At 35.0% G+C, this 252,276-nt stretch overlaps 2 protein-coding genes and 1 non-coding gene across 3 annotated transcripts in view; 1 reads left to right on the forward strand and 2 right to left on the reverse strand.

The window, feature by feature from the left end:
• Positions 1 to 66,197, forward strand: part of EPB41L4A (erythrocyte membrane protein band 4.1 like 4A) — a 198,857-nt gene extending 132,660 nt beyond the window's left edge. Inside the window, exons 13-23 of the mRNA XM_074205000.1 lie at positions 26,516 to 26,606; positions 32,528 to 32,611; positions 33,517 to 33,630; positions 35,061 to 35,108; positions 35,622 to 35,699; positions 53,437 to 53,556; positions 56,678 to 56,725; positions 57,884 to 57,952; positions 60,023 to 60,133; positions 61,772 to 61,853; positions 63,989 to 66,197. Coding sequence (XP_074061101.1) covers positions 26,516 to 26,606; positions 32,528 to 32,611; positions 33,517 to 33,630; positions 35,061 to 35,108; positions 35,622 to 35,699; positions 53,437 to 53,556; positions 56,678 to 56,725; positions 57,884 to 57,952; positions 60,023 to 60,133; positions 61,772 to 61,853; positions 63,989 to 64,117 — 974 coding nt within the window. The 3' untranslated portion in view covers positions 64,118 to 66,197. The remainder of the gene's footprint in view (positions 1 to 26,515; positions 26,607 to 32,527; positions 32,612 to 33,516; positions 33,631 to 35,060; positions 35,109 to 35,621; positions 35,700 to 53,436; positions 53,557 to 56,677; positions 56,726 to 57,883; positions 57,953 to 60,022; positions 60,134 to 61,771; positions 61,854 to 63,988) is intronic.
• LOC141503818 (small nucleolar RNA SNORA13) lies at positions 65,328 to 65,464 on the reverse strand. Its single transcript, XR_012473121.1, has one exon. It is a non-coding gene; the product is annotated as a small nucleolar RNA SNORA13 (small nucleolar RNA).
• Positions 66,198 to 102,108: 35,911 nt separating the features above from the next.
• Positions 102,109 to 229,681, reverse strand: SLC12A2 (solute carrier family 12 member 2). Its single transcript, XM_074201273.1, has 27 exons — positions 228,986 to 229,681; positions 183,133 to 183,252; positions 180,538 to 180,613; positions 179,958 to 180,053; positions 162,937 to 163,076; positions 161,129 to 161,239; positions 158,324 to 158,432; positions 156,807 to 156,934; positions 156,641 to 156,725; positions 155,819 to 155,970; positions 150,722 to 150,829; positions 149,087 to 149,210; positions 148,552 to 148,653; positions 146,501 to 146,656; positions 144,286 to 144,385; positions 132,589 to 132,700; positions 128,927 to 129,067; positions 125,167 to 125,273; positions 122,524 to 122,603; positions 120,413 to 120,541; positions 117,639 to 117,686; positions 116,244 to 116,366; positions 115,990 to 116,101; positions 113,173 to 113,259; positions 109,765 to 109,900; positions 109,462 to 109,529; positions 102,109 to 107,981 (listed from the first exon to the last, which is right to left on the reverse strand). Exons 1-27 carry the CDS (start codon positions 229,664 to 229,666, stop codon positions 107,846 to 107,848), a joined length of 3,567 nt encoding a protein of 1,188 aa, XP_074057374.1. The 5' UTR covers positions 229,667 to 229,681; the 3' UTR covers positions 102,109 to 107,845.
• Between the last annotated feature and the right edge of the window lie 22,595 nt (positions 229,682 to 252,276).

The raw sequence follows: 252,276 nt of genomic DNA on the forward strand, positions 1-252,276 counted from the left end.
AAATGACAATTCTAATTAAAGTAATTTTCCTATTCAGTATCAAACCAATCAAATAATAAAAATTATTTTATAAATTAGAAAAAATAATAGCAAAATTCATCTAGAAGTATAAAAGGTCAGGAATATCAAGGGAATTATTAATAAAAGAAATTACAAAGGACCGTGGTCTAGTCATATTAAATCTCAAAATATATTATAAAGTTGTAATCATCAAAACTATAGAATTTTAAATCAGTGGAATAGATTAGGTATAACTAAACTCAGCAGTAAATGATCTTACTAACATAGAGTTTGATAAACCTAATAAACTCAGCTTCTGGGATAAGAACTTATTTTTTGACAAAAACTATTGGAAAAAGTGGAAATTAATTTGGCAGAAGGTAAACATAGACTGATATCTTATATGATACCAAGACATGATCAAAATGATAACAGGATTTAGATATAAAGGGTGATACCATCAGCAAAATAAGTAGAACATGGAATAGTTTACCTGTCAGATCAATGGAGAAGAGAAGAACTAAGGAGGAAACAAGAGATAATAGTTGACTGAGAAATGTAAAATGAATCCTTTTCATTATATTAAATTTAAAATTTTTTGCACTAAGGAAATCAATTTCAACCTGAAAACTGGCTAACAATTTTTACAGCAAGAATCTTTGATAGGGGAGGTGGCTCAATAGTTAAAGCACCAGCCCTGGAGTCAGGAGTACCTGGGTTCAAATCCGGCCTCAGACATTTAATAATTACCTAGCTGTGTGGCCTTGGGCAAGCCACTTCACCCCATTGCCTTGCAAAAACCTTAAAAAAAATGAATCTCAGACAAAGGCCTCCTTTATATAATTGGGTTAAATTTATAAAAATTTAAGTCATTCCCCAGTTCATAAATGGTCAAAGGATATGAACAAGTAGTTTTCAGATGAAGAAAATAAGTAATCTATTGAAAAAATGCTTGAACTCTATTCATTAGGGTGATGCAAATTAAAACAACTCTAAGGTACACCTCACACCTATCAGATTGGATAATATGACCAAAAAGGAAAATTATAAATATTGGAGAGGATGTGGGAAAGTTGGGACACTAATGCATTGTTGATGTAATTGTAAACTGATCCAACCATTCTTTAGAGCAATTTGTAGCTATGTACAAGGGGCTATAAAACTGCATACTTTTTTGATTCAGCAATACTACTACTATGTCTGTATCCTAAAGAGATCATAAAAAAAGGAAAAAGACCTACAAGTTCAAAAATAATTACAGCAGCTTTTGCTGTGATCGCTAAGAATTGAAAATGAAGGGACACCTATCAATTAGGGAATGGTTGAACAAGTTGTGGTATATCAATGTAATGGAATACTATTATACATAAGAAATGATGGGCAGGAAAATTTCAGAAAAACCTGTAAAGATTTACATGAGCTGATACAAAGTACAGTGAGCATAGCCAGGATAACATTGTACATAATTCAGCAACATTGTGTGATAATCAACTCAGAAATGACTTTGCTCTTCTCAGCAATACAATGATCAAAGAGAATTCCAAAGAATTTATGGTTTGAAATGCTATCCCCAATCAGAGAAAGAATTGATGGAGTATTAATGCAGATCAAAATATACATTTCTTTTGTGGTGTTTTTTTCCCCTTTTGAACTGTTTCTTTTACAACCATGACCAATATTGAAATATTTTTTACATGATTGTATATATATATAACAACTTCTATCAAATTGTTTACCATCTTAGAGAAGGGTCAGGTAAGGGAAGGAGGGAGAAAATTGGGAATTTCTTTTTAAAATATGTAATTAGAAAAAATATTTTAAAACAATCAGTTCCCAGATATCTCTTTGTAGTATAAACACATGATCTAAAAAAAAAATCATGCTCAGTTAATGTTATTTGTTTTTTAATCCATTGGAAGACTAATCTAAAAATTTCATTAAAGCCAAATAACTGTTTTCCTCTAAATTTCACCCCCATTTAACTGTTAGCATCATTTCCTTTAAAGCAAAAAAAAAAATCAAGGAAAAATGAAGTAGAAACAAAAACTTCTTAATATTCAAAAAACACTGTAGGGTTCTCCTTCCCACTAGATAATGTTTCTTCTACATTTTTTCCCTTTCTTTTCCCCTTCACCTTGTTCCAAAAGATAAAGGGTAATTTAAAAATGATAATAGCAATGCATAAAATAATAACTGAGAAGTTAAATCCTAACTTGCCCAGGACCAAATAGCCAGCAAGTATCTGTTGGTGAAGTGTATAGTGTGAACCTGAAGTCAGGAGAAAGTTAAGTTCAAATTTGGTTTCAAATATAATGGCTGTAAAGTCCTTGGCAAGTTTTATAATAATAGAACCTCCCTTTGAGGATTCTTATATGGATTAAGTGTTTCAAATATTTGTAAAGCCCTTGGTAAACCTTAAGGCACTATATAAATGACACATGTTAATTTGATGAATGTTTTTGGAAATTTAGCAAAAAAAAATTTAAGCATTCTGATTACTTGATGAAATTGTGTAAGAAGATAAATTTCATTTGCTACTCTTAGTTTCCAAATGGGTTCCAGAGCCACTTCTTTTGCTCTCCCTAGGCTCAATTCCAAGCCCAGGTGAGGTTGGCCTAGAGCCAAATAAAGAACCAAAACAAAAGCACTTGGATTAAACAGTTGGGAATGTTTTGCAACTTGCTATGTAAGTGAAAACAAAAATGAGTTAAAAGCCTCACAGGGGAAAAGTTAAATAGACTGAATTCCATTTTTTTCTGTTGAGCTGTAGAACTGGAATTAAGACTCTACCTCTCCTGAAACAAAACCCTCACTCAGTGATTTCTTCTAACATTTAATTAACCTTCCTGCCTGCCAGAAACTGTACCCAAAGTAAATTCTTCTGGAATTAAAGGCTGCTTATTGTATTGTCCTAGCGGAACAAAATAACAGTTGTCGCTTCCACATAGTTTCATGGAAACATATGAACACACACACACACATACATAGACACAGAGTATAGTTAAGTCAACCTTCATCCCTCTTTTCCTCAGACTTCATAGATATTTTGAGTATAACTTTGTTTAAAAGAAATATTTTTAGTTTTGCTTATATTCATCAGAATGACCTATTTTTAAATGGCAGGACAGCCTTACAAATGAGTCGAGATCTTTCTGTTCCTCTACCCCGGCCCAATCAGAAAGTGGAAAGAAGTCGGAGCAAGACATACCCTAAGAGAATAGCACAAATAGAGCCTTCAGGTGAGTCTCAAAGACCCAAAGACTTTTTATATACCCCAGTATCTACTCTTGAGTAACTATTTTCACTGATATTCTATTTGAAAAACCATAATTATCATATAGGTGTTACTCTCAGAATATTTCTTGCATGACTGCTTTTTTCTCTTTGCTTGTTCCCTTCCCTCGAAAGTCCCCTTAGTAGGTGAGTTCCAGTTTATGTAAACCAATGACTACATCTAAAGCTAACCAAACTATAAAAAAGTAACATCATTTTGCTAAGCCAAAATTTAAAAAGCAAAATGGAAAACTACCTATGCAATCTATTTCATCCCATAACTGAATCAATGTAAGGTTAATGAAACTAATTTTGATGTGAGATCTTACTACTTTAGAGTCCTATTTAGGGACATACTGGAGCCAGTTTGAACTGACTCTGAAGAGCAAATGGCTAATTTCATTGTACTTATACTTCTGAAATCCACAAATGAGACTTGATTTTATTGTTCTGTTGATTGTCTAGAATTCAGAAAGTGATAAAGAAAATGTTAATTATGCAGACACTTAAAATTGTGACACACCTTTTCAGACACACCATTGTTAATCATTTACCACACATCTTTTTTTTTAGATTTTTTTTTTTTGCAAGGCAAATGGAGTTAAGTGTCTTGCCCAAGGCCACACAGCTAGGTAATTATTAAGTGTCTGAGACCAGATTTGAACCCAGGTACTCCTGACTCCAAGGCCAGTGCTTTATCCACTATGCCACCTAGCCACCCCTTACCACACATCTTTGACCGTATTTCGTATTTTCTTAAATTACTAAACAAGTTCAAAACTGTATTAACAAAATATTGTGTGAAACTATGTTTAAACTTTGTTTTCAAGGTTAAGTAATTTGCCCAAGGTCACACAGGTAATTATTTTGTATCTGAGACCACATTTGAACTCAAGTCCTCCTGACTGCAGGGCCAGTGCTCTATCCACTACATCACCTTGCTTCCCCTAAGCTATTTTTTAACTGAACAAATGTCAAGAAGTCAAAATTTTTCAACTTATTGCACTGTGCTTTCTAAGAAAAAATAGATACCATCTAGAAATTTTCTGATATAGTTTTTTTTGTTCTTTTGTTTTTGTTTTTCTTTCAAGAATTAACTTTTTTGGGACTTGAGAAACAGCACAATCAATAGTTGGTCTCATCATACTCTTCAGATAAAATATCTCTCAATTCTGATTTCAAGGGAGGCAATCTCTTGAATAATACCTACAGTGACTTATCTTGATGGGGAGGTGAGCATACACAACCTTCACCTTGTACTGAAAACTAAGGGTGACTTCTTGTGTCTTGTTTCACATATAACCTTGGACTGAAAACTATTGCAAATTCTTTTCTGATTTTCGCACCACTTGTCAACCTGGAGCTTGTTTCTCTTCTTTTCAAGGAGACTGAGCTCAACATTGTGATATGGTTGAAATACCTTCACAGGATTCCTCTGGGGCCCTTCATATTAACTGTCCTGCCCTTCAGAGAGATGTCAACAGTCTGGTTGCTTAGAAAGGTCTTAATTCTCATCATGGATGGGCCAAAGAACAAGTTAAAACTATTAAGAGCATTTTACATAAAAATTTAAAAAGACAATTTTCTCTAATAAAACACTGCAAAAAAGACTTGATATGTTGATTTCTACCATGGAAATTTGAGCAAATTTCTATCACCTGCCTTACAAAGATGCTTACAAAGGGACCAACATATTTTCCTTATTTTTGGTTTTTGCATTTATTTTCTCACTGGAGAATCACATCAATGCTGTGACATAGAGAAAAGAAGGACATAAAGAAAAAAAAATATTTGCTGGGACATGTCAGAAACAGGATTTTCCTGATTCCAGGTTTCTTTCCAATATACACCCTGCCTCCCCATTAAGTTTCTTATGAATGATTTCTGTGTCAGAGCCCCACAATCCCACTCTTGCTAGGAGAAATCTCTAAAGGTTTAAGATTATCTGGTCTTGTAGCTCTTGAACAACATCTAGAGTATTTTCCCCAGTATCAGTTGACTAGTTACCATTTACTAAATATCAGTTAATCCTATGATATAAATATATAAAGTAAAATACAAGAATATTTAGTGAGAAACTATGCAAAGGACCATAGTAAAGCAACACACCATACTAGAAAGAAACCCCTGCACACTTTAGCTGCTGGAAAGAGTCAGCTCAAACTTAAACTGGTAGCCACAAAGCATTCTCTTTGAACAAAAAATATTTCAGGACTTTGCTCCCATGGTTGGGCGTTGATTTTATTAGATCTTGTGGGTACTTTAAACTACTGTCTGTTCCAGTTGCAGAGGGGACCTTTCATGGGCTTCCTACCTTTACACAATTCATAGGGTTGTAACTTGGTCCATTTCATCTCCAATACTAATTCATTTAAGATTAGGAAAGAATAAACAAAAAGAGATAAAAGCAACAAAACATGTTCATACCCACTTGAGAACCAGGTACTGAAATCTGATGTTACTGCTTTCCCCCCCAGTCAGAAGCCTGCAGTATTTCTTCATTTGAAAGGGGACAGGTCACAGATGGGAGAGGGGGAGAAGACAAAAATTTACATGATAATTTTATTATATATGCTTCTTTTAAAAAATAGTACTCTCAAATAAAAACAAATTAGATCTTTTATGGGAATAGAGTTTTCATGAACAAAGGTTTGATTATATTTTCAAGCTTTAAACTGTTTTAGCAATGACAATTTTTAAAAAGGCTTGCTATAAATTTGAATCCAGTTATACTAAGTTTATATGGCATTTTGCCATAGTTGAAACTGTTAAATAGAAAATGTGGCTACCAAAAAATATCAGCAATCTCAAGCAAAAACTTGTTTGTTTGTTTGTTTTTACAGAATATTTTGAGTTGTAAAAAGTTACTGATGCACTCTAAATGTTGCTGTTATCACCTATACTTTGGATGCTCTTTAGACTGATGAAATAATTTTTGTTCTAAAGAGGCAGAATTTTAAATTGATAGTCTTTTTAAAAAGCAATTTGCTATAATTTAATTTTAGCAGGCATTATTATTTCCATTTTAGAGGAGAGCTGATAAATAATATACCTGAGAAAAGAATAGACAAAAAGGATTGATACCTAATTTATTATTCATTCAACTAGGTCACTGCCTCTCATATCACTACTGTAATAATATATTTAAGTTGAGAGGCAGTGTGGTTTAGTGATCAGAATGCTTGTTCCACAGTTAGCCTTAGGCTATCTGACCCTGAGTACTTAACTAAACAGCTTTCAAACACTACAAGTTCCAGGATGGAATGAGTTTTGAAAGGTAGTCCTACCCTATAAAGGCTACATTCTAATACATAAAAGAATGTTGAAAAATAGGAGAGGGGCAGGAAGACCATTTACATCAGCACATGATGAAGAGATGCCTGGGTCAAGTGCAAGTTTCCTCTGGGGATAGAGATGGTCAGAAAGCACCTGTGAAGAATCAGTGAAGCCAGGGCTCCACAAAGATGACTATACTTACCCATCATTATTATATGTTTTTCATGCTAAAACTTAAGTAATAATAATAGTATAAAAGATAGATTATATTTTTGTATTTTTTTCCTTTATTTAATTGTATGATGTAGTATCTATGTAAAGTTGGTTCTCAAACTTTTGATCTCAGGACCCTTTTACATTCTTTGTTTATATGGATTAAAGCAATATCTAAAGTACTACAGATTTTTAAATCTGATTTTGAAAATAATTCTGGGGCAGCAGGGTGGCACAGTGTATAGAGCACTGGCCCTGGAGTCAGGAGGACCTGAGTTACAATCTAGCCTCAGACACATAATAATTACCTAGAGGTTTGATCTTGGGTGAGTCACTTAATCACATTGTGTTGCAAAAACCAGAAAAAAAGAAGAAAATCATTCTGATCTTGTTAATACTGAGTCTTTTGGGCCATCATGGGTTCCTGGACCACATTTTAAGAACCTATTGTAGAAGATGCCTCCTCCAAAGTTAAAAATAACTAAACAGAATGAGTGCATTCCTTATTTTTGCCCTAATTCTCTTAGTTGAAAAACCTATATCTCAACCTCTTAATCACATATATGAAAAACTAGATTGAACAAGTATACTTCATATTTCTATTTAAACGCTTCAGAGCTCAAGCCTGAGCACACGTTTAAGGAAGCACATTCCTAAGTGAGAGCTCACCACCAACAGTTCCGATTTCTCTACCTACTGTTGTTCAAACTCCAGGCAAGTAGCCAAGACATTCCAGGAAAACTTAAGTGCTATGACAGACATGAGACTAAAGAGGGAAGAGAAAAGCTGAAAAGAAATCAGTCTAGTGAAAAAAGAATATTAGGTTTGGAACCAGGAGTTGCTATTACAAGTCAGAGCATCTAGGTTCTAATCCTGACCTTAATCCCTCTTTGACTTTGAGTGAGTAATTGATGTTGCAGATGATCTGTGGGACACCTTTGAGATCTGTGATTCTGATACAATCAATTAGAAAATACAGAATACCATCCTTAAAGATTAATGAATACGGCAAATTAAATTATTTTGAGAGACAATGTGTTATAATCGTCACAACCAGCATATGATAGACAAAAAGGACTCCATATCTTATTATTGGTCAAGAAGCAAGCACGATCATTTTTTGAGATTTATATGCTCTTGGACAAGAGATGTTCCATCAGACAGCAATCAAATCTGATTGGTTCATAATTAATAGGAAGTGGACTTTACAAGGAGAAGTAATCTACTCCAATGAGAATAACTTGTTACTCTTGGACACATCACCCCCAGCCTTGGGCAATTTAGACAAAATCTTCACCTAAGCTTGATTGACTGGAATTCATCTAAGACTAGAGATTCCTTGTAAGGTTGGGTGGGGTCAGAATAAAGGAGAAGGTTCATAACTTTCAGAGACTGAGATCTTGAAATGAGTTTAATAGAAAAAAGAGGGAACTCTGAATATACCCAAATCATTGATTATTAATAATCATTTCACTAATTAATTTTCACTGTAGATTCACTTGTGCAGACTGAAACCTTTACTCATGATAACTAAAATAATACTGAAAGTATTTAGGATTTATACTTTTACCTTAAAAATATGCATTAACAAGGCAATGATTCACAGTCTTAAAGGTGGTAAAGGTGATAGACTTTGAGAAGTTAGATAAATATCCATCTGAATAGGCAGAAGAATTAGAAGAAAGGAGACACTGGTTTGGCAATCCCATTAAAGTAACTTTCTCCACTCTTGTTCACCTGTGGCTTCCTTAGGTCTGTTGATGAGAACACTGAATTGAGAATAGAAAATCAAAATCAGGATTCTTTTCTTTAATCATCTTTTTTTTCTGTATCATCCATGCCCCTTTGCAGGTCTCCTTGATGATTATTTTTCATCCAGGAATGTTAGAACAAAAATAAAGTAAATTTGATCAAATGTATAGTTTAAAATCTCTATAGTTCTATATGGTACTTTTTGTATAGTACATAGTTACATATTTTCTTCTCACCTGCATTGTTTACCAAAGAACATTTTCAAATAAAAGACGAGTTTTTTAAGGGATTGATAAAAGAAATCTTGGATGATACATGAAGAAGAAAGCATAACCTTATATCTAAAGTCTTCACATTGGTTTTTAAAAATTATTCATGACTACAACTACTTTAGAAAGTCACAATTTTTAAAAAATTATGCAAAATTTGGAACTACTGTTAAATAGAGTGGCCTAAAAGTAATCAATCATCCTTTCTTTTTCCACTGTAGGGCCTTTCTGAGAGTTTAAAGCCACACTTGCAAACTAGGTTAAAATCTAGAAAGTTTGGTCTCAGTAACAACACCAAGGGGGAAATTAGTGAAGGCTTAGGTCTGATTCATGAAAAGGAGAGAATCAAAAGGAATACAGAGTAAAATATGCAACAGACACCTTCTAGATGTCTATGTTAAAGAGATTAACAAAGTCTGCATCTACAACAATATGAAGATCTTGTGACTATACTCTCCTGAAACTTAATTTTAAACATCTTAAACATAAAAGTTAGTGAAATATCTCATCTCAGCATGTACTATCCAAAAAATTATTCTCAGGTTCTTATCTTTGGTCAAGCCAGGCTAAAATTTGGTATTTTGTGTTAGTATTATCATTTCCACCAAGTCATTCTGTAGGGGACGGGGCATTGGGGGGGAGAGATCAGTTTTTGACTCACAAGACTGCCTTAAAAGTTCAAGATCATTGTTTAGGTATCTTCTAAAAAGAAAAGAGGGGGTGGGGGGGGAGACAAATAATAAAGGTTCAGGATGAGTTCTTTTCCTGCTTTAACTATCTGGAAGATTTTTATGAAATAAAGAAAAGCAAAAAACAGCATATAAAATGAATGAAAATTGAGAATAGGGGCGGCTAGGTGGCACAGTGGATGATGGTGCACTGGCCCTGGAGTCAGGAGTACCTGAGTTCAAATCTGACCTCAGACACATAATAAATTACCTAGCTGTGTGGCTTTGGGCAAGCCACTTAACCCCATTGTCTTACAAAAAAAACCTAAAAAAAAATTGAGAATAAAGACAAAAACAAAAGGAACTAATTGAAATATAGTTGCTAAGCAAAATTAGTTGTTTGTATTGATGTTCAATTTAAAAATTCATATAACATTAAAAAATTTAGACTAGATGGCATCAGGTCTCATTCTTTTTCTGTCCCCACTCTCAACCTACCAAAATCAAAGGAAGTACAATCCATGTTCAGATAGAGATAGAGTTATGGAAAGAAATAAATCCAATAATATATGGTCTCAAGTTGAAAATGATCACCTGTAATGAGGATATTAAGGGTTTGTAGTAGAGGGAGATTAAAACAATTGCTAAGGTTATAAGATGGAGGGTAAATTATAGTAGGATGAAACTATTTTAAGGATTGACAAAAGACTTAGAAAGTAATAAAGTCTACTACACAAAGTCTGGTTGGATCAGAACTGTATAAACAGGAAATTTTCTGAAACTGAATGAGAAAATGTAGAAGGTGAACAGGAGCTAAGATTCTAGTTTGAAAGAACCTGCTTTAATTTCTCTCCTAAAAAAATTCTTCCTGTCTTTTTTATATCATCTCCCAATTCCCAAAATGTTCTGTCTCTAGACCACCAAGAGCTGTTCTTTTAAACAAAGGGACTATTCAATAAAACTCATAAACTCATCACTTACATTCAATTCAGTTTTGGTTTTTTGGTTAGGTTTTTTGGTATTTCTCCCCATTTACATTGCTGTAGTTAGGCTTTCTTCACTTTGAGTAAGTTGACATGTCTTCTAATGCTTCTTTACATTTATTTTTCTTTTACTGTATGAGGTCCATTATATTCATTTTTAGTCATTACATTTGAAATTGCCACCTACTTAAATTTCTACTATTAATCTTCTGATATATATGAGACCATTTTTTCTCCTACATGTCCTTAGCAAAGGGATTTTCCAGATAAAGGGTACAGTCTTTTTCTTGACATTGTTTCAAATTTATTTTCAGAATAGTTGAGAATTTAATTGCCTTCAGTCTTAATTCTTTGTAACAGATCCTTAGAAATATTTAAGATACTGGGAACCGGTAAAGCTATGGGGAAATATTAATCACTTCCTTATTCTATTGCTGGGGTAGGGAATCTTTTTTCTGCCAATGACCATTTGATTATTTAAAACATCATTCAAGAGCCATAGAAAACTATCAACTTAAAAATTAGCTTACTATATTTGATCGAACATTTAATTAATTCACCCCCTAAAAAACTTCCAGATTTATTGAGTTTTGAGTCCTGCCTGTGGTTGCTTTGGCAGTGCCAGACAAAATGATTTCATGGGTTAGACATTTCCTGCCCCTTTTCTAGTGGGCCATCAACTTTATGCCAACAAAATCATACTCATTATCTTTGCATCACTTCTATATCTTATTTCTGTTTAGAATTCTCCTTACCCAATTCTTATTTTTTTGTTTTGGAACCTTTAATATTTAGGTAGCATATTTGCATATTCTTCCTTTAACTTATTGTGATAAAAGATGGAAGTATAAGACAAAATATATTCAAAGGATCTGAGACAAGATCCTGGGATACTTCAACCAACATCAGGTTGGAGGTGGTCCTTTGAGGGCAGTGGTTGTTTGGTTGTCTGAGAAGAGAGCTTTATTGTTTCCCTGTCTATCCATCAAATATAACTATTTTTTTAAATTTCAAATCCCCAATGATAATTTTTAAATGTTAATAGAAAGTGAGACATTTTTACATAGGAATATCTGCTGTGCATTTCAGATAAAAATAAATTTTAACTCTGTAAATGATGAAAAGCATAGTTGATAGTTACTTAATTTCAATTAGTGAGCACAAATTATATTTCATCAAACTCTCCCTAAGTACCTTTGCTTTCCCTTATTGCCTGTGACTTAAGACCTCAACTACAAACACATCACTTCTGCCTTTAGGAACTCTCATATTCTCTTTTTGGATAAGCTTTCCACCTCTCCCTTCTTCTGATATAATCTGCATTTGGTCAGTGACATGATACTTCAGCCTCTCTTCTACCACAGACCATCACTATGTACTGGGCAAATGCTTTTCTAGGTTTTCTAGGGTTTTTTTAGGTTTTTTTTTTTTGCAAGGCAAATGGAGTTAAGTGGCTTGCCCAAGGCCACACAGCTAGGTAATTATTAAGTGTCTGAGGCCAGATTTGAACTCAGGTACTCCTGACTCCAAGGCCGGATACCACTGCACCACCTAGCCACCCCGGCAAATGCTTTTCTAATCTTGAAAGCTTGGTAGACCAATTTAACTATATTTTGTCCTTTTATAGAATTCCTACCTCTTAATCACATCTTCAGTTGTGTCATTCATTCCAATCACAGCCTTGGACTGCTCCCATATATGCATGACCTTCACTTCTTCAAATTCTACTTAATAAACTTATAGAATAACTTGCTGCATAGCCTATTTCATAATTAAGACACTACCAATTAATGCAGATTTTCCAAGCCTTGTCATCTATCCTTAAATGTTCTATGACTCCTCAATCCTCACCATTGCAGCTGAGCAAATGAGGCCATTTACTGAGCTCTCTTCTCACCTCCTTATCATATCAGATGCCTTCTGCTGGTATTTTCTCCCTTACCACTGATTCAATTAAGTAACCCTTCTTTCAAAAACAAACAGAAAGCAAATTTGTGCAAATGATAGGCTACTTACTATACAGTAAAGTCTAGCAAAAAGCCTCAATCCTTCCCACCTTCATGCCCGTGTAACCTCAATCCTCAAAATATTTCTCACTTAAAACTTGCTTAGTAACTACCACCCCATAGCTGTCTTCTTTAGGAAATAAACTTCTAGACAAGGCCTTGTAGACTTTTACTTGTCTCTTAAACTTCAAAATAATTAAAAATAATTTCCTAACTGCTCTTCTATACTTCAGAAAATTAATTCTGATATTACTCAATAAAATCTCATTTCAGTGTCATATACTAGATGGGTTTCTTTAAAATTATATTTTTTAAGTTTCTTTCTGTAATGTTTTACTTGAACTCTTGAATTTGCTATCAAAATAAATAATGGAGGCAAGTCTTCTCTTGTCTCAGCAAGTTCTTTCACATAGGCATTGCATCTATATCACAACTTCAAAGATTTTATTTAATTATTATTGCTTGATGTTGAGCTTCATCTTTGCTAGTCACTTTAGAATGTATTTTCCAACAGCACCCTTCCTTCTTCAGGGAGATTTTTATGGGCAGAGGCTGTGATATTTATTTTGGGAATACAATAGCATCAGAATATTTTCTACATCTTTCATTTGTCAGGCTCAGGATACACTTTTATTTTTCTCAGATTCAAATCTGAGACTTTCTTCTTTGCCAACCTAGCAACTAAAGCAATACAAAACAAAAACAATTTTAAAGTCTCCCATAAGTAATATTTTTTATAAAAGAAAGATTTTATTTATTTTGAGTTTTACAATTTTTCCCCTAATCTTGCTTCCCTCCCCCCACCCCCCCACAGAAGGCAGTCTATTAGTCTTTACATTGTTTCCATGGTATACATTTATCTAAGTTGAATGTGATGAGAGAGAAATCATATCCTTAAGGAAGAAACATAAAGTATAAGAGATAGCAAAATTGCATAAGATAACGTGTTTTTTTTTAAATTAGAGGTAAATAGTCTTTGGTCTTTGTTCAAACTCCACAATTCTTTCTCTGTATACAGATGGTATTCTCCATTGCAGATAGCCCCAAATTCCCACAAGTAATTTTTAAAACCTAGTTCTTTACTCAACTTTACCTCAATCTTTACAAACTTCTTAAAGCAGTTGAAGAAAAACTTGCTGTAAAAATCCTTTCCTTATTTACTGATTTCCTTTCAATTTCTCTGAATTACTTAACATAATCAAAATCATATATTTTATACTTCCCTGGACTAGGTATCAACACTAAATTTATGTCATGTGACATGCCCAAGGCCCCACAGCTAGGTAATTATTAAGAATCTGAGGCCAGACTTGAACTCACATCCTCCTGACACCAGGGCTGGTGTTCTTTCTACTGCACCACACCAGCTAGCTACCCCTTTCTTTTTTATTTTCAAAACTGGGAATCTGTTTGGTCTTTTTTTTTAAATCAAAATAACCAGTAGTTTATCTCTTTTACTGAGTTTTTTGGTGAAACCAGTTTAATTTTTTAGGTCATTTTTTTCTTTCAATTTTATTAATTGAAAAAATTTTATTAATTGGATATTTTTAATTTGTTGCTTTTTTAAGCTATATGTTCAATTTATTGATCTCCATTTTATTGCTGTATGACTTTAAAGATACCAATTTTCCCCTAAGTACTACTTTGGTTGCATATAAATTGTGGTGTGTTGTCTCAGTGTCATTCTTTTTTAATGAAAATGTTTCTCTGTTTTGTTGTTTTATCCACTCATTCTTTAGTATTAGATTATTTATTTTCCAATTGATTTTAAAACTATCTTTCAGGGCAGCTAGGTAGTGCAGTGGATAGAGCACCGGCCCTTTTGTCAGGAGGCCCTGAATTCAAATATGACCTCAAACACTTAATAATTGCCTAGCTGTGTGATCTTGGGCAAGTCACTTAACCCCATTGCCTTAAATAAATTATAAAAAACTGTCTTTTCATGGCCCTTTATTACATGTAATTTTAAATGCATCATGATCTGAAAATGATGCATTTATTATTTCTGCCCTTTCTGCATTTCATTATGTAGTTTTTAATGCCCTAGTAAAACCATGTATCACTGAGAAAAAAGTGTATTCCTTTCTATTCCCATTCAGTTTTCTCCAGAAGTCTATCATATCTAACTTTTCCTAAAGTTCTATTCATTTCCTTAACTATTTTGTTATTTTGTGATTAAATTTATCTGGTTCTGAGAAGGAAAAGTTAAGGTCCTATCCTCTTCACAGTTTTACTATCTATTTCCTCCTCTAACTTTCTTAACTTCTCTTTAGATATTTGAATACTATGCCATTCGGTGCATATATGTTTAGTATTGATATTACTTCAATATTTATTGTACCTTTTAGCAAAATGTAATTTACTTTTCTTTTTTTTTACTTCTACTGAAGCATAATAGACTGCTCTAGTCCCTTATTTTTACTAGGTATGTCTCTCTCCTTGTAAACAGCTTTTAGGATTTTGGTTTTTAATCCACTCTGCTCTTTGTTTTCATTTTATGGATGAATTCATCTCATTCACATTCCCATTGTGAATCCTGTGTATTTCCCTCTATCCTACTTTTCCTCCTGTTTTTCCTTCTTTTTATTTATTTAAGGCAATGGTGTTAAGTGACATGCCCAATGTAACATAGCTAGGCAATTAATTATTAAGTGTCTGCAGTCAGATTTGAACTCCAGACTCCAGGGATGGTACTCTATTCAACTATGCCACCTAACTGCCCCCTGTTTATCCTTCTTCACCCTTTTCCTTACCAGTGTTTTGCTTCTGACCATAGCCCCTCTCAATCTGCCCTCACTTCAATCATCTTAGCCCACCCTTCTTTTTTTTTTAACCTCATCCTTCTTGTCCCTCTCCCCTAATTCCCTATAGGGCAGAGTGTTATTCCATCTTTGAATCAAATTTATTGAGAATAAGGTTCAAGACACACACACACACACACATACACACACACACACATACACACACACACACACACACACACACACACACACACACACACACACACGCCTTCCCACCCCTCCCCCACTGTAATAGGTCTTTTGTGCTTCTTCATGTTATGATTTAATCCTATTTTACCTCTCCGTTCCCTCTCACCCAGTGTAATCCTCTTTCTCACTCTTTAATTTTTTTATACCTTCCCATCATATTCAACTCACAACTGTGCACTGTCTCTTTCTGACATCCTTAATAGAGATAGTTCTTAAGAGTTATAAGTTTTTAAATAGTTTAAACTCTTTGAATAACGTGTTTTCTTTCCTGTTTTACCTTTTTTTATGTTTCTCTTGAATCTTGTTTTTGAAAATTGAATTTTATGTTATAATCTTTTCATCTAGCTCTAGTCTTTCCAACAGGAGTATTTGAGAATCCTCTATTTCATTAAATGCTCATTTTCCCCTGAAGTATTAAGTTCAGTTTTGTTGGGTAGTTGATTCTTGGTTGTAATCCTACCTCTTTTACATTTCAAAATATCATATTTCAAGACTTCAATCCTTTACTGTAAAAGCTGCAAAAAATCCTGTGTAATATTGACTGTGGCTTCAGGATATTTCAATTGTTTCTTTCTGATTGTTTACAATATTTTCTCCTTCATCTGAGAGTTCTGCGATTTGGTTGTAATGTTCCTGGGAATTTCCATTTCCAGATTTTCTTTAGTGAACTTCTGTACTTTTCCCATTTGGCCAATTCTCTCTTTTTTTTTTTTAGATTTTTTTCAAGGCAATGGGGTTAAGTGGCTTGCCCAAGGCCACACAGCTAGGTAATTCTTAAGTGTGGCAATTCTCCATAAGGAGTTTTCTTCAGGGAATTTTGTACATCTTTTTTCATTTTTCTGCTTCCTTTACCAAGCTCTTGACTTTTTTTCATGATTCTCTTGCACAAATCACACTTCTTTCCCCAAATTTTTCTTCTACCTCTCATTTTATTTTAAAATTATTTTTGAGCTTTTCCAGGTGTTCTTTTTGGGATCTGACACTAGTTCATATTTATCTAAGGTTTTGCATGTAGTTGTTTGGAAGTTGCCCTCTTCTCAGTTTGTGTTGTGATCCTTTGTTTCTCATTTTCCAGTCTATTTTGTGATTTTTTTTAAGTTGAACTCTTCTCTTGGGAACTTTGAACTCTGTCCCAAACTTCTTGCCCCAAAGGACCAAGGGTATGACTATTGGCCTTCTGTGACAAGGTACAGGGCTGAAGTCTAAGTCACTCCCATGCTGCTGTGGAAGCTGGTAGGCTGGCTCAGTATGCAAGGAGCTCAGTATGTAAGGACTGAAAGGTTGCTAACTTATGTTGGTGATAGGATTCTCTTGCCGATTTGGCCAGATACTACCTTCCCTGGGCTTGACTCCCCTTTTTACCTAATGAGATAGATCTTTCCTTTTTTTTAATATGGCATCTCTCAGACTGAGTTTGAACAATATCACCCCTTTGGTGCTAATAACACTCATGATTTATGAACATGGTGCAGTCTATCATTCTGATCTGAGCTACTGGAAGTTTCGGGGTTTGTTTCAGGATAAGAGAGGTATGTCTTGGGAGGCAATTATAAGTACAGACAAAAGAACAGGCCCATAATTAAGAAAAAAATAGGTCAATGAATAGACCCTTTAAATCAGGAAGCCAGTAAGGTATACTCCTAAAAGGTATAGAATTGATCTTTCCCCTTCTGAAATCTCTCCAAGCATTATGACCATGAATATCATCTGAATCACTTGTAACCCTTGTGCTGGAACATTTCTGTTCTACAAGGGCATACCTAGCTCCCTTTTCAGACAGGAAGAGATCTAATGTTAAAAGATTTTTGAATGCTACATACAGCCATCTGATAATGTAACTCAGTGCTGAGCTCTTCCATGGCTCTCAAAGTTTTGTTTGCAGAAGACTGTAGAAACTTATTCATAGAATTTAGCATGGAAAAACTAGGATTAAAACCATGTCAGAAGAAAACAGGTCAAGTTTTCATCTAGTTGGATTCTGAGTTCCTACAGCATATGGTAGTGGCCCAGGCCACACCTTCTCTGGGACCTACTTTTCTGTGTATTTGAAGGGAATCAAAAATGGGTTTAGAGGCTACGAAGTAGAAATCTTGTAGTGCTAATTGGAAGAAACCAATGATATTTAGACTAGTTCTATTTAATCCTATACTACTCATATGTTCCCCCAACAGAGATTGTAACATTAAACCTTTCAGGCAAGTATAATTACAGTCACCTAATATACCCAGGTTGTATTCACTACTGTTTTGTTTGTTTAGAGGAAGTCTAAGTAGAAGAAGGAAGAAGGAAGACACAGTCTAAGATATAGTCTTGATAATGGCTAAAATGTTTGGGATGTGATCTAGTTTTGAATTTGAGAATGTATGAATGAATTTACAAAAGGCTTGACTCTGGCCCAGAAGCATTTAAGGACAAAAAGATTTCTTACATATTACTGTGGTTATAGTAGAAAAGCTAAGGAAGAGAGGAAATAGAGGCAATAAAAAGCAACTAATCCTCTGAGGGGATTAGCAGCAGCAACAGCAAGGGATAAGTTGCATAAAGAGGGAGAGAAATATGAAAAAGAAAAATTAGGGACAGTTGCAAAATGCTCACCACTGGGCTGATAATGTCAGCATCCATCAAGGGTAAAGGCAGGATTTATATAAAAGAGTAGCACAAGATGCACATGCTAGCAGAGGGGTAAGGGAGGAGGTAGGGGAAAGGGTTGAGTTAATTTCCACCATCTCAGTAACCTTCTTCAGTGGAATAGTCCTTGCAGTGGGTTTGGAAAAGGAGCCAAAATATTTACATCCTAGTACTCCTCTTCATAGTATAGTACTTGGGTGAGTTTCCAGGTGGCCCACAATGGGAAATATTTATCTAGATAACAATGTGATAGAAATCAGATACCCATTTGATAAGAAAGACCATTACTGAAGGAAATAATATTTTTCTTCAATATTTCCTCAATTTCATCATTAATGATCCCACTGGAAGGTTAAAAACTTAGGTGGATTGTAGATGAGGTTCTAGTAATAAGAGTGAAACAAGCAGCCAAGGACCACTAACTAGTGTCCAAGTGCTTCCTAAGCTCAACTGGATGCAGGGATTAATCAAGGATTGTTTCCTTGGTTGCACTGAGGTCACTCACAGAAGACTTCAAATGAGTTTCTATCTATTGGTTCTCTGGTCAGGAACATTGATTGCACCTTGACTGATTTATAGGGCCTAAATAGATTAATTCCTATAGGGTTGGAGATTAGATGCCTTTCTGAAACTATAGATCTTAAGTAGTCTCATGATTCAAATGAACAAATTCCATCCAGACCTGTGAAAGAATTAGAGGGGGAAATCAGGTTTTATTAAAATCCCCTATAACTAGGTTAAGGTAAATGATGATCCAATTCCTATTTACTATATATTCACATCCTACCATATCTAAAGTGGACACCAGAAGAATAAATATCTGAGGCCAATTTAATTTCCCAATAGAGTTGTCCCCAAAGGGTCTTAACTTCCATATTTAGCTGTGCAACTCACTCAGAGTAATAAGAGACATGCAAGCTAAGGGGTTATTGTAGTAAACTAGCTGTAGAATTAATTCTGTGGTAAAGGGTAGCCCTTGGTGGTCAGTCCTACATGGGAGGTTAAATCTTGGTATTGTATCCTTGATCAGGTATCTTACTTCTATGTTTTCTATGACTTGTTGTCACTGGAATTGCATCATCCCAAGAGTTCAGTCATTCTTTATATTAATAAAACATCTATAGACCATGGACTTTGGCAACTTCATTAAAATCAATCTGCAAGTTTAGGAACTCCCACAATCTTCACTTTTCTGATGATTTCCTTTGACAAAGCAACTTGATGCCACATGACATAAACAAACAAGGAAGGGGTGGGGGGAGTCATAACCAGTGAGCTTGAAAGTTCAATATAATCCTAGACAGACAGTTGCTGATATACTAATCTCTGAACAATTTCTGCAGCAGTGACTAAGGAAAAATAGTCAAGAAGAGTGCTTGGCAGCTCTCAATGACCCCGGGCAACTCATTTGGCCACCATCCAGTTGCCATTTTGGAAAAAAAAGACATCCTCATACAATGCATCACAGAAATGGCCTCAGGGAGCCTCAGGGGTAGTTAATAAATAAGGGCATGAACTATCTGCTTAACTTTGCCAGGTGCCCAACAGACTCCAAAGGCAGAGCCAATATAAAAGTTCATTCAGAGGCTCTTGACCAATTAGCAAGTCCTGGTTAGTGGCACCGACATCCTGTCATCATATCCATTGACAGGACTACTGCCCCAGTAACTCACAGTCCATTTTCATAAGATGAGCCATTTGTGAACATGAGATTAAGTTCTTCCAAGGGAATGTGTGTGGAGGTGAGGAGTTCTGGAAGGTGAGTGACTAAATTTATGACATGAGAGGAAAGATTAGAATCAAAGAAAACTTTTGCCTAATAAGCAGCCACCCTACCGGGGAGAAATGGGCTTAATTCTTATATTATAAAAAAAAGTAGGAAAACAAAATTCAAGGGATTGGGACTTTTTTACAAGCTGAACAGGGGTTCAAAAGGTAAGCCAGCAGCACCTTTCTCCACTAGAACAAGCACTAATAAAGTTCTGTGATAGGGCTCCAACCTTTGGATGAAGACTCCTGATGGAACCCTTCTCTGTACATATACAAAACAAAACAAAACAAAAAAAAGAAAAAAAATTGCCATTCCCAAAGTTGGTGGAGTGGTCAACATCATTTCACTATCTGTGTTTCCTCTGGGACCTCTAGGAGAATAAGCTAGGATACAAGGCAAACTGCAACTTCAAAGGGGATGTCTGGTGTCCCTTTCCAAAAAGAGAATATTTTTCATAGTCTCTCTGTGTAGGAAAAGCAAGCTATTAGTCAAGTACATGTTGAATCAAAATTTTGATGGGTGCACATCGTTTAGGTCCTTGAAGAGCAATTCTGCAAATAAAATAAGAGATTCATCATAAACTTTGAGCAGACTGCTTCAAGTTAAAAACAGAATAGGTACTATGAGTCAAGGTCTATCAGAAAACTAAATAAGTAAGACACAAGTTAAAGAGAATAAACTTTCATATTTTAGGCAATGTTGATGATAATAAAACAGGATTCAGAACCAGAAAGGTGCTCAGGATGACAAAATTGATAACCCTCAGATGCTGGACTAAACAGTGTACAGATAAATCTTCCTCATTGACAGTGTCCAGGTATCATTATCACCAAACAGATAGATGTAAGTCATCTGAGTTTTAAAATAGCTTCTAAATTGATATTTTTTTGAATACAAGAGACTGTCTATTCTTAATCTGGAACAACACAAGCTTGGCTAAATTCATGAACCATAAGTTTCATAATATGGAAGTAAATCAGACAGCAGAGGTGCCAGAAATTTTTTTAATTCCATAATGAAATCTTTTTCTGGATCTCAGTGAATAGCTTTATGTTTACATAACAGTAACAAAAAGTTATGAAAAAGGGGCAGCTAGGTGGCGCAGTGGATAGAGCACTGGCCCTGGAGTCACCTAAAGTTCAAATCCGGCCTCAGACACTTAATAATTACCTAGCTGTGTGGCCTTAGGCAAACCATTTAACCCCATTTGCCTTGCAAAAAAAAAAAAAACTAAAAAAAAAGTTATGAAAAAGTAAATGCCATAGCACTCTCTCTGGTAACTTTCCCTGAAATAATTATTACCCTTTTAGATCTTAACATTAGAAAACCTTTAGGGAGTTACTTAACAGCAATCATCATCTTAAATATTTATCCTTTTACAGTAAAAAACATACTGGGGTGCCCCTTGCTTTCTTTTTCTAAAAATCTTATTTATTTAAGGTAATGGGGTCAAATGATTTCTCCAATGTCCCTTGCTTTCTAAATCTCCCTTTTTGATCCATAGCCCACTATATTTTCTTCCTGCATCATCTTATTTCATTGTTTTTCCCACTCCCTCTAGGGCAGAATTTATGAAGTTGTGAACATCTGCTGATTGATTAACATAAGCTGAAGCAATTTCCTTTTGCTCATTTTCTACATTCAGCTGAACAAATCTCTGGGAGGCAACAAACAAATGAATATTAAAAAAGTCATAATGGTTTATCTAAATGTTTGGTTAAGTGGCATGGGCTTTTCCCAATTCATTGGCTATTGTGCTATCTGATCTAAAGCATCATAGAACATCATTTGTTTCTCTGAATGTTCTCCAGTCACTCTCATTATTCTAATTCCAGGGAGGCCATGTGGTTTTTTGATTTCTCATCCCTTATGAGAAAAGGCATCTAATAATGATACCCTTCCAAATGGTGTTGTGTCTTCTTAAGTCTTAATTTCCTTGATGACAATGACTGGGCCCACTGAAAGTGTAGAGTGGATTGTTGCCATAATATGTTTCCTGGTGAAAAGGGAACATGTACTTTCTTCCTATCATTCCCTACAAAAATGGCTCTTATGGATGCCATAGTCTTTTTTCTAAAACATTTGGATTGTATGATGGTAACATCATAGTTCAGAGAGAACCTACTTAATGGACTTGGTAATGAGAACCTGTGTCCATTTGAAAGTGTTGGCCTATCTTAGTGATCCATTAGCCTAGGTTCTAGATCTTCCAAAGTCTGTATTTTATCATCCACACTGACACTCAAAGGTCCTTTATTTTCCCATACTCATCAGGACATATTTGTCTTCCAGTCTGTGCTAAGCTTTACTTCAAGATTTAGACATTGCTGGTTTTAACTAATAATTTTTCCCTTGTCCTGTAACAGCTTGCCTAGTAGTTTGGCAACAGGAGGCTTACTCTGGCCAGATCCAATAATGATACCATTATGCCTTGATTGTTCTGTTCCTTGGTAATTTAATGTTGGATCTGACCCCTATTACTGTGTCTTCCTGCACAACTGATAAAATTACTTTTGGACTCAAGGTCTGCTTCCCTTTACCCTATCTGATCTGTGATGGGATTCAGCCAGTTCACACCAGTTCAGTAGAACCAATACCTAATTTTATGTTCAGTTCAGCAAACTGGTTATTAAAATGGCACTGGTAATCAGGGTTCTCTCTAAGGTGGGCACCTGGGCAGCTGTTCAATGTGGAAATCACAAGTTTATCTTCTTTACTCTTTTTTAACATTCATCTGCACAATAGCATTTTCTAAGTGCTCGTAGTAATGTTCATTTAGTCCGTAGGTGGAAAAAAATTGACAGAAATATGCTTATAATTATTTTTTCATTTTTTTTTATGTTTTTGCAAGGCAAATGAGGTTAAGTGGCTTGCCCAAGGACACACAGCTAGGTAATTATTAAGTGTCTGAGGCCAGATTTGAACCCAGGTACTCCTGACTCCAAGACCGGTGCTCTATCCACTGCACCACCTAGCCGCCCCTATGTTTTCATTTCTTAAAACACATTATACCTTTGATGAAATACTACATTTTAATTCCCTTGCTTTTGATACTTTAGTAAACAAACACATAGTGAGAAAAAGTACCAAACTACCAGGGGGTGACAGACTGTCATTTGTTTCCTCTTTGTGTTATGCTCAAAATTCTCCTGAGATACTATGAGTACACTGGTGTTCCCTGAACAGTGAAACCAATAGGAAGAAGGAATACAATGAACTAAAAGAATTATAGATTTCAAAATATAGATTTCAAATTTAGATTATCTTGTTGCCCATTTTGGAAGCCATGGAAGTAGAAGGAGAAAAGAGTTAGAATAGGTAGAATGAGTTTTGGTTCTCACCATAATGACTGCTGTAGTCACGGGGCTGCTTTCACTCCATAAGGATATGTTTGTTCATTGTGAGTAATATAACATAATCTAGTTTTATATGCCTCTTTTATTGTTCTTATTTGAATATTACATGCATAAAATATTAAACTATTTCAATATATCTTTTTGTACACTTAAAATGGTCATTAGGGCAGAGAACCAGTTGTTAATTTATTTGAATCCCACCACTGCAATGATCACTTCATGAGACTTGAGAGTCTATGCCAACCCTTGAATGGACAAAGTTTGAAATGCCTGTCCCAGTGCCCACTGTGGAGTTGGAGTAGGCATATGAGCAAAGGACAGTGTGGGAGTAGTCAAATTGTTAAGAGAAAATATCTTTGCAACCTTGCTATAGTCAGTGATGCAAACTAAAATTAAAGTAGTTTATTAACACATCAAGGGGGCAAGCAGCTGGAGGAGGATAGAATTGTTATAGAGAATAAGGGACACTTTCTATATAAGGACAAGATTGGTACATGTGAGTGTTTCCATATCTAACCACATATGCAGACCATCATTTCCAGTAGAGACCATGCATTTAATCGAGAGATGAAGCAAGGTTTAAACATGAAGTCACTCAGGATGACTTTTCAGCCAAGGTCACAGAGCTACCTAGAGTTTGAGTCTGAATTCATAATAAGATCTCACTGGCCTGTGTCACCTCACTAGCTCTCATGTGTAAAGAATAGATAAAAAACAGTCGCAAAGGTGACTTCCACTTCTAGATTTTTGATTATAAAGTGAATTCTTTTACTAAAGTAATTCACATATAGGATGCTAGAAAGATTTTACTCAGATGACTGTCATAAGGTGGTAATAAAGTATTTCTGTATACAAATCAAAGCCTTTCCTCATTCAAATGAGGAAAATATTTTAATCTTTGAGGCAGAATGATGAACATGGCTGGATAATGAACAAGAGTATCTTAAAAAGCTCTTTGTGGGGGGAAGCTAGGTGGCACAGTGAATAGAGCACCAGTCCTGGAGTCAGGAGGACCTGAGTTCAAATTCTGCTTCAGACACTTAATAATTGTCTAGCTATGTCACCTTGGGCGAGTCACTTGCCCATTGCCTTGCAAAAACCTCAAAAAAGGGGGAAAAAAAGCTATCTGTGGTAAAGACCTAAAAGTATACCTTAATAATCTTGTAAGTAGAGGAAGAGAAAGAATTCTGATTTCTTCTCTGATAAAAATTGGTTTCAAAAGAACATAAACTCCTTATCTCTTCTCCCCTTCCCTCATTCCTTATACTGGACAAAAGAGAATACAAAATTGTGAAAAAGCAATTTAAAAAGTCTTACAATTCATCTCAATCAAGAATGCTATCTTTTTCTGAAAATTTAGTTATAATAAGGTTTGTGAATCTTTTTTAAAAAAACTATGAGAAAGAGGGAATTGCTCTAAAGTATATATTCCTTATTAGCAATTAAATCTAAAATCCAATTGATATCCAATTCCCTTTATTAGTACTGAAATCAATGTATCTTTTCTGAAATGACACTCATTATACAAAAGCTATATAGTGACTCTGGAAAACTGAATCAATTACTAATATTTATTGAAAGCATTTTTGTGTTAAAAATAGCAGAACTTCATCACCATGGGCTCAGATTATTCCAATAGTCCATTATCTCATGTAATGAAGTTGATCACAACAGAAGGAAAAAAAATGAATCACACCATATAAAACTGCTATAGTGACAAATATTTATGGCAAAGAAAAGACTGCATTTTAAACAAAAAGTAGATCAGAAGAAATTAAAACTTAGTGCTTTAATCCTACAGGGGTCAAAATATATAACTCTAATGAATTTCCAAACATCTAAATCATAGAATCAATAGAAAATATTCTTAAAGTTAACGAAAATAGTGAGAAAACATAAAATTTTGGATTCAGCCAAAGCAGAACTTAGAGGAAAACTTTTTATTTCTAAACACTTTCATCTAAAGAGAAAGAGCATATCATTACCAAGTGGTAGCATTCAAAATGTAAATTAAGATTTTTTTTAAACACAGTAGTTAAAAATGGTTTGTCAAGAGAATAGATATGGGAGATATGGGAGAAAGAGAAGGCAGGAGGATTTTTCTTGAAGTGCATAAGAAATGTAACAATAACAGCATTTCAAAATTTTGAAATCTAGCCAAATCAGTCATTAAGAAAGAATGTATATCTCTGAATACATCACTCAACAAAAGAAAAAAGAATTATTCAAGGAATTGAGCAAAAAGTAATTTTATAAGAGAAATATCATAAAAGCACAACTAAATACTAATTTCAAAGATAAATAAAAACAAAATTTGAAAGCAGAAACTACCATATTGTAAAGAAAATTCAAAAAGTTAAAAGATAAAATTGCTAGTGAGAAAAAACAAGTTATATTCACAGTAAAAGAAACAGAAATCAGCAAAATTATTTGAACTATTTTGCCCAGTTATATGCCAGTGAATTGGATAAATATCTGCAAAACTTAATAGCCCATATCAGAAAAATTAGTTGAAGTGAATAATGAACCCCCCAAAAAACTCTACAGTGAGTAAACTCCCTCTACTGTTAAAGCATGGTATCTGTTCTTCAGCTTATGTCCTGGAACATTGCTTTTACTCACATGTCTTATTTTTTAGTATTTATTTACATGTTAATATTTAATTTTAAATATTTTTATATTTAAAATTTAAATTTGTATTTAAATTTTAATATTTAATATTAAATTTTTATTTATATTTTACTCAATAAATTAGAGCCTAGCTTTATTATTGTTACATTTTACTTCAGTGTAATTGGGAACCATCTTGATACTCTAAGGGAGAGATTTTGTTTTTAATGGAACAATCTTATGAGGTAGATCAAGGTCAGCATATTGCTTAAGGGGAAAATCTTAATTATGATTCATTATGATGTGTTACACCATCCATATAATAGAATTTTCTTAAATGGCAATCTTGTTCTCTTCTTCCTGTTAGTCTTTCCGTATAGTAAGCAAAGCACTAGAGTTTGAATCAGTAAATGATTCATATCAATGAATCAGTCAGTGACCCTAAGTTTGAAATACTAGTAATGTTTCTGATATTCATAAAGTCTTCTGCAAATATCATACTCCTTTCCTCTAAACCAGGATAATTTAATATGCCCACAAACATGTAACAATGTTATTGCAAATTAAACAACAATGTTTAAAAGTAATAAATTTCTAGACCCTAGTTAAATATACTGTTCACACTAGTCAATTAATAAATGTTTGTTGAATGCATGAATTATTGGAACTTCTTTTTCTCATTCTCCTTCCATGTCCTTTTCTCTCTTTTTTGGCAATTAGGATCAAACAGCATAAATCAGGTTACTACAAATATGGAAAATGGAGTGAATGAAGGAACTACCACAATTATTGCACCCTTGCCAGTTAAAAGGTTAGTGCATATGACCAAAGTCACACAACAGATTATGGACTAGAATAGGGATGAAGGACAACTGTTTTAGATGTCAGCACAGGCAAGAATCTACTCATTTCATTTTTAAAAATAGAATTTGTAATTCTCATGAATCAGCCAGTATTCTCCAAGGGTACACAGAATCATTGAATTGAGAATTTGAAAGGGGTTCTATGGAACCCAAGTCAATAACAATGCCAATTATGTCTTTTTTTTAGGACAATTGCACATTTAAGATGCTTTAAGGATGATAGCATTTTGCATTAAAAATATCCAAAATCAGGGCAGCTAGGTGGCGCAGTGGATAAAGCACCGGTCTTGGAGTCAGGAGTACCTGGGTTCAAATCCGGTCTCAGACACTTAATAATTACCTGTGTGGCTTTGGGCAAGCCACTTAACCCCATTTGCCTTGCAAAAAAAAAAACTAAAAAAAAATTTTAAAAATATCAAATCAATCCTCATAAAAAGTCTCTAAGGAGAACCCACACATTATTCCATTTTCAGACATCTCTCATTAGAAAGTTTTTCCTATCAAGTTTGAATTAGACTTTTTGCAACATCTACCCATTGCTTCTTAGTTTTTTCCTGAGGTCCTGATTACCATTTGACTTCTTTCCTTTTTAGAAGCCTCTTCCACCTAGACAACAGAGATTTAATATGCTTTCCTTTCAAGCACTGGAATTTCTTCCCACAAGGGGCTGGCCAAATCTTATCAGGTTCAAATATTTTTGTGGTCTGGTCCCTGGAAAGTAATCTAATGAAAAATAATCATTGGTAGCCTCAGTGTAGCTTACTTATTCTTCTTTATGGCCACCACTGTAAAAACTGAAACAGTACTGAGGTGATATATGTATGTGTCTGTATGTTTATGAGTGTGTGTGTGTGTGTGTGTGTGTGTGTGTGTCTGTGTCTGTGTGTCTTCAGAGAGGGAGAGAGAGAGAGTCTGCCAGAAAGCTAAGGAAATGGGATGCCTGCTGCTTATGGCAAAACATCAAGTCTAAAAATTGATAATAGAATTAGATTATTTAAAAAACAAAGTAGTTTGAAATGGAAGGTAATAGCATTTGCAGGAACAGGAAAGGCTTAACAAAATTATTTTATCCCAAGGGAAATTGTAATTCAGTGGAAATGTTGAGGAGAGAAGCCTCAAGATCAGTTCTGTATTTAAGAAAAATTACTTTTGTAGCAATGTGTACCATGGACTGGAATGGAAAGACTCAAGATAGGAAAACCAATTAGAAGTGGGAGCTGAATAAGTAGAGGTCAGAAAGATGCAGGAAATGTGGTGGCGGTAGAAAAAGGTATTATTTCCCAGGTGATTGGATATGTAATGTGAGATTACAAAAAAGACGATGAATAATGGCAATGCCTTTGGCCAAAATAGGGAAGTTCAGGGAAAAGAGGAGATATTAATTTTAATGCTGAATTTGAACTTGGGTCTTCCTGACTCCAGGGTATTTGTTCTACTATTCTGTGTCCTATCAGTGACAGGACAAAGAAGCTGAGATAGTTGTGAGAATTTAATGAAGGTTTATATTACTTCAAAATATAATGGAACCTAGGGTTTATTAGTTCAAGTTTTCATTTCAGCTCAAGTTATGTATATGTCAGGATACTTTATATATCCACAAGTCTATTAAGAGATCACTACAAGTTTGGTTGTTCAGTGCAAATTCTATTTCTAATTATAAACCTAGATTAACCTATTTATTTCAAGCAAATGAAATGTTCATAATTAAAAAAATAAAAATCTCCCTCTCTTTAGTGAAAAAATTTGTTAAATGATATATGAAAAAAGAAAGTGGACTAGTTGCAGAACTAAAATGGGTAGAGAATAAAGAGTACTAAGAGACTCTACATACGTATTTCTCTTGGGAGATTGGTCCCAGTACAGATTGAGAAGTTGTTGTTGCTTTTTGTCCATTCTTCAAGAATGTGATGCCATGACATGCAAGGAATTGGATTTAAGTGAGAGAGGGCTAGGCAAAAGTCACCAGGCTCACTTTCTTCTCTGAAGTCATCTGAATCCAATGGTCAAATAACACAGATTGAGAAGTAAACAAAGTTTGAATTCCAAAATTCCTCATTCCTCCCAACCCCCACCCTTCACATACATACACACCCTTTCCTTCCCCTAGTTTGATGACTGTGTGATCATTTAACTTGGTTATGCTGATTTTGAGTTACTCATAGCTCTCTGCTATTTGTGTTTCCTTCTACTTCTACCCTCCACACACTAAAAGGTTTATGTAACTTTTCACCCTATTAAGCACATAATTTCTTCTCAATTATTCTTTTAGGAAAAGAAATCTGATAAATTCTTAATTTGAGATATATAGGCTTAAAGATAGAAGAGACATGGGTCTACTCCAATTAGTCCACCTATCATTAACTATTTTTTTCAGGATTTCATTTTTTTCAAATATATTGTATATTTTTCTTGAGTAGTGGATAAAATGTGAGTCCTAGAGCTAGGAAGACTTAGCTTCCTGAATTCATATCTGGCTTCAGACACTTAACCATGTGATTCTGGACAAGTCACTTAACATTTAATCACATCAGATGTGACTTAAATGACTGATTAAGTTCCATGTGGTTGGGGTCCCTAGATGGGAATTTTGGCCAGAAAAACTTTATTTTTAACCTGAGATTATCAATATAAAGGCAATTGGTTTGTGTCTGCTAAAGTCAGTCAATACGTTCAAAAAAGTTTTGTAATTTCTCAATAAACTTCCCTAATCTTAGAGCACTCATTTCTTTAGATCTGAAGCTCTGATCTGACTGTGATGCATCCTCTAGATTAGGGCAAATCACAAAGAGGCATAAAGTTAGGCTCCTTGCCCTCACTAGGTGTGTTCTAGATGGTCCTCCTATAATCATTGTTTTCAAAGGGTGATCTTACTGTCAGACCCTGTAGAGGACAGAAGAGACTGGGGACAATCCCTAGTGGACTGCCCCTGGGACAGGGAAAGGATCAAAGAACCAACAAATCCTCAAAATTAATTGAGGAAGTGGCAGTGGAAGTGCCAGATTTTGAACCTCCCTACAATTGTTTGGCTCTCTTCTGGAGGTCCTCAGTTTCTTCCTATATTCTCTTGAGTTTCTCATTCTTTTTTCAGGAAATAGCATTAATTTTTTTTCTTAGTTGTTTAGTTGATTAAGTACTTAGTGATCTGAGGGATGAATATCTTACCTTGATGTTGGGTTTAGTCCATTTCTGCTTTCCAGATGAAGAGATAAATACATAGCTTAAACACAATACCTCAGATATTTCCTTTGGAAGGTTTCCTGTAGCCAGAACTTGAGAGGCTAGAATTCTCCCCAAAGTCTAGGTAGACTGGAGGCTATTCAAAATCTACAGGATTGTTACACAACCCAGGGGTCCCTTTCTGGTGTGTCAAAATGAATACCTTTAGCCCTTTCTTTTCAAAATGGATACAGTTGCCTCAGGAACTTTAGTCACAAACTTGGTCCTGGGATTGTATCCATCTAATTCCTTGCCAGGAATTCCCCTACAGGTGATGTTCACAGTTTTCAGCAGCCCTTGGTTTCAAGATCACTATCATAGCCAAGATATCCTTCCACTGACCATAATCCCAAGACCATAGACCAGTTAATGTCTGACTGATTAGGGAGAGGACACAGCTATGAGTCCTTTCCCATCTGGCAGTAACTAAGGGGAAATGAACCAAAGGCTGAAGTACCTACAGTGGCAGAAATCTTTCCATTTAAACCAATGGTACTGTTATTCTGGAAAGCAGTTTGCAATTATGCAAATAAAGTGAATAAAATGTCCTTATCATTTGCAAGGAAGACTTATTATTGCCATAGGTAAGAAAAAAGTCCCTCTGTACTCCAAAATATTTATAGTAGCATGTTTTGTGATAATGAAGAATTAGAAACAAAGTAGATGGCTATTTGAGAAATAAACAAACTGTTGTATGTGATGGATACAGACAAACTAGGAAAAAATCTATATGAACTGATGGCAGAGTGAAGTAAACAGAATCAAGAAAACACTAACACAGTAAATACAACAATGTAAAATAGAAAAATGACACACCAAAATATCAAAAGTAAATATATAAAAAATTGCTTTCTGTGGAGGTGGGGTTGAGGGAGGGAAGTAAGATTGGGGGAAATATTGTAAAACTCAAAATAAATAAAATCTTTAATTAAAAAAAGAAAATATAACAATATTCTAAAAATCAAGGAAGACTTGAGTGATGAGATCTGAAAGGACAAACCCCCCTGCATATGGAGGTGGGAAGTCTACAAGTGTTACACACATTGCATATGTTTTTATATTTTCCCAATGTATTGATTTTTTTTCTCTCTAAAAACAGATACTTGAGATATCATGATGCTGCAGAAAACAAAAATCAATAAAAAAAAATTTAAAAAACAATTCTGCCATAAAATTAAGATCCCAAGTCTCTTCAATTGTACATAATGAATTCAGTCTATTTCAACTTCATCCTTTTGCACAACACTGAGATCTGTCATGCTGCTATGTAAAAGTGTCTGCTCTGAATCAGAAATGATTTTATCATCTACCAGTTAATTCACTACTCAAAATTATTTTTACCTTTTCAATTTCTATTTTCCTTTTTTAATCTTTCTCTCCCTCTCCTAGAGGGAGTCTTTTATTTCTTTATGATTTATTTTTTCCTCTAGAAATATGTTGGCAAATATTTTCAATTATCTTTTTCTCATTGATTCTCAAGATGTAAATGTTTAGTTTAATATTTCCATCTCTTATTTGATCGCATCCAGTTAAGAACTGGATCCAGTTAAGGACAGTTAAGTAACTGAACAACAACAAATGATCCAGAAATACTAAATTACAAAGCAGTAAGCATCAAAACAATGATGAACTAAGTCAATTCCCACAAATGATTTCAAGAACACATTTGGCAGGGGCGGGGGTGGGGGCAGTGGGGGAAGGACAGCTAGGTGGCACAGTGGATAGAGCCACTGGCCCTGAAGTCACAAGGACCTGAGTTCAAATCCAACCTCAGACACTTAATAATTATCTAGCTGTGTGACCTTGGGCAAGTCATTTAAACCCCATTTCCTTGCAAAAAAAAACATACATAAGGAGAAAATAGAAAAACCTAGCCAACAACCTTAAACAACTAGGCAAAATCTATATGGCACTCCCAAGAAATATAACTTAGTTTTTCATCTACTTTAAACCCAGCTTTCTATTAAAATACTTCTGTTTCTGTCATGCAATAAAGAAATAGTCTGTTTCCTTAGAACAATATATACATGAGAAACTGATCTAATATTATTTTTTTAGTTGTTTAGTTGTGTCTGACTCTTTGTGACCCCATGGACTATATAGCAAGCCTGGCCCTTCTGTCCTCCATGATCTCCTGAAGTTTGACCTCAAAATTCATGGCTATTACTTTCATGATACTATCTATTCATCTCCTCCTCTCCAATTCCCTTCTACTTTGGCCTTCAATTTTCCTCAGCGTAATCTTTTCCAATGAGCCTATTTTCTCATTGACAAAATATTGAATCTTCACCTTTAATATTTATCCTTCCAATTAATAGTCTGAAATAATTTCTTTTAAGTATTGACTTATTTGATCTTGTTGTCCAAGAGATCTTTTCAGGGCAGAAGTGCTTTTTCGTCAGAAAATAAGAATAGAAATTCAATTTGAAATTTCAAGATATGGTCAGAAAATGTCAGTTATATAGAAGTTTCTTCCAGTGACTGATGACCTAATTTTTGCAGAATTGAAACAGTATAAGCAGAAATGAAAATAAATATGTATATATTTTTTCCTTGGGAGTTTAACTTTAGATAATTTTAAGTCATATAAGTTGACTGGAGAAACATGTATATTTATGTATTGATTTGTATTTTTTCTTTTTTCAATTAAAAGCTTTAAGAAGTCTACATTTGAAAATAGCCCTGAATCCCAAAGAAGCAAAACAAATGCACCATGGGAGGAAAATGGACCCCAGGGGTAAAGTTTATCATTGTTATCATTATCAGCCATGGACTGTATCATCAAAGGAGATCATGAGAATAAGGGAATCTGTCTGTCAGCTAGCTATCAGCATTCAAATCATGACTTTTCTAAATCTTCAGAAACAAGAGTAATTGAGTAAAAATCTCAAAAGAACATATTCTAATGTGAAATACTGCTATAAAATCGTATACAAAAATTAGCTTATTCTAATTAACCACACTGTAATGCCAAGGATATTCAGACTAGTCAGAATTTCTTCCTTTTCAATGATTATTTAATGGGAAGTTTGATGGTGAACATATGAATTTGGGAGGTCTGAGTTCATATACCAGTAACAACACTTACTACCTGGTTAAGTGAGTTAAATAACTTCAAATTCTGAATGTATAAATCAGAATGCATATATTATCTATTTGACAGGGTTATTTATTATAAGAGGAAGAACTTCCTTTGAAACTTTAAAACTCAATACAATTATAGTAATGGTTATTATCATGTTTACACTAGGATTGCTTTCAACAAGGGCAGCTAGGTATCAAAGCAGAGAGAACACAGGCTCTAGAAGAGGAAGATCTGAGTTCAAATGTGACCTCAGAAACTTACTAGCAAGTCACTTAAACCCAATTGCCTCCAAATTTTAAAAAAATATGGGGAGTGTTGATTATAACAAAGATTATTTCACTGTAGCCTCTTGTTTATCCATTTATTAATATCATGTGTCTATTCCTGCAAATAATTATTTCTTATGTTGATTCATTTCTTTTTACTATCTTTGTCAGGTTAGAAAATTTTATTTTCATAAATAAAGTGGAGTCTTGGAAGGATTTCTTTGGGTTAGATTAGGTGTAATTATTGAATTTTCAAGTTGTAATTGTTTACTGTCATTTTCTTAACTCCAGAGGACTATATAATTGTTCCAATGATCGTAATAAATCACCAAAGTTCCCTTATTCACGAAGACGAAATCCATCTGGCAGTAGTGATCATGAGCCTGGACAGCCAATTAGAAGAAGGTAAGTAGCCCATATAGATCAGTGAACTCTTGATTCACAGTCTCTTGTCTTTTTTTTCCACATCTGTCCATATATTAACACCCTTTATAGATCCATCCACAGATTTCCCCATATTTTGAACTTTCTTTGACACACAAAATCATCAAGCATTACTGTTGAGCCAACCAAATGCTTCATAGTATATAATAAACTGATCAGAGAAATATGCTTTCACATCAGTTAACTTAAACATTTCTCTAAGAGATTTAATCCCTTTCAAATCCCTTCCAAAAAGTATACCCAGATTCTAAAATATTGAAATATTAATAATATAACATAGCAATGAGGCTTTAACAAGTTGACTGTTGAAGCCAAGTGGAAATCCTTTATCTTTTTTGTGGACTAGAAAAAAGCAATAATAATAGGTTTGAGTTGTGGAATCAAATTTTAATTTTTAGACATATACTAAGTTTTAAAACAAAGGATCAGGGGCAGCCAGATGGGACAATGGATAGAGTACCGGCCCTGGAGTCAGGAGGACCTGGGTTCAAATCTGGTCTCAGACACTTAATAATTACCTAGCTGTGTGGCCTTGGGCAAGCCACTTAACCCCATTTGCCTTGCCAAAAAAAAAAACCTTAAAAAAAAAAGAACATATGAAAAAAGATACCATCTGCATATAGAGAAAGAACTGATAAATAGAAATGTTTATAGTATAATTTTACTTATATATACCTAATGTATCTGAAGTAGCCATCTCTAGGGCAGGGGTGGGAGGAGGGAGGGGGAGAAAAAAAGAAATTTACTCAATAACTTTATATATTTAAAAGGAATAGCAAGTTGTAATATCTTTGCAGTTTTGTGTGTAAATTTTTTATTCTACTATGTTATGGAAATGCTTCTTTTATACCATGAATTAAAAATCAAATAAATACATGGCAGAAAAAAAAGACAGTGTAATTCTTATCAGTCCAGAACACTGATTCTTTTCCTATTAGGACATGCCCTTGGGCACTTTTCCTATATAAAGTGATAATTCAGATATTGACAAATAGAATTTACCATTAATTTGAGTAAATCCAAGGGATTTGGGGGCAACTAGGTGGTGGTCTCAGACATTTACTAGTTGTATGACTCTGGGTAAGTCACTTAACCTTATTTTTCTCTGTGTCCTCAACTACAAAATGAGCTGGAGAAGGAAATAACAAATCTCTTCAGTATTTTTGTCAACAAAAACAGAAATGGAATCACAAAGAGTCAGATATGACTGAAGGGGATTGAATGATTTTTAGGCTCAATGGTCATTCTGTGTCCCTGTGTGATAGGGAAGGGTTAGGGCAAGTTTTAAAATAATCTTTTTGTTGATGGAATTTTTTGGTTTCTTTGGATTTTTTTTCCCTCTGCTACTTGATCATAATCTACTTTAACTTACTTATTTTTTTCCTCCTCAGGAAAGCACGTAACAGTGGTGAGGACTCAGATCTAAAGCAAAGGAGAAGGTAAAAACAAATAGAGGATGGGCCAAGATTGTGTAGGTTTCTGGACAATTTTTCAGCTTGAGTAGTAATAATAATAATAATAATAATAATAATTTTCAAGTTAGGACTTGTGAGATTAAGCTTTTAAAATTTTCTCTAAAGATTTTAATGTTTTCAAAACTTTCAACTATGTGTTTATTTTTTCTCATCTAAGTTTGTTAAAGATTCATTAGTAATTCTGTTTTTAATGTTTTGCTCCACAATGTGATTTATAGATTCTCTTTATCAGATCTGTTGGAGATAGTCCCTGCTGCTGCAATATGCTAGCAAACTAGATCTTCTCTAACTTTCTTTTCAGGAATTTCCCAAAGATACCTGAATTTAATTGAAGAAATAATAACCTAGAGAATGAGAACTAAAGCTATTTTTTTTAGAGTTTATGTTGTAAAATAGAATCTTCAGAGGCATTTAAAGTGTTTTTTTTTTCCTTCCTAAATAACACTTGTCCTAATTTTTCTGGTATTTTTCCTGCAGGTCCCGCTCACGCTGTAACACAAGTAGTGGTAGTGAATCTGAAAATTCTAACAGAGAACATCAGAAAAAGAGAAACAGGTAATGTTTGATAACTTTAGTTATATGAAATTCAGAAATCAAGTCCTATGGTTGGAAATTATACTCCCTTGTACTTTTAAGTCCAAAAATCTGCACACTAAGGAGAACCTGCTGTCATAGTGGAAACAATAAGGATTGCATGTAAATCCATCCACCCATTCAAAATGCTCATAACATTATATTTATACTTAGCCTTCTCCTTTCCTATGTAGTACTGTACTAGTCAGCTCTGTCATATGCCAGAATGTCACTGTATCTACCTATAATTGCACCACAGAATCAAGACCCTGTGCTCATTCAAAATCACTAGCAAGGTGAATTCTAGGGGTACCTGCCTCCACACACCTTAATTCTTGTTTCCCTCAGAAACAACCTTAAAAATTTCATGGATCTACAATCAGAGAATCAAAACACTCTTTTATAATTTATTCAGGGATTCAGACCTGAATAAACAGAGTCACAACATCATCTCAATGACTCAAACCAAACATTTGCTTTCCAATCCTTAATACACTCAAACTACTCAATTGAGGTATGGCTTCCTAATTTATTACTTCAATTACCAGTCTCAGATAACTCTCCAAACTATTTTTGTAAGACCTTTGCTAAAGGCAAAAGAGTAATCAATTACTACAGACAGCTATAAGCCATCTTTGAAATGGTGCACAGCTACTTCCTCTTCAGTCTAATTCAAGAGATCAGAGTTCCATTCCATTCTCAAAGTTTCCTTCCATTTATAAAAATCTTCCCTATAAATGGAATATAGTGTCATAGTCAATGGATTATCTTTTTCCTTAACTGGATTTTAAAACATTGTAGAGTTAGGGACGGTCAACCAAATTTTTTAGGAGTGTTCTTCCTCCTAATGCCATCTCCTGGATTCAGTATATGAAATTTTTAGGTTTTATGTTTCTACTTAAGAAAGTGGTTGAAGTATTGTTTATTCTTTAAAACATATCTGGGGGTGGCTAGGTGGCACAGTGGATAGAGCACCAGCCCTGGAGTCAGGAGTACCTGGGTTCAAATCCAGCCTCAGGCACTTAATAATTACCTAGCTGTGTGGCCTTGGGCAAGCCACTTAATCCCATTGCCTTGCAAAAGGCAAAATCCTTAAAAAAAAAAATCTGAATTTATCAGTATGCATTTTCTTTCCATAGGTATAGATCTCAACACTTATTAGTAAGTGATTTCATGATTGCTGTGGTCAAAATTATTTATCATTTTGTGGTTAGCTTTTTTGGTGGTGACCCTCAGATGAAAATCTTTCAGAGGACTGCATTCATATTTATTTTAGAGAGGATCAACCAGGGCCTAAAATGCCATTGCTATAGTCTTTGAAGAGCTTGAAGTAAGTTTTGAGACTAAGGGCTCTGAGGCTGTAGTGTAGTAGAGTATTACAGAGCAAGTCCAGAAAAAAAAAAAGAAATATATAAACATATTATATATATATATATATATATATATATATATATATATATTTTGCACAAATGTTCACATGAATATCCAACCATAAGCATGTCTTTTTGTTTGTTTGTTTTAGTTTTTGCAAGGCAATGAGGTTAAGTGGCTTGCCCAAGGCCACACAGCTAGGTAATTATTAAGTGTCTGAGGCTGGATTTGAACCCAGGTACTCCTGACTCCAGGGCTGGTGCTCTATCCACTGCGCCACCTAACTGCCCCTAGCGTTTTTTAAAGCATATATAAACTTTTGTATCTGCCTGGATTCTAACCCTTATCTTATCTTCTGGTACCTAAAAATTTCTGCCCTCTCTCCACTAAAATCCTGATGTTTAAGCTTACCTTAACACACACACACATTTAGAAACCTTAATTGGTCTCTTTAGACTACTCCTATCATTCTTCCATACTTGAATTCTTTCCCTTGATAACTTCAATATTTCATTCTGAACCCATATTTACATTTTACTTTGTGAAATCTAACCTGTATTATTCCTCTACATTCTTTATAATCATTTCTTTCCAAATCTAGGGTGCATGTGAAATTATGTCTGGCTTTCTTCTTTAATGCATACTTTAAAAGGGAAGTAGGGCCACTTCCCCCTAAGATTCCAATCATTTCTAATACAGCTGCCAGAATACTGTTCTATGGGTGAGTATCAGAACCAGAATATAATTTTCCCATTTTTGATAAAGAAGGAAATTATCATTCAGTAAAGTCAATGAATTATTAGGTGGTCTTAGAATCTCTAAGAGAAGCCTCAGTCTCTACCCTACTGGATTTATAAATAACCCAGTAATGTCCCTGCAATGGCAGTGACTCCTAAAAGTGTCTTTACCTGGAGCCAATGACAAATTAGATACAGTGAGGAAAAGTAGCTTCAAAACTCTAACAAAGTCCAGAGAAAAAACTATATTGCCTAAGTGGAATATTGTTATTGTTCGGTTATTTTTCAGTCATGTCTGATTCTTCAAGACCTCAATTAGAGTTTTCTTGGCAAAGATACTGGAATAATTTGACATTTCCTTCTCTTGTCCATTTTAAATATAAGGAAACTAAGGCAAACAGGTTTAAATGACTTACCCAGGATTACACAACTAGTGTCCAAGGCCAGATTTGAGCTCATGAATCTGGGTCTTTTTAAAAAATGTTATTTATTTAAATCAGTGGGGTTAAGTGACTTGCCCAAGGTCACACAGCTAGGCAATTATTAAGTGTCTGAGGTCAAATTTGAGCTTGGGTCCTCCTGATTCCAGTGTTCTATCTACTGCGCCACCTAGCTGCCCCAATGAACATGAGTTTTAAAGTATTCTATCCATGGTGTCACCTAGCTGACCTCTTAAGTGGAATAAATCAAAAGAGAGAAAGTCAAACTAGGCCAAACTCTTAATTTGAAGGCCATGGGAGAAAATATGACACACAGGCAATAGATTGTGACAGGAGAATTAAATACAGATATGGATCTGTGTATTTCACACAAAGATTCTAGCAGCAAGTAAAGGCAAGATTTGGGAATATCTTGACCAAGGCAAGGCCATTATAAAGGGAAGTCAGGCAAGGGAGAGTATTCACAGTTGTGAGTCAAATTCTATCCATCAAGGACCAGAAAATGACCAACAATAGGATCTGATTCCAAAGGTCAGAGCTGGCAGTGATGCCCAGAGCAGCAGTGAATAACAGATATCTGCATTAGGAGCTGGGAGATAACTAAACACAGCAAGGAAGAATCCTACAAAGAAATTCCCTCTAAATTAAGGAGGACTTTTCAACAAAGGGGAAAAAATGTTATGAATATAAGAAGCTTTGAGTTTCCCCTTTGCCACAGACTTTAAGCAAAATTATACCTGCTCTCCCCTACACTTTATTTGGGGAGGTAAAGCATATCCCACTTAGGAAGGATTGGCTTTGTTGCCTATTTAAACCTGTTTGGTAAATATCCTTAAAATACGAAAGTTATTAACTTTCTGATAAATGGCAAAAAGGATATACAGTAGACATCTTAAACTCTGTCTTTCTCCTTAATTTTCCCCCTTCTCTACCTTTCCTGTTGTTTTTTGTTGTTTTTGTTTTTGCAAGGCAGTGGTGTTAAATGACTTGCCCAAGGTCACAGGCTATTATTAAGTGTCTGATGTCAGATTTGAATTCACGTCCTCCTGACTCCAGGACTGGTGTTACCCCCTTCCATGTTACTTTTGAAGGTAATCTTTCCCAATCCTATAGGCTCACAACCTATGAATCATCCTCTCCTCACTATCTCTCACCTTCCAAATCCAAGTTGTTGCCATGGTCTGACAGTTTCTTCATCTTTGTTCTCTCAATGAATGCCCCCTTCTCTCTAACATTGCCAATGCTTCATTAGCAAGTCCCCATTGTTTCATGCTTGACTAGCTTCCGACCTGTCTTCTTGCACTTTTAAACCCCTGACCCCCAACTGTTCTACCAAATGCTGACTCTAGATATTCCTAAAGCATTCTCCTTCCTTCTGTTCCAACCACTGACCTCCATCCTCCCTTGCTTCCCTTTTAAGTATTTCTAAAATCCCACCACCTTCGGAAAGTCAGCCGCAATTCTTCTTCTTTCTTCCCAGTGCCTTCCCTCTTTTAACTATTTCCAGATTATGCTGTATATAGTTTATTCTGTATTTGGTTGCCTGATGTCTCTCCCCCAATGCCCAATGTACTGTAAGCTCCTTGAGGGTGAAGACTAATTTTTACCTCTTTTTGTAGGTCTAGTGCTTACAGCATAGTAGATATTTAATAAATGTTTATAGATTGATTGTTCTTAATCAGTAATTCTAGGAAATCCTCAATTCCCTCAGATTTTTACTTCTAGAAACTTAAGGGTAGAATTGGTCATTTACCCTTTGAGAACTTGACTGAGCACTCACAAGTACAAATGAGAATGGGAGGAAGTTACAAATTAGAAAACTGAGTTCAGGAGTCAAGTGTCTTACCCTAGGGTTACCACACTGAATCCTCCTTCACATTGAGTCCTTCAATACTTCTACTCAAATTGTTCTTCTTTTAACTTGTTTCCCCCCCCATCCTCCCAAATGTTTTCTACTCAAATTCAATTTCTTCTCTTATTCACAAGTCTTCAGTTCCTCCAAATCACCTTTGAAATCTTTCTCTCCCAACTTGTTCTTCTCAAGTCTTTCTTCATCTCCTTCTGCAAATACCTTTTGAATTTGGTTTCAATCATTAATTCAATCAAAAAAAGCATGAAGCACTTTGTGCTGCATTCTGTGCTGGGCAGCTGGACACTGGAGATTTCAAGTCATCTAAAAATAATCCTTACCCAAGGAGTTCAAAGAAGAGAAACATGTAAATAGGGATGTTTAAGGTCTGAACACCTTTTAAATACACTTCCTTCTCTGACACTGACACCACTCTGGGAATCACCATACTCTTAGATTATTGTAACAGTCCGCAAGTGGAACAATTTAAACTAAACCCACATCCTTAGTATTCAAATGTATCTGAAGGAATTACAACTTTGCTTGTCTCTTTTAGTCCTGTGTTCTATTACCTTCTTGAACAAATTTAAAATGTCTCATTTAGGATCATCTCTTTTACTTAGCCTCTTGTTATTGTTTTTCACTAATATAATAACAGAATTTCTAAGGTTACTAATACAATTACTGCTATCAGAAGTCCTTTTTAGTCTTTTATTTAATGAGAAACATTTGGTAGTCAATCACATTAATAGTCTTAATAGTTTTTCTCAAACCTAAAATTGATCACTAATCCAATAAATGAAAGCTTAAATTAAAGTCTATTATATCTGTCATACTACCCTTCTGAGTATCTGTTTTATTCTCATATCATTTAGAAAAGATATGATAATTACGAACATGACTTTATACATAACTATAGAAAATGAAATGAATAAGCAGGGAGATGGCAAGTCTTAAGACTTATCTAGTCACCTAGATTAGTAAACTGAAGTTACGAATGGTCAGAATTTTAAAATAAAAATCAAAGCAATATAGTCCTTTACATTTTCATTTAATTATAGGAGGCAGCTAGGTAGTATAATAGATAGAGTACTGGACTGGGAGTCAAGAGGAACAGAGTTCAAATCTAGCCTCAGACACTTAAAGTAGCTTTGTAACCCTGGGCAAACTTCTGTTTGCTTCAATTTCCTCAGTGAGGACCTTGGAGAAGGAAGTGGCAAACCATTCCAGTATCTTTACTGGGAAACTTCCACAAGCGGTGTAAAAAAGTCAGACAAAATTGAAAAACAATAATAGCGCTAAGATTCATTTAACAAATTTATGAAATTATCTTGGTAAGGTGAGAGAAATGGACTATGAAAGAAAGATAAGGTATATGGTCATAAAAATACTAAGAGGGCTGTTCAGACTGACTTATATATAATAAGTATAACCTTGGAAAACTCCTTTAGCTCTGGTTGGATATCAAGTATAAAGAAACAGATACGTTTTAGAGTAATAGCAGGCTCAGAATCAACCTGGTGGGAAACATGCCTCTTCAGAAACTAACTAGCATAGTAGGGGAAACAGCATTGACAGGATGCAGCTATTATAACCCACCAGTTTTTTTCCATGTTTTCCAGAAGACTAGTCTCTGAACAGCTCTTGGCATTTCCTTTGAATGGTGGCTTAACTATCAAACAATTAAAGCATACCTCAAAACTCTTAAGCAAATCAAATTGCAGGCAGAAAATTCCACATCACATATACGGTCCAATAGCATTCATTCTTTTTTTTTAGCTTTTTATTAGTCTTTATTCTTTTTATCTAAAACTTTTTTTACACTCATTTTATTTTTTTTATTACTTATAAAGGTACTTTTCAACATTCATCCATTTTCAAGTTTATGAGTTCCACATTTCTCAACCTCCCTTTACTACCTCCTAGTGTCAGTGAACAATCTAGTATAAGTTGTACATGCATAATCCTGTTTAACATATTTCCATATTAGTCATGCTGTAAAAGAAGAATTAGAACTAAGGGGAGGGGGACCATGAAAGAGAAAGAAAAAACATAAAACAAAATTTTAAAAGTGAACATAGTATGCTTTGCTTTATATTCAAATTCTATAGTTCTGTTTTGTTTTCTGGATGTAGATGTCATTTTCCAAAATAGGTCTCTTATTATTATCCAAAAGTATCCATTCTTCATTTTAGTTTTTTTTAATTTAAACACAGTAAAAATCAGTTAAGGCAGAAATTAAAATATTCACTTTGGCATTTTATATGCAAAATGAATATATACTAAGAAAAAACAAATAACAGGTTATTGCTGCATATCAACTCCTAAACTAGAAAAAAATTTTAAACTGTGATTCTGTCCACACTAAGTTGGTTTATATGTTATTCCAGAGGCAGTTTTGTTATTTTCATAATCAGAATTCAGACGATTCATATAAATCATCTATGTCATAAGCAAACCTAATATTATCTTTGAACTATTGGAAGAGGGGCTTAGTACATTTATCATTGTCTTTAGGCACAAGACTCATTCACATGTCCATTTCAATTACTTTTTTAAAATTAATCTTACCTGGCTCAAAAATTCAGTATGGGGGCAGCTAGGTGGCGTAGTGGATAAAGTACTGGCCTTGTAGTCAGGAGTACCTGGGTTCAAATCCGGTCTCAGACACTTAATAATTACCTAGCTGTGTGGCCTTGGGCAAGCCACTTAACCCCATTTGCCTTGCAAAAAAAAACAAGCTAAAAAACAAAAAAAAATTCAGTATGCCAAGATCTCAGATAATGAGACTTCTAAAGATAACAGTCAACTTTAGCCATCCAGAACATGCCCATATGGCAATGTAAGAGTCTTATCCAGAAAGGCAAAAAAAGACTACAAAAAAGTTAAAAATTCAGTTATAAAAATCATAACATTTCTTTTTTTAAAAAATTGTATTTATTTAAGGCAATGGGTTTCAGTGACTTGCCCAAGGTCACTCAGTCAGGCAGTTATTAAGTCTCTGAGGTCAAATTTGAACTCAGGTCCTCCTGACTCCAGGGCCAGTGCTCTATCCACTGTGCCGCCTAGCTGCCCCAATCATAATATTTCTTACACTATGGTTTCTTAAAATAATAATCTTAAGGAATTCTAAATATATTCTAACATAAAGCAGTCATAGATTTAAAACAGACTCCCTCTACTCCAAAAATAATTATGTATTTGCTCAATGAAGTATCAATTCAGTTAAAAAAAACTTTACCTCACATGAAAAATCATTTTACTTCAAATTTCATATTCTATGTTAGTTGCTTTCAGAAAAAACAGAATAATTACAATTTTAAAAAATCATTCTGAGGAAACAAGCATTGCCAAAGTTCACAGATTTAGAAGAGGAAATATTAATTCTATTATTTAAATGAGATCAAAAATTCCCATGAAACTTTCCTCAATATTTCACTAAATCTTATGGGGGGGGGGTTTAACTATCATTTTGATAGCTACCAACGAAGACTTTCTATTATCCCAACTTAGGTGAAAAAACATCACTAGTTCTACGTTAATTAAATCCTAACTAAAGCGTTCTAGATACATAGGTATTTTTTTCATCTTGTCAGATAAAACTTCACTTCCTTTAGGCAACAGCTTCTACTTTACCTAGACAATTAGGTTCTAATCATTCACACCAGACATACCAAGGGAAAAAATTCTCTTTAAAAACATTCTCTTCCTGATTTAAATGAGGACCTTCATTTCCAGGCTTGTGACAATAGGAGGATCCTAAGTTTTCAAAACTTCAAACTGTAATCCACTTTCCTTGTTTGAAAGATAAAACTTTAATTATCTTGCTTCAGCAATGTTGTTTAAGAATTGAGCATTTTGGGGTGGCTAGGTGGCACAGTGGACAGAGCACCAGCCTTGGAGTCAGGAGTACCTAGGTTGAAATCCGACCTCAGACACTTAATAATTACCTAGCCATGTGGCCTTGGGCAAGCCACTTAACCCCATTGCCTTGAAAAAAAAATCTAAAAAAAAAAAAAAGAATTGAGCATTTTCTGTCACTCTCCAGGAAGGGAAAATGATAACTGTGAGAAGTTAAATGGGATCATCCTTTATTTTAAAAATATTTTTTCTTCTTATCTATCTAAACTTTCCAACTTGACCAGAATTGGAAATTCAAAGAAAATCAGCTATCTTTTAATTGCCTAACTTTGTTAAGCACTGTTATAAACTCTAGGGATGAAAAAAAAGGAAAAGGACAGCTTCTACCTTTAAGAAGTTTTCTTATCTAATCTGAAAGTTACAATTTTGAAATTCAGTGGAAAGAGTCTTTCATGTAAGTTTAATTAAAAGGTCAGAAGAAGTCCCTTTTTATTGGAAAGGAGACTTCTCAGATTAGAAGTGGCTCCTTTACTTAGAATTTGTAAAAAGATTTTTACTTGGTGGCCATATAGATTGAAAAAGCTCAATAAGTAAAGACTTACACCAGCTTTTCCAGAAATTCATTTTCCAAGTTTCACACAGATTATATTCCATAATTACCACTGAGCACTCCATATATTGTACTTTTGTCAAAATTCTGTCTTTTTTGCAAGGGGATAGAGGATCCTATTGTTACTTTAGTCAGAATTGAGACTTACACATCAGCTTTGTCTTCATCATGGCTTAAAAACTAAATAAAAAATTTAAACAGGTAGGGTGATCAAGACAGTATAGTAGTCATAAATGACAGACTAACCTTTTGGCAATTCTTTTACCTGCAGAAAATAAGATGAAGGGGCAATATGATCAGAAAAATTCTAGTCTTTCTCAAGTATTGACCAAGAAATAGAAAAAGTTTCTACACTGAAACAGAAAATTTCCTCAGAGACAAGAGATAAGATGAGACAATAGGGAAAAATAAAACAGTAACTTCTCTCATTTTATCAATTTAGTTTATTCAAATGCTGGACTTTATCAGCTCTAAAGAATTTCCCAAATTGGGAGAACATTTTTTTTATGCCTACTGGAAGTTCTTGAATATGAGACTTTGAGATAGTAAGAGCCAGCAATTGCCAGAATTGTTGCAGGAATGTTCAGGCTATCTCCTCTTGAGCTTTGGCTAAGATCAGGTAGGTCACATAGACAGAAAAAGATATATTTTTTTACAAAAGAAAAAAGGATGCTAAAACTGTTGCAAAGTTCTTTAGCATAGCCATTTACAACAGACAGAAGAGAGAACAAGTCTTTTTTATTTATTTTTCTAATTATATTAAGATAATTTTCAGCATTAACTTTTATAAAATGTTCTACCTCCTACCCTTTCCTCCCCCCCTAGAAAAACAAGTAATCTAATATAGATTATATATATACAGTCATCTTACATATATTTCTATATTGATCACACTATAAAAGAAGAATCAAAAAAAAGGGGAAATCCTCTAGAAGGAAAAAGCAAATAGCAAATTTGAAAAGGTGAAAATAGCATGCTTTGATCTGCATTCATATTTCATAATACATTCTTTGGATATAGATAGCATTTTCCATCACAAACCTTCTTTATCAGTCAATAATGTTTGCTAAGCTCCTAATAGTGTTTTATTAAAAAGAATAAAGAGTAATGAGTTTCTGGGAACTATTCAGAGTTCTTAAGTTCTTTTGTAACTGTAAAGTGATTGGGGAAGGGAGTAAAAGAAACTTTCTATATATACTCTGTACATTTATATAATATCAGCAAATACAGCACAAAATTGAGTCAGTTATGTTCTTCCAAACTGACATCTACAAATTAGACATGCCTCATTCTGCATCTTGATTCCATCACTCCTCTGCCAGGAAAGGAATGACATACTTCATCACTGATACTCCAGAATCATAATTGGTCACTTCCAATAAGAGTTCTTCAATCTTAGAAATTTATTTGTCTTTATATTAGTGTTGCTATAAATTGTTATTCTAGTTCTGCTCACTTTGCTTTGTATCATTCATACAAATCTCCCTAGGTTTCTCCTTATTTTATTATTTCTATTAAGAATCTTGTCTTTTGTTTCTTCAGATGAATTTTGGTATTTTTTTCTTCTAGCTCTCTAAATCAATACTTTAGTAGCTTGATTAATATGACATTTATATGGCATAATTTAGATAATATTGTCCTTTCCATTTTATTGACATAGCTCAGTCTTAAATAACTAATAATTTATTTAGGGCTATCTTTGTTTCTGAGAATTGTTTTGTATTTATATTCATATAGTTCTTGTATATGTCTTAGTAGGTAGACTCCTACTAGATATTTTGTCAGTCAGTAAACATTTATTAAACACCTACTTATGCCAGTATGTTAAACACTGGAGGATATATAGAATGGTAAAAAAAAATCCCTGTTCTCAAGGATTTCACAGTGAAATGGAGGAGACAGCATGCAAACCATCTACAGAAGAAATTTGAAATAATAAAAGAGGAAAGGTATAATTAAAAAGAAGTTGGAGAAGACTTTCTGTAGGAGAAAGGATTTTAGTTGAAACTTGAAGGAAGACAGGAGATGTAGATAAGGAGAATGACAATTCTGGATATAAGGGACAGCCAGTGAAAATGCCTGGAATAGGGGGGCGGAGCCAAGATGGCCACAAGAAGGGATTGAGTCTTAGGAGCTCTCTAATAAAACTCATCAGCTAAGGACTCTAACTAAACTTTCGAGAGACAGAACCCACAGAGGGACCCAATGAGGCAGTTCTCCTACTCAAGGTAACCTGGAAAAGAGCAGAAAGGCTGTGCTCCCCAGGGTCAGAGGGGCGGCCCACCAGAGTGAAAGAACTTCAGCCTCCCAGAGGCAGCCCCAGGACGCTGGGAGCCACGGCTCACAGCAGCGGGGGAGTCCCCTGAGCTGCACCCTGAGGAGCACCGGGCACAAAGTGGGGGAACAGTGGGGGACCTCTGCCAGAGTGAGCACGTGGAGCCCAGCCCTCAGGGCACACAGGGAGCAGCTTGGTCTTTCTGCAGCCCAGAGCCGGAAACAGAAGCAGGTGAGCCGGTAAGCAGGAGCCTCCAGGGCATGAGCCCATTGAGCTGAGGGAGGGGAATGAAGAGAGACTGTGAGCTCGGTCCTCTGCCCCTGAACAGGACTCTGGGGTTCTGACCACATTCAGATCCTGATCCCAGTCTAGGCCCCCCATAGAACAGCAGCCCCCCCCCACCTCAGCCTCGTTGCAGAGGGAGGTGCTTATGGTCATTCACAGACCAGGAGGGAGGACAGAGCCTCACACACTGAGACCCTTGTGCGAGTGCCCCAAAAGTTCAGGAAGCGCACCCAAATCAGGCCCAGGCTGGGAAAATGAGCAAGCAGAGAAACAAAAGGAAGACTATTGAGAAATATTTTGCAAATGAGCCCAAGAAGGATCAAAATACTCAGTCTGAAGATGAGGAAGCACAAGCTCCTGCATCTAAAGACTCCAGAAAAACAGAAATTGGGCTCAGGCTATGACAGAGCTCAAAAAAGACTTTGAAAATCAAATGAGGGAGTTGGAAGAAAAACTGGGAAAAAAAAGAGAGAGATGCAGGAAGTACATGAAAATGAAGTCAGCAGCTTAGTCAAGGAAATCCAAAAAAATGCTGAAGAAAATAGCATGCTAAAAACCAGCTTAGGTCAAATGGACAAAACAGTTCAAAAAGTTATTGAGGAGAAGAATGCTTTAAAAAGCAAAATTGGCCAGATGGAAAAAGAGATAAGAAAACTCTCTGAGAAGAACAAATCCTTCAGACAAAGAATGGAATTCAGGGAGATTGATGAATTTACGAGAAATCAGGAATCAATACTTCAAAACAAAAAAAAATGAAAAATTAGAAGAAAATGTGAAATATCTCATTGAAAAAACAACTGATATGGAAAACAGACTTAGGAAAGATAATTTGAAAATTATTGGAATACCTGAAAGGCATGATCAGGAAAAGAGCCTTGACATCATTTTCAAAGAATTACTACAGGAAATTGCCCTGATATTCTAGAAGCAGAGGGCAAAATAGAAATGGAGAGAATCCACCAATCCCCCAGAGAAAGAGATCCCAAAAAACCAACCCCTAGGAATATTATAGCCAAATTCCAGAACTCCCAAGTCAAAGAGAAAATATTACAAGCAGCCAGAAGAACACAGTTCAAATATCATGGAGCTGCAGTCAGGATCACACAGGACTTAGCAGCAACTACAGTGGAAGCTCGTAGGGCTTGGAATACAATATACCAGAAGGCAAAAGAGCTTAGAATGCAGCCAAGAATGAACTACCCAGCAAGGCTTAATGTCCTCTTCCAGGGAAAAAGATGGACTTTCAATGAACCAGGGGAATTTCAAATGTTCTTTTTGGAATGGCCAGAGCTGAATAGAAGGTTTGATCTTCAGATACAGGACTCAAGTGAAGGATGGAGATTGGAGGAGAGGGGGGAAATATGAGGGACTTAATGAGGATGAACTGCATGTATTCCTGCATAGAAAAATGACACTGATAATACTCATATGAACCTTCTCAGTTAATAGAGCAGGTAGAGAGAGCTTTTATAGTTAAAGCACAGGAGAAAGCTGAATTCGAAGATAAAATATGGTGTAACAATGGAGTCAATAGAAAAAAAGGGAAATGGAATGGGAGAAAGAAAAAGGAGAGGGGGAATAGTCCAAGATATTTCACATAAGATTTTTTTTTATTACAATGAGCTATTGCAATGATATGGAAGGGGGGAGGCAAGGGAGGATGAGGGAACCTTTGCTCTCATCAGAGATGGCTAGGAGAGGAAACAGCAAATATACTCAATGGGGTATAGACATCTGGAGTAAGAAGCAGGGGGGAGCAGGGGGAAGGGGTGGGGATGTGAATAAAGGAGGAGAGGATAGACCATGGTGGGAGACTGGTCAGATATTTTCTTTCTTACTTCTTGCAAGGGGCTGGGATTGGAAGGCCTGCCCAGGACCATGGGGCCAGGTGGATGCTGGGCTTAAGGGGTGGTATGGGGGCTCAGAGCTTCTTGGCCTCAGGACCAAGGATCTGTATGCTGAGCCAGTCAATGACCCTACAGCAGAGTCAGAGTGAAAGGAGAGAGAAAATATAGTACATGATAGTGGAGAAATAAGAAAGGAGGGAGTTGCGATCAGCAATGGCAATGGTGGAAAGATATGGAAGTAACTTTTTTGATGGATTTATCATGAAGAATGAGATCCACCCATGACAGAGTTGTTGGTGTTGGAACAAAGACTCAAGCACATTTTTTGTTATTATTATTTGGGGGAGGGTGCAGGGCAAGTGGGGCTGGATGGCCTGCCTGGGGCCACATAGCAGGGTGATCTTTGGGTGTCTGGGTCTGGATTTGGACCCAGGTGCTCCTGGCTCAAGGGCCAATGCTCTGTCTGCCACCCAGCCACCCCTACTATTATTACTATTTTATTTTATTTTGGGTCTTTTTTTTTTTTTTTTTTTTTTTTGGTTTTTGCAGGGCAGTGGGGATCCGGTGGCTTGCATGTCACATGGCTGGGTGATTGTTGGGTCTACGGGGCTGGATGTGGGCTTGGGTGTGACTTCAGGGCTGGTGCTTCGTCCATTGCGCCACCTGGCCATACCTACAATTATTACTATTATTTTTTAAATTTTTTTCTCTCCCCTTTACTTTTTTTGCCCAAGCAAGTCTATCTATATTCATGGGGGAGGAGGGGTATTTTGTTTACTTGTAAACAAGAATATTTTATTAATGTAAAAAAACATTTGTACAAAATGAGAATAAAAAAATAAATTTAAAAAATAAATAAAATATTTGACAAAAAAAAATGCCTGGAATAAGGAGATGGAGTATCTTATATAAGAAATGGCAAGGTGGCCAATGTTACTGAATCATAGCATACCTGAGGGACCAGGGACAGGGATTAGGTATAAGAAAATTGGAAAGTTATAAAGGTAAGAAAAGGAAATAATTTAGTGGAATTTCATCTTTCTCTGTTTTGGGAGAATAATAATAGGTGTACTTAGCTTATAATTGAATTACTATTCAAATGCCTTGTAGTTCTTTTGGGGTGTTAATTTATGACTTTCTCAAATGCTGTTTCTGAATTTTCTGTCTTGTTAATGTAAATTTTTTTATATTATTGTAGTTACAGCTGCAGCTAGTCTATAAAGGCAGTAAGATGATGCAATGGATAGAGTTCTAGGCTTGGAGTCCAGAAGACCTAAATTTAAATCCAGTCTCAAACATTTATTACCTGTATAACCCTGGGCAAGTCATTTAATATTTGTATCGGTTTCCTCAACTGTAAAGTGGAGATAATATAGCAAACAACTCTTAGAGTTATGAAGATAAAATGAAATTGTAAAGCACTTAGTACAATATATATATAGAGAGAGAAAGTTCGTAAAAGACACATCTTTGCTCCCTTTCTCCCTCTATCCCTCCTGAAGGAAAAACTATCTACATGTATTTCTTCTACTTCCCCCACTTGCACTCACTTCTAAGTGTCTTTCTTTCTTTTTCTTTTTTAACAAGGCAATGGGATGTTAAGTGACTTGCCCAAGATTACATAGCTAGGTAATTATTAAGTGTCTGAGGCTGGACTTGAACTCATGTGCTACTGAATCCAGGGCCAATGCTCTATGCACTGCACTATCTAGCTGCCCCTCTAATTGTCTTAAATTCTGACTTCCAAGTTTATAACAAAAGTGAAATTGCTCTCTCTATATGTGTTGATGATCTCAATTGCCAAATTACATTCTGAAGATACTCTGAATGAAATTTCTTTTTCTCTTCCTATTATATTTTGTGGGCAATATAAGGAAAGATTAATATTTTCTCTGGATTTACTTTCCATTTTTGTACTTTTCTAAAGTTATTTGAATTTTTATTGACTCTCTATGGAAGAGCATCATTTATTCTAAAAAGTCATAATTTTATATCTCTCTGTCTATGGATATTCTTTCATTTTCATTTTTTGTTTGTTTTGCTTTGCATTCCTTAATTGGGCCAGAACCATTTTGAGGGTCTGGGTCTTCATCCTACATATTTCCTTGTGAGGTTTGATAATTTTTCTATAACATTTGTACAGAAAATGATGTTGGTGCTAGCTACTGTGAATGCATTTACATCATATTTTATTTATGTGACTGTAGTTAATCCATATGTAAGAGTTGTATAACAAAGTTGGCTAGGGAAACATGAACAGTGTTAAATATGGCAACTGGTAAGATGAACAGCTGAAATGATTCACATTTTTAAAAAATTCTTGGTAAGAAGGTCTTATGAAGGAACAGAATAAACAAGCCATAGGTATTTGTATTCCATTTTTAACTATGAAGTGAGAAAGAACTATTATGTTGAGATTAGTTGATATTAGTTTTTCACAAGAGAATGTTTAATCTCTGTAAGATCACAAAGCCTCTGCCTTATTAACTTTTGCAGGGTAAAGGCTTTGTAGAATTCCATAATGCAGCCTCATAAGAGTGAAATCTTTTACATGCAAGCTCTCAATGAAAATTGTCTCCTAAACAAAGCATCCAACACACGCAAAGAATTCTTCTAACAAAACAGCCTCTGTTCTATTGATAAAAGTCATTAACCCTTTGAGCATTCACTGAGGGGGGCCTCCAGAATTACTCAATCATTAATTTTGATCTTTTATTCTCTGGATAAAATTAACTCAGAGAGGAATTAAAACTTGCCTGCATTATTTCCTCATGCTGAAAGTAGATGTAATCCTAAATATGGCTGAGCATTTAAAAAAAATGAGAAAAATTAGAAAAGTTCATGATAATGTCATGCTGGAATTAGGAAAGATGTGACCATGTGAACCTTTTCCACAGTTTCAATGAAGTATGAACTTTAAAGAAACTCTTAACAGGGGAAGCAATATGGCAAAACAAAAAGAACAGTGGATTAAAAGGCAGAAAACCTAGGTTCTAGTTCTGAACTTATTTTTCAAATCTATGAAATAGGGATGAAAACTGTTCTGCCTACATCACCAATTAATTCTGAGAATAAAAAGAAATAATGAAAGTGCTTTGAAAAACAAAGTGCTCTATACAAGTATAGGGAGAAGTACAAATTTATTCATTCAATTGGCATTTATTATCATGCTCCAATTAAGGATCCAGGCAAAAAAATAAGGTTATTTCATATAAAAGACAAAGGAATATATGAAGGAGATAAAAGAAAATGAGAATGATTTATTGTTAATAGAGATGGGGGTAGTTATTTAAAATAAATGAATGAGGGATCAAATAGACAGATGGAGTAAATATTTTGTGTTTTTTAGTATAACTCCCCTAACTTAATAACCAAAAGAAGGAAAAATGTATCACATATAGTAATCACAGATGATCATCATGGAGTTAAAATACTTCAGGCTCCCACTCAGCTTGATGTACACACAAACTTTTGTATCAGGATCTAGTTTTGGTGATCCCTAACCCATATTCCTCCAAGTCATTGACTTGAACTGAACCTCCTGTAGCTGGCAAGAAGTGGAAAATATTGATCCTGCCCAGATACACTATGGCATCACCCAACTAGAGGAATCTGACACTGTTCAGGAGAAAAGATAGAAATTGCACTTGAGTTCTAGTTGCATCTCTAGAAGGAAGAGGAGCCAAACAATGAAGTATGGAATCAGAGACAATGAATTGGGAATATATGGAAAAGTACGAAAGACCAAAAAATTCAATTGAGAATTAGTGGGTATAATCCTAGCTCCCAGGTGGATGAATCAACAGTGATCATCATAAAAACTGAAATCAAAGTGAAGAACTTTTTAAAAGTCTAAAACAATGAATAAGAATTTACATTGAAAGAATGTGAAAATTCTATATATTCCCTATGAAGGTAGTTGGTATTTTAATATATGAAGCTACCACTCTTCCTATTTTATTTTCATCTTAATACATTTCTCTAGATTTAGTGGAAAAAACATTTGTCTAGTTCAAAGACTACTTGAATTTAAGGTTTAAATTTCAGAAATGAAACTTTTTTTAAAAAGTTCATATATAATCAAATATTTTATATAATCATATTTTTTTGCCTAAGGAAACTAGAAACATAAAACCCTAAGGATATCATGTATGTGTATATGTAAAGACATTGCATATACCTCAGAGTTTTATATGAGCCATTGCCTCACATTTTCCTTTTAAAAAAGAAAATAGTTAAGCAAAATTAATCAACACCATGTATCTATTACATATTTTTGCTTATACATACAAATATTTACATCCATTTATATCTATCTTCCTGGTTCAAGAATGACAACAAATATTGGAATTTTCTCCTTATGTCTCAACTTTTAAAAGCAGGAATCTAAAAACAAAATGCCAGTTCCAAAAATGTTAACATCAGATGATTGTTTTTCTTCCAGGTTAAGGCAGGAGAATGGCATGGTTGATTCAGTTCCTCAGTGGGAAGCAGCATTGAGACATCAAAAGGAAAAAAATGAAGCCAACTCCAATAACAGAAGATCCAGACACAGATCACGCTCGTATGTGAAATGTTCCAGAACTTCATGTTAAAAGACAAAAATTGAAAAAAGTGTATTACATGTTTAACCAATCAGGCTGTTCTGATCTTCTGGTTTGTTTTTTTTTTTAGCATAGTTATAGTTTTCATAATGGATCAGTTCAAACTGATTTAGTCCACTTTTTTTTGCTTTTGTATATTTAATTGCTTTGGGTTCTGATTGCCTCTATAAGGGTTGGAGTATAATCAATATAAACTTTCCTCAAGATGAGAGAAAAACAAAGGAATCTTTGAGAAAAACAAAGACATCTGCTCACTCAAAAAAAAAAAAACAGTGCTGGGTAGCTAGGTGGCAAAATGGATAGAACACCAACCCTGGAGTCAGGAAGACCTGAGTTCAAATCCAGTCTCAGACACTTAATAATTACCTAGCTATGTGACCTTGGGCAAGTCACTTAAAAACAAACAAAAAAAGTGTTGCAGTGGAAAGGTCAGTCAGTTCTTGTTCTTGGTTTTGCTAGATAATGTCATGGATGAGCCCATTATCCTCTTCCAACAGAGAGATTTCCAGTTCCTGAAATTAATTTTTCTTTGAGCTGAAAAGTAATAGTTTAACTCTCCTCTTATTTTTTATTTAATCTATATGCCATCTGAGTTTAGAGGCTCACCAAACATAGTTCTAAATGAATCTACCACTGAATTTTTTTGTGTCCCTGGAGTAAATGGTAGGACATCTGGAATTACTTTTTCCAAGTCGGAGGGGTGTGATGCAGATAGTAAAGTTTCTTTCCATGGCCAGCTCTAGGGAAGTGAAAGTTGGAGAGAACCTTTGTAGATGGGAGATAGAGATGTAGGCAGAAAGATGTCAGAAAAGAAGCTGAGAGGTCTGGGAAATATTACAAAAGCCTAAGAGAAGCTATATCATTACCCTGCATACCTTTGTAACAAACAGACTGTCAGCATAATTAAATCAGTGGCTAATCTAAAATATGCCATTATTTTCTCCTCCTCCTCCTTTTTTTTGGTAATGCAATAGGGTTAAGTGGTTTGCCCAAGGCCACACAGCTAGGTTAATATTACGTGTCTGAGGCCGGAATTGAACTCAGATCTTCCTGACTCTAGTATGGGTGCTCTATCCACTGCATCACTGAGCTGTCCCTGCTGTCTTGTTTTTTACTGAATGAAGCTTTAACTCTGAAAGCAAATATATTGTATCCTCACTACAATGCAGAATTGGGTGTATACTGTGATCCTTTTTGACTCCAGTATAAGAGGTTATCGAAGTAACTAAAGGACCCCCTTTGAAGTCAACAGTCAAGAAAAACTTGAAGGTTCAATATTCATGTTTTCAAGGAATTTAGTAAACATAATGTTTTTTCTTTTAGAAAGCTTTAAAATCCAGTTAAATTTCAACTTCTAATTCATTTAAATTGTTAAAAAAAAAAACGAGAGAAGCAAAAATAAAAGAATGAGAAAAGATCAAATATATTAGCTTAGGGTAAGATAAAACTACAAAATAAAATATACCTTAATAAATGGAAGGGAACTATTAATGATGTTTAATTTATAATTAAAGTGAGTATTGGTGCAAGCAAAAAGATAAAGCATTCCTTATTAGCCCAGAGCACAATTTAGATTTATTTAAAAGCTTGCACACAGTCCGGCAATTGAAGGGATTTGGCATTTACTTCTTTAACTTTGGAAGTATCCTTTGCCCTGAAATTTTGGACACTCCAAACATAGTGTGAATTTGAATGTGGACAACATAAAACTTAATAGATAGAGATAATATTACCAATTCAGTTAAAAAAATAACAAAGTAATTCTTAATTGAGTAATTCAATCGTGGGAATGAAAATTAATTACTTTGGGATCATTTGTTATGTTAATTTTTAATCATTTCATAGAGTCATAGGTTAAAACTGGGAGAGAATTTTCAGGTCTTCAAGTCAATTTATAGATGAGGAAACTGAGTTCTGAAAATGCTTATTAATCTACTTAATCTTTATAATGTTAAGTAATAGAAATAATGGTGAGGGCCAGACGGTTTCACTCTCTTATCTTCAAATCACAATCCAGCCAGTAACCAATAGTTGAACAATCACAAATTTCAAATATTCAGACACATCTGAAACTTTATAGCACTTACTGTTCTCTTTACTTTTTTTCTGAGAATATTTTTAGTTATAAAATATTGATGGGGGCGGCTAGGTGGCACAGTGAATAGAGCACTGGCCTTGGAGTCAGGAGTATCTGGGTTCAAATCCTACCTCAGACACTTAATAATTACCTAGTCATGTGGCCTTGGGCAAGCCACTTAACCTCATTGCCTTGAAAAATTTAAATAAAATAAAATAAAATAAAATATTTGATGTCTGGCGCATATCACTACTGCTTTAAATTATCTTATTCTAAAGATACAATCACTTAGTCAAGTATTAATAAAGGCAAATACTGCAGCAGTGTAACTTAATAATTACAAGGGAAAGGCAGTTGGTAGTGCTACCAAAATGGCAGAACAGATCATTGAACATTTCTGCTGAGCTATATTATCTCCAAATTACTAGTAGTTTTCTAAATCCTTCCTATCCCTGTGGAGTTGTCTCTAATTTAGAACAGCCTCTGCAGAATTGTACATAAAAGGTGTCTCACCAAAAGTAAGCTCCCTAAGCAACTGTCATCTGCTCTGCCATCTGGGGAATTCTGTCAACTCCTTTTCCCTTATAGTTATTATTTTCTAATAGGTCAAAATAGTTCATGTTGTACCACAGTGGCAACAAAACCAAAATATAATCTTCATTCATTTAGAAGTGATGAAAAGGAAAAGAAAAGCCATTAGATTTATTTGTTCCTTTAGGAAATTAGAAGGAATAAGTCATTGTAGGAAAATAGATTGTCCTTTAGTAGTCACGTAATATCATTATTGGCATGGATTGCTCACTTGTTGTTAAGTTGTGGGCCTGATTTTTGTTTTATTTTGTTTAAATAACTGAGTTAAAGTGTTTGTAATCTTCACATAAAGCTAATCATTTCTGCCAAACCTTAGCACTCACTGTCCTTGCCAGATTAAGGGTCCTTACTGACAGTGGGACAATAGAAATGGGAGGTTTTTCTGGGTTGATTCCTGATTTCTGTGATTACAGGAGAAGCCCAGATATCCAAGCAAAGGAAGAACTGTGGAAACATATTCAGTGAGTATTGCAACAAAGGTTATCAGACCTGAACATTGTTTGTAGAGCTCATAGAAGAAAATCTAGCCAAAATTCAGAAAATTATCATTAGACCAGATCCTGTTCATATAGTGCTTATTTTTATTACAATGATGTGTAATAAAACTGTCAGACTACATCATATACTAGTTGCTGATAAAAAGATTGTTGCTGACTGCCAGAAAGCTCTGGGATTTTCCATTCTGGGGTCATGTAACTTGTAAGAGGATATGACAGGTCAACCAGACCCAAATAAGCACTGAGGAAAATTGTATAAAAGAGACAAAGACAGAAATATTCCTGGACCAAGACAAAGGTAGAAAAATAAATATAGTGTTCAACAAAGAAGACTATTTTTTTCTAGTTTATTTATTTATTTGTTTGTTTGTTTGTTTTTCTAATTATATGTTGGGATAGTTTTCAACACTCATTTTTTAAAAATTTTCTCCTTTTCCCTCCCCCTTCCTCAAGATAACAAGTAATCTGATAAAATTTATATATGCACAATCATGTACTCATATTTCCATTTTAATCACACTGTGAAAGAAAAATCAGAACAAAAGGGTAAAAACCAGCAGAGAATATTATGCTTTGATCTTCATTCAGACTAGTTCTTCTAGTTCTTCCTTTAGGTGTAGATAGATGGCATTTTCCATCACAAGTCTTTAATCACTGTATTACTGAGAAGAGCTACTAATTCCAACATAGCTAATCATTACACAATGTTGTTAATATATACAGTGTTCTCCTGGTTCTGCTTACTTCATTCAGCATAAATTCATATAGGTCTTTGCAGGTTTTTTTGAAATCAGCCTGCTCATCATACAGAACAATAACATTCCATTCATTTACCACAATTTGTTAAGCCATTCCCCAGTTAATGGGCATCTCCTCAATTTCCAGCTCTTTGACATCACAAAGAATTGCTATGAATATTTCTGTATATGTGCATCTTTTTCCTTTTTTATGATAATTTTCTTTTTCTCCAAATTCATGAATTTCAATGAATGTTCATCTCTTTTTTACATTTGACATTGCAACATGTTTTAACATTAGCCACCAGTGAGTCACTTATGATTGCTATTTTCTTTAGGCAACTGAATCATCATAAACTTTGTTCTTTTGCCTGTTCTTTTCCAGGAAAGAACTTGTGGATCCTTCAGGATTGTCAGAAGAACAATTAAAAGAGATCCCTTACACCAAAATTGAGTGAGTTTATCCTTGAAATTTATGTTCATAATAGTTTAAGGAATACTTATTAGTCTTCTAAGTATTTCTCATCGTCTCATAACCATTCTAAATAAAATGAGACTTAAGACACTTGTATGAATTTTGTCTTTAATTTGTACTTTAATTAAAGGTGGTAAATGTGAAAACTTTCCTTAATTAAAACTTTATCCAACCATAATTTCTTGGCTTTTTTACTTCTCCTTTTGCCTTTCCTTTAAAAAACCCTTTATCTGTATCATGACCTCTATCCCTTAACCCCTCATTTCTTTTTTAGGTCATCATCTCCATCTATATTACTTCACTTGATCTCATATGCTCCAGATGATTTTAATTACTATCTCTATGCTGATGATACTCTTTTTAAAAAAAATTTTATTTATTTAAGGTAATGGGGTTAAGTGCCTTACCCAAGGTCACACAGCTAGGTAAATGATTAAGTGTCTGATGCTGAATTGAACTCAGTTCCTCCTGACTCCAGGGCTGGTGCACTATCTACTGCACCACCTAGCTGCCCCATTATGCTGATGATTCTCAAATCTGTATATCGTATACTAATCTTTTATCTCCAATCCTGCTTCTTCAACTTCCTTTCAGACCTTTCAAACTCAATGTCCAATAGATATCATAAACTCATTTTCCAAAACAGAACTCATCATTTCTGTCCCTAAACCCCTATTACTGTAGAGGGCATATATCCTACCAGTTCCTTAAACTAGCAACCTAGGAGTTATCCTGGATTCCATACTATCTCTGACATCTCCCACCCTCCACCATATCCTAGTTGTGGTCCAAACCTGTCAATGTCAACTTTCCATTATCTCTCAAATACACCCTTTCCCCCTCTTTTCTGATGTTGTCATCATTCCGGTATAAGACTCTGTCATCTCACCCCTGGATTATCCTTGCTGGTGGTTTTTTGGGTCCACCAGACTTGTTTTCCCCATTCCAATCCATCTTCTATTCAGCCACTAAGGTTATTTTTCTAAAGAGCAAATCCAACCATGTTCAACCCCCTACTCATTAGCTCCAGTGACTCCCTGTCATCAAATCAAGTCCTTTAAAGTCCTTCATAATCTACCACCCTCCTACTTTTCCAGTCTTCTTACACCTTATATATTCTTCAATCCAATGACACTGGACTCTGGCTTTCCCCATTCCTGGAGTTCTCTCCTTCCTTTGTTCTGACCTCTCTTTCTTTAAATTCCAATAAAAATACCAACTTTTACTAGGTTTCTCCCAAATTGTCTTAATTCTAGTGTCTTCCCCGTTAATTATTTCTTATTTAGCATGTATATAGTTTGCTTTGTATATATGTTTGCATGTTGTTCCCCGCCCCCAATTAAATTGTAAGCTCCTTGAGGGCAGGGACTATTTTTAGCTTCTTTGTATACTCAGTCTTAGAACTGTATCTGGCACATAATGGGTGCTTAAAATGCTTAAGGTCAGATGTGAATTCAGGGCTCTATCAATTGTATCACCTAGCTGCCACTTACCACACTTTTTCAGCTATTCCTTAACTAATAGATATTCCTTTTAGTAAACTTTCATATGCTCTTCCTAAGTTTACTTGAAATTTTATTTTTAATTAACATTGTTTTTAAATAAATTTCCAAACAGATCCCTCTCTCCCATTCAGGAAGCTTTCCCTTGTCACAAAGATTTAAAAAAAAAAGCTGAGCAAAATCAACTTACATATAGATTATCTGATAATTTGTTCAATATTACACATCCGAAGTTCTCAATTGAAATGCAGAGAAGGTGCACTGGACTAAAAACCCTGAGGCAAAAGATCATTTCCTCAAATATTTGGTTTGTGGATTTTTAAAAATCTTTAAAGATTTCATATTTCATCTATGGCTGTGTATAAGAAGCTTTTTTTTTATAACTTTTGAAATCTAAATGCTTTTAAAACGGCAGAAAAAAATTAGAGCTTTAAAATTCTAAGTCACATGGCTTTGAAAATCAGAAGAGAAACTTCAGTTGTAAAGTCATAAAAATTCTGGCATCTGAACTATTTGTTTATTTCATGGATTTATATTGCTTTTTCAGGACTCAAGGCGACCCAGTTCGAATTAGGCATTCTCACTCCCCTCGAAGTTACCGCCAGTACCGCAGATCCCAGTGTTCAGATGGAGAAAGATCAATTCTCTCTGAAGTGAAGTAAGTGTGTTGGTTTGATCAGTCATGCTTTCATGAACCCAGAATTCTGCTCAGATCTGTTCTTAGACAAGAGACTGATGCAGTAACAGTCCATTAGCCTAAAAAACCTTTAGAAGATTATAGAACCAGACCTGAGACAGAGACTTCTGGAATTAAGGAGCAAGTTATAAGCCTATGTTGTTCAATGATGAATGCCTTAACCAATTTGAGAGAAGTGGCACGATGATCAGGGGTTATTTCAAACTTTAAAGACATCCATAAACAAGCCATTTGTATTTATCAGTAAATAGAGAAACTAATAAGCAAACAAACTTTGCAGTGAGCCTAAAGATTTTGATGAGAATTAAATACACTGTGAGGCAGAGGAGCTTAGTAGAAAGAACTATGACAATAATTTTGATTACTCAAACTAATCAGCATTTTCTCAGTTAATTGTGATGTGATGGTGACAGAGAATTAAGCAGAATAGGATTAAAAGTTATTGTTAGGACAAGAGATACAGATTTAGGACTAATAACTTTTTATATGTTAGTGGTATTGCTATTAGAGATTATAGGATAAAATTATTTGGTTGAGTAGTACATTGCATTTGACCTTGAAACTTGTCATAACAGTATCAACACCTGTCACCCATATGAATCATTGTCACTGCTCCATTTGACCTTTCCTTTCACCTACAACCTGCTTATTTCCTTGGATGCCACTGAGCAAATCACCAATTTGATTTCCTATAAAAACTATTGAATGCCTTTACCAGGAAACACCTAGTAATGATTCAAAAGCTTGCTAAGAAGTTAATATACATAACTAAAACCTGATCCTATCTCTTTAATTCACTAATATGATCATGACAATTTGAATAGAGGGTATTATCTTCACAAAATTATCTTCTTTTCTAAGCGGCTCTGCCTCACAGTGTATATAATTCTTATCATTTTCCTCAATCCTAGTGTTAACCAATCATGAACCTGTACTGTTATTCTATTTTTAGTGATGTCTCTAATACATAAAAGGAGCTAACAGTGCCCTGATCATGAAGATTTTGAATTAGGGACCCCCCCCAGACTCCCTAATAATTTGAAAATGTCTGGAGTACCTCAGTGTGCTTTTGTTGCATATTTCATTGGAACTTTTGTGTCACAACCTCCAGACTGGAAGGGGAAGACTTGGGACTCTCGCCAGTTTAACATTTTTCTAAAAACTTAAACTTGGAGTGAAGTTCTCTCTTTAGACTTTTTATGGAAAGGAAATTGAGACAAAGTAGAATGGGGAAAGCACTGGACTAGGATAAGAGACTTGGATTCTAGATCTGGCTTTAACGACTAAACTTATCTAATAATATTTCCTTTTCTAGAAAATAAGATTATCCCAAATCAGTTTTCCTTGAACTTTTTGGAGCATGAAGGGTATAGAACCCTTCAAATTTAAACAAAATCTTGACAAGACCCTTGTAGTAAAATTTTAAAATGCTTTTTAACAAACATCAGGCTCATTTAAAAAACTCTTAGAATGTTTCAGGTTTCAAAGATAGCACAATTTGAGAAACTCTGTATTAGATAGAACTCTAAATTCTCATTAAACTTTAATATTGAGTCTAGATTCCAGTAATTAATTTTAACCCTAATTTCATTTCCATAGTGCAAAGACTGATCTTGTGCCACCACTTCCTGTGACTCGATCTTCAGATTCGCAATGTTTCACTGGTTCTACTTCCTATCAGGTTAGTAATGATGTAGGTTTTATTCCTTAAATTAAAAGTTTGATTTTTTTTAATTCTAAAGGACACCAATTAAATGAGCACTTCTATTTGCAAAATAGACATGAAAAGATGTGTGTGTGTGTGTGTGTGTGTGTATATATACACCTTTCTTTTTAAGTTATAATAAAATTCAACACATAATTTTCAAAACTATCCAGCTTGTCTTTGCTTCTGACCTTCCTTCTATTCTTTTGACCTTTTGGGGGCTTTTTTGACAATTCTATTTTCTTTTCCCCTCCATCCTGTTCCCAAAATTGTAAATAAGAAATTGAAAACATCTGGTAATATACACATTCAATCAAATGACCACACTAGCCACATCCAAAAATTCATTATACCTTGATTCTTTCAAGAGGGTAGGTGGCATGAATTATGATTAGTCATTGGATCTAACATAGTTCTAACCTTTTGTTCAAAACTGCTCTTTAGTGATTTTAACTTTACTCCTATCACGTGTTGTCATTTTCAGTCTATTGTTTGTAACAAAAAAATTGCTATAAACATTTTTTGTTTATAAATCTCTTTCGGTCCTTGAAATATAGTTTAGTGGTGCTATTTTCATTTCAAAAGGTATGAAGTGAATAATTTGGAAGTACTGTTCAGAATTACCTTCCAGATGGGCTAGAATAAGAAACAAGTGTTCAATAATATTTTTCAGTCCCTGGTCATTTTTTGACATCTTTGAGTCTCTAATGTTTCAGACTTCATTTATTTCCTTAATTATTGGTGATTTGCAACAATTTTTCACATGACTATTGATAACTTGATTTCTCAGATGGGAATTTGGTAAAAGTTGTTTTAAAGCTTTTTTTCAGTTAGTAATTTCCCTTAATTTATCCAGTAAGAAGTTAAATACTGAATGAGACTAGAAAGGAATTAGATACACTGCTTTCTTTTCTAGCTCTGCCTGATTCTAAACCTTCAAATCTTTTATTTTGAATTTCCAGAAATGACTATAATGTAAAAATAAAAATCCCTGACTGTTAGCTATTCTTCTGAATATTCCACATCACATTGCTTTTGCAATAGCATTACTCACGTCCCATTGCACTCCACCCCCATACATAGAATACAACACTTCTCAGAAACCTTCAAGTGCTGTTCCTAAATACCTAATTTATCTTGCATATATCTACATATTATAATCTCTCAGAAGCCATCAACAGTTCAAATTGAACAATTCCCCCTTCTCACTTGGCATTCCTACATCCTTACCTGTAAAGGTAAAGCAGTAACAGAGTAAAGTGAGTAAGCTGCACTTGAGTGAACAATCAAAATGTTTTTGAGTGAAGGTAGTTATGCCACAAACATTCTTTCTCTTCTGCAGAGTTCAAAGTGTTCCCTAATCTATTAGTCTTATATTTTACTTTCCATCACATACTCTTGCCATTCCAAAACAAGGTACACCTTCCTATCTGTAAAGCTTTCCCCCTTCATCTCCACTTTTTCTGGCTTCAAGCCTCAACTAAAAAATCCCATTAAGGGATTCTACTGTAAGACTTTAAGCCTTAATTCTAAGGCTTAAAGGCTAGTTATACTTTTTTGCATGTCTCCATTAGACTGAGCTTGAGGGCAGACTCCCCCCCCCTTATTTTTGTATCCTTGGCAGTTAGCAAAAGTGCAGAAATTTCTGTTTGAACATTTAGTGCCAGAGAACTCACAAGGCATCCTATTCTACTTTTATAAAACTAAGAATTTACCATTTATCTGATAAGAAAAACTTTCCTCAAATTTCTAGTATTGATGGGAACCAGATTATAGAAGAAAGGTTTCTAGAGGTTGAATTTGGGCAAATTTCCCAGTCTCACTTTAGACAGGAGTTGCAGGTACATTCATGAATACTGAAGAGGGACAAAGAACTACCCATCTAATGCAATATCTACCTACCTATTCCTTTGACACAAGTGTCAAAGCAACTTAACCTTTATTCCAGTTTTATTCCCCAACTATATTTATACTGCCACTCCAAAGAATTGGCCCTATTTGACACCTGATTTACAATTACTTTTCATTTGTCCAATTGATAAATCAATTTCATTAATATTTAAACATTTTATACATCTCATTTCACTATTATTTCAAACTTTTTCTTTCAGATTAGAATTGGGTCTAAAGACAGCCTGCTACATGAAAAACCTCAGTTATCTACAAGCAACTTGGATGGAAAACACAGCACAAAGATAATAAAGACCATACAAACATCCCACTTCAAAATAGACACTTGATCTGAGACAAAGGACCTGTATTGTTTCTTTGTAAATTAACTCTAATCCCAATGCTTCTTCACCACATGTCATGTTTTGGTTTGGGCCTAAAAAAAAAATTTGTTCAGAAAATTTCACTAAAAAAAAAAAATTTTAAACCAAATCTAAATCTGAACTTTTGTCTCCAAAGGGCCAGGTTTCCTTGAGCACAAGAAAATTTTCAATTCTTATTTCCAGAAATGAGTTCTCAAAAACCAGATGATCTTAAAATCCCTTCAACTTTTGGGGGTCTATTTCTTCACTTATTTAAAAAGTTTCTCAGGAAAAATCAAATTTTGTTTTACATATTTTTTTAATGTACAGAAGTTATAGTAGATAAGGGAAAGAAATTACAGATGCCCTTGGGGCATAATTCAATACCAAACCACCACTATCAAACAATTCCAAAGCCTTTAGTAGCTTCTTCCATGAAGACATGTGGACTTCAACAGGAACATAAAATTAAGCAACTTCTCTGGAGACCCAATGCATGAAACTTCCAAGGATTACAGCCTAAGAGGAAGAAAAAAAAAATTTAATTAAGTCACATTACTTGAGGCTAGAAACCTATCCCAGTTGAAATATGACTAAAAACCAAGCTTGAGATTGAATTTGCATGGTTTTGTTTTAATTTTAGTTGGATAAAAAAATTTAAGTTAACTGCTCATGATCACACCATGGCAGAACTTGATCATGCTTGATGCATGATGGGGCTATAGCATTCAACCCCTGAAGAACTTTGGACACAAAAGGGAATTTTGGTCACAAAAGTATGTAGGATAATGAAGTAAAGCTGGGAGAAAAAAGTGGGAACAGGGATGGAACCCTAAAAAAATGAGGAGACCAAATTTAGAAACTGATAAGACACAAATAGTGATTTCAGTTAAAAGGCATGAGAACAAATGTAAAATGTGCTATCTGGGGCATTAAGGAAACGGGCTTTTCAAGAAGTTGGCAAATGGGTAGGGAAACAATTGATGTCTATAGAAACTAAAGAAAGGGATCAAACAGATTATAATGGGGGAAAAAAGCATACTTGCCTTAAGAGTCCACAAAACAATGGCAGCAGCCTTTGATTCTGGTTTTCTGTCCTTGCCCATCCATTTCACCTAAAGACAAGAAGTGAAAGAGTAAAGGAATAAATGATGTGTCTTTAAGAGGGAGGACTACTTCTGAATACAGTTTAAATATAACTTGTTACTTATACAGCATACTCTTCAGGGGAACAAAAATCCCAAGTAAAGAGAAAAAGCTGCAAAGTGTTCTATTTCTGCCTCTTTTGACACCACATCCACTAGTGACGAAAGTGAACGGGCAACACAAAAGGCAAATAGCCTACATTCTGTTCACCAATACTGGTTAAGCAAAGCTTCTTAATCAAGAAATTGTGCTCTATCCACCTTCCTACATAAACCACATAGAAATGAAATTATTTAACTTTTAAAAGATATTTTTCTTCCTCAGGCGAAAATAGGCACAGCTAAACATCCATATGATAGTTTTGATCCTTTTGGTGACAGACCTTAAAGGGAAAAAAAAAAAAAAAAATCAAGCTTACTCAAGGAGTATTTCAACAGATTCCTGTTTCCAAGGCATGGAATGTACTCTTCTCAACTTCTTGTCAATTCTGGGCCTAGAAAAGGGTATTAGAAAGGTCAACTCAAATGTTCTGTGGAAAATCCTTGCAATTGTGCCTTCCCCTCATTCAAGTTTAACCACTTCCATCTTGCCTCAGGGGTTTACAGGAATCCGTTCTAATCCGATTTCATTCTAAGTTTCCCGGGTGAACGTTTACACCTCCGAAAATGGCAAACGTTACTGTTCAAGGATTGATTATTTTTGTTTTTTATCTTAAGTTAATTATGCGGATTGGACTTAAAGGTTTGCCACGCTCATCACGGCCCCGTTGAAACTTGGCGGTCCTGGAATTTTGTATATCCGGTGCAGTATGTGACCCCGGAATTAATAAGTGACATGTCCGTGGAGTGCTTCCCGCTTCTTCCCTCCTCACCCCCCCCACCACGTGTGGGTAAAAGTCCCTCATCTACGCGCTCTAACGCTGCCCACGGCGAGGCCGGGCCGGTTGGCGATGGGCGCCGCGGGCCCGCGCACGTGCGAACGTGGCTCAGGCCGCGGCCCGCCAGTTTACGCCGGCGTTAGCACCAGCTCGGCCAGACCACCTACCTCAGGGGGGTCGCGGGTTGGCCGCCGAGGAACACCACCCACGGAGCAAAAGCCCGGCCGCGGAGCAGCTCGCCATGGCGCAGCCGAGATCCAGGCGTCTTGCGGGAGCCCGGAAAGAGCGCTCGCGCTTCCCCGCAAGGCTTTTCTACTAGTCCGGGAGGACCCATCGCGTCGCGGAACGCAGGGGTGCACAGCTTGGGCTGTACCACTTCCTTGGTGCTCTTCACTGCTCCCTTCTGGTCGGAGGGAGAAGTACCGTTGGAAGGAGATAAAGGGCGGGGGGCGGAGGAGCCAGCGCGGGAGAATGAACTGGGCCGCGTGGACCGCCCACCCCGCGAGCGCTTGGCTGGTTTCCTGATGTGGGGGTGCGAACTCGCCCCAGGGACAATTTGAAGGAATTCACTTAATCCCTAGTTTGATTTATGAGTGGCTGGTTGAACACACTGATGAAGACTATGAAACGCAATTCCTTTAAACTTTGGGAATTTAACATGTTTTCCTAAGGAAAATGGTTTAGCGCCAATATTTTATTTAGAATGGTTATAAGATGATGAGAAATACTTAAAAGACTAATAAGTATCCCTTAAACTATTATGAAAATAAATTTCAAGGATAAACTCACTCAATTTTGGTGTAAGGAATCTCTTTTAATTGTTCTTCTGACAATCCTGAAGGATCCACAAGTTCTTTCCTGGAAAAGAACAGGCAAGAGAACAAAGTTTATGATGATTCAGTTGCCTAAAGAAAATAACAATCATAAATGACTCACTGGTGGCTAATTAAAACATGTTGCAATGTCAAATGTCAAAAAGAGATGAAAATTCATTGAAATTCATTGAATTCATGAATTTGGAGAGAAAGAAAATTTATCATAAAAAAGGAAAAAAGATGCACATATACAGAAATATTCATATGGCTGTGATGTCAAAGAGCTGGAAATTGAGGAGATGCCCATTTAGGGAGAGAAATAATGTCCACAACAGGAAACTAGGAATTCAGGTCACCATGTCAGCCCATGCCCTACTCAGTTTTTCACCTCTCAGTTCCTTCTAACTCTAAATCTTATCTTTATTTCTATGATTTCTCCTAAAGATGCCCCTATCACATCATTTGACATGAAAATCTTGTATAGTGCTTCCTTGTATACAAGATCCAGCTGAATGAGATTTGAGTCAAAGGTGTCATCTCCATCTGGGAATAGGCGCCAAGCAAAATAAACCATATTTTAAAGTTTAAAAAAAAAATTCCCTTTCTCCTTTCAGATTTGCAAAAATTTTTCTGCATTAGATTAGAAGCAGGAAAGGTTTGAGAAGAGAACTATTATATATATATATAAATCCTGATATATATATATATATATATCAAGATTTACTTTAAAGAAATTAAAGAAATAATAGCAATTTTATTCTCCTCTCCCCTCTCCCCATTACATTTAAAAATAAATTGTTGGGGCTACTAGGTGGCACAGTGGATAGGGCACCGGCCCTGCAGTCAGGAGTACCTGAGTTCAAATCCGGTCTCAGACACTTAATAATTACCTAGCTTGTGTGGCCTTGGGCAAGCCACTTAACCCCATTGCCTTGCAAAAACCTAAAAAATAAATAAATAAATTTTAAGATTTGTTTGCATTTTTTTTTTAATTTTGAGTTCCAAATTCTATCCCTCCCTCTCTCACTTCCCTGTAAGGGAACCTGCTACAGATTATACATTTCACATTAGTCATTTTGTGCAAGAAGAGAAAGAAAGGAAGAAAAAAAAAGAAAGAAGACTTTAATTTCTTTTCAGACAACATCAGTTCTTTCTCAGAGGGTGGATAGCAGTTTTCATCATGTCATTGTCTTGGATTATTGTATTGCTGAGAATTGCCAAACCATTCACAATCGTTCATAGTACAATATTGCCATTACTGTGCACAATGTTCTCCAGGTTCTCCTCACTCCACTTTGTTTTAGTTCACATATGTTTTGCCATATTTTTCAGAAATCATCCTGCTTACCATTTATTATTGCAAAATCATATGCCCCACTATATTCATATTCAGTCATTGATCAATTGATAGGTATCCCTTCAATTTCTATTTTTAGCTACCACAAAAGAGAACTTCTATAAATATTATTTTTATCTAAATCTGAGAGAGGAAGATTGAGGACCTGCACTGATATAGTTTTATTGTCTATTTTCTTCCATAATTCATTTGACTTCTTTAAAAATCTAGATGCTTGGGGTGGCTAGATGATGCAATGAATAGAGCACCAGCCCTGGAGTCAGGAGTACCTGAGTTCAAATCCGGCCTCAGACACTTAATAATTACCTAGCTGTGTGGCCTTGGGCAAGCCACTTAACCCCATTGCCTTGCAAAAAAACCTAAAAACAAAAAAAAGTCTAGGTGCTATACCATTTGGTGCATACATGTTAAGAATTGATATTTTTTCATTATCAATGATATCTTTTAATAAGACAATTTCCTTTTTTATCTCTTAATTAAATCTATTTTTGCTTATGCTTTGTCTGAGTATGATTGCTACTTCTGCTTTGTTCTACTTTAGCTGAAGCATAAAAACTTCTGCTCTAGCCCCTTATCTTTTCTCTATATATATCTCTGTGCTTCAAATGTGTTTCTTTTAGACAGCATAGTGTAGGATTCTGGGTTTTATTCTGCAATCTGATGGATTTCCATTTGATGGATAAATTCATCCCATTGATGCAGAAAGACTTGTCTAGGATCACACAAGCAGTAAGGAATGAAGTAGAATTTTAGCATGGGTAGCATCTTTCATTATGATAGCTCAGGAATGACAGTGGATGTCAACAGAAAATTGTTAATATAATTGTTAATCTATTGACATAGATTAATACCAAATACCAAATGTTAATACCAAATGTAAGATAGATGGCCACTCCCTTAAATGATCCTTGTAAGGTCAGAATTTCAGGAATGACCTCACATTCCTACTCTTAAGAGTAGGAAACCCTTTCATGGGTCTAGGGGCAATCTGGCTGTCTTCTCCAGCAGTCCTGTTCCTTATTTGGTCACTGGATGCTGATGGCTCTGGAGGAGAAAGTGAGGCTGGTAACTTAGCACAGCATCCCATCACTCAAATCCAGTTCACTTGCTTGTCATGGCATCACCTCCCTGATGGTATTCTTCAAGAGTGAAGGACAAACATCATCACCATCATCCCAATTAAAAGTGTTTATACCTCAGCTCATGATTTAATACTGACTGTGTCAAAAGTGGATTTTTTGAAGAACCTGCCAAGTCCTGAAATAAATCACAACCATGAATTAAGAAATAAAGCATCTTTAATTGACTTAAGAGGGATAGCAGCAAATCTTCCACCCTAGGGGATGTCCCATGTGTGCAAAGCACAATATATTTCCTAACCAAGAGACCCATGAGGGTTCTTTATCCTTTTAGGAGGGGAGGAAGAGGTAGTTTTTAGATAAAAAGCCCTGGTCATGAGATCCCAGTAGCCCAGGCCAGGAAAGTCACTTTACTTTGCTTATTTTGTTCTTCATGCCAAGAATCCTAAAGGAAGGGGACAGGGATTATAGGCTGGGTTCCTTTACAAAGTAAAATCTCAGGTAACATTTGTCTCTGATTAGGAAAGTTAATATACATTTATTCTCACAGGCCAAAACTCAGTGAGGACCACTCCTTATTTTGGGGGACCCTTTCACATAGAGATTAGGAAGGGTACCACTTTTTCAACTGTTGCAAACAGTTTATGTAGTATTGGAATTAATTACTTTTTAATTTTTTTTTTTTGGTTCTTGCAAAGCAATGGGGTTAAGTGACTTGCCTAAGTTCACACAGCTAGGTAATTATTAAGTGTCTGAGGTTGGATTTGAACTCAGGTCTCCAAGGTCAGTGCTCTATCCACTGAACCACCTAGCTGCCTCACTTTTAAAATATTTTATGTAATTCACTTGTGATCCACTTGGTCCTGGAGTTTTTTCTTTGAGTTCATTTAAGGCTTTTTCAGTTTCTTTTTCTGATATGGAATTATTTAATGTCACTGCCCTCTGGGGCTCCACTCTCCTTCTCCTCTTTTTTTTTAGGTTTTTTTTGCAAGGCAAACAGAGTTAAGTGGCTTGCCCAAGGCCACACAGCTAGGTAATTATTAAGTGTCTGAGACTGGATTTGAACCTAGGTACTCCTGACTCCAGGCCGGTGCTTTATCCACTGCACCACCTAGCCACCCCATCCTCATTTGTTTTTTTAGGCTGCTTTTTCCATTTGGCCTAAACTGGTTTTTAACATGTTATTTTCTTCAGGTTTTTTTTTATTTCTTTCACCACGTTGCTGATTTGGTTTTCATGATTTATCTGTATACCTTTCATTTCTCCTTCCAATTTTTCCTTTACCTCCCTTAATTGCTTTTCAAAGTCTTTCTTGAGCTCATCCATAGCCTGAGCCCATTTTTCTATTTCTCTTGGAGGTTTTGTGTATGGAAGCTTCAATCTTGTCATCTTCTAAATCTTCCATGGGACCAAAATAATTTTCTATGGTGAGATTATTCTTTTTCATTTGTTTGTTCATTTTCTCAGCCTACGACTGATTTACAGAACTTCCAAGGCTTTGGGGGGGTTTGGGCTCCACCCACAGGAACCTTAATTCCTCCAATGTCTTATGAGAGGCTCTGACTTTTCTCTTGCCTGTGCTCTGCTATGTGGATACCATAGGCCCTCCCCTCTGCCCTGGAGCTGTGAGGAGGGTCCCTGATTCACTATGGTGCTGTGGAGGCCCAGACTGCAATCTGGATCTGAGTGTAAGTAAAGAGTAGAGTCCTGTTCCAGGGAGAGCAGAGAGACCTCTGCAGTATCCCCTCTGGGATGTGCTCTGGAGGTGCGGGCTGGTTTCCCCAATTCCTGCTGCAGATTCTCACTGCAGGACTGCTCTGAGTCCGGCACTCGCTCCGCACTGACTCTGGTGCAACAGAGTTCTCTCACCATCCCTTCAAGCTGTTCCCGATGATCCCTAGGCCAGGAGGTCTGGAAACTGCCCCCCTCTGCCATTGACCCAGGTGCCTGGTCTGGCTGTGCTGTGCTGCGCTGCGGCTGTGGCTCTTTCTAACCCTGGTCCTAGTGGAACAGACCTTTCCTGTGGAACTTTTTTTTTATTTTTTTTTTTAGGTTTTTGCAAGGCAAACAGGGTTAAGTGGCTTGCCCAAGGCCACATAGCTAGGTAATTTTTAAGTGTCTGAGCCCGGATTTGAACCCAGGTACTCCTGACTCCAAGGCCGGTGCTTTATCCACTATGCCACCTAGCCGCCCCCTCCTGTGGAACTTCTAAGTTGTCTTGGACAGGGAAATGTATCACTCAGTCTTTCTGTGAGTTCTGCTCCTCTAAATTTTTTCCTAGAGTCATAATTTGACAGTTTTTAGAATTTTGGGGGGAATGAGTTTCCAGGAATTCCTGCCTTCACAGTCATCCTGGCTCCTCCCTTTCTTATCAGTTATTCTTAAAAAGAAACCTGACCTTCTCACTGCTTGTTTTCTCATCTTTTTCGAGTTATCTTCTGATGCATGACATTTATTCCTTTTTTTGTTTAGGAATTTAGTAGGATTAAGCTTTTTAAAAAAAAATCTATACAAAGTGTGTTTATATTCAAATAGACTTAGATAAGTTAACTATAAGTGGATTTATTTAACTTTAGATCAGATTATGGAATTCTTACAAGAAGTACATACCTGAAAATGGATCTTCCCAAGAGATTCCTAAGGAAATGTTCATCTTAAGAAATAGTATGCAATACCTTTCTTCAGTGTTTTTTAAAGTACCACCAGGTGTCAGCATAAGTTAACACACTATGAAATACAAGCCAATGGACTTATAAAAATTAAAGCAAAATCTAAATTAGGAGCATCCCTATTTATGTCTGAGGACTATTAACCTGTATTTTAAAACTTTCTAAAACTGCTTTTGTCTTTTAATCTTGTTTGCTCAGATGTAAAACTTTCTTATTTTTTTCTTATGTTCTGTATTTTGTTTTCTGATGGAACCATTAATTGGTTACCTTGATTGTCTCATTAGGGTCATATTCTGAAGTTATTGGTTGCTTGTGTTAGGTTAGGATTCCAACCCTGACTCAATTAATATAATCACAAAAGGCACAGATAACTCAATTGACTCATCAATCAATAGTAAAAGTAAAAATAAAATTCAAAAGTAAATCAGCAATGGATAAGTCCTTAATCAGTTTGAGAGGATGATAGTACTTTTTTGTCCTTGGAAGAAAGTATATGATGCCCCATGAGAACCATCTTGTGATTGGTCAAAACAATAAGACACTTGGACCAGGGTCTAAAAATAGCAGTCTGTTCAAAATCTGTATACCAATCTGGTGGTAGAAGAGTTCTAGTTTAGAAGATTTTAGCTCAAAATTGGATTGTACTCAACTACATGTTGAGTAACCAGAAAATTACTTTGGGTAATTGGTACTTTTGCCAATTAAATACCAAAAATATATAATAGATATTAAGACAATTCTTAATAGAAAATTAATTTCTGAGGGAGATAACTCGATTTGCTTTTTTAAATTATGACCAAATAATAGAGTTTAGTTATATAACTAAAACAGTCACCAAAGTCATCTATTTTTATTTAACTAACTATATACATGGTATATGTAGTACTGAATATATATGTGAATTGTTTTTCATAACTATACATTTTCTTTTTTTTTTGTTTTGTTTTTAGGTTTTTGCAAGGCAAATGGGGTTAATGGCTTGCCCAAGGCCACACAGCTAGGTAATTATTAAGTGTCTGAGACTGGATTTGAACCCAGGTACTCCTGACTCCAGGGCTGGTGTTTTGTCCACTATGCCACCTAGCCACCCTATTTTCTAAACCTAAAAACAAAAAAAGAATATTGGAATCTTCAAATCTGGCCTCAGACACTTAATAATTACCTAGCTGTGTGGTCTTGGGCAAGCCACTTAACCCAACTGCCTTGCAAAAAACCTTAAAAAAAAAAGAATATTGGAATTTTTGGAGTAGGTGACAGTTTTCTGTTTTGGGATTAGTTATGATGTTAATTTCTTAGGACCAGACTGAAACAGAACTCACTGCTCATCAAGAATATTTGAAAAGTCATTATTTTAGTGAGTGATTTATTTTTTATATTTGTTTCTGATTTTACTATATACATGTCAATTATTTAAATTACTGTTAACTAAAAACACTTACAAATGTAGCTTCAACCAGACATGATAGTACCATTTCTTTTTAAATTGAAAAATTTTCTTTTTTGCTTGTGAAGCAATAGTCGATTGATGATATTGATGATGATGATGATAATAATAATAATGTCTGTCCTTCATTCTTCATTACAGCTATCATCTGCTTTTTTTTCTCAGCATCTTTTGTCTTTTGCTCAATACTTTAAATGACTCTCCAAGATGACTTTTGGGCCTCTGTGACATTTTGGGAAACAAAAGAGAGGAGATTTTTCTCCTTATGAGATAATACAGCTTCTTCCTTTGTTACAGATTTTATGCAGACTGCCATAATATGATATCTCTCAGCCTGATTAGCTAATTTAACTTTCTATATCAACTCATTTTTATTTATTTTTATTTTGGTTTTTGTTTTGTTTTGTTTTGTTTTCCTTTTCCAAGGCAATGGGGTTAAGTGACTTGCCCAAGGTCACACAGCTAGGCAATTATTAAGTATCTGAGGCCAGATTTGAAATCAGGTACTCTTAACTCCAGGGCCAATGCTCTGTCCACTGCACCACCTAGCTGTCCTGTCAACTCATTTTTATTAATATCACTATCAGGTTAGATGGACAAGCAGTCCTCACCTGAGGGAACAGCAACATCTGGATTCATACAATTGGGAAGTCCCAGGAACAGTCCCCCAAAGTCTGGCAGGGACATTTGTCATGGGCTATGTGTCCATGCCTCAGAGAGGACTCCATAGAAAGGGAGGGGGAAGGACTGAAGGACTGAGGAGAAACAGAAGAAAATGGGAGGGGAAGGAGGTAGAAAAAGAGAGAGAGTGATACCTTGCTCCTCAAATGCTTTTCTACCATTAACATCTTTGAAGGAATTGGGTTAGCATAGTTTCCTTTTACCTCAGTCTTCTTGCTTTGTTACAGACTTTTTGCAAATTGCCATATTATGATATCTCTCAACCTGTTCAGTCAATTTAATCTTCTCTCTCAATTCATTTTTATTAATGAACTCTTTATTAGAGAACTGAACTGAAATGTAACTTCCTAATAACTAGAAATTTGACAGTACGTATTTGACAGAACAGTATCTTTTTTCTATGTGCTTTTTTTAGTTTAATGCTTTATCTCCTCAGCCAACACCAATAGAGTTGAGTTGTTCTATTGGGGCAAGAAACCAAATCTGGGAAGAAGAATTTCAAAGAGAAGTTAAGTTAAAAACTGGACAGAGGGCTATTTGTATTTGTTTGGAGTAGACTGACTGACTAATGCTGCAAGCAAACACTTCTAAAAATCTAGCCACTTTAACCAACATTTCAAATTTGAACATTAACTTTATGAAGTACAGTTAGAAACTTAACATGAAATCTACTCCCAGGGAAATTAATCCCAGAGAGGAATGGTGTCCTGAAGCAAACACACTGTCTGGAATAGTGTGATTTACAGTGAGATATTTTTATATAAACTTTTGAGTTTCAAAGCATTAAACAGCAATTGTAGAACTACTTTCTTCTTTCTCCCCCATTCCCTATTTTGCAAAGGGATTTGGGCAGTGAAGCTACTAGCAACGTCTTTAGCAAATTTGACCCCTCTCTATTTTATTTCCAGCTTTTGCCCTGAACAAACCCTTAGATTCAAACATATTGGTTCACAGTTCTCCAAGTCCTCCAATGTTCATTTTGGTACCTTTGAACTTCCTTCAAAGCTCTGAGCAGGTGATCCTTCTGCTATGAACTTTTCCCTTGTGTTTTGGTCACTCCTTTACTTTTGTACTATTGTAACAAACAATAATCAGCAACTCACCTGCCATATTTGCAAACCATAAACATTTAGTAAGGGTCCGTCATGTGATAAAGCATTGTAATAAGAGCCTACTGTTCAAAGGACACTATTGTACCTTTCTGTTTGGTTCACTATTCCAATCACTGCTGAAGTGTTCCTGGTCTTTTCATCCCCCTTCAAGCTTCCTATGGCTTTCCCCTACTAGAGTTTCTCAGCTGAAAACTTCACTTCATATATCAATGAAAAAACTAAGGCAGTTAATTTCACCAAAAAGTACTTTTTCTCTCTCTTTTCATCTCATAATTTAGTTACCTTCTGCCACCATCTCCACTTTTACCTGTCTCTTCCTCCTCACTCCTGAAGAGCTGATTTTTCCCATTTTTTTTTAAAGTTTTTGTTAGGCAATGGGGTTAAGTGGCTTGCCCAAGGCCACACAGCTAGGTGATTATTAAGTATCTGAGGTCAGATTTGAACTCAGGTACTCCTGACTCCAGGGCCAGTGCTCTATCCACTGCACCACCTAGCCACCCCGGTCTTACCCCTTTCGAAGGCAAATCCCTCTCCCTGCACAAGTGATTCCCATTCATCCTATCTTTTTCTAGTAGATTGCCCCCTCTGTCATCCTTACTTTCTCATTTATTTTCAATTTTTTCCCTGTCTACTGGCTGCTTCCTTAATGAATATGAAGATGTTCATGACTCCTTCATCCTAGAAAAGACCTCTCTTGGTCTGTCCATCCCTACTATCATCCAATATATCTTCCCTTTTGTAGGTCATCTGCCATCAATACATCTGCTTTCTCTCATTCTCTTAAATGTCTGCAGTCTGACTTGTGATCTCATTGTTAGAGTGAAACTGCCCTTTCCAGAGTTGTCTTCTAATTGCTAAATCTAAGTCCTCATTCTCCTTGACCTGTCTGTACTTTGAATCTATTAATATTAATATTAATACTCTTTTTAATATTCTCTTCTCTGTAGGATAGCAATCTCTTCTGGTTCTCCTTTTTATGTGTATTAAACTTCTCTACATTGATATTACCAACCACCTTTATCACTTCATGTCTGAACTCATGCAATAGTTTTTCTGATTGGTGTCTGTGCCTTAAGTCTTTCCTTTTCTTAAATTTCTGTCAAATTAATCTTCTCTAAGCATAGATCTGTCCACATCACTCTTTTATTTAATAAACTCCATTGATTTCTTATTACCTCCAGGTATATATAATCTGTTTGCAAATGTACATGTACAATTTTTACCAGACTGTTTGCAGCCATGAAGAGGAAGGAGGAAAGATAGTGTGGTAGAAAAATGTGTTACTCGTGAATTTGCAAATGGATACATGTTGAAATATAATTGAAAATGACATGTAATTGGAGAAATAAAGTAAAATTTCAATTCTGTTTGACATTCAAAACTTTTCACAACCTTGTCCTCTTCCACTTTTCTAGGCTTCTTATACCTTAACCATTTCCTCTCTTCCCCTCCCCTCTTCTATATAGTACTGTTATTCATTCTTTTCCAGTTTTTCCATTTAAGTTCTTTCTCTCCAACCACATCATTTTTTGTTAGGTTATTTGGGGGGGGGGGGGAGCTGCAAGGTAATTGGGGTTAAGTAACTTGCCCAGGTTCATACAACTATTAAGTGTCAAGGGTCTGAGTGCAGATTTGAACTCAAGTCCTCATGATTCCAGGGCAGGTGCTCTAACCACTGTGTCACTGAGCTGCCCGACAACATTCTTATAAATGCTTTAAAGGCCTTATACATTTCGATATCCCTCAAAGTCTAGCACATTTCCCTATATAGATCTTAGGATTAGATATAAAGAGATAATTTTTATGATAATAATAATAAGAAGAATCTGTCATTTTAAAAAGAATTCCTATAAGTCAATAGTTTCAAATATTTCCCTCCATCTAGTCATATGTAATTGTAAAGTTTTGTGAACCCAAGTATAAGACTTTAAATTTATCCCAATGACTATCATCTTTTTAGATTTAGTCCAGTGTGCTGTCAAGAAATTTTGGATGATCCTGTCATCCAGTGAGCTAACTCTCTTTGCCAGTTTTGTGTAATTTGCAAATCTGATAGCATATGACTTTATCCCCATTATTGATGAAAATGTAAACTAGCATAAGGACAAGCACAAGTCCCCAGGGTGCTCAACTGGGTGTCTCTTGCCACTTTGATGTTGAATGATCCACAACAACTACTTCTTGAGTCTTTCCATTCAATCAGATCCCAAAGCATTTATTTATATGTACCATTGTCTAGTCTTCACTTTTCCATCTTTTCCATAAGAAATTTATAAAATATTTTACCAAATGCTTAAAAATCTAATTAAATTATATCTATGGCACTCTTCTGATTCTACTAGTCTAGTAACCCTAAAAAAAAAAAAGGAAAGAAAGTTAGTCTGGCATGACCTGTTCAAAATGAAGCCATAATTCTTTTTAAGATACTTCCTTTTGGGGTGGCTAGGTGGCACAGTGGATAGATCACCAGCTCTGGAGTCAGGAGTACCCGAGTTCAAATCTGACCTCACACACTTAATAATTACCTAGCTGTGTGGCTTTGGGCAAGCCACTTAACCCCACCGCCTTGCCAAAAAAAAAAAAGATACTACCTTTTTAAGATGATCACTTATCATTTCCTTAATGATACCATCTAATATTCACAGAAATCAAAGTTAGACTTTCTGGCCAACACTTCCATTCCTGTTTTTCATGATCTTTCAAATCTCAACAGTAGTTGAGAAATCCCTTAGTACTTGAGGGTGTGGTTTATCTGTCCCAGGTAACTTGAATTTACAAAAATTAGTAAGCTTTCCATCTTACTACCTTGAGCATCCACTCTCTGCTGGCCACTGGTTCTAACATTTTCAATACACTCTCTTTAGGAAACAAAAAACTGAACAATCCTGCCCTCTCTTTCTCACTTATTTTATTCATCCCAAGCAATAGTCCTCTTTCCAATTATTATATCTTTTTTTCTCTCATTTTGGCCTTTAAAGAATCTTTTTGTTATCCTTAGCTTCCCTTGTCAGCCTCAGCGCATTCTTAGCTTTATATAATATTCCAGGTATTCTTTTCACAGGATCATTTTTATCCTCTGCTACCTACTCTTGCTTTCGTCCTCAGTATGAATCTTAATATGTGATTTTGTTTGTGAGTTTTCTGTTCATTTACATTGGTCTGTTCCTATAACTTCTTGGGCTGATTTTCCTTCTAAAATTTTTATTCCTGGGATCCACTCTATTTTCTTCTGAATCTAGATTTCCTTTCCTTTGTTATAAACTCAATGATTGTCACAGAATCGATGTTTCCATCATCTTCACCCCAAAAATAAAGTCTTCCTTTTTAATGATAATCATATTTAGTTTATGCTAAACATGACACATACTCTGGAACAGCTCTCTCTAATTCCTATTCTGGCTAGCAAGTCTCATTTCTGAAGGATTATTGCTACTTCTCCCTTGTGGGTTCTAGGGAGTATGTTGGGCAAAGTCTAAAGTCCCAAATCCTGGATAGTTCCTAAGTGAGCTGAGGAGATTCTGCATTAGTCTTTTGGGATGCCTTCTCCAGTGCCTAACTAAAGAGACGCTACAAAAGTGTTTGGCTCACTTCCTAATCAGTCAATAACATTTGTTCCCTCTCTGGATGATTTAAATTCTTACTTTAGTAGAAAAACTCCACCCTCCAGTTCTGGTCCTGAGATAACTTTCTCATGATCTGAACTGGAAAGACATGTCTTTTTCTACATAGCTTTGCAACTTTCCAACACCCCCTCCAAAACTGTCAGTTCAAACCTTGCTGTAATGACTGTTATATTCTGATAATGACATAAGTAGGTTGTGCAAAATAGCCAAATTATATACACATAGCTAATAACATGCCAAACATATTTAACTATTCAGTATATAAGTTGATACCAAAAGTATACCAGAGAGACAAAAATATTAAAATAGGAACATATAGTAATTAAGATGCATATCAATGAATACATAATTACATGAAAATGCACATTGCATTTCATTCAAACATTGTCATCACCTGGCTACAAGTATATAGTTTGTGATCTATCTATAGAGAAAATTTCTTTGTAGTTTTAAGGGAACCTAGCCACTCTATCATATTCTGGAGAGGTGGCTCTGTCCACTCTAATGATGGATGAGCATCTTTGTGTCTTTTCCTCACAGTTACACTGCTATTTGTTTGTGGAAGTTCCTGTTACTGCTGGTGTCTCTGGACCACAAGGGACTATGATTGGGAGGAGCTAGCCCATTTGGCTCTACCCTCCTTAGGACCTTGCAGATTGCCTATAAGTATGTTCACTGGTCACCATCCCACCCCTACCTCTGCCAAAAAAAAAAAAAGATTCACCTCTCAAGAAGATGAACCAGATTTGGGATCTGGTTGAATGGAAAGACTCAAGAAGTAGTTGTTGTGGATCATTCAACATCAAAGTGGCAAGAGACACCCAGTTGAGCACCCTGGGGACTTGTGCTTGTCCTTATGCTAATTTACATTTTCATCAATAATGGGGATAAAGCCATATGCTGTCAGGTTTCTGAATTTACACATTGGTCATAAATTTACTATATAGAAAATAACAAAAATCCTTCTTCTTAAAAAGTTATATTTACTGGAGAAAGGGGAATACAACATATATACAGATAAATACAATGTAGAGTAAGGAGTGAAGGGAGTCAAAGGAGAGATCAAAGTCCCCTACAAAAGTCAGAGGACAGAGAAAACACTAACACATGAGAAGAATCAAATGACTTCATGCAAAGAGTGGTATATGAAATATACCTTGAAGGAAAATAAGGACCCTTAATTTATGTATGTATACCTTATTAGGAAGTGGTCAAAGTAAGAGCTAGAATAGATGAGTTAGACTAGTGGTCTCCAAAATTTTTTGATCACACATTTCTATCAGTAAAAAAAAAATTTGAATATGAATCACTAATATATGTATAAATTATATAATATAGTACTACTTTACATGTATATTATGGACACTATGAGTTTTAAATAGAAGTAAAAATGAGATAAAATGAGATAATTATTTTAACTTTTAAGTTTTAATTTACAAAATTTTTGTTCTTGCTAAAATATTCACAATAATATTTTTAGTGATAGCATTGTGATTTGATTAAGTTTCATTTTAGAAAAAAGTTCTGTGTATGTCCTGGGGGAGAAGGTGGACTTATAAATAATAATTGTTTAATAGAAATTATTCAGGTAGCTTGATCAATGTATCTAATATCTACCAGGATTTCCATGCTGCTACACAACATGGGTAAGTCTCCTTCCATCCCCCTTCACTACACCCCTCTCCACCACCACCACTATGGATAAATTTTTCCTAAAAGTGAACATAGCTGAAAGGAGCCAAAACTATTCCCAGTATCTGATTGATTTCTGTCTCACTTAAGGTAGCTTCATTGTAACCTCTGGTTAAATAGATGTGACTTCTTGCTCACCCAAGAGTATATGGAGCTGGGCCCACTTCTTACTGGTATATGTCTGAAAAGCATAGATTTACTTTTGCCCTGATGGTCAGATACATTTCCATATGGAGATGAAGGGATCATCTATCAAAGTTAAGTTCCCCTATATCCTTGTCTGTGGGGGGGTCCAGCCTCCATGGGGTCCTTGGAACCTGACAGAAGGGATAGAGTCAGCGAAATGAGTTGAGTCAACACAGGGGTAAAGGCAGGAGCAGGTTGACTGACTATCAGCTGCTTGGATTTATTTTTATAGTCTCAGAATCACGTATGCTTCAAGAAAGCAAGCTAAGATCATTTCCTTGGTTACAAAAGTATACAATTTTCATCATCAATCATATAATTCATGTGGTTACAAGTTTAATCATGTGATTACAAGTTTAATTAATAATCATATAGTTAATTGATTTCTTATCCCTACTCAGACCATGATGACCTCAACTTATCTGTTACCTTATTACTATATTGTATAATTGTTAATTCATTTAAAGTTATTAATTAAGCAATTCTTTTAATGGAAAGTTTTTTATATTTTCTGTGTAAATAATGTTTTTCGACACACTTCCTTCACAATCTATAGTGAGGGTCTTTATGCTTGTCCACCTATCCATTAACTCTTACAATAACCAATTTTTCTTTCAGGCCTTGTTGGTAGAAACCACAGTTTCTGTGACGTTTTTATTCTTTCCAAAGAAACTAAGGCTGCTAGAATTCACATATCCGTCACCTATACTAACTATTTTCTCACCATCTTTTTTTTTTTTTTAGGTTTTTGCAAGGCAAATGGGGTTAAGTGGCTTGCCCAAGGCCACACAGCTAAGTAATTATTAAGTGTCTGAGACCGGATTTGAACCCAGGTACTCCTGACTCCAGGGCCGGTGCTTTATCTACTATGCCACCTAGCCGCCCTCCTCACCATCTTTTTCATATATTCCTGTGTATGGTAAGGGGGACAAAACTACTAATTTCCCTGGAATTCTATCTGACCCATCTTGTATCTGTATTCCCTGTATATATTCTGACATCTCCTTGGAATTCCCAGTGTTGGGTTTTCCAGAGATTTCATGATGTTGAAGCCTTTTGTATGCCTCAGAGAGAGGCAGTCCTGTTAAATTTGGACAGAGTTTACAATCTGTTGTATTCAAGGAATTTTTCTGAACTCCTTCCTTTATAGTCATTCCACTATTAGGGTGAGTAAATATTGCAATCAATAACAGACCTATAAATATTGGTACGCATGGAATCCCTATATATATATATATATATATATATATATATATATATGTATATATATATATATATATATATATTGAAGAAGGAAATATTGTTCCATCAGGTGGTGTGGCTGCCTTGAGTCTTCTTGTCATGACTGTGTCAAACAGCTTAGAGACCCTGGCTCCCAACACTTGTCACATATGCTTGCTAAGTTAGGGATAAGTATATCTTCTCTTTTAAATTATTCAAAGTTTATGAGTGCCTCATTTATTCCTAATGTTGAAACTGAACCAACAGAATATCAGCTTTAGGTCATCTGCTGGTAGAGAGTAGCTAAGCAGGTAAATTTTTTTTAATATATATCTTTAAAAAAATTTTATTTATTACCAAGATAAGATCCAAATGGTTACAGGACATAGACATAAAAAAACAATACTATAAGCAAATTAGAAGATCAAGGACTAGTCTACCTGTCAGATCTATGGAAAGGGGAGCAGTTTATGACTAAAGAAGAGTTGGAGAACATTACCAAAAACCAATTAGATGATTTCAATTACATTAAATTAAAAAGATTTTGCACAGATAAAACCAATGTAACCAAGATCAAAATAAATGTAGTAAATTGGGAAACAATCTTTACAACTAATGATTCTGACAAAGGACTCATTTCTAAAATATACAGAGAACTGAGTCATATTTTTAAAACAAAAAGCCACTCCCCAATTGACAAATGGTCAAAGGATATGCAAAGGCAATTTACAGATGAGGAGATCAAAGCAATCCATAGCCAAATGAAAAAAATGCTCTAAATCATTAATTATTAGAGAAATGCGAATTAAAGTTTCTCTGAGGTACCACCTCACACCTCTCAGACTGGCCAATATGACCAGGAAGGATAATGATCATTGTTGTAAGGGTTGTGGGAAATCTGGGACACTATTACACTGTTGGTGGAGCTGTGAATGTCCTGGGGGAGAAGGTGGACTTATAAATAATAATTGTTTAATAGAAATTATTCAGGTAGCTTGATCAATGTATCTAATATCTACCAGGATTTCCATGCTGCTACACAACATGGGTAAGTCTCCTTCCATCCCCCTTCACTACTGGAGAGCTATTTGGAACTATGCCCAAAGGGCAACAAAAATGTGCATACCCTTTGACCCAGCAATACCACTACTGGGTCTATACCCTGAAGAGATGAGGAAAAGGGGTAAAAACATTATTTGTACAAAAATATTTATAGCAGCCCTGTTTGTGGTAGCAAAGAATTGGAAATCAAGTAAATGTCCTTCAATTGGGGCATGGCTTAGCAAACTGTGGTATATGTATGTCATGGAACACTACTGTTCTATTAGAAACCAGGAGGGACGGGATTTCAGGGAAGTCTGGAGGGATTTGCATGAACTGATGCTGAGTGAGATGAGCAGAACCAGAAAAACACTCTACACCCTAACAACAACATGGGAGTGATGTTCAACCTTGAAGGACTTGCTCATTCCATCAGGGCAACAATCGGGAACAATTTTGGGCTGTCTGCAAAGGAGAGTGCCATCTGTATCCAGATAAGTTGCTGTGGAGTTTGAACAAAGTGCAAGGACTATTCCCTTTAATTTAGAAAAAAAACCAGATAGCTTATTGTCTGATCTTGTTACCTCTTAGACTTCTCTTCTCTTGAAGGATATGATTTCTCTCTCATCACACCCAATTTGGATCAAGGTACAACATGGAAACAAAGTAAAGACTGACAGAGTGCTTTCCATGGGGGTGGGGGTGGGGGCAGGGAAGCAAAATTGGGGGAAAATGTAAAACTCAAATAAGATCTTTAATAAAAATAAATTTTAAAAAAATTTATTTATTTAAGGCAATGGTGTTAAGTGGCTTGCCCAAGGTCACACAGCTAGGTGATTACTAAGTGTCTGAGGCTGGATTTGAACTCAGATACTCCCAACTCTATATATTGTACCACCTAGCTGCCCAAGATTTTTTAAACTAAAAGATATATAATATAAAAATAATACAATAGTTAATGAACATAAAAGTTTTACAGGAAATCACATTTCTCTATATGTAGATATTTAGCATGCACATATTACACAAACAAGTAAAATGGAATTGTCTGATTTAAACTCAGCAGAAAATTTCCAAAAACTCTTCTTTCTTTACATGATTCTGTCCAATGGATGGTTTGATACCTAGACTTTCCATATATGTGAAGAACAACAAAAAAGGACGTTTGGCTGGAATATAGAATACATGAAATGGAGTAAGGTGTAACAAGCTTGAGAAGGCAGATTGGGACCAGGTTATACAGAGTTTTCAATGCTAAATAGAGTTTATATTTTATCCTAGAATCATAGGAAACTATAGGAGTTTATTGATTACAAATGACATGGTCAGATAGACCCTTCGTAAAAAATAACTTTGGCACTTGAGTGGGGAATGGATTAAAATACTTTGAGACTTGAGGAAAGGAAACCCAATAGGAAATTATTTAAATATTGCAGGTGAAAGGAGATGAGGCCCTGAACTAGGAAAGTGACTATCTAAGTGGAGAGGAGGGAATATATGTGGGAGAATCTATGGAGACAGAAATGAAAAGATGTTTATGTAGAGTGAATGAAAACTAGAAGTGAAGGATGACACCTAGGCTGTGAAACTGAAGGAATGGAATGATGATGATAACCTGGACAAAATCAGGGAAGTTTGGAAGATGGTTACATTTTTTTTGGGGAAAGATTAATATAATGAGATCAGTGAGGTAGATCAAAATCCATCCATCCATGTTCATCTTGAGTTTCTTACTCTATACCACTTAAAATGAAAAGGGGAGAAAGGGTCAGGTGGTCTTTTAGTACTTGGTCATTGCCCCAGAGAACAGTGGAATACTCTGAAGAATACCTGCCAAAGTCTTGAGGGGGGAGGTGGGAATACTCAGAGGGTGGGGGGATTGCATACTGTTCCTGATGGCACTAGTGTGGCAGCTGCTGTGGGTGCTTGGCTCATGGTTAGGTTGTAACAATCCCGAGGGGACAATATCTGTGCAGAAGTGGGGAGGATGAGATCTTACATGGTGACCAAGAATAAAGTAGGAGGAGTGTTGGGTGTTAATGGGTGAAGAATAGGTATGGGTTTTTTTTGTTTTTTTTAATTTATTTTTATTAAAGATATTATTTGAGTTTTACAATTTTCCCCTAGGTGTGGTTTTATTAGAGATAATGCCCACAATTGGCTATGGTACCGGAGGATGGAATGCAATCTGTCTTTCCACACTGTTAAACTCACTGGGGCCAAGCCATGGTCCCACTGGGATTATGTCATGGCCTCTAAGGAGGCTGAAGCCCCTCTTTTTTTTTTTTTTTTTTTTTTTTAGGTTTTTGCAAGGCAAATGGCGTTAAGTGGCTTGCCCAAGGCCACACAGCTAGGTAATTATTAAATGTCTGAGACCGGATTTGAACCCAGGTACTCCTGACTCCAAGGCCGGTGCTTTATCCACTATGCCACCTAGCCGCCCCTGAAGCCCCTCTTGTTGAGACTACTGAGACCACTAAACAACAACATGTGAGAGTAATATCAGATTTACTGGTCTTATATTTATGTAACAAAATAAGTTGTTTATCCAGGTAACTGACAATTTTACCCTTATTCCCAGGTTTAAATGGAAGTAAATTTAAAAAAGGGTAACCTAGAAAAGAGAAAAACATAATAATTTGTTCAGTATTACAGTAATATTCGAGATTTTCCAATAGATCATAGAAGCTTCAGTATGTTCAGAAGTCAACTTAAATGTATATTCTTCAATTATTTTTATCATCCAGTAAACCAAAATCAAATCATTTTTCTTAAAGAAAAAAAAGGGATGAAATCAGTGAACTACAGTCCATTTGGGTTCATAGAACCATTTCATAGGAAATTGTATTATTTCCATTATGAAATATAAACTTAGATTTGATTCTTAAAAGAATAAGGGTTAATGGTGGTAGAGTAGTGATCAGAGAAATACAAGAAATATGAAAACTTTGGGTCTGATGAACATTTTCTTTATGCATATCAGTAAAAATCTATTTATTAGGGTATTTATTGGCCAAAGTACTTATTTGAGGAAGATAAAAGATATAGAGTAAGAGTTCTTGGAGTCCATATCTATGAATAGATTTTAGGGCATCAGAGACCTTGGCAGGAAAAACATGTATCTTTAATTATTCTTTACTGATTTTGATATCCTTTATAAGCTATATATTTTATTTTATGCATTTAAAAACGGGTTCAAAAGTCAGGCATGGGGCAGCTAGGTGGCGCAGTGGATAGAACACTGGCCCTGGAGTCAGAAGTACCTGAGTTCAAATCCGGCCTCAGACACTTAATAATTGCCTAGCTGTGTGCCCTTGGGCAAGTCACTTAAATCCATTGCCTTGCAAAAATAAAAAAATAAACAACAAGCAAAAAAAGTCAGTGGCATAAAAAGTTTAAGAATCCCCAATCTGTACTCTCTCCATGCCTTGATTCATGAGTGAAGATCTGGCTGCAAACACTCCTTTTAAAAGATAACACTACTAGTGGTCTGGGTGTATCTACTTTGGTAGCTGTCAAAGAGATATGACCTTCATCAGAAACAAATGTTGATAAAAGAGGAATTACAAAAAAAAAAAAGACGTGGTGATTTGTGTTCTAGCATGGATAATAGATCTAACAGAGAGAAGGAAGTTTGGTTATTTAAGGTAGGACAAGTAAGGGCTGGTTCAAGATGAAGGTCAGAATTGAGATGGAGTAGCATAGGGTATGTAATAAGGAGGAAATAGGGAGCAATATGTGGGTTAGGTTAGAGAGGAGTGGTTCAAGTTAAGGGCAAAACTTATGATAATGGTATTGTATGACTGAGAGAGACTATTCAAGGGAATTCTCGGAGTACCTAACAGGGGAGGGAGCTGGGCAGTCCCTTTGATTAAATCTTCCATCACCTAATACACCTGTATTTACTTAATAGCAACACCTTGAAAAGCAGGAAAAATACAAGAGAAGAGTAAACAATGTAAAACATGCACAGGTGTATGGATAGTAAACAAATGATTACCTCTCATGGTCAAAGTCAAAAGAAAAACCAGAGACTTTGCTTTTAAAAGCAATAGGGAACAACATGAAGGGCTGATGCCTGGGATTGAAAATCTGACTTGGTGAAGAAAATACCTTCAGTTTTTTCAAAAGGTAACATGGATGTAATCATTTGGAAGATAAAAGCAAAAGTTTCTCTTCTCTGATTCTCCATAAGCCCCCTTTTCATGTATTCCACCATTTTTTTCTTTCCATTTTCCCCAAAGTGCTCTTCATCATCTCCCAAACTTAGCTGGTATTTCACAAACTTATTTATATAAGTTTATATGTTATATTTATTTATATATATTTATTATAGATGTTATTTATTGATGTTTTATAAATAAGACTCTATAATGATATGCATTGCTATCTTTATTAGAATATAGTTATTATAGAAATATGTTTTGCATAATTTCACACATATGATTGATATCACATTTTTTGTCTTCACAGTGAGTGGGGGAGGAGTGGGAGTGAGGAAAGCAGAACTCAAAATAAAAAAAAGAATGTTAAAAATAAATAAAAATACAATGGAGAAGAAATAAAAAGAATATAGTTATAAATTTCCAACCATAAAGCAGCACTTTTTTTTGGAGAATGTAATATGACTTGATTTTGGGAGGCTTGCCCAGAGGACATGGTTGTTCATGCCTTTGACCCTGCTACTAGAGAGGCTGAGGCTGGTTGATCTGTTGACCTGGCAATTCTGAGTTGCAGTAGGGTTAAAGCCAGGCAGTGAGTTGCTTATTTTAAGTCTGGTATGATATGAGAAGCCTACCTGACTACTCAAGTTCATCTGAAAATACTGAGATGAAAAAGGATTCAACTTCCTGATATTATCTATCTATCTATCTATCTATCTATGTATATCATACATACTCCTGATGTTGTTTGCAAATGTTTAAGACTTCTATATAATATTTTTTAAATTATAATACAAGGAACTAAGAAATGTTGTGCCAATATAAAATGATTTTATGAACTAAAATATAAAACATAAAACCTGACATCAGTTGAATAACAGTGTAGATAATGCATCTCCAGATTTATTTGGGGAAAAAATCCCAATTTTGACTTTCAATGCTGGTTGCATTCACATACAAGTATGTCTTGGCTATTTTCATAAAACCATGAACCTATTATGTACAGCTTGTATTTTTAAAAAGAATAGTTTTAATGTTAACTTCCAAGTTGTTTGTCTCCTATTTCTCTTTATGTTCTCTTTATTTTTTAAAAATGTTACAGTCATCATCATAATCAACTTTTCCTCCTCCTCTTCTTTCTTCTCTTTTTCTTCCTTCTTCTCCCCCTCATACCATTATTCATTAATTTATTTAAGCTGTCTCAGATTTCTCTCAATCCATCCCTTTACAATTTTCGTATAGTACAATAACATTTCATTATATTAATTTACAAAACTTCCTCTATTGATGTACACTCCTTTAATTTTCAATTTTTGCCACCATAAAAAGACCTTCTATTTTTGTATGGGTCATTTTTCTCTCATTTTTTAGGTTTAGTAGTGGTATCACTATGTTAAAGGATATGTACAACTGGTCACTTTATGGCTATAGTTCCAAATACCTTTCAGAATAGTGTTAACAATTTAAAGTTCCAAAAAGAGACTACCAATATAATTGTTTTCTCCATCAATAACCAACATTGATTTGTTTCCTTTTTATTAGCTTTGCTAATCTGATTGTTATGTGATAGAACTTCAGAACTGCTTTAATGAATATTTCCTAATTATTAAATCTGAAATTTTTTCCAATTGTCTTTCAAAGTTTTTTTCAAATAGCTTGAGTTTCTTTCTTTTAGAAATTTATCAGTTAGGGAAATTATTCTCATTCTTATAAATTTGATCTGTATATCTTAGAAATTGGACTTTTATCAGAAAAATATACTATAAATATTTCCCCCAATAATTTATTTCCCATGTTTAGCTCCATTGGAATTTGTGCAAAAATGTTACATTTTATATAATCAAAATTGTTAATTTCATCTGTGATCTTCTTCATCTCTATTTGTTCATGAATTCTTCCTTTCTCCATATACCTGAAAGGTAATTTTATTCCCCTATGTTTATGTTTATGTTATTGATGAAAATCGAAGTCATTTAGCTACCCAGAGCTTGATTTGGAATTTTCTAAGTATTGCTGAGCTAGAATTCAGTTTTTGCTTCACCACTTTCCAGTTTCCAAGGTGTATTTTTTTTTTTTGTCAAATAGCTGGTTGAAGACAGACCTCAGAAGTCTCCCTCCACTCCCTTAACTTCAGTAGGCTGAGCACTCAAGGCGCAGCTGCCTAGAGGCTCCTGCTTGCTAGCTCCACTGGCCTGCTTCCATTTCCTGGATCTGAGCTGCCGTGGCCCCACTGAGTGCTGCTACCATGCTCGGAGTCTGGGCTTCAGGCTCGCTCTGGCAGAGGTCTCCCTACTGATCTTCCAAGTTGTGCTTGATGCTCTGGGGTGCATGTCCCAGGTGCCCTGGGGCTGTTTCCAGGAAGCTGAAGTTTCTTCACTCTGGTGGGGCCACCCCCTAACCCCATGAAACAGAGTTTCCCCACTATTTTCCAGGTAACCTTGGGCTGGAGAATTGCCTTACTGGATCTTTCTATGGGTTTTATCTCTCAAAAATTTAGTTAGAGTCATAATTTTAAGATTTTTGAAATATTTTGGAGAGAGCACCTAGGAGAGACTCTTCTCCTGCCACCATCTTGGCTCTGCACGACTCTGGGGCTCTGACCACATTCAGACCCTGGTCGCAGTCTAAGCACCCCCCCCCCAACCCTGTGGCAGAGGGGTACGCTTATGGTCATTCACAGACCAGGAGAGCAGTCAGAATTTCACACACTGAGGTCCTTGTGGGGGTATCCCAATAAAACTCAAAAGCTCAGGAAGCACCCCAGAACTAAGCACAGGCTAGGGAAATGAGTAAACAGGAAAAAAAAGGAACTGGACCACTGACAAATACTTTGGACAATCCCAAGGAGGATCAAAATACTCAATCTGAATATGAGGAAGTACAAGCTTCTGCATCTAAACACTCCAAGAAAAATAGAAGTTGGGCTCTGGTTATGACAGAGCTCAAAAAAGATTTTGAAAATCAGGTAAGGGATATAGAAGAAAAATTGGGAAAAGAAATGAGAGAGATGCAGGAAAAACATGAAAACAAAGTCAGCAGCTTTTAGTCAAGGAGAGCCAAAAAAAAAAATGCTGAAGAAAATAACATGTTTAAAACCAGCTTAGATCAAATGGATAAAACAGTTTAAAAAGTTATTGAGGACAAGAAGGCTTTAAAAAGCAGAACTGGCCAGATGAAACAGGAGATAAGAAAGCTCTCTGAGGAAAACAAATCCTTCAGATGCAGAATGGAGCTAAAGGAAGCTGCTGACTTTATGAGAAATCAAGATACAATACTTCAAAACCAAACAAATGAAATATTAGAAGAAAACATGAAATATCTCATTGAAAAAACAACTGATCTGGAAAACAGATTCAGGAAAGATAATTTAAAAATTATTGGGATACCTGAAAGTCATGATCATGAAAAGAGTTGACCTCATTTTTAAAGAATTCCTATAGGAAAATTGCCCTGATATCCTAGAAGCAGGGCAAAATAGAAATTGAGAAAATCCACTGATCTCCCCTGGAAAGAGATCCAAAAACAAAACAAAACCCCAGGAATATTATAGCCAAGTTCCAGAACTCCCAAGTCAAAGAGAAAATATTACAAGCAGCCAGAAGGACATAATTCAAATATTGTGGAGCTGCAGTCAGGATCACACAGGACTTAGCAGCAACTACATTAAGGGCTTGTAGGGCTCAGAATATAATATTCCAGAAGTCAAAAGAGCTTGGAATGCAACTGGAAATCAACTACCCAGCAAAATTGAACATTCTCTTCCAGGGGAAAAGATGGACTTTTCAGTGAAACAGAGAAATTTCAAATGTTCCTGTTAAAACAACCAGAGCTGAACAGAAAGTTTGACCTTCAAGTACAGGACTCAGGTGAAGCATAGAGAGTAGAGGAGAAGGGTAAATTATGATGGACTTAGTGATGATGAACTGCATGTATTCCTGTATAGAAAAATGATACTGATAATACTCATATGAACTTTCACATGTAATAGAACAGGTAGAAGGAGCTTTTAAAGATGAAGCACAGGAGAGAGAGAGAGAGAGAGAGAGAGATGAATTTGAAGATATAATGTATTGTAAAAATGGAGACAATGGCTATAAGAGAGATGTACTAGGAGTAAGAGAAAGGAGAAGTGGAATAGGCTAAACTATTTCATATAAAAGATATATATATATATAATATATATATATATTTTTTTTTTTTTTGCAATGAGCTTTTGCAATGATATGGAAGGGGGAAGGCGAGGGGGAAGGAGGGAACCTTCACTCTCATCAGAAATGGATCAGAGAGGAAACAGCATACACACTCAATAGGGTATAGACATCTAGAGTAAAAAGGAGAAAAGGAGGATGGGGGAAGGGGGAGGGATATGGGTAATAGAGGAGAGGGGTAGATCATAGGAGAGAATAGTCAGATATAACAACATGTTCTTTTTTTCCTTTTTGCAAGGTGGTGGGATTGGGTGGCCTGTCTGGGACCACGGGGACAGGTGATTGATGGGTCTCTGGGGTGGTATGTGGGCTTGAGGCCTTTTGGCTCCAGGGGTGGTGCTCTGTCCACTGTGCCACTTAGCTACCCTACAGCACATTTTAGAAGAGGGACAGAGTGAAAGTAGAGAGAAAATATAATATATGGTAGTGGGGAGGAATGGATGGAAGGAATTACAATGAGCAACAGCAACAGCAACTGTGGAAAAATATGGAAGGATCTTCTGTGATGGACTTATGATAAAGAATGTGAGCTACCCGAGACAGAGCTGATAGTATCAGAACACAGACTAAAACATATTTTTTCTCTTTCTTTTACTTTATTTCTTTTTTCCTTTTTTTTTTTAGATTTTTCAAGGCAATGGGGTTAAGTGGCTTGCCCAAGGCCACACGGCTAGGTAATTAAGTGTCTGAGGCCAGATTTGAGCTCAGGTACTCCTGATTCTAAGGCCAGTGCAGTGCTCTATCCACTGTACCACCTAGCCGCTCCTCTTTCACTTTATTTCTCATGAGGTTCTATATTTTTGTGGGGGAGGGGTATTATGTTTACTCTTAAACAAGAATATTTTAGTAATGTATAAAGTCATATTAACTAAAAAAAAAGAAAGAAAAAAGAAACCAGGAGGGATCGGAATTCAGGGAAGCATGGAGGGATTTGTATAATCTGATGTTGAGCAAGATGAGCAGAACCAGGAGAATGTTGCACGCTCTAACAGCAACATGGGGGTGATCATCATCTTTGATGGACTTACTCATTCCATCAGTGCAACTATCAGGGACAATTTTGGGCTATCTTTGATGGAGAATGCAATCTGTGTCCAGCGAGGGAGTTGTGGAGTTTGAACAAAGACCAAAGACTGTTACCTTCAATTTAGGGAAAAAATCCATTATTTTATTATATAATTTTGCTATCTCTTATACTTTATTTTTCTTCCTTAAGGATATGATTTCTCTCTCATCACATTTAAGTTAGATCAATGTATACCATGGAAACAATGTAAAGACTAACAGACTGCTTTCTGTGGGGGGTGGGGGAGGGAAGCAAGAATAGGGGTAAATTTGTAAAACTCAAAATAAATAAAATCTTTCAAATAGTGGTTGAACTCCTAATTTGGGTTTTATAAATATCAGCTTATTTTCTTAATTTGCTTCTGTAATTTGTTTGATTTGTTCCTCTGATCAGTTTATTTCTTGACAATACCAATTGTTTTGATGATTACTGCTTTGTAATATAGTTTGAGATATAGTTGTAAAATAGTTTGTAATATCATTTTGAGTTCTTCATATGTGAGCCTTCCCAATATTTTTGTTATTTCTCTTGGATTCCTGATATTTTTCTTCCAGATTAATGTTGTTATTGTTTTTTTTTTCCAGCTCTATAAGGTAATTCTTGATATTTTGATTGTGGTTTGACAAACAGACTCTTAGATACATTCTTTAATTGGCTTAAATGGAACTTCTCTTCCTCTGTCTTCCTACTGAATTTTGTTGGTAAAATACAGAATCATTGTTCTATGTGGGTTTGTTTTGTAGCTTGCAACTTTGTTGAAGTTATTATTTCAATTACTTTTTTTTTTAGGTTCTTGCAAGGCAAATGGGGTTAAGTGGCTTGCCCAAGGCCACACAGCTAGGTAATAAGTGTCTGAGACCGGATTTGAACCCAGGTACTCCTGACTCCAAGGCTGGTGCTTTATCCACTACGCCACCTAGCTGTCCCTTCAATTACTTTTTTTAGTAGATTCTCTAAGTTCTTTTAGTAAATCATTATATCTCCTGGAAAAGTTTTGATTTTGTTTCTTCTTTTCTTATTCTTCTATTTTTCTTATTGATACTTACTTCTAGTACTATGTAAAATTTTTGTTGTGTTTGATCATTTCAGTCATGTCCAAATTGTTTGTGACTCTGGGGTTTTCTTGACAATGGTAATGGTCAAAATGGGCATCCTTAATTTATTCCTGATCTTACATAAAAGATCATTTTTATTTTATTATTACCTATAAAGCAGATGGTTTAATTTTAAATGTTTTCAACAAGATTCATTGGTGATACTGGTTTATAGTTCTGTTTTGAAATTATTATAACTATTATTTGTTCTTTTAATTAAGTTATTTAGTCTCTATTAGATTTTTATTAGTTTCTTTGGTGGATCTCTTAAATATAATTTTTGTAGCTTGTAAAAGAAGGAATTAAGGCAAATTGCCTTCTGTGGGGGGTGGAGGGGAGGGAAGTAAGATTAGGGGAGAAATTGTAAAACCGAAAATAAATAAAATTTTTAAAACTAAAAAAAAAGAGGAAATTAATGTTTCTTTTCTATATTTGTAAGGTTTTTATGCTCCAATACATACTCAATTTTTGTGATGGTGCTGTAGCTTAGAAATATGTAAACTCCTTTCCATTGCCATTCAGTATCATATTTAACTTTTTAAAAATTTTCTTCAGGTCCTTAAATTCTCTCTTTACTTTTTTGGTTAGATCTTTCTATATCCAAAAGGGGGTACATTGAGGTACCCTAGCATTATTATATCTCATGTAACTCATTTATGTTTTCTTTAAGTTTTTGGATATTATATCATTTGTTTCATATATGTTTAGTATTATTTATTGTATCTTACAAAATGTAGTTTCCTTATTTATCTCTTTAAGTGAATTTTTGCTATTCTGAAATCATAGATCATGATTACTACCTCTGCTTTTTTTTCTTTTAGCAGAAATGTAATGGATTTTTCTCTAGTTTCTTATTTTAACTGTGTAAATCTTTTTTGGTGTTTTTTTTTTTGCAAGGCAAATGGGGTTGTGGTTTGCCCAAGGCCACACAGCTAGGTAATAATTAAGTGTCCGAGACCAGATTTGAACCCAGGTACTCCCAACTCCAAGGCCGGTGCTTTATCCACTGTGCCACCTAGCTGCCCCCAGTGTAAATCTTTATGATTCATATTGATGTTGTTCGTCCTTCATTCTCAAAGAGTACTAATGATATAATGAGGGTAGTGTCTTGACTTGTGATTGAACTGGATTTTAATGAGGCATAACTGGGCAAAATTATCAGCCTACTCCAGTTATGGAAGTCCTATGGCAAGACAAGAATCAAGCTATTTGAGGATAGCCTGGGATGAAGCAGATGACTTTGGCCTACTAAATTAAAGCTTTTCCCAGGTCTGTTTGCCTGAGGTAAAACCCATTCAGTTAGTTAAAGTTAGGTGAGAATTGAGTCAAACATGTTTCTTTTAAACCATATATTGTAGGGTGCTATTTTAAAAATCTATTCTATTTTTCATTTTATTGTTAAATTCATCCTATTCACATTAATAATTATGATAATTTGTATTTCCCTCCATCATATTGTTCTATAATATTTTTTCTTCTCTTTGTTTCTTGTTTCCCAGAAGAGAGTGATAAAGAGAGAATAAGTCCAGAACTGGTATTTCTCTTTCAAGTTTTGCTTGTAGGTGTTTTGGAATCACATTCTTGTTCTGGATTTGTGTCTTGAGCTTCTGTGTTACTTTTATGGTGTTATTTTTTCTCTTTGGTTATTCTTAATAAGCCTTAATTCCAGATTTGGGTCTTGGTATTAAGGCAAGGCTCTGCACACTTGTGGAGGAAACAGCTTTTATATAAGTTGGTCCTGTTTTTTGTCCTCTTGGATTCTTTTGCAGCTATGTCAGGATACTGAATATTGTCTTATTCCAGGATCCCAGGCAGATCAAGGTAAGGACCTACAAGCTTTCAAGGTACCCAAAGTATAAGTTTGGAGTTTATATGTCTGAGGAACACAATTATGGTTGGAGTTCTAGAAGAAAGCTTCTAGACTTAGCTACTGTTAGCCCCTGCAAAGCTCAAAAGCTCTATAGGTTCAGAGTAACAGAACTAGACTCCCCTTTGGTCTTGGCTTCCTGCCCTGGTTATTCCACTAAAGGCTTCAGATTATGTGGGAGCTCCAAGACCACAAACAGCTCAAAGGATCAGAATCTCAGTTGCTGCTAGTTTCTATTCCTGCTTATCATTTAAGATAAAGTCCACAGCCCATAGTCCACAACTCTTTCTTTGTTTTGGACCACCATTCATTAAGCACAGGTACTTTCCCCTAACTGCATTGGATTTGTGACCTAGCAATTGATAATGAAGAACAGAGATACTTGTTAGCATCTACTCCTACTTCCTGCAGGTCAGGTCCCTCTGTAATAGATCTGAGACTTTATCCTTCCCTGGTGGACAGTTGCAGATAGGTCCTTGTTCAGTTTCTATTCTAGAAAGTTCCACATAACTGCTCCTAGATGGATTCAGTTCCCCGTGTCTTCTGATTTCTCTCTTTCCTTATGTAGATGTAGGCTAGAATGACTGTAATTTTCTTTGATTTCCTGAACATGACTTGGTTTATGGCATTTTTCAGATCTTTGTTAGGGTAGTTTTGAGGATTGTCTTGCTGTACTACCTCCGTCTAGTTTGTCAGCCTAGCTAGTCCTGAGTAAAACTCCTCTTGTTAAAACTCATCCTTCTTTTAAAGTATTTTGTTACTTGGGTAAAGTTTTGGACCTCTTGGGCTAGGCTATTAAGGTAATTCTTTTAAGTCTTCCTGATAGATTCATTATCCTATTATTACTCTGATTCACTACAGTAGTTTCCCCACATCTTTGCTTTCTCTTTCTCTCTCTCTTTTTTTTTTTTTGGCAAGGCAATGGGGTTGACTTGCCCAAGGTTACACAGCTAGGTAATTATTGTTTGAGGCCAGATTTGAACTCAGATATTCCCGACTCCAGGTCCAGTGTTCTATCCATTGCACTAACTACCTAGCCACCCCTAGCTATCCTTTTAACTGAGAACCTTGCCTCATATTTCTTCTTCTCCTTCTCTTACTTCTTGATTTTTTTGCAAGTCAGTGGGATTAAGTGACTTGCCTAAAGTCACATAGCTAAGTAAGTATTAAGTTCTAAGACTGGTTTTTGAACTCAGGTCCTAATGACTCCAGAGCAGGTGCTTTATCCACTGTACCACCTAGCTGCCCCCTCATATTTCAATTAAAAAAATGAGAACATTTAATGGCTCTCTCTTCTCCCTTATTCTTTATCTCACATTACTAATGCCTTCTGCCACTATCACATTTATTCCTATCTCACATGAAGGGCATCTTTTCTTGACAAAGTTAACTCCTCTCCATGTAGAAGTGATTCTATTCATTCTGATCTCCACCAAACTGCCCATTTTCAACCCTACTCTCTTAGTTTTAGTCTTTCCTCATCTTTTGGCTGCTTCCCTCTGCCTATAAACATGCTTTGTCTTTTGATTCATCCATTTCTACTAGTTATTACCCTCAGAACTGTTCTAACCTGCATTTCTCAATAGTAAATCTCATGGCCACAGATAGCTTTGATTACTTCATCTAAAATCTATGGAAATTGTTCTTATTTTTTATAAATTTGACTCAGTTCTGTATATGTTTGAGAAATGAGAACTTTATCAGAGTAACTTAAATCTAAGTTTTTTCCAGTTGCTATTGCTTACTGTATCTCTATCCTACCCCTTTCACTCCTCCCCCCAATTTATTCTATTATCTCTCCTTTCACCCTGTCCCTCCTCAAAAGTGTATTTTGACTACTCCCTCCCCCAGTTTGCTTCCCCTTCTATCACCACTCCTCCTCTTTTCCCCTTCCTCTCCTACTTTCCTATAGAGTAGGATTTTTTTTTACAGAATTGTGTTATTCCCTCTTTGAGTCAATTCTGATAAGATTCACCCACTTTCCCCTCACCTCCTTTCTCTTGCCCTCCACTGTAGAAGCTTTTTCATGTCTTTTATAGATAAGTTGCTTCATGCTATACCTCCACTTTACCTTCCTTTTTTTTTTTTAAAGGTTTTTGCAAGGCAAAAGGGGTTAAGTGGCTTGCCCAAGGCCACACAGCTAGGTAATTATTAAGTGTCTGAGGCCGGATTTGAACTCAGGTACTCCTGACTCCATGGTCAGTGCTCTATCCACTGCACCACCTAGCCACCCCTCCCTTTACCTTTCTACCAGAACATTTTCTCTTTCACCCCTTAATTTTATTTTTTAGATAGCATCTCTTTATATTCAACTCACACTGGTGTCCTCCTTCTAACCATGCTAATAATAAAAAATGTTCTTATGAGTATCATCTTCCCATGAAGGAATTTAAACAGTTAACCCTTATTAAGTCCCGAATGAGTTCTCTTGTTTACCTTTTTATGCTTGAGTTTTGTATTTGAAAGTCAAATTTTCTATTCAGCTCCAATCTTTTCATCAAGAATGCTTGAAAGTCCTTTAGTTCATTGAATATCCAATTTTTCCCCTGAAGGATTACATTCAGTTTTGTTGGGTATATATTGGTTGGTTATAATTGGGTATATATGTTGGTTATGTATATATGTTGGTTATAATTCTAGCTTGATTGCATTCTGGAATATCATATCCCAAGCCCTCTGATCCTTTAATTTAGAAGTTGCTAAATATTATGTATATTATCCAGATTGTGGTTCTACAATACTTGAATTTTTTCTTTTTGACTGCTTGCAGTATTTTTACCTTGACCTGGGAGATGTGGAATTTGGCTATAATATTCCTAGAAGTTTTCACTTTGGGATCTCTTTCAAGAGGTGATCAATGGATTCTTTCAATTTCCATTTTACCTTCTGGTTCTAGACTTTCAGGACAATTTTTTCATTGATAATGTCTTGAAAGATGATGTCTGGGCTTTTTTTCTTTTTGACCATGGATTTCAGGTAGTCCATTTTTAAATGATCTCTCTTGGATCCATTCTCCAAGTCAGCTGTTTTTCCAATGAGATATTTCATATTGCCTTTATTTTTTAATTCTTTTAGTTCTGTTGTAATTGTTTCTTGATTTCTATTAGTCATTGGCTTTTATTTGCTCAGGTCTAATTTTTAAGGAATTATTGTCCTCTTTTTCATGGTTAATTCTACTTTTTAAGGAGTTTTTCCTTCAGTGAATTTTTGTGCTTCTCATTTGGCCAATTCTTTTTTTTTTTTTTTTTTTTTTTTAGGTTTTTGTAAGGCAAATGGGGTTAAGTGGCTTGCCCAAGGCCACACAGCTAGGTAATTATTAAGTGTCTGAGACTGGATTTGAACCCAGGGACTCCAGGGCCGGTGCTTTATCCATTGCCCCACCTAGCCACCCCCAATTCTGTTTTTAAGGCATTCTTTTCCTCACTGGATTTTTTAGTATTTCTAAATAGTTTGTTTTTTTTTTTAAAGTGTTATTTTCTTGAGTATTTTTGTCTCCTTTACCAAGCTGTAGACTCATTTCTCATGATTTTCTTGTATCACTCTCATTTCTCGTTCCAATTGTTCCTCTATCTCCCTTACTTGATTTTCAAAATCCTTTTAGAGTTCTTCTATGGTCTGAGACCAAATACTAGATTTGACTTCATCATCTAAGTGTTATAATCTTCCTTGTTACCATAGTAACTTTCTGTGTTGAGAATCTTTTTGTTTGTTCACTTCCCCAAACTATTACTTGACTTTTAATTCTTTGTTAAGGTAGGGCTGTTTCCAGGGTTCTGGGGTTTTATTCAGCTCTTTTCAGAAACTTCAAGGGACCTGTTTTCAGTGTTACTACTCTTCTGGCCTGTGCTCTAGGCTGTGAATGACCATAAGTGCTCTTTTTTGCCCTGGAACAGTAATTATTGGTCCCTATTGCACAATGGCAGATAGTTCTAGTGTACTAGTACTCCTTCTTGCCCTTAACTATGACCAGGATTCTAGTATGGTCAACTCCCTAATCCTCTGTAGGCTGAGAGGTCTGGGCTTCTGTATTGTTGGGGCCCAGTCTGCACTGGTATGGCCTACACTAACAGAGCTACCCTGTCATCTGATGCAACAGATTATTTGTCAATCTTCTAAATTGTTTGAGCCTGGAAAATGTTTCACCATCTTTTTGTGTGTTCTGCTGCTTTAGAATTTGTTAGGTTTAGGGGAGAGGTGTTACTCCCTTCTCCCACTCTGACTCTGACTCCCTAGCTACTCTGTTCTTTTTAGGGTTTTTTTAAATGACTAATTTTTCCTAGTCTGACCCCTCCTCAGTCTCTTTTGCTGTATCTTTGTCCAGGCCATGCTTGTTGATGGTGGGTGTCCCTAGAGTCTCTTGTCCTTGACTCCTTTCTCTTCTCCCTTTTATTTCTTACATTTGTGATGTTATGAGTTCCCATAATTTCAATTAACATCTCTATGTGTGATGATTCTCAAATCTGTTTACAGTCTCACATCTTTAACTGCCTATTTGACATCTCAAATTCTATGTCCTGCAGGTCACTTCCCACCCCAATCCATTTGATATACCCCCATGGCTCTCTCTCACCTCTGGAATCAAATATAAAAATATTCTGCTATTTAAAGTAAAAAATCCTAGCTTTTAGATGTTGACTTCTCTAAGCTTTTCCTAAAAATAAATAACATATACCTACTTTTGGATCTTTTAAGAAGCCTTTCCATAATCTCAACACCTTCACTCTTGAGATTATCCCCAACTTCATATATATATATATATATATATATATGATATCCATACATATCAATTCAGACACATACACATACAGCTCCTTGAGGGAAAGGACTATTTTTTTGGCTTTCTTTATCCCCTAGCACATAGTATATACTTAATAAACACTCATCGACTTTTCAAATCTCCACTGCTCTAATTTCTAATTTTTTTCTAGCATTATTTCATTTATAATATTTTTAGGTGTTTTATTCCCCCAAACTAGCATTTCTTCTAGGAATTCTAATTGAGCTTGTGGAAAAAATTTTTCTTTGAGGCTGTTATTTTTGGAGTTATCCATCATCAAACAGTTAACTTTTTTTGTTTTCTTAGTTTTTCAGTCTTATTTCCTGAATTTCTTTAGTTCTTAATTAAGACTCTGCAAGATTATTTTGTCCTGGTCTCTCTCATCTATTGTTCTATGGCTGACATCACAAGGCCATAGTCAAAACATGGTCCTTTCCTGAAGTCTTGCTCTGGGATCCCTTCTCTTGAAGAGAGGGGGTGACATTGTGACCTTGCACCTCACAGTTGAATTTTAAAACTCCCAACACTATTGAACACTGTCTTCAGTCTAGTACTTTCTTCTCATCTGACCATTCAGTCTTTCATCAAGGTTACTTAACTGTGGGTAAACCCAAGTTATGTCCTGGGTCTTTTCCCCTTTATACTATTTTACTTGCTGACTTAACCATTTCTCATTGAATCTATTACCTTTCCACAGAAGATTCTCAGATCTACTTGCTGAGGTCTAATCTCTCTCCAAATCTCCAGTTCTCACATCTCCAATGGGGTATCTCAAACCAAATGTCCTGTAAATATACTTAGTATAAGTGAAGAGGAACTCTATCTGTACCCTTAAACCCTCCCTCTCGCTAAATACCCTATTGCTGTTGAGGGAACCATTATCTATTTATACATTATCTAGGTGTTGTCAATGTCACACTTTCTTCTCTCAAACCCCACCCCATCCATTCGGTTGTCCTGTTGTTTTCCTATCACCTCTAATATACACCCCTTTCTCCTGACACTGCCACTACCCTTATGCAGGTTCTCATCATCTCAACTACTTTCAGTAGGATGGGGTCCCTGCCTCAAATCTCTTCCAAATCGTTTTCTCCACTCAGGTACCAAATTAATTTTCAGGTCTGACTATGCTTTCCTATCACCTCAGGATCAAATGAAAAATTATTTTTGACATTCAAAATCCTTCAATAACCTGGCCACTTCTGATCTTTCCAGTCTTCTTAAACTTTACTTCCATGTACTGTGTTGCAGTGACCAGTTACTGGTTAATGTCAAATCATTACTCCAATACGATTCTATTTATCTTCACTGGCTACCCCTCATGCCTGGAGTGTGCTTCCTTGTCATCTCTACCTCCTGGCTTTCTTGACTTTCCTTAAATCCCACCTTTGACAAGAAGTCTTGCCTTAGTCTCTTGATAATTATTATATTACCTCCCCTTTATTATTTCAAATGGATCTTGCATAGAGCTGGTTTTTTGTAGTGGTTTGCAAACTATCTTTACAGATTATGAACTCCTTAAAGGCAGATAACAGGCATTTAATAGTTATGGATTGAGTTTAATGTATTTCTCTGTGTGTATGTTTGTGTAATTATGTTCATTCTTCTTTTAAACTGATTATTTTTATAATTGACACTCTTTCCCCTACACCTCCTTCACTTTTCATCTTATATATCTCTAATATGCAAGTGATTTCCCTCCCATTTTTGGCTTCTAAGACCATTAAAATAGAAAAGTACCCACATATTGTCATTTTAACCTTTATCTATGACCAGAGAAGACAATTGTATTTTATCCTTCTATCAACATGTATATAAATAATTCCCACACATTCTCTTTTCAGACATATAATTGTGAATTTTGAGAATGAAGGACAAATATCAATATCAGCTTGCAATTCCATTTCCAAATGTTTACTCAGTTCTGCTCTTTTCTTCAAGAGTGCTTGAAAATCCTTTTTTTTCCCCCTACTAAAGATCCATTTCCTTTGCTGTAGGATAATTCTTGCCATTCATGGTTGTAAATCATCTTTCTCCATTGCAAAAATTGTTTAAAAAGGATAATTTTGATTAGATTAAGAGTATCTTTTTACTCCTTTTTTTTAAAGGCACATTTTTTTTTTTTGTCTTTTCCCCACCCCTGGCATTTACTGCTCTACTAGGATTAGGCATAAGAATAGGCCTGTGATTTAACTGGTATGAGTTAATTCCCTCAACTAGTATAAGTTGACTACTTTTCTTCAATTTATAGCCATAGATTTGTTTAGAGCACTGAGAGGTAAAGGAAGTTGCTATAGGAGCAATCAGCCTCCATGGCTGAGGCAGGACTAGCTCTCTATTTCTCCATGTTGCTTCTGATGGTCATTTTTTATTAATATGACCTGTGAACCCTAAAATTTTAAGAACCTTAAAAACACAGGGTTAAAATAACATAATAGAAAAAAATATATAGATTAGACATGACATGAAGTTTTATTCTCTGGGATTTAACAAATAAACTTATTGATAACAGAGATCATCCCATTATGGTCACAAGGAATTGGAAAGAGAGTGAATTCTTTTTTTTTTAAACAAGCAATTTTTTAAAAATTTTTTTAGTTTCCCCCAATCACACTTCCTTTCCCCCACCCCCTACAGAAGGCAGTCTGATGGTCTTTACATTGTTTCCATGCTATACATTGATCAAAATGAATGTGTTGAGAGAAAAATCATATCCTTAAGGAAAAAATAAAATATAAAAAAATAGCAAACTTACATAATACATAAGATAACTTTTAAAAAAAATTAAAGCAATAGACTGGTCTCTGTTTAAACTCCACAATTCTTTCTTTAGATACAGATGGTATTCTCCATACCAGATACACTAAAACTGTCCCTTATTATTGCACTGATGAAATGAGCAAGTCCATTAAGCACCCCAGGTTGCTGTTATAGTATACAGTGTTCTTCTGGTTCTGCTCATCTCATTCAGCATCAGTTCATGCATGTCTTTTCAGGCTTCTCTGAATTCCTATCCCTCCTGGTTTCTAATAGAACAATAGTGTTCCCTAACATACATATACCATAATTTGTTTAGTCATTCTCCAACTGATGGACATTCATTTAATTTCCAATTCTTTGCCACTAGAAACAGAGCTGCTAAGAATATGATGATAAATATACCATTTAGGAAATGGGGGGAAAATCATTAACCTCCTTAGCGGCCTGCACACAGGAATTTTCACAATTTCTTTACTTGAAAGTGATCTACAAAGATTTATCATCTTGGTAATCTTTCTGAATTCTTGTTTCTTCCTGGTGGATGATCTCCTTACATTCTGAGTATTTTTCTCCTAAATTTGTAATTAACATAGGGAGAAACAATTTCTAATTAGTGAGGCAAGGTGCTAATATAGGTCTAGTATTCTCTAAAGGGAATTAATATTCTATCACAATATAGTTATGAGAAATTATTATTGCCTTCACAAACCTGTTTACAATTTTTCCAATGTTAAAACAACTTTGCACTACTAGAATAAATCCAACCTGTTCTTAGTGAATTATATTATCTAATCTACTTTGGCACAGAGATGACAAACTAATTCACTGCTATCATTCTTTACTCTAACAAGCTGCTAAACATTGAGAATTTAATAACAAAATGAAAAACAATTTTTGTCCTTCAGAAACTTATAATCTACCAGGGGGTAGGGAAATTCACAAATAAATATATAGGGAGATGATTTGAGGTTAAAGAGGATCCTGATGCTTTGAGAGAGCAGGAAAAAGAGATAATATATGATTTCAGACATTAATAATTATACTATCTCATGACCCAGACAACATTCAAGTCTATTATACAATGGAAAATTCACTGTTTTGTATGTGGTGTGGTGGATTCCTCCTCAAGTATTCCTCATTGCAAAAAAAATCACAAGTTTGAGGAAAAAAATTTTGAAGTAGTAACTAAATTGAATTTCAGAGCAACTGATTAAAAGTATTGATTGAATTGGCTCTTTGGACAGTGAGGTGAGGAGGCACTATATAAATGAGATAAATTAGAGAAGTAGGTGTAACTGGTAACCTGAGCTGAGTTTTTTTTTTTTTTTGCTCATTGGGATATATATACACTTCTCATTAATTTTTTTTTAATTTAGTTTTTCTCTGGGACCCTTCAGGGAGGAAAAATACAAAGAAATGTCTTCTCTGTCTGTTTTAAATGTTTGGTTCTCACTTAGTGGGTCAGAAAATGTTACAGGTTAAAGGTGGTAAGGGTCATGACTTGGAGGCTCAGACACAGAGGAAGGTTTCAGGTAGTGAAACCAAATGACACTGTAATTTTGTATTGTTTTCCACACTATGAATTTGACACTGTTTTGAAACAAGTGATTATAGAATTTAACTTGCAGCACCAAAGTTTCCTGAATAAGAACTGAAACTTAAAATTATTGGATAAAGTAAAGTGAAATGTTATATCCGACCACCTGCTACATAAAAGGCAGTTTGAGAATAGGAAAGCATCAGCTTTGATTAAGGGTATATAAACTAAATTTAGGCAATGTCCTTAGAGCAAGGAACATGACCTATCTGGGTCTGTTTCCTCACCTGTAAAACGAGGAGGTGGATCCATAAGATCTCAATTATAATGGTCCAAGAATTAGCAGTTTTCTTAAAACATTTATGTAAGTCCTCCTTATGGCTCAGGTGACATGTTTACCAGTAAAAGAAAGTCATTCATAACTTTGTTAACACAAACTGTGTGCTACTTTTAAAGATTTGACCAAAATGAAGCTGGTAATGCTATCTTTTAGATATTTACAAAGCAAAAAAAGCTAGAAAATAGTATTTATGAAACAAATAGACAAATGATTTTTATCAGTTTCACTTCCTTTATTGCAGTAATCTTTACACAAAGTTAAAACTGCAATATTCAGTGTTAAAACATTAGAAAAGCATTCATGTGACAGTTACGGGTTTATCAAAATTACAATTTCAAACTTAGCTGATAATTATCCACCAAAGCACAATTATTTAAGTTATTTCCTCATTTTCTTTAAATATGTAATATCATAAAAGCATAAAAGAATTTATGTAAAAGGAAACCTAAAATACAAATATGAAATGTAACAAATAAATAATTGATTTTATCAAGCTACTGTTATTTGTCAACTTAAAAGAGTTATTTTAGCTAAACCCCCATACATTTTTGTCTACAGAAATAATGAACTGCCAAATGCCAATGCACAATTGCTTATTTCAAGTCATCACCAATGATTAGAACTAAAAAAATTTGGCATCAAAACAATCAATTCAGTATAAACAAAACAGAATAACTTCATCACTAGCTATTATCTGTTTCTAACAATTAACTGATGAAATTTATTGGAGTTACAATAACTTGGAACCTTTTTGACCTGGTATCTAGTGTTAGTTAAAAATAAAGAATCCATAGGTGAAAAGCAACTTACATTATTTTATTGACTACAAATTCCCTTCCCCAACCCAAGTATGCATATTTAAATATACTTTTTACACATCTATGAATACACACACTTCATTTGGTTCCTGTGGTACAGATTGTAACAAGTGATGGTTTCCTGAATGGGCAAAACTTTTAAAATAATTGTACCTGTGCACATTTCAAGATAGCAGCACTAAGTCCATGCCCTACTGTCCATCTGGTTTAAAGGAAAAAAAATTCAAACATGGTAACAATTCCATGCTTATTGAGTAATTTTACATTCCTACTATTCTCACTGACAATTACTGCAAATCCTGTAATAAATGCAATAAGGTTAATGAGTTATGATCTAGGAAAAAAATTTGGAAAACAAAATATTGCAATTTAACTAATATTTTACATTAAAAAATTACCAGGTCCATTCTCAAACTTCATGTTCATGCAGCAAAAATCAAATAAAACTACAATTTTAAATGGAAAAAAAAATTCAAAGATCTGGAGAACCAGCAGCAAAAAAAATTTTTTTTAAAACTATTTTGAAACTTATAAATAACTGGACTGAATAGCAATATGGATGCGCTATAGAACATTTCACTATCACAAATTATAGTCATTTGTAATTACAATGTATCTTACAAATGACCAAAACTTTGTTCATTAAGAAAACCGTATGATAATTCACTTTGATCTTATGTTTAACAAAATTGTTAGCTAATGAATTTTGATCACTGAACACTGCTGAACCCAGCAATATGGCCTAGTAACATGTGGTTTGTAGTGTATGTATATATAAAATATATAATGCATACATATAAAATATATATCATATATATGATGTATGTATGTGTGTGTGTGTGTGTGTGTGTGTGTGTGTGTGTGTGACTGTTTAAAACTCTTGAAATGTTTTTAGGCAATCTTTTCTTGAATATAAAAGAATGAAAAAATTCACATTAATAATTTGTATAGAAAGCTTTCAGGAATAATGTTTACGCATTATCACTACACATACTGATAAGACTATGATGTCAAAACAAATGTTCAAAAAAGCACAACCTGGCAGTTTTTAATATGGGCTTTACATATTAAGAATGGATTAAATCTAAATGTTCAAACCTGAGTATATTAAGACTAAGTATATTTGACAAATGAATTGGCCTAAAAACATTTCACTAAGTAACCAGTGGTCCATTTAACCATTTTTGATGAGAAACTAAAGAAACGGTATGATTTAAAAAGGATGGTAGAATGCCATAGTGTTTACTGAAATACTCTGAAGATGACATCACTTAACCCAAATTTCCTACAGGAAACCTAAGTTCTTAACTGAAAAATCAAACAGTTTTGAAGGACAAATATGGACAGGTCCCCTCTATTAATTAAAAATTATGTGTATTTTAGGCTGTAGAATGGAATATAGTTTTCAATGTCAAATAAAACTACTGAGAATAAATCTTCTGACCATTTCTTAAGTTAACTGGAAATTATGGCATTAATAACGTAAAGCTTCATAAAAGATGGAACAACTTTTCTTAAGGTTTAACATTTATACATGCATACTTAAATGGACTTCACTTTTGGACATTCTTATTCTTTCATCTCAAATGATAAGACCTGCCCTAATTCTTACCTCATTAACATCTAACAGAGACCATAAAAAAGTACAGTAATAGAAAACATACAATACTAAAAACAACTAATTGCTCAATGGAAGACAGAAAAGCAGCATTCATTTTTAAGGTGGAAGAAACTAGAAACCAACTTACATTTGAGCTACAGTCTTAGTTGAAGGCAAAGTTTGATATTCTATATAAATTTATAAAAGAGGGTATATGTGGATGAAATTTGGTTAAATCTCAGAAGGCACCTCAAGGCTAAAAGGCTTTTATAAATCTATATTTCTTTCATCAACTGAAAATAAAAACACACTTTTATTGCTATTCAAGTAGCAAAGAAAAATCTTATGTCCAAAAATAAGGAATAAAACTGAAGTCTCCACAACCATGCAAATGGAGTGACTTCCCCGTGTGCTTTCAAATCAGTGAAATTATGGAAGAAAAGTCACTGTTTTGCCACCATATCACAGTCTCATAGAAGATTTCAAGTCACTTTACTAGGGATTGTAATGCCATTTTCCCTAGGGCTGTCCATGATGTAGTGTTTATGAATAGAAGGTAAGGACACTCTGATGATTTCCACGGACAAGAAGGACTGGTGGCAAGTCTCTAGATAAAACTTCTAACCATGCCATGTAAAGGGCACTAGACACGCCACCTTTTCGTGCAACTGGCAGACTCCTAATAGTAAGAAAATAACAATACATAATTAAACATGTTTAATGTTAGTAAAACAAGAAAATATTTAACTGAAAGTACACAGAAATTCAAGAACTTACCAAATGCTTTATTCTACTGTATCAGCAATAACCTAACTGTTTCAAGTTGGACTAAAGAAAGTAACAATTTTTTCCCATAATGATGCACAGAGCTGAACACATTTTACACATTGGTGCAATAAACACCTCAAAAGATGTTTCTATTTCTATTTCAAATAGATAAAGAAATCATCTACTTAAAACTAAAGCAAGAAAGGGACAGCATGTATAACAGTACAGTAATAACTAATCTTACTTCATTTTCATCTTCAGTCTCTTTGAGCCTTGATTGCCTTATCTGTAAAATGTAGGAATTGGACCGATGGATTCTCAAATCTCTTCCAGCTCTAGAGCTCTATGATCATCTCCTACCTGGCAAGTCTTTTACTGACTTTCAACAATAGTTGTTTAAACAATTTGAACAAATTAAACTTTAAAAACATTATTTTGTATTTAAAATAATCACCTTATAATGGTAATATTCATATTATGGTAACATTAGTGACATGATATTAGTGAACTGTTTTTGCTTTTTTTCTTTTATATTTAATTTTTTCTTTGTTTTAACAACAAAAGCTCTAAAACAGATAGAAATGCAAGTAAAGTAAAAACTGGGTGACTCCTGCTCTTGGTAAATGAAAACAAGGACACCAAATTTGAATTAAACTTATTAAATTCTATCAGGAGAAAGGAAAAAGAGAAGGTAAACAAAGGGTCTGTTGGATTCATTTATAGGTATTGTTCAGTTTGTTTTAGTTGTGTTCAATTTTTTGTATTCCATTAGCAGTTTTCTTGGCAAAGTTATTGGAATAGTTTGCCATTTCCTTCTCCATCTCATTTTATAGGTGTGACGAGAGCTAAGTGAGTTGCACAGGGTTGAATTTGAATTTAGGAAGAAGAGTTTTCCTAGGTCTGACACTTCATTTATTGTGCCTCCTAACTACTTCCATTCGTGGGTAAGAATTTGGTGTTAACAGAGATAAGGGGTTATTTTTACTTTTCCTTGTTCACTTGCAATGAAATGATGCAAAATGTTACTTAAAGCAGAAAAAATATAGCAAGGAATTTGGCTAAATAGCATTGGATTTAGAGGTACTTATATTTAAAGAGAGGGAAAGTTAAACTGATTTAACAGCATTCTTGATATTAAAATTAATAATGATAAACAGCTGATTTCTTCTTCACCACAAGTGTCTCTCTCTCTCTCTGTATACATACATGCATACACACAAACATATATAAATATTTAAAAGGCATTAACTTAAAATGTATGTTAGAACACAACACCAAAAATCTAAACTGGAATAGATGAAAACATTATCTATCTAGTCATCCATCTAAAACAGATAACACTTCACCACAAAAAGTCTTATCAAACAATATATATCATACATTTTACTTACATGACAATTATATTAGCTGTACTTGAGTGTTCCTTTAATAACTCGTTTAATCTTATCTGGCGATATGTCTAAAAGTTGAAGGAGAAAAGTCAGTTCCAATTTAGAAAACTAGCAATACTCATGCTTAATAATTATAGAAATGGAAAAATAAAGCTAAAATATGAGTGAATAAATAAATGATCAATGACAAATTAAGATTCTGCAAGACAGAAAAAATTCTTCAGAAATTTGTCTATGGAAACATTTTTAAAAATGTACTATTTTAGAACATATGGTATGACTATGAACAGAAAGAAAGAATACCTTTGTTTTATAAAGTTCAAGCTCATTATCTGTGATTCTCCAAGGCTCATCTTCCTTCATTTTATCTGCAATATCTTGTTCTTTATCATCTTCATGAAGCCTGAATGGCTCAATCATTTCTTCAAAAGCTGTAATACTTCAACAAAACCAGACAGCATTTAAAATCAGTTATCATTTTCAATATTTCTACAAGGAAAAAAACTTTTCTAAGTACTTTTTCATAATTCTTCATAAAATCCCCCATTCATTCTTCTACCTTAAAGTTTTCCATTGGCCTGGCAATAGTGACAACCCTTCCTCTCTCTTGCCCACCCACCATCTTGGAGTTCATCTACCCATAACCTTCCCCCCAAGGGGTACCGACTGATTGCCTCCTCTCACACTAGGCACCATCCTTTGTGTCACTTCTCCCATTCCCACATTATTGATTGTCCATTTGGGTGCTGCTATTGACCCCCCAATTAAATTTGTCACCAGGTAAATTCTGGCATTTTTCATGGCCTAATGGGTACTCCCAACATGGAGCTCAAACTCCAGCAAATCTTCTAGCAGATATTTGTGCTAAAACTGTCTACTTTCTAACATAACTATAAATACAAATGAAACAACAAAAAAATTACAAAATGTACTAAACTTTTCAACTTCTCAAAAGATGCTGGCACAGTAGTTAGAAAGGGTACAGGATACTAGGAATCACATGGTGTTTTAACCATTTATGAACATTAATATGGTTCAAATTCTTCATGTGAGATACTTGTCCAGTGACCAAAGAATGACTATATATTACTAGAGGAACCAAAATATATCAAACTTTAATTTTTTATTTTAGTTTTTGCAAGGCAATGGGGTTAAGTGACTTGCCCAAGGTCACACAGCTGGGTAATTATTAGGTGTCTGAGGTCAAATTTGAACTCAGGTACTCCTGACTCCAGGGTCAATGCTCTATCCACTACTCCCCCTAGCTGCCCTAAACTTTAAATTCTTTAAATTCTTGCTCTAAGTGAAAGACAAAAGGAAGAAATTTCAGTTAGATGGAAAGATGTCTCACAGGTCTTCCTTGGAGACAAATAAGGAGCTTGCAGATTTCATTTCACTGTGCATTCAAAGATAATAATAATTATTTTATGGGACACTTGGTCACTTCTAATAGAATGTAGGACCATTTCTCCCTAATGTCCTTGGATTATTCTCTATATACATATTCATGGACATCTTCCTGCTTTGACTTTGATTCATATTCTGTTGCTTCTGAGCAGAGGTACTTAATCTTTTAATTTTTCCTATCAATTTTAGTGTTTTTAGACTTCTTGGTAGAATGAGATAATGAAATAAACTTGGAAAACAAGTAAATATTAATAGAACATAGTTTATGGTAGGTTATTTATAAATAACAGCTGGATTATGAAGAATGCATCTTTGTAATCATGTCAAATAGCATTTTTATGTATTTGAACCGAATAGCTAGAAAGGAAAGGGTTTATTTAGAGATAATGGAAAAGAAGTACATTTATCAATCAACCAACCAAATAATGTTTTTTCACACTCATAGCTTTTTCTTTCAAACCATTGCCTCTGAAGAAGTGACACACTGCTTTACTTGTAGGAATTTAATAAATGCTGAATTGCTGATTAACCCTTTATAGTGAAATGATCATCTCAAAAAATGTTATCATCCTTTCTTCATTTCCTACTATTTTTATATAGGGGAAAAGCAATCGATTTTTTTCCCCTTTATTGGAATATCTTAGAAATGCTTAAAGTTCTTAAATTTTAAAAGTATTTACTAGGCTTGGATTATTTTATGACCCAATAAATTTAATTTAAATTAATTTTTTCCCCAATTTTCTAATTCCAATTTCTCTAATTTCTTTTCACAGAATTTTGTCCTAATAATACAATTATTATTATATTATAAAATTATACACAGTATAAATAAAATTTATAGGTGAAATAGTATATGTGATTACATGATGAGAAAGGGAACGAAGTTTTGACAATGATTCTTTTTTTCAGTATTTTGTTTTAATCATGTTGGTAGAATAAACACATTAGACCAAAATGCGATATTATAACCATTGGTGGTTCCCTTTCAAGTGTTTTATGTGCATTTGAACAAGAGCAGCATTTTTATTAAATTATATACTTAGTGATTAAATTATATGCATATTAATCAAGTGATCAAGCATTTTTCAATTACTTCAAAAATTTATATTGCTAAGAACCTGTAGAAAATATAAACCAACAGCCACAATGAGGTTAAAAAAAGGCAGTCCCAAACAAAACAAAGCACTTGGGTTTGCTGAGTGGAGAAATCAGGTAGTCATGGAATACCAATCTATGATGATTTAAAGGTATATATGATAGCAGTCACTGTATTTTTCCTTTCTTGACAAGAGTAATGTCTTTTTAGAATAAGCCTCTATTTCAGTGTTAAATGAACTACTCTTGCCCACTTCAGTTCTTACATGAGGCTAACCAAAAGGAGTCTGTACCATCCGGCATTCCCAGGTTAACATCAGACTAGCAGATTAGATATTCTTTGTATCTCTTTCCTCCCCTGAAACAGAAAAAAGTTACTCCCAAGGCCACATGAGTTTTCTTTATACTAAAAGTACCTGTGGAAAACTGTGTTTCAGCTGTTATTCCTCCTTGCAAAGATTTGTGACAATATATGAAATAAAGCCTTTTACTAACTAGTGTTCTAAATTGCAATAAAATGGGTTAGCATGCCACAATATAAGTCATGGCAAAAAATACAGGAGAGGCACATGGTGGATATGAATAGATGAGGAGGCATATAAGCAGTGCATAACTAGCTAAAGAAGTAGGTATTTATCAGAAGCACTCATTTACTCCACTGTCATCCACACATTGTCAGGAAATCTCAAGAAATACTTGCTCCCTTCTTTCTTGTATTTATATCCCCAGACAAAAAATTTAGGGTATGCCAGGGTCAAGAGTAGCACAAGAAGGGGTAGCTAGGTGGTGCAGTAGCTAAAGCACTAGTCCTGGAATCAGTAGTACCTGAATGCAAATCCTGCCTCAGACACTTCTTAGCTGTGTAACTCTGGGCAAGTCACTTAACCCCACTGCCTCACCAAAAAAAAACAAGTAGTAAAAAATGAGAAAAGTGAACACCCACAGATATTTCTCTTCCTCACCCCCCTACATACACTTCCATAAATGATTGTAAATATTTGACAATGAAGAAGATATACATTATTTCATGAAATTAGATAAGATTACAGAAATAATTCTCGTACAGTTCCAAAAGAAAACAAATATTTCAATTTTATAACATTTCTATGAAAATAAAGAAGAGCCCAGATTTTCATGGAAGAATAGAAAAAGTAAAGACAATTATGAGTAAAATCTGATTTTAAGGAGGAAGATATTTATGTAACTTACTTTTCTTTCTTGGGCTTTGTGTTAATGTCTCCTAGGACCATGATGTCTGAAAAGTCTATCCGGAATTTACTAAGTAAAGTTGCCATCCTAAAACAGAGACACAAGTTTTAGATTTAAGAATTTAAGAAATATTTCAATTCTCACATTGTGATCTGAAAAACAACAATAACTAGTCTTTCTAAATTTATTTAGTAGAATCTTACAAAGCATGCTTCAGTTCTCTGAGGGTAGGACATTTTATTTCTACTTCCTTTTGTTTCTTTATATAGCATGGACTGCTTTCCCAACCTTCTGAAAATTATTGGGTCCTTGTTCTTTCCATTGCCTTAATGATTAGGGCTGTTTTGTGAGAAATCATTTCTCACAGCACAATAATATTGTGTACCATCATCTGTTGAGACAAACTCAACTTGTACCCAGTTCTTTGTTTCAACAAAAAAATGTTGGTATAAATATTTTTGTTCAAGTAGAACCTTCATTTATTTTAGATAATATACTAGGTGCATTTAAGTGACTTTTTGGCCTTATTTTCAAACTGCTTCCCATTAAGGTTGGTTCAATTTACAGTTCCCACCTGTAAAGCAGGCCTATATGTATACTCTCAAAATCCCTCCAAGAACTGTCTTTATTTTGGGGGAGCGGGGAGACAGGGTGCCTTGATTTCCCATCTAATGGAAATAAGGAAGAATCATAATTAATTTTCATTTTTCTTATCAGTGAATTGAAGCATTTTATTTTTTGCTGAGTTTATATCTTTTGGAGAATGGTTCTTGGTCCTAATTTGTATTAGATTTTTACCCAAAAAATTCTAACCAAAAATTTGTTTCAGTTTACCATTTCCCTTCTAATTCTAATTGCATTGCTTTTGTCTTTATGGAAACTTTTAAGTTATCCAAAATGATTTTGATGATTCATTCTTCTTAGTCTGTATTTGGCCAAAACTCACCATATTTTTCATAATTAAGATTCCCTATGCTTTTAACCTGTCTACTAAGGGTAATTTCTCTCAAACTGTTTTCCATTTTTCCTTTTTTTTTTTTTTTTGCAAGGCAATAGGTTAAGTGGCTTGCCCAAGGTCACACAGCTAGGTCACTATCAAGTGTCTGAGGCCAGATTTGAAATCAAGTACTCCTGACTCCAGGGCCGGTGCTCTATTCACTGCGCCACCTAGCTGCCCCCAATTTTTCAAGTAGATTTTGTTGAATAGTGACTATTTTCTGTAGCACTTGGTGTTCTTGTTACACATTATATTCAACTGCTCTTGGATCTCTGTGTATCCTAAATTACTAACGATTGACTTCTTGACTATTTAAGAAGTATCAAATAGTTTTGATGTTTATTACCATGAAGCATATTTTGTATCTAATCCTGCAAAACTTCCTTTTTTCCCAATTTTAAAAATTAATTCTCTTTTAATTTCCTGGTCTTTTGATCCTCCAGATGAATTTTTATCATTTTGTCTAGTTTCATAAAGCAGTCTAATTGATAGTATGATAATTATACTACTGAATCAGTAAATAAATTCTGATAGTCTTGTTATTTTTATCATTTTAAACAGACTATCCATAAACAAGTCAGCACTCTCCAACTAATTATGATTTTCTTTATTTCTGTAAAAGTTTTGTGGTTGTAGTCATATGATTACTATATCTTAATAAGGTGATTTCTAGATATTTTATTTTGTAATTATATTAATAGATGTTTTGTTAATAATACATAGAAAGGTAACAATTTTGTAGATTAATTTTATATCTTGTTACTTTGATAAATATTTTAGCTGAATCTACAGTTCTCTAAGTAAGCAACATATCACCCTTAAATGGGATAATTTTCTTTCTTCTTAACCTTAATTCCTCAATTTGGTTTTCTTGTCTTATTGAGATTGTATTATATCAAATAAGAGTGTCCCCAATATTTACCACTGATCTTTTTTTTTGGTAAGGCAATAGGGTTAAGTGATTTGCCCAAGATCACACAGCCAGGCAATTATTAAGTGACTTAGACTGGACTTGAACTCAGGTCCTCCTGACACCAGGGTCAGTGCTCTAGCCACTGCACCACCCAGCTGCCCCCTACCACTATCTTATGAGAAAAGACTCTAATGTTTGAACCATTATAAATGATACTAGTTTTCAGTTACAGAAACTATACACCATATTAAAGCCAATCCCTTATTCCCAACATAAATGGGTATTGTATTATTTCAAAAGCTTTTTTAAATCTATTGACAGAATCATAATAATTGCCATAATATAAAAGAATTAGGTATATTATTTTCTCATCTCATTCAGTAAGACCTGAAGATCTACGGTTTCTAAATACTATTAAAATTCTAATGTAGAAGAGCACAAAAAACTAGCTATGTCATAAAGTCTCTAATCCTGGAACTGAGTCTGGAGATAGGATGAATCAGTGGGACTACAAAAGATAATCTAGCTATGACAGATGCTGATAAAGTAGTTGTAATATCTAGAAGTACTATCTAATTTCAACCAGTGTAACTGCTTTTTAATGGTTCTAAATCTTAATCAAAATATAAATACAAATTATATATATATGTACTATTTGTAAATAAATGTATATTTAGTTGACTAAATTACACAGATAGAGATACACACAAATATGTATACTCAAATTTTAAAATTGATTAAAGAAACTTTTTCTTCAGACTTAAAATATAAAGTTTAAAGTATAATATTAATTTGGAACAAGAGTTTTCTGAATTTTCTCTCTGGTTTTATCTTACATATATATCTTCAAGTTAACAATGACACACCACTGAATAAACAAAATTCATTTTCATTTAGAATAACTTACGCTCTCCGATCATGATCTATTCTGTTTATTTTTCCACCAATAAATACTCTGATCTTACAGTCTTTCCACTTTTTCTTAGTAGTCAGAAGATAAGGTATCAATAAGGTCAAACCTAATTAAATAATAAAATATAATAAATCATTAAATAAATTGAACTCTATGATTTACTTTTCATTTAATAATTCATTCTGTGTCAATTACTGAAAATTTTTTAAATAAAAAGCATTCAATAATGAAATCAGAAGCAATCTCACCTCCATCATCAAAAAGCCACCAGACATCAATAGTATTTTTGCCTTGTTTCTTTTGAAACTGTGTACTAGCTTCAAGAAGTCTTTGGTCAGCTACATTTAATGGGGCAACAGAGCCTTTAGGTTCTAAAGGATGAAAACAAGCATATGTAATAAAAAAAAATTAAGCTTCCTTTGGTTTAATCACCTTTCTTACCATTTTCTCACTTTTTTGTACAAAAAAATTCTATTATTTCCTTTTCCAATATGACAACCATAATAAATGTAGTTTCTTATAGATCAATTTTAAACATTTTTAAAATGAGCTACTATATAAAATTACCAAATGTTTTTAGTGTTTTGAAAGTACCAACAAAATACAAAATTTCTTTAATAATTGGCCCAGAAATTCTAAACAAGTTCTTGAGGTCTGAAAACTGTAATTTGGTCTGTCAATAATGTGATGCTCACAAGAATATTTTTTTAAAAGTATGCTGTAAATTGAAGAACTGAATGGGAACATCTATAAAAAATAATTTATAGTCAAAACTATTCACTAAGAAATACTCTACTCTTTGTTTGCCTTGGCATTTAATATTTTGCAATTTGGGATAGGGGAAGAGTTTTGGGATAAGGATCCCACAATCTGATATTAGAGTACCTAGGAAACTAGTAAGAATCCATTTAAGCATAAAATGAACTGTGTACTGGGGGAAAACTATGTTCTCCATATTTGAACCAAAACAAGAAAAAAATGAGCTCTGACATTAGGCCTAAAGTTTTAATCATGAAAATACTACCCAGTTTTATAAAGCAGAAATCCATAGGGGGAAATCTGTCACCAATGTAAATTACTTTCATTCAAATCATAGTATCTACCACAAAATGTTATGGCATGTATATGCAGAGCACAAAATTAATCATGATGAAATAATATGGCTACCAAACCATACTCCTCCAAACTTTCACCTCTACCCTCTAATTCAATAATGATTATGTATCTCCCAAGGCTCAGCAGAACTATGAAAAATTTGGAAATATTATAAAAGTTAAATAAAATTTTATTATAAAAATCATTTAGATGGATGCAATTTATGGTCATGAAAGAAATTCTTCGATTTTTAACTCCTAATTATCTAATACATAGGCCAAAACAAAAAACATTCAATCACTAAAATCTCAGCTTTTAGGACCTGAATACTTCCAATAACATGCTATTTTACAATTTTGTTGATATGATTTCATTTTTCTGGATGGAACTGCTTTATGTATTTGGAATAATCAGTGATCATTTCTCTAATCTGTAATTCACAAATAACTATATTACAACCTTACCATGGCAATAAAGACTTTTTTTTTAATTGGTATTTACAGCATGGAAAAAAAATGAATTGAAACAAAAAGATGGAAAATGCCTGCCTTTTTTCAACAGTGGTTGTGTTGGAGTCTTGCCATCCTCTTCCTCATCTAGATTTTGTTTAAAAAATACAAAATAGAGGTTAATTTCTTTTGTATTATTATTAATGAAATAATGAAAAACTAACAGCATATAATCTAAACAAAACATAGTATGAAACAAGTCCATGAGAGAATAAGCCAAGTTTGAAGAACCATTTTTTTTTTTTTGTATTGAGGAGTTAAGATTTTAAAAGCAGGTATTATCATGGACAGGAACTTTAAAACTACCAAAAATAAGAAACTCCTTGAATTTGTCCCTACAAAAATGCCAGAAATTTCCACCGGGGTTAAAAAATCCCCCCCCTAAAATTAGCAGTAAGGATAACTTTATACTGCAGAATTTAAAATACAGCATAATTGTTGAAATAAGTATATGTATAAATAATCATTCAATTATAAATGTGTTACTGTATATACTAATTTTGGGGGCAGGGCATTTTAAAAATTCCATATAAGCCCCCAAATATAATATATAAAGACATAACTCTTAAGTTGAAGAGATGGGTTATGATTTTTCAAATAGTTTTTTAAATAAATAAAATATAAACTACTTTAAAGTGTAATTTTTAAAATAAGTCCAATATTTAAATTTAACTTAATCAACCAAAAATTTAAATTCCAATTATATATATATTTTAAGCTTGCTTGTTTTAAATAGAAACATCTTTAAGTTAAGCTTGTCATAGGCTGCTGTTTTGGGAAAACTCACATTTGCAAGCAGAAGCAAAACTTTCAACTATATAATAAGCACATCTACATTTTAAATATATCTGACTAAATAATGCTCTTAAATTTTACAAATTGAAATAAAAGTTATTGCAACTTATATTGAAGTATGTACAATACTTTTTGAAATCACTGACCACAAAGATAAAGTAAGAACTCATAGAATAGTTAGTGGCTCAGGTATATACTTTCATATTAGCAAAGACAAACACATGAAGCCAGCCTTTAAATTTTATAATCAAAGGAAGCTTGATGTTTATAATGATTATAATTGAAGTATATCTAATAAGTATGAATTTGCTAGATTCTAAAAATTGAAAATGAATGCCTATTGCTACAGGATTTTGCAGAATGACTGGAAGAGATTTTATGCACCAAGAAAAAAACGCCAATATTGAATGGAAATGAGAGGAACTATTTTATATCAAAGACAAAAAACATGTATTTTGGCATGAGAAAATGTGACTATAAGTCCAGCAAAGTAAAGAATGTCTAAAGCGAAATATAAGAAACAAATTAACCAAGAAGTGAATAAGTTGTGAGCAAAGAACCCAAAGGGAAATGACAGTCTAAATTAAGAGGGGAAATTTAATATTTTTTTTAAATGAGAAAAAAAATGATTAGCATGAAGAGAAAAAAAGCCAACATTTAAAATTTCAACAGAAGATTAAGAGATTGGAGAAGAGATGAATTTTACAAATGTAGAAATATCAGTCATGTAGAGATGTGAAGAGTAGGTGTGAAATAACATCTCAAGGTTTGGGAATTGGGAGGAAAGTGATTATTAATAGGGATGAAAAGTAAGGGAATATACATGCTATAGATGGATGATATATAAAGTACTCTCATGTTTAGCTTAGTTAAGCTGGCAGCATGACAGATGGAGATACTAGATTGAGTAGAGGTAGAAGAGTCAGGGTGGAGAGTCAGATTTGGAAGTCATTCATAGCTTTTTCATCCTTGAAAATGAAAACAGAAAGCATCAGTTTGTGGAATTGGTTATCTAAAACTTTCCTATAATGCAGAAAAAGATCTGTAAAATCCTTATCAATCTAAGTTTTTCCTACTGGGCATGAAAAGAAAACAGGTTTATGTATATACACATATACAGACTACAGGGGGAATACTTGGTAGTTAAATCTATCGTCAGTGTTAAGTGAGCTGCTTTTTTTGGAAAAGGGAAAGGGATAGAGAGGTGTATTAGTCTTTTAATGGAAATAATAATTTATTAATTAGTTTTAACTTTTGTTGTCGTGGTTCAATATGTGATTATCAGAACAGGGAACAAATAATACAGAACCTCTATTTACTGATGACAGATTTGTACTTTATCTATAACATTAGGGACATGCTAGGGCACTGAAAAGTTAAATGAACTCTCTAGAGTTATATAGTTAGTATGTATCACAAGAAGTCTTTCCTAACTCTAGAGCTGATATTCTATTCACTAAAGCAAAGTTCTTTGGATATAGCCTAATATATCTCTAGATATACCCTAATATTCATTTTTGAGGATCTCTAAAAAAAATTAAGATCATTTAGATAATTTCTCATTATACACAGAAAAACAATGTAACAAGAACCTTTTAATTTGATAAAACTTAAATAGCATGTCACTTAAGAATAATCAATGCCATATACACAGAAATAGTCAGATAATGCCCATGTTTAAAAAGGACCATAACACCCTAACCACCACATTTCAAGTTTGGAAAACTTAACATTTATTTAAGAGGTTCAGTGACTTTCCCAAAGGTACAACATAGGAGAAGTATAATTAAAAACCAAAGATATACAATTCATAAATTCAGTGTTCAACTTCTGAACTTTCTTTCAATTTAATCTAAATTTGAATATTCTATTTTATATTCTAATTTCAGTAATTTAAGAAATTGCTGGTCATAAGTAACAAATTATTATAAATATATTTCTCTGGAGAATTTAAAATTAAGCATAAATGAAGGCTTTCTATAATTACTATTAATAGTGAATGGTATTTGAGAAATTACCTTTATGCATAACAGGACTTTTCTCATCAGATGGTTTAGAAGTGTCAGCATCAGTCTTTCTGCTATATTCTACACTTAGTACAACATCTTTAGGACCTGGAGATTTTTCCTGAGATGACAGTAACTCTTCTGGAAATACAGAAAATACCAAAAGAAAATGCAAAATAAAATACCCAAGTTTCATTTTTTTCAGATCTACTTGTGACATAGTTTAGTGAACTTGAAAGATTTAATTTTTATGAATTTCTTTACATTCTAAAAATGGGTTAGGTATGTACTTTGCGGTAATTAATGGGATTCCTTGAAAATGTAAACCCATGTCATAAATTTAAGAGCAAATCTACAATGTGAAAAACTTAAAATATAAGTCACTGTAAATTTTCTTTCTTATTTAAACTTTGCATCATCACCAGCTGTCACACAATGCATACAATTAGGTATTTAATATTTATTTGATTTGATTATAGTATATTCTCTGTTGATATCAGAGGTCAAGGCCTAAAGACAAAGCTTTAAATTCATCATCATTTAGTTCTTAAGTGAAAAGCTATAGTGATTAACTTCTAATGCTGCTATAATCTAGCAATCTTTTGATATCAATCATATGACAAAGCATTTCAATTCTTTTGATTATGTGTACTACTCAGAACCTATAGACAAATAAATCTTTATTACATTTAAACAGAATATAATTCATTTTAACAGAGAAAATATTTTAATATTTAATAAGAATAATATTGTTGGGTTTTTATACTTGTTATTAAAAACCTCAATCAATGTGATGTCTTGGAAGACAGTAAGAGATAACTGTGAAGGACATAAGAGTATTTTATCAGGAGGCAGCTAGGTGGCATAGTGGATAGATCACCGGACCTGGAGTCAGGAGTACCTGAGTTCAAATCCAACCTCAGACACTTAATAATTGCCTAGCTGTGTGCCCTTGGGCAAGTCACTTAAATCCCATTGCCTTGCAAAAAATACTTTAAAAAAACAAACCTTAAAAAAAAAAAGTATTTTACCATGTCAACTTACAATTAAAGGAAAAAATTCACTTTTCATTGTGTATTTTAAAGGCATTAAATAATTGTGAACATTTAAAAAAATGTTAATAAAGTACAGACCTTTCCAGATTTAAGTTATTGGAATGGGGGGGGGGGGGAAGAGGCAGAAAATATATTTATTTACTTATTCATTTATTTACTCATTCATTCATTTTTTTTTTTTTTGGTTTTTGCAAGACAATGGGGTTAAGTGGCTTGCCCAAGGCCACACAGCTAGGTAATTATTAAGTGTCTGAGGCCGGATTTGAACTCAGGTACTCCTGACTCCAGGGCTGGTGCTCTATCCACTGCACCACCTAGCTGGCCCCCTCCCCAAAATATCTTAAGCTGAGGCTATAGAAGCATAGATCTACGGCTAGAAGGGATCAGAATAAACTGGAGACCAGAAGAGAGTAAGTGACTTGCTGAAGGTCACACTGAAATTAAGTAGAAGCGTAGAAATTTGAACCTAGTATCTGCTAATTTAACTTGAAATTCGGCATAATTTCCATGATTAATTAAGAAAATCTGGCATAACTAAATAATTTCATTCAACTTTAATTTCTTACGTATATATGCTTTTCCTGAATTTTATGCAACATATTAAACATTTAAAGGTATTTAGGAACTTCAAAAACCTGTAATAATTTCAGTTTTTAAAAGAGCATGATTTGATATATATAAATACAAGATGTAATCTTGGATTCATAATCAATTTTTAAGAAAACAGTGATTTTACAATGCTATTTCTGAAGAGATGTAAATTCTAAGATGTTCACTAAAAATGGCAAGGCATATTAATATTATTATCATTATTTTTTCTATATAAAGTTTCTTTTTAATTATGAAAATGGGGAAAACTTTTTTTAAAAAGTTGTAGTTGAAGACATTTCATTTTGGTTATTGTAAAAATTTAGTCATTGACAATGTCTGCCTTTTTTTTTAAAAGAATTCTCACCATAAGTGTTCTTGCAATGTTTATAACTGATATAAGAAAGTTATGTATTTATTTATGTATTCTGTATTTAAGTTATGTATTACTTTAAAAGAACTCTTGCACATAAGATTTACCTTGACCTTGAAGATGAGAAATATCCAGGCCTTCTTTTAAGCGAATAACCACTACTCCATATTGAATGTCAAAGGCATCACTGCAAATAGGGCAAAGTTACAAAAATAAAAAATTGTTATGGTTTCCTGATCTGTTAAATCTTAAATCAGGGCTGAATGTTCTCCAAAATTTTCTTTACTTCAAAAAATTCATATTCATGTTAGTGCACGTATAATCTACTACCCCACTCTTGAGTACATCATTATCTTTTCAAGTCAACCAGGGTTATTTTTGGAGTCATCCTTGACTCTCACATATCCAAATAAGTTACTGCATCTTAGTTATTGCTAACACCATAAATTTGTTGACATATATTCCCTTCTTGTCACCATGAAATCTGGCCTCCCCCAGCACCCCTCAACTATTATAACCTCTTATTTGATCTTCTGTCAAGCATTTTTCTACTTCAATCCATCTTCCATTCAGCTGCAAAGTGATTTTCCTGAAACACTGATGTATCTGATCATATTATTACTCTTCTACTCAGAAACTCCCTATAATCCTATGATCAGATATATACTTTTCTCTTTGGCACTAGTGCAAGTCAGAACTTATTCTTTAACTTATTGTTTTCAGAATGCAAGCTATTTCATAAATAGGGATTGTTTTATTCTGTGCATTTGTATCATTTTGATAAAGAGCTGACTAAAGTACTGAAAAATTAAATTATTCGCTCATGATAATACAAGTTGTTGGAGGTGATACTCAAAATCCAGATTTTTCTGGCTTTGAGACAAGTTTTCTACTTCTCCAAGTTGCCTTTCCAAATTTGAAGGAAAGTGAGGTAAAAATTGACAGGTGAGGTGAATGGTTTTACAGTTCTTTTCTTTTTCACTGCTATTTATTCCTTTGCTCTAACTGCCATTTCTGGTATCTGGTTGGAGGATATAAAATAGTAATTTATTCCTCCCCAACAAGGGGTTACAGGGCCCTAGGTAACACGGTAAATAGAGTACTGGGCCTGGAGTTAGGAGGACTTGAATTCAAATCCAGTTATGACCCTGGGCAAATCACTTAACTTCTGCCTATCTCAGTTTCTTCATGTAAAATAGCTCGTACACCTCACACGTAATTGTGAGGATTAAATGAGATAATATTTGTAAAATACTCAGTACTGTCTAGAACACTGAAAGACATTAATAAAACTTTTTTCTACCTTCTCCCTTCATTTTATATCTGAAAAAATTTTTTATTTGATTTATAAGACATGGAAAATACATGCTTATCAACCCTAAATGGAGATATGCTGTAGGTCTAGTTAAGAGTATAATCCTATATTTTGAATAACGATTCAAAAATCCATATCTCATTCATTCATCTTCTTAATAGAAATCTAGACCTGAAAATAAGGATGTTATTAAGCCAAATGTTATGACATCCTTTCTGCTGATGGGCAACAATGATAAAAATACCATTTGTGTCACTAAGGTCCAAGGGTTTTATTACAATAAAAATTCAATTTTAGATTTTAAAACCTCATAATGAGTAGTAGCTGTAGCCTAGTAGACAGAGAGAAAGAGGGAAGGAAGATAATAAACATCTATAGGGTCAGGCACTGTGCTAAACATTTTTTTAAAACAAATATTACCTCATTTGATCATCATAACATTATTATGTTATTCTTATCCTCGTTTTATAGTTGAAAAGACTGAGGCAAACAGAGAAAGTCTGGGTAAGTCACTTAACTTGCCCAAGGTCCCATAACTAGTTAGTAGTCTAGAATCAGACTTAAATTCAGGTCTTTCTAATGAATTCAGGTAGAATTTCAAGCAGATGTCTTAAAGATGATGATCAGTTCTTCTTCTATACAGCCAGTGCAAAAGAAAAGAAATTCTACTCTTCAGATTAAAAAGTCAGAGCCTGAATTGACATAGGCTGAATTCTATAAATTTACAGTATAAATAGATGAACATTTGGTTAAAAAGTTAGAAATCAGTCAGTAAATTTCTATTATGTGTCAGGTATTATGTCAACAGGGATATAATAGGAAAGTGAGACAGTTCATGCCCACAAGGCACATTCATTCAACAGGCTAACAGAAAAATATGTACAATAATATATTGGGAAAATAATATATAAAAAGGGGAAAATAAAATAAAAAACAATTATAGGAAGAAGGAAAGACTTTTTGAAGGGCTGCAACTGATGTAGTCTGGAGTAGATTATGAAGGGAACCCCATGAAGCTAAGGTGGCAAAAAAAATCAAGGTATATTTTAGTAGTAAACACTAAGTCATACTCAAAAGTGTGAATGGCTACAAATGTTCCATTACATACAATTTTGTGAATGGTTGATTTGAGAATAGTATTTTTTAGACCAGATCTGTGATTTCACTGGTGCAGGGAATTCTTGTCCACACTTTGGTCAATGCAGACTGGAATATACTCTGCAACTTATCATCTTAGAGAGTGCTTCAGGTACAGTGAAGTTAACACAAGGGTTATAAGCCAATTTTGGTCAGAAGGTCTTTCTGTTTCTGAGGCTGAGTCTTTGCTTACTATACCTGACTTTCAAAAAACAGAACCATTCTTTAAATAACAATGACAGTTTTCAAACATATCCTCTTAACAAGTAAGGTACTAAAATAAAAAGCTTGTACTCACTGAAATATATTAATATACATATCCACATCCCTCATATCGGTTTGTAGCCAATCTTTCTTAAATCCAAGGACAAGTGTGTTTGGTTTCATTCGACCAAGACCAGCAGCCTAAAATACAAGATAAAATTGAAGGAAATATATCTTAACACTTATTTATATAAATTAAAAATCTATGACATTTTGTCTCCTTTGCCTCTCACCACATCTTCAAAATGATCAGCTAGTTTTTCCATTCTCAATTTCTCATCTTCCTTTATCATCCTACAGTTATTGCAGAAATTCAGGTTAAAATCATCTGGATTCTAGTCTGGCAACCTTGAATCTCCCCCTACTCCAAATAATTCACGGAAAGCTAAAATTATCTTTCACAAAATATACCTTAAAAAACATCCATTTGCCTGGTTCAAAAAAGATGGGCATTCCTTAGTACTAAGCATTTCAAACTTTCAGACTTTTTGTTTGTTCCTAAATACTTGTAACTACCTCTTGCTACTCCCATCTTTTTTTAAAAACTAATACCATTTCTCATTATTCCCCAGAATGATTCTGTTACAACAAAACCTTGTTACTTATTGTATATCTTGATATTCTCATTCTCATCCTCTAATGTTTCCACTTTCTTACCTTTCCTTTCTCACTGTTTTTTCATATTTCTCATTTCCTTCAAAATGTTGTTGAAAACTCACTCATTCTAGTAAGTATCCTCTAATAAATCCCTTCTCAAATAGGCTGCTCATTTACAATGATGAAAAAAGCCAAGGGCTAAAAGATACATGATCTTGGGTGTATTCTTGGGCCTTTCAATAGATAACTGAATAATCTTAGCAAGTCTTATCTCCAGTTTCCTCATATGTAAAATGAGGACATCATCTCTAGCCTGCTTCATGGTGGTGGTGTATGGAACAGAAGAAATACTAAATATGAGTTTTCTATGTAGTGCTTTCAACTTACAAAATGGGAAGTAGAGTATACTTTGCATTATTTGAGTTATATGTTCTATCCTTCAAAGTACTGAGTCTATTTTATTGGTGATCATTATGACAAAAAGATAGTCTTGCATGTAAGCATATGTTCAAGAAATCTTAAGTATTTATATTCTGGAAAGTAGCCAAAATAGAGGTAAAGAGAAACCTGGAAGATCTCTTTAAAAGGATTGTTGCAAAATGTGCATACCCTTTGATCCAGCAATATCACTACTGGGTCTAAACCTGAAGAAATTATGAAAAAGGATAAAAATATCACTTGCACAAAAATATTTATAGCAGCCCTGTTTGTGGTGGCAAAAAATTGGAAATTAAGTAAATGTCCTTCAATTGGGGAATGACTTAACAAACTGTGATATGTATGCGTGTGTGTGTGTGTGTGTGTGTGTGTGTGTATGTATGTGATGGAACACTATTATTCCATTAGAAACTATGAGGGATGGGAATTCAGGGAAGCCTGGAAAGATTTGCATGAACTGATACTGAGCGAGATGAGCAGAACCAGGAAAACACTGTACACCCTAACAACAACATCGGAGTGATGATCAACCTTGATGAACTTGCTCATCCCTTCTGTGCAACAACCACGAACAATTCTGGGCTATCTGCAATGGAGAATTCCATCTGTATCCAGAGAAAGAATTATGGACTTTGAACAAAGATCAAAGACTATTAGTGCCAAATTAGAAAAAAAAATTATATTATTACGTAATTTTGCTATCTCATACTTTATTTTTCTTCCTTAAGGATAGGATTTCTCTGTCATCACATTCAACTGAGATCAGTGTATAACATGGAACTAATGTAAAGACAAACAGAATGCCTTCTGTGGGGAGTAGGGGGAGGGAAGCAAGAATGGGGGAAAATTTGTAAAACTCAAAATAAATAAATTCTTAAAAAATAAAAAACTTGTATTATTGTAAAGGAAAAATAAATTAAAAAAAGGATTGTTGCAAAATAACACGGTACAATTTTAAATACATGGCACTTTTAAATACCTGTGTGTTCATATTGACTTCATGGGCCATCCATGCACTACTTCTTCATAATCTATTTGATCAAATCCTTACTTTATTCACTTAATCTTTCTTGTGAAGGCTTTTTGATTCATTTCATGATTAGCTAGGGCTCTTACTTAGGAAGCCTGGTAGCTTCAGGGCTTGATTTAAATTAGTACAATACCATCTGAAAATGGAAACATCTAGAAAATCTCATCTTCTCCCTTTGTATGTTACAATGGACATACTCCGTTAGTCTATCTTAATATCAGTACTTGTGAAAATGAAGAAAGATTATTATCATGGTGAATTGTCAAAAGAATTCTGTATTATCTTGTGGGGTCCCTATAAGGTGAATCCTGTAAGCAGTAAAAGTCATAAATAAGGTGGATTTCTTAGCAAATGTCTCTAAGCAGTAAAAGCCATGAATAACATAGGTTTCCTAGTAAAAGTTCTATCAGTGAAAGTCCTAATGATAATATGGAATCCCTATCAATGAAAAACCATGAATAATGTAAACCAAAAGAAAACACACTGATCAGGACATGACCAGTACATATTCACAGCCCTGCAAGCTTGGGATCCAAGCCCAGTGCTAAGGAGAGTAAACCCAAAAAATATCAGTCAAACTACTAACATAATTTATAATTCCTCTTCTATAATTACTACAGGAGTTTATCTCATTAAAGGGGTATTTTGGGGCAAGACATCTCAACAGATACTTGAACAACGCTTTACTGGAGGAAGGCCTTTATGAGGTATATTTTAATTAATCAGTAATATATCATATTTATTACCATTTTTGGCTAAAAATTGCAAGTAGTGATTTGCTGTATTGAGCGGAACTAAGCATCAATTAAGGAAGAACAGAAAGATGTTTTAGTAAGAACCCAACTGAGATCAATTTGTAGTAGACCTAGTTAGCAGCACAGTAGCATAATTTTTATATAACCTTACTACATAAAATATAATGTACTTTTGTAATTTCTACTGCAGATATTATAAATCCTGCCTTTCCCTCCTGATGTTCACTTCATGAATGAGATAATAAATATGACCAAAATTATTATTTTAGTGAAAACAATAAACATTTAATTAATTTCACTTGCTGCGTTAGAAACAAGACTGGAGAGCTATTGGTGTCTGAATACAAATTGAAGCACACTTTTTTTTAACATTATTTTTCTTAAGATCTCTTTTTTGGGGAGAGGTCTGTTTTCTTTCACAACATGACTATTGTGAAAATGCTTCATATGACTATGTATGTATAACCTATATCGAAATTGCTTGCCTTCTGACTGGGGGATTGGAAGGAAGGGAAAGAATTTGGAACACAAAGTTTTTTTTTATTTATTTTTTTTTTTTTTAGGTTTTTGCAAGGCAAATGGGGTTAAGTGGCTTGCCCAAGGCCACACAGCTAGGTAATTATTAAGTGTCTGAGACGGATTTGAACCCAGGTACTCCTGACTCCAAGGTCAGTGCTTTATCCACTATGCCACCTAGCCGCCCCGGAACACAAAGTTTTAAACATGAACATTAAAAATTATTTTACATTTAACTGGGGGGAAAATGCTAAATAAATTTTTAAAAAAGAATGCTCAAAATAAAAAAAAAGATGAGATTAGACAATATTTGACCTTCGTGACCATTTCTGGTCTCAAAATTTACTAGATCACTTTGATCATCTTGAATAAGATGACCATAACCATCAGAAAACCACATTCTGACTGCTCTCTGACTGCTATTTTATTCCTTTTGTAAAAGTCATAACAAAATTCACCTGCATTAAGTACTGTGCACCATCTCTCAAATCATCGGCATGTACTGGAGCATAAAAAGCCTTCATCTTGTTTTTAATAAGCCATCGTTGGTATTTTGCTTGATCAATAGATATCTCCTTCATGGCTTGTCGGCGAGGACCCTTAATTTAAAACCATAATGAATAAAAACCTTTAGTCAAGTATTTCTTTAAATAAGCATCTTCACAAAGAAATTAGATTTTTAAAGACCTTCGGGGTTATATTTTTATAAAAATTTATAAAAATATAAAAAAATCTATTATGAAAAGCCTAGATTTGCAGCAAAGGATAAAACTTCCATGATGTTTTTCCACGCTCCTACTATAAATAAAATGAAGATTCAGGGAAGAAAATCACAAAGTGATAATGCCATAAGTATGAGGAAAAACCTAAACTGATGATTAAGAAGTTTAGATGTTAAAGAATGGACAGAAGGAAGTTGAATTATCTAATAATGAGACTGAAATAGATGGGAATGTAACAAAGAATGTGTGAATTGCTGGTTAATAATCAACATAACTTAGGTCTAAATTGTCATGAACCATCCCACAAATGCCTCTTTTTTATCTTTCAAAGGCCAAAAGGAGTGGAGTAGGAAGGTAATGAGCTGTTCGCAAATAAATAACTATTCTCAACTCTCAGGATACTTGGAGATAATTTATAGTAAAGAGAAATCAGTCTGAATAAAGATCATACTTATACCGACATTTGACTTGTATAACACCCTAGTCATAACTTATGTTATTTTTTTACTATGAGTGTATGCACAAATATTTCCTTTTTAAAAGAAATTTCAATTTAGTAATATGACTAATATATGGACATTACAGTAGAATAAATCCAAGTAAAACCAAAATAAATATGGCAAAATAAACACCCTTGCAAGTATCAAGTATTTATAACATCAAGAAACTAAAAATGTAAATCACAAATGCAAAACCCTTGTTTCATAGAAGCAGGGTAGATCTGAGTTTTGACATTCCATTCACATGTTCCTTGAGATATGTAGGTCACAGTTTGGGGACAATGACCCATAATTGGAGGATGAATTCAGGTTTAAAAGGTTGTTATTCTCTGTATTGTAACATTCCATATCTATACCCTAAAACTAACTTTTCTAACAGAGAGAGAGAGAGCATACAAGAATGACTTTACTTGATCTAGGCAGAAAACCAGATTATAGCTTATATCTTGGGATAAAAGATAAATAGCAAAATTAAATTTTTACCAAAAAATTCAGGTATTGAACTAACTAAACTCTTCATCTAGATTTACCCTCATGCACAGTAGCAGTACTAACTCTTTTATTCCTGAAGTTAGGTTTAACCTTGCTCCACAAACCTTAGAAACAAGCTTGTCCTACATTAACTAAAAAAACAAAACAAAACACCAAAACCCCACAAAACTGATAGTCCTTCCAAAGCAATTATCAATGGTCAACAACAACAAAAATCCTCAAAAGATATATTAATGGGCATTCTATAGAACTTTCTTTTGTAGAATATTTCCTTTGTTTCAAATTAAAATGAAAACTATAATTTAAATGTTACATTAACCATAAATTATATTAGTGGAAAATGGGATCACTCAATCAAAGTCACACTTACACTACTATAACAAGATAATCAGAAAACATTACCCTGCAAAATGCTAAGAGCAGGCGTGTATTGCTGATGTTTCTTTAAATTGATTCTCTTTCTACTGGTTTAGGACATACAGTGGCTCAAATTAACTGAGAGCACCTCAAGTAGCACGCAGAACTTCCCTGTTCTTGTCTAGTCTCCCTAATATTTAACAATTTAGGTCTCTTGACTCTTTTCTTTGGCCTTTGACAGGATCATGGCATGCTGTAATCTGTCAGACAATGGAAATAACTACTTTTCAGTAATTATATCATCCACCACTGGGGTCTGTTTCACTACTATCAAGTTGGATTTTGAAAGAGAGGTAATTTATCAGATACTTATTCGCAGTTCAAAGATCAATGGATACAGCTAAGGTTACTGGCTGCTACAGATCAATATAGTTTAAAATATGTAAGGCACAATGTTGTGTTGTGGCAAGATGTAGGTATCAAGAGACCCAGGTTTGCCACAGCAGTTTCATAAAGGAGTTAGGCAATAAGAGCTACTAGCAAGAATAACAAAGGACTGAGGCTCTTATTTTTAACAAATAACAGAAACAAGGAAAATTTTCCAGTGACCTACATGGAGTGAATGAATTGTTTTTGGATTTCCCTATCATGCTTTCATGCCCCAAGAAATTCAACATTATCCTGCAAGACTGAATTAGTCTTGATATTCACATATGACTGGAAAGCAGCAGACTCATAAGCTCTAAAAATTTCACTTAAGGGGAAGGAGGCAGAAGAGTCTTCTCATTCTATCCCCTCCATCACTGTACTGCCTCTGGATTTCTCCATCATGTTCCTACTCTAGGTAACTGCTTTCTCCCACTGTTTCTTTTCGGCTTCCTTTTGTGTATTATAAAATGACTGTAAGTTTCTTGAGGGCAGGGACTAATTTTCCTTTTAATTTTGTATTTGCGTCCCTGGTGCTTAGCACATACTAGGTTCTTTCCAGATTGACTATATAAGCTTGTCATCCTCCTTAGAATAAGAGGAGAAGTGCTTAAGGAAAGTCTCTCCACTTTGTGGGTTTTAAGAGAGAATGAAGCCCTAACAGCAACATGGGGGCAATGATCAACCTTGATGGACTCACTCATTCCATCAGTGCAATAACCAGGGACAATTTGGGCTGTCTGCAATGGAGAATACCATCTGTATCCAGAGAAAGAACTGTGGAGTTTGAACAAAGACCAAGGACCATTACCTTTAATTTAGAGGAAAAAAAACTGATATCTTGTTGTCTGATCTTGCTAACTCTTGTACTTTATGTTTCTTCCTTGGGGATATGATTTCTCTCTTATCACATTCAACTTGGATAATGTATACCATGGAAACAATATAAAGACTGACAAATTGCCTTCTGTGGGGGGGTAGGGGGAGGGAAGTAAGATTAGGAGGGATGGGAATTCAGGGAAGCATGGAAGGATTTGCATGAACTGATGCTGAGCAAGATGAACAGAACCAGAAAAACACTGTACACCCTAACAGCAACATGGGGGCGATGATCAACCCTGATGAACTTGCTCATTCCATTGTTTCCATGATATTTTACATGGGAAAAAGTAATATGTGTCTTCTTGCTGTTTCTTTAACAAGACACTCTCTTTGGATTCCATATATGGGGGAAAATTGTAAAACTCAAAATAAATAAAATCTTTAAAAAGAGAGAGAGAGAAAATGAAGTGTTGTGGTAGAAAATAATAAGGATTTCAATATAAAAATTAAGAAGAAAAAATGCCTAAAGGCATTACAAGAGAATCCTTATCTATACAGAGATAGGAGAATAGAAGACAGTACCAAAAAAGAAATGCAGTAAGAAGGACTGAACACTTTGGAACTAAATATATTCCTAAAATAAAGGAAGAGAAATAATTTAAGCCAACAAACTTTAGGAAAAAATAGAAATAATATCTATAAAACACATTTATCTTTTAAGGACATTTCATGTCTAATAAGTCATTTAATATCAAAACAGTGGGAAAAAATTTTTAACACAGGAAAAAAATGAACACTTACCATATGTACATGACCACAGACCATCAAACCAACATTTTTTGTAAAAGCATGAACAAGATGAAGCAAAGCTGGACGTGAATTTGGAGAACCTGTCATAACAAGACACTGAGGCCTAATGTAAGATTAAAAAAGAAAAACAAAAATTAGAAAATCTTGTGTTTTCTTTATTAATGGCATGATCTTATTTTCAGTTGTTTTCTCTAAGATGTAACATCTCTGTATTGTTGTTTGTAGGGCCACTGTATGAGATTGGTTCATGTGTGATCATTTTATAACAGGGTTTCATGGAAATCTCTTTTGATAAAGTATAACTTTATGTTCAACCTAGGTTTTTCTTCCTCTTAGCTTGGAAACAATTTTGATCAAATTAAAAGGAGGCACAATGATTCAGTGCTATCTAAGACTCAGAGAAAGAATATTTTCTATTTCAATTTTATTTCCAATTCTTATAACATATAAAATAGTAAAATTACATAGTATTTTGTCTATAAAAACAAAAGGATCAGAAACCTGACTTCAATTCATGTTCCCAAATAAGGATTTCTTCAAACTCATAAAAAAAAATTTTTTTTTGTTTTGCATTTTCAATTAAAAAGGTTAGGTCACTTTATTAAGAACTTGAAGATCCAGCACTAAATGAAGATAAACTAATAAAAAGCAAAAGAAAAAGAAGTATGACTTTGGAACGAAACTGATAAATATATAAAAAGGAATAATTACCATGTCACTTAGTACATGCTAAGTACAAATATAAAATTAGTACAAGTATTTTGCTGGTTTCCTGGCAAATATGTTGAATTGGGAAATTTACTAAAGGTTAGTGTTGGTATTTCTTTCAATCCTTTATGGACATACACACACACACACACAATGTTCAGGAAGGTGCAGTAAAAATTACATTTATATGGTAAAATTCTTTTACTCTATTTACAGTCTCATTTAATCTCTTTAAAAAAATCTTCTTAATACTACAGCTATTTAAAATATTCTTATTTTACAGATGAAAAAACTGAGACTTGGGAAAGTTTAGTGATTTACCCAATATCATAAGGCAAGTAAGAGGGAATTCAGGTCTCAACTGACTCAAACTCCAACAATCTCCCCATTACAACATGCTGAGACAACATATTGCTTATTGATGGTCAATAAATTCATCAATAACCACTTATTAAGCATATACCATGTGTAAAACAGTATACTAAGTACTGAGAATATAAAGACAAATGCAATTTAGTCTCAAAATGATTTACAATTATCCAAGTGAGACAACTAGGAAGGGTATAGCTGATTTAAAAGAAATTAATGATTCCCAGAGGTAGAAGTTAGAAGGAAGAACCCACAAGCCATGAAACACAAAGGCAGAGAGGAAATGGAGTATCATATATGAGACTAGTAAATAAGCCAACATGGATGGACTATGAGTGTAGAGGAGTACAGTAATATATAAAAAGACTAGAAAAGTAGGAAGAGGTTGGTTGTGAACAGCTTTAAAGGCCAGACAACACAGGTTATATTTGATTTTAGAAAATAATAGGGAGCTACTTTGAATTACTGAATAAGAAGGTAACATAAACTTTAAAAAATTCACTTTGGAGTTATAGTTCCTTGAGAAAGATCAAATAAGAATACTATAGCAGTCCAGGGTGAGAAGTATTGAGGGTCTGAACTAGGGTGATGATAGTTATGTGAATGGAGAAAGTGAGAAAATGGTGTGGAGACAGAGACAAGTCTGGGCAATTGATTGGATACATGTGTGGTGAGTAAAAAAAAAAGAAGGAATCAAGAGTGATACTGAGGTTGTGAACCTGGATGACTAGAAAACTATTAGGGTGCAGTAACAGAGAAGTTTGAAAAGAGGTGGCTGGAAGGGGGAGTGAATAGTTCTGTATATATATATATATATATATATATATATATATATATATATAGAGAGAGAGAGAGAGAGAGAGAGAGAGAGAGAGAGAGAGAGAGAGAGAGAGAAGGATTCTGGACAGAGTCCTGGTAAAATATCTAGAGTTAATGGGTAATATGGACAATAATTTAGTAAAGTAGACTAGGAAAGAGTGGATAGATAGAAGAATCAAGAGAGATCAGTATAACAAAAATCAGAGGGACATCAATGAGAAGAGGCATTTTGATAGGATAATTAAGGAATCTCTAGTATTTTTGAAGAGAGCAGTTTCAGTTAAAGGTGAGGATGGAAGCCAGCCTGCAAAAGATCTGAAGAGAGTTAAGAGGAAAGAAGTGAAGGCATAAAGTACAGCTAGTTTTTAAAATTACAAATATTGATTTCTACCTCCTTCTATTGAAGACTGAAGCTTCAATTCTTAGATGTTATAGAAATTTGTCATAAGAGTTCTCTTCCTTGGTTCTGCTTGGAAACAGACTCCTCACAATATCCTAAAAACATTTTTATCTACCCTTGTCCCCACCCCCTTTTTCTTTGCCCAGAATTCTCTTTATTCTTTGTTCTCATGGCTGGAAACTCTTGTAACATAGCTTATAAAAATACTAGTAAATGAAAAGGAGATTCCCTAAGAGGAACAAAATAGCAGGAGCTGAAACAGACCTTTTGAATACAACTAATATGTATTTGCAGAGATTATTTTATGTTGTACATTTGAAAGGCCTCTTAATTATAAAGTTGGAAGGACCTTAAGTAGCCCCAAACTCCTCATTTGACTGGGGAAACCAAATACCTTGAGCCACTATCCTAGTACAGGCCCTCACCACCTCACACCTGGACTACTGCAATACAACTGCTGGTCTTCTTAAGTCTCTCCTTACTCTAATCTATCTTTACTGTGACTGATCTTCCAAAAACAAAGGTCTTGGCATGTTACTCTTCCCCAATTCCCCCATTGGCACTCAAAGGCCCTAATAAGTTCACCTAGCCCCAATCTTCACTAATATTCCAGCCTCTTTATACCGCACTCCCTACATTTCCCATGTATTTTATATGGGAAAAAGTAATATGGGTCTTCTTGCTGTTCCTTGAACAAGACACTCTTTGGATTCCATATATTTTCAATGGTTGTCCCCCCATTCTTCTCCCTAATTCATGTCTACATTCTGGCTACCTTTCAGTCTCAATCAAAATTCCACCTTCTAAAGGAAGCCTTTCTCAGTCCTCTTTTCCTGTGATGATTATATCTTTTCTATAGCCTCAGTCTTTAGTACATTGTCTAGGACAATACTATGCTTAATAAATGCTTCCTGAATAATCTTTACAACTAATGTTTCTGACAAAGGACTCATTTCTAAAATACACAAAGAACTGAGTCATATTAAAAAAGTCACTCCCAAATTGACAAATGGTTAAAGGATATGCAAAGGCAATTTACAGATGAGATCAAAGCAATCCATAGTCATTTGAAAAATTGCTCTAATCATTACTTTTAGAGAAATGCAAATTAAAGCTTCTCTGAGGTACCACCTCACACCTCTCTGACTGGCCAATATGACCAGAAAGGATAATGATCATTGTTGGAAGAGTTGTGGGAAATCTGGGACACTATTACATTGTTGATGGAGCTGTGAACCCATCCAACCTTTCTGGAGAGAAATTTGGAACTACGCCCAAAGGGCAACAAAAATGTACATACCCTTTGATCCAGCAATACCACTACTGGGTCTATACCCTGAAGAAATGATGAAAAGGGTAAAAATATCACTTGTACAAAAATATTCATAGCAGCCCTGTTTCTGGTGGCACAGAATTGGAAATTAAGTAAATGTCCTTCAATTGGGGAATGGCTTAGCAAACTGTGGTTATATGTATGTCATGGAATACTATTATTCTATTAGAAACCAGGAGGGATGGGAATTCAGGGAAGCCTTGAGGGATTTGCATGAACTGATGCTGAGTGAGATAAGCAGAACCAGAAGAACACTGTACACCCTAACAGCAATATGGGGATGATGATACCTTGATGGACTTGCTCATTCCAACAATCAAGGACAATTTTGGGCTGTCTGCAAAGGAGAATACCATCTACATCCAGAGAAAGAACTGTGGAGTTTGAATAAAGACCAAGGACTATTACCTTTAATTTAGAAAAAAAACCCTGATATTTTATTGTCTGATCCTGCTATCTGTTATACTTCATGTTTCTTCCTTAAGGATATGATCTCTCTCATCACACTCAATTTGGACCAATGTTTACCATGGAAACAATGTAAAGACCGACAAATTGCCTTCTGTGGGGGGTGGGGGTGGGGGAGGAAAGTAAGATTAGGGGAAAAATTGTAAAACTCAAAATAAATAAAATCTTTAATAAAAAAAAATGCTTCCATGGGGCGGCTAGGTGGTGTAGTGGATAAAGCACCGGCCTTGGAGTCAAGAGTACCTGGGTTCAAATCCGGTCTCAGACACTTAATAATTACCTAGCTGTGTGGCTTTGGGCAAGCCACTTAACTCCATTTGCCTTGCAAAAAAAAAAAAGCTTCCTGACTGTTAGCTTAAGATCATACAACAAGTGAGTGGAAGAGTCAGGATTCTTTCTCTTCTGACTCAGTTCAACTTGGGTCTCCTATATCATCCCAGAAACTATCTCTAATACAGTCTCCTGCCTAGACAGATCAATAGAAGAGCCCTGATCCTAAACATAACCAATCATTTCAATTTTCATTTACTTTTTATTCCACTGAATAACTGGGGTTAAAGAACAAAAATGATCCTCATAATTCATTTATTAATACCATATATATCCAATTTTCATAGTCTATATGACAAAAGATGCATAGGTCCATACCAACAAATGCATCACAGGATCCAAAAACTAAATCAAACAAAACAAGTTGTATTTTTCATTGAAATCATCAGCTAAAAAGAATACCACATAATGAATTCTTGGAAGCACAAGGCAGATCTAAAGTATCAGTTTTTCCTTAGAAGCAATAGACAACAAGTACAAAGTTATTTAAGGCAAATTAGAAAGAACACTTTCTGGTATTTTAAAGGGAAAAGAAACATTTTAAAGTGACAAGTGTATTTTCACTTAGACTTAAAGTAGCAAACACCAAACATTTCAAATTGTGTAGGGTTTTGTTCTTGTTTTTAGAATAAACTCAATTAAGTTTGGCTGCTACTTATGACTCAAGAAGAACACCACTGCTTCCTTCAAGGACTTGATGGAATGTTGTGTGGAAGAAGAATTATTTATTAATGAGAAGTTGCATAGTCAAAATTTATGCCAGGAAAAAACAAAATATCTTGTTATCTTGAGGGGGATGGACTCCCCATCAAGACAAATTTTCAAGCAGATGCTGGATACCCATTTGGCCAGCATGCTATACAGGAATCCTTTTCCAGTAGCACCAGGCTTCAATACATCCCACCAATGGCTGATTAAGGTCCAATGTCCTTGAAAATTGTTTCACAACATCACCCCATTGAGACAGAAAGAATTAGAATTCATTTACCTACCCAACTCTACCCATATGGCTAACAAACAAAATTACTCCCTTATATACTTACCATCTATCTGGAAGCAAATTATTCTAAATCCCTATATCCTGTTTTTTTCATATCTCCTCCTCAACTCTCCCTATTAATGTCCAACTCCAACGCTGTTTACTCTTTTCACTATACATTTTGAAACTCCCATTCTGTAATGAATAAACTTCCCTTTTTTTCCAGACCTTTTCTTCTCATATTCCTTCCACCTACTTGATCTAACAGATGTAGTTTCCTCCAGATGATGCTGAATCTCTAGTCATTCTTTTTTTTTTTTTTTTGCAAGGCAATGGGGTTAAGTGGCTTGCCCAAGGCCACACAGCTAGGTAATTATTATGTGTCTGAGACCAGATTTGAACCCAGGTACTCCTGACTCCAGGGCAGGTGCTCTATCCATTGTGTCACCCAGCCACCCCTTCTCTAGTCATTCTTGTCAAACTCTATTGTATCTAAACTCACTCTCCTGCTCCCAGGTAATTTCCATGCCCTTTGTTCTTTTTTCTGCCTCTATCACTCTCTGAAGGGGCGGCTAGGTGGCACAGTGCATAGAGAACACTGACCTTGGATTCAGGAGGACAGGAATTCAAATCTGGCCTTGAACATTTGCTACCTACTAGCTGTATGACCCTGTATTATCCCTGAATGCCTCGGATCCAGACCCATCTCCAGTCGTCCTGAATCATATCTGGTCACTGGACCCAAGATAGCTCTGGAGGAGAAAGTGAGACTGGTGAGTTAGCACAGCCTCCCTCACTCACATCCAATTCACATGCTTGTCATAGCATCACCTCTCTGATGGGTCTTCTTCAAAAATGAAGGACAAACATTATTATTACTCACTGATCTCTCTCCTCTTTTGAAGTTTACTCTGAGTTTTGTATTTTATAGAGATTGTGAAAGGCAACCATGGCACAGTAGATATAACCACATAATGGCTATGTGATCTTGGGCAAGATACCCAACCTCAAAGTGCTCTAACCCAGAGGTGTCAAATTCATGGTGGCAACAACCAGATTAAAATGTTATTGCAAAATGTTTAACAAAACAAAAATACAGCATAATATTAATTTGTGGTTTTCTAAGTCAATATTTGGCCAGAAGGGATCTGTTCTTTAGAGTTTGACACCAATGTTCTAGCCAACTCTCAAGGATGCAGAAAATGTCAATTGGCATTGAAAGGAGTTTGAGATTCTCTAAAGTAATGAAATCCAAGGTCCAGTTCCCCTCTGACACAGATTGTGGTGGCTCACTGAGTAAATATACCACTGTATGTGTACAATCTCCTACTCTGACTTCACTTTCTCAGACAATTACTTCAAAGTTACCCGAAGTTCACCAAGGAAGATTGCTTTACTTCTTTGGCTCCAATGGTCAGTTTCCCCTGAAACCTTCATTTAAGGAAAATGCTCAGGTCAGCCATATTCAAATCATGACAGGCTCCACTCTTGACTCTCTGGTCTTCTTTCTCCACACCTCTCTGCCCCACTTCTCCCCCATCCCCCATCAGGTTCCATCTTTCTTTCTTTCCCTAAAAGAATATAAGGTTCTTCAGGGCAAGGACTGTTTTTCTTTCATTAGTAGTCCCAGCACTTTGCATAGTACCTAGAACATAGTGAGTAATATATGCTCATTTATTTGATTTATTGACTTTAGTTTTTTTCCTAATCTGGACCCACTAATTAATCTATTTTGATTTTATTCTCCTCAATCATTGAACCCCCATCACTCTGTCCTATTCTCACTCTTTCCTTGGAAAATCACACTCTAAAATCGCTACCACCATTTGGCCCCTCATGTTCTACTGAATGCACATGGAAGAAGTCATATAATTCTGGTGAATGGTACTACATACTCAGGTTATCTAATTTATTGGATTCCATTGCAAAGGCAATCTTTTTATCCTCCCTAATTACCTTTCTAAACAATTTCCCTTCTCCCCAGTCTCCTAAATAGCATCTCAAGCTTCCTGCTTTGCTGAGAAAATTGAGACCAGTTGCTGAGTTCCCTCTTTTTCCTTTTCTCTTTATTTTAAAATCCTGTTACATCAAATCACTTTCTCTTTCTTTCCTTTGGCCTCTAATACTGGAGGAGCTCTTTTCCTTGTCAAAGTCAATCACTACAATGAACCTATGATTCCATTCTTTCCTGTATCTTAAATTATTACACTGATCTTCAACTTCTCCCTTTCTACTGATTCCTTTCTCATTTTGTTAAAAAACATGCCAACATTCCAGAAAGGATCAATGTTGGAAGGGATGTGGGAAATCTGGGACACTAATATATTGTTGGTGGAGTCGTGTGAGAACTCATCCAATCTTTCTGGAGAGCAATCTGGAATCATGCCCAAAGGGCAACAAAAATGTGCATACCCTTTGATCCAGCAATATCACTAAATGGATCTATACCCTGAAGAAATGATGAAAAGGGTAAAAACATCACTTGTACAAAAATATGCAAAGCAGCCCTGTTTGTGGTGGCAAAAAATTGGAAATGAAGTAAATGTCCTTCAATTGGGGAATGGCTTAACAAACTGTGATATATGTAAGTCATGGAACGCTACTGTTCTATTAGAAACCAGGAGGTCTGAGAATTCAGGGAAGCCTAGAGGGATTTGCATGAACTGATGCTGAATGAGATGAGCAGAACCAGAAGAAGACTGTACACCCTAATAGCAACATGGGAGTGATGATCAACCTTTATGTAATTTTGCTATTTCTTATACTTTATTTTTCTTCATTAAGGATATGATTTCTCTCTCATCACATTCAACTTAAATCAATGTATATCATGGAAACAATGTAAAGACTAACATTCTACCTTCTGTGGGGGGTGGGAAGAGGGAAGCAAGAACAGGGGGAAAATTGTAAAATTCAAAATAAATAAAATCTTTCTTAAAGAAAAATAACAACAAAAAACATGTCAACATTTAAACTTAAAACCAAAACCTAGATACTCATCTAAGGGCCAAGTTTATTCTCCCTCTCTTCCCCGAAGTTTTTAACCTTCATCTCTCTCTACAGCATGTTACACTATTCTGAGTTTCTTGTGACAATACTTTTTCTCTTGGTTTACCCAATTCATGACCACATTATTCTAGTCTCATTTGCTGGTTTATCATCTAGATTAAACTCTTAACTGTGAATGTTCTCCTTCCTCTTTTCTCCTCTCAATTTATCCTATGGGCTTAGAGATCTCCACATTTGGCCTCAAAATCTTTTCCATATTCCCAACTGCCTATTAGAGATTTCAACCTCAAAATGGTTGTGATGAAGACTTCTCAGAATTCTTTATCTGTCCTCAAAAACTCCCCAATTCAATCAAAGGGACCATCATATTTCTTACTTCCAAGGTACATAATCCGGCATCATCTTGTATCTTTCTATATATCCAATGAGTTGCTAAATTGTGACTCCACAAAATCTCCTACATCTGACTCCTATTAACTACCACTTCAATACCTCTTACTTAAAAATTACCACAAATTTCCCTGCTTCAAGCTTCTCCCCTCATCTAGCAAAGTGACCTGTCTTAAGTACAGATTTGGGATCAACTTAAGTGATTTCCTAATGCCTCAAGGATAAAATATAAACAAATACATTTGAAATTCCTTTACAACACCACCCAAATCCAACTTTCCAGCTTCATTATAAAACATTTTTCTCAACTCTATCCAGTCAAAATGGCCTTTTAACTGTTTCTTAAACACAGCAATATACAATTGCTCTAGCATAGCTCATTATCTAACCAGAAATGTTTTCCCCTCTCTTCATTTGAGTATCTTGGACTATTTCTCTTTTTCTTTTTTTTTAAAGTACCTTCAATACAATCTTTCTTGATTCCTCCCAAGTGTTACTATCCTAGTCTCCCCATATATTCATTTGTATTTATTCTGTACATATTTACATATGTATGGACCTTTAGGGCAGAAACTGTTTTAAGTTTTTATTTGTACCCCCAGTTTCTGACACATAGTGTTTAATTAATGATCAGTGATTGATTTCTGATAATTGGACTTCATGGTCCCTTTGTAACTCTAAATGTGATTTTGTTACTTTCAGAAAAACAAAGTTTTCTAAACAGAAAAACAGAATTTTCCATTTGATTAAAACTTATGAATAAAGGTAGGTATAGTCCCAAAAGAATTAACACATATTTAATTTTTTTTATTTGGTAGTTTTTCAGTAAATGATTAGATTTATAAGCCTGATTTTAAGAAAACATATAGACTAAGTCTGTTGAATAACAAAATTACTTAAATACCCTTCAAATATTAGAAGAATCATAAATGCTGTTCAATTGTGGAATCAAAATTGAGTAATTAAAGTCAGGTTGGAGTCATTGTTAGAACATTATCATTTACTTATTAATGACACAAATGAAAGAATCATTTGGTAGAGGATCAAACCCAGTTTAGGGACTGATAAAAAAAAGATCAGCTATCACAACCTCTTAATTCCAAAGAAAAATCATTTTTATGGGTACAACTTCTAAGTTTTCAACAGCTTATCAAGCAATATGATAGCACAAAAATGGGGGTACTTAATTGTTTACATATTAACCACTGTGTATTTTTTATTCTACTTATTTGTTTCAAAAAAATTTTTTTTTTACTTTTCTGAATTCCCTAATAGCTGCCTATATTTTCTGCCAACCCCTAATACAATAACATTTTCTGGTGGCTGTGTAAAAATGATGCCTCAAGGGACAGCTAGGTGGCACAGTGGATAGAGCACCAGGCCTGGAGTCAGGAGTACCTGAGTTCAAATATGACCTCAGACACTTAATAATTACCTGGCTGTGTGGCCTTGGGCAAGCCACTTAACACCATTTGCCTTGCAAAAACTTAAAAAGAAAAATGACACCTCAGGTACTTCTTAGAGCTAAAAAAAAGCAACACCTTTTTTGGTAAACAAACCCCTCAATCCAACACCATTACTTATGTTCTCTCAGAAATGGGTGTAAACACCATGGAGCAACTTCATTCTATTTACATTTCAAATAATTAAATTCAAGTTTACAGAGGTAACATTACAACAGAAACTAACAGATATTTTAGTATTCATTTAAAAATTTTTCATCAGGTGTACTTTATTTTTAACATGAGGCAGTATCATTGATCTCAATCATGACTTATGTGGAAATCTGGAGTTGCATAATTAAAAAATAATTATTCCATAATCTGATTTTTAAAAAAGAAACAGCCACTAATTTGAGACTAATGTAGATGTTAGTATTGTTATTTGTAGCATTACTTCTTTATGTTGCTTCAGTAATTAAATCTAAACAATTATTAGAAGTAGCAAGTCAGAATAGTGCTGAATAAAGATATGAATAGACTGAAAATCAGTGACAGCATAGTAGGATATAAAAAATAATACATTCTCCCTTCCAACCCTATTGCTCTAAATAGTTAAGGCAACTAATATTTATCCCTGCCAACATATGTGTGTGTGTGTGTGTGTGTGTGTATGTATATCTCCTAAATCACAGTTACACTGTTGTGATAAAGAGCAATTACACAAGGAAAGCTTTGTGTAGTCATTTTCAGTTGTATCTGATTCTTTTTAACTCCATTTTGAGCTTTCTTAGCAAAGATAGTGGAGTGGTTTGCCATTTTTCTTCTCATGTTTATTTTATTTATTTTACTGAGGCAAACAGGATTAAATAACTTGCCCAGGGTCACAAAGCTAATAAATATCTGGGGCCAGATCTGAATTTAAGAAGCTGATTCTTCGACTCCAGGGTCTGGCAATCTATCCACTGGGCTATCTTGTACCAAGAAAAGTTTTGCTTACAACTAAAATAAGAAACAATCACAAATAAATGTAATACAAGCATTATGAATTTAGTAGTAAGTGATAATTGTTTAAAGCTATAATAAAAGTACTGTTTATAAATTATTTTCAAGTTCCTATCTTCAGGAAGTCTTCAAACAATAGAGATGTGACTGACAAATATATGCTTATATGATAGCTAATGTATCATAATTTCAACCAACATTTCATAAAGAGAGAAGTAATAAGAAATAGTTAACTTTCAATTTAATTTGTAATTATTATAGGTTTAGCTGACTCTAGCCCTAAGACTTTTGTTCAAAGTAATGAGAACACTACATTGCAGTTCACAAAAAATGATGATCAAAGGATATTAAAAAAAAATCAACCACTTCCATTACAGTAATAAGCAAAGAGTTGTTGCATGTTAGAACAAGTCTCTATATATGACATCTTGTTGTTTACCTGAAGTTCTTCACATGATCTTCTACACCAGAAAGACGAATTGAGTGCTGCAATGCAGTCAAATAAGTCAGGGCTTGTGTGGAAGATCCCCAATTCACATCTATAGGAAGACATAACAATGCTAATTGTCACCAATCTAATTTGGGGAGGGAGAGACTTTCTCAAATTTGAATTGCCATTTAGTTAAATCTTTCACTGCAAAATCCTACCTGGATGCCTCATTTTAACATAGAGGTCAGTCTGGTCTACTGAAGTTTAAATTATGTCAACAAAGTTTAAGTTCTCAAGTCCTATTATACTGAAAAGCATTCACGTGTCTAGAGAAAGAATGTTTTTGTTGGTGGCCAGATATGAATTTAGGAAGGTAAGCTTTCTGAGATCCAATAAGATGACTGGCCACTACAGATTTCATTTTTTGAGGGAGGAGTAGGGGTGACTCAGCAAATGTATGAAAAGAGATTGTCAACCAAGACAATGGGGAGCAGTTTAAAGGGAAGATTCACACCCACGAAATCACAGTTGAATATGTTTCATCTATATATGTACTTATAGGCATGCATGTACAGAAAGATAAATGTATGCATTTATGATCATGTACATGCATGTAGCATGTGAAGTCAATGAAAAGTCAAAAAAAAGGTGTTTTCACTCATATAAATGGAGAATATCTTAAGTATTGTTTTAAAGATATGTCAAAGCCTAAAAACAGAACTCCAGTCCAAAAGTTAGTATATACCAAATAAAAGAAATTTTTTACTTTTTAGACATTCAGTTTGGCTGAACTGGCAATTTGGATTTCTTATTACATTAAGGAATGTTCTAGATATTACTCCTTTCTATTGTTTCAATAATGCAATTTTAAAGAGATTTTTGTGAAGATATCATGGTTTGGATATTTAGAATGTATAGTTTATGAATATTTTAAAGATTAACATGCAGAGAAAGCAGATCTTAGATAACTATTTATAAATATATAATCTCATGTAGAGTCAATATCTTAATGAGATCTCTATTTTACATTTAGATGATTAGAATAGCTTTCTATTTCTAGTCACCCTCCCCCAAATTACCAAAACAATCTGTTTAACAGGGAGAGGGACTACATCTATGACTCTAAGACAACTCCCTCTCCCAAGGCAGGCCAGTATCCTCTAGGATATAGTCTTAGGAGCTGCATAGACTACTAAGAGGGAAACTGACTAGCCCAGGGCCACAAAACCAGTGTGAACCAGTTAGGATAGGAATCCAGGCCAGTTCCCTTGCTAGAAGACACTTGCCTTTGCTATTAGCAAATAAATTTTAAGAAATGAATATTCATTAACACTCATTCTTCTTTTGAAATTTCTGCCCTAGCTATGGGTAAATATAGTATTACAAGACCTTTATCAATGTATCCTTTCAAACTTATCCTTTCTTTCCCAGTTCAGTCTCTTCACCCTAACCAGGTTAACCTTTCCCTTTCCATAGATTTGGTTCTATATTTTTGTTCCCAGTGAAGTCCACCAATTATTTGAAATGCTGGTCCGCTGTTTCTTCACTAATAGCTATCTATCATTATTTTTGAGATCTGGTTTGAAATTAATTTTTCCCAATTAGTAACTACATCCCTTTCTAAGAATTTCTAAGTTATATGCCCTTAGAGAATTTAATTATACAGTTTAAACTATCTAATAATATTTTTTTAATATGACCTTATAATTATTCCTTAGCATGTGTTTGTGTGTCCTCAATTACGCTCAAAGCAGCTGTGGCTTCCTTTGGGAATGCAATAATATCTACTGCAGTAATGGGCACTAAGTAGGCACTCAATAAATGCCTGTTCAACTGAAATCACAGTCAGTTGATAAATGTGCTGTAGCTGTAATACTGCTAGCAGTTTTAAACCTTTAAAAGAAACAATTTAATAAATGATTTTGAGAAGTTAAAACATTACCTTATTATATTAAACTAGCTAAGTTAAAACATTTCTGGATTATATTAAACTATATTCTAGAAAGAAGATTAGCATAAATGTCTATTTGATAAATAGAAAGGATCAGTGATTGAATTTAAAATAGTTTTCTTACTAGGATGGTCATAGATGAAATTTTCTTATTTGTATATTGTTTAAACTTGCCTTTGAAAACAGAGTAAATATGCAAAAATCCTAAGCATAAAGTAATAATGCTCATAACAATACTCTAGTCTAAAAATATACATCACATAACTTACTGACCTGGTTTTTTGTAGGTAACGTAAATGTACAATCCAAGCACTATGACATATGTTAACAATGCAGCCCACCAATTAATGACAAACATCACTATGCAACAGAGAATTGCCCCAATAAGTGAAATCCACATGTTGTAATACTTGAAAGCAGGACGCCAACCTAAAAATAAAAAAAATAAAATTAAAGCTTATGTTATTGCACATTTACTTGAGTTTCCATTTTATAATGCTTACTAAAAAATTTATTTCTGCTTTTACATCACTTTACTTTCCAGTGATTCACTTTGCCCTCCCAAGAAAAAAAGCCAAAGAATATTGAATGACACATATCCCATTCTAACACCTATAATTTACTCCTTTTTTATTTAAAGAAAGGTCATATATTTTATTACTTGCTGTTGGGATGGGGGCATGAGGAAGGAAGGAGGGAATAGGCATTTTTAAAAATTTTTATTTATCAAAGGCAACGGGGTTAAGTGACTTGCCCAAGATCAAACATTTAGGCAATTATTAAGTGACTGAGGCCAGATTTGAATTCAAGTCCTCCTGACTCCATGGCTGGTGTTCTGTCCACTGTGCCACCAAACTGCCCCTGGGAATAAGCATATTTACCCAGTACCTTCTATGCGTCAGGAATTGTGCTAAGCATTTTAAACAAATATCTCATTGGATCCTCACTACAACTCTGAGAAGTAGATATTATATATTCTCACCATTTTACAGTTGAGAAAACTAAGGTAAATGAAGTTAAGCGATTTGTTCAAACAGCAATGTATCTGAGGTTAGATCTGAACTTAGGTTCTCTTCACTCCAAGACCGAGCACTATAACAGTGATCCCTCTGAGGTCAAGATCTATGAATGTATTAGTAAGTAAATAAACCACCATGGGAAAGTATGGAGCAACAGGTAGATTTACTTCCCTTACCTGAAGAGTATTAACTGAAAGAAGATTCAATAATTCAAAAAAAACCAAAAAAAACCCATTTATTAGAACACGAAAAGTGTATCGGAGAGGGCTGGCTACCTTCTACACCGCTAATGTAACTGTGAATATTGATTTTTTTTTTACTTTATGTGATGGAACAGCCATATCATACCTAACCAACATAAAATATATATATTTCAAAGCAAAATATAAACATGGATAATCCAAATAACTTTAAAATTCAAGTTAATGAAATGGCAGGCTATTTTTATTTTTAAAACATTTAATTTGAAAAAAAGATCACCAATTTTTTTTAAGGTTTTTTGTAAGGCAATGGGGTTAAGTGGCTTGCTCAAGGCCACATAGTTAGATAATTATTAAGCGTCTGCGGCCACATTTGAACTCAGGTACTCCTGACTCCAGGGCCAGTGCTCTATCCACTGTGCCACCTAGCCACCCCAAGATCACCAATTTTTAATTCAACTCTATAAAACTCACATGTTTTATAATATGACTCTTTATAGGTATATAAACATACCATACATACATATTATATATGACTATTTAGGTTTAAAGGTGACAAAGAAGTTGAAGACAGTATTTTATAAGTAAAAATTAAATACATGTATTTTAAAAATTAAATTAACCAATCATTAAATTTTGATACAGTGGAAAGGAACCTGGATTGGGAGACAGATATCCTGGATTCAAATCTTGAATATGCTATGTAATTCTGAGCAAGTCTGATGTTCTCTATAGTTGTTTCCTCATCAGTAAATTGAAGGGGATTAATTTAGGATCTCTAAGGTAGTTTTTCAAGTTCTCCTGTGGTTCTTTAAAAAAAAAATTACAAAAGCTTCTGTTACATTCGATATTCTTTTTGGTCCATAATATTCCTTTTGCTAATTGCTTAGAATTGGTTTTTATCATTCTCAAGTGTCACAGTACAAATTTCTGAATTTGATTTTTTTCTATGAGTATATGTTATATAGCTTTATAAAAATTATATAGATACACACACATACATAAATATGGTTGACAGGTTAAATGTCTCAAAATGCCAAACAATACTTTGATGACCAAGTTCTACATTAACATATTTTTAAAAGTTAAAATGGAAAATTACTACCTGGAGATTTTGCAAGTGAGGCATGGAACACTGAAAAATTAATCAGTGCATATGAAGCAAGGAAGAAGTTGGAGATTATGGGAGCAATAACATTCAATTCAGCTGCAAAGAACAACACATAAGGAATTTAAGTTATTTACAGATTAAAATTCAAAGTTACTGTATAAGAGAGACTCTATTATCCCTTTGTATTAATCCTGTTCTGTTCCCAAATAATAAATGAGGTTCTCAGGGATTCTAAGGTAGATAATAGGGTAGAAATGAGCATTTCCTAATAATTCAGAATTCTATAACTCAATTAAGGACTTTACATTTCTACAGTTAAGATAAGAATGTTTTGGTGAAACCTACAACTAAAATGGGTTTTAGGTATTTCCTTCCTCAAAGTCTCTTCTGGACAAACAGGAGTTCATTATGTTAAAACCAATTATAATAAATAGTGACTCTTGTTTAAATCCAGGGCCAGAAACAAAATAATTATGAGTTACAATATAAAATCCTAAATCTCATATTTATAACTATTTAAATAACTAACCAATTAAGATGAACCCAAGTGCAATTAAGAATGTCAGGATATAGCCACGGAGTGGTTCATTGTTCTTCCCGTAACCTTTAGCAAACATCTGGAAAGCTGGGTAGATATTGTCCTTACACAATGCCTAATAAAGAAAGGTAAATATTAAAATAAAGGATAGGTTATGCCAAGGGCATTTCCCCAAATAAAAAAAGGATCACCTTATACTTTTAATGGTGAAAAGCTCTTTAAAAGTTTGCTCAGACCATATGGTTAGGTATAAACAACCCTTTATTCTCACAAGTTAAAAAGAGGAATGCTTAAAATATGTTTAGTGGCTAACTGATCAAATTAACTGTTAATAGGTTCTTTCAGAAAGAAAACTACATCCTTGGTTGCAAGAGTTGTATGTAGCAACTATGTCCTTTCTACCAGAACAGTCTGTTCATTATCATTACCAATGTACATATTCTAATTACCACCAGAATTGGCTAACTGCTGGTGGAAATGGTCTGTAACATCAATGTGTTATGGTCAAATTGATTAAATCAAATTTTTTCGAAAAAGCAGCTTTAAAAATAATTAGTTCCTAGTGAAAAAGGTAATTTCATGCTATAGAATACTTTTTAAAAAATTAAATAATAAATCAAAATTGAATGCCATAGACTGATTATCTATTTTAAGAATCAAGGTTGTAATATTTTCTTAAAAGTTATAAGGCTATCATATAAGGTCAATAATTCCTTCAAAAATACTTTTTTTTTTTTTTTGCAAGGCAATGGGGTTAAGTGGTTTGTCCAATGATACACAGCTAGGTAATTATTAAGTGTCTGAGATCAAATTTGAACTCAGGTCCTCCTGACTCCACGGCTGGTGCTCTACCCACTGCGCCACCTAGCGCCCCTCTTCAAAAATACTTCAAGCACATTATAAAGGTATATTTTCTTTTAAGAAAATTATATATATATATATATATACACACACACACACACATACATATATATGTATATGCATGTATGTATATACAAATATATGTGTATACACAAACATGTACACACGTAACCTAAATATTAAAAACAAATACATATAAAAATCTTGAAATTAAAAATCATAGGTTATTGAATTAATACATTTTCTTCAAAAATTAATCTGCACAATTTTAAGCAAAATTCATTTCATTTTTATGTGATACTTATTGTTCTTAATGCTATTAGTAAATAGTGCTAGTTCAAAACAGTTCTTATTCAACAATTAACAACTGCTTGGTTACTGATATGCTTTAAACAAGGTAGTACTCAATCAATTTTGTAACTGACTAGTTAAGTTGATTGAAACAAGATGTAAAGACCAATTTGCTTTTCTCTTTTACACAATCAGACTCTTCTTAAATCTTACCAACTATTTCACATATACTCTCCATTGGTAACAAGGAATAGGGCAAAAATGCAAAGATCATTGCCAATACAAAATTTTTCCATTAATCTATTTTTTAATAATATGGAAAAATAATTGAGAACCTATGTCTTAACAGTGGGCAGCATCTTCAGGTAGGAAACATATTATTTATTTTTATTCCCTGCATTAGCACGCCTCTAAATAAGTGCAAAGTAACCTCTTATAATAATAACTTGAATAATCTGATTGGGATTTACTTACCTGAAAGATTTTGGGAGCACTCACAAGAGAGGCCAATGCAGAAGACAAAGTGGCTGAAAATATACCTGCAGAAATCAGAGGTGCAAATCCTGATACCATACTCATTACCTAAAAGCAACAAGACAAAATAAAAACAAAAGCAAGTTTATCAACAAGTAAATGATAGAAAACTATTAACAGAAGCAGTTCTTACTAGATTATTTTATTAAAAGAGGAAGACTCAATGGCCCCTGTTTTTAGTATCATAATGTATCATGACATTATAAAGTGGCAGTCAAGAGGCACAGTGGTTTAAAGCACTGTCCAGTCTTAGACATTTACTAATTGGAGGTCCCTGAGCAAGTCTCTTTACCTGTCTGTCTCACTTTTTTTATTTGTAAAATATGACTAATAACAATCTTCCAGCATTGTTATGAAGTTAAAATGAGATATTTATAAAATGCTTGTAAAACCTTAAAGCATTATGTAAATGCTAGTTATTATTGCCTTCTTAGAAGACTTACTTTCCCAGATATGTATCACTTAGATGTAAAATTAATATGATGGACTTAATTCGTGGTTCTCAAACTTTATAGTTTCAGGATGCCTTGAAGCCCTTGGGGGCAGCTAGGTGGTACAGTGGATAGAGCACCAGCCCTGGAGTCAGAAGGACCTAATTGAATTAAATTTAAATTATTTTGCATTTACTAAACAAAGATGGCTAATATGATAACTAATCCTGGGGATAATCAAGAAATTGCAAACTTCAAAGCTAGATGAATTGTCCTATGAATCATTTATTACTCAAAATATAAACAAGAGTAATATTTGGATATATTAGAATAGTATCACCTCATCCATAGTCTTGGACACATGGACCTAAGATTGCATTAACTGTCTTGGATACCCTGTTATTCTGCTGACTCATTTCTACTTAGATCTTTTTCAAACTTCTGGCCTGTTCCAATTTGTATTTGTAAAACTTATTTTTTGAACCCAAGTATATGACATTCTTCTAAGCCTGAGCTCAATGATTTGGGTTGTAGAAAGAATCTTTCTGGATTCTGTCAAACAGTAGGTTATCCACCCTTATTTCAAAAGCCAATTATGTATAAAACATTCCTATTATGTATAAACATATCTATTTCCACTATAAATATAGATAAAATTTTTGTATAAGAAATAAGGAAGATTCTAGCCACATGATTTTCTTCACAGATTTTTCATCCCCCAAATGACAAATGATTCCCCAACCCCTCTGTTTTATATTTTTTTAAGAAAACAAGTAGGGGGAAAAAATTAAGAAATAAAACAAAGAATTCTATGTTAGAAGTGGAAGGATTTTAGAGATTATTTGTAATGTGGGCATTTGTGTGTGTGTGTGTGTGTGTGTGTGTGTCCTGTGTTTCTTCTCAGAATCAAACACATAAGATTACAAAGGAAATTATATAGTGCTATATGTATGTATGTTTGTATGTATGTGTTTACACACTTGTATATGTTCATGCACACACACACACACACACACACACACACACACACACACACACACACTGCATAGACTCTGGGTTGAGGGCCTAGACCAGCAGTTCTTAAAGTCTTAGAGGTTCCTTGTAAACTCCTCCAGGGTCCATAAGGTCAAAACTGTTTTTATAATAATACTAAGATACTATATATTCTCCTATAGTAAATATTGATAGATTTAATTCTTATAAACAAACTCTTGGAGAAATATTCCCAATTTTTGTTGGTTTTGTTTTCTTTGGGGGGGGGGGGTTTGCGAGATAATGGAGTTAAATGACTTGCCCAAGGTCACACAGCTAAGTTATTAAGTGTCTGAGGTCACATTTGAACTCAGGTCCTCCTGACTCCAGGGCTGGTGATCTATCCATCTAACTACCTCCAAGTGTCCTTAATTTTTAAGAGCATAAAGGCATCCTAGGACTAAAAAGTTTGAGAGCCATGAATTAAGACCAACATATTAATTTTACAGTTAAGAAGATCTGATCAAGGTCAAACAGCTAGATGGACAATGAACTGGGTGGGTAAGTGGGTAGAAGCAGGACTCTGGCCCAAGTCTTCTGATTCTTAATATCTTTCTTTCCACTAGGTCAATTGTCTCAACACTATGCTTCTCAGTTCATGCATGAATACATACTGGACTTGATGAAGACAACAAACTGTTGTATTTTAAAAGCAACATCACAAGAATCTGGCATTTTCAGACACTGGGCAGAAACCAACGTTTGTCCCTTTCAAATACAATATCAATGTCAGAATAGTTTTGAATCACTGTGCATGAATACTTTCTTTCATTCTAGAAATTTTACCTAGTCTTGTGACTAGAAAAACAAACGATTATGTAATATTTTAATATTTATACTGCTCAAATGAAGCAACAATTATTGTTAAATTGTTTGAAATTTTATAACAAATAAAAATAACCCTAGTTCTTTGCTAGATATACAATGGAAGTATGAGGTAAAAGAAAAATTACAGCTCTAAATGCTCTTTATAGAGAGTTCTGTAAAATATATTTAACTCTTAAATTATTTGGGATTTATATTTAACTTAGGCACAAACCCAGAACAATATAATTCAAATTAATTACCTTATTTTAGTCATTAATTTCCTCTTCAAAAGAACTTTTACCAAAATTTCTAACAAATAATAAATAAATAAGACTCATTATCTTTTGGAGGTAATAATGAACACTGAGGAACAGAGCTAGACTAGAGAGTATAGAAGAAGCAATATATAATAAATCTGGAAAGATAAGTCAGGACAAGGTTTTTTTGTTTGTTTGGCTTTTGCAAGGCAAAGGAGTTTAGTGACTTGCCCAAGGTCATACAGATAAGTAATTATTAAGTGTCTGAGGTCACATTTGAACTCAGGTCCTCCTGACTCCAGGGCCGGTGCTCTATCCTAGCTGCCCCCTGTTTCTAATCTATCTTAGTTTGTAGTCAATTACTCCTTTATATCCATAACCAACCTAAGGGAATAGCTGACTACAAAGTAAGATAGGTCAGAATCAGTGTAGAATATAGAAAAGGTGTGTTCATAGCAGATGTTTAATTCTAAAATCTCTCCACTTCAACCAAGTTCATATGCTAGGTATTCTGCTAAAATTTATGGGTTAAAAGGTAAAAATGGGATAGTTCCTATCCTTAAGGAGCTATTCTATCAAAGCAAGTAGCATAAATGTATACAACTATACACACACACACACACACACACACACAAATAAAATACCTGGTCAATTTTAAGGGAGATGACATGTAATGTGTAAGGAATAGGAAGAAGGCTAGTTTGTCTGAAAGGATAGCAAGGTATAAAGGTATACTGGGGCCAAGTTGGGAAGGGACTCAATTATAGGTCAAACAGAAGTTTTTATTTGATCTAGAAGCAACAGTTATGGGATTATATAGAATAGGGGAGGAATATCATTAGACCTGTGACTTAAGGAAAAGCATTTTGGTAGCTGGATGGAGGACAAACAATTAGGGAGAAACTTGAGGTAGGGAAATAAATTAGAAAAGACTACAAAAGTCCAGGCAGGAGATTTATGTCTGGTTTACACATAAGAAAATCAAACAGGGGAAGCTAGGTGGTGCAGTGGATAAAGCACCAGCCCTGGATCAGGAGTACCTGGGTTCAAATCCAGTCTCAGACACTTAATAATTACCTAGCTGTGTGGTCTTGGGCAAACCACTTAACCCCATTTGCCTTGCAAAAAAAAAAACCTTTAAAAAAAAAGGAAAAGAAAACCAAACTAAGAAAGCCACTGTGATTAGCCTACTGTCACACGCACAAGTCATTAAGTGGCACTCAGAACTCAAGTCAAATTTTCTGACTCTTGATCCAGACTTCTTTCTGTCCTGCATTTTTAAAAATATCAATGGGAAATTTGCATATCCTCAACTTCATTATTTTTTTGGTTTGGGGAAACCAGCATCATGGTAGCATAGATTTAGATCTAAAAGAGACCTCTTCAAACACCATCTCAACCTTCTCATTTAGAGATAAGGAATCAGAACCCCAAAGAAGTAAAGACTTCCCAAAGTCATCAATTCTAGCAAGCAGAAAAACTGAGATTTTAATCCTGAGGCCTAGACTCCAAATATGGAGATTCTTTGAAAGAAAGAACTCAAGATAGCAGTTCTCCTGACCAGTCTTGAGAAAGCATCTGGAGTTTTATCTCATTTACAGATAGAAGGGGAGGATGGAAGACTCAAGATCTCATCAACCATAAGTCAATGATAAGTGAGCAGCCAGTTTAAGAAATATCAAGAGAGACAGAGAGAGAGAGAGCGAGCGAGCATGAAAAAAGCAAAAAAAGCAAGTGCACTCTGGGGAAAATACAGAGTACATAAGTTGAAAATACAGAGTACTGTAGGTTTAAAAAGGAGGCTTCAGGTAGGCTCAGATGTAGACATTCATTCATTAAGTAAATGTTTAATACATATCTTTCTTGGCTTCTACAAGTATCCTGCTTTCTTCTGGACCTATCTTAACTGTCAGACCTCTCTGATCAAAGTCTCCTTTGGTTCCCCCCCCCCCCTTCCCCTTACATGTTGCATTTGTCCCCTTCTATTCTCTTTCTACACTCATTGGTGATCTTAAACAATTCCATGGATTCAGTCCTACTTCAGTTACCTACTGGACATTGACAGAGAGGATGGGAACTCTTGGGAAGGGAATATCCCTAAATAAAAGTTTGAAAACTGTGGGCCAAACAGAAAGCAAGGAAATGTTAAGATCATGCTAAAATCATTGCTATCAGCAGTTTCAACTTCCCAGGATTGCATATTTCATTTGTATACCTTTCAAGCTGGTTTAAAGTACACAGCCAATCAGAAATATTATGCAGCAATTTAGGTAGGTAGGCAGGAAAGGTAAAGGTAAAGAAAAGGAGAATCATTCAAAGGAGAAAAGGGGAATATTTGCTATGCAGCTGGCAGGATTTGTTATCATAATGAGAAGACATTCTGAGCCTGAATTAGGATGGTAATTGCACAAGGTGAGTGAAGGGACTTACATGAGAAACTGCAATATCTGCTTTTGTTAAACAATGCTAAAACTGCTCAATTGTTACTGAAATATGAAGGCCACACTCACCTGAAAGTTGTTCATCAAGCCATAGTCACAAGTTGTGGTTTCACATGATGAAAAATCAAAATTTAATTTGCAGGCTGCAGAAGTGCAGTTTGCTAGTTCCATGGTAATAGTATCATTGATGTTCCCAGTGGCATCCCGAACAACACATGAACCTTAAGTACAAATAACACTTTCTATAAGGAATAGGTAATTCAGTTAATTTTTTACTATAAATATTTATTTTCAAGCATAGTAATATTATAACATTATATATAATAATTATATTATATATAAAATATATAATATAATATCATAATAATAATATTATAAACCATACTTTTAATTTTGGATGATTTAAAATTAATCAAATTCTGAAAACTAGTTTTTTTCAAAGTTCAGCTTGTGTCACTTTCTACATAAGGTTTTTCTTTTTTCTTTTATTTAATTAAGGCAATGGGGTTAAATGATTTGGCCAAGGCCACACAGTAATTATTAAGTGTCTGAGACCAGATTTGAACTCAGGTCCTCCTGATTTCAAGGTCAATGCTCTATTCACTGTACCATCTAGCTGTCTCTCTACATGAGGTTTTTCCTGATTTTGTTGTTCCTATTTGTATTCAAAATTTAATACTTAAAAATGTATATATTAAATCCCTCAAACTGGATATAAATTTAGATCAAAGACTTTTGTTTTTGTTTTCATATTCCAATGAACTTGCACACAACTTGTAATTTCAGTTGCTTGTTGATTAATTGATATGCATGTCACGAATGTAACCTACATTGCACTATATAAGAAGTTTCAAGAATAAGCAATAAATTTAAAAATAAAGACGTTTTTACCTACAGATACTGCAATTCCTATGTAAACCACAGTAGTAATTAAAATGGCTAACAGTGTTCCTTTGGGTATAGCTGATTGAGGATCCTGAAAGAAATCAGATAAAATTATTAATAATAAAAGGAAAAAATGTTTTTCATGTAATTGATATCCTATTTTGTGACTTACCGCAAGATCACCTGAGATATTTGCCCCTGCTAGAATACCAGTTGCAGCAGGGAAAAAGATAGCAAATACAGAAAAGAAAGTCTCCTCATCTCGAAAATCTGGTCCAAAATTTTCTGTAAATATTTCATCTGTCAATAAACAAAGGATTGTTCAGTTTGTACTGAAGAAGAATCTTGGAAAAAATCACATTTAGTTCATTATACACTTGGGCTATAGATTTTAGGAGAAATGGTTCATGCCAGTACATAATGTGGTTCCTTAATGTGTACAAAACTGGGTCATTCCAATGAAATAAATACATATAGGACATTTCCTATAATGTGGGGCTGGTGGGGCGGGGGGTGTGAAGAAGGTGAAAGGAGAAAGGGGGAGGGAAGGAAAAATAAGTTTAGTGTCAAAATGATGGACAGGTTTGGAGAGTGTTCCCATTTTACACTGTGCCTCATTTCCAACATCTATACATTTTACCTAGTATTTATCAATGGGCCAACTATATAATAAGCAAAAAATATATAATGCAAATGTTTTATATGCAGACAGAAAACATTCATCTTGGGGTAAGATTAAAAAAATGAAAATGTATACTTTACAAAAAGGAGGCTTTAAAAGAATATGAAAAACAATGACCTAATGAGTACTGTATTAACCTAAAATCAGACTTGCTCTGGGTCCTCTGACCTATAAGGTTTAATTCTCTTTGAAATTATTTCTACTTTTGCCTTTCCTTGCTCCTTTCTAAACACAACTTTATATTTGATTTTAAAAAGATTATGATCTTAAATCTTTGTGGCAAAACAATCTGAGAGCAGTATTTCAGAAGGAAAAGGTCTAGAGTTATTTCTGTCGCACTAAACACTGTCCAAATAAAATAAAAAAGTGAAACTATATACTAACAGAGCAGTATTACAAACAGTATAGGTATTTGAAAATCAACTCCTCCTTTCCAATAAGTAGGTGAAAAAGGCAGTTGTGTTTAACAACCCTGTAGTCTCAAAGTAAAAGTCAGAAATCTTTTAAAAGAACACTGTCACAATTTTGCACTTAACTGACATGGATGTGACTATAGTCAACATTACTAATAGATAAGTCAAGAAATGGCTTGAATGAAACATTCTTCTGTATCTTTAAGGGTTCATATATTAAGAGCTGGAACTCTCAACTCAGAGATTTCATTTGTGATTTTTAACTTTAATGTCAGATCTCTGGGGCTGATGGAAAGTGGTTTTAATTTTTATGCACATGGATTGTGTAACATAAGAAATAGCAAGAGGACTATACTTCTGAAATCAAATTATTTCAGGGAAAGATGCAATTAGCAATTTTGAAGGGCATAGGATAGAATTTTGAAGGGGAATAGGAAATCTGAGAGTGCCATTAGAAAAATTGGATCGAAACTGAAGTTGTTAGAGAAAGAAACTTTTGTCTTTATTTAAACTAAATTTACCTCATTAACACATTATCTTATACTAAAATTTTGTTATTTTTCACTTCTAGGTGTATTTTTTAAATATACTTACTTTGATAACTAAAAAAACCTTTAGGCTTCTTGCTTTCCAATGGAATAAATGTTCCTATGACAAAATCAGCAATAGCTAGTAGTAATATCACCAAAAGAACGATTTGCGCCTGCAATTTTAAATATATTAAAAAAACAGAATCAATCTATCAGTTTGTGCATAGTTGATAATTACAAAGTACCACAAATTTTCTAAAATTAATTTCTGCCTAAATGACATTCATGCAATATAATAGATAAGAGTCTCTATAAACGGGTCAAAGGATTCACCAAAGTATTCAGTAAATTTCCAGTAAGAAAACTTGCTTCTATTCTCTATGTTTTAATATCTTACTAGTAGAAATACGAAAATTAGCTACTCCTAAGCAAAGTCCATTAACTAAAGAAATTTCCTACATGGGTTTTCCACATTAAGGATGTATATATGCTTCCTGCAAGTAAAAAAGTACAGGGAAATTCCAAACAATTCTGATAGCGACTCCTTCACTATTCATTTTTGACCCTTGGTCATACATCCCCCTCCATCTACTTTACAAAAATTCCTCTGGCCAGGTGGGACTATGGGTACAAATGACAAACAATTTACAAATGAAATAGGAAAGAAACACATGCATGATAGAAAAGGTATTGGTGCCAGAAGCAAAAAGAGATGAAGTGGACAGAAAGGGAATATTAACTAGATAAGCCTCAGAAAATGACATTAATCTGAAGATTTTTAAGGACAGAGAAATTCTTTTTTCTTCTTTATTTCCAAATTAATTTCAGGGAATGCTCATAAAATGTAAGGCAATTTGTGGGGACAGGAATCATTTATTGCTTTTACCAAGTGTGAAAAGAAGAAACAATGTTTACTGCTGAACTAGGAAATGACTATTTTGGTAATGGCTTGGCAGGTACTAAGAAACCCAGCTTTCAATTTCATTAGGAATTTCCAAGTACATAAAAATAAAACTAGTCCAGTTCTTCACTTAAGTTTCTAGAAGGGAATAATAGCTATGCTCTTCTATTATTTAAAATAACAATATATACATGCATAAGAAATATTATTTAGCCACAATGACCTGAATATTTCTACCTGACACAATTCAGATGGAAAATATATGTAATTTTATGTTTTAATTGAGACATGTATTAATAGCTTATGAAAGAATGACACATTTCTTCACCTTGGTAAAAACTATTATTATATGTATTTAATTTAATTTTTCCATTGAGAATGTAGTAGGAAGTATAATTTAGTTTGGGGAAGGGGAGGGAAAGGAGGAAGAAATCTAAAGAATAGACTATCTTAGGAAAATAGATTGGATTGATTAGCTGTACTAAGAAACAAGAATTTGGTGGAAAGCTTAATTAGAAAGATGAGTTTTCAGCAATCAATTAGAAATCCCCCTGAAAAACCTTAAACACTTTCACAATGCCATGAAAACACAAAGAGATTCTGGAAAGAGTTAGGCTTAGATGCTAGAATAAGGGGTGAAGCAGTATGCTTCACCAAAAAAATAAGAACATTAGAAGGCAGATAATAAATGTGACTGACTAAACAAAATCAAATGAGAAAAAAGATGGTTGATTTTTTACAGTCAATTCTAGATAAACTGAGATTTATAGGAGGAATATCTGCAGACCAGGTAGGGACAAATCTGGACTTCTTGATGGCTGACAGTCATTATAGTTTCAAAGATATAGCTATAGGCTTCTTGAAAGATGATAATGGGAGGGACATTTTAGGGTTCAGATGAGAAATGCTTTCCACAGGAGAGTAGACAAGATTCAGAACTGGGTTGTAGAAAGGGCCAAGAAAACCACATGTCTTCCCACAAGTAACCTATGTCAGGCTAAGAGCTTCAATAAGTGTTCAACTCAGATAGACAAAGATTCCAGGTAGAAACTAGAAGAAAAGAACAAGTGACTCACTAGTAGGAAATAAAGATCTCACTGTCTCTACATTTGCATTAAGACAGGAGTTTTAATTGTATTTGTGAAATTAAGTCTAAATATGATTTGCTTAGTGGTTGGTTATGATACTAGAAGTAACTTCTGGTCTAGATCTGGATTTTCACTGATTTAGGAGACAAAAAGGGAGTAAAAAACTCATTACCAATGAAGACCAACAACTGTGCAGCAATTTACAATCTTAGGAAATTGTCTGGGGGGAGTTAAGAGATTAATCACACAGCTAGTATTATCTAAGACATAATCTAAATCCTGCCTCTGAAGAAACTCCTGGCCTCTTGCAAGGGTTCTGTGCTAAATACAGAGCCTATGCAGGGTAAAAAAAAAAAAAAGAATATGGAAACTCATAATCTATTCTATGGGAGAACTGACTAAGGGAAATCCTGAACTAGAGAAGGGATGGTGACAGGGCTTAATGATGGTTAGGGAACTGGGGTTACACCAGCAGGGAGCAATAACCTAGCAAGATAGGAATGTTTGTGGCATCATTCAAGAGTTCTGAGATACTTCTCATCCTTTGTATTCTTGCCAAAAAAAGGAACCATATACAACAATTTGCCTTTATAACACATCAGTAGAACACATTAGAAGAAAAGTTACAAAAACAGCAGATTTATTCTCATCAATAACTTGTATCAATCTTTTGCAAATTTATAACGTATTTTCACATATAATTGCTTACTTTTGGTTTCTGAACATAGACTGAAGTATACCTTTTCTCTTCTCATTTCATTTCATTTCTCTTGAGGTTTATGTCTTTGGGGGGTAAGGGGGCTTATGTTTACTTTCATAAAAAGATTATTATGATAATGTGAAAATAAATAAATATATCAGAAAAAGAATAATTGCTTACTTTTGCTTCCCATTCCATTCCAGCTACTGAGATACCTAAAAGTAATACCACTGTAATGGCTCCAATAATTCGGATATCATTGATTTCATCCACCATAAGTATAGAATGCTCCTATAAAAAATAGATATTCACATGTAATGAAAGCATTTACTTAAAAATGAAAGACTGGTTAGAACAGTGGTTATTTATAGTTTAATGCTAAAACGTATCAATATAATCAAAAAGCAAAAGCAAAATCAAATTAATCTCTACTTTTAAGAAATCTCTATGTATTTTTCATATTCCAAAGTCAAACCACAACATTTTGATTTAAAGCAGAATGACCAAGAAAGTGAAGAAAGTGGATAACAGTCATTTTATAAAAACATATATATATTAAAGAATATATATAAATATACGTGTGTACAAATAATGTATATATATCTAAGTGGGTGCATGTATATATTCAAGTGGTGTGTGTGTGTGTGTGTGTGTATACATATATATATATATTTTATCTATCCACTCATATAAAAATACATATATGTACACACATACACCCAAGCTCACCCTATCAATCTTTTGAATTATCACTTTTCAAATAAATAAAATACACAACACTAAAATTATGGTGAGCGTGATTTAATATTTCTTTGAGAGTTTAATGGCTCAGCATAAATTTATCTCAAATACTAGTTTGTGGAATTAAAAAAAATTCCCGATATTCCTTCACTTGTTACTTCTCACTTTCCTGTGAGAAATGGAAAGTGAGCTATAAAAATGAATAATTTTGAAAAATTTAGTAACTCTGGCCAATTCAATGATTAATTATAATAAGAGAAGATTAATGATAAAGAATACTACTCAACTCATGATAGAGAAATGATAAATGTGCAGAATAAGACACAGTTTTGGACATGATTAAAAAGGGACTATGTTTTTCAAGACTATGCATATGTTGCAAGAATTTTGATTATTTTGTTTTGGGTGAGGGGGGTAGAGTGGCATGAGAGGATGATGAATAAAATGCTTGTTCTTGAAAAAATTTAATGCTGAAAACGTGGTTATTATAACTTTGTAGTTGATCTGCAAATGAATAGGAATTTTCTAATTTTGAATAGTAAGCATAAGTATATAGTAATATGCTAATGTTTGATCTATAATAGGATAAAGATTAATAATACTTTCAACCTTTGTGCAGTTACAATGATCATTTTTTTGACAAGTGAAATGATTTGTTAAATTTTGAAAAATGAGTTTTAAAATGTGAAAGCAAAGTGACCTATTATTTAAAATAATTAGACATCCATAAGGATATTATAAAATTCTTAACATCTGTTATTACAAAACTACAAAAACTTTAGATATAAGATATAATAAGCAATAGGATTAGTTACACTAGGCAACTGGAAAAGATCGACAGTTTTTTATCATCATCATCATAGCTGACATTTACACAGTGCATTAAAGATCTGTGAAGCTCTTTCCTTGTTTTCTTCTTTGATCCTCACAAATGAGTGAGGTAAGGTGCTGTTATAATCTCCATTATATAAGTAAGGAAATTGAGGCAGAAAAAGAGGTTAAATGAATGACCTGCTGAAGGTGACACAGCTACTAAATATTTGAGACAAGATTCCACTTCAGATCTTGTTGCTTCCAATGGATTTCATCAATTAAGCCATGTGAATGCCTTTTGATTGGAAGTTCAAATTTTAAATTTTGAAAATTTTAGACTGTGGCTACTAAATATAATACTCTATTTAACATATGTAATTGATATGAATAAGAATGAAGTCAAAAGCAAAGAAACAAACTGAAAACCAAATTACCTTAAGCAATTCTACAACTGTTTCTGCAAATCCAACAACATACATAGCCACTGCAACAGCATTAGCAAAAGCAAAGATTAATCCTATTGCACCACCAAATTCTGGTCCTAGACTTCGAGATATTAAATAGTATGCTCCTCCTAAAGAGAATGAAAAAAATAATCAAATTATAATGAATGAAAGCAAGTTTACATTTATATAGCACTTTATGGTTTCTAAAAGTTTTATATTACAACAGAATACACACTTTACAAATTAATAGAAATTTTATTAAGTGGTTGTTGAAATAAATGCTTGACGAAATATATGTTGATTTTTACCACATTATGTAGTAGGCATTATTATTATTATTATTATTATTATTATTATTATTATTATTATTATTATTATTATTATTGTAATCCCCATCTTAAAAAGTGGGCTCAGAAGTTATGGTCACACAATTAACAAATGGCACACATTTGAGGTCTTTATCCTTTGGGGAAAGAAAAAGAATATGTAATTTCTTTGATAATTAAGTAATTAACAATTTTCACAGCCAAGAATTTCTCCCCACACTCAATATAAAACCTGCTGAAATTAATTTCCTATTTCCTCTTATACTATCCTCAATAAAAAGAGAAAAGAATCAATTAAAATTCTTTAGATTATATTCCCCTCCTTTAAGCTTAGAGACACAAAGTAAGTTTTAATCTACTCAACAATAAGAAAATAATTTTTATATCTTATTTTGAGTTTATTTGACAACCAGTGGATTTTGATATGTCTCCTCTTCAATGATAATATATAGGGTGATTTGACAACAAAATATTAGTCAAAAAATGTAAAAACAAATAAAACAAACCCCACTGTATCTTTTTCTACATAATAGGATCCTTTATGAGAAATGCTATTTGGCAATTTTATTTTCATAAAATCCTTCAAAATGACTTCTGAGTTGTTAGGTTCCCCCCCCCCCCCCCCCCCCGCTCATTCATTATTACTTTCTATTTTTATTTCCTAAGGAAAACCATCACCTGAGTGACTAAGCTTCTCCTGCATAATACTTGGCAAAAATCAGTAGGCATTTTGAGGTGCACAATTTCTTAATGCCTAGTAATGAAATAAAGCTTTCCTGTGCAAACTAGTACAGTATTATTCTAAAGATAGAAAATTAAGCATATTTTTTTATAGCCACATGGAATATAAGTCAAGGAAATTAGTGGACAAATATTTTCATCATTATAAAAATCATTTAAATGTTTTATCTGCTACATTTTCTTGATATTCCAATATAATCATGATAATTTTAACATCAAAATTTATGGCATTAAGCAAGTAAAAATATGAATAATTGTGACACAAAGTAGCAAAGCAATGCAATAAACTAAAGGAAAAAACTAGTGGGTCCATTTTCCAAGCACACTGTTCTCCCTACAAGTCATATGATGCCTGAGAGCTTTATTTAAAATGCTTGGACTCTAATGAAGCTCTTTATACCCAGGTTAAGCAAGAGGCATTGAGAAGAATAGATGTGATGAGGTACTCTGTTTACAAAGTTAAAAGCAAAAGATCAAAGAAAAAGCGAAGCATTAATGAATGCAGAGCTATTTTAGAGGTAAATAAATTAGCTTGACACTGGGTTAAGCAAAGGATAATACAGCAGATTAATTGTAAATTTGAGTATGTAACAGAGTTTTTTTCCTCATGATAACTTTCAGACATTTATTTACATGAAAAATAGTGGCATGAGTAAAGGGATTATTATTATGCTTCAATATATCTCATTCTCCTTGTTTTCTGTGTACTGATCTGAGTTTATAATGAACTTGGTAGAATAATTATGATTATCTTTAACATAGTGATTAAAATCTAAAAAAGGAGAAATGGGAAAAAACACAGCAACATTAAAATGAATTAAATAGGAAAAACTTATTTAACAATTTTCTTAGGATTTTAAAAATTATACCAAATATCAAATTAACACCTAACTTTACATGGTACTTTGAAGTTATGAAGCATTCATTTTATTTACATTATTTCATTTTGTCCCATTAAATTACTCTGAGTTAGGTGTTTCTGGCAAAGCCTCTATTTTACTGAACAAACTATGGCTCAGAGGTTTAACATCCCCAGGTGATAAGACATGTATAAATTCTTGTGATTCCAGATCCAGTTTTCTTTTCCATGAAGTCTCATTGCCTCTTTCTAATGAAGAACCCTGAACTTGGTACCAGAAGATCAAGCATGGCACTGTTACACAGCTGGGTGACATGGAAAGTTATTTAGCCCCTCAAAATCTGAGTAGTCAGATGGCTTGGGGTACATTCTAGCTCTGCCTCTTCCCATGTTTGGACTTTGGGCACATCATTTTATCTCCTCTAAGGCCTCAATCTCCTTAACTGTAAAAATAAAGGGTAGGATTGAGCTACATACACACACACACAAATATATGTATTTATATGCAATACCTTGAAATTAATGAAGTTTTTGCATACCAATGAAGCCCTCGATACTATCTTTTATTAAAAAATGTATCCTGTTATTTGATACAAATAGCACAAACTTGGGGGCGGCTAGGTGGTGTAGTGGATAAAGCACCGGCCCTGGAGTCAGGAGTACCTGGGTTCAGATCCAGTCTCAGACATTTAATAATTACCTAGTTGTGTGGCCTTGGGCAAGCCACTTAACCCCATTTGCCTTACAAAAACAAAACAAACAAACAAAAAAACCAAATAGCACAAACTTAAAAAACCAATCTACTCTAGTTCTAAATTGTTTTGTTTTTGTTTTTTTGCAAGACAGTAGGGTTAAGTGACTTGCCCAAAGTCACACAAGTTAGGAAATTATTAAGTATCTGAGGCTGAATTTGAACTCAGGTCCTCCTGACTCCAGGGCCGGTGTTCTATTCACTACACCATCTAGCTGTCCACTCTAGTTTCTAAACTAAAACTTTAAAGTAGTACCCAAGAAAATCACAGTAAAAATCAAAGTAGAAAATTATTTGGGGAGGTAGGAATAGGTTTGTTCCTTTCTGAAGTAACTGATAATTTAACTAGTTCATCATGAAGTAAAATAGCAAGCAGCAGCACTAACATATTACTTCTCTCTTCTTGGTAAACGTGAAACTCCATGTAAAAAACAAAGCAACATCAGGAGTGGGCTGACATTACATGCTGAAATTATTTCAAACTGCAAATGGCAGATACAACCTGAAATTGCATGGATAACTCATAAAATCATTTGTCTGGCACTCTATTCAAACTTCATTATAACCTGGTCCCTTTCCTACCTTTCACATCTTTTTAGACATAACTTCTCATTCTTTACTCCCCAAATCTATGCAGTGACTCTGGCCTCCTTACTGTTCCTGAATAAGGCTCTCCATTTCCAGACACTGAACATTTTTACTTACTGATCCACCTGTTTAGAATACTCTCCCTCTTCATTTTTGCTTCCTGGATTCTTTCAAGATCCGAGTTCTTCTACAAGAAATCTTTTCTGATAACTCTTAATAGTAATGCCTTCCCTTTATTGATGATTTCCATTTGATCATGTATAGATCTTTTGGTACATTAAGTTGTTTTCATGTTATTTCCTCCATTAAATATGAGCTCCTTGAGAGCTGGGGCTGTCTTTTGTTGTTCTTTGTATTCCTGATGATTAGCACAGTCCTATAGAAGGAACTTCATACTACAAAGTAAAATTCATTCATCAAAATATGTAACTAGGGCAGATATTTCTTAGAAAATGGCAGGAAAGGGGCAGCTAGGTGGCACAGTGGATAGAGCACCAAGCCTAAAGTCAGGAGGACCGGAGTTCAAATCCAGCCTCCGACATTTAATGACCTACCTAGCTGCGTGACCTTAGGCAAGCCACTTAACCCCACTGCCTTGCAAAAGATGCGCCGGGGGGGGGGGGGGGGGGGGGGGGGGGGGGGGGAGAGAGAAAAGAAAATGCCAGGAAAAATCGGAGCAATTAGGTGGTGCAGTGGATAGAGCACTAGCCTTGGAGTCAGGAGGATCTGAGTTCAAATGCAGCTTCAGAACAACACCTAACACTTACTTAGCTGTGTGACCTTAGGCAAATCATTTGACCTTATTGCCTTGCCAAAAAAAAAAAATGCCAGGAAGAAATAGCATCTTAGGCTAAGCCTTTTCAGGATTTCAATGTACACACACACACACACACACACACACACACACACACACACATTTTACAGAAGGATGGGGAGGAGAAAAATGAGGGGCAGATTCTATTTGAAACCAGGACAGAGATTTTGAATTTTATTGTGCAGGAAATGATAAGAAAAAAGGAAGTCACTCACTACATAATGATTAATCTGTCACTGTACAGCTGGGGTGGAGGCAAGGGGCAACTAGTTGAAACACTATTAAAATAATCTTCAAAATAATAATAATAGTAATAATGTTGGTAATAGCTACATGTATACAGTACTTTTTGAATTTTGTAAAGTGCTTTACAAATATCTCATTTGATCCTTTCAACAATCCTAGGAAGGTAGATACTATTCAGTCATACAGCATGTGAGACTGGATTTAAACTTAGGTCTAACTAACCATAGGTCCAACATTCTAGCTACTAAACTACCTAGGTATCTTATACACTTGTATTGTTAGTATATTTAATAATAGTAATGCTAAGAGAATGCTAAGAAGGGAGTCATGTAGGAATATTACAGATTTGTCAAGTGCCTCAATGATTCAATATGCAAATCAAAGACAGAAGAAGCTGAATTTTAGTAAGGGCAATTTCTAAATTTTTAGAAAGGGCAATATGGCACTTGGATGTAAAACTTGAGTAACTAGAAGAATAATTTAGAATTGACAGAAATAGCTGATATTTATACAAGTTTTGTGGTTTATAATGTATTTAAAATAACTGATCTTATTTAAATATCACAAAAGCTTTGTAAGGTAGGCAGTCCAAATATTATCCTTTTCATTTTCAGGAGTGAGAATAGGAAATAGCTGGCCTCTTTCTATCATCCCTCAGCAGTCCTAAGACAGCAAAGACAAAAAGATTCAGAACCATTTGGGGGTGGAGAGGTAGGATTAGAACAAGTTCTTATTGTCTGAAGAACAGGTGGAAATTAGAATAAACTATTGGGACTGGGAGTTTACAACTTGGGAGAGAGGGTTATTAGGGTTAGAAATTTAATAATCTCTTGAAATAGTAGGAAGTAAGAGTATCTTAAGTGAGACTTGAAAGCAAAAAAGAGTTCAAAGAATAGAGTTTTAAAGAATGAGGAAAAGCAACTATTAGATCAGAGATATGGACATAATTGGTTAGAAAGTTTTCCTAAAAACAAAAAGTCTCTGCTTAGGAATACTGTAAAAATATGGAATATAAAAATCACCAATCCCAAAGATTCTGGTAAACAGGACATTTACCTAGCACTTAAGATTTTAAAAGGTTTTTTACTGACACTATTTCATTTGATCTTCACCACAATCCTTGAGGTAAACACTTCGTTATCCTCATTTTACAGATGGGGTAAATAGGTTAAAATTCTTGTTCATGATCACCATGCAAGTGAATGTTAAAAAAAAAAAATTGAATGAACATGGTTCCAGATTTCATAAACATTCATTTTCAAACATGTCAGATTAAGGATGTAAGTGAAAACAAAAACTATACTATCAAGCCTAGAAATAACAGTATAGATATTTCTTAAGCACAGTATAAATGTAATACTAATTTATTTTTAGGGTTAAGTGGCTTGCCCAAGGCCACACAACTAGGTAATTATTAAGTGTCAGAGACTGGATTTGAACCCAGGTACTTCTGACTCCAGGGCCGGTGCTTTATCCACTGCGCCACCTAGCCAACCCTGGACCTAGGTATTTTTAGCTATTTTTTAAAATAAAATACCAGTTTATTTTTTTCACTAATAAGCTTGCCATTCCTCAAATAAGAATAAAATGAAAATGAGAGGAAAATTAAAATTTCTTCTGCTCATTTAGCATAAATTGCTTGCTAAACTGTGTAAAAAAGGTCAGATAATAATTTTTAAAGATATTTTGAGTATTTTAGAGCTTATGGAAATAGGTTTTACTTCATAGAGTCTTCCCAAAATATCCAAATTTTGAGACATTATTGAAGAGGACAATTTTAAATACTTTTCATCTAAGAGACAAAGAAATAATGAAGTAATAGCTCATATGGGAAAGGAGAGTACAACTGTGGAATAAGAGTTCAAGGAAATATAGTAAACAGAACTATAATTATCATATCTGCATTCTCTAACTTCTCCCAATCAAGTCAAAATGCCTGATATGGGAAAATTACCTTTTCAAAGCCCTGTTAAAAGCTCTGAATACCCCAGCTCTGATTCAAAGCAAAACAACTTAACAAATATTTTAGTAGGTGCATAGTATGTTCAAGATATTATTTTTTACTGCAAAGTAAAACAACTCTGTGTGATACCACCTCATATATCTCAGACTGGCCAATATGACTAGAAAAGAAAATGAACAATGTTGGAGGGGATGGGAAAACTAGGACACTAATGCATTGTTGGTGGAATTGTGAACTGATCCAACCTTTCTGGATTGTATTGCCCAAAGGGCAATAAAACTATGCATATCCTTTGATCTAGCAATACCACTTTGAGTCTATATTCTGAAGAGATCATGGAAAAAAGGGGGTGAAAATCCCACATGCATAAAACTATTAATAGCAGCTCTGTTTGTGGTGGCAAAGAATTGGAAATTGAGGGGGATGCCCATCAATTGGGGGAATGGATGAGCAAATTGAAGTGTGTATCAATCACACACACACACACACACACGCATATATATGTATATTATGTGTGATGGAATAATTGTTCTGTAAGAAATCATGAGGGATGAGATTTCAGAAACTCATGGAAAGACTTGCACAAATTCATGTTGAGTGAAGTGAGCAGAAGAACATTAAACACACTAATAACAACATGGGGTGATGATCAACTATGATGGAATTGTTCGTTTTAGAAATACAATAATCAAAGACAATTTTAAAAGATAGAAAATGGGATCCATATTCAGAGAAAGAACTGTGGAGCTTAAATGAAGACCAAAGCTTATTATCTTCAATTTTTAAGTTGTCTTATGTATTACGTCAATTTTTCTCTCTAATGTTTTCTTTCTTCTGTTTGGATTTGATTCTTTTCTCACAACATAATCAATACTGATTTACTGTTTAGCATGGTTATAAAAGTAGAGTTTGAAGATGGGAATTTTTGTATTATCAGTTTTCTTAGAGGGGGAAAAACATTGTTGTGTAAATCAATGAAAAAGTTAATTTTATTGAAGTCTATTGCTAATGTAGAAATAATACCCAATTGTGAATCATGTCCTGTGGTACCAACATGTTTTGCTATAAATAATTTATTTAATAAGCAGTGTTTTGAACTTGATTACATGAATGTTATATCAAGTCTTTTGCTATAATTGATGCTAACTTGGTGATTTCCATGTGATTTCATTTGCATATCATGGGTCATTTGTAAAAAGTGTCCTACCTTGTTCTATGAAGGTTAAAAATCCTAATCTGTCTCTATTCCTCCTTGGGGCGGGGGGATAATATTTGATAAGTGAACTGGATAAGAATTAAGTCAGTTGGTAAATACTGTGAAGTTAAAAAGAGTTCAAATAAAAATTTTGAGGAACCAACAGGATTAAATGGAAGGTTTTGAGAATTTTGTCTTCTGAGATAATCAGAATGTCTTGGATGTCTTACATAAATCTATGTATCAGTAATGCTTTAGGTTATAAACAGTGTCTAAGATAGAAACAGCATGGGGTTATTTGCAATCTAAATTCCCTAAAGTTTGGCTTCCCACTTTTGGAGTCTCCCTATTAGCTCTTATTAATTAAATTAGAACTCCAAAGTTTGAGTTAGTTTTCATAACATGAAATTGTTATTGGAGAAGTAAATGTTTAAAAGTCTCTGTCAAGATTTAACCAGGGTTTATGGCGGGGGGCGGGGGGGGGGAGCCAAGATGATGGCATGAAGGCAGCATTTTCCCATGAACTCCCCACCCCAACTCCAAAAGCTGTCAAATTATGGCTCCAGTCAAAATTTAGAGGGGCAGAACCCACAGAAAGACTGAGTGATACATTTTCCCAGTCCAAGATAACTTAGAAGTTCCACAGGAGAGGTGTGTTTTACCAGGACTGAGAGTTGAAAAAAATCCCAGGCCGCAGTGCAGCCCAATCCAGGGATCATGGGGAAGAGCTTGAAGGGGTGGTGAGAGAACTCTGCTACACCAGAATGAGTGTGGAGTGAGGAGCACCAGCCTCAGAACCTGCAGCAAGAATCGGGAGAAACCAGCCTGCACCTCCAGAGCACAGCCCACAAAATGGTAAGGGGGTTAGGGGAGACTGCAGAAATCTCTCTGCTCTCCCTGGGGCAGGACTCTGCTGTTTGCCCACACTCAGATGCATGTTGCAGTTTGGCTTTCCATACTAAGATAACAGGGACCCTCCTCACAGCTCCAGGGCAGAGGGGAGCACCTGTGGTCACCTACATATCAAAGTACAGGCAAGACCTTGGAGGAATTAAGGTCCCAGTGGGGTGTTGCCCCCCAAAAGACACAAAGTCTTAAAAATGTGTAAATTAGTCTTGGGCTGAGGAGATGAGTAAACAACAGAAAAAGAATAATCTGACCATAGAGAATTACTTTAGTTCCATGAAGATCAAAACATACTCAGATGACAACTGTATGGCTTCTGTATCCAAAACCTCCAAGAGAAATAGAAAATGGGCTCAGACTATGGATGAGCTCAAAAAAAACTTTGAAAAGCAATTAAGGGAGGTGGAGGAAAAATTGGGAAGAGAAATGAGAGTGATGCAAAAAAAATCATGAAAACCAAATCAGCAGCTTAGTGAAATACAAAAAAATACTGAAGAAAATAATACGTTGAAAAGCAGTTTAGGCCAAATGGAAAAAGGCAGATGAGGAGAATGCCTTAAAAAGCAGAATTAGTCACCTGGAAAAGAAGATGAAAAAGTTTTCTGAAGAAAATAAATCCTTCAAATGCAGAATGGAACTAAAAGAAGCTGATGACTTCGCAAGAAATCAGGAAGAAATAAAACTCTTCCAAAAAAAAGCCAAAAATTAGAAGAAAATGCGAAATACCTCATTGGATAAACAACTGACCTCGAAAACAGATCCAGAAGAAATAATTTAAAAATTATTGTGCTACCTGAAAGTCACAACCAGGAAGAGAGCCTAAACTTCATTTTTCAAGAAATAATACAGCAAAACTGCCCTGAGATCCTAGAAGCGGAGGGTAAAATAGAAACTGAGGGAATTCACTAGTCACCTCCTGAAAAAGTTCCCAAAAGAAAAACTTTCAGGAATATTATAGACAAATTCCAAAACTCTCAAGTTAAAAGAGAAAATTCTAAAAGCTGCCAGAAACAAACAATTCAACTACTGTGGCTCCATGGTCAGGATTACACAGGATCTGGCAGCATCTACATTAAGGGCTCATGGGGATTGGAATATGATAGTCCAGAAGGCAAAAGATCTTGGTTTACAACTGAGAAACAACTATCCAGCAAAACTGAGTATCTTCTCTTTTAGGGGAAAAGATGAAATGGGACTTTCAAACTTTCCTATTGAAACAACCAGAACTGAATGGAAAGTTTGATTTTCAAGTACAGGACTCTGGTGAACCATAGCAGGGGTGGATGAGAAGGACTAACTATGAGGAACTTAATGATATTGAACTGTTTGTATTCCTGCATAGGAAGAAGATATTGATAACTCATATGAACTTTCTCATTTATAAAAACTGTTAGGAGCATATATAGACAGGACACAGGAAGGAGTTGAATATAATGGTATAATATAGTAAAAAGATGGAGTCAATGGGTGATAATGGGAAGTACTGGGAAGAAGAGAAAGGAGAGGAAGAAGGAGCTAAGATATTTCTCATAAGAGTCAAGAAAAATCTTTTTTCAATGGAGTGGAATGGGGGAAGGCAAGGGGGAATGAGTGAGCCTTCATTCTCATCAGAAATGGCTCACAGAGGAAATAACATGCACAATTAATAGGGTATAGAAATCTATCTTACCTTAGGAAAAAATGAGAAGAAAGGGATGGGATAAGGGGGAATGGGGAGGAGGGAAGGGGGAATAGGTGATAAAAGAGAAGGAAGATTATATAGGAGAAGATGCTTAGGTATAACACACTTTTGGACAGGGCCAGGATGAAAGGAGAGAGAGAATAGAATAAATGAGAGTGGGGAGGAATAGAGTGGAGGGAAATACAGCTTGTAATAAGCAACTGGGGGAAAATGTTGAAGCAACTTCTCACCCTAGAGACAGAGCCATTGGAATCTGAACACAGACTGAAGTACATTTTTTTCTCTCTCACTATTGAGGTTTCTCATCTTCTTGGGGGGGGGGGGGTCATGTTTACTCTTATAACAAAATTAGTGCAATAATATAAAATAAACCAAAAAGAAAAAAAAAGAGTCTGTGCCAACTTGTATTAAGATCTGTTCTGTTAGGGGTTCTACAGCAGAAACAAATAAGGAGCCTCTACAAGTAACTTGGACCCAGGTCAGAAAATCCAGTGGAGGGGTGGCCCTTGAGGTCACAATATTTTCCAGACTGCCCCAAGGAAAGTTGTATCAGAAACCAGATCACTGCATAGGATGTCTGAGAGCCCAGTTGAACTGTGTTAATTGAATGAATAGTGCAAAGAATCAGTAAGTTTCGGGGAAAATTCTAATTGCTAGCTGACACTAAGGAGAAAAGCAATTGTAAAAGTCTAGGTTAAGAGGTCCTGACCTTGTAAATGGAGAGGAGAAGCTGGTCCTGGAAAAATGGAAGTTAGGTTGAGGAGATATGCTAAAGTGCTCTAGGCAACTAAACAAAACCTCTAAAATCATTACAACTTTGATGTTTTTACCAGGTATCTGGGGTTCTTCCATCATTTCCAAAACATGAAGATTTTAAAAATTAAAATGAATAACAACATTTTAAATCCACGCAATTATTCAAGTCATGATAACATGATATTCTATCTATCTCGACTCCAGACATTTTCACAGGCTCTCCCCCCCTACTTGGAATGCTCTCTTCATCCTGAATTCTCTGGCTTCTTTCAAGTCTTGTTACAAGAAACCTTCTTTGTCCCAGTCCTTAATCTTAGTGCCTTCCTTCTAAAATTTTCTCCAATTTATTCCACATAGATTTAATTAGTATGGCTGCTTGCTTGCTATCTCCCCCCATTAGAAGGGATCTGCATCAAGAGGGCTTTTGTTTGTATTTCTTTTTTTAATTGTATCCTCAGTACTTAGCACAGTGTCTGGCACTGAGAAGTGACTTAAAGCTTTTGACTTGATTTGACTTTTTTTTTTAAGGTTTTTGCAAGGCAAACGGGGTTAAGTGGCTTGCCCAAGGCCACACAGCTAGGTAATTATTAAGTGTCTGAGACCATATTTGAACCCAGGTACTCCTGACTACAGGGCCGGTGCCTTTATCCACTACGCCACCTAACCACCCCATTGATGTGACTGTTTAAATGACAAAGATGCCAAAAATACATGCAGATACTTGTATCTTCACATTTTGATAGTATACATGGTTAGGGCAATAGATTTTTTTCTGGAAGGCAATGGGGATAAGTGACTCATCCAAAGTCACAAAGATAGGTAATGATTAAGTGTCTGAAGTCACATTAGAACTCAGGTCCTCCTGACTCCAGGGCTGGTGCTCCATCCAACTGTGCCACCCAACTGCCCCTTAGTGCAAAAGATTTCTTGCATGTATCAGCAAATAACCTGAATAACCTGCATTCAAATTTTCACTGTATCATGCAATGGAAAACATTTTTTACACTATTATTTACATTCTTGACCAAAAATAGACACTTCCATTAATTGAATCATGAATAATTCTTTGAATGGTTCTACAAATAATTGTAGTTTCAACTGTCAATTTTAGTCACTGTTCAAACTTTCTACCCTCAATCTTCCCTACACTGTAAAATGAGGGGTTGGATAATACAACTTCTTAGGTTCTTTCTAACTCTCAACTCTATAATCCAAAGAAGTTAAATCCCAAATATCCTGATCAACTAAGGTACAGAAATACTTGTTATAGTACAGTAAAATTTCATCTCATTCTGATTTTTGCACTGTGATTAAGTAAATTCTAGATAAGAAAAATGCTTCACACAATAAGCCTATATAGACTAGCTCAGATTAACTCATGAACGTTACTCATCATTTGAATAAATTAAGCCTTAATTTACAAAAGCAAAGCAATAAATTCCCAATACTGAAACAAGCAATATTGGTATTTTAGTCAAAACTGTCTTTATTTTAAAGAAATGCCACCAATGATTCATAATTTTTATCAGAAAGAGTGCAATAGGTAGGTTTACCATGAAGCAACTTACTGGAATTGGATATGGAATAGCATTCAAGTACCACTGTGTTGACTTTAACAATCAGTATTTTATTTAAATTCACTATTTGACAAGTGTAAAGCACAGACCAGGAAAAACTATAGATTTCCAATTTATTTTGAATAAAAATTCTTAATAGCACCTAATAAGGCACTGCACTAAGTTGTAGGGATACAAAGGAATAACAAAAATTACCTACTCTTAAAGATTAAATTCTAATGGGGAAAAACAATATAAATAAATCAGAATATACAAGCTAATACATTATAGAAGCATGGTAACCAGAAGGGTATAGCCAAGGCAGCTGGGCACAAGAACAAGCCTCCAGGAGGTGACATGTAAACTGAATCCAAAAGAAAGCCAGGAATTCTAAGTGTTGAAAGTCGGAAATGGGAGGAAGAACATTCCAGGAATGTGGATCCACCAATATCAAAGGCACTGAAATGGAAGAGGGAATGCTGAGGAATAACAAGGACAAGGGTAGCTAGACTGCAGAGTGGGAGAAGAAGGTAAGAAGACTGGAAAGGTAGAAAGAAGTCAAGTTGTGCAGAGCTTTAAAATGCCAGAGGGCTTTTTTCCTGGAGAAAAATGGGGAAGCAGAGAGTTTACTCAAGGAACTGATATAGTCAGATCTGTACTTCAGAAAAATTTTAGAATGGAAGTTGGGTTGGAGTGGAAAAGATTTGAGGCAGAGACATTAACTGTCTAGGTGAAAGTGATGCAGAAAATTGTTAATGTGGGAGGATTTGTAGTTGGAAACAGATTTTGTAGTCTCCTGTGCTGTTTGATTTTGTTAAGGTGTAAAAGGCTTTCTGCTCCTGAGATGCAAATTGACTCCTATGGTTCCATAGGAGTAAATGTAAAATTTAAAAGGGGAGTGATTTCCCCTTTACCTTCAGTGCCCAGATAATGGGCAAGGCTATAAAAACCTGAACTGGACTCATGCTGGGGTCAGTCCCCTCTCTGGCCTGGTCAGTTCTGCCTGTTTTTTTCTTTCTCTCTCCACCTTTCTCCTGAGCAACCTCACCTAGCTCGTTATTCACTTCTGTCTTCAAACTGCTTGTCACTTCTTCAGGAGGAGAAAAGTTTTAATCTGTATACTTTGCAATAATCTATAATAAATCCTAAGCAGTTTTAAAATCCAAGGGGCATATGAATTCATTCGCTATACAAAGCAACTCTCAATCTTCAATCTTTAACTGGCAATCCTAATTTATATCTACTACAAAAGGCGATGAAGCCTGACCTAGGTAGTGGCTATGTAAAAGGAGAAAATGATAAAGATATAGTACAGAAAGAAATGGCAACATCTGGAGACTGATAAGATAAGTGGGGTGACTAAGGGAAGCTGACAATAAGGGAAGTTCAGAAGAGAGGAGAAAGATAATAAGTTATATTTTATACATATTGAGCTAGCTAGTCACTAAGCTAGATGCTAGGGATAGAAAACAAAAATGAAACAGTTGCTGTCCTCAAGGAGATTATAATCTTTTGGAGGAGGGGGAACAACATATAAAATTAATAAAAAATATATATACAAAATTTCCTGTGAGCCAGAATCTAAGACAATGTTAACATTTCAAGGAATCAAATATGTATTAAAAATTCATATTGAATTTTGATTTAAAATGCTTTGCCTTAACATACAATTTTTAAAAATGCATAACTGATACTTATGAAGAAATCAGATCAAAAGACACTATTAATCACATCACAAATAGTAAAAAGCAAAAATGTTAATATGCTGCTTTCACAACTAACTTCACTTTTATGTTTGAGCATTTTTTCTTGCAAGGCAAATGGGATTAAGTGGCTTGCCCAAGGCCACACAGCTGGTTAATTATTAATATCTGAGGCCGGATTTGAACTCAGGTACTCCTGACTCCAGGGCCGGTGCTCTATCTACTGTGCCACCTAGTCACCCCTGAGCATATTTTTTTAACTGAATCACTTGAAAGGTAATTTGAGCTCAACTGACAATTAAAAAGTCTAAATTAATAAAGCTAAACTTGCCTTTTCATGATAAAAACTTTAAAGAAGTCCACAGCAAAAGTCTTGGTCAATTTTATTTTGCTAATAAAATTTCAGTACACCATTTATTTAAGTTGTTTTTCAGTCTTTCAAAACTCTTTCTGATGCCATTTGAGCTTTCCTTGGCAAAGATAGTGGAATGGTTTTGCCATTTCCTTCTCTAGTTCATTTTACAGAAGAAGAACCTAAGGCAAAGTTAAATGTCACAAGGCTAGTAAGTATCTGAGGTCAGGACTTTTGAATCCTCCAGCTGCTCAATTTAAATAATTTATAACATATCATTGATAATGGTTTCATTTTTTATTAAGCAAATCGACACTTTACAGACTCTCAGTTGATGACTACTTCTGTTTATGTAGCCAGACACTTTTTTGAAAAATTTATTTAAAAAATGCACTTAAAAAAAAGTGAAATGGTAATCAATAATGATTTATAGCAATTTTTTTAGATGACTATGGATACTCTCAATTTTCTAATATCAAAATGGTTTACAATCCAAATGAACATGATTGAGGCACTTAAAATGTCCTTCTCCTCTTTCCATCTACTCAAAGCCTACCCCAACTAGTTAAGACTATCTCTCTGGGCCAAAGGATCATTGACAATTCATTCAAGAAGCACTTACACAGTTAAAATAACTGACGTTTTATTAGGTATCTGACACCAAAGAAAAGAGTTTCTATCTCTTCTATGTTTACTTACTAAATCTATTGATGGATATATTTAAAAGAAGCTGAACATGCTCACGATAGGTTGGTATGTCTGTAAAAGGCTCATCTTCCCTTTTCTGCTGCAATTAAAACTTCTGGGACCCTAATCATTCTCCTTAATCCTACCCTCTAGGTTCTTATCCCCAAAGGCTCAGCATTTGTCTGCAAAGTTTTGGATAGGTCTAATTACTGAGATTAAGATGTTTGCTCTTGCCATTGTCTTTCAGAATCAAAACAGATATCAAAGGGTGACTAGGTGGCACAATGGATATAGAACACCAGCCCTGGAGTCAGGAGGACCTGAGTTCAAATCCAGCCTCAGACAGACACTTAATAATTACCTGGCTGTGTGGCCTTGGGCAAGCCACTTAACACCATTTACCTTGCAAAAACCTAAAAAAAAAACAAATATCAAAATTCAAGAGGAGTTGGTTGGACAATTTAATTTGCAAACTCAAATATCTTTGTTTATCAAACTGATTAATGGATTATCAATAAATTCCATAACTGATCAACTCAGTGTGAGATTCTATGTCTATATCCTATAATTCAGCTGATATGATGGAGGCTGAGTGGAGCTGAGCTGACCACCTTGGAACTGAGCAAGAATCAATTCTGCAACATCCCAGACCAGTGTTATCCAGTCTTTGACTGAATACTTGGAAATCTTTGTTGTTGTTCTTCAGTCATTTCAGTTGTGTTCTATTCTTCATGACCCCATTTGGCATTCTCTTGGCAAAAATAATGTAGTAGTTCAGCATTTCCTTATCAAGCGTGTTTTTTCAGATGAGAAATGGAGGCAAACAGGGTTAGATAGTTTTCCCAAGGTTCAACAGTATGTGTCTTGGGGCCAGATCTGAACTTAGAAGATGAATCTTCCTGACTTTTAAGCCTGGCACTCTATCCACTGTGCCAAGAAGTTGCTTAGAAAACTTACCTAGTACTTATTACCAGTACTGCTACCTATGTAATTATCTTTTTGTCTTCAATTAGGCTGTATTCATCATGACGGAAAGGACTCTGTCTTATATTTCTTTATATTCTCATAAATAGCCAAAAAATACTTACTGATCCAGTAGCAAAATAATTAGGCTAGTCAAATTCTAGTGAGTCTAGAATTGCTTGTTAATTATTTTATTTGTACTTTTAATTTGTTATTGTTCAGTTCTTTTAAGTAATATCCAACTCTTCATGATTGTATTTGGGGTTTTCCTAGCAGTGATAATGGAGTGGTTTGCCATTTTCTTTTCCTTTTATGGATGAGGAAATTGGGGTAAACAGGGTTAAATCTGTCCAGGGACAGACAGCTAGAAAAGTGTCTGAAGCCAGATTTGAATTTAGAATGATAAGTTTTCCTGACTCCAGGTCCAGCATCCTATTTATCCACCAACTAACATTTCCAAATGTTAAAATTTGATCCTCTAGTTTTTAAACAAATCTTAGTAATATTTCCCAAATTCACCTCTATTGTGATAATTATCTAATGTATACAGTACCCGATCTATAAGACAAAAGTGTATCCACATAATAATTTGTGGTGGATTTATAATACCTTTTGTTTCATGGAAGGAGCTCAGATTATCTTTACCCTTCAAAATGGGAAAATATATTCTATAATATAAACATTAAAACAGAAAAGTTAATCAAATTTAAAGGAGCAGTAACAAAATTTTGCCTCTTCTGATGTACCTCTGCCTCCAACATAAAACTAGCACTTTAAAGAAGCAAAATATTTTCTTTATTTTGTATATAATTTAAGATTACAAAAAGCTTAGAAACATAAATTTAATCTTATTTTTAAAAGGTGGTTTTTACAGGGATGTAAGAGACTAGAAAGAAATATCTTTTAAAAACAATAACTTTACCTCCTCTTACAAATCCATTGGTAGCTATTGCTGAAGTAGACAATCCTGTAATCGTTGTAACAACAGTAGCCATTGCTATAACAAGAACTGACAGACCTTTAAAGAAAAAGAGATAGATATTTTAATTGTTAACAAAAATTGTTTTAAAACAGAGAAAATAAATCTAAACTACATTTCTGTATCATTACACCTGGAATTTCTTATCTATTGGGTTGACTAGAGGCAACATAGAGTTTTCAATTCTATTCTGTCTTTTCCTAGCTATGTCATATTGAGCAAGTTACAAATCGGGTGTTGGCTTGGACTTGCTTTGATCTACAGGGAAAGTGCTTTGTAAACTATAAAGCTCTATAAATATAAACAAATGATTAAAGTCTACAATTTATTTCATAAGTAAAAATGAAGTTTTAAAAAATACCCTTGAGGATGAAGGTATCCTAGGATCAATAATACACTGCTCAAAATATCTTTTTTTAAATTTTGTCAAGACAAAACAAAGTACTGTTGATCATGTACCACCATTTTTCTATACTAACTATATAATTACCAGCTAAATAAAACAGCATAAAGGTTTACCTACCTATCCCAGCCTGACCCACAATCCATGACAGTCTGATGAAGAGCATCACACCCCAAATGTTTAACATACATCGTACCTGGGAAAGGAGTAATACACAGAAGGGATCTAAAATATAGTGAAAAACTAATAGCCAATGATAATTTCATAAATAATTGCTGTAAAGCTATTCCTGTTTTAATCAAGAAGTTAAACATGATGTAATAAAAAGCTTAATAGAGCTAAGAAGGAAAAATCTAGGAAACCAAGAAACAATAATAAAAGACAATGCCTATCATAAATATGACACTGATAGAAGCCATAAGTCAAAAAAAAAAAAAAGGTTACTATGAATATTTTGAAGATCTTTGTGGGAAAAGGGATTATACTGTTTCTGTTTTTCTGAAAATTGCTCAACCAAATTCTATTTTTATTACTCCTTTACCTTGCATAAAATTTAACTTCTATAGACTACACGTTACTATTTATTTTCCAAATGTAAGATTATAAACCTTTGACATAATCCTTTTCAAGAAACCTTTAAAAAAAATTTTAAGTCAAGTATCTAAGTTACAAGAGTTGACAAAGTAACACTACCCAGTACAACTTCTTATCTACCCTGGCTTATCTCCCAGAATTATAGAACCTGAGAGAACAGAAGGGAACTATAATTTTTTTCCCCATCCATTGAGGTCCTCCTACTATGAACATACCTCACAAGTGGTCTTTCAGGTTTAGCTTCAAAGACCATAATGAGGAAGAAATCATTATTTTTTAAGGCAATCTGTTCTACTCTGGGACAATTCTCACATTTAGGAAGTTGGTGTTGACATGAAACCTAAATTTGCTTCTTTAAAAACATCTGCCTTCTTGAACCAAATAAACAAAAAAATCTAATACATTCCCTCTTGTGAGATCTCTTCAAATATCTTCAGACAGCTAGCGTCTACCTCCACCTTATTTTCCTGAATTTTCTCTTTTCTAGAATAAGCATGCCCAATTCTTTCAACTGATTCTTATATGATAAGGATGGACTTAAGGGGGCCTATAGGTCCCCAATTACCACTGGGGATATTTGAAAACTTATTAATGTCTTTTTTTAAACTTTGGCAACCAGATGAGGGTTACTGAGTAAAAAATACAGCGGAACTATCTCCTCCCTATTTCCTAGAAGTTATGTCCCAAGGTCAAAGTCAGTTTTTTAGGATGCCACAGCACAATGTTCACTCATACTCATTTTTCAGCCTTCTAAAATCTCCAGATCTCATTTACAATAATGGCTTAGATAGTTTTCCCCTTCTTGTAACACTGAAGTTGATCTTTTGTATACAAATATAAGAATTCACATGTAACCCTATTTAATTTCACTTCATTAGATTCAGTTCAATGCTCCTGAGACTATAAAAATCATTCTGGATTCTGGCTCTTTCATCTTACTGTGCTAGTCATCCTTCCCAGCCTTATGTCTGGATCTGCAAATTTGATGATCATGTCATCTATGGCTTTATCCAAGTCAGTAATAAAAATGTTAAATAGAACACAGACCCCAGGTTGCTGCATTAAGTTCTCTTTCAGCAAGAACATTGAACTGTCTCATTAGCATCATTCTTCTAAATCTCAAAATCAGATTCCTCTATATTCAAACTCTTCTATCCCGATTCTATCTCTAGACCTTATTCCTAGTAAAAATCAATAATTTAATCCTCTATTGTTGCTACTTATCTTTCCTTTTTTATTTCAGTACTGATAAAAACTATTATTAACTCGGCAACTCCATTACCAGTTGACCCTAAAAAAAGCAAGACTCTTCTTTTTGACTCCATAGTTCCTATCAGCTGGACCCTTCATTCCCGGCTTTTAAAGCTGGAATAGGCAAAAATCTGTAAAAATCATAAATTTGACTTTCAAGTGTACGTAAGATTCAAATTGATTTATTTGCCTGTTAAATGCATTTTACCATCATTTCAATAAGCATTTATCAAGCACCTATCACATGCAAGACACTGCATTGTGCCAAGTCCTGAAAAAAAAACGTAACTGTCTCTGACCTATTGGGGAAAGCCCACCATGTACACAAAGAAGTAAACACAAGGTACATACACTGAGTTGTAGGTACTTAAGAAGCAGTGAATGAGCTGATTACATAAGTGATGGAAACATTTGTTTGGTTTTAAACAATAGAAATAGAAAGATTGCCTAGGTTTAAGTTAATATGGTCTTTTCCTAGAGGATTCATAAGAGAATTAAATTTGGAAAACAATGAACTTTCCTGAGAACCCACTGACAGATAATATTCCACAATAACTAAAATGCAATTAAACAAAATTAATAAAATACTACTATAAACATGAAACTGATGTTAGGTTCAGGGAATACAAAAAACAAACAAAATAGTCCTTGAGAAAGGAGCTTATATCCTACTGATGGAATACTACAAGTATGCAAAAAAGTAAATACAAATGCTATATACTTAATTATAAAGTAATATTAAAAAAAACTTTCAAAAGGAGAGGAAATAACTGTAGGGAATCAAGTAAGGTCTCCCATAGGAAGTAGCACCTAAACTGTCCTCTGTGTGGGAAGTTACCCTGGCAAATATAAAAATGTTTAGATACTTACTAAAACACCTTTTATCCAGCCAAACTTCACCACACCTTTACTTTCTGCAGTGTAAGTGACTACAGCTTCTCTGGTTGGAGTACCTTCTTCTCCATTTGCAAAGCCATCCTCAAAAGGTTCCTGGTTAAAACAAGAAGAAGTAATTTTCTATTTGTGGATTATTCAATAATTTTTTTCAAAAGATGATTTCAAAAAGAGAATTCAATTTTTAAAATTACTTAGTAAAAAAAGCAGTCAGCATAGAAAAACCTTAGGACAATGTCTTAAAGGTGCTCAACAAATAAGTTAATAAATAGCTGAACCTAGTCTTTTTTTAAAAAGCTACTTTGAAAAGATTAATGAAGAAAATCCATATTAAACCAAAAGCCTCCCACATTGCTATTTTGAAAATATTTCTTTCCTTCTTTCTTTTTAACCACTAAGAGTTTGATAGTGTCAAAGTAATGTTCACCTATGTCTAGACTGGTTAATTCAGCAAGCCCAATACATGACTCCCCCCCCCCCCTTTTCAAGTCACTCCTTTGGGTGGTTAATATAATCTTACCAACCATGTTTAAGCAGATATCTTCCAAATGTGATCTATTCTTCAGTCTTGTATATCCTATAGTACTTGGATGGTACCACAATTCCATTCTGGAAATTGTCCCATGTTAAAATATTAAGTTCTCTCACATCTTCCTCCTTGGCATACATTTGTCATTACACATGTCACATACTTATTCCCTAAGATTTTCAAAAGTTTATGAACTGTCCCTCTATTTTATATTTTTTTATTTTTTGCAAGGCAATGGGGTTAAGTTGCTTGCCTAAGGCCACACAGCTAGGTAATTATTAAGTGTCTGAGGCCGGATTTGAACTCAGGTACTCCTGACTCCAGGGCACTATCCATTGCACCACCTAGCCGCTCCCGTCGCTCTATTTTAAGTGATCAAATTTTGAGAATTCCTCCATTTCTGTATTCGAGATGATACCAGACTGTAGATTCCTTATTGATAAGCTATTTCTATGTGAAGCAGCCCTACAGAACAAAAGAGAACTGAATCAATATTAAAATAAATTACCTACTAAGTCTATATAGACCAAGGATTATTTGGCAGGTCTGAGGATATTCTGTAGGACCAATCTATTCTGTGAAATCTAACAACCCAAAGTCATGGAAATACCAGTCAAAACTTTAATGGGCAACTGATGCTCTATTGAACATGGTCTTCTGTATCCAAACAATCATTACTAGCTCAACCAACTTCTCTCCTCATCTATATCTAATACCTATTACCACGACTATTGTAGAAGAAAAAAGAAACTGAAAGTTATGTTTCAGAAATTCTAAAGTCCAAGGCATTCAAACCCTGAAAAGGACTAGATTATTTTACTTTAACTACCCCTCTAGGCCCTAGGATTGTTTTATTTTCCTTGGTTTAATTGTTCTTTAAAAGGGGGGAGGGGGCAAGGGGCAGCTAGGTGTCTCGATGGATAGAGCATGGCCCTGGAGTCAGGAGTACCTGAGTTCAAATCCGGCCTCAGACACTTAATAATTACCTAGCTATGTGGCCTTGGTCAAGCCACTTAAAATCCTAAAAAATAAAAAATAAAAATAAAAGGGGGGGGGGGGCAAATCTAAAAGGACAAGTCCCTTAATATCTTCCTTGTGAACAATGATCAATGTGTTTTAAGTACAAGGATATAGTCTAAGAGTCCATATTTATATTATAAAAGCTAGTTTACTTTAATATTAGACTTTAATAATACCATAGCCAAAGCAGTTTTTAAGAAAATTGCTTTGTTTTTTAAGAAATTCTTTTATTTTTATAGCTTTCTCTAAAGATAAAAGATAATGAAGTGGAGCTCCACTTTTTGATTCCCAAATTGTAAATATTGGTATAATGGAAGAGTTTTAATTTCATAAAAACATTGTTAACCATTTTAACCATCAATCTTCCAAAAATATATATTACATATTTTTTCTGTCTTCTTAAAAGTACAGAACAAAATTTAACCTTTTTCTTGATGACAATATCATAACTATGTACATCAATTGTAATAATTTAAAAAGTAATTCTTAATTGTACTAAAACAATAGTAACAATCTCAGTTCAGGAATGTCAAATTGTACTCAATTAAGTTCACTAACCCCAAATCTCTGTGCTTTGATTTGTCTGTTTTTATAGTCATGTGTTCCTTCATCCTGGCTAGTTGTAAATTCTCCATGCTATCAGTACACCCGTTGAGGTTTTTGAGATGTTTTCTCAGTAAGTGTGCCACAGAATCTGTGCTAAATGCTGGGGATACAAAAAGAGGCAAAAGGCATTTCTGCCCCAAGGAGTTCACAATCTAATGGAGGTAACTACAAGCAAACAACTATGGACAAGATAGAAAACAAGTCATCAAGAGAAGGAAGAAACTAAAATTAAGAGGAGTTGGGAGCCATTTCCTGGAGAAGATGGGATTAATTTAAATTTAAAGGAAACTGGGGTCAGGGTGGGGGTCAATAGGCAAAGTGAAGGAGGGAGAATGTTTCAGATGTGGGGTACAACCAGAGAAAAAAGGCCCAGAGTCAAGAGATATAATGTCTTGTTCATGTAGCAACCAGGAGGCTGACATAACTGAATCACAGAGTTCCTGTTTGGGAGTAAGATGCAAAAAGTCTGGAAAAGTAAGAGGGGATCAGGATAAGGACTTTGAAGGTCAAATAGAACATTTGGTCCCAAAATCAAAAGGAGCTAACAAATTTTATACTTTAGTATATCAAATTAGGGGTGCTTGGCAATGACATGGTCAAGCCTCAGCTTTAGAAAATTATTTTGGTGGCAGAATGGAAGTTGGACTGGAGTGGGGAGAGGTCTGAGGCAGGTAGATCTACCAGTAGACTATTATTAACTGCCAATTGCCTCAAAATTCGAGGGAGGAATAAGAAGCAAAGATCAAGCAGTGTTTCTTGCCCTACTCTTTTTGACTCCTGGGTTTCCATCAGTTGGCAACTCATTCCCAATTTTTATAAGTACAAGATGCAAAAATGTATAAAAATCTCAAATCCAATTTTCAAGTGTACCTAAGTGAAGAAGGTCTATACCACCGTGATGGCAGGTCAAGACAGAAAAGATACTACAAAGGTGAAACTAACAGGCCTCGGCAACAGATTGATGACTATATGTTAGGAGGAAGGCTCAAAGATCCTGAGAAGTGAAGGATGACACCTAGGGTGTGAGCCCAAGACAACAGGAAAATAATGCTGTCCTCTACAGTAATAGGGAAAGGGAAAAGAGGTAAAGATAATGAGTTCTATTTTAGACATGTTGAGTTTAAGATGTCTATTGTGCATTCAGTTGAAGATGTCTGAAAGACAGTTTAGAGATGAAAGACTGGAGGTCTGCCTATCCAGCAAAAGGGAAGGAGAGGTAGATTTGAGAACTGTTGGCATATAGATAGTAATTAAATCCACTGGAGCGAACGAGATCAATAAATGAATTGAAAAAGAGGAAGGAGCCAAGATCCCTGAGGAGAACCTAGAGTTAAAAGGCATGATCTGGAAAGGATCCAACAAAAGAAAACAGAAGGAGCAGAGAGGTAAGAGAACTGTGAAAAAAAAATGTTATCAAAAAAGCCAGAAAAAAGAGAAGATCAAGATCAAGGAGGGAAAGGGTGATAGATGATGTCAAAGGTCACAAAAAGGTTGTGGAGAATGAGCACTAAGCAGCAGACACTGAATATGGCAATCTTCCCTTGAATGAGTTAAGTCCTGAAGTTTTGAAGGAATTCTCAGTTAGTATCCAGGATACATGCAGCCTGAATAGACAAGATCAGTTTCTATGGATGGTTAAATAAAAATAAACCTAAAGTTGTTAGGTTTCATACTATGAAACTTCTACAAATAGTATTTCAAAATGTCTTATTATCTTATGAGAAAGATACATAAGTATACTTTTAATGTTCTAATATATGATCCCAAAAGGATGAGTCTGTTTTATAATATGAAAGCCCAAAGATAGAGTAGTCTTTACATGGTAATATTCCCCCAAGATTTAAAAACAAGAGAAATGCTTCCAGTCCTTTGAGTAGATCCTTTATAAAGAATTTATGAAAGAATATAGACAGAAAGTCTCAGGAGCTGCAACCTACATCAGTTGAAGAATTAACCACAAGGATGAATTAATGACTATACCAAATCTCACAAAACCCCTGCCCCCCAAAATATTTAAATTACTTTGAATTTAAAATTTGAATTCAGATTACCACATTTCTCAGTTTTATCTTCAAAGCAGAAAAGGAAATTGTGAGTTGTAACTGTGTTCTTTTTTTCTTTTTGGCAAGGCAAAAAAGTGACTTGCCCAAACTAGGTATTTATTAAGTGTCTGAGGTCCAATTTGAACTCAGGTTCTCCTGACTCCAGGGCCAGTGCTCTATCCTGTTCTTTTCTTTTAAAGAAGAACTGAGGAGGCAAGTAATTCCAAGCTCATAGATATTTCAGTAATTACCAATACATATCAGGCAAAACAATGAAGAAAATAGTAAAATAATGCTAGAGAAAAAAACCCAAAAAAATTTCCTAAAATTTAAACTCCTTCACATTTTATGGATTAAGTACCATCAAAATCACTACCATTATTAACACCTGACATTCACAAAACAGCACTTCATATCTTATTTGACAATCAAGTACAGGTAGTATTACTTTCATTTTATAAATAAGAATACTGAAGCACATCAGGGGTATGTAGAAACCAATTCTTTTCTGACTCCAAGAACAGTACTCTCTACTAGGTTAAAATAAAATGTTTTTTAAGTAGATAGTCATTTCAAGCTCTCTTTTTTACCTTTTGTCCAGATGTTTGAAAAATGAAACTGAAAAGCTACATGACTTGATTTCAAACAAAACCAATTAGTTGGTGATCATAATCATAGTGTGTATATATATATATATATATATGTATAGTCTGTGCAGGAACGTGTCTATACTTTTAACTTTGTTTTTAGAAATCATTTTCAAACCAGAGATAATTTTCATATGATTAACAAATAAAATATTTCTTTAAAAGTTCACACAGCCTCATTAAGTTCTACTGTTTCTTAAGCAAAGGCATTTATCATAGCAAGTGAGGTTCAATTCACCTTAACAATATACTGGCCAAATAAATGTTCAATATTCTGAAAACAACTGGTTGGAAAAGAAAGTAAAAATCAGATCTCAATTGTTTTTTTTTTTTTTTGCTTCTCAGTTATGCTCTGACTGATCAGGCTGACTCATGACTCGGCTGTCTTTATCCCTGTACCATGCTAGACCCCTTCTCCCATTAGTGAATACACTCCACTGGTCTACATTTTGTGCACAGGTCATGTCAACCACATTTAATTACCTTCTGATGTATGATCAGACTTTACCATACATCTTCCAGCAGACTCCATTTCTCCAGTTCTCCTTTACTTCTCTCTTTTGTTTTATCTTCTCCCATTAGAATACAAATTTCCTGAGGATAAGGACTGCTTTTCTTTGGATTTTATTACTATCCCCAGCACTTAGCATGGTGGTACATAGTAACTGTTAGACCTCCCTTCAGTCTGATTCTGATGTTCACCCCTCTTTTTCTATGTTAGTCTCTTCTTCCCAATTATCCTTGTTAGCTGACCATAACTTTTCAATATCCACTACAGGATCTTCAAACAGATTATACTCACCAACTGTGGGAATTACTAAAGAATCTGTCCTGGGTCTTCTTCTCTTCTTCCATTCATTTCTATGTTGATGATTCTCAAATCTACTTATCCAGCCCTAAACTCTATAATAAAACTGATACTTCAAATGACTAAGACATTTTGAACTGGATATTTCCATAGACATTTAAAACTCAACATGTTCAAAACTGAACTCATAATTTTAATCCCCAAACCCTTCCCATCCCCTTCCAAACTTCCCTATTACTGTTGAGGCACCATTATTCCCTTTTGGTCCCCCCAACTCCCAATCTTAGCATTATCCCTAATTGTTTATTCTCACCCCCTAATATCCAATCTGTTGCCAAGGCCTGTGGATTTCACCTTTGCAACATCTTTTTGATTTTGACCCTTTTTCTCCTCTTATCTTGCCACCATTCTAGTTAATGTAGGCCTTCATATCCTGTCTAGACCACTGTTAATAGTCTGCTAGTGGTTCTCACCTGCCACAAGTTTCCAGTTCAGCCTCTGCTCAACCGCTAAAGTTATTTTCTAGGTGGCGCAGTGGATAGAGCACTAGCCCGGGAGTCAGGAGAACCTGAGTTCAAATCCAACCTCAGACACTTAATAATTGCCTAGCTGTGTGACCTTGGGCAAGTCACTTAACCACATTATCTTGTAAAAAACAAAACAAAAAAGTTATTTTCCTAAAGTGCAGGGATGACTACATTCTCAATAAACCTTGATGGTTTCTTATAACCTGTGGAATCAAATATAAAATCGTTTGAAATTCAAAGTCCGTTATAACATAGCCCTCCTCAAACCACAATTTCACCAGCACCACCACAACCCTTACTATCCACCCCAATCTCATTGATGTAGTGACAGTGACTTCCTTGCTGTTCCTGAAACAAAACACTAACACTTAACTTTTTTTTAAATTTAAGGCAATGGGGTTAAATGACTTACCCACAGCTAAGCAATTATTAAGTGTCTGACTCAGGTCCTACTAACTCCAGGGACAGTGCTCCATCCACTGCACCACCTACTTGCCCCTATCTCCTAACATTTAAGCATTTTCACTAACTATCCAACACATGGACTCTTCTCCTTCCTCATCTCCACATGCTGGCTTTATTCAAATCCCTCTTAAATCTAGTATCTTCACTCTGTTGATTATTTCCTATTTATCCTCTGGAGTGTTTGTATACAGTATTGTGAAATTGTTAAGATTGTGAGTTCCATGAGGCTGGGACCTATTTTATATAGCTTTCAACTTATATGAAGTACTTAGCATAGTGTATGACACACACTCTTAAATATATTGTCACAAATAAATGCTTGTAGTCTGAAATCTCTAAATGGTTTTTATAATAATTACTGTTCTGAGTCACATTTTCCTCATCTGTAAAAATGAAGATGATCCTTTATTCACTTCATAACTTTTAACACTAGTCACCTCAAAAAGTTTTTTGGGGTTTTTTTTTTTTTGCAAGGCAAATGGGGTTAAGTGGCTTAAGGCCACACAGCTAAGGTAATTATTAAGTGTCTGAGGCCGGATTTGAACTCAGGTACTTCTGACTCCAGGGCCAGTGCTCTATCCACTGCGCCACCTAGCCACCCCTCAAAAAGTTCTTTGAAAGCTTTAATGACTCTCTCTCTCTCTCTCTCTTTCTCTCTCTCTCTCATATGAAGTTTAGTTGAATAAAACTGTCATTTCACGGTACTGAGAACTTTCCTTAAGCTACTGTCTTAGGGAGCTACCCTGGGAACTGAAAGGTTAAATGACTAACCTAATTTAAATAAATAGGCAGTGTATTGAAGAGACAGGACTTGAAGCCTAGGTCTCCATTGACTAATTAGACACGTTCCATAAAAGATGGCTGCAAAGCAAGTATATATACAATCAAATACTGTTTACAATGCCTTCCGCTAAATTTGGAAGAATTGTTCATAAATTGTTCATAATTGTTAAAAATCTATAATGCATATACTCATATGTGTATATATATGTATACACACACACACACACACACACACACACATCTTACTGGCATACCTTCTTTTGCTGTGCTTTGTAAAGAAAAAACAAAACTGTTTCTTTCTTTCTTTTCTTTTTTTTTTTTTTAAACAAACTAAAGGTTTGTAGCAACTCTGCTTCCATCAAGTCTTTTGGCACCATTTGCCCAACAGCATGTGTTCACATAGGGTTTCTATTTCACATTTTGGTAATTCTCACAATATTTCACAATATTTATGGTGATCTGTGATCTGTGATCAGTTAACTTTGATATTACTATTGTAATAATTTGGGGGTGCCATGAACTATGCCTGTACATGATTGACAGAACTTAATAAATGTTGCATGTGTTCTGACTGCTCCACTGACCATTTGTCTTTTGTCTTTCTTTCCTCAGACTTACCAATTCCCTGAGACACAACACAATTGAAATTAGGCAGAATTAATAACCTTACAGTGGTCTCTAAGTATTCTGTAAAAGAGTCAACTGATGGTACAACCTTCATTATTGCCTCAAATTAAGAAATTACCACAGCCACCCTAATTCTCAGCAACCACCACACTGATTAGTCAGTAGTCATCAACACTGAAGCAAGACCTTCTACCAGTAAAAGATTATGACTCATTGAAGACTCGGTTGACAATTTATTGCTGAAAAATGCTAACTTTTTTAAAAATTAAGGTACGTGTATTTTTTAGGCATAATATTACTGCACACTTAATAGACTACCGTATAGCATAATCAAAATCTATAAATGCACTGAGATACCTAAAAATTTATATAACTTACTTTACTTCAATAGTCTCTGATTTGGAACTGAACCCACAATATCTCTGAGGTTCATGAGTGTGTGCAACTGCGTGTGTGTTTTTTTATTTTGTGTATTTTAAAATGCATATAAAATCTAGAGAGTATGTTATGCTAGTTTTAGTTAGCTTATAATCTTAGAAGAGACAGGAATGGCACCTTCCTGTATGAAGTAAGGGTTCCATAATGCTAAATATATAATATACAATATAACTTTTTGACTTTCAGTATGTAAAATTTATTGAGCCTAACATAACATTTTTATCATAATCAAATGCAGAAAAGCAGAAATATTGAATGCATCTTTTTCTGATCATGATATAATAAAAAATCACTTGCAATAATGGGCCATTGAGAGATAAACCTAAAAATAATTGGAATCTTAATAACCTCGTTTTAAAGAATGAGTGGACCAAACAAGAAATTTTACAAAGAATTAATGATTTTATCCAAGACAATGACAATAATAAGACAATATACCAAAACTTATGGGATACAGCCAAAGCAATCATTAGGGGATATAATATATCTCTAAATGCTTACATGAATAAATTAGAGAAAGAGGAAATCAATGAACTGAGTATGCAACTAAAAAAGTTAGAGAAAGAACAAATTAAAAACCCACAATTAAATGCCAAATTAGAAATTCTAAAAATTAAAGGAGAAATAAAATCAAAAGCAAGAAAACTATTGAATTAATCAATAAAACAAAAAAATACATAAAACATTTGGTTAATCTGATTTAAAAAAATAAAAACCAAATTACTTGTATCAAGAATAAAAATGAACTCACCACCAATGAGGAGGAAATTAAAGAAATAATTCAGAACTATTTTGCCCAACTGTATGCCAATAAATTTCAGAATCTAGATGAAATGAATGAATATTTACAAAAATATAAGCTGCCCAGGTTAAATAAAGAGGAAATTAAATATCTAAATAACCAAAAGAAATTCAACAAGCCATCAATGAACTCCCTAAAAAAAAATCTCTAGGACCAGATGGATACACTAGTGAATTCTATCAAACATTCAAGGAATAACTGGTTCCAATTCTATATAAACTATTTGGAAAAAGAGGTGAAGACAGAACTCTGCCTAATTCCTTCTATGACACCATTATGGTGCTGATACCTAAACTAGGAAGAGTCAAGACAGAGAAAGAAAATTATAGACCAATTTTCCTAACGAATATGGATGCATACATCTTGACTAAAATATTAGCAAAGCGATTGCATCAAGTTATCACTAGGATAATACACTATGACCAAGCAAGATTTATTCCTGGAATGCAGGGTTGGTTTCAAAATTAGAAAAACTGTCAGCATAATTGACAATATCAATAACAAATAGAAATCATATGGATTATCTTAAGAGATGCTGAAAAGGCCTTTGACAAAATACAGCACCCATTCCTACTAGAACACTAGAGGAAGAAGGAATAAAAGAATTGTTCCTTAAAATGATAAACAGTATCTATCTGAAACTATCAGCAAGCATTATATACAATGGGGATAAGCTTAGAGGCAATCCAGGGGTGAAACAAGGATGCCCATTATCATCACTTCTATTCAATATCTTACTAGAAATGTTCCCTTCAGCAATAAGAAAAAGAAACTGAAGGAATTAGAATTGAAAAGGAAGAAACAAAACTCTCACTCTTTGCTGCTGATGATATAGCCAGAGAACCCTAAAAAAATCATCTTAGAAACCACTAGAAACAATTAGCAATTTCAGCAAAGTTGCAAGATATAAAATAAACCCACATAAATCCTCAGCATTTCTATACATTACCAACAAGATACAGCAACAAGAGTTAGAAAGAGAAATCTCATTTAAAATAAAATCAGACAACATAAAATACTTGGGAGTCTGTCTGTCAAGGCAGACTCAGAAACTCTATGAAAACAACTATAAAACACTTTTCACACAAATAAAATCAGATCTAAATAACTGAGCAAATATCTAGTGCTCATGGATAGGCCAAGTTAATATAAAAATGACAATTCTGCCTAAATTAAACTACTTATTTAGTGTCATACCAATCAAACTTCCAAAAAACTGTTTTACTGAGCTAGAAAAAATCGTAACTAAATTCATATGGCGAACCCAAAGTCAAAAGAATATTAAGGATTTAATGGGAAAAAAATGCAAAAGAAGGAAGCTTAGCCTTACCAGATCTACAATTATATTTTAGAGCATCAGTCATTGAAATTGTGTGGTACTGGCTAAGATATAGCATGGTGGGTAAGTGGAATAGAATAGATACAAAAAAAAAAAAGAGCAGGAAATGATATAGTAATTTGCTGTTTGATAAATCCAAAGAGTCCAGCTTCTGGGATAAGAATCCACTGTTCTATAAAAACCGCTAGGAAAACTGGAAGACAGTATGGCAGAAACTAGGATTAGACCAACATCTTACACCCTATACCAAGTTAAGTTCAAAACAGGTGCAGGATTTAGACAAGACAATATTATAAGCAAATTAGGAATAGTTTACCTGTCAGATCTATGGAAAAGAGTTTTATGACCAAGGAAGAGACAGAGAACATTATAGAAACAAATTGGATAATTTTGAATAGCATTAAATTAAAAAGCTTTTGCACAAACAAAATTACTCTTACCAAGATCAAAAGAAAGGTAGTAAATTGGGGAAAAAAATTTTACAACTAGTGTTTCTGACAAAGGACTCATTTCTGAAATATAGAGATATGGAGTCAAATTTATAAAAAAAAGTCATTGATCAATTGACAAATGGTCAAAGGATATGCAAAGGCAATTTGCAGATGAGGAAATCAAAGCTATCCATAGTTATGTGAAAAATTGCTCTAAATCATTACTGATTAGAGAAATGAAAATTAAAGCATTTCTGAGGTACTACTTCATACCTCTCAGATTGGTCAATAAAACCAAAAAAGACAATGATCAATGTTGGAAGGGATGTGGGAGATCTGGGATACTAATATAATGTTGGTGGAACTGTGAACTCATCCAACTTTTCTGGAAAGCAATCTGGAATTACCCCCAAAGGGCAATAAAAATGTGCATACTCTTTGATCCAGCAATAACACTAAGTGGGTCTATTATATCCTGAAGAGATCATGAAAAAGGATAAAAACAAAAATATTTCTAGTAGCTCTGCTTGTAGTAGCAAAGAACAGGAAACTGAGGAGAATCACCATCAAATGGTGAATGTCTAAACAAATAGTTATATATGTGATGGAAAACTATTGTTCTATTAGAAGACAGGAGGGATAGGATTTCAGAGAAGTCTGGAAAGACTTGAATGAATTGATACTGAGTGAGATGAGCAGAACCAGAAGAACACTGTACACCTTAATAATAACCTGGAGTGATGATCAACCTTAATGGACTTGCTCACTCCATCAGTGCAATAATCAGGGACAATTTTAGGGGATCTGTGTAGGAGAATACCACTTGTATGGAGAAAGAACTGTGGGGTTTAAACAAAGACCAAAGATTATTATCTTCAATTCTTTAAAAAAGTTGTCTTATATATTACATTATTTTGCTATCTCTAATATTTTCCTTCTTCCTTAAGGACATGTTTTTTTCTCTCAACAAATTCAATTTTGATATATGCATATCATGGAAACAAATGTAAAGACTATCATACTGTCTTCTGTTGGGAGTAAGAGGAAGGAAAAATTGTAAGATTCAAAACCTTGAAAAAAATGATTGGTAGAAACTGCTATTGCATATTACTGGAAAATAAATATTTATTTAAAAAAGCAAACAACTCTTTAGATTGAATAAGTATTATCAGATAAAATGTTATTTTTCAGAATGATATAAAATTATTAAAATACAAATTAAATTTTAAAAATTAAAAAAACCAAACATAACCCAAACAAAAATATGGTGAAAAGAATAGCATTGCTTTACATGTTTTTAAAAAATCTTTGTGATGTCTGGCTTAACAGAAGACTTTTGGAATCTCCAATCTGTTTCTGCATTCAATCTAATGCCATGTTGTTTTGGTTGAAGGACATAAGGAAAATCTAGCCTCACAACGATAAGTAGTTGAAAGGGAAGAATAATTTAACAATCAAATAATGTCTTAGTATTATTCTGAAAATAGTACAGACCTCAAAGATCCTTGAAAGGGTCTTTAAATCCCCTAAGGTTGCACTTAAGGACTGCTGCCATAAGGAGGTACTTGTTATATTTTTCACAAAATGTTTTCAGTTCTCTGCTACAACCTTTCCAAGTAATTAAAATGAACAATTCATATTACCAAAATCGTCAATTAAGAAATGTGTCCTTTAGTAACTCCTTGAGCCTTTAGAAGCTATCTGTATCTTTCACTGGGGGAAAAAAAAACAACAAAAAACCAATAATGTGGCTTTAAGAAATCTGAATCTTAAAAAAAAAAGAAATCTGAATCTAGAGAACAATCTAAATTCATGAAAGAAGTCAACCTTAGAAAACTTAGTATGTTAGAAGTGGAGGACCTATAGTTCTAATGGACACCTTCCCACATTCCAGAGATAAACTTAAAGAAAATATTTATTAACATCTACTGTGTGGGAGTCATTCTTCTGAGCATGAGTGACAAAAAGTTAAAAATCAAAGTCCCGTGGGAGCGGCTAGGTGGTGTAGTGGACAAAAGAACCCGCCTTGGAGTCAGGAGTACCTGGGTTCAAACCCTTCTCAGACACTTAATAATTACCTAGCTGTGTGGCCTTGGGCAAGCCACTTAACTAACCCCATTGCCTTGCAAAAAACAAACAAAAAAAAAACTAAAAAAAAATCAAAGTCCCTTCCCTTAAGGAGCTTACCTTTACAGAGGGAAACACACGCATGCATGCACGCACGCACGCGCACACACACACACACACAAATACACCAGGTAGGGAAATACTAGCCACTTGAAGAAATTCATGATTTTTATCTGCTAAAAAAGTGAAAGACTAATCTAATTAACACACTTGAAAGTAACACCTGCCATCTTTAGTCTATTTTAAAAAATCAAGAGATTATATTTGTAGGGTGTAGGTAGAAAGAGATGAATCATAAAGTCTGTAAAATCAATGATTTCCTCTGCTAGCTAAAATGTTTCAATTTATTTCAATCAATTCATTATTCAACCAATTTATTAAATGATAAAAAAATTCAACTATAAGGCTAACACTTCACTGATAAAAGTTCTTAAATGAAAAAATGAAGTTTGCATACAAAGTAAAAAGTTTAAATTTTAGTTTCAAAAAAAGGTCTAGGGGCAGCTAGGTGGCTCAGTGGATAGAGCACCCGCCCTGGAGTCAGGAGTACCAGAGTTCAAATCCCACCTCAGGCACTTAATAATTACCTAGCTGTGTGGCCTTGGGCAAGCCACTTAATCCCATTGCCTGGCAAAAACCTAAAAAGTCTAACCTGTCTGGTTGTATTTATATTCTAGTCCATCACAAAATGTTTTAGCCACAAATATCTATTTACCCTGCCACATAACATTCTTTTAAGAATTGTAATAAAGTTTTCCAATATGTGGTCTGTTAAATGAACATTTGAGACAGTATATTTATCTTTTGGGATATTTTTTTAAGTGAAATTATTTTACCAAACACTAAGTTAAAATGTTCAAGTTTAAAAGAACTAGATAACTGATAAAAAAAAAATAACAGGCATATACTAAGTATCTACTACTTATGACTAAGGAAGTATCAAATAAAAATATCAGAAAAAGCAAACAGTTATATATGTATGTGATGGAACACCATAGTTCTATTAGAAACCAGGAGGGATGGGAATACAGGGAAGCCTGGAAGGATTTGCATGAACTGATGCTGAGTGAGATTATGAGCTGAACCAGAACATTGTACACCCTGACAGCAACATGGGGGTGCTGATCAACCTTGATGGACTTGCTCATTCTATCAGTGCAATAATCAAGCCCAATTTTGGGGTATGTGTGATGGAGAATACCATCTACATCCAGAGAAGGAATTATGGAGTTTGAACAAAGAGCAAAGACCTTTTTTTTTTTTGGCAAGGCAATGGGGTTAAGTGGCTTGCCCAAGGCCACACAGCTAAGGTAATTATTAAGTGTCTGAGGCTGGATTTGAACTCAGGTACTCCTGACTCCAGGGCCCGTGCTCTATCCACTGCGCCACCTAGCCGCCCACAAAGACCTTTAATTAAAAAAAAACTGTCTTATGTAATTTTGCTATCTCTTATACTTTATTTTTTTTCCCTTAAGGATATGTTTTTTTCTCATCACATTCAACTAAGTTTAAAGCATAACAGATGCCTTCTGGGGGGGGGTGGGGGGGAAGCAAGGTTGGGGGAAAATTGTAAAATTCAAAATAAAGAAATAAATTTAAAAAATATAACATGCTCCATCTTTCTTTCGACTGAATCATCTTATTGGAGAATTATGTCTAATTACTATTATGTAGGAGTTGGAAGACTGAGGTTAAAGGGTTTTTCACTTTTCTTACAGTCTTCCTGTCTAGTAATTCTGTTCCTATTGCTTACAATTTTCTCATCATTAGCTTCATTAAACAATAACAATAACAACTCACTAACAGCTTATTTTAAAACCTAGTACATAAAAACTGGTAAATCAAGTAATTTAAAACTTGGATAAATCAGATTATAGGAGGCAAATAGGTGCTTCAGATAAATATTTGTTGGATGAAAAAAACACTCCCAAAACACGCAGTACTTACTATATGTAAGACACATACCTATGGATAGTACAACGAGTCAGTGAAATATCAAGAATGCTGGATTTAACCTCTACAAAACTGGGTTCAAATACTAGCTCTGCTACTTACTATCTACTACTTGTTATGACTTAGGGTAAATCAAGTTCCCTCTCTGAATCTGTTTCCTCCTATGAAGGGGTTTGTTCCAATGACTAAATCTTCCCCAGTTTTCTTTAATCCACAATTCTGTATGACATGATGTTTTTGCTAGGATAGACATTAATTCTAAAAGTAGGTTAAAAAAAGTCATCTCCACCCCCAAAATACCAGCATGCTAGCAGAAAATTTCATTGCAACTTAACTGAAGCTTTAGAAAAGAATGAATATTCATATTGTCTAAAGAGGAAACAGCATATGCAGTAATTTAATAACAAGGGTCCTTTCGGGTCAGAACATCTTATTTTATATTCTGTGACATAATATTGCTTATAACTATGGAAAACAACTGGGAAAGCAATGACATTTTTAGAAATGGTTTTCTTTCCATGATTCAAAACAAGTGACAATCAACTCAATTATCCATAAAAGATGCAGAAACACAAAAGTCACTTATATTTGGCATTAGAAAAGTCACAGTTATCCTTTCACAACACCTAGCTTTCAGGATAATGCTGATCTGTCTCTACCATTCGCAAAAGTCAAATCAAGTACTAGGAAACATGAGGATGAAGGAGAAGGTTAGGGAAACAGAATCAAAAGTACCAGAGAATATTCTAAAAAATGCAGATTATCCACTTATGCTAATTTAGTGGAATTATCAGAGGTCTTCTGGTCTCAAGGATAAATCCAGACTCCAAAATGTACAAATTCACAAGATAATAGACTAAGAGCCATTTACCGAAAGGGAAACTCAAACCCAGAAAGTTTGAGTAAACCAAAGTCAGTTAAGAGGCAATTATGGATCCAGTTCTTTATTCATTTAAGGCGCATATGTACAAGCTTACTTACTAAGTCACTGATTTGGCTGTTGACTGAATTTATGGGCAGGCTTTGTTACAGTTCTAAAGAGAGATTCAAGTAGTATCATCTACCAATAGGAACATTTTAAGCAACGCAATTTCTTCTCTCTAAATACTTTTCCCTCTCTTTTTTCATCCATTTTAATAGATCTATTTTAACAGAAGTTACCTAAATTTTGTCTCTAATTCCTATTACTATCTCTAAATAATCTGGAGGTTAAATCCTAGATCTGGGCAAATCATCAAATCTGCTTTTTGTTGTTGTTTTTGCAAGGCAATAGGATGAAGGGCCTTGCCAAGGTCACAAAAGCTAAGTAATAGTAAGGGTCTGAGTTTGGATTTTAACTCTGTCCAACCTCTCTAGACCTTGTTTCTTCTGTAAAAGGAAGGGGTTGAACCTAGAGATGATCTAAACTTTAAATGCTATAATGTACTCTCACCTGCAACCAAGATTTAAAAGATGATAAAATAACTACCTACTTCTTGATTTTCCTCTATTTTTGCTAATCCCAGTCAATCACTATATAAATTTGTCACTGCTAATTATTCTATCATACCACACATTCAAACGTCAAAATCCTTTTAAAAGAATTCTTGGGGCAGCTGGGTGGACCAACAGTAAGAGCAATGACCCCTAGAAGTCTGGAGGAACTTAGTTCAAATCTGGTAGCAGGCAATTCATACTTATTAGCTATATGCCTGGGGCAAGTCATTTAACCCTATTGTGTTGCAAAAACAAAAACAAAATGGTTCTCAAATAGTTTTTCTTCTCTTACAGTCACATTGCTACTTTAGTTCAAATTCCGTCTATACTATAGTATCTTAACTTGTATCCTTAATACTAATTTACACTGCCTTCTTCCCCCCAATTCCACCAGATTTTTCATACTTAATCTGGGACTTCATTTAATTCTCTCAACCAGTACAGACTTGCATATGTTCTGAAATTTATAGTCTGAAGAAATAGTTGGAACATAAAAGGGTCAAATGACTTTACCAGAGTTACACAGTCACTGTGTCAGAGGAACCAAGGTCTTCTGGACCCAAACCAGCTACTCTAAGCTATTTCTCTCTAGTTCAAATCATCATTTTAATGTCATTTTCCCCATAGAATTGTAAGTCACTGTTGTCTATATGGAAAAAAGCCAAGATCTTAAGACTGGCATTCAAGGTCCACCATAATCTGATCTCAAACTACCCCAGTTAACATTCTAATCTCTCAGCAAACTATAAGCTATCTCCAGACTAGTCTACTCATCTATTTTGTAATATGCCCCATAAATCTGTTCTGTTGTTCAAGTCTAGAATGCCTCTTCCTACCATTCTTCACTTATTTAAATTCTGCCCAATCTTCAAGGTCTAGCTCAAATCACTCTTCTTTCTACAAAGCTATCTTGCATTCTATAGTTTTCATTTTCTTTTTGGTTCCTACCAGCCAAATTATTTGTACTACCCATTTGGCACTTACCACATAACAAGAAACTACAAGCTCAAGTAGTCATATTTAGTTGATTTAATAACTAATGAAAAAACTGAAAAACTGAATTTAATTATATTCCATAAATAAAATATTAGCAATTATTTTTCAGAGTATTTATTATAGTATATTATTATAGGATGAGTCAGAAGAGCAAATTAAAAGTCATTTAATATGATAACTAACTGAAATGCTTAAAACCTAAACATAATATTCCCAACAAATGTGGAAATACATCTAATGACAAGGAATTCTGTGCCTTCCCACACTGCCCCATCCCAAAGTAAGATGATACCATTTTTAATGGTTAAAATAGTCATAATATATTTGTTCTCCAAATCCATAAAAAAAGAAGAGAGCTAAGATTAAGCTACTGAGTCAAACATTCCCAACAAGAAGAGAAATACATTTAGTGACAAGGAATGCTCTATCTTTTTACCTTTCTCCACCAAAACAGTATCGACATCCATTGATTAAGAAGTGTCTGAAAAAATTATGTATATCACTGTACTCTACAGGAAAAAACATGAATCAGAAATTCAGAAAAACAGAGGAATATACACAATAATGTAAATGAAAAACAACACAAAAAGGCAGCCTAACAGGATAATTAAGATTAAAAAAAAGTTGCCTAGAATGTCAAATTTTATCTCAGCATCAATTGATTTTAACTTTTTTTTTTACTTTTAACAGGAATGGAAAGTTAATGTTAATAATTTTAATTCAAAACAAAAACATCAAAATTCACCAATAAAACAAAGTTATGGCACAAATCAACCAATGAAATAATTAGAGCCAGAGAAATATCCTGGAGCTCATCAGGCTACAAGGGATAATAACAGAAAGGAAGGAAATAATTACAGTAGAAAGTAAAGTAGATTTGGAATCAGAAGCTCCAGATTCAAGTTCGGACTATGACATTTACTGGCTGTGTGGGGCAACTGGATGGCACAGTGGATAGAGCACTAGCCTTGGGAGTCAGGAGGATGGGAGTTCAAATCCGAATGACATTTATTAGTTTTGTGGCCTTGGGCAAGTCATTTAACCCAGATGACCTCTCATCTAAGGCCCTCTCTATAGTGGTCCTGATTTCTATCTGGCAACTGGATTCAAATGGTTCTGGAGTAGAAAGTGAGGCTGGTGGTAACTTAGCACAAAACCCCCTCACTCAAATACAATTCATGTGCTTGTCATGGAATCACCTCCCCTGATGTCATGGTGCTCCTTAGGAATAAAGGATACACATCATCAGCATCACTGATCTTAATTGAGCAAGTCATCTCACGGAGGACTAGATAATCACTAAACACTCTTTCTCAATCAATTTATTATTTTCAGAGTTGACAGTCAAAGAAAGAAAAAGAAAATTCCTTTGAGTCCAAGAGGGTTAACGTACAAAGAATTGTGGCAAAAAAAAAAAAAAAAAAAAAAACCCAGTATATCAAACCTGGTTCAGATTCTACCTCTGAAAATTACTGAAAGAGTCTGGGCAAGTTTTAACTCTGAGCTTCAGTTTCCATCCCTGTAAATGAGGGGGAGATTGTGTTTAGCTATTTTAGAGGAAAATATGGAAAAACATTTTAGCATAAAAGATAGATAAATCAACTGTTTAAATTTCAAACATTGATTATTTTCTAAATCAAGATGGGCAACAGAATACACAAAAAAATTGCAAAAAGGGCAGACACTTAAAGATGATAGAATAATTTGGTATACAGCAAACTATGAAATCCAAATTACCATCAAATTCATGAAAAAAATTAGCACAGCATTAATGGTTTTAAAATGAATTTCTAATCATTAATGCCATGCTAATTTTCTTCTCCAGTCAATGGCTAAATATTGTCAAAAGTTCAACATGAGAGAAACAGGAAAAATTAGGCTAAAATGTGGCTTACTGGAAAGATCTCTTCCAAAGGTGAAAAGACTTTTAAGTTGAAGATCTGAAGAGCATTAACTATGTGACTACAGATCAGTTAACTAAACTTCTGAGTTTCAATTTCTTCATCTGTAAAATACAGATAATACGTGCATTACCTCACATAATTATTTTAAGGTAATAAGATTTTCAATTTACAAAAGATTTCTATTAGCTGTAACTGAAATCTAAAGAACTATTTAAAAGTATCTCTTTCTAAACCTAATAAAAATAAAACCAGAACTATTTATTCTGCAAGAATTTTAAGTTTCTCTAGAATGGGATCTTGGTTCTATGAACTTTTGTTTTTTAGTGTGTTGGGTTGCGTTTTTTTTCCCCGCAAGGCAATGGGGCTAAGTGACTTGCTTAAGGTCACACAGCTAGGTAAGTATTATAGCTCTGCGACTGGATTTGCCCTGGTCTATGAACTTAAATTTTTGTTTTGATAATTGTTTTTAATACAAAATCATTTTCTTTATAGTTCTATATATTTTATTTTATGCAGTTATAAACATGATTCTGAGAAAACGCCATAGGCTTCATCAGATTAACATGACATGACACAAAAATGGTTAAAATAGTTAAGAACCCATCTCCTAAGCTTTTCTTGAAAAATTAAACTAGTTTAACAACTACATATATTTCTCAAAATGTTTTCTAATAAAAATGAACATAAACTGAAATTCTGTATTACACTAAATTTTAAAATGGCATTTTGCTGGAAAGAACAATAGGAGTCTCTCAAATACACTCATAAATTGAATATAAAGATACAAGGGAAACACAAGCGAAGTTTGAGAGTTCTTACTCAACCCTTCCACACTCAGCCAGTAAATCATAGAACTGCCAAAACCAGAGGTTGATTTTATCCAACAAAATGATAAATGGGGGGGGGGCCCGCTCGTGGCTAGGTGGCGTAGTGGATAGAGCACTGGCCCTGGAGTCAGGAGTACCTGAGTTCAAATCTAGCCTCAGACACTTAATAATTACCTAGCTGTGTGGCCTTGGGCAAACCACTTAACCCCATTGCCTTACCAAAAAAACCCTAAAAAAAATGATAAATGGAAAAAAGCAAGAAACCTCAAAATTCTAACTGCATTAATACACAACAATTTGTATTCCCTGATAGTTCAATTAAGCAAGATAAAAATCATCCGGCTTATATAGTTGTGATGCTCTAGATTTATATGAACATTTAAGCTTTGTAAGGCTATAAATAAAGGTATATACCACCCAAAGACACAAATTTTACTTAAGTCCAACATGAATTTTTTAAATCTCATATATCATTTAGGGTGCCCAAGACATAAAATTCCAAAATGTTTACAACAATACCATTAATAACACATCAAAAAGTTTCTTTCCAGCAATTTCACTTGTTCAAAAAAGGCACAGGAAAGTAAAAAGGTCTCTACACTAAACATCATCGTAAGAGGTAATTCAGGACCTAACTCAGCCTATTTACTCTAATTTTAGACATAAGTATCACTCAATTAAGTTACCTTGTTTCCTAGTCAACAGTTTGGGGGGGGGGGGGGAATGTATGAATTATAAAAATGATATTTAAAAAAATCTGACTTTTTTCTCATCTACCTTTTGTCTATTATAAGGAAAAGCTTTCTAAGATGGGACACAGAAAATTATAGAAATGTAAGAAAAAATATTAACAATAAGAATTTATTGTTGAGTAAAAGGAGTTTTTCAAATCCAAGTGGCTAGCTTAAAGAATCCCTGCAATGTAATAGTACAATAGGCCCTAACAACAAATGACACTTTCTCCTGAACTTCTTACACTTACCAGATCCTGTTCCTAGCTAAGAAATGCTGCTTTTACTCAATCTGGAAGTTCAGAATTAATTTTAAGAAGTAGAAAGAACTTAGGAGTTGGAAGGAACAGACATAACTACAGGGAATTCAATGGCAAGAGCTCTCAGTTTAGGGAATACTGATGTCTGGTTCAAATATAATTTCATTCCCAAGGGCCAAAACTTTTTTGTTTTTATTGCACTGCTTTAAATTCTAACAATTACAGTGATTTATTTGGTTTAACAAGTAGTGTGGTGTATGTAATGGATAGTATAGTCTTGGTCTTGGATCCAGAGGGTCTGGGTTGAAATCTTATTTTTAATACACTAGCTTTTGACCCTGTACAAATCATTAATCTCAAGTGTTCCAAACAGCTCACTCACAACTAAGTTGGGGAATAGCTATTCATCATACTGGTAGAGGGCTACTGCATGCAATCAAACAAGTATCCACTCATATCTATCTATCGGTTGTCATTTGGGAACACAAAGGCAGGAGTTTACAATTTGTAAAGAGGGAGACAACATGCAGAAGGTGTAAAAGTAAGGTTGTTTCAGGAAAAAGGACACTAGTTGTGGGAGAGGGTGGGGCATACTGTGGGAAAAGGAACTCTTGAACCTAGTTTTAAAGGAAACCAGGGATTCTGAGAGGTGGAGATGAACAAGTAGACATGGTGGGACTACCACTGCAAAGGCCCAGAGATGGGAGATATAGCCTCTTTTGTAAGGAAAAGTGGTAGGCCATTCTAGTTGGCCAGCAGGAGCTGTGGAGGTTAAGGAAGACTTAAATGGTAATAAGGGCCCTGTTTTGAAGAGCTTTAATTACAGGGAATTTTCTACAGGGAGCTGTTGAAGTTGACTGAGTATGGAGGTAACACAGTCAGGACCTCAGATTTAGGAAAATCATTTTGTCAACTTTGGGCATACAGAAGCCTAAGAGTAGGGACAGCCTTCATTATTAGTGAAGTTGCAGTGAAGGCAATAACTAGGTGATAGGAGGAATCCTCCTGGGGAGAAGACCTATGGGAGGGGTTGTGAAAATAAAAACACAAAGATATGAGGAAGAATGGAATCAAGGATCAACACTAAGGTTGTAAGCTTAAGTGTGTATTAGGATAGTGGTACCCTCAATAGTAGTAGGAAAATTTGGAAGAGGAAAGGATTTTTTTGGGAAAAGATAATGAATTGTTTTGGACATGACTGAGCAATCCTAAAAGTCTAGTTCAAGTCTAGATCTAGAGTAGGAGGTTGGTGACAAAGGATTGGAATTCAAAGACTAGGGCTGACTCCAAGAATATGATAGAATATTAACATTGTTATTCACACCATTTTGGGGGGAAGGGGGAAACAAAGAGTGAGCAATTTTAAAGCCGGAGGTCTGCCTCACTTTATAAATTTCTTCCTCTTCCCCATACCTTCCAATACTATAGTGAGAGGCTTGAGGTAATAATGAGAAAAAAAAAAGCCCAAGGAGAAAGGCATTAGAAAGGGATAGGTAAACTAAAGGTATATTGGAGCAAGAAAAAAAAAAAGGAAATTTTTCCTTAGATCTAATTACAACAAAGAAAAGAAGGCAATGATGTTCTCATCTTCCTTAAACCAGAACTCTGGCTAGCAGTATAGTTCAGTTATACTATAAGTAAAAAAGTTAAGTTTTTTTTAACCTGGATTAGCCTGAAAGCCTAAATATTATTTGTATCATATTGTTTCAGTGGGGAAAATGTGTCATTCCAAACACTTAATTTTTATAAGTAAGCAGTGGCATATTGTGGTGGAAAGAACAGTACAATTTAGTCTTAGTTTTAGTGCTTCAGGCCAGGATTCTTAAGCTTTTGTATCAGGAATCCCTTTGGCAGCCTAGGTGAGAACCCCCTGAAATCTTCTTAGAATGTTATAAAATGAATAAAATAAAATATACATAATTAAAAAAATCAATTATACCGAAACATAGCTACTTCACCTCAAAGTACAAGTCACAAGTTAGTCTATATTAATTCCCTGAGTTTATTATTACCAAAATATTATTTGCAGGTATAGATAGGTATAGTAAACCAAATTCAATACCAATAATAAAGAGCTTGTTTTCTGGTAAAATTAACTTTACAAATTTAAATGCTGATTCTTACAATTGATATAAAAAGGTTAAAAAAAAGTTTAAGAATGAATATCACTATTAATAGAATCATTACCAAAATTTTCTTCTTCACTGAAATTATTATTGCTTTGTCAAAATATTGGTATTACTAACTTTCAGATACACTGTAAAATTTCTGACCAGATGCACAATATTTATAGCAAAGACTAAAGTTACCACATAAATAAAATAGCTAGAACCTAGTTTTCAGTTTTATGAGACAAAATATTGTCCCAACCAACTGAAAATCTCCAACTATATAAAGAACAACATATATAAAGAACATCAAGTTACATAAAAACTAATTCTGAGCAGCTGGGTGGTACAGTGGATAGAGTACTGGCCCTGGAGTCAGGGGGACCTAAGTTAAATCTGACTTCAGACACTTAATAATTACTTAACTGTGTGACCTAAGGCAAGTCACTTAATTCCATTACATTTCAAAAAAACAAAAAAGCAATTAAAAAACCCTAATGCTGGGGGCGGCTAGGTGGCACAGTGGATAAAGCACCGGCCCTGGAGTTAAGAGTACCTGGGTTCAAATCAAGTCTCAGACACTTAATAATTACCTAGCTGTGTGGCCTTGGGAAAGCCACTTAACCCCATTGCCTAGCAAAAACCTAAAAAAACAAAAAAAAAAAAAAACCCAACCAACCAAAACAAAAAAAACCCAACCCTAATGCTGAAAACATTATATTTGCAAATAAATAAACCAAAATAAATTATGCTGTACACAAGGGGCAACTTTCTTCCAAAGCAACAACACCTAAAGGGTATTTATATATTTTTATAGATTTTTTCAACTTAAGTTCCTCATCTGCAAAATGAGTGGACTAGTTGGTCAAGATGATTTCTAAGCTCCTCCAAGTCTTCTTCCAAGTTCTACGGATGTTCAGATCCATGAACTTTAGAAACAGGACTACATTAGGTAGTCTCCAATTTACAAATCAAGTGACAGGAATAAAGATCCTGAGTCATCTGGAAAACTACATAGAAGTATACTTCTAGTGAAGGCAAGAAAACATGTAACATATTTTAGGAAAAAAATTTCACTGAAGCTGCAATTGTAAGCTTCAGTTACCTGGAAACCCTGCTCATGAGATATATTAATTTCTTAACAAAGCCAAGAAAGTTATATCACTGTTACTTGCTAGCACTAAATCAGCAGGAGGCTTGCTACAAAGTTAAGCAGAAGAAATGAGCAGAATTTACCTTCTATATTGTAGATATATATATATATATATATATAAATAATATTAGGAATTTTTTTTTTACCACATACTTGCCAAATCACAAACTTATAAAGGCCAATCTGGAGGGGAAACTATCTGAAGCAATGCATTACAATAAAGAAAGAACAGGGGGACCTACATGGAAGTACCTCCAAGGAATGTTTAATCTGCTGCTGAGGCAGCAGGATATGGTACATTAGCAGGAGGCAGCTTAGCAGACAAGTTAAGTAGCATTACACTAAGATCTACTGAAATGACTAATGAAAAATACTTTTCAAATCCATTATCTCGGATTATCAGTGTGGCACACAATGTATTTCAAACCATAGTAGAGTGGAAATCCAGACTTGGAATCAATAGGCCTGGGTTCCAGTTCTGGTTCTGTTACCTACTTAACTATATTATCTTGGGCAAAATACCAAATTCACAAGGTTGCTAGTAGAAAGCACTATGTAAAATGATAAAGCATTTTATATAAAATAGTTTTTTCTTCAGATACAACATATTTATAACAAAAAATCAATAATCAATCTACTATTATTCTGTCTACTTAATGAATTTAATTAACTGGTCTAAGTACAATTAAATATATTTTTTAAAAAATCAGTAATTTAGGCTCCATATAACTTGATCTTGATTTGGCTTAAGTTACATCTGTACTATCTATATGAGAGAATCTAATAAGAAATTAATAGTAATGTTAATCTTAATATATGAAAGTATTACTCTTGATTATCACAAGAGTGTAAATTTTGAATTCTATAGATATGCTGATGAATTTATATTGGTCATTTTCTAATCTTACTTTACAATATGTGAGAACACAAAAGGACAAAGCTCACTGATAAAAGCTCATTGATAGTCTTGGTGCTAATAAAGCAGGGTTTTTAAGTAAACTAAAAATTTCAACAAGATTGCTTAACTTTTTAATGTTGTAGAGCCTTTAGTCTCTCAAACAGAGATTACAAACATTCTTTTCTATAGAGCGGAAAGGAGAGTTTGTACTTGAACCTCTAGGTTCCCTTAAATTTTAAGACTGATTCTGATTTTCATGAGGACAAGATGGTCTTTAAAAATAGTGTTAGTTTATGATGCAGCGAAAAGAACACTGAATTTGGAGTCTGAATCCTCACTCTACAACTTACTACTTACATGATGCTTGGGCAAGTCACAATCTCTAAGGGAGATTTCATTTCTTCATGTGTAAATATATTAAGTCCCCTTCAACATGCTTCAAAAATGAATTCATGCAAAAATTCAAATTAGAAACATCTCATTGTGATGAAAGCAATGACCTTTTTCCTGAATGATTTTTCCCTAAAAGTTTACAAAGATGTCCCTGGGACTTGAGTAGCCCAAAAGTTAAGGCTCAAGCTACCCCTTGACACAGCTTTCTAGGAGTCTCTGACTATACTAACTTCCTGGTCACTTAAGGGTATTAGATGCTCACCCACATAGAGTCCAGGCTAGTCAAACTCAAGGACTTCCTTCCCAGTCTAGGTGAGTCACCATACCCTGAAGTAGGGGAGCAGATATGGAGATAAGTCTCAGTACAGTAATACCCAGGTTGACCATCCATTCTAGACAATGGATATTAACTATTGAATGACCTTCAAATAGCTCATTTTGTGGTCAGGGCAGGTTCTAATACTTACTGTAAGCATATGCTACACCTAAACCAGTTAATCTGCAAGAAGAGAGCATTAGATCAAACAACATTACTGGGAACAGTTAGTTCCACAAAAACAGAATTCCAAATTGAAATTTAGAAAGAAAACATTAAAATAGATTTTGGTTTTTAAGGTCATACCACAAAATGATAGTCAAATGTATGCATACACTTATAGATCCCCACACTAAAGCTATTGATCATAAATTAGTCATTACTTAACCTAAAAAAAATCTTGTAGAAACTATATATGAATAATGAAGTAAAACATCAGATTTTAAAATTCGTATCAAGATGTATTTTTAATCCATAAATATATTTTTAATCTATAAATATCTATTTAAAATCCTCAAATCCAAATTTTAACATTGCAACATCTATATTAATATAAATCAATCTAGCATGTACATATATATACACACACAATTATCTTTGATGTTAAATTGGCAAAGTTTAATATTGCATTTGTGAAAACAGAATATTTTAAAATGAAGCCAATTATATCATCCAAAAGCCACCAACACCCCCTATCCGCGCTGTCGGCGATTTGTCATATTATGTGCAGTGCTTCCAGTACCAGACTATCCATTCAAAACAGTATTGTTTTAAAGGAATCTGATCTCTTCTTGTTAACAATGCTCTATTAATGTCCAAAAACATTAATGCAAATCTCAATCCTCAAGTGCTACAAATAAAATTAGATGATTTTTGTTTCTTTATAATGTACCAAATCAGAACTGATGACTGCAGTTAAGAAAACTGTTCAGTAATATACACCTGACCTATATCATGTTCTTTACTTCTAAAATTGAAGCTTACCAAATACCCAAATGAACCACACCAGAATGTGTTAGGAACATAAATTCAGTTACTACTTTCAATCCCCAAATACTGTTTGGTTATATGTTTACATCACTACTACTAGTCATTAAGTATTATTTGCAAAAAATTGGTATGTATTTTACATTTTTTAAAAAAAATTATTTTAAGCATTCTAAATAATAAAGTCTAACAACATCTGACTTATTCCAAAGGCTTACATATCTCAGAATAGAATTTTCTGGATAATTGAAGCACATTACTTTCTTTGAATTTAACAATATTTTAAGAATATAAACAGGAGGGATGAACAACGTGCAAAGTTCCAATCAAGTCTAGTTCCAATGAGAAACACCCCAACAAAAAAAGGAGAAAAAAATGCCAGACACATCAAAGATTCAATAAAACTAAAAAGAAAAACCAGCAAGCTCATCTGTCCAGCCCAGAGCTACATAGTTGTCAAGAGACCTACAGGCATCTGGGGGCAGGGGAGAAGAAAAATGACTAAAGCCATTATGTTCTCTGGTAAATGAGGACCAAAGCCAGGGGATCTCCTATCTTGACCTGTGGGAGTGACAGCAGAGTTAACTTTAGGTAAGTGATTGTAAGGACTCTGGTTATGCCTTTAGTCATCCAAGAAATCACACATGATCTAGAAGTCAGCATGATCTCCAGTACGGGGGGATCTGAAACCAGACTATCTCAGGACTGAGCAAATCTCAAAAAAACAAAAACATGTCTTTGCAAATGACTGCTGCTCAGAGACAAAGAGGCAGGGGCACCCAATAGTTGGTCCTCATTCAGCAGTCTCCAGGTCTGAAACTGGCCAGGATCTCTAGTCAAGACCATATCTAGAGACAAAGTTAATTCCAAGGTGACTGAACCAAGGAAGAGAAACCAGGCAGAAGCCAGTGCTCATTTCAGGCCACTGGAGGAGTCAAAATCTGAGGGCTGAGGAAGTTCTGGAACTACTGTTCCTGTCCTAGGTCAGAGTGGCAGAAGAAAGCAGAAAGTGGGAACAGAATCTATCTACCCAATCCCAAAAAGACATCAGGGAAAGAGAATACAAACTGGAGCAAGAACACAAAAGCCCAAAGAGTGCAAATGGGTACAAAGAAAAACATAACTTATAGTCACAATTTATGAGGAATGAACTTACTCACAAAATTGAAGAGAATAGTAGATTCTGAAGCACAATGCAACAAGATGCCATTTACAAGACACACACTTGAACCATAAAGATTTAATCAGAGTTCAAATAAGAGGCCAGAGTACATCTATTATCCCTATGGTAAATCCTAAAAGGAGTGACAAAGCATGACTACATAAGGCAAGAGACATGGTTAAGAAAAAAAGCAGTAAAACTATATTATACTTAAAGGCATTATATGTAATCAGTGATATAAATGATTTTATATAACATATATATATGTATATGAAACAAATGACATGGCATCAAAATACTTAGCAGAAAAGCTAATCAAATAAAAAGAAAAAAAGGCACAAACACAGTGGGTCACTCCAAGACTTTGACACTTAAATAAACCTTAAAGAAGATAAACCGGTTAAGGAACTTAAATTTTTGTAAAAGTTAAGCAAAATAAACCTTTGGGGATTACTGAAGATGAATTACAATGGGCATAATATATTTTTCAGCTTTATAAGGCATCTTTACAATAATGGAATACCTGCTATAAAATTTAAAAACTCAAATAAATGCAAAAATATATAAATAGTAAACATATCTTTTACTGATCATGTAAAATTATAAATGATAAGTGGCATATTAAGAAATGATTCATAAATGGAGAATGAATAATAAATTCCTAATGAATGAGTAGGTCAAAGAACAAATAATAGAAATAATTTTATCAAAGCAAATTATAGCAATAAGACAAGAAGCTAAAAGTTTGGGGCAGCAGTCAAAACAATTCTTAGACAAAAACATTTTATCTCTAAATACTTTCATCAACTAAAGAGATAACAAAGGGCAAATAAAAAACTAAAGCAGCAAAGCAAAAAAAGGGCACAAATAAACATAAAAATAAAAATTCTGAAAATCAAAAGTTAAACCTAATTTAAAGCAAAAATGTTTTCTAACTTCTGAAGCATACAATACTGAACAAGACGTACACTTTTCGATAAGCCATAATTATAAACATTTATTACTTTAATGGGGATGCCCCATTTTTTATATTTTAAACACATAAAAACAATCAATAACAATAAAATTTTAATTTCAAAAGAAATATTTTGCCTATAGAATCAATTATTTGTTTAATAGTCTAAAATCTGAAACTATAATTTAGAGATGAACATATTAGATTGAGTCAAGTTTCATCCTACACTTTTTCCCGCTATTCAATTATATATACAAAGTTATGCTGGAAGAACACAAAAAGATAATTATTCTTTCTCAACTTGCCCTATCCATCCCATACTCCCTCTATCTTTCAGCAGCAAATGTATTATTCTTATTTTACAGATTCTTATTTTATCTAAATGGGATGAGGAATCATAGATCATGGTTTTAAATTCAGAAAGGATCTAAGATTATCTAATCCAAAAAATTCTACGGATGAGCAAACAGAGAAGTTAAAGGATTTGCCCAAGATCACATAGGGAGTAAGTAATATACTAAGATTCAATCCTAGAATATCTAAATCAAAATCAAGCATTTTTTTTCTATCATAGAACTGGGGGTTCTAGTTTGATCTGTCACTCTGTCCATGTGTAACTTCAGTCAAAAGATCAAACAGATCTTGTGAATGAATAAAAGTCTCTACAATATTCTGAGCAAGTATTCTTTATTCAATATTAGCAAACTATTATTAAAGGGGTGACACTCATCTGTAGGAGAATCAGGAAAGACCTCTGGAAAGAGGTGGCATCTCAGCTTAGCTTTACTTGAAGTCAGGGATTCTGAGAGTCAGAAGGTGGGAAGGAGAACATTCAGGCATGAAAAGTAGCCAAATAAAGAAAGGCACAAAGGGGCAGCTAGGTGGCATAGTGGATAAAGCACCGGCCTTGGAGTCAGGAGTAACTGGGTTCAATCTGGTCTCAGACACTTAATAATTACCTAGCTGTATGGCCTTGGGCAAGCCACTTATAACCCCATTTGCCTTGCAAAAACCTAAAAAAAAAAATAAAAATAAAAAAAATAAAGAAAGGCACAAAGATGAGAGACAGTAGGCTAGAAGGTAGATTACAGAAGTTTACAAAGTGGAATGTCATAAGATTAGAAAAGTAGGAAGGGTCATATTTGGAAGTTAAATGCACCCAAAGCCATTGTACTTTTGCACAGGTCTGTTAGAATCTCACTGCACAATTCAGTTATATTCTCTGAGGGCCCCACTAAGGTTACTATCCATCTACTGTTTTTATTTTATTTGATCTATTTGGTCCCCTCCATTAGAATGAAAATTCATGGGGGGGCAGCTAGGTGGCACAGTGGATAGAACACCAGTCCCAGAAACAGGAGTACTTCAGTTCAAATCTGAGCTAAGTCACTTAATAATTACCTAGCTGTGTGAACTTGGGCAAGTCACTTAATCCCATTGCCTTAAATAAAATTTTTTTAAAAATAAAAAAAAAAAAGAAAACTCTTTCAGGGTCTTATTTTGCCTTTCTTGGTCTCCCTAGCATTTAGCATAGGACTTGTAAAGAAATAAACACTTAATAAATGCTTGGTAGTTGACCAATTCTCCAATGATCAGCATATTCACCCTCTCCCTTTTTCTCTCCCATACACATAATCTCCCTTTTTCAGTAATAGCTGAACCAACTGCTGAATACCCCTCTCCTCCTTCCTTAACTCCCCGTCTGCACTTTCTTTCCCCCACTCCTTCCCCACAAATAAATTCAACTTTCACACTACCCTTATATTTTACAACTTTTTCCTTTTATCTCTAATCATTTCTTATCAAACCCAAATACTTTATTTTCCAACATCACCTCTTTCACTCTTACTTCATGTGATGACCAACAGAGTTGGAGGAAATCCCACAAAGGTGGAAGACTGAAGTCATTAGAAATTCATGGATAGTTCTGGGCAATATAACACAAATGGCAATACAACCTAAATTAATTTACAAACTATCTAGGGATTATTTTTATAATGCTCAAAATATACTCAATTGTATCTTGTGGAACAAAATTAAAAAATCTCAACATTTATGAAAGAAATGAGAAGGAAAGGATCATTGAAATGGTTGATCTCAACTATACTACAAAGTAATCATCAAAACAATTTTGTACTGGTTAAGAAATGAGATGCTAATCAGTGCAACAGATCGAGTACAAAATGTACAGAAGCCAATGAGCACAGCAGATTAGTGTTTGAAAAAGTATTCACTATTCAACAAAAAAATGATGGAAAAACTGAAAAATAGTCTGGCAAAACCTACCTACAGGCTATTATCTCATACCTTATACCATGATAAGCTATAAATGGTACATGATTTAGATATAAAGATTAATATCAATCAGAGGAACAAGAAACAAATTATCTTTCAGATCGATGAACAGGGAAAGAATGAGCCCAAACAAGAGATAAAGGAGATCAAATTAGATTAAAAAGGGCAATTTTGATTACATAAGATTAAAAAGGTTTTGCACAAACAAAATGCAGCTAAAAGTAGAAGAAAAGCAAGCAAATGTGGGGAAAATTTTTTTTTTGCTTTATTTCTTTGATAAAGGCTACATTTCTAAGCTATATGTGTGTGTGTATGAGTGTATATATGTATACATAAATATATATAGACAGATTCAAATGTATAAGACTAAGTGCCATTTCCCAATTGATAAGAAGTGTATGATAAAGGATACAAATAGGCAGTTTTCAAGAGGAAGAAAACCAAACTATAAATAGTGATAAGAATATCTACATTAAACTGCTCTAAATCACTAATAAGAGAAATGTAAATTGAAAAAAACCTTATCAATGAGCAAAATTGACAAAAAAAGAAAATGACAAAGATTGGATTGACTATGAGGAAACAGGTGAATTAGCCCATCATTAGTGGAGTCCAACCATATGCCTCATAATAGTTAAATTATATAAATGTATTAAATTATATAAAAAACCTCTGATCCACTGATACCACTCTATATTCATATGGGATCAAAGAAAAAGAACTCATTTGTTTTGTTTTTTTGGGGTTTTTCTTCAAGGCAATAAGGTTAAGTGGCTTGCCCAAGGCCACACAGCTAGGTAATTAAGTGTCTGAAGTCGCATTTGAACTCAGGTCCTCCTGACCCCAGGGCCGGTGCTCTATCCACTGAGCCACCTGGCTGCCCCAAAAAACTCATTTGTACCAAAATATTTAGCTTTTTGGGTAGTGACAAAGAATTTGTAAACTGAAGGAGTGCCAATAAACTGGGGAACAAATGAACAAATTGTTAAATGAATGTAATAGGATGCTATTGTGTTGTAAGAAATGAAGGGAGTAGCTTCTAAGAAACTTGAGAAGACTTGTATGAACTGATGCAGAATTAAGTAAGCAAAAGCAAGAGAATAGTTTATACAAGACAACACTATAAGGACAATTTTTAAAGATTTAAGAACTCAGATCATCATAATTCCAGGGAACTCATGAAAAAACATAGTACCCATTTCCTGATAAAACTCACAGTACAGATTAGGACATATGAAAGTTAAATAAAGGGGGCAGCCAGGTGGCACAGTGGATAGAGCACCGGCCCTGGGGTCAGGAGGACCTTAGACACTTAATAATTACCTAGCTGTGTGGCCTTGGACAAGCCACTTCACCCTTAAGCCTTGCAAAAAAAAAAAAGTTAAATAAGATTGAATTTCAGGAAAAAAAATAAAAAATGTTTTTTAATTTTAACTTGATCCTTAGTAAATCAAGACAATCCTTCTACTTTCTCTTCTCTAATCAATTCCTCACACCATAGCAGTTGTTCCAATCTTTTTTCCTCTTAAGCACCCAATGACACATAAAAGCTCCCCCTTCTCTCATTCTAAGTAATCAAAACCTCAACAATGAGCCATAGAAGTTTGGGCTGGGGGTTATTAAGAAAATAAATTGTCAGGGCTGCTAGGTGGCACAGTGGATAGAGCACCTGCCCTGGAATCAGGAGTACCTGAGTTCAAATCTAGCCTCAGACACTTAATAATTACCTGTGTGGCCTTGGGCAAGCCACTTAACCCCATTGCCTTGCAAAAACTAAAATAATAAATAAGTGAATGAATAGATAAATAAACAAACAGTCCCAGGTTCCCAAATTGTTGGGCATTTCTTCAGACACACTAAGGCTGGGAAAACAACCTTAATTTAGAAAGGTTATCTACTGCATTCTGGACCTGCTAGTTATCTAGCTGCTGGATATCCATGACTAGAGGAGTAAGGCTAACAAATTTGCCTCATTTAAAACCAATTCAAGTACAAATTATCAGCCCTCTCACAACATCCCAATACTCCAATCAGATGAGAAAAGCCTATATATCTATCTCTATATATGTATATACATATATAACTTTAATTCTATACTATCACTTTTTTCCAATAACTCATACCCTCTTAACTTTCTTCCTAAAATTCAATTTCTACCCATTAGTTGCTTCCTTGCTGTTTACAAACATATCCAAATTTTCCTGTCACTAAAAACCCTATCCAAATCCTATCATACCTGGAAGTTAATGTCCTTTATATGCCCTCTCCTACTAAATTAATCCTTTTGAATAAACTGTCTACACTTTATGCTTTCACTTCCTCTTCTCTTACTCTCTTCAAATACACACACACACACACACACACACACACACACACACACACACACACAAACACACACACCCCCTCTGCTTCCTAGGTGTTCTTTCCTTTTGGGGTTTTCATGATGTTCTTTTTTATCCTTTCTCAATCTGATGGTTCCTCAGTTTCACCTTCTGGAACTTTATCCATTTTAAATCCACTATCTCTGAGTATCTCTCAAGACTCTGCCCTGGTTTCTTTTCCCTTTATATTATCTTACTTTGGTCATCACATTAAATCTCATTAATTCAATTATAATCTTTAAACAGTGGTAATCCCAGATCTATTTATCTAGTCTTAGTCTCTCTCCTGTGCCTACTGGATTTTTCAAACTATGTCCCATAGGCACCTCAAATTTAATCTTTCAAAATAATTTATTTGTCCCCCTAAAATCACTTCTCTTATGAATTTTGTTATTACTGTCAAGGACATTACCATTCTTCCAGTCACTCTGGTTCATACCACACTGGGCATCCCCACAAATTCATTCAGTCTCTCACAACCTTCCTTTTTCTCTAGGGACCCCACTATAATTCAGGCCCTTCATTACCTATTACAATAGCCTCCCAATAGTTCTCCCAGCCTCAAGCTTCTCTCCAAAGTTCCCCAAATGATTTTTCTAGAAAACAGGTCAAAGTATGTCATCCCTCTACTGAATAAACTTCAATTCCCTATTTACCTCTTACTGTTATTACACTTTTAAATTCTTTACCTTAGATTCTTCCTACTTAGGAGACTAAAAAAAAAGAAAAAGTCTTCTGGCACACTCTCCTGTCCAGTGGCCTACTTGCTGTTCCTTAAACATAGAACATTCTACCCTCTATTCTGTATTTTGTACTAAAAATACTCTTATTTTTCACCTCTGTGTTTTAGAATCCTGGCTTCCTTCAAGACTCAGTACCAACACTACCTTCCACAAGAGTCTTTTTCCAGTCTTCTCAACAGCTAGTATGTTCCCCTCTCTCTCTCTCTCTCTCAGGTTACCTTTCATCTACTCTCCATATATCTTGTGTATGTGAGGGGTATGTCTGTCTGTCTGTCTGTGTCTCTCTCTATATACATACACACACACACACACACACACATACACATGTGTGTTTAGATGCTGTTCAGTCGTTTTCAATCGTGTATGACCCTTAGTGACCCCATTTTGGGTTACAGCTCATTTTACTGATGAAGAAACTGAGACAAACAGGGTCACATAGCTACTAAGGGTCTGAGGCTGGATTTGAATTCCGCAAGATGAGTCTTTCTGATTCCAGGTATAGCGGTCTATCGACTGTGCCACCTAGCTGCCCCATAAATACATACATGCATATATATCCTGGTATCTGGCACATAATGAACTAATATCTGTTGATTAATAATTAAGTTGGGTTAAGAACTGAATACAAGGAAGAGTTTAGGGTGAATTTCATTTAATAAAGTAGATTTTTGCAATGATCCCAAGTTTCCTTAATAACACAAGAATATTTTATCATTACAAATGTTGGCACAGAGATTGTTTTATCTTGTATTGTTTCTTGGAATACCACATTTACCAAAGACTCACAGATGGAAATCATTCAAAGAGCAACGGAGAGAAACATAGTAGAGGTGTATATATAAGTGTAGTATACTTGCACTTATGGGTGAATATGAAATAAATACCTTAAAAATATTACTGAAAGGTTAAAAAGTGAGGTGGTCATGGATTGACAGCTGAAGTAGGGCCAGGAAATTTTAAAGGTCTTAAGAATGAGTTTCTTAACTGTTATGGATACCTCAGAATGCTATTAAATGCATACCCAAAATAAAATACAAAGAAAATAAATTACACTAAAATAGTTACCATAATGTACAAAAAGTAATTCATGGACCCCATGTTAAGAATGCCTAACTTAGGAGGAAGACCCACCACAATGCACTGGGTAGATCTTCCTTCTAGAAAAATCAATGGGAGAATAAAGAATCACAGAGAGTAAATTACAAACTATACCAGTGGGAGGGAATATTCATGAATCAAATCACATGTCATTGTAATACTGAATATTTTTATTTTCAAGTGATTGTTTAAAATATATATATATGTGTATATGTGTGTGTATATGCATATGAATGCAAAATACACACACACACACACACACACACACACACACACACACACACACAGTGCAAGGGCAGCTAGGTGGCAGTGTGAATAGAGAGCCAGGTCTGGAAATAAGGAAGACTTAAATTGAAATTCAATACTTACAAGCGATGACCCTGAGCAAGTCACTAAAATTTCTGTCTGCCTCACTTTTCCTTGGGCATTATAATAGTTCTTACCTGACAGAGCTGTTGTGAGAACCAAATGAGATAATATTTGTAAAATGAATAGTAGAGGACCTGACATAGAGCAAGTATGCAATCAATGTTTATTCCCTACAATGCTATGCAAATTGCTTGGGAAAATAATATTGAAATGGTTTCATTTTGTGACAGTAATGGGCATATGTCTGTATTTCTAATGACAGTAGGCTGACTCAACAGCTAATGACAGTAGTCTGACCAAAAAAAAAAAACTGAACCAAATTGGTTTTTCCCAAATTTAGTTAGTTTTCTATCATCTGAGTGCTAGATTTTGTGTCATAGATATGTGTTTCACTGTTTTCTTTTGTTGTACTTTTAATTCGGTAAAGAGTTTGTTAATTACTTCAAGAAAAGTGTAAGAGCTGTAACATCTTGAAGAGTACACTTCAATAACTATTAGGAGATGATGCAGTGTTATATGTGTAGAAAGTCAAGTATTTTAAGGCTCATTCAAGCCCAAAAAGAAACTTCAAGACCTGCTGCATGAAAGTTCTACGTATAGCTGGAAACAAAAAATTTATACCAGGAACTGAGCTGATGCAGAAGAGTTTAACTAATCCTAAGAAAACAAGCAAAGATTTTTCAAAGGGGCATACCTAGAAGCTGAAGAAATTGTTAACAATTTCTCTATAAAACAACACATAGACTTCTTCAAGTCAGTCATTTAGAAAGCAAGCATTTATATCAAAGCACCAGCTAGGCACAAAGTTCAAAGAGAAGTGAGAATAACAACTGCTAACCAGTGCTTTAAAAAAAAAAAAAAGATTGGCATAGGCAAGAAAATACAGACTGTATTGAAAAATTAGATAAAATAAATTTTTATTGATGAAACTCACTTTTTTGACTACACCCAAAACAGTAAACAGAAAAAGTACATGTGAACCTGTAACTTCTGAGCATCTGTAAAATTGCACTGTAAAATATTCACTCCAAAACATACTTAAGAAATAGGAATAAACATTTATTAATATTATGGTTCAGGTACTCTGCTAAGCACTGAAGAAGTAAAAGGTGGTCCCTTTCTAAGCTGCTTACAATCAAACGTGAAAGCTAAATACAAAGCAAGCTAGAAATGAAACAGGAAATAATTAAAAGATGAACACCAGAAATATGAGGGGTTAGGGAAGCCTTCCTATATAAAATAGGATTTTAGTTGGGGCTTAAAGGAAACAAGGCAGATGAGTAGCTAGAGAGGAGGAGGGAGAACATTCCAGGTAAGGGGAACAGTTATAGAAAATGCCCAGCCAAGAGATGGAATGTCTTGTTTGTGACACAGCATGGAGGCCGGTGTCTCGATCAAAGAGAACATATAGTATAAGACTGAATAAAGTAGGAGGAGGCTAGGTTAGAAGTACTTTGAATGCCCAATAAGAGAATTTTGTATTTGCTCCTGAAGGCAATTTGAAGCCCCAGGAGTTTAAAGATTTGCATTTTAGGAAAATCAAGTTAATGGGTGAACAGAAAATGGTTTGGAGTGGAGAGAGACTTAAGGCAGGCCCACTCACCAATAGTCTATTGCAATAATTAGAGCATGAGTTGATGAGGCTCTTCACTTGAGTTGTGGCAGGGCCAAAGAGAAAGGGGTATACACACACACACACACACACACACACACACACACACACAGACAGAATAGATTTTGCAAAGATGAAATTGACAGGCCTCATCAATAGCTTAGTTATGAGGGTGGTGGGGTGGTGTTGAGAGAGAGTGAGCAATCCAGGATGATTCTTAGGATTCAGAGACACTAAGCAAGAAATAAGGAAAGCTTGAACTAGGGTGGTAATGTTGAGTAGGGAAGAGGTAATGAATCTGAGAGACCTGTGGTAGTTACTGACAGGATTTGATTGTAGGGGTGAGAGAAGAACTGGAGATAAATCTGAGACTCAGTGACTGGAGGAACTGTGGTACCATCAACAAAAATAGTATAGGAAAATAAGGTTTAGAGAAAAGTTGAGGAATCTAATTTTAAATTTGTTGAGTCTGAGGTAACAAGAAGATACTGAGATAGAAATGTCCAGCAGGAAATCTGAGATGATGGACTGGAGCTTACAGGAGAAACTGGATATGGATTTATAGCTTCAAAAGTCATCTCCATATGGGCAATAACAGCTGGACAAATGAATTCACCAGTGAAAAATTTGTAAGAAGTGAGGAAAAGAAGACCTAGAATAAGCATTAGAAGAAAAACACATTTAAAGGGGCAAGAAAAGAATGGTCTAGCAAAGGAGACTTCAGGAATGATAAGGGTAGGAGAACCAAAAAAGAAGTGTTATAGAAGCCAAGGAAGAAAGAAAAGCATCCAAGAAGGGGGGATGCTGCAAAACAGAAAGGCAAAAGACAAAGTGTCCTACTTGACACTGGATTTAGTTATTAAATAGATGTTTTGTGACTTCTGAGAGTACAGTTTCTATGGAGTCTGAAGGACAATACAAAGGGGTAAAGAGGAAAATAGAAGCAGTAAAACCTTTTCTTCCCACTTTTTTTACCTAACTAGAGTAAAAAGGAGAAAAATATATCTTTGATATAGCCTCTTTAGAAGGGGCTGACTTTCTTTTTTTTTTTTAATTTTTAACACAGAGCCAGGCAAATAAAAGGCATTTAATAAATTGTACTATATATTATAGTGTGAAGAGAAATGAAGGGGCTAGGAGAAACTGAGTCCATATGCATGGTTCATTTGTAAAATGGGGACTTCGGGATATTATTTCATTCCTCTTCCCTTCTGAATTTTTGGTTTCAAACTTCACTAGGCAAAAGCATTTTTTAAGCTTCCAGACAAATGCTAGGCAATGTACTAGGATAAGAGAATACAAAGGATCAAAAAAAAAGTGGAAAGAGGGGACAATATTGATCTTGTCTTCAAGGAGTTTATTCAGGTGAAACAATATGTTCTCAGAAAAGTAAATTTGGACATAGCAGTCACTTATCAGTGATTATCTACTATGTGCACTATTTTAAAAGCCCAGGATTCAAAGAAAGGCTAAACAGTCTGCTCTTTAGGAGCTTAGTCTAATAATGGGAAAGAGAAGATGCAAACAAACAACTAAGCGCAAGTAAGATATATACAGGATAAATTTGGGGTAGCCTCAGAAAAAGGCAACAAGATGAAGGAGGACTGGGAAAGGATTCTTTCAGATATCTAAAGTATTTTCTTGTGGGAGGAGGCTACCAGCAACTGAAGATACCACTGTAATCTTCAGGTAGGAAGTGGCTACCTGTGCTCCTTTAACTTGTGCCAATTTAAAGTAATCTAGGTTTCCTAAGAGAAAAAGGAAAACATGGAATGTATACCAAAAAAAAAAAAAATGTAAGGGCAAAACAAAGTTGGAAAATCTGTATATGAACCAACAAAGAAGGCTGTCAACCCACAGAGTACACAAAGGAGAATAATGTGCAATAAATCTAGAAGGAGAGGCAGGATTCGGCTTAGGAAGGGCTTTAAAAGGCCAAATAGAGAAGAGGCTGCATTTGATTCCAAAAACAAAAGGGAGTCATTGCAGCTTCTTGAATTCTCAAATTTGATGAAATGTCAATTTGGTAACTGGGAGGAGAAATGAATTAGCAAAGGAGAAGTTTGGAGGCAGGGAGAAAAATTAGGAGTACTTCAAAGTATTAAGGCTGTGGTGTGACTAAAGAGATGGATCCAAGATGTAACAGAGGTAGAATCGACAAAATCTGGCAAGTGAATATACAAGAGGACTGCATTAGAGAGAAGAATGGAGAATGAAAGGCAATTTGGCAAAGCAAATAGAGTGCTTCCCTTGGAATCAGGAAAACCCGGGCTCCATTCCACTTCAAACATTTCCTAGATTTGTGACCCGGGCAGGTTACTTCATCTCTCTGGGCTTTAGTTTCCTTGTCTGTAAAATGAGGAGTCAGATCTGAAGTCCTCTAAGGTCCCTTCTGACTCTAAATCCACCATCCTAGGAGATACCCTTAACCTGGAGTCTGAAGTTCAGGGAGAATGGGAGATAACCAGCGCTGTTCTGAACATGCTAACTAACCATCCAGTCAGAAATATCTAATGAACAGCTGTATGAGACATGTGTTGAAACGAGCTCTCATCCAAGGTCTGCCATCATGGTCAAAGGCAAAAACTACTTTGTTTAACAGGAGCTTTTCCCATTATAATATTTCTCCCATAAAAAACAGAACAGTTATTTCAATATTACAGCTTAATTACAGGTTCCAATATAAATATAATTCAGTTAAGTATGGAGTCAGCTCAAATAGCTGCTATACATTCTCAAGTACACATTCCATATAAAACAATAGAGAAAAGCCAAAATACTGTAAAGGAACTTAACAAGAATAAAGACTTTAATGACACACAATGGTATGCAAAATATACACTGGTGATATGGGAAAGTATTGATTCAAATTTTGATTTCATGTATGAGATTTTTGATTAACTGTGTGAGATTATCTCTTTAAATTCCAAACTGACATTTTGTCACAACACCTAAATATTTTTTGACTTCCTCTTTGCCCCTCTGATCAGGGGATACAAGTTTCATCTTTAATGGAACTAGCAATCTCTGCCACAGATGTGGGACCTATTTTTTGGTGCCTTGAACAATACAATGAACTGAAAAAAATTTATTCTTTGTTTGGTGACATAGGATCAATTCCTCACACTCTTCATACTGATTATCAATTATTCCAATATTCTTTAGGCTTTTGGAGACTACATGCTATATCCCAGAAACTCTTCTGTGTATTTAAATGACAAAACTAGTCTCAAATTGATTTTCTTAGGCTTTATATTTCTTCTGTAATGGGTACAGAATTGCAATGCCTTCTTGAAATCTTCCCTTCCTCCTAATTTTGCTATTTAGCAAGTTTTTTTAGTTCTACCTCTGAGAGCACAATTCCAAAATGTCCCCTCTTTTCCAATAAGCACTGCCTCAACACTAGTTCAGGTGTTTGTAATTTCTTTACTCAACTATTCCAGCAACCTAATTGGTCACCTTGCCTCCATCTTCTTCCAGTATCCAATCCATTCTGCATAATGACACCTATCAATCAACAAACAAGCATTTATCAAGTGCCTTCTATGTGACAGATGTACAATATCAAAGTCATCTTCCAATAATACAACAAAGATATAGATTCCTAAGCCTGACATTCAAAACCCTCCTCAATCTAACTCCAGCTTCTTTCTTTCTGGTTTTATTTCATACTGCTGCATGGTAGTATTTCATTTCACCTTTCTATGTATAGCTAGGATACCTTCCCCCCCCCCCCCCGTTTTTTTTCCTTCTTCACTCCGCCTCTGTGCATATTCTGTCCCAACACATTCCCTAGCTCTGCCTCCCAAATCTTTCTCTTCTTTTAAGGCACAGTTCAAAGTGCCCCACCACCACCACTTATGACTTGATCCGTCCCTTCTCAGAACTCTAATGCTGCCAACTATGACCCCTCCCTATCCAATTAATTTATAATACTACAACTTGTACGTAGGTTATACATTTTTACTTCTTTGGAAACTTTGTTCCATTTGGTGGCCACACAATTCAGGTAGACTACTGGTTATAAAATGACAGACCTCTGCTTTCATGGAGAAGTGTGAGGTAATTAGAGCTTTGCAATTTCTGAGCTCAAACCAAAGAGTCCGCTCTCTTCTCCCTTTTTAATTTTGAGCCCAATTATCATCCCTTTAAACTCCGTGTCTAATTGCATGTCAAAATCTGGACAACAGGTAGTTTGGCCTGACCATCCAAATGGAATAACACAAACTCTTAAAGTAGTTGTGGATAGTTTTGAGGAGATTATGCAAGGTTTGAGGGTTTGCTGCAACCAGAACAATATCATGTATCAATAGGAGCATCTGAAGTACTTCCCCATCCACAGTCAATCTTCTCTAAGATGAATTCAGAGGGTAAGGAAGAAATATTAGATATTGAACACGTTACAACACATAATTAGAAGTACCTTCAAAGAAGAAGAGTAAAAGATATCATAAGAGAAAGGTAAGTAGAATAGGATGAGTGAGTGATGTAGCAAGGGAGGCTAAGAATTAGTGTGGCACATGCTTGTCATTCAAGTTGCTGCAGAGTCTAAGGTTGGCACGTCATTTGAGCTCTTCAATTCTGGTAGGTGAACGATAAAATGATTGAGGAAACAAAAACTCAAGCTTCCAAGCATATTGATTTATTAAACAACGCATGCCAACTGCCTAACAAATCGAGATCCAATCTCCTCAGCTTTGGCCGTGGACCCCAAATACAGGAGATAAGATTTTTATACATTAAAAACAATTAACCAAATAAGACTTATCAATCAAAAGAAAACAACCAGGGTACAAAATAGATGATCTAATTTCTAACTGGAGAAAAGATTAGGAACTTTCCAAGTTGGGAGGAGAGAATGAACAGAAACAACTCCCTGAAATCAGAAAAAGAGGTGTCAAATTCCCTTCCAAGACTCAAAAGAAACGTGGAAACAATAACTAAATTAACCAGAAGAAGATATATGATTTTGCTTGAGATGTCTAACTGTGAGAAAACTTCTCGTACAACACAGGTCCTTAATCAAGGCCCTTTAAGCGGTAGATAGAGGTGCTCCACTCCTAGATTCAAACACTACAATAAGGTCTTCTCATAATTCCCACAATTGAATAAAGTTTTCTCACAAAGACAAAAATTGAAGTAGATCCATAACTGATTAGAAAGGGAACTGAGCTAGCTCCGAATTGAATCACAAGATTAGTCAGTGTGGTTCCCTCAATTCCCACCATCATTTGCTGCTTCAACTCCTTCCTGGTAAAGGGTTAAAGTGGAATGAATGCATTCACCAATATGGTGAGACTGGGAAAAGAGAATCACAAAGCTAAGGAAAGAAAGATGAACTAACTGTTTCAAGTCACAAAAACAGAACAGGACAAAGCTTTTATGGTCATCATTATTAGAGTTAGGTCTGTGAATAGTCCTGCACTTCCATGTTTGGTGAGATAGAGTCAGGAAGAAGGGGAAGGGAAGGAAAAGAGGAAAGGGGTGAGGGGAAAGGGAAGGAAAAGGGAAAAGGGAAGGAAAGAAAGGGGAAGGGAAGGGAAGGGAAAGGGAAGGGAGGAGGTAAGGGAACTATAAACATCTTAGACTGTTATTTTATCTTTGTATTCCCAATACCATAAAAAGTAACTTAATAAATGCCTGAATTACCTACCGAAATACCTACTGAAACTATTCTATGAAGTTCTGATTTAGGAGGCACTGAGAACTGTTTTTACCATCTACAAAACAAATCATCTCTACAACCAACTCTACATCAGGGAAAGAGCACTCAAACTATTCCCCCCCTTTTACAATTCCTAGAGTAGGGAAATCTGTTAATCCTTGGGTTTTAAAGAGTTTCTTTCCAGAGTAAACAGGATGTTAAGAGATGGACAAAACTATATTAAGTAGATTAGATGGTATTCACTATGAATGCCCAAAGGACAAAAGCAATTGTAAAATATTGACAAATCATATTTTTATATATCCTTGAAGGCTTAAAAACAGAAACTGTCAAATATGAAAAACATTATTTACATAAATGCCAGGAAGAACCAAGCCTCATTTAGCTATCATTAAATCCACTAGCTAAAACTAATTACACAAAGACTTCTTCAATTTGTAGGTTTTATGAACAAGTCACCTCCTCAGGCTCCTTTCTGTTAAGTCTGGAACTAGACCCATAGGTGAAAGCAGAAAACCACAAATAAATAGTGAAGTGGATCATCTACTTGGAGGAAAAAAGTTGACTAACTTTATACACCAAGTTAATTTCAACAACCTGCATGAACTTGGACCTAGAGAACCCTAAAAAAAAATTTTAAGATTGATTTACAGAGTGAAAAGGGGGGGGGAGGTGTTTTAAAATAAAAAAAAGGCAAACAAACATTTTCAAAAAATATTTCTTAAATATGTCAAAAAAATGAAAGGATATTTTTATCTCTTCTGAAAGGCACAAGATGCTTGGTTAAAACACAAGTTTTAATTTGAAAGAGTTTAAGTTGCTCTCAAGCAAAGGAGGTTTAGGACTTGTAAACTAAATTATCATTACCAATAATGAATTAGAAACTCACTTTTTATGACACTTCTACAATTGTAAAGACTCAATGTAGAGGCAAGCATCAGACTAATAAAAGAGTTACATAGCCATCTTAAGTTTGCAGATTTGTGTTTTTAAAACAGAAAATAGGATATGAGGGAAAAGATTGTAGCAGTGTAAAAATCATAAAGGTTTAGAAGAAATTCTTGATAACTAAGGATGTAAATATCTCCAGAAAAGTCACAACATAAAAGAAACAAAATTATCTTAAGTTGTTATAAACAAACATGTAAGAAACAGGGTTGTCCACAATTATTCCACACTATAGGAATGGTTGTAATGAACCCGTTTAGCCTACTGTTCAACCAGGAGCAACACATTACCCTAGAATGCTCAACACATGAAATGTTTTTGAGTTAAGAGGGTTTCATATTGCCTGAATTTTAAGTATTTACACAAGTTGATAAAATTTAGTTTGAACCCATCCTGGTTTTTTTCTCGGGGCTATATGTAAAGAGGGATTTTACATAAGCTTAATTCAGAAGTTATGAATAATAATTTCATAAACAGAAAGGTGATTTTAAGATTCAGATTTATGCCCTTAAGGGACAAAGTGTGTTATTTATTACTAAAGAGTGGCCATGTAAATTACTACAGTGTACTAGGGAGTGAATTGATGAATAAGAAGTAATGCAAGTGAATGGATGGGCAAGAAACTGACGCTGAGAGCCCAGTAGCTCACACAAAGGATAGTATACCCTAATCCCCCTAACCCGGATACCCACCACCCCCACCCCTGAAAGCTTCCTAGACATTTTTCATTCAGAAAGCTAATTCTTCTCAGAAAGCTAATCCTTCACTGGTCATTAAAAAGTTTTTCTTTGAATAAAACGGAAAACAAATGTTCTGCATCCCAACTCTCTCCAAATAAAATAAATTTACCATCAAATGTGTTTCATCTATCAAGAACAGCCATGTTCTAAGACTTAAGATTTCTGCGATCTTCAGTACATTCGAGGTTCAAAGATGTGATTTTTAAAATAATTCATCCGCCACTAACATACCCTGTCAGATTCTTTTTTAGGACTTAATAACCTCCACGTTCTCAAGCAGGGTAAATCCTAAATGATTCGGTTGAGTCATAAAGGCTATAAATAGGGCACAAACTCTAAATTGTTTTTTTCCCTTTGCATTGTCGTCTTGACCAACTGACCCCACTTTTCCGGAACAAAAAAGAAAAAAATTAAATTCGGTTCCCAGTCATTCTGAGGACTAGAAACTGGCTTGGCTAGTGAGCCCGCCAGGGGGGCTGCAAACTTTGCAAACTAGGCTGGGCTCCTAGGCCACCGCGGTCCGGTCCTCGGGCTCGCCCCGGGGCTGGGGCGCCAGGCATGCCCGCCGCCTTACCGGGCAGGAGGGAACAGATAACGCCGAGGGGCCGGGGGGGCAGAGCCAGAGGGCCAGAGGCGGGCGGCGGCGGCGGCGCCGGGCGCTGTCTCACCTTTTCCAGTTCGTCGTGGAGCTCGGCCAGGCTGGGCCGGAGCAGCTTCTCGCCCAGGTTGGCGGCCGTGTGCCGGTAGTGGTCGATCCTGGGCACGGCGTCCATGGTGTTGTGGCCGAAGGTGCGCAGGTAGTAGGTGTTGGTGTGGGTGTCGTAGTAGTAGTGGTGGTGGTGGCCGCCGCCGCCGCCCGAGTGGAGGCTGCTGCCCTCGCTCAGCACCGTGTCCCCGCCGTTCTGGAAGCTGACATTGGCGCCGTCGCCCCCGAGCCCGGCCGCGTCGGGGCTCTCGTCGGCGGACGCCGAGGCGGCCGGGTCCACGAAGTTCACCCGGAACCGGCCCTTGGCTTCCTCGCTGCCCTTCTCGCCGCTGGCTCTGCCGTCCTTCGGGGGCTCGGCGGGGCTCCCCGCGGCGGCGGCGGCCGCAGCTGCCGCCGCCGCCGCCGCCGCCCGCCCGGCGTTCTCCGTGACCGGGTCTACCTGGAACCTGCTCTGGCTCGGGGTGGGCCCCAGCGGCCGCCCCAGCCCGTCCCCCGCCGCCGCCCCCGGAGCCGCAGCATCCTCCGGGACCGGCAGGGCCGCGGCGGCGGGAGGGCGCTGCGCCTCCTCGGCGCCGGAGGGGGCCGGCGGCCTCGGGGCGCCGGGGGAGGGCGCCGGGGGCTGCGGCTTCGGCCCCACCTCCATCGCCGCCTCAACCGCAGCGGCGCGCGGCCGCCCGGCAGGCGCGGCGGCGCGGGGATGCTGCGGCGGCGGCGCCGCTGCCCCAGGTGGGGAGGAGGAGGAGGAGGAGGAGGAGGACGCCCGGCGCCCGGCTCGCCTAGGCGGTCACGGCCGGCCCCGAGCCCGGCTGGGGGAGGGGAGGCGCGGCGCGCGGGGAAGGAGCCGCCGTGGGGCCCGGCCGCCGGCTCCAAGCTGTTTAAAGCCTCCGCCGGGGCCGCGGCCGCGCCGGCCACACGCGGGGGGCGGGGCCCGCGGCGCCCTTTCCCCTCCCTCCCGGGCCCGGCCCTCCGCCCGGCGGCCGCCCCTCGCTCCCGCCCGCTCCCCGAGCGCCGCGCTCCGGCCTCCGGCCCGGCCCAGGGCCTCCTCCCGGCGCAGCCGCCGCCCGGCTCCCTCCACTATTCAAACCCAGCGGCCCCGACTGAGGCGGCGCGGGCGGCGCCCCTCCCCCACGCCGCGCCCCGGCCCGGCCCCCGCCCCGCCCTCCCCGCGCGCACGCGGCCCCCCCGCCCGCCGCGGCTCCGCCCCGAGGTCGGCCCTCGGGCCCTCGGGCCACGAGCGAGCGCGCGCCCCCCGCCGCCCCGCCGCCCCGCCGCCCCGCCGAGGCATGCGGAGCGCGGGGCCGCCTCCCCTCCCGTCCGCTCCGCCGGCTGAGGCCGCGGGCGCGGGCGCGCGGGGAGGGAGCTGACTGCCCGGCGGGGCCCGGGGCGGGCAGGGAACGGAAGGGACCGGCTTCTCCCGCGGACGCTCCCGGGGCTCGCGCTCCTCGCTCTTATCTTTTTCAAAGTTGTGGACTGGCTCGGCGGCGGAAGCGAGATCTCGCGAGAGCCCCCGGCGCCCCCAGCCCGGCCCGGAGGAGGGAGGGGGCGCTTGGCCCTCGCGGCCGGGCCGCGCCGAGCTCAGCTTCCACGCGAGGCGTGGCGTGCCGAGGCCGCTCACGGACCCGCGGAATGCGCCCCCCCCCCCCGTCTTTTAAGAACGAAGCCTAATTACCTGTTCCCAGTTACTCCCGGCCACGCGGCTGAGGTTTTGAATGGATGAATTTAATTGGAATTTAGCCGTGTAAGATTACATCAAACGCTAGTTTCCCTCGTCTGTAAAAATTAAACCGCTTTCACATGATTTTAATGAGTCCCGGAGACCATCTTGGCCAGTCCCTGGACTGGAAGTTCTGCTCCGGATGCTGTGAATCTGGGTTCTTGGGTGAACCGTGTGCCCTTGGGCAAGTCATTTGCCCTGCCTGGCCCTGCAATTAACTTTTTTTTAATGCTGTGGGTGTGATGTGTTTCACCTAACCATCAAGTTGACAAAGTGGTCAAAAAAGCCAAAAAATAAAAAAATAAATGATATCTTGAAAGGACTGCAACTAATGCAACGTTGGACATAAGGCATTGAGATACTCTGGAAAACAATTTGGAAAGATCCTAGGAAAACATTGACTAAACCGTTGAGCATATAGACTAAGGAGGTAAAAGGAAAAAAAGTGACATATAGACATCTCTATCTGATATGTATAAGCATTTTTGATTGCAACAAACATTAGAGACATTGATTGGAAAATGGCTATACAAAATTGTCTTATTATAAGGCCAAATGTGAGATATTGGAGAAATATAGGAAGATATATGAGGTGATACAAAGTAAGAGAGTAGAACCATCAATGCAATATTCATTATAGCCACCAGAAGGTAAAGAAAAAGAAAGTACCTTGGTTTAGGGGTTAGAAGGCCATCCTCGAAATTAGGAAGACTTAGTCAAATGACATACACTGGTCTTCACCTTAGTTGAGCAAGCAGCTTTTTTAAATTGCAAGTTATATTGCATTGGTACAGTTTAATCTTTGGAAGTCCTGCACCAATGAAATCACAAGGTCAATTAAAAAAATTTTTAAGGGGCAGCTAGGTGGCACAATGGATAGAGCACCCTGGAGTCAGGAGTACCTGAGTTCAAATCTGACCTCAGACACTTAATAATTACCTAGCCTTGTGGCCTTGGGCAAGCCACTTAACCCCAATGCCTTGCAAAAACTAAAAAAAACCAAACAAAAAAAACAAACCCAAATGCAATGGTATAAGGAGGGGGAAAAAACCCTGAATGTTTTGTGATATTATAACAACCAGTCTTAGTCCAGGTAAGGAAATATTCTTTCTTTGTCTAATTGGCAAAGGACACTAGTAGGTATGATATATTGCAGACTTAGTGGAAATTTTTTTAATCTTAATAGTGTTTTTTCTATTTACATGTAAAATAGCTTTCAACATTCATTTTTGAGTTCCAAATTTTTTTTCTCCCATCTTCCCTTTCCTACTCTTCCCCAAGACAGCAAAAAATCTGATAAAGGTCATACATGTACAATCATGTTGTGAAAAAAGATTCAGAATAAAAGGGAAAAACTATTAGGAAGAAAAAGTTTTTTTAAAAGTGAAAATAAAATTCTTTGAATTGCATGTAAACAGCATAGTTCTTTCTCTGGATGTGTATAGCACTTTCCATCAAAAGTCTTTTGACTTGTTGAGAAGAGCTAAGTCTTTCATAGTTGATAATCCTACAATGTTGCAGTTCAGCATCATCTCATGCGAGTTTTTACAGGTTTTCTGTTCATCATTACAATAGTATTCCATTATATTCCTATATCATAACTTGTCCAGCCATTCCCCAATTGATGAACATCCCCTCAATTGGAGGTTTTCTTTAACTTTGTTTCCCTACCCACCAAAACCAACAAAATTTCCCATAGCAGAAATAAAATCCAAGAAAATGTCCGAAATCCAAAGAAAGTTCCATTCAAATAACATGTAACTGCATATTATTTTAAAGTCAGCGTACCCATATTTACTCAAGACCTGTATAAGTACAATTTCCTATATAGAAATAATGACTTAATAAACTAGAAGATTGTTCATGGATGGCTCATGCCAATGTAATACAAATGAAGATAGTATCTAAATTGATTTACAGGTTTAATGTTATGCTAGACTTTCAGAGAGTTATTTTATATAAAGTTGGACAGAATAAAATTCACTTGGAAGGACAAAATATCTAGAATTGAAAGAGTAATGAAGAAAATAGAAGTGAAGGGAAATACTAGCTCTTTCAGAGTCCAAATTATACTATAAATCAATGAATCATTAAAACTTATTGGTTTTCAATTGATTAAAAATAGAAAAGGAAATCATTGAAACAAACTAGATAAGATTCAGAAACAATTGAGCTTAATGTTATCCAGTGTTGGATAAAGTGAAAAAGATAATTACTTGGAAAATAAATTCCTATCTGATAGGAGTTTCTGGGAATATTTGAAAAAAATTGGAAATTGAAGGAAAATTTCACAGAATTAGATTTAAACCAATGTCGCACTATGAACTTAAAATGGATATAAAAATTAAATATTAAAAATTACATCAAAGAAAAATTAGAAGAGAACCAGATGAGGTACATTTCACAACTCTGACTAGCAGGAGAATACACAAGTTATAGAGGTGACTAGAAAAAATAATATAGATAATTTTGACTACATAAAATTGAAAAGTTATTGCACAAAAAAATTAAGGCAACTATGATAAGGGTATCAGTCTATTGAGAAATAAATATTTATGGTCTGCTATCTAAGATATATCAGCAACCAAAATAAATATATAACACCAGCAAGCGCTGTTCCCTAATAGATAAGTGGCCAGTGGATATGAACAAACAATTCTCAAAAAAAAAAAAATTGCAAACTATTAATGATAGTTAATTACTTAAATAGTTAATAGTTAACAAAATATCAAAGCTTGTTCCACCTTATAAGAAATTCAAATCAAAACAATTTTGTGGCTTCATCTCATACCCTGCAAATTCAGTGTTGAAATAATTATGGATTGGTGAACCATCTTGGAATTAGTCTAAGAAAATGACTCAAGTTTCCATGCTCTTTGTCCCAGAAATCTTCATTGCTAGGCCCTCCAAAGGGCAAAGACAAATTAAAAGCCCCTATATGTAGAAAAATATTTGTAGCTTCACTTTTTGTTGTATCAAGGAACTAATAAATTAGATACTACTCAATTGGAGAATAGCTACTCAAATGGAGAATGGAAATAAATTTTGGTACATGAATATAATAGAATTAAATTCAAGAAATAATTGAAGAAAGCAGAAGAAAGGGAAGACATAAACTGGTATAAATGTAAAGTGGTAGGAATGTGGAAAACAATGATGATTACAACAAAAAAATCAAACTTATGTTAAATTATAAATTCTGGTCAGAAATAAGTGAAATATAAATAATATAAAAAATAATAAAAAATAAAATAATAAAAATTTAAAATACTTATTTAAAGATAAAATATTATTTTAAAAGATAAGAGTGATTAATGGATATGTTGCTTTTAGATAATTACTTCATAAAACCTTGAGATTTACTACAAAGAATATTGATATTGGGGCAGCTAGGTGGCACAGTGGATAAAGCACCAGCCCTGGAGTCAGGAGTACCTGGGTTCAAAGAAATGTGAGAGAAATGATAGGGGAAATGACCAGGATTTGCTGAGCTACATAAGCAAATTAATGAAATTATAAGTCATGGTCCTTTATTTAGAGGCATCTGATAGATGTACCCTGTGCCTTGCTGGTTCCCCATGAGAATCAGGAGGAAGACTTCAGAACCTTCATGTTTGGTCTATAAAGACAGCTAACTGCTTTCAGGACTCCTTGTCTTTTTTCCTTGCTCCTTCCAGAGTGCAGCAATTTAGAATATTTTTTTCCTACCCATACTCCCTTGTAGCAATTAATAATGACATATAGGAAAAGCATATGGTGCATGTGGTAGCCTGATGTTCTTCAAGTTGTTAGTTGTTTCATAAGACTAAACACAAGTCAGACTAGAGTTGCTGAAAATGAACTTTCCCTGCAAAAAATGTGACGGCAGCTAAGGATTCCTCCTAAGGCACATGGTAAAGATAGACTTGTGCTTGCCAGCAGCTTGAGAGGATTTATCCTGAGAGTGGGCTTTTACAACTTGGGGAGTTACCTGGTAGTTAATTCCAGAGTTCAGGAAACAACCTCTTAGAAGGAGACTTCCTTGTTAGAGGAGAATACCTTTATCAGAGAAAGATGCTACAAAGATTTTCTCTCCAGTTAATTATTTCCCTTTTAATCTTAGCTTTATTTGATATGTCAGAAAACTTTTAAATTTTATATAATCAGAATTACCCATTTTTAATCTTTGATGCTCTCTAATCCTTTTTTGATCATGAATATTTATTCTCTTATCCATAGATCTGGTGGTTTTTTGCTTTTTTCATATTTCAGTACCATATGCTGTGATCTTTTATATCTAGATCATTGAAGCTGAACTTTGAATAATATCTGAGGTGTTGTTATAAGTCAAACTTCTTCCATATTGATGCCCACCTTTTCTAGCAGTTTTTAATCAAATAGTGAATCCTTATCCCTTTAACTGGGGTCTTTGTGTTTATCAAAAATATATTCAGTGGTTTTGCTTCTCTTTGTTGTGTACCTAAACAGTTCCACTGATTGACCGCTCTATTTTTAACCAATATAATTTTTATAACAACAACAAAGATATTTGTTTTGCTTTACTATGCATATTTTTATAAGAAATTTTCAGTTCTCTTCTTTCCCAAATACAAAATGGGGTCATGAAGAATTGGACAAGACTGAACAACAACAACAAATTCATAATGGGGAAGATCCAAACCTTGTCACTCCCTTCAATTTTAGGAGGAGCTCAGACATAGGAAGATATTGATCACTCACCTGTATATTCTGAAGAGAGGAGATTCAATTTGAGTTCTTTATGTATTTCTGTATCTGTTCACAGGTAATTATGAGTCTTATGCATCTTATTCATAAGTCTGTTGGAGTAAAGTAAAGGCTGTGCCCAAAAGCTTTAGTACCTTTTAGTACCTTTGGTACTTTTGAGTGCTCATGTAGGAATCAGGGACCCTATTACCCACATTTAGGGAAACTAACATGTGAAATGAATCCATAAGTATATTTAGAGAGATATTTCTGAAGTTTTAACTGAGAAAGATGAGAAAAGCAATGACCCTCTTGAATTAGTTCTCTAGGTCATATGAACTTTGGGAATCCTTGGTCACAAAAATAAATGAATTGTTATAACTGAGCTTTGACAACTGACTGGCATCTTGGGATTTTTAGTTAAGAGAGAAAAGTATGCCCATCTTAGCTTTGAAAGTAATATAGGACTATTTCAATCTTTGAGTCCAAAGGTATAATTAAGTTAGTCCTTAGAAATATTTAAGATATAGATATGGATCTATTTATTTCTATATCTATAGATAGTCTTTGAAAGACAGACTGAAAGAAAGGAAGGGAATAGCTGAAAACCAACTTCCCCACCTTGCCCAGGACTTCATGATTTGAGCCAAAAGAAATTGTTGACAGGACAACAAGAAAAAGGAGAATGAAGAAACAGGACCAAAGTAAGGCAGAGAAAGAAGAGATATGAAGCCACAGAGGGCCATTGGTTCCTGCAGGCATCTTGGAAAAAATTCAGACTGAAGCCTGTGGGTGCTGTTTGTACCCAGATCTTCAAGGACTAGGAAGAATTCCAAAAAAACATGATTCTTTACCCAAATATTTTTGGTAACTTGAATTTTACCTCCACCATAAAAAGGCCAGGGTTCACTAGAGATAAAAATAAATTTAAATTAGAACATAAATATAGACCTCTGCATAAATGTTAGCAACTTTCCTAACTAGAGACTCTGAGACATTGTTATTATAATCCTAACATTTTATTTACTATTAAATCCATAAAGTCATAGAAGAGGGGACATTAGATCTGAGAGACTGTTTTATTGCTCCAAGCTCAAAAAAAAAATGTACTTATTAAATTTCCAGAAACAAAGAGGGATAGAAAGAAGAGGGTAGTGATGGAGGAGTTATCTGTCTGACCAACCGTATCCTCCATAGCAAAGCTTGCAACTACTGGTGTTATAAAGGAAAGCATTTTGCAAACCTTTAAATAACATGTTATCATTACTGATATTATTATAATTGTTATTAAAGACTAAAATCTCCCTGAATTATATCCTCTGTTGCTCTATCTAAATGATTCCTGCTTCTATCTTAAATAATATGAATTCAAGGGACATATGGCAAATGAACATTTTCTTATATGAGAAAAATTATGAGAAGATGGCCCTTAGTGGATAAGATGGTATTGGAAAGCAATACCCAGCTGATATTATGTATTAGGCCATTACTTTCTGCTCTTTGTTTAGTCTTACCTTTGCTAATCAACAAAGAATACAGTCAACATGTTGAAATTTATACATGAGAAGTAGGATTCCTAGGAATATATCTCCCTTAGTGTAATTTTAAACACAAACCACTTTGTCAGATTAACACTCATTTTGGAAAGCACTGAAAATTTAATCTAAGAAGAAGGAAAAATGGTAATAGCAATAGAAACCAAACAGAGCTTGGGTTAAGAAAGAGAAAGCCTTATCTGAGATACTTAAGTTGGGTCAGTCTAGATACACATATTGCATACTTCACTCTTAATTTCTCTCTATTGTAAAATTACTTGCAATCATAGAATTATAGAACCAGAAGGAGTCTTACAAATTATCTATATTTATTTTCTAGTTTTGAAAGTTATAATGGGGACTACCTAAGTTCAAGATAACTATCTTAAGCCTGAAAATGAAAAAAACAAAAGAAGAAGAAAAGTGAGACTTTTCATATGTAGCACAAATATTTAGAGACTCTTTGGAAGAAGTTCCAACTTCCATAGTGAATATTAATTAGGTGTTACATTTTAAGACACATTCTTGATTCTACTATGGTAGCTAGGGGCCCAGTGTATAGAGTGCAGAACTTGGGAGTTAGGATGACCAGAGCCTTAAACATGTATTAGCTGCATGTTTCTGGACAAGTCATTTAACCTCTCTCAATCTTAGTTTCCTCATCTGTAGAACTACTTTATAGAGTTGTTGTGATAATCCAGTAATATAACACATGCAAGGGGCTTTGCAAACCTTAAAGTCTTATATAAATATTAACTATTATTAATGGTAATATTATTACTAAATCATGTTTACTCAGACTAGAGTATACAGTTCAGGTCAATAGTATGATCTTTTGGGAAACAGAATGATATCTGATCCTGGTGGAGTAACTGATTATCAATAGAAAGTAATTTTAATTTTTTTTATCTATAGTCAAGGGGTACTCTTCCTTACATAAAACTGTGAAATTTTTTCTATGCACAACAGAAGTAAAGATAAATAAAAACTTGATTTCTGTATTAGAATGTTGTATTTATAATTTTGTTTTCCTAAAAGTTAGGCACATCTTTCTTTAAAATGAAAGTTTTATATTTTCCTTACCTAAACAATAAACACAAGGTAATTATTTTTAAAATGCATGGGGATTTTTCCTTTTCTCATTTCCTACCTGCTTCCTCCAACAGGTATTTCAGTTGTGAGGCAGCTCAATTCATAAGCCTTTCAACATTCAAATTCTATATTTAGCATCTGAGGGATCTACTTCTCTTACATGGAGTCTCCAGAATAACTACTTCAGGTTCAAGATACTCTGTAGATCTACATGCATTCCAAACCACAGTTCCCATGCCTTCATCAAGAAATTTATATTGAGAACCAGAGCAAAATTAGTTTGAAGCAAAGGTATTTAATGAATCTCATAATAAGAAAAAAAAATCCATCTTTTATAAAAAGTCTCTTCTTATTCTTTCTAATACCTTCCTTCTACTGATTATCTCCAATTAATCCTGTCTGTAAACCTAGAACATGCTTCCATAAATACAAGCATCATTGAGGGGAAAAGTAAGAATGCATGTTTTAAATGAAAGACACACATGTAGTGATCAAACATGGTCAGGACATTCTTGTAAAGGCAATCCCCAATGCTGCAGGAATACTGATATCATCTGATGATCTCATTGCACAGCTCTCATTGGAACTGCTCCACCCTGGGCACTGTGCCTCTGCTGGGTACATCTCAGCTGAATATTGCTCAGCTGGTCCCTTGGTGAAGGGTAGAGGCTGGGTGCATGATTCTGATTACATATTGGTCACAACCTCTCCCTGATAAGGCTAGGCTGATAGCTTCTTAGATACCCCTCCCTGCTAACAAAAGTCTGGCAGGTTGCCCTCATGCTGAGACTATCTTTTCTTACATCTCTATAAAGTTAGATATTCCCAAGATCCTTATTGTATAAGTAAATAAATACATTTGAGCCAGAACAAAAATTAAGCTAAGCAGGTAGCATCATTGTTCTCTACCCATGAACCTACATTTTTTTTTTAAAAAAATGAATATGTGGCAGCAGTAAAACCCTATTATTTTGATTATATTCTTGGACCAACAACAACAACCACCCTGCTTTCTCTCTCTCTGTAGGAGACAGTAAATAGTAAATAGTAAAATATCTGTTTTCCCTTTTCATTTAGCTGGCTACCTTCATTCTTGTTCTTCCTAGGGATTATTACTAGGATCTTTCATGTTGTTTACCCTTAGTGCAAAAAGTTCTAGTAACAGCTCTCTTCATGACTCAAATCCCCAGCCCTTCCCTCTGTTGACTATTTCTAGTTTATCCTGTTTAAATCTTTTTTACATTGTGTTATCCTTTGGACTGTGAACTCCTTGAGAGCAGGTATTGTCTTTTGCCTTTCTTCATATCCCCAGAGCTGGGCACAGAAACAGGTGCTTGTTGACTTGACATTATCTGCTTTCATCCACGGAGAAAGCCTATAATCCTATCAGCTTGATTAAGGGCTTATTTACACATTGAGATGGAATTGTAGGAACATTCCTCCAAACCTACTTTATATTTTTTTTATTATATTTTTTGAGGGGGGGGATTAATGGTTTCATTTAAAGTATATAATCCTTCTGTCTTTATATGAATTAAAGTGAATAGACCTGTCTCCCTTTCTATAATCATAGCTAATAGAGAAATGTGACTTTATTATATTATGTGCAGGGGTCCAGCCTCCGCAGGGTCCTTGAAACCTGACAGGAGGGATGGAGTCAGCAAAATGAGTTGAGTCAACACAGGGGTAAAAGCAGCAGAAGGTTGACTGACTGTCAGCTACTTGGATTTATTTTTATAGTCTCAGAATCATATCAAACAAGCAAACTAAAATCATTTCCTTGGTTACAAAAGTATACAATTTTCATCATTAATCATATAGTTCATGTGGTTATGAGTTTGATCATGTAGTGGTTACAAGTGTGATTATCAATCATGTAGTTAATTTTCTTGTCCCTACTCAGACCGTGATGACCTCAGCCTGTCTGTTGCCTAGTTTGTTGCTGCATAGGAAAGTTATTAATTAAGCAGAACTTTCCTGATAATAATCTTTGATATAATTTGTTTAATGGAATTCTTTTTATGTTTTTGTGCTGCATATGTAATGTTTTTCGATATGCTCCCTTGACAACCTATAGTGAGGACAGTTATGTTTATCCACCTGTCTGTTGACTCCTTCAATAACCAATTTTCCTTTCAGCCCTTGTTGGTAGACACTATGGTTTCTATGACTTTTTATTCTTTCCCAATAAACTAAGGCTGTTAGAGTTCACATATTGGTCACCTATACTAACTATTCTCTCACCATCTTTATCATATATTCCTGTGTATGATAAGGGGCAAAACTGTTAATTTCCCTGGAATTCTATATGACCCATCTTGTATCTGTTTTCTCTGTATATATATTCTGATGTCTCCCTGCAATTCCCAGTGCTGTATTTTCCAAAGATTTCATAATGTTGAAGCCTCTTGTATGTCTCAGGGAGAGGCAATCCTGTTAAATTTGGAGTTCACAATCTGTTTTATTCAAAGAATTTCTCTGAAATCCTTCCTTTATAGTCATTCCACTATTAGGATGAGTAAGTTTTGCAATCAATAATAGACCTATAAATGTGGGTATACATGGAATCCCTATATATATTGAAGAAGGAAATGTTGTTCCATCAGGCGGTGTGGCCTCCTTGAGTCTTCTTGCCGCGACTGTGTCAAACAGCTTAGAGACCCTGGCTCCCAACAATTATGCTACTAGTATAAAAGCAAATAAACATTATCAGTGATCATTTTTGCAAGGACAAATAAGGATAACCTCCCTACCTCTTATGGGAAATCTTAGGATGAGAGAGGATAGAAGAGAAATGTCTTTTTAAAGTCTACTAAATAGGCAGCTTATACAGTGGCCAATCCTGTGTGACACATTTTTGCACAGCCACCTCAGACCTTTGCCTCAGTCAGAGATGGAATAGAGGTTGCAGGGTGAGGGAATCCATAGCCTCAGAACCCCAAGTCCTTCAGTGATGAAGGACATTCATATTTCCATTGAAGTGACTAGGGTACATGCTTAGAGATCCTAGCTGGAATACTTATTAGCAGAATAATATCACCAGAGTCCACTCCATGAACAGGCTATGGTTGCATCTTCTAAGCTTTGCCACCTAAACTTTCTTATTATAAGGAAAAGGAGAATTGTGATCTGTGGGCCACAATTAGGGTTAAGGTATTCCTGGAAAGACTGAGGAGTCCTTTCTTCTTTTAGTTGCTTATCCTAAGTCATGAACCAGGAACCTGTGCTCTAGAAGGGTTATTCTCCTGGGGAAGGCCAAATATGAAACTGGATGAAATAACATGAGATTTAGGAGAAAGCTCTAGATCCCTGGTCTAGGGATTGAATAAGGTGATTTCTAAGGTCCTTTTCAATTCTTACAGTCTGAGAGTTTAAGAAATTGGGATTCCTATTCTACCACAATTTAACCTCAATTTCAATGAAAGGTGAATTTTGTTCTCTCTGTGAACAAGTCATTTACCATCATTGGAAATCTTATTTTATTCTCCTGTAAAATCGGGATGGGAGCAATATCCTAACCCATACCCTCATGATAATCTAGATTTTCCTTAAATGGCAAAACTGTACTTGAGATTTTATCGGGGGTGGCTAAGTGGCCCAGTGGATAGAGCACCGGTCCTGGAGTCAGGAGTACCTGAGTTCAAATCTGGCCTCAGACATTTAATAATGACCTAGCTGTGTGGCCTTGGGCAAGCCACTTAACCCCATTGCCTTGCAAAAAAAACTTTAAAAAAGGTCAGCAGAGATTTTATTTCAGCAAAATAGGACTCCCAGCCTCTCTGATGCTTGCCTGGCAGACCATTTTGAAGAACTCAAGTCTTTCTGGTTCACTGAATTGACTCATGATGTCCTTGATATCAGTCCTTGTTAATTATACTTCTTTTGTTACTATTGAATGATAAGCATCTCATTTTGTTCCAATATTAAAGCTAGACTACCAGGATACCCATCTGAGTCTAATCCATTCTACAGATCAGTGTTCTACAAGGCATTCTACTGGATGGTCTCTAATGTTCCTTCCAGGGTTAAGATTATTTGGGGAGTTTGGAAGGTTTAAAAGTTTCCTTTTTAAGCACCCCCCAAAATCAATTTACTGTAACATACTTTAAAATTTCTTTGAAGCTTAGCATCAAAAAATTTGAGATCTTAGTTACTGGTCCATTACTTCCCAGCAAATAGAGGGAGAAGAAATGGAAGCATGTCAGATATTATGTTCTTAGTCTCAAAGATCAAGATGGAAGCTGTAGCCATGAAATTAAGGCCCTTGCTACCTTGGAAAGAAATTTATGGCAAATCTGGCCAGCAAACTAAAAAATAGAGACATCAACTTGCCAACAAAAGTTCATATAGTCAAAATCTATAGTTTTTCTAGTTGCAATGTATAGCTGTGAGAGCTGATTGCCACAGAACTGATGTTAAATTGTGGAGCTAGAGAAGAGAAGAGAAGATCAAATCAATCAGTACTTAAAGAAATTTATTCAGGCTATTCATTGGAAGGTCAAGTATACTTTGGTCACATAATAAGATTATGGGACACATTTGGAAAAGATCCTGATGCTGGGAAAGATTGAAAGCAAAAGGAAAAGCAGACAGCAGAGGAAGAGATGGATAGATAGTATCATGGAAACTTAAAGGGAGCATGATAGGAACATAAACTTGGACAGACATTAAGAGAAAGTGGAAGAAAGAAGGTCTGAATGTTATGGTTCAGGGGTCATAAAAAGTCAGACACAAATAAAAAACTAAACAACAAAATTGCTATAACAATTACCACTCCACTTTCCAAATCTCAGTAATCCTACTTCCTGTGTACCAAATATGAAAAAATAACTAATTATCTTGGTAACTAACTAGGTACTAAGGCAATATAGGAAACTAACTAATGGCCTTTTTCCTCTATTTGGGTATTTCCTCCACATACTCCTAAGAAAGGATTTGTGGTTTTCTGAGGAATGGCTCCTCCATAAGTTTATATCTATTATATTCACCCCTCTCATCACCAGCCTCACAAGGCATCTTTCATATTGCTTGCCCCAAGTACAAAAAGTCCTAATAACAGTTCTGTTCAAGATTCAAATTTCTAGATGTGCCACTCTTTTAACTAATGAGGCACAGTACTATTCCTTATTTTAAAATGTTTCTTTTCTTTCTTAGTTTTGAATCTTGTATTTAATCACTTAATTTTTCTAATCTCAATTTTGATCTCTTAGCTAATATTAATTTCTTTATAAGTTATAGATATCTTTGAAAATTTAGTTGGAAACTTCAGATTATGCTACTCCAAGGTATTTCCTTTGTACTAAAGGTCATACAATCATAGAAAAATAAGGAATCTCAATTAGCTTTTATAGTAAACACCTTTGAGATGGTTTGGTATTTATACTATCCCAAAGGATAAGATTCTTGTTCTGTGAAAAATTTTTTTTATCACATTCCAGGTGAAATATAGTGTAAACTCATATATACTAAGTGAGTATAATCAGTAAGTTCTTTTTTTTTTTTTTTTGCAAGGCAATGGGGTCCAGGGAGAGTAAATGATTTGTCAAAGATCATCCAGGTAGAATTTGAAGTCAAGGTCTCTGAATCCAGAGCCTTTGCCAAGAAACACCCAAATGGGGTCCTGAAGAGTCAAACATGACTGGAAAATGACTGAAAGAATTAGAAGAGTAAAAGGTTCAGATTGAATGCATACCAGACATATAAGATAACATCTGTTTACCATAATTCTTGAAATATATTTCCATATGCTTAGTTTTTCCTCTCAAGATCAGATAATTCTAGTTCCTTCAGTTTCTCTCCTAGAGCTAAATTCCTAAATATTTAATCATTTTATTACTTTCCTCCACACACTTTCCAAGTTGCCTAAATCTTTCTTTAATTGCAAGCCAAAAACTATTAGATATATATAGTACTCATAATCAGTGATGACATTAAAATAGCACTTCAGAGTTGTAAATTACTTTTTATAAAAAATTCAGATGTTGCTGAAATGAGAGGGAAGCTATGGGATGACTTATTCAGGCAAAAAATTTTATTTTTCTTATAATTTAGAAATTTCATTTGACTTTAATATTATTCTGACTATAACTTTTCTGAATGTTTTTTTTAAAGTTTTTGCAAGGCAAATGGGGTTTAGTGGCTTGCCCAAGACCACAGAACTAGGTAATTATTGAGTGTCTGAGGCTGGAGTTGAACTCAGGTACTACAGACTCCAGGGCCAGTGCTCTATCCACTGGGCCACCTAGCCACCCCCCAAATGTTCATTTTTTAAAAAGATAATTTGCCTCATTTTAAGCATTTTGTAGCCTTGATAAAGTATAGGGGGGAAATGGACTCTTTTTAGAGAAAGAATAATTAAAAGGATTTTTAGTTTTTTATTTTCATATTCATTATGTATAGGATTAAAATATTTCCTTTTCTAGTATATGAAATCACACAAAATGAGACAAATATTATTAAATCTGTATTTTCTGAAATAACTTATGGAGACCTGGATGCTAAACACAAAATCGAACAGCATTATAATGTTGAAACTTAAAAAAAAAATCCCCCCATCCCTATTTTCCTTGTTTATGTATCTTAAATAATATAAAGCTAAATGAAGCTCAAGCATCAACTCAGTGCCAGTACTTCAAATATAGAGGATTTGCTAGTTAATGTCATCAAGTTAATATCACTTAAGCCAGGAATATCCAGTATATAGAAGGACACTTTTCATAGACTATATACTGAATTACATTGTCATAGAATTTATATGTAACTTACTTTTTGCCCTACCTAAAGAAGCATTGTCACAGAAATCTTAGAGCTAGGGTCACTTTCTGCTGGGTCGACAAACTACCTACCTACCTACAAACTTCCACTTGTTTTTGTACCCTTGCACTTGATCAGGAATAGACTTTCAAAAGTTTCTAAATGCTTATGACTTTGAATTAGTGAATGCTGGCAGTGCATTGACCTTGCAGAACTACTGGAGGGTGGGTTTTTAGAGAATGATGAAGAATTTTAGGAAGTAGAGGGATTGAGGAGATGTTTAGACCATGAGCTAAGATGAGATTGGTTCTGTATTGTTGCTCAGAAAAGCTGAGAATAGAAATGATGGTCCTCTATTCCTCCATTCCTCTCCCCCAGGAGAAATCAAGTTTTTCTTTTTTTTTTTTTTCAGAATAGTACCTTCTTGAAGACTAATTCCCCAGTTCACAACTGGCAGACTGGTTACTCAGAAGATAGTTGATTACTCCCTTCAAGGATTTTGCAGAGGGAAGATGGTGATTCTAGTACTAATGCTTGTGAACATCAACATGCTCCCTCTTGATTATCAACCAGACTTACTTAACTTAAAAAAAAAAAGATATTTTCAAACCAAGAAAAGTTGTTATAAAAATATCCTCTCTAAATCAAAAATGAACTCTTCTTTTGCTTACACAAAAGTGGGTGCCTGGGCTCAAACTTAAAAAGTATATGTGACCAAAGATAAACTTACAGTTCTTGATTCTTGGAAGTCCTTTTCTTTCCTTTGAAATTTTCATAATGTTGTCCTTAGGAGTAATTCTCTGTTTGTTTCTATCATTTGCCCTTTAGAATTTTGAAACTGCCTTTTCTAACTTGTCCTTGATGTGTGACTCAGATCCAATTTCCACTATTGCTTTGGGGAAATTATTACCTACTTCTAGTGAATATTATAAGTCTTTTAACCCTTTAACCCTTGCCAGGAATCCTTCACTATTGGTTATGACCACCACTCAACTCACTGCTGTTGGAAAGATTCTTAATGGCTTACATAGACCCAGAGATATGTCTGAATTTTTTAACTAGTCGCAATATATTACCTACATGGTGTCCTTTGCTTTTATCCAATGACTGTATGATCCTTTCAAAATGATTACTTTTTTTCACACCTACTTTAATTTTCATTAATCCAAGGTGTATGGGTCTTTTATTATTATAATACTTAGGGTAGATATGGAAACACTCTTATACCAGTTAATCCCTCCCTTTCTTTTTTTTTCCATTGCAACTGAGTGTTTAAATGTTTATGCTGTTGAACAATTTATAAAAAAACAGAATTGGAATATTTGTTGTCCTATAAAATTGAGCTCTTTGCACTGATTCATCAAATTATCTAAAAGGATAGAAATTAGAGGGAATGAAGTACTTTTTCCTTTAGTCCAAATTGTTGAGAAGTGAGATGAACTGAAGAGGAAAAAGAATGAATCTTATATTTGCAAAACTGTACCAATCTTATATTTCCAGAACTGTCCATGAAACATGACTTAGACAAAAAAGTCATGTTGTGGAATGAAGAAGGTTTTCCAAAAGGCTCCTTGAAAGAACAATCTGAACCAGAAATTCCCAAGTTTTTTAATCTCAGGCTTCTTTATATACTTAAAAATTATTGAGAATTCCCAAAGAGCTTTTGTTTATTAGGGTTACAGCTATCATTATTTACCATATTAAAAATGAAAAATCTTAGTGTTGACCTTTTGAACCCCCGGTAGGATCCTTGGAGCTCTCAGATGTCCCCAGACTATATTTTGAGAATTGATGACCTAGAGTGAGTAAGGCTAATAGGGTGAAGACTATGTTACCATTGGTCTGAGATGGTGGACCCTGACTATCTGGGCCTATCTTTATAGAGGCTGTCAGCACTTGGAGCTAGATGATTCCTGCTTTCATTCGTATCTCCCCCTGGTGGTTAGATATAAATTAGGACTCTCCCCCACCATGAAAATTCAGTGTAGGTACATAGAAATTGAAGTGAGTTCATCTGTTTTCCACAGTTTCTCTAAAGTAATAGTTCTACTTCGTCAAAGTACATACTACCTTAATTCTTATCCTGTAAAAAAGAATTATAAGAATTACAAAATCTGTCAAGAAAATGTTGGAAATGTACCATTCCACTCTATCCAAACCATTTAGTTATTCAAAAATATTTTGTGAGTAGCCCACTCTATGTGAGCCATTATATTGAGTACCATGAAAGATGAATAAGAATCTCTGACTAGAAGCATACATTCTAATAAAAGAAGAATTTCCAAATAACTCCAAAAGGAAGAATACAAAGTTCCATAGAAGAAATATTGATGTCCACATTTTAAGGGTGGGGAAAAAGAAGAGTGAGCTGTCAGAGACCTGATATAATGCAGCTATACAGAAGAATATGATGTTCCTTCTGACATAAGGCTTTTCTTAATACTTGTCCAGTTGTTCCTTCTTCCTCTGAAATTATTTTACATTATTTTCTATGCTAAGTAATTTCTTTTCTGTGTACATTGGTGTCCAGCTCCAATAGCATAAACACTTCTAGAAAGCCAGACTTCTTTTATTTTTGTCTTTTAGTACCTGGACCATGGAGTCATAGACTCAACATTGAAAGGGCCTCAAAGGCCATTTAGTCCAACTCCTCCATTTTACATATGATGATTGTGAGAAGTTGCCCAGGTTCATGCAGCAAACCCTCTGAAAGAGGGTTTGAATTCAGGTCTTCCTGATTCCAAGTCAAGCGATCTACTTATGCCACCTAGCTGCCTAAGTACTCATTGATTTGAATTGAATATTACAGAACAGTAAAGGAAGAAAAAACTGGGAAAAGTCTCAATATAGGAAAATTATTTTGCCAGAAAATTGAATTGCAGCTAGTACTTGGTTTTCTGCAACCATCCTTCAAAATTCCTTACCTTAAGGACTTGAGAAAACATTCATAAATGACTGGGTTTTTTTAATCAATTCTTTGACCTTAGAATTTTAAAAGAGGTTACACGATATTAGAGAAAAGAAAAATCCAAAAAGTTCACCAGGAGTATGGTACAATTTCCAATGAAGTCCAGAAACTGACAACTCATTGAGTGGTGTCAAAGTCGTTTCAATTTAAGAAGTGGGGAGGAGGGCAAAGAAACAAGTAGAATTTACTAAATTGTACTTGGGTTCTTTGTTTCAGGAAGGAGTCTCTCTCATGAAGATTTGCAGTACATAAGTCAAGATAGCACCTCTTTTAAAAACTATGCACTTAGTGTATATTGTACAGTTATACAATTGTTTGTTCTTGGGGTGAGTGAGAGAATGAGAAATAATAGTACCACTTTACTTATTTTTAAAACACAGTGATGATAAATCCTACCTGGATACTTGTAGGTTTCAGTGAGATTAAAGTAAAGACTGCTCTGAACCCTCTCTGGGCAGGTAAAATCCTGGATATGTCTTCTGAAGTGAGAACATATAGCTATTATTTTCTATTGGGATGGCCCAAATGAAAAGGGTTTAGTGAGGACATCTTAGATGTCAAATTTTTATTGTGGCAACTATGACTGACCAACCTCCATCACCTCTTCTCCCCAGTTATTGATCATTTGATCAAGAGATGAAGTGAATAGATAAGAAGAGTAGTTGAATACTGTAAAAAAATCAGTTCTTGAGTTTGATCATGTAAATGTGGGCAATGAATACCAAGGCAGAAACAAGCTTTGTGCACACTTCTGAAAGTTATTATCTACCTATGGGGCTACAGTTCAGTTTCATGCTTCCAAGAGGCTTTAGGAAGCTCAGCTTCAGAATGGTACCAAAAGGAAACTTTTTTTTAAAAGGTTAGTAGTCTTTCATTATAGCTGTGATAAGACATTCATTATGTGGATACATGGAAGAGAAGAGCTTATTTTTGATGTTCCAAAAGTCAAACTCTAGAGGAGTGTCAAAAATCAGTCATCTAGACGTCCAGAAACAGGTCTATAAGACCAGTGCTAGGAAGATGGTATGAGCCTCTAAGAAATTAGGGTCATCTAGGAGTAAATATGAATTTTCACAGTTCATGGGTTCAGATCCAAATAATATTTTTTTAATTTCTGCACCAAACATTGGTAGAATGTAAGCTTTTCTTCTGCAGATCACTTTTTTTTTTAGGTTTTTTGCAAGGCAAATGGGGTTAAGTGGCTTGCCCAGGGCCACACAGGTAAGTAATTATTAAGTGTCTGAGACCGGATTTGAACCCAGGTACTCCTGACTCCAGGGCTGGTGCTTTATCCACTGCGCCACCTAGCCATCCCGTGTAAGCTTTTCTTTTGGCAAAGATTTCCTTAATTTTTCATTTGTATCCTCTTTGGTTAGCCCAGCACATAGTGGAAACTTAGTAAATGCTTGATGATTGATTGATTGAGACAAAATCTGACCTCTTCAGGATGTTTGATGAATAAAATAAGTAGCAAACAAGAAGAATGTGCTATGTGAAAAGCATGACCATTAATACATCCTTTGTAGAAACTTATAAAAGGATAAAAGGCAGTGTTGGTAGCAAGTAAGGAACCCAGGACTTCCAAGTTGCTTCTTGAACTCAAAGGATCCAGAGGCTTGATTTCAGAGATTTATTAATCCCCAAGGTATAAAAAAGAAGAAACTTTAGGGCTAAAGTTCTTCTACTATATAAGGAAGATATAGGATATGTACAAAAGGTGACATACACTATTGATTTTAATGACTTCTTTCCCAAACTCATTCTGGAAAATAATCTTGCTAAAATTAAAGCTTCTCTGAGGTACCACCTCACACCTCTCAGACTGGCCAGTATGACCAGAAAGGATAATGATCATTGTTGGAAGGGTTGTGGAAAATCTGGGACACTATTACATTGTTAATGGAGCTGTGAACTCATCCAACCTTTCTGGAAAGCAATTTGGAACTACGCCCAAAGGACAACAAAAATGTACATACCCTTTGATCCAGCAATACCACTACTGGGTCTATACCCTGAAGAGATGATGAAAAAGGGTTAAAAACATCACTTATACAAAAAATATTCATAGAAGCCCTGTTTGTGGTGGCAAAGAATTGGAAATCAAGTAAATGCCCTTCAATTGGGGAATGGCTTAACAAATTGTGGTATGTGTATGTCATGGAACACTATTGTTCTATTAGAAACCAGGAAGGATGGGAATTCAGGGAAGCCTGGAGAGATTTGCATGAACTGATGCTAAGTGAGATGAACAGAACCAGAAAAACACTATACACCCTAACAACGACATGAGGGCGATGATCAACTTTGATGGACTCACTCGTTCCACCAATGCGGCAATTTGGGGCTGTCTGCAATGGAGAATGCCATCTGTATCCAGAGAAAGAACTGTGGAATTTGAACAAAGACCAAGGACTATTAACTTTAATTTAGAAAAAACCTGATATTTTATTATCTGATCTTGCTATCTCTTATACTTTATGCTTCTTCCTTAAGGATATGATTTCTCTCTCATCACATTCAATTTGGATCAATTAATACCATGGGAACAATGTAAAGACTGGCAAATTGCCTCTGGAGGGACTAAGATTAGGGGAAAAATTACAAAACTCAAAATAAATAAAATATAAAAAAAAACTTGCTAAATTTGAGATCTTAAGAAGCTACCTAGGGGGGTGGTTAGGTGGCGCAGTGGATAGAGCACTGGCCTTGGAGTCAGGAGTACCTGAGTTCAAATCTGGCCTCAGACACTTAATAATTACCTAGCCATGTGGCCTTGGGCAAGCCACTTAATCCCATTGCCTGAAAAATCTAAAAAAAAAAAGCTGTGATCCATATATATTACCCAGGGTAGTTGTATAAAAGAAGTTTGCAAAAATTGTATTTTATGTGTAGGTTACTAAACCCTGAATAACAGACAATGTCATGCTATTTGTTGATGATGTCCTGGATTATCTAATTAATAAGACCTATGGAGTGGGAATGATCATTGCATTTTATAATTTTTTTTGGTTGTGACAAATCTCTGAAAATAACTGTAAGAAGGACCTGAAATTTGGGGCATCATTTGTCATGCCTCTGAACTGGTACATACCAATAGTTTCTAAAAACAAAAATAAAAAATGAATAAGCAAAGGAGAAAGAATCCATCCTTTCTAATTATGTGACTCTTCTTTTAAATAACCCAAATAATAAGAGTACTCATAAATTTTTCACATATAAGAAACAATTTGACCTTATTGAGTCCCTTAAAATTTATCTTTAATGTTTACTTTATGTTTAAATTTTCCCTTAAGTTTTACTGTTTTTGTCATAAATATCTGAAAGTCTTTCAGTTTGTTAAATATCCATTTTTTTAAAATGCAGGATAATACTTTGTTGGATAAGTTAGTATTGGTTGTAATACAATTCTTTCACACTACAAATATAGTATTACAAGGTGTACACTATAACAACAATATGGGGTGATGATCAACCCTGATGAACTTGCTCTCCCCATCAATGCAATAATTGGGGACAATTTTAGGGGATCTGTGATCACCAGTCATCCTAATTTTGTCTTGACACTGGACTTTGATGACTGTAGAGGAGAGAGTATGGTTGATGACTTTGCGTAGCACTGCCTTGCTTAGATTCAATTTATTCATGAATCAATTGACAGAACCTTTACCATTTTATCATTTTTACTTATCTCAAAATCTAGTGGTGACAGGCAAGTAACAAAGCAGTAGGTGTGATTATCCTGGGAGCTGTAGTCACAATTCTTCTGCACATAGGTGAAGTCAGTCATTGGGTCTTCTTATCATTGGAAGCAGGAGTGGGATTTGGCAACCCTCTGGGTGTCTGAGCACCCTTTTTGAAAGATTGCTCACTTTATGGTATGAAGAAGGGGTTGGAAAAGGTGCCCTAAAAATTTTCTGTTTCATTCAACCCTGGTCTGCTTACTGTGGCAGTGGGGATCCTACCCTATGGTCAAAGGAAAAAAAAAATTACAAAAACTTTTTTAAAGATTATTCCGGGCAGCTAGGTGGCGTAGGCGTAGTGGATAAAGCACCGGCCTTGGAGTCAGGAGTACCTGGGTTCAAATCCAGTCTCGGACATTTAATAATTACCTAGCCGTGTGGCCTTGGGCAAGCCACTTAACCCCATTTGCCTTGCAAAATCCTAAAAAAAAAACAACAAACAAAAGATTATTCTATTCACCATTGTAACATGGAATGTATGTACACCCAACCTACCCCTACAATATCCTTGTCCCCCTTTAACTGACTTACTAGGTTCATGCAGTTAGTGGGTGAGGTAGAATATAAAATCAGGTCTTCCTGGCTCACTACCCCTCTATACTACTTCTGAGAATTAGGAAGGAGGGAAAATGATGATGCCATATATTTTTTCTTGATTTCAAGTCATTTACTTTTACATTTTGGAATATTGTACTCTAAACTTTCCTCTCTTTAATTGTGGCAGGTGCTAAGTCCTTTGTAATCTTT

This window comes from Macrotis lagotis, chromosome X, assembly GCF_037893015.1.
Source record: "Macrotis lagotis isolate mMagLag1 chromosome X, bilby.v1.9.chrom.fasta, whole genome shotgun sequence".
NCBI lineage: Eukaryota > Metazoa > Chordata > Mammalia > Peramelemorphia > Peramelidae > Macrotis > Macrotis lagotis.

Bases quoted from the DNA above. Each gene is read 5' to 3' on its own strand.
- SLC12A2 (XM_074201273.1), bottom strand. From the start codon at position 229,666: ATGGAGGTGGGGCCGAAGCCGCAGCCCCCGGCGCCCTCCCCCGGCGCC. The intron at 146,657-148,551 runs GTAGTAATTTTC...TTTTATTTTTAG, and splicing joins CTCACTTGCAAAATCTCCAG to GTTGGCGTCCTGCTTTCAAG. The intron at 116,367-117,638 runs GCAGGCATTTTC...TTCATCCTTTAG, and splicing joins ACAACCACTGTTGAAAAAAG to AACCTAAAGGCTCTGTTGCC.